General features: G+C 46.4%; 5 protein-coding genes, 5 long non-coding RNA genes and 1 pseudogene across 28 annotated transcripts; 5 read left to right on the top strand and 6 right to left on the bottom strand.

Annotated features, from left to right (window-relative positions):
• Positions 1-20,121: 20,121 nt before the first annotated feature.
• Positions 20,122-21,583, top strand: LOC139075098 (uncharacterized). The gene is made up of 2 exons (XR_011525146.1): positions 20,122-20,387; positions 20,804-21,583. It is a non-coding gene; the product is annotated as an uncharacterized lncRNA (long non-coding RNA).
• A 4,194-nt stretch (positions 21,584-25,777) lies between these two features.
• On the top strand, positions 25,778-33,388 carry IRF1 (interferon regulatory factor 1). Of its 3 annotated transcripts, none has more exons than XM_070571114.1 (10): positions 25,778-26,159; positions 27,206-27,297; positions 28,557-28,656; positions 29,472-29,648; positions 29,762-29,811; positions 29,919-30,051; positions 30,246-30,368; positions 30,784-30,833; positions 31,974-32,109; positions 32,395-33,388. In XM_070571114.1, exons 2-10 carry the CDS (start codon positions 27,211-27,213, stop codon positions 32,505-32,507), a joined length of 969 nt encoding a protein of 322 aa, XP_070427215.1. In that variant the 5' UTR covers positions 25,778-26,159; positions 27,206-27,210; the 3' UTR covers positions 32,508-33,388. The 3 variants fall into 3 exon arrangements, with proteins under 3 accessions (XP_070427215.1, XP_008536734.1, XP_008536723.1); XM_008538512.2 differs by having other exon boundaries at positions 25,936-26,435; XM_008538501.2 differs by lacking the exon at positions 25,778-26,159 and adding an exon at positions 26,677-27,107.
• Positions 33,389-39,370: 5,982 nt separating this feature from the next.
• On the bottom strand, positions 39,371-42,556 carry LOC139075327 (uncharacterized). The gene is made up of 2 exons (XR_011525612.1): positions 41,430-42,556; positions 39,371-40,411 (listed from the first exon to the last, which is right to left on the bottom strand). It is a non-coding gene; the product is annotated as an uncharacterized lncRNA (long non-coding RNA).
• Positions 42,557-44,211: 1,655 nt separating this feature from the next.
• On the bottom strand, positions 44,212-105,453 carry LOC103563240 (5E5 antigen-like). Of its 10 annotated transcripts, none has more exons than XR_011525609.1 (5): positions 104,127-105,453; positions 92,211-92,323; positions 85,863-85,993; positions 63,928-63,968; positions 44,212-44,838 (listed from the first exon to the last, which is right to left on the bottom strand). XR_011525609.1 is itself a non-coding variant. In XM_070571107.1 (5 exons), exons 1-5 carry the CDS (start codon positions 104,696-104,698, stop codon positions 44,741-44,743), a joined length of 936 nt encoding a protein of 311 aa, XP_070427208.1. In that variant the 5' UTR covers positions 104,699-105,453; the 3' UTR covers positions 44,212-44,740. The 10 variants fall into 10 exon arrangements, 7 of the variants coding, with proteins under 7 accessions (XP_070427208.1, XP_070427213.1, XP_070427209.1 ...); XM_070571107.1 differs by having other exon boundaries at positions 85,863-85,974; XR_011525610.1 differs by lacking the exon at positions 44,212-44,838 and adding an exon at positions 58,075-62,104.
• On the top strand, positions 63,952-70,527 carry LOC139075328 (uncharacterized). The gene is made up of 2 exons (XR_011525613.1): positions 63,952-64,095; positions 68,100-70,527. It is a non-coding gene; the product is annotated as an uncharacterized lncRNA (long non-coding RNA).
• Positions 103,367-121,361, top strand: LOC103563274 (uncharacterized). 2 transcript variants are annotated; one of them, XR_547851.2, is made up of 3 exons: positions 103,367-103,724; positions 110,542-110,646; positions 120,717-121,361. It is a non-coding gene; the product is annotated as an uncharacterized lncRNA (long non-coding RNA). The 2 variants fall into 2 exon arrangements; XR_547849.2 differs by having other exon boundaries at positions 103,433-103,734.
• SLC22A5 (solute carrier family 22 member 5) lies at positions 117,177-142,171 on the bottom strand. 2 transcript variants are annotated; one of them, XM_070571102.1, is made up of 10 exons: positions 141,497-142,171; positions 134,039-134,142; positions 128,259-128,413; positions 127,076-127,247; positions 125,732-125,858; positions 123,906-124,006; positions 121,804-122,018; positions 120,097-120,279; positions 118,935-119,070; positions 117,177-118,581 (listed from the first exon to the last, which is right to left on the bottom strand). In XM_070571102.1, exons 1-10 carry the CDS (start codon positions 141,887-141,889, stop codon positions 118,494-118,496), a joined length of 1,674 nt encoding a protein of 557 aa, XP_070427203.1. In that variant the 5' UTR covers positions 141,890-142,171; the 3' UTR covers positions 117,177-118,493. The 2 variants fall into 2 exon arrangements, with proteins under 2 accessions (XP_070427203.1, XP_070427205.1); XM_070571104.1 differs by lacking the exon at positions 128,259-128,413 and having other exon boundaries at positions 127,076-127,138; positions 141,497-142,148.
• Positions 142,172-143,026: 855 nt separating this feature from the next.
• On the bottom strand, positions 143,027-143,116 carry LOC139075428 (U2 spliceosomal RNA; annotated as a pseudogene).
• A 13,695-nt stretch (positions 143,117-156,811) lies between these two features.
• SLC22A4 (solute carrier family 22 member 4) lies at positions 156,812-216,733 on the bottom strand. 3 transcript variants are annotated; one of them, XM_008538555.2, is made up of 10 exons: positions 215,321-216,733; positions 200,059-200,162; positions 198,564-198,718; positions 190,674-190,845; positions 186,771-186,897; positions 183,106-183,206; positions 180,725-180,939; positions 179,549-179,731; positions 162,635-162,770; positions 156,812-159,800 (listed from the first exon to the last, which is right to left on the bottom strand). In XM_008538555.2, the coding sequence occupies exons 1-10, from the start codon at positions 215,711-215,713 to the stop codon at positions 159,725-159,727; spliced, it is 1,662 nt and encodes a 553-aa protein (XP_008536777.1). In that variant the 5' UTR covers positions 215,714-216,733; the 3' UTR covers positions 156,812-159,724. The 3 variants fall into 3 exon arrangements, with proteins under 3 accessions (XP_008536777.1, XP_008536771.1, XP_070427206.1); XM_008538549.2 differs by having other exon boundaries at positions 156,812-158,150; positions 215,321-216,431; XM_070571105.1 differs by lacking the exon at positions 156,812-159,800 and adding an exon at positions 164,957-165,144 and having other exon boundaries at positions 162,634-162,770; positions 215,321-216,431.
• Positions 180,761-211,664, top strand: LOC139075329 (uncharacterized). The gene is made up of 3 exons (XR_011525614.1): positions 180,761-180,872; positions 207,674-207,867; positions 208,496-211,664. It is a non-coding gene; the product is annotated as an uncharacterized lncRNA (long non-coding RNA).
• A 12,574-nt stretch (positions 216,734-229,307) lies between the features above and the next one.
• Positions 229,308-245,112, bottom strand: PDLIM4 (PDZ and LIM domain 4). Of its 4 annotated transcripts, none has more exons than XM_008538590.2 (7): positions 244,980-245,112; positions 239,104-239,255; positions 235,248-235,329; positions 230,585-230,766; positions 230,213-230,376; positions 229,748-229,865; positions 229,308-229,627 (listed from the first exon to the last, which is right to left on the bottom strand). In XM_008538590.2, exons 2-7 carry the CDS (start codon positions 239,169-239,171, stop codon positions 229,423-229,425), a joined length of 819 nt encoding a protein of 272 aa, XP_008536812.1. In that variant the 5' UTR covers positions 239,172-239,255; positions 244,980-245,112; the 3' UTR covers positions 229,308-229,422. The 4 variants fall into 4 exon arrangements, with proteins under 4 accessions (XP_008536812.1, XP_070425437.1, XP_070425438.1 ...); XM_070569336.1 differs by lacking the exon at positions 244,980-245,112 and adding an exon at positions 244,028-244,216; XM_070569337.1 differs by lacking the exon at positions 244,980-245,112 and adding an exon at positions 241,776-241,894.
• Positions 245,113-268,692: the final 23,580 nt, after the last annotated feature.

The following is a 268,692-nucleotide window of genomic DNA, read 5'->3' on the forward strand; positions in this document are numbered from 1 at the left end:
TCCAAAAGCTAATGTGAGAAGACAAAGAAAATCTGAAGTGTTCTATAACCATTAAAGAAATTGATTTAATGATTTAAAATCTTTCCACAAAGAATACACAAAAGCCAGACAGTTTTGTAGATGAGTCCTCCCCAATTTTCAAGTCACATCTATTTCCAAACACATGTAAGCTCTTACAGAAAATAAACAAAACTAAATATTTCCAAGCTTATTTTGTGAAGCTAACATATATTAGAGTAGAATCAGAGGGGGACAGTATAAGAAAAGAAAATTATGATCCTATACTCACTCATGAACATGGATACAAAAATTGTAAACAAAATGTTATCAATCCAAACCCAGCATATATAAGAAGATATTACATAATAACTACATTGAGTTTATTCCAGGAATTCAAGATTCAAGATTTAAAAATCTATTAACGTAATTTACTACATTAACCAATTAAAGAGATAACTCACATTATATCAATGCAAAAAACGCATTACTGAAATTTAATATCTACTTAACATAACTTCTTTTAGTGAAATTGAAATAGAGGGGAACTTCTTTAATCTGATAAGCTTACAGCAAATAAGATGTGCTCAATGGTGACATGTTAAAAGTATACCTTTAAAAACAGGAACAATGCAAGAACACCTGCAAGACCACTGCATGTGGACTGTGCAATCCCAGGGAGAACCACTGACATCACAGACATTGTAGATTTGAATACGTATTGTGACAATTTCCTACCAGATGGAAATAAAGTGTCTTGAGGAAGAGGCTTCTTTTTCCAATTTGCACAAAGTCTTTATATGGGCTAGTGGTGGCCCTGGGTAATGATAACTCCATTTCTATTAAAAAGTGTGACTGAAGGTCCTGACCTTTGCAATAAGATCAAAAATAGTACAAAGAAATATGAAAATGGTAATGGAAGAAACAAAATTCATGTGTATGTATATATACGCATATATATATATATATATGCAGATGATACAATATGACAAAAATAAACCCAAAAGAATGTAGAGTCAGTCAAATGATTATAATGAATAAGAGTTTAGCAAATCGCTGGATCAATATACAAAATCAATTACATTATTATACATGACCCACAAACAGAAATGTAATTTTAAAGAAGATATCATTTATAACACAAAACTGTAAGGTGCCAAAGAATAAATCTAACAAATATGGGAAAAATTTTAAAACTTTATTGAAAGGCATTTTAAAAGGACCTTAACAAATGCAGAGGCCCAGTACGTCCATGGATACAAAAACTCAATACCATAATTTGGAACCTGATCTATAAATTCAGTGCAACTCCTATCAAAAGCCTAGCAATTTTTTTCATGGTACTTACTAAGCTGATTCTAAAAGTACACGGAAGAACGAGGATCTAAGAACAGCCAGTACAATCTTAAAGAAGATCAGGATGGGAGAATTTGCCCCACTAGATATCAAGCTTTAATAATTAGATCAGTGTAGTATTGACACAGTGTAGAGTAGTGGCTCTCTACAGAGGGTAGCTTTTCCCCTAGGGAACATTTGGCAACTTTTGGGTTTCACAGCTGGAGAGGAGGGAAGGGATGCTGCCGTTATCTAGTAGGTAGAGGCCAGGGATGCTACTAAACATCCTACAGTATACACAGGACAGCCTCCACAACAAAGAATTATCCCACTTAAAATGTCAATAGTGCCAATGTTGAGAAATCCTGGGATAGAGAGATAGATCAACAAATAACTAATTTTTTAAAAAGTAAATATGACCTTGGGGTGGGCATATCCAGCAGGAAACAGCTGGAATATTCATATTGGGTAACTTGAGGAGAGCTTATTTAATAAAGGGATCATTACAAAAGTGAGAACAGAGTGTAGAGATATCATGAGGGAAAATGCAGTTCTCTGGGGCTAATAATAGGAGCAGTAACAGGAGAGGGAACTGTGATTGAAACTCAGAGATACAGATGGCTATGTGGAGAGTGCCACTGGTAGAAGATGGGACTTTCAGGCGAGGGACACAGCCAGACTGCAGCAACCTTGACAGGAGAGAAGTGAGGGGACAAATACCCTGACTTCACTTAGCTCCCATCTTTTGATCGCTGTCAACCATCCTCACGGCCAAACCCAAGAGGGAGCTGTAAGCAAAGTCATGAATATAGTCCAAATGGGTCTGCCTCCCAGGACACAGAGAAGGCTAAAGAAGAGTCGAGAGTACGTCTGAAGGAGCAAACAGGAGCTCTCCAGCATGAATGGAAGGTTTCATAAGGAAAACCCCCAAAGCACAGATCATTAAGGAAAAGATTGACACGTTCAACATTCATCAAATTTACTATAAGGAGAGTGAAAAAAGACAAGCCACGAGCTAGGACAAATATTTGTATCACGTATACATTACAAAAGATTAGTTTCCAGAATGTGTAACAAAGTCCTCTCAATCAATAAGAAAAAGATGAATAACCCACTAGGGAAAAAAAAGGTAAATGACATGAATAAGCATTTCTCAGAACAGGAAACACAGATGGCCAATAAACATATAAAGAGATGTTCAACCTTGTTAGTAGTCAGGGAAATGCAAAATTAAACCACAATGAGATAACATTTCACACCCACCAGACTGGCAAAAATTAAAAAGTCAGATATTACAAGTCTTGCCCAGGATGTGAAGTAAAAGGAATTCTTATACATTGTGCGTATGACAGCAAGTCGGTACTTTTGAAATGTAGTGCCTAGTAAAACTGAAGATGCACATACTCTATGACCCACAATTTCTATCTGGTATAGATTCCAAAGAAATCCTTGCACATGGGCATCAGGAGATATAAGCAAGTATATTCATAACAGCATTGGGTTTTTAAAATAAACTTTTTATTTTAGAATAATTTTCGATTTACAGAAAAATTGTGAAGAGAGTACAGAGAGTTCCTACATACTCCACACCTAAGTTCCCCTATTATTAACAGCTTACACTACATTTGTCACATTAATGAACCAATACTACATTATTAGTAATTGAAGTCTATACCTTAATCAGATTTCCTTAGTATTTACCTAACGTCCTTTTAGCATCATTATTTTTAAGAGCTAAAACTGGAAACAAAAATCCTAAATATCCATCAGTATAAAATAAATAAATAAATTACAGTTTATTCATTCACCAAATTACAGTAAACTACATACAGTAGAGTAAATGAATGTACAGCTATATGGGTCAACATAGATGAGTCTGAAAATATTTTGTTGAGCAGAAAAGGCAAGTCTTAAATACATCCAACATGATCCCATTTATAAAAGGCTCAAAAATAGGCAAAATACACTCATATATAATTTTAGGATATCTATATATGTGATAAAACTATAAAGAATGGCAAAGAAATGATTAACCACAAGAAGAATCAAGATAGTGGTCACCTCTGGTGGGGAGAGGCTGGGATGCTTCCTGGGGGTGGAGTGGTGGGCACATAGATTTTTATTTTATGTTTTAAACTGTACGTGTAATTATATTTTCTTTTGTGTGTATGATATGTTTCATAATAATAATTTTAAGGGCTCTTATCCCTTTGCTCTTTTTTTTCTCCCTAAAGCATATTTTCCACACAGCCCTCATCCTCTAGAATCCTGGCTTAAGGGAAAAGGCGATGTGTTAGAGCCAGAGCAAACAGGAACCCCGCCGTCCATGCCCATACCAAAGAAATGTGATTATGTCTCTTATCATCCTTTCAAACCCCATCACACATCATGGTGCTTCCTGTTTCTCAGAAGCTGAAAAAGGTGCTGACATCCTATAATGAGTGGAAGTGAGGCTGTTCATACAGATCCACCCAGAACCCTGGGTATCACCCCAGTGGACAGGGTGGACTCTCAGCCGTGGTCAAGAGCAAAGGCCAAACCCAGGCCCTAGTCTCGGAATGAGCCAAGTTTGATGATTCATGGAGCAGATGACTCTCGCTGTAAGAATGAGCAAGACCACTGTCATCTGCTTTAAAAGATGCCTTCCTCAATAGCAAGAGGCAACTGCTCAGCAGACCCCTTGCCCAGGCTCTGGGCACTGGACTCCAGCAGGGCCTGGGAAAGTCTGCGCCACTGGTGCGCTCAAATTCCTCTACACTCATCCCTCATTTGTCTGTTCACTTGGCTGTTTATCCATTCAGCCAACACCAAGCACCTACGACGTGCCAGGCACTGCTCTAAGCATTGGTGACACAGCAGGCAGCAGGACACAGCCCTACTCTAGCAGCATCATACCAGCAGAGGGGTCAGATAATAAACAAACAAAACAACTACGAATTGTGGTAAGTGCCATCCAGGAAAAGAGGTAAAATAACCCAATGTCAAGCATTAAGCATGAAAGTCAAGCTGCCTGAGTTCAAATTCTGTTTTTACCCCCATACGTTAGGTAAGTTAATTAAGTTCTAGGCCTCAGTTTCCCTTTCTATAATCAAACCTACTGAATAGAGTTGGCGGAATATTTGTTATCTCAAAAAATATTTATCGAGCGCCTCTATGTGCCAGGCACTCGGGATTAGTAGTGAAGACAACAGGCAAGGCCTTGCCCCAGAGGTGCTCACACCGCAGTGCAGGAAGAGTTACCGGAGAAGCAAAGGTCATTTCAGATAGTGACAAGGGCTGCGGACTGATGTGATGGAGGGAGGTTAGGCAGGTCCTGGGGAGCAAGGGCCACCTTATACGTCAGGAGAGGCCCCTCTGAGGAGTTGACATTTGAAAGCTTAGTGATGAAAAGGAGGTAGCTATGTCAAAGTCTGGGGGAAGAGATTATTAAACAGAAGGAATAGCAAGTAGGAAAGTCCCGAAGTGGGAATGAACTTGGCGCGGTTGAGGAACACCAGGGTGACAGATGGCTGGAGCGCATTAGTTGTGGGGTAGGAGATGAGGCTAGGGAGGGAAGAGAGGGCCCATGCAGGCCATAGAGAAGACTTCGCGTTTCTTCTAGCAATGGAATGTTACTGAAGGTTTAAAGCAGAGGAGGGATGTTATCAGACTTATGTTCTTAAAAGATCTCTTGCATCTGTGTAGAAACAGACAAGAGTGTTAATGTTTAATCAGGGAAATGAGATAGGAGGCTATTGCTCTAGGGTTGGTGGCTTGAACCTGTGTCTGCGTGTGATATGGGGTGAGTGGTGTAGGATGGGCTGGAGGAGGAGGCAGGATCCCACCACACAGCGCTTGTAGTGGCACCTGATCTCTGTCTTCTCCCACCCCTGCAGCTACTTCTCTCCCCTCAGGATGCAGATCTGAATTCCACTTTTTGCTGGGAAAGCCCTCTCCTCTTCTGAATTCTATTCTCTCTGCAGGTGGTGGGGGCCCTGGACCTGGGATCACTGGCTCCTTTCTCCTCACCTGCAGCCTCATGGCCCTGGAGCCTTCTTGTGTAACTCAGATATACGCTGGCCTCTCCCAGGCTCCTGAGACCTGGATTTGTGGGCACAAACTCCCATCTGCCCACATGGAAGTCCAAAGTTTTGCCCATGTGTCCATAAGACCTGAGGGGCTTGTGTTCTCACGACCACCGCTGGGTCCCTGCTCTTGCTCTCTGTGTGGTTCACCCAGACGTTCCAGGAGTGCTGCTCCCGTTCTGCACCCTGACAGAAGGCAGCCCTTTCCATTGAATCCCGTTCACACAGCAAAGCCGCCCAGCCACCCGGCTCTCTGTGGCAGAAGCAGTCTCAAACTGAGTGCGGGTGCTCTTGTTCTTTGAAGCCAGTGGCCATCCCACTGTGGTGGGTTTTCTTCTTCTCCACCCCCGTTTTCATTCCCCTTGTCTCCAACCTTGTGCTATTTTGCCAGCTCCTCTTCTCACCCGATTCCAGTTCATTTCTAATACAGAGCAATTTCTGTAGCCTTTGTGACCTCAGCTTGTTGGTCACTTGTGGACCCAAGATCTCAGCTCCCCACCCGCCTCTACTGACTGATCCAGGTATCTCCCCAAGAATTCCCGCCATTGTGGGATTCTGGGACGGGCAGCAAGGCTGCCATTGAAGCCCCTGCACACGCAGTGGTTCTAAGAGTTTAAAGTACTCAAGACGTTTGGGAAGGGGCCAGCCCCTCGGCGCAGCAGTTAAGTTCGCACGTTCCACTTCAGCGGCCCAGGTTTCACTGGTTTAGATCCCGGGTGCAGACATACGCACCGCTTATAAAGCCATGCCGTGGTAGGCATCCTATGTATAAAGTAGAGAAAGATGGGCACAGATGTCAGCTCAGGGTTAATCTTGCTTAAAAAAAAGAAAAGAAAAGAAAAGAAAAGACATATGGGAAAAGCAAATGAAGCCTGTCTGACACACAAGCCAGAGCTGAAGGAAGCCAAACTGTTTACTGTTCCCTGGCTGAGGCAGAGTTTTTTGGGGTGTTGACATGCCCCAACACTGCCCTCTGGTGGCTGACAGGTGTTAATTCTAGAAGCGACTGCCCTACCTCAGAGGCGAAGCACCAGCCTTCCCAACCTGGTCCCCCAACGACCCAACCATCAAGTGTGGACAGAGCCACACTTGGACTGAGTTCTGTCCTCTGCACAAGAGCCACTAAATTTCTAGGGGTCTACTCAGTTAACTCTCAGCAGGGGCCTGAGTCCAGTCAAGGAAAGAGGTCAGCTGGCACCCTGAGCTTCGACGGCCTAGAGCATCTAGAGATCACTCACCCTTGGTCTTAAGTCCTTCTCGTGACCACTCCATGCCTCACAGCTTCTTGCTCCCCAACCCCAAAGACTGGCCCAGTGGGCAGCAAGAACAAACTCAGGGGACAAGGGTGACTCTGGCTAATGAGTTGAGACCAAATGCACTGACAGAACTGTAACAAAACATCACTTTTTTAATCTCCTCATCCCATAGGCCCATATCAGCGTTAGCTCTTGTCGTACTCATCCCCTAGATGCACACAGTGCTGGCAATGAGCTGGCAGAATTCACTCCCTCCTACCTTCTCATCTTGCCCCTGGAGTGCAGCACGCTATGGGTCTTAAAATAATCTCCCACTCAACTATCCCCTACCCTACCGCCTCCTGCCCCCAAGTGGCCTTGGCCCCAAAACTCTGCGCTTGTTGTCAGAGCACTGGGCTATGAGCCAGGAGTCCCAGCTCTGCCACCAATGAGTCCTTTAAGTCTCTTGTGGCCCCATCTGTAAACTGGAATGGGACTCACTCTTGGCCCCAGGAAGGAAGTGGACGGGAAGGGACCCAACATTACTTAGGACTGTGGTGTCCTGACACAGAGTTGCAGTTCTCTCTCTCTTTGTCTTTCAGCATCAAAAGTGTTACATGCATAATATAAAAAAATACTATACTATATATATATATATATATATATATATATATATATACATTCTTAGAGGTATAAGACAAAATCCTCCCAGAAGTATCCTGTCAGTTGGGGACATGTTGTTACTTTATAGCCTTGATGTCATTCACTCCTCACACAAACCCTGCCAGGTGGGCACTTGGATTACCCATGTTTCATAGATGAGGAAAGTGGGGGTTAGAGAGGATTAGAGAGGCCAAGTAACTTGCTCAAGGTAACGCAGCTTGTGAATGGTAGGCTGGGATACAGGGTGAGGACAAAAGATTAAGTGCTGGGAGAGCATTCTGAAAAGAGCAAAAATTTCCTCATTTTATCATGAGCTGGACCTATGTTTTCTGTCACTCAGGCTGTGGATGCGAAAGTTAAACAATGCTAGCTGTAACCAGCCACAGGAGGATTTCTGAGTTGCAAAAGGGTAGGGGCGGGTGGGTGGGTGGTGTTCCAGCTTTGGGCTCCCACAGCTTCTGTTCCTGTAGCTCTGGGTTACAAAACTGTCTATTTGCTCGTCACTGGATCCTGTGCTTCTTGAGGGCGGCCAGTGTATTTTATTTTACAGCTTTACCGAGGTACAGTTAACGTAGGAAAAACTGGACTTAGATAAAGTGTATAATGCAATAGGTTTGGAATCTGTATGCAACCATACACGATGAAACATCACCACAATCAAGATAGTAGTGATCAATCACCTCCAAAAGTTTCCTCGCGCCACTTAACCATCCCTTCCTCCACTCCTCCTCACCTCCCCACTCCCAGGCAATCACTGGTCAGTTTTCTGTCACTACAGATTAGTTTTCATTTTCTAGAATTTTATAAAAATGGGACCATACTCAGCCTGGTTTCTTTGACTAAGCAAATTACTTTGAGATTGATCCATATTGTTGCATGTATCAATAGTTTATTCCTTGTTTGATTTATTTTATTTTTAAATTAACGTACAGTAAAAATAACTTTTCTGATGAACAGCAGTAGGAATTTTAACACAGGTATAGGTTTGTGCAACCAACACCACAATGAGCATACAGAACAAAAATTCCCTGGTGCTATCCCTTTGTACTTCCACCTCCCTCCACTCTGAATCCCTGGGAACTACTGATCTGTTCTCCATCAACGTAGTTTTGTCTTTTCGAGAAGGTCATATTAATGGAATCAGGCAGTATGTAGCCTTTTGAGACTGGCTTCTTTTACTCAGCAAAATGACTTAGAAATTCATCCAAATTGTGTGTTTGTTCCTTTTTTATTTTTATTTTTTTTTAGCTAAGTAGTATTTCATTGCACTGATGTATGAGTTTGTTTGTCCATTCACTTGCTGACTATTTGAGTTGCTTCCAGTATTTGTCAATTGTGAATAGAGCTGCTACAAGCATTCATGTACAGCTATTTGTGTGAACATCAGTCTTCATTTCTCTAGGATAAATACCTGGGAGTAGGACTGCTGGATCATGTAGTAAGTGTATGTTTAACTTTATAGGAAATTGCCAAATTGTTTTCCAAAGTGGCTGCATTGTTTTGTATTTCCATCTGCAATGTATGAGAACTCCAATTGCTCCATCTGCTCACCAACACTTGGTCTTGCCAATATTTTTTATTCAACCATTCTAAGACATGTAGTGGTGTCATAGAGTTAATTTGCATTTACCTAGTGGCTAGTGATGTGGAAACATTTGCATTTAATATAATTATTGATAAACTATTGCTTAAATCTGCCATTTTATTTTTTGTTCTCTTATTTCTCATTTTGTTGTTTCTTTTTTCTACTGTCTGAATTCTTTATATTTTAGATATAAGCCCTTTATCCAATATAGGATTTGCAAATATTCTCAAGTCAACAGCTTAGCTTTCCATTTTCTTGATAATGTCTTTTGAAAAGCAAAAGTTTTACATTTTGAAGTCCGCTTTGTCAATTTTTTCATTTATGGATCGCACTTTTGATGTCATAGCTAAGAAATCTTTGCTTAATCCAAGGTCACAAAGATATTTTCCTATGTTTGCTTCTAAACGTTTTATAGCTTTAGTTCTTACGTTTAGGTCTATGAGCCATTTTGAGTTAATTTTCACGCGCAATGTGAAGTAAGTGTATAAATTCTTCTTTATGCATGTGGATATTCAATTGCCCCAGCACTATTTGTTGAAAATACAATTGAATTGCCTTGACACCTTTATTGAAAATGAATTGACTATAAATGTAAGGTTTTATTTTGGTACTCTTAATTCTGTTCCATCTATATAGCTATCTCTATTAAACAGATAGATTCAGCTGTTTTTTCTTGATTAAGCACTTCCCTGGTTACTGTAAACTTTTGATTAGTTTCCAGAGTTCCAATAAAGTTGATTCTGACAGTTTTTGCCAGTTTATTTGCTGCTTTTGTGTAGGGATGGGTTTGGGAGTTCCCTACTCCACCATTTTCGCTGACACCACTCCTAGACCACTGACATTTAATGTAATCATTGATACGGTTGGATTTATGTCTACCATTTTATTATTTGTTTTCTCTGTTTTCTCTCTCTCTGTTTTCTTTTTCCTGCATATGTTTGGGTTATTCGAACTTTTTTTAGCATTTCATTTAAATGCATCTACTGTGTTTTTTAACTCTCTCACTCTTTTTTTACTGGTTACTCTAGGGATTACAATAGACAGACTTACCTTTTCAGTTCTGCTTAGAATAGATCTTTCACCATTTTAAATGGAATGTAAAACCTTACCACCACATAGGTTCCCTTACTCTCCCCTCTTTATGTTGTAGTTTTCCTATGTATTATATATTCACACATTGAAAACACCATCAGAAAATGTTATAATTTTTGTTTCAACCAGAAGACATATTTTAAAGAACTCAAGAGCTAAAGAATAGAATATTAAATTAACCCAGATTTTACCATTTCTTTTGGTCATCCTTCATTCCAGATATTCCAAGTCAACTGCTGGTATCATTTCCCTTCTGTCTGAAGAACTTCTTTTAGCAATTATTTTAGAGCAGGCCTGCTGTCAAGGAATTCTGCTAGTTTTCCTTGATCTGAGAATGCCTTTATTTCACCTTTACTCCTGAAGGATATTTTACTGGATATAGAATCGTGGGTTGATGGTTCTTTTCCTCCAGCACTTTAAAGATGTGATTCCACTTCCTTCTGATCTCCCTAATGAGACTTCCTTCTGTCCTGCTAATGAGAATCAGAAGTCATTTAAAAGTATGTTATCCAATAAATAATGGACTTTTTCTGGCAAATGTTGTATATATTAAATATCATATTTATATGTTAGTATTAATATATTATAGTTATATTATGGTTATATATTATATATTTAATGTATAATTAATATATAACATTAAATATGACATATTATATGTTATAATATAAATATATATAACATATTATGAAATATATAGTGAAATACGCTCCAATGACGTGACTGTTAGACCTTCTGGTATTGTATTTCAGGCTCTATTCATTTTTTAAAAAATCTTTTTCTCACTGTTATTCAGATAGGATAGTTTAATTGGCCCATCTACAAGTCTACTTACTTACTGACTTTTTCCTCTGTCATCTCTATTCTGCTCTTGAGCTTATCTAGTGAGTATCTAAATTTTGGTTCTTGTATTTTTAAATTTTCATTTCTTTATTTTTTATATCTTCTATTTCTTTGTTGAGACTTTCTGTCTTTCCATTCATTTCAAGAATGTTTGTTTTTATTTCTTGGAGCATTTTCATTATACTACTTTAAAATCTTTGTTTCTTAATTCCAACATCTCATTGTTGGCCTCTTTTGATCATCTTTTTCCTGGATCTTCATATGTCAAGTAATTTTGTTTTGAATCCTGGACATTTTGAATGTTATGAGATCCAGGGTCTTGTTTGAATACTATGGAGAATGTTGATATTTATATTTTAGCAGGCAATTGACTCTATTGGGTTCAGGCCGCAAGTTCTGACCAGCTCTCTGTGGATTGTGGTTTCAATGTTAGTTCCATTTGCAAAGCCTTTGAAGTACTGTTTAGATTTGTCCTGTATGTGCACCCTCCAGTGGTTAGTCTGAGAACAAGGTGGTGGTTTATCTTTTAGTTCAGTTCTCAAGTCTTTGGCATGCTGCTTAGGCTCAAATCCACACATACTCATCTTGGAGATGAGCGTAGGAGTTCATAAACAACGTTATAAGTCAGTTTCCTGAGTTCCTCTTTCTCCATGATCTCCCTGGTCCCTTTGAGTTCCCTGGGGCTCCTCTTTTTTGTCCTCTAGCCAGAAAGCTGGAGTTTTAGTTACTTTGCTTTGCTGTGTCCTTCCTACAGCTGTGCCCTCAACCAGAGCCAAGTGGTAAAAGGACAAAGAAAGAGAGAGAGAGCAATGGGATTTGTCCCAATCACTTGAGACTCCTCCAATCATCTCTAACTCCCTTAGAGTTTTAGGTGCCTGCAAGCCTCAGATGTCACTGCAGCAGGAATGTTAGGGGGCTGGGGCATGAGAGAATGGAGAAAATTTTAAAAGGGGCTATTTCCTCACTCTCTCTGAGCATTAGGAGTTCCTTTCCCATTCTTCGTCCCAGAACTAGAAGACTTCTCCTAGAGTTTGCACTGCCTGTGCCCCTTTGTCCACCTTCAGGTTTCAGGCTGCTTTGAGTCCAGCCTAGGGAGCACTAGAGGGAAAATGGGAAACTCACCCCCAGTTCAATGGCACTCCAAATTCTGATTTTCTTCCCCAATTCACCTGCTACTATTTGCTCTTCAGAGTCCTCCATGCATTCTGTCCAGATTTTATTGCTTCATTTAGTGGGAGAGACAGGGTGGAGTACGTTTACTCCATGTTACCTAGTGCATTCCTTTTTATTGCAAACTGGTATTCCATTCTATAAACACACTACAATCCATTTATCCATTCTCTTGTTGATGGTCATTTTTGTTGTTTCCAGTTTTTGCTTATTACAAATTAAACTGCTAAGAACATTCAAGTACAAGTCTTTATGTGGACCCATACTTTCATTTATTTTGGATAAATACCTAGGAATGGAAAGGCTACATTATATGGTAGGTGTATATATTTTCTAGAAACTGCCAAAATGTTTTCCAAAGTAGTTGTATCATTTTACATTCCTGCCAGCAGCTTAGGAGCATTCCAGTTGTTCTACATCATTGCCGACACTTAGCATAGTCAGTCTTTTTCATTTAGCCTTCCTAGTGGATGTGTAATAGTATTTCATTGTGGTTCTAATTTGCATGTCCTTAATGATGACTGACTTTGAGAATCTTTTCTTGTGCTTATTTGCCATCTGTCTATCTTATTTTGTGCAAAATCCATTCAAATCTTCAGGCCATTTTTAAAATTGTGCTATCTTCTTATTATTGAGTTATAGGTACTTTTATTTTATTTTTTTGCTGAGGAACATTCACCCTAAGTTAACATCTGTGCCAATCCTCCTCTATTTTGTATGTAGGTCGCTGCCACAGCATACCTGATAAGTGATGTAGGTCTGCGCCCGGAATCAAAACGTGTGAACCTGGGCCACCGAAGCAGTGTGCTGAACTTAACTACTATGCCATGGGGCTGGCCCCATAAGTATTCTTTATATATTCTATATACAAGTTCTTTATCAGATACATGAGTTGCAAATATTTTCTCCCATTGTGCAGCCATCACATTGTATTCATCTCTGTTTGGCTTCTCCTCCATCCTCTGCCTGGATGCATTCCCTGTTCTTTCCCTTGACGCCACTATCACCCTGGTTCATCTCTCCTGGATCATCCTCCTACTCCAGCCTCCCTCGTGGTCATCTTGCTTCCATACTTGCAGAAAGATTTGTACTAGCTACAGCCCAGTCTGCAAACAGCAGTCAGCGAGCATTTAAAAATACACACTGGGGGCTGGCCCCGTGGCCGAGTGGTTAAGTTCGCGCGCTCCGCTGCAGGCGGCCCAGTGTTTCGTTGGTTCGAATCCTGGGCGCGGACATGACACTGCTCATCAGGCCACGCTGAGGCAGCGTCCCACATGCCACAGCTAGAAGGACCCACAACGAAGAATATACAACTATGTACCGGGGGGCTTTGGGGAGAAAAAGGAAAAAATAAAATCTTTAAAAAAAAAAAATAAATAAAAAAAATAAAAAAAAAAAATAAAAAATAAAAAAATAAAAATACACACTGGATTATTTCACCTCCATGCATAACATGCTTCAAAGGTTCTTCATTCCCTTGGCATAAAGCCCAAGCCCCTGACAATGGGCCCCAAATGCCCCCCATTCTCTGACCCCTGCCTATCTTACTGGTCTCATCTTCTATCATTCTCTCCCTTGACCACCGTGCTGCAGCTACCATGATCTTTTTCCTCAAATGCACTGAGCCTGTTCTCTTCCTGAGGCCTTTGCACTGGTTATTGCCTCTGCCTGGAGTGCTCTCAGCCCTGCTCTGCACAGTTAAAATCTCACTGCTTCATACAGACATTCCTTGAACACCAAATCTAAAGTGGTTACTTCCATACTCTCTATGACATCATGCTATTCTATTTCTCTGCAGAATAGTTATCACAATACAACCATTGTTTATTGCCTGCCTCCACTAGAATATGAGTTTCGTGAGAGCAGGGACTTTGTCTTGTTCATTTCTATATCTCTAGTGTCTAGAGCCGTGCCTGGCTCATAGAACAGGTTCAATAAATTCTTCCTGAATGTCTGTGCCCAAAGCACCTACCTCTGTGCCTGGCACCTGGCCACACAGTAAACATTTGCTGTCTGAATTTGCCAAGTAATCCATCCCCATGACACAATGGTCAGAAAGCATTCCTGGGCTAGAAGAGGGAGAGAAAAGACACACAGGCAGAAAAATGACAAGAGAAAATTTGCAGAGGAGCCTGAAAGAGAAGATCAATTCCTCCAGAAGTGTTTTGGGAGCTTTGTGACAGAGTTGCCCTGTGTCCGGTTCTGGCATAGGCTCCCACCCAAGGCAGAGTCTTATCTTGGTTGCTGGGGCTGTCAGGCCCACACAGGATGCAGACAAGGCAATGGTGCAGTCGGCAGGCACAGCCCCAAAGCCTTCACAAGGCCTGCCTGTCAAAGGAAATCAGACTCTTTTAACCTCATCTGCTCTTTACTGTGCTCCTCTGCTTCCTGCTGTCTGCAAGTCGGTTTTCCCATCCCACAATCCTCAGCTCGGTGGGTCAGCCCTCCCACAAACTGGTGACAGCTCATGGCTCCCTTGGCTCCCACCCTCTCTCAGGCCATGTGGCACCAGGCCTACTGACTGAGCCTGGCTCCTAGGGTGCATGGGCATTTTTAACACATAGCACCAGTTTCTTCTCTTCACGGACTCTCTCGCAGGTCTCATCTCTCCCTGAGAGCCTGGGAGGTGAGCAGTCTGAGGAGTCTCTGTGAGGAGCTTACACGGTCCTGGTGAGTCAAGATGGCTGCTAAGGCATGGTGAGGAGCTGCTTCCTTGAGCAGCAGGCCCTCTCTGAGTTCTAAAGAGAACAGTGGCCACCCACACTGTCTTGGCCTGGGAGAGATGTTTCCCTGCAAACAAGGCCCCTGTCTGGGCTCCCAGGAGCCAGGTGAGGCCTCAGCCTTCACTGCAACCGAGAGTCATAATGTAAACAAACTCCCAGAAGCTTCTTATCTGAGCTGGGTACTCCAGATGGCAGGGCCACGGGCGGGCAGAGCTCATCGCAGAAAGCCACCCTCTTTTTGTGGCAGAAACTTCTGGGAAGTGGTTGCCCAGGGTGTGGCTCCGTTTCTAGACTTCCTGGCTCAGAGGTAAGGGGACTGAGGCAGCTCACATGGCGTCCTCTCACTCCTCTGTCCACTGGGCATCTCATCCAGCACTCCAAATCGGTCCCTGTGCCCCTAGGCACTGAGGCCTGACTCAGGAGGGGAGTGAGTCCAGATAAGGTTTGAATCTGAGGAGCCAGGCAGCTGCTCAGAGACTCTCTGATTTTGTTCTGCTGACGTGTCCTTGCCTCCATTCTCAGCTTCAGTTGGATAGTCGGGGCAGGAATTCTGTGTGGGAATGCCTCTCCCTCTTTTTGGAGTGCCTAGGGCACTGCCCTCTCACAGGCCTGTCCCTTGGACCCCAGTCCCAAGCCAAATCCTCTATGGGGCTCAGGGGATTTGCTCTGAGGGAATCTGAGGCGGCACCTGAACCCACCTGAGGAGACGTGTGCTCAGCCTAGGATGCAGGTCTTCCTAGGCCATGACACCTAGGAGGAGAAGACAGGGTTCTTGTTCTCTGGCCTCCCTCAGCAGTCACCTTAGAAAATCCTATCTCTGCCTTCGCTTGAGTCCCTGCTCTCTGGTGCCTGCTCAAAGGCTACTGACCAGGAAGCAGGTGCTCTGTTTACCAGGAGGCACCTGCCTATCTGCCTTAGCCAAAGTCCATCCTCAATTCCAGCCCCGGCCCTTTGAGCCAGCATTGTCCCTGTACTCTTCTCTCTCCCGTAGATCCATCCCTATATCCCTTCCCCTAAAGGAGGAGAAGGGGGAGAGTCTCTATGTTAGCCAGCAGGGGGCACTGCTGCCACAGGGTCAGAGCTTCCACTGGTCTCGGGCTGGGAGAGCAAAACTGCTAATTCTCTGGGTACAGAGGTGGACCCGGAGATGAACTCTGGTCCGGCTGACGAGCAGAGGAGCGATGGACTGATACACACACCCCACCCAGCAGTGGGGGCACCCTTATCCTGCCTTTCCCGACTGTTGTGCCCACACACCCAGTATCCAAAGGGCAGGGACAAGCAGCGTTGGTGTATCATTTCAGGTTCTAGCTATGGACGCCAGTGACCTGGGCATTCCTGGGGCAGGCTGTTACTTTTTTTTTATTTTTTAACCTCTTTCCCTATTCTCTTTAGCTCAGTGCCCTCGGCCCCCCTGACTCATAACCTAGGACAGAAGCCCAGGCCCAGAATCGTGCCTTGGCCCTGGCTGCAGGCATACATGCCCCTTCGGCAGAGTGGGGGTCTCCCTACATTTCTCCCAGGATGAAGAACCTAGGGAGGGCCTCCGAAGGGTCCTGCTCCAACACATTCCACATCCTGGTCATCTTCAAATTCTGTCCTCTGATCTTGCTCTCAAGTAGGTCCAATTCTCTCCATCCCCTAGGGCCACAATCTTAATCTACCTGGATCACTTGAGCTGCCCCTTGTCCATCACCCTGCTCCAGTATGCAGTAGGGTCCCAGACTAGGGTGAGGGAGGTAGGTGCCTCAGTTTAAAAATTTGAGCAGGCACTCCCTCTCGGGGTCATGCAAGTACAGAGTTGGCCCCTAAGAGTGGGTGCCTCCTTAAGTTTTGTGGCCTAGGAAGCTGTTTGCCTCCCTAGTCCTGCCCTGGTGTGCCACATGTTGGCATATGGCTTTTGGCATGTGGCCATGGCAGCCACAGAAAGTTTTCTAAAGCACAGGTCAGACTCCCGGTTACCCTCACAGGCCTGCCCTCGAATTTACTTCAACAAACATCTGATAATAGACCCTGGTTCTCCAGAAGAGGAGGAGCCATGGGTCCTGCCCCAAAGAGGCCCCTGAATGACAGGATAAAATCTAGACACCTAAGTACAGCATTCGAGCTTCTTCACAGGGTGGCCCCCCTTGACTGCTCCAGCCTCAGCTCCTGGGCCAGCCACATATGTCTATATCGCGAGCAGCAAGCAGGATCTGTCCTGCACTTTTGAGCTTCCAGGCTCTTCCTTGGGCTGTTCCTGCACGCTTTCCCACTGCTGGCCTATTAAACTTTGACTCATCCTTCAAGGCCCTGCTGAATGCCAGCTCCTCAGGGTAGCCATCTGTGAACACTGGCTAGGCTCCTATCCCCACACCCCAGCAACTCTGCCTCACCCTCCAGGCATGACATACATCTTTCATTCTGCAAACACAGCACACTTACTAAGTACCTATTGTTTGTGAGGAGTGTGCTGGGTGCCAGGGAGTTGCCTCTGACCAGAACATCCACATCCTCTGCTTTCGGAGAGCTCACATCCAGGTTAGCAGTCGGGACCTTGGCTGCTCACTTCTAAGTCCCCTACACGGCTGGCACAGGCACAGGGCTGAGCAACATTCCATGACCATCAGATGCCCCCCAAGTCTTCAGCCTTCTGGAGTCACCACTCCACTACAAGCAAAGTAATATATGTGTGCTCCAGCCCATGAGGTGGTGGGAAGTCCTCTCTAACATTCTTGAGGGTTCCTGAGGAAGGGAGAATGGCTTTTGTTTCCTAAGGGTGACCAGTCACCAGAGGCCTCCTGGCTCAGAGCTCCTTCTCCCAGCACACCCTGGCCCGTTTTGCCCCCCAATACGAACTCAGTCCTCTGAAATACTCCCAAAGCAGCATTTCACATTGGCTATCTCACACGGTGACACACTCACTGTGGTTTGTCACCTGCCAAGCTGGAGAGCAGACAGTCATGCTTTCTCCTGGACCATCCAGGCAGGTGGGTCTCTGCTGATCCTTCACCCTTCCTGCCAGTCAGTTGGTCAGTCAGTCAACAGATGTTTTCCTGAGGACTTACTCATGCAGACAATGGACCGGAACTTCTCACATCTGGCTGAGGTCCTATCTAAGTGGAGCCCCTCTGTGGACCTACCTTCCAGGAGAGGCAGAGAGCACCCACCTGATGGTAACAGCCCCTTCCCCTTGTTCTGTGCCTGGCTGGCCCTTGTCACTGAACTCCCAGTCTCTCTGCAGGACTTAGAGGGGCCACATATGTGAACAGCGTTATGGGAAAGGGAGCAGAGGTTCCCTTGGAGGGACAGAACCAGACAGAAATTACCATAGTGCTGCTCAGGGAAGCCAAGTCCCTCCCTCTCTGCCTTCCTTTGGGACATCCACGAGTTTCTGTGGAAACTCTCTTGTTGCCAACACCCTCAGGGAAGATGTGCACGCTGCTGAGACAATCTGAATCATCCATCCACCCATCCATCCCCATCCATGCCACACTGGTTCATAGGGCACCTGCTGTGTTCAGCTAAGGCTAGATCTAGGGCTATGGCAGTGAACAGAACAGAGCACCGACCAGGCCTCCCTGTTCTTCTCCTGCCTCTTGCCCTGCTTTCCTTCCACGAATGAACCATAACTCGGCACTTGCTGAGGCCAAGTTACAAAGACACATTCTTGTTGATATGTTCTAGCTTAAGCTACATCTACTGTTTCTAAAACATGACCTCAAATGGAGCCCAACACGGACATTCTTAAGGCCAGGTCCTCTCCCAAGACAAATTTATGGGCTAGGATCAGGGTTGGGCTCCCTGCCTCAAAGATATTATTTGGACTAGGCAAAGGACCAGCATCAGTGGGTCCAGCCTTGGGCCACAGGAGAAGGAGGGGACAATGAACTACTGGTCTGGGGCCTCACTAAACTGCTGCCATAGTCACTGGTCCCCTTAAGGGGACCCCCTCACTGTCCTGAGCCTTATTGCCAGGGCAGCCCCTGGAGTAGGGATTCCCAGGCTGAGTCACCAGAGTCAGCAGGGGCTGTGCTCACAGCACAAGCTCCACTCTTGCAGCATTTGGAGTTTCCCTGGCCCTCTCCCAGGCCAGCCAGCCTCATCCTGAGCCTGGGCCAGAGGGAGTCAATGCTGGCCTAGACAAGGGATGCTTGAGGGTCTATCTGCCTGTCCCTCCCCTGGCTAGCTGGCTGCCGCCAGAGTGGCCACCACTGCTACCTGCCTCACTCCCAGCTCTTCTGGAGTGAGGGAGTTCTACTCATTTGATTTGTTTTCCCAAGAGCCATTGTCTCAGGGATATAAGGAAGGAGACCCCTAATGCAGACTTGGGGGCTCGAAAGCAAGAATTTAGGAGATATGGGCTTCCAGGTGACACTACCCACCTTGACCTCAGGTATTGCTTTGGTCTGAAGAGGTCAAGGAGGGTTCTGGACTCTGCCTCACCATTCCAAACTCCCAGCCTCCTTGGCTCAGATCGTGGCCCAACCCACAATCATCCCTGGCCTGAGCTGCAAGCCCTGGGGAGGGAAGGAAGTGGCTGACCCCCACAGCCAGCATTCCTCTGTGATGACTATAGTCTGCTCACTGCCCCACCAACCCATCTGGAGGGCAGTTCTCATGGAGCCACGGGAGACTCCCCACAAAGGGGCTAAGGCCTCGCCTACAGAGTGGGGCCTCCAGCTGGGAGGATCAGCAGGACCTGACTGGGCTAGGGGGCTAGGAGAGCTCGGTTCAGAGGTCCCCTGGGAGCAGGTCAGAAGGCCAGAAGGTCCACCCTAGATGCCTCTAACTCACTCCATTTCTTCACTTCTTCAATAGGCACTCACTGAGACCCTCTTTGTGGTTAGCCGCCTTCTAGGCCCTGGGGACCCAGCAGGCTGGACTAGGCAGACAGGGCTGCACCCTCAAGGGGCTCCAAGTCATGTAGGAGGAATCCTCCAACAAATAAAGTCCACAAAAGGGTTAATTTCAACAAGGATAAGAGCTATGAAGACAGTAAAAAGGGATGTGACAGTGACTGGTACATCTGGGGACCTCAGCGTTTGAGGGGGCCCTCCCCATTCCTCAGACTCCACCTGCCTGCACACAGTCCGCTCCTCTCCTGCGTATACAAGCCCCCTCAACTCCCCCGCCCCGCACTCCCCTTTCTGTGGGAACACTACTCGGGAGGAGGCTGGGAGCAGGTGCATTCAGGTGGGGCTTTTCCGGGGCCGGTTTTCCCCTGCTCCCGCTGGAACTTCCAGAGGGCCACTGGCCCACGACACCGGACGCCTGCCTGTTCCCCGCCCCCCTGCCGCCGCGCGAACATCAGCGCTCCCGGCGCGGTTCCCGGAAACTCCTCGATTTCCCTGTCGCCGCTGCGTTTGCAAGAAACCGAAACCCAGTCCCCGCCCCTCCAGCGCGGCCCCGCGGATCCCCGCGCGGGGGCGGGGGCCAAGCAGACCCGTGCGGCCGGCACGACCCGTGTCCCCGCGCCTCCCCCGGCCGCAGTGCCCAGGCGCAGGGCTGGGGGGCCCTCTGAGTGCCTGCGCTCGGCACGGCGCTGACCCCCGGTGGGCATCGTCCGCCCTGTGGCTCAGCACAACCTTGCCTCCCATCGGAAAGCCTCGAGTCTAACCCGAGTCGTCCTGGCTGCAGCGGATGGCGGAGGGCCCCAGCGTGGGGACGCAACGCGGCTTTTCCCCGCGGCAACATAGAGGTGGGCGCCATCTCTGTGCGCCTACTGTGTGTCCGCCAAACCCGGGAGGCTGGGGGAAGGGGCAAAGGGTTGGCTAAGAAGGAAGGGCAGGGGCATTTACAAAGAGCTCTGCACCCTGAGTGTTGCTAGCTTCATGGGGGGAGCGGTGCGTAGGGGAGAGTATAGTGGGCACAGAGAAGTTTAACAACTCGCCCAAGGTTGCACACAGCCTGCAGCTGCGAAGCTAGCTGCAAAACCAGGACCCGCAGCGAGAGGCTGGGCGGGGAAGGAGGAGGAAGTGCCCTGGGCCGCGGGCAGGTGAGCTGCCTGGCACGGGCGCGGCAGCCAGCTGGGGAGGGGGAGGGGCGGTCCCAGCAACCACCAGGGCAGCACGGCTGGGAGGCTTTGCTTTTCTCCGTCTCTCCCTCCCTTTCCAGGAAGCCGGCCAGCGCGGAGCCGCCGCTCACCCCGACTCACCCCCAGCCCGGGGCCGGCAGGAATGTGGAAGTTGCCTCAAAAGACTTGTGCCCCCTCCCCTCCAAAAACACATCCAGCTTAGGCCCAGGTAGCGCAATCGTGGGTCACCTGGGGGCGAGGGGCTCCAAACCAGAACTCGGATCCCCCAAGCAGAAGTAGGGGTGCTGCTGCCCCCATAAAGGCCAGGAAGCTGCCATCGGCGCTCCGGGCTGACGACAGTGGGCGGAGGCCGCGCTGTGGGACCCATTCACGCGGAGGAGGAGGGTGCTGCTCCAGTCCCACTCCAGGTCGAGGCCGCCGGGCCTGGCCCCAGAGCCGCGCCCCCCCCCTCCCCGCCTCCTCGGGGCCCCAGGGGGCGGATGGGAAGCTGAGGCCTCTTTCCTCCCAAAGCAGTGTTTATAAGAAATGAAACTGCACAGGGCATCAGCGGCAGCCCACATTGACGCCCCGCTCCACCTCCGGGGTTCCGGAACAGCCCAGAGCGCTGGAGCAATTCCTCAGCCCACTCTAACATCGCAAGACCCCCTAGTGCTTTTCCAGCCATCAGCAGCCTCCCACTCTGCGTTTAGGGCTTTTATAACAGCACAACGTTTATTCTGCTGTGTCATACAGCATTTTGCCAGAGCTGTGAGAGGGGAGGGGCCAGTCTCGTGCCCCAGCATATCCCCAGGGCCAAACCTGGAGCTGACCCAGAGCAGGAGTGCGATTCCTATTTTTGAATGAATTAAGAAACGACTGTCTTTCTCTCCGACTGGGCTCCTTTCAGGCAGGGTGATTATGCCTGGATTCTATGTTCAAGTTTTCGGATGATTTTATGCCTGACTGGTGCTGCATACTTTATAGTTTAGGACTGCCTGCTTCCCAGGTTTGCTGTGAAAATAGAGATGATGGCTGGGAGGGACTTTGAGCATCTAAAAGAACCCCCCCTCTGAACCTGGAAGGCTGTCACACCTGCTGGGGGTTCATCTACTTTGGAGATTGTGGCCTCTTCTCTGGGAAGCAGGCCCCCTACTCTCAAAAACCTAGTTAAAGCCTCGCTGGGTCCTGCACTTCAGGACTAACTGGAGCCCACATAGGGGGTGCACAGTGTGTTCTGAGAGCCTAGGGAGGGGACTGGGGACAAGGTCTGGTCCATCAGGGAAGAGGCTTCCACAGGGGTGATCTTGCCTCCGGCATCCTGATGGCAGAAATCATCTCAAAGGAGGCTCTGCCGGCCAGTCCGCCCCTCCTGCCAGCCTAGAAACCCCAGGGCCTAATAGGGAGAAAGTGCACAATATATTTACCCTTATTGAGTGACAGTGTAGATGGGAGGCATCCTGTGAGTGAGATTGGCTCCAAAGCTGACTCCCAGCCAACTCCAGCTGCAGGTGTGAGGACCCTGGCTCAGGTCTCTTGCAGAAAAATGCAGACTTTGTTCCCCACAAGGTCACTACCCAGAAAGTGATAAGTGGAGAAAAGGCAACATGAAAGCTAAGGGCCAGGGTTTCTGAGGAGGGGAAGGACTTCTAGTTGGCTGCCTTGGGGGTACTAGAAGACCAGGCATTTGCTCTGGGCCTTAAAACAAAGACTGAAATTGAAGTGTGTGTTTGAGGGGGTGGGGGTGGGGGTAGGGGTGAGAGGGGGAGAACAGAGACAGAGAGAAGGAGAGAGAGGTGAGTGTTGATAAGTATCCCAGGAAGTCAGGGATGAGGAGCAGATGGAAGGAACAAAGACATGAGGAGAAACAAAAAGTCTGTTCAGAGAATGGAAATGCATTGAAAGGTTCATGCATTACTGTTAACACATGTCATTTGACTAATGATTTACAGTTTCGAAAGGAGTTTGATAGTCTATCTAATTTCATCTCCACAACAATTAGGAGAGATGTGCAGAGAGTATCTCTATTTTACAGATGAGAAAACTGACACCCAGAGGGGGACAGGAACTTGTCTAAGGTCACACAGCAAGTAGCAAAAGCACAAGAACCCAGGTTTTCAGACTCAAATCCTGTGTTCTTTTTCCACTGCCCTTTAGTTACTGCCAAGGGTAGAGGAGCTGTGGAAGAGAAGGTTGGAATGGGACCCCTGGGACTAGAGTGAGCAGTGATTTGAATATGGGGCTAAGGAGTCTGGGAGAACTCAGAACGCTCCTTGGTGGACCTCAATGTTAGGGAGATCATTAAAGTTAGGAAGATCATCCTAGTGCAGAGGTACCGGGAGGGGCAGGCCTGATGAGGAGGGAGGCCCAAGAGAAGACCGGCCACAACAGTCAGGTCCTGGAATGTGAAGACAGGAATTATGCAAGGAGGGAAGACCCCCCCCCACAAGGGTCAGGTGAGGCAAAGAGGGGAGGAGCTTGGGAAAGACTTCACCAGGGAGGGAGCTGGAATTTGCAAGAGAGAAAGCTGCTGGGAGCAGTGTGGAAAGGGGAGACCAAGAGTTCTGCTTGTGTGTGTGACTCTGTGGATAGGGTTGTAGGGAATGTACAGAAGGCAGCTAGAGCTTGGGTTTGGAGGTCACCTGCCCAGAGGGGATGGCTGGGATTACAGAAGATGAGTGTTTTGAGTCAGAGAGGGGGAAGGGCCCACCCTGAATTACTAAGAACAACCTAGGGAAGACCATTCTGCTTAGGATCACAGGGAATGTGTGCTACATCTTAGAATGGCACTCATCAAGACCAGTTCCAATAAAAATTTGAGGAGCTTACATAGGGGTTGGCTTTATTTTGCTGATTTGGACACCCCCAATCATGATAAGCAGATTCTTATAGACTTCAAAATAAAATAAGAATCCCTAAAGTTAAAAGTGAAAAAAAAAAAGTCAAAGAACATTTCAAAGATGTAAATGACAATTTCTTTGGTAAATCCTAACATTGGGGAATTTTTCCTAAGCAAAAAATTAATGATGTGTTCAAAGATTTAGCTACACAGTGTTGTATTATGAAAAAATGGAAATAACCTAAATGTCCTACAATAGGGGATTAATTGGGTAAATTTTTATTTATCCTTATGATGGAATAATATATACCCATTACAAATGATATTGCAGAAGTAGATTTCATGACATGGAAAGATGCTCATTATATATACAGATGCACATACAGATGATTATCTGTGAATTAAAATAAAGTTCTTGTTTTAAAGCACTTTTTACAGACTCCTGTTGCCTTCATAGGGTCATTTTGATCAATTTCTCAGGCCACACGGATGCAAACTTCCTCCCCCTAATCTCATTCTGAATTTTCCAGTGGCTGTGACAGGTTCTTAGAGACGACAAGCATCCATTTGCTGCACAGAGAACAGACTTAACAACTCAGAAACCACTTGTTTTCTGCTCTTCTTGCTCAGATGGTCTCAGTCTCTGTAGTGGGTTCCTGCTCCCATCTGTCACCTAAAGCACTCCAACCCTTCTCCGCCTTCCAGGGCCCCAGCACCTTCAATTTTGCTTACCACCCAGCTAGGCTCATTCCTCGCAGTTCCTCCTGCCTCTGCCTCTCCCAGCTCCTGCACCCACTGCTGTCTGGAGATGGCTCTGACCCATTCGTGTTGGTCTCCTGGGAACCAAGCTTGGCATTATTGACAGCATCAGATTCTGGTGCAGCAGAATTGGATTAACCCATCCATTTCCTCTGTGGGAGGGAGGCAGTAGAATGACTGACAGGTGGAATACTGCATCAATGTGTCTATTTATAGCCTGCATGGTTGCAACTGGGTGCTGCTGTGGAAGGAGAGCTGAGGTGCAGGGAGTGACACAATCAGCCCTGCTTGGAAGAGCAATTAACTTCTGAGTCAGCACCTTTGGGGGTCGGGGGTCGGTGAAGGAAGGAGCCTGCTGGGCCAGTTATAGATGGAAAATGAACACAGGCCAGCCTCTAGAAGTACAAAGGGGAGCAAGGTCTAGTTGTAAGCGTGAGTTAAGCAGCTGCCCTTCCCAAGTGGCCTGTGACCTGGGCTCCCAACCCTTTGGCTAGACCCGTGGCCTTGGCCAGCCCTAAGCAATAACCTCACACTGCCAAGAACCTCTCTGGGCCAACCTCTGAGGACCCAGAAGCAACACCAAGGCTGCCACTGAGAAGCTCCCTTGCAAACGCCATGTGAGGATGTGGAGGGTGGACTAAGGCAGGAGTGCTAGGAGGGACCAAGCTGCCCCACCCCAACTCAGCAGTCCTGGATTCTCTGAAACCCTTCTCCTCCCTTTCCCTAACGCCAGCCAGCCGTGGGGCAGTCCCAAGGATGTAGACGGCAAGGGGGAGAGGTGTCTCCCGGGTCTCTATTATACTCCCAGCAGGGACTTCGCAAACCATGCAGCATCTGCTGCCTAAGTGGGGCATGGTGCTTTACAGACACCATCTCTCTCTGTCACTGGACCAGCAAGGTAGGGCTATTACTATTTTGTAGTTGACGAAACTGAGGTCCCGAGTCCCTTGGCAGGCGCGCTGCACCAGCAGCAGCAAGCTTGGGATTTCCTCTTTTCCGGCAGCCCCAAGGCAGCATCCCAGGCAGCGTAGGCTTTCCTTTACTTCCCCAGGGCAGGTGAGTGATCTGGAGGTGTGTCATCCCTCAAGAGGGGGGCAACGTGAGGGTCATAATCCTCCCTTCTTGACACCCCATTAGCGGGCTTGAGGAACCAGGCTGCTTTTCAGGGGTTCCATCCCGGTGTTCACTCTGAAGAGGGCGGCAGGTGCCTGGTAAGCCCCTCACCTGCATTCGGGAGATTGATGTCCCCACCCCCCGGAGAGGAGGGTGAAGAGGTGGTCCCAGGAGCTAGCAGGCTGGGAGAATGCGGAGTGAGGGAAGTAACTGCGGGCCGAGGGCGTTCGGCTTTCCAGGACAGCTTTTCTCCCGGGCTAGCTCCTGTGCGGGCGGAGTGGGAGCGGGCGGGGCGGGCCCGCGGTTGTCCCGGGGCGGTGGCGCCGGGCCGGAGGGGGTGGGGAGGAGCAGCCGCCCTGTACTTCCCCTTCGCCGCTAGCTCTACAACAGCCTGATTTCTCCGAAATGATGTGGCGCCGCGGGCCAATAGGCGTCCTCGCGGCTCTTTAGAGGCGGGGCCCGGCCTGGGTTGGGGGAATCCCGCTAAGTGTTTAGATTTCTCGCCGACGCCGCTGCCCCGGCAGAGCGCGCCACTCCTTCGTCGAGGCAGGACGTGCGCCCCAGTCGCGCGGAGCAGAGGCCAGCAGGAGCCGTGCCAAGCCCAGACCAGCGTGCCCAGCAGCCCCGCGACCCAGGCATCCTCTGCCTTCTCCCCGCTCCCACCCGGAATAGCGCTCCCCGCGCCGGCACAGCAGCCCCCGCCGCGCCGGGACCCTCAGGCGCCGCTGCCGGATCGCGCCGCTGCAGAGGTGAGCCGCCTTCGCTGCGGTGGGGACCGGTGGCGTCGAACAAAGGGGCGCCGGGCACCAGGAAGTGGGGGCCGAAAACCCCAGCCGGGAGAGTCTCGGGCGCGCGGCGTTGCCTGGGTCCCCGAGCGGGCTCAGGAGGGCGCTGGAGGAGCGGCGAGCGGCAGCGCGGGGAGGGCGGGCCGCGGCTTGGCCCGCCCAGCCGGCCGAGGTTGCTGGCGTCTGGCCGTTGTCGCAGATCTGTGTGCGCGAAGCCGCCGGGGGTCTCTGGTTGGCTCGGTATGTTGGTTGCGCGCGTCTACAAGCCGTGCCGGGAACTCGAGTGTGCGTCCGTGCGTGGGCGCTCCAAGCTCCCGACGTCGGCTTTCGGCGGTCCCAGCTCCGCGCCAGGGCCCAGGTTTCAAGCTGTCTGTGCAAGGGGAGGGGGCTGAGGCTTGCTGCCCTGGGTGGCTGGAGGACCTGCTGGAGCTGCGGGAGGAGGCGCCACAGGTGTTCCTTGGGCCACTTCGCCCTAGGAGGGGAGCCAGGCAGGAAGGGTTAGCGTCCTGGCCTGTGCACCGCGGCTGTCAGGAAGGCGTAGAACAGATGGGGGTGGCGGTGGGGAGAGGACGTCCAGGGTGCAGGGTGATTGCTTGCCCTTCGAGGAAGGCACACAGTTAGTGGCAACAACTCTAGTAGGGAAATTTCTTGGCATCAAGCAAAAGAATCCCCTTCCTTCCCAAAGGATTCGAATTTGGGGAGAAAAGTTCTGGTATCTGTGTATTTTGTCTCTTTTTCCTGCACGTAAATCCTGAAACTATCACTGGCAAGCCTGTCTTCTCCCAAGACTGTCTAGGAGGGGGTGAAGGAAGGGGCAGAAGTGTTTTTGCCCAAGATGCTGAAAATATTTGGAGGGCAGTTTTATTCCAGTGAAAGTCCCTCCCTCGTGGAGTACCTGGGACCTGGCTGAAGGTAGGGGAGGGTATCTGAATGACCTGGGGTGGGGCAGGGTAGTGCCCAGTGGCTGCTCAATAGATTCCAAACAGGAGCCTTCTGTCTTCTCTTTACAGCCAACATGCCCATCACTCGGATGCGCATGAGACCCTGGCTAGAGATGCAGATTAATTCCAACCAAATCCCAGGGCTGATCTGGATTAATAAAGTGAGTGTAACTCTTTGGGTTTTTCTGCCACTATTTTAACCCATTTTCTTTGGGGGACCAAAGCTTCAGATGCAGCTAGAAAAGGGAAGTGATAGGGAGCAGGCAGATGTGTTTCCCAGTGGCTCCTGCATGCAAGGGGTGTAGGAGGCCCAACCCTGCGCCCCACTTGCCCGACTTCTGCTTTCCTCCCTTCTCAAGGTATGGACAGGGCACCCACCTGAGGGCACTGACAGTTCCCAGCAGCAGGACTCTCCCAGAATCTGCAGAGCTGGAGTTCTCGTCTCTCCTGAGGGAGACTCCTACAAATACACACAGCATCTACAGGGCTCCAGTCAGACAGATGGGAGACAGAGAAGTGGGCACTGCTGGCAGGAAGGTGGCTGACTCAGCAGGGAGCCCAAGAATTAACCTTGCACCAGTTGCCCAGGCCCAAGAAGCCTCTTGCTGGTGCACAAAGGGCAATATAGACCCTGCAAACTTAATAGTAATAATAGTATTCATAATAATAGCTAATGCTTACTGTACACTCACTAGAAGCATGGTACGATGCTAAATATGTTACTTACGTTGTGTCATTTAATCTTCAAAATAGCCCTTTGAGGTAGATCCGGTTAATATCTCCATTTTCAGATAAGGAAACTGAGGCTATGAGAGGTAGATAATGAGATCACATAAAAAGTGATAAAGCCAAGATTTGAACCTGAGCAGTCTGACTCAAAAATCCATACTGTTAACCACCAGTAATAACAGTGAGACCTCAGTCTTTATATTTGTCACTGTGTTTTGTCATTTCACAGCAGAGAAAACAATGAGGGACAAAGAGGAACAGTGACAGTGCCAGGGTCACACAGGTAGTCAGCATCCAAGTCTGGCCCAAGGCTCCCTCAAGTGTATGGCTGTAGAGCAGCCCCATCTAATTGATGGAGTTCTCACTTCCATGTTGGTGCTGACAAGCCAGAGAGAAGCATCCCAGGGTGCTCTGTATGGGTCCTAGCACATCTGTAACAGGCAGAGGGAGGTCTTTGCTGAGCTGAGGGTGGCACAGCTCATCAGAACCCAGGGCCACTTCTGAGAGATCCAGAGTGATGGAGCAGCTGATTTAAGCCAATCTCAGGATGGGTCAACCCAAGCCAGATGTCAGGGTGAAAAGGGGAAGTCAGCCTTTTCCCAGACCTGGGGGGCTGGGCAGGGCAGACTCAGGCCAAAAACCTGTGGTCTCAGCTGACACAGCCTTATGTGTATGCGTGTGTGCTGTTCAGGAGGAGATGATCTTCCAGATCCCATGGAAGCACGCTGCCAAGCATGGCTGGGACATCAACAAGGATGCCTGTCTGTTCCGGAGCTGGGCCATTCACACAGGTGTGTGCCTTGGACTTCAGCCCAGGAGTCCCAGGGGCCAGGGAAGGACAAGAGGAGGCACTTCTGTTAATAGAAAGGCTCTTCATTGGCGTCTCTGAGCTCCCTAAGAAGGTGTATAGAATTCAGGGGGTGGACAGGGCAGACCTATGTTTCTGGGGAGAGGGTCCATCATTTCAACAAAGGAATCTGTGAAGATCTGTGAAAATCTTAGAAAGTGTGGTTTCAGGTTGTGGCTGGATTAAGGTTCTCCCTGGCAAAAGCAGCTATGAGCCAGGACACTAAAAGAGACCCAGGCCTTCCTTTTTCTTGATGTTGACCAAAGTCCTTGGCCCAAGGTCCATCTGATTGGCAGCCTCCTTTTATTCTTGAGGGATGGGGCTCTTGGCCCATCTCAGACCAGTCAGTCCACCTATCAGTAACTGTTCTTTGATGCCTACTCTGTGTCTACTACCATGTTTGGAAATATCAGATAAGCCCCAGTCCCTATCCTCTAGCTGCTGATAGCCCAAGCAAGGAGACTGGGCATGGTCCGGGACAAAGATAGCACTTTTGGGTGTATGGGCCCTCTAGTGCTTCTGGCTGGCCCCTTCAGTGAGGCCTGCTTGATGTGTTTGAGCCAAGTCTGGGCATTTAAGAAGCCCCAGGGCCCAGGGCCTGCAGAGTGTCACCCAGGAATACCTGCTGGTTTGACCAGTGTGGATCTCTGGCAGCATGAGAATTTAGGGGTACTCTTGCCTTCCTCCTCCCCGGCCAGGGGGCAGCCGAGGATCCCCACCCATGGCCCTGACGATCCTCTTCACTCTCCTGCCCATTAGGCCGATACAAAGCAGGGGAAAAGGAGCCAGATCCCAAGACATGGAAGGCCAACTTTCGCTGCGCCATGAACTCCCTGCCAGACATTGAGGAGGTGAAGGACCAGAGCAGGAACAAGGGCAGCTCAGCTGTGCGGGTGTACCGGATGCTTCCACCCCTGACCAAGAACCAGAGGAAAGGTATCCAAGGGCTCTGGGTCCTCGGGAAGCCCTCAGGGAGGGAAGGAGGGAGGAGGAAGGGCAGCTGGGGCTGGCATGCCTGTACCAAGGCTGACAGCCTATCTGTCCCACAGAGAGAAAGTCCAAGTCTAGCCGAGATGCTAAGAGCAAGGCCAAGAGGAAGGTGAGTGTGTTCCTAAGCAGCTGGCCTTTGGTCACCTGTGAGTCAGGGTGGGCAGTGGAAGAAGTGCCACAGCAAGCCTGGGCCTAAGCTTCTTTGTCCTTCTGTAGTCATGTGGGGACTCCAGCCCTGATACCTTCTCTGATGGACTCAGCAGCTCCACCCTGCCTGATGACCACAGCAGCTACACAGCTCAGAGCTACATGGGGCAGGACTTGGAGATTGAACGGGCCCTTACTCCAGGTGAGGTGGGGCCCTTACTCCAAGTCTGGCAGGGGAACACCCAGGTCGGTGGGATGTCTCTTTTGCTTGGGTATAGGAGGCTTTATGTCTGTGGATGGTGGCCTGTTGGAGCAGGCTGCAGGGTAGGGGATGCTGGATGTCTTGCAAACTAAGAAAGCACACAGCTCTGACCTGTGGTTTCTGTTGTCCTTCAGTGCTGTCATCATGTGCTGTAAGTAGCACTCTCCCCGACTGGCACATGCCAGGGGAAATTGTGCCGGACAGCACCAGTGACCTGTACAGCTTCCAAGTGTCGCCTATGCCCTCCACCTCTGAAGGTTCGTGCTTCTGGGGCCTGGCCTGCCTGCCTGACTGGGTCCTGGGAGGGATTTCCTGAGGAAGAAAAGATGCTCAGAACTCCAGCTGGCACTGAGCTGACTGTGGTGGAGAGAAGGAGGAAGGGGGCCAGGGGCTGCATTTTGGTCTAAGGTTGCTGGTTCTCCTGCCCCCTCTGCAGCTCAGTCTCTGAGAGTAAGGAAGGAAGCAAGGGGTAGGAAGAGGTGTGGCTTCAAGGTTGGGGAGGCTGAGTCACCACGACAGTGTCCTGTTCTGGAATCTCTATGGCAGGCAGATGTCCGCTGGGAGGCCAGTGTGTGTGTGCATGTGAAGGGGCAGGGGGATCTAGTGGGGCTGGAACTGCAGGATGAGCCTAGGTGACTGCCAGCCAACCTCTCTGCCCTTCCCCATCCACAGCTGCAACAGACGAGGACGAGGAAGGGAAATTAACTGACGACATCATGAAGGTAAGCCCCTTTCTCCCTGGGCACTCTTTTGAAGTAGCTGCCTCTCAGTGAGGAGAGAGACCCAGTGAGAGCTTCCAGATTGGAGGGTAGGCAGCTGCTGCTGTGACCTGGCTGCTTGCATAGTCCTACAAGTGCCACCATATCCATGTGCCTGGGGACCACTGCCCTCCTTGGCTGAATGGGAAAAATAGTGTGGAAGTGAGGACAGGTAGGAGGCCTAATTTCCAACAGGCTGTTCTGGTGCAGGCCTCAGGGCCTCAGACACTCTGAGTCAGCCGCCATCAACGCTGGGTGGCTGGTGAGTGTCCTCCACCCCAGCGTGCCCCAGCCCTGCTAGTTTGGGAAATGCACATCAGGTTTCAATAATCAGCCTTGGGATCTGTAATATGATGGCTTTTGTTTTTGTTTGTTTTTTTGTTTTGTTTTTTTTACCAAATTATCCTCCAGGGTTTTTTTCTGCTTCTGTTTTAAAAGTGAATATATTGGGGCTGGCTGGGTGGCACAGTGGTTCGGTTCGCATGTTCCGCTTCAGTAGCCTGGGGTTCGCCAGTTCGGATCCCAGGTGCGGTCATGGCACCGCTTGGCAAGCCATGTTGTGGCAGGCGTCCCACATATAAAGTAGAGGAAGATGGGCATGGATGTTAGCTCAGGGCCAGTCTTCCTCAGCGAAAAAAAAAGAGGAGGATTGGCAGCAGATGTTAGCTCAGGGCTAATCTTCCTCAAAAAAAAAAAGTGAATATACAAAAGTTTTTGCAGTAGTTGTACCCAGACTCTGTTCCATCAGCACAGAAAATTGAGACATGAGTATGGTTCCTATCTCTAGCTTTTCTAGTCATCTTTTCTTGACTTACTATGCTAACCATTGCTTTAAGCCAGACTCCCAGTTGGTCTGTCCCTACCCAGTTGAAAGGGAAGTCTCGGATATTCTGTGCCAGAGGCTGGATGAGGAGTGTGTGTGTAGGGCAGACCCTCACCTCCCAGGCCCCTGTCCTAACTGCACTCCACGTCTGCTTCCATCTGAGAATGTGAAAATGGCCAGGGTATGATCCTGGCTGGGAAGCTTTGGCTCACTAAGGGTGGGGCCACAGGGCGAGTCTGTACTGGAAGTGAGCTGATGGCTTCTTGTTCCTCTGTCTCCAGTTCTTGGAGCAGTCGGGGTGGCAGCCGACAAACGTGGATGGCAAGGGATACCTGCTCAATGAACCTGGGGCCCAGCCCCCCTCTGTCTATGGAGACTTCAGCTGCAAGGAGGAGACAGAAGTCGACAGCCATGGGGGTAAGAAACCCCAGGATCCATGTGGGAGGTGGGGAAGGCTTGGGGGCAGAGCCAGGGAGCAGCAGAAGTAAAGCATCCTTCTTAAACTCATCTGGGTACAGACAGCTTGTGAATTCGCTGCTGCTCCCGTGCCCTCAGTTTACCTAAAGATGACGGCGGCTCGCTGTATGGGGTGGAGAGCAGAGGCTGCTGTGTCTGTGGCCTTCAGGGATAGGGTTGGGGGGTCGAGGAGGAACACACTTGCCCCCACCCTCATCCTCACACAATCTTCTTCACATCTTCTAGGGTATATTGGGCTGATATCTTCAGATCTGAAGAACATGGACACCAGCTGGCTGGACAGCCTGTTGACCCCAGTCAGGCTGCCCTCCATCCAGGCCATTCCTTGTGCTCCATAGCTGGGCCCCTGGCCCCCTTTTACTCCCCTAGGTGAGCAGGACCTGGCATCATGGTGACTGTGGTGCAGAGAAGCAGGACTCCTGTGGGCCCTTTTGACATGGCAAAGCGTGACCCCACTGCCGAGTGGGGATGGGGCCTCCCTCCTTGGGACGGTGGCCTCTTGGGGCCTGCCAGGCCAAGGTCTGGGCTCATCTTGTGGGGGTAATGCTGGCCCTGCCTCCTCGGAAGATGGGGTTCTGAGATTGGTGTGTCAGGTGGAAGTCTCAGAAAGGAGTCAGCCTCCAGCTTTCCCCTCTATGCCCAGCTGCCTGGAGAGGGTCTCACTGTCACTGAGCTGGCCCAAGGGAATGGACCAGTGACCTCAGAAAAGCACAGCACCGACCCCAGGGCTGGCTCTGCACTAAGAGACAATTGCACTAAGTGAATCCTGTTCCCAAAGAACCACCTCCCTTCCCAGCTGAGCCCTGGGGACTGTTCCAAAGCCAGTGAAATGTGAAGGAAAAGTGGGGTCCTGCGGGACAGTACTCCCTCAGCCTCGGAGGAGCTCTGCCCTGCTCCCTGCTCGGGCTGAGGGGCTCGGGAAAAAACATGGCACTTTTTCTTGTGGAACTTGCCACATTTCTGATCAGAGGTGTACACTAACGTCTCCGCTAAGCTCTTGGACTTTGCATTTATTTATACAGTGCCTTGCCCTGCGCCCACCTGCCCCCTCAGGCAGGCCCCAGCAGCCCTCAGGAGGCCCAGGGAGGGAAGTGTGAGCGCCTTGGAAAATTTTTAAAATTGGAAAACGCCATCTGACCACTAAGTCATGTGTGATCACATATGTACATGTCTGTAAATTTGTACATTTGTCTTTTTATAAAAAGTTAATTGTTTATAAGGGGTGTGACCTTTTCTTTAGAGATAAATTGCAGATGGTTTTACTTTTTGTAGAGACATTCTAATGGACTCATTCTTGGCATCCTGCCTGAGCTTGATTTTGGGGTGAGCAGTGACATGCACCTGTTGCAGAATCCTTTCAATTATGTTCATGGAGAAGATGACAGGACGAGGGGACAGTCAATCGCACAGGGACATGCCTATGTAAATAGAGACACTTGCCCTTGGTTTTATAGTCAGGGCTGTGAGTTGAATTTGGGCTTCTGGGGCCTGGGGTGTGTTAGGTTGTGAGTTCTTCTAAGGAATGTGCCATAGACCATATGTCCTCCTGAACTCATGTGCATGTGTACTCAGGTGCTGTGCCAAGAAGTTAACAGGTGGCACAGCACAGTCACAGACAGCACAGACATAGCCCAAAACAGGTCCCCAAGGCCTGCTGTGCTAGGCATTAGTTGCTGTCCAGTTTCTGTGGTGATGGAAATGTTCCCTCTCTGTTGCTGTCCAATACAGTAGGCAGCGGCACAGTCACATGTGCCAACTGAGCACTTGAAATGTGGCCAGTGCAATGGAGGAACTGAATTTTAAATTTTACTTAAGTAGTTAAAATTTAAATAGCCACCTGTGGCCAGTGGCTACCATATTGGACAGGACAGGTAGATACTGGATTGGGGGCAGAACTGAGGGAGAGGGGCGGGGGTGGCTGGAGGACTCTGGGGACAGGCTTGGGGCTCTTTACCTGCCAGTTCAAGAATACTATTTTGACACCCAACAATAACTGTATTGGTGCTGAATACCAGCCCTGCAGTGTACTGTGGAACAGGTCCATGCACAAATGTGTTAGGAAAACCTTGGATGACCTCATACCAAGCAGGTTTCATTCTTCCACGTCTTTTCAGGATTCCAGCTGGGCTAATGCACACAGAATCTCTGTGAAAGGGTATATTTGATCAGAACAGTGTTTCTGAAAACCACAGGTTGAGAACCACTGACATGGCAATGCCCCCTTCAGATAAGGCCCCAGTGAGGAATGTCTGAGGGTGAGAGGTCTGGATATGGGCTTTTCTCATCTCCCTCCCCTGAGATGTAAACAGCACCCAGCAGTAGGCAGTCTGGCCAAAGGAAGCCAGCTGGCATCACTAGCATCATCTAGGGACTGAGGCCATGGCAGCAAGGGGGTTGCTCAGGGAAACCAAGCCCAGTGGACACATCTTCCATATTCTTAGTTCCAGAGACCACTTGGACTGTGACCCTCTCATTGGGCCCAGCCCTCTTGAAGGAGTGTGGGGCCTTGGTGGAGGAGGGAAGGCTGAGTGAGAAAGTGATGAAAAACCTGGGAAAAAGGCAAAGGTCAGTCTGACATTTTCTGCCAAGCTCAGGAAATATCGTTCCCTGATCTCGGACATGCTGTGAGAGGGCATTCTGCATGTGGACGCCTGGATAGACCCCGATCTCAAACCCTGCCCATCGAAAGGTCCACCTGAATTTTTCAAGAGCAGTCTCATGTAGGGGCAGAGGGATGGATAAGATGGCCTTTCCCAGCTCCTCCAGGGCCCAGGCCTTACTGAGAAGAATTGGATTGAGGTGGCTAGCCTCCTGTAGCTTGTAAATAGGGGCTTGGCAAGGTCTTCTAGTGGGTGTTTTTTCCAGCTAAGGATGGCCGGGGGTGGTGTGAAGCCATGTAGAGTGGACTGAGGCGGGATGGGAGGGAATGGATGCAACTCAGGGCAAACAGCAGGAACTGCTCTGACTTACCTACTCTTCTTTTGTCTTTCAACCTAATCCCTGACAGAGTAGGCAGTGGGTATGTGGAAGTCCCAGGCAGTCGTGGAAATATTTCAAGTTGTGATACACAAAATTCATCATTTATGTTACCGAAATGGGAGAGGAATTCCATTTGTCACCTCCCAAACTCCAGGAGTCCTGACCTCCTCCAGCTCTTCTTACCCCAGGAATCCTAAACAATTAGGACCAACTCCTTGGAATGTCCAGGGAGGGACTCCCAGAACTCTACCCCCCCACCCCCCATCACAAGGTAGCTGGGTCCTAGGGACCAGGACTGGAAGAGGAGTGTGGGATAGTGCTAGACCTTCTAGGATGGTGAGCTGTCTCTTCATACCCCACCATAGACCTCAGCCCAGGCCTGACAGAAGAATAGTAAGGTCTGACCACTCACCTAAGGGCGATAGCAGCTGACACTAACTCATTAGCCAAAGAATGCCTGAAATGCAGCAACATCAGTATAATCTGAGCCAAATTTGGGCATAATAATTTAAGATCATTCTAAGGACTTGCCAATGCTTTGTGGGTCATTCCCAAGAATTTCAGTCTAAGCACTAATGGTGGAAGCTCTTGGCTGAGGGAGCTGGGAGGTCACTGAAAGATCTGTTTGTTGGGATTGCGATGACATTGTTATCAAGGGCCATTTTCAAAGGGGTAAACTGGTAAAGTGGGGCTCAGCCACACCAGCTAGAACTCCTGCCAAGTCTACAGATGTTTAAGGGCATTTCTGGTTAGTCATAGGGGTTTCCTTGCCTTTCTCCAAAGGTGTCACTTTAATTGGGCTAGTTTATTCATTCAGCTCACCTGGCAAGAGGAAGAAAGCTAGACGATAATAAGCTGGCTGCCCATACAGAGGTTGATGAAGCAGAAGATCTTTAGGGAAGACATGCAAATAATCTCTTTTGGTATATCAGTTTTCAACATCTCTCAGGGCACTGTGTGCAAGATAAGAGCTTTCTCAGACCTCTCTGGAAGTCTCAGGTGGGGACTGTCAAAGACAGAGCTGAAGTTCTGGGGAAAGTCCTGCGCCTGGCCAGAGGTGGAGTCCTTTCCTCTGAGAGTGATGCCCTCTGGCTAGTGGGGCTCTGTCACACCCAGGCTGTCATTCTCTGGGACCATTTGGTCTTCTTTCACACTGTTTGCACAGATCCAAAAATCTTTGTATTAGTGGGGTACAGGTTTCCTCAGCAGTCCTATTGGAGCACCCCAGAAGCCTTTGTTTCTGTTAGATGTAATGCCCTTTCTTCACTTGGGCACGACTAACCCTCCATTGTGAGGATGCGTGAAATTCATCAGAACTCTGCACTTACCTTTCCCTACTTTTGCCAGTGGTCACAGGGGCAGAAGGCCTGGGGAGGGAGAATGGGGAGCCGGTGCACTCCCTTTTCCAGGAGGGAAAGTACTGGACAGAATGAGACTTGTCTTTGTTGGCCAGAGCTCCCTTGTGAGGCCAAGTCTAAGGCAGCACAGGGGCACAGCTAGCTGGCCACGAGGTTTTCTTAGCTCTAGGCAGCTCCTAAGAGACTCATTTCTGCTGATTTTCTTGGGGTGGAGAGTTGTAGAAGAAGCCCCCACTTCTGCAGCCTCAGTGGTGAGGCAGGCCTAGGGAGTCTATGCTAGGAGCTTAATTTTACTTGGGGAGATACTGGAGACAATGAGACAAGGACATGGGGACTGGTGCGAGAGGAGAGGCAGACATCCAGCCCGCCATCTTTCATCCAGCTCTTCGAGCTCAGAAATGGGTAGAACTGGAAAGGACCTCAAAGTCTGGATTGGTGATGACAACCTAGGCCTCAAGTGCTCACTTTGCACCAGGTGTTGTGCCAAGAACCCCATGTGTACCATGGCACTGGCACCCCACCACAGCCCACTGTTCACAGACCAGGAAACCAAAGCTCAACCAGCAGAAGGTGCTTGCTCAGGGTGACTCAGCTAATCAGTATGGAGCCTGGATTCCAACTCACATCTGTCTATGCCCAGAACCCACAATACCAGGCTGCCTGCAGAGGAGGAAACTGAAGCCTGGGGAGGAAGTTTGGGAGAGCTGGCCCAGGGCAGGGCACTAGCACCTCATGCCAAGAAGGCATTTGGAGACACTGAGGGAAGGCAGGAAAAGCTGCAGCTGCTCTGGACACTGTGTGGGACCCCACACTGTCTTCTGTTCCCCTGCCCCCACCCCAGGCAACGTGGTTCTGCTGCTACAGGCCCCAGGGCCCCAGTGGGGTGGGGTTTGGCTTGGTCCTCAAGGGGAGCAATGCCCCACCTATGCCCTGGAGGCCACCTGCAGTTTCGAGGGGTGGGGCACGAGGGGGGTGGGACACAGGCCTGTAACTTGGCCTCAGCGGAGGGGGCAGCTCAACCACACAAGTCTGTATGTGAACCGGCTCCCAGCTCCAGGGGACTCTGTCCTGCTGGGCCTTATCTCAGCTCTAGGGGTCAAAGAGGACTTTCCAGCCACGTTTCTGTCTGAGCAAGGCAACCTGAACTCTCTTGTTCTCCTGCTCTCAATCAGACCCTTTCTTGGGTCCTGGGGTCCTAAGAGGTCTGGACTCTGGGTGATTGTACAAGTCAAGACCACTCGGGGGTGCATCCTAACTCCCAGTCACAAGACTGGAGTCACCCGATGGCTGTCAGGAGTCTAACCCCAGCTTCTTGGTCCCTGAGAAAACCTAGCACTCTTGGCAGCTGGCTGGTTGATGCCCCCCATCAGCAGGGCTCTCAGACTCACTCACAGACTTCCTTCATGGGAAGGCCCTTCCATGTCCTGCAGACCCAGCTGAGACACAGCCTGGGTCGGGCCCTTGCTTCCATTTCTGGCCAAATGCCTTGGATCGGCTTGGGTCTCTTTCTCTGTTTCCGCCCTCCCCTTTCCCTTAACAGCCAGGCGGATGTTGGGGTGTCCAGTTCTGCTACCTTCCACTGTCCATCCTGAATCAGCCCAGAATTAGGGCAGGCACAGTGGGTTCTTCCACAGCAGTTAAAAATACTCAACCACACCTTTGCTCAGAGAGGTGAAGAGATATGCCCAGGATCTGAGTTCAGGAGCAAAGTAAGTAGCCCAAGCCACATGAGCCCTGGGGTGGGGTGGGAGGACTGTGTGCCAGGCTTCTCTGAGAAAGCTGACTTCATGGAACAAGGGAGTTCTGTGGACATGGAGTTGGTGTTTGGGGATCTGGGGTGGATAAGGAGGGAGTCACGCCGGAACAGTTATTACTTTTCTAAAACTAAGAACAAGTCAAGAAGTCCTGTCATGTCGGCCACACCAGGGCAATGGTGGACTGGGGTGGGGGCTGCTGACCTTGCCTGTGGGAGGTAAAGGGTAGCTGACTCTGCTGGGGACCCAGGGTTCCCCTCTACATGCCCCTTTTGGGCTTTCCAGGATGGACAGAAGAGCAGAATGTCAGGATGCTGAGAGCCATGGGGAGGGCTCGGTCCTTAGGTATGGGAGTCTAGCATTCCCATATAGGTGTTGCGGGGGTTGTGGTCATGGGGCAGACAGGAGGGTCTGAAGGGGTGTCCAACTTTCCAAGATTCGAAACAGCCTGGTAACCATTCTCACCACCCTTCCAGCATGGACGGCAAGCAGCCAGAGTTCTTGGACCAGAAGACTATCTCCTCCACTTGGGGACCCTGCCTCCAGTCACACGGGAGGACACCATTTTTGGCCTCCGGCCATACTAAGACATGTGCAATGTGGTCCTTGGACCCTCCTTTATCTGATGGCCCATGCAGGCAAAGTTCACCATCCAGTGCCTGTCCCCCTCCAGTCTGCCACTGCCCATGCTGTCTGTGGGGTGCCCAATCTCTCCAACCAGATTGGAAGCTCCTCAGGGGCAAGCAAGCAGCTTATCTCTTCCATACTCTCACAGTGCTCAGGCAGGATCGGCACTAGAGAGCATCTCTTGCAAAACTCTGGGTCAGCAAAACCCTGTAGTCAGCATCTGCTCACCTGCTCTGCCTACTGCCCACATGGCTTCTCTGAGTCCTTCCCTGGGGGACAAGCCAAGGGTGCAGGGGAGCAGGATTAGAGGCAAGGAGGGCACAGAGTTGCAACTGGCTCTGCCCCTGCATTAAAGCCTTGGGCAGAATGGGCCACAACCAACCAGCAGCCAGGCCAAAGGCTTCAGAACAAGGGCCTCTGTGTCCCACAACGTGTAGCACAGCCCATCAGTGTTCCTCAGCAGGACTGCTGGAGATGGAAGGCTGAGTCATTAATTACTTTCTTTTATTAAAAATGTACACAAGTAAAAGGAACATGGTTTAATTGTACAGAGTAAGAAATACAGATGAGTAAATAAAATCATTAATTAAAGCCACCTGCAGTATACCACCCAGAAGTAATCAGGCTGTTAAATTTTTAGACACTTGAGTGCAAACACAATTTCTCACTCCCTGGTGCATATGTAGGAGCTCTGTCCCATGCAGACCCAGGCATGGTCTCAAGTGATGCTCTTGCTGGGAATGCTGCAAGCAGCAGTCTGTGCTTCCCCAGCACTGGCCTGGGGCCCTTCCTCAGCCCCCAGGTCTCTCTGCACACAGATAACGTGCAGAGATTGGCATCCAAGAGCCAAGAGTCCAAAGGGCCAGCTGTCCAGGCCGCAAAGGTAATCTAGAATACATTAGGAGGTGCAAAGGGCCTTGGCGGTTGGGTGACAGACTGTCCCAGTTTGCTCAGGACTGAAGAGTTTCCAGGGATGTGGGTAGTGCCAAAACTGAGAAAGGCCTGGTCAAACTGGGGTGAATTGGTCACCCTACTTAGAGGGACAAAGGCTTTGTCCAGCCCCTCCCTACACTGCCCACAGGCCCTCCTGCTGGGCCATAGATCCCCCAGGTCCTCATTAAGCAGCCCAGGACAAAGCCTCGGCAGGGGCCTCCTGTTCCCTCTGGCCCCACAAAGGTTTCAGCCTGAGGCCCAGGGAAGGAGAGGGGAAAGGGAATGAGTAAAGGCAGACAGGCAGTTGCCACCTGAGGAAAGGCACCAGGTGAACTCTGGCTGTCAAGGGCAGCCAGGGGTGCAGAGGTGGAGGGGCTCCAACTCTTGGCCTCCTGCCCCTCCAGCCCTGGAGCTACCTTTAGACCTCAGTGTCTGAGTCCTCCTGGCTCTGGCCCCAGTCCTTGGAAAGTGCAGGGTCTCTGTGCAGGCCCCAGGCGCCTCCCACAGCCCTGGTGCATCCAGCCTTGCATCTCCCTCTTCCTTGTGTCCATGCTTCCTGGCACTTGCTGCCCAGCTCTTCTCCACCTAAGACTGAGAGCAGAGGATGGGAGAAGAGAAGTCCAGGACTGGTTGAGCTGAATCAGGTAGGTGGGAGGGGACCTGGGCAAATAGGACCTCTCTGACAGTGGCAGCACATCCTGACTGTGCTCTGGCCAGGGCTGCTGTCTATGCCTGAGGAACCCAGAGGAGTAGGCAGAATAATGGTCCACAGTGGCCTAAAGATATCCACATCCTAATGCATGGAATCTGTGAATATGTTATGTTACATGGCAATGGGGAATTAAGGTTGCAGATGCCATTAAGGTTGCTAATCAGCTCACTCTAAAATAGATTATCCTGGATTATCTAGATGGGTCCAATGTAATCACAAAGGTCCTTAAACAGGGAAGAAGGAGGCAGAAGAGTCAGAACCAGAAGGATGGCATTATATGAAAGACTTGAGCAGCCATTGCTGGCTTTGAAGGTGGAGGAAGGGGCCACAACCCAAGGAATGCAGGTGGCCTCTAAAAGCTGGAAAGGGCAAGGAAACAGATTTTCTACTAGAGCCCCCAGGAAGGAATGCAGCTATGCTGACATCTTGAGTTTAGTCCAGTAAGGCTCATTTTGGACTTCTGACCTACAAAACTGTAAGATAATAAATTTATGTTATTTTAAGCCACTTAATTTATAGTAATTTGTTACAGTAGCAATACTGGGAAATCATCTGGGGGATGCAGCTGCCCAAAATCCCTTGGTTAGAGTCAGTCTCACAGAGTTCCACAGTCCCTCTGTGAAAGACCCTATTCTGTTCTGGGCCCATGCCCTGGGCAGGGAATGGGCCTCCATAGCTTGGATGGGTCAAGAAGGATGCCTGAGGAATAGTGCCCCTGCTGGTCATGTCTACAGGAAACAGCTGCCTCCTGAACCCACTCCTCAAAACTCTGAAGCTGCTGGCTCCGAGTTGTCCTGGAGGAGCTGCCCTAAGGTCAGGCCACCCAGCACATCCAGCCAGAGCCTGCAGTCGTGGTTTAAAAGTCCCACAGCGGGGTTCTGTGTCCTTTCCACATACCTATAATATTCACAGCACTCTCAGTCCTTCATCTCACTAAGTGGATGCAGTTTGGCTCAGGAAAAGCTAGGACTAGAGGGAAAAAAGTTTAGAGACAAAAATCTCTAAAGTGGATGTCAGCCAGATACGCATACAATCCCTGCTCTGCTACTTACTAGCTTTGTGGCCTCAAATTAGCCACTAGATTTCTTGTAGCCTTTGTTTCTGTATCTGAACAATGGGTGTAACAGCTCTTGTCTTATCTGCCTCACAGCGTGAGTCTCAGTTGAGATAACACATGAGAAAACACTGTGCTGCACAGACTGAGATGCCCTTGTTATTAATAAACAATAACGACCACAACCCCATCTGCCTTTGGATGGAGTGGATGATCACACATCCTGTGCTGAGGAAGGAAGGGTGAGTGCAGACTCAGCAACTCGGTCTTGCCCACAGGCAGGACGCTGCAGCCTGGCCAGGAGAGGCGAGAAAGGCTTGTCTTTCTCTGAGCCACAGCCTTGGAGCTCACACCGGACGGACGGACCGGCAGCCCTCAGGATGTCCTCCCAACCACCACAGACTGGGCTTTGTGCTTTTTTTTTTCCTAAGGAAAAAGTTTTCTAGAGTTTCTTTTGCATTAAAAACAGTCCCTCCTTCTCACAAAACACTTACAATTTCACACAAAAAAGGTGGAACATGGAACTATACACAATACAATTCCAATCTAATGAATATATAATATATGATTTTGTTTTTCCTTTTTCTCCCCAAAGCCCCCTAGTACATAGTTGTGTATTTTTAGTTGTGGATCCTTCTAGTTGTGGCATGCAGGATGCCGCCTCAGCGTGGCCTGATGAGCGGTGTCATGTCCACACCCAGGATCCGAACCAGTGAAACCCTGGGCCGCCGAAGCAGGGCACGCAAACTTAACCACTCGGCCATGGGGCCAGCCCTTAATGTATGGCTTTATGTGGAATACCTACTGGGAGAAATGCATCAGAATACTAATGGTGATTATCTTTGGGTGGTGGGATTATAGGTGATATTTTCTTGTTTATATTTCTATAACTTAAAACTGCTCTACAATGACTCATAATTTTACAGTCAGAAAACAATTATATACATGTATATATGAAAAGTGCTAGGGACTTCCTTTTGTGGGGCCACAACTGGGCTTGAGGAGTCATTTGAGCTGGGTTCTGCACAGGTGGGAGGCTTGGCCCTGGTCCTTGCTGTGGGACCTTGGAGACTCACTACTTTCCCTCCCTGGCCTCTGATGGCCTGGTCAGACAAGATGCTCTCTAGGATCCTTTGCATCTCAATAATTAAAATACTCACCTTCGTCTCACCCATCCTTGCTCCACATCCAGCTTCCAGTGGCTTCTCTGTTCCTAGAGAACTCCTTATTCAGGCTTTGAGGTTGAGACCCCCCTCCCTCACCAGGTTTTCTTCCCCTAGACCTGCCCTGGGAGTCCCAGCCTCCTGGGATTTGCCTACATCACAATCTGCACTTCTCAGAACCCTGCCCTTCCTTGAAGAACAAAGCCTGGCCAAATCCTGTGCAGCGTGCTGGCCTGAAGTAACCCCTGCTTCCCTCTAATTTGTGCATAACAACAGCTACCATTTAGTGACTGTTAACTTCAGGCCACAAAGCAAAAGTGCTCTCAGTTAATCCCAGGTCACCAGCAGCTGCATAGACTAACAGGTGGAGTTGTGCTGTGTGGTCACCCTATTTGATCCTCTCTTGCCCCTGTAGGATGTATTGTTATCCCCATTTCACTGATAAGATAACTGAGGCTCAGAGAGGTCAAGTGAACTCATCCACGGCCACACAGTGGGTTTGTGGCAGTGCTAGGACCTGATCTCGAGTCAGTTGGTTCCAAGTCCAGTGTTTTTTCACCCTCAGTGGTGTCGTCCTCAACAACTCCCACATCCCAGCACTGGAGGGCAGGGAGGGTGTGTTCCAAGTTGAACACAAAGAAAGCACCCAATAAATGTCTGGTGGTGGGGGAGCTGATCACAATAAGTTCAACCAGGGTTTATCATTCAATCAACAGGTCTTCCCAGAGTGTCTGTGGGCTCTGGGGGCCAGGGCCAGGCCGATTCTCTTCATTGCTAAATTCTGGCACCCAGCAGTGCCAGAAACACAGTACCTGCTAAATAAAGGACACTGAATTCATGATTGTTCATTCAAATAATAAAACAATTAAGCAAATAATATGAGCTAACATCTGTGGAGTGCCTACCACAAGCCAGCTCTCAGGAAGTCTCCAGGAGAGTTGAGGAGAAATATAACACTGATGACAAGGACTGCAGCGTGGGGTTTTACATCAAAAAAGTGTCTATGTAAAGGCTGTGAAAACACCAAAGAAAGATGATCAGCAGCAAACCCAAACCTTCCTGCGTGTCTGAGGCCATGTCAGCAGCTGTCACAATCACGGTTTGAATACACAGACTGCCGAAGCACACAAACCTGGATTTTCCATCTGCATCCATGGTTCTGCCTGTTCAGACTGCATCTGGATACTTCTGTTGCCTCTCCAGAGTGGATAACCAGAATGCTGAGGGCTATAAAACAAAGAGTTGTGGAAACTGGTGATATTTAGCTTGGAGAAGAAAAAGGAGGGTTGTCTTTAACAGGCGATGGGCTGCCAGTGGGCAAGAGCCCTGGCTACCCACTGAGGAAGCCCGCTCTAGCTGGCTGGGCTGTCTGGAGATGGACCAGAGAAGCAGGGAGCCTGGTGGGCTGCCTCTGGGACCTAAAGAGCCCTTATTCTCTCCAGCATAGACTCTACACACTTGCTCACACAAGAAACGTTTATTAACTGTCATCCACGGCCTATTCCAGGCTAGGGAAATCAGGATGAATAAAACAGGCTTGCAACCTTAGAAAACGCCAGCCCTCTAGGGGACAGAGTCAGGAAAGCCTCATCCTGTGGCCTTAGACTCCTTATTGTACATCCCACAGGGTCCTGTCTCAGCCACTGCTAAAGGCCATTTTATTCCTTGTATTCTGAAGCGGCCAGGCATACGGCAGATAATCAACAAACACAGGCATCCCTGAAGAGGGGATCCTGGGACGGAAACTCCAGCGCCCTATGGGGCTGAGTCCCATGCATGGTCATTTGCATTTGTCCTTCTGTCCCCTCAGATGTCCTCAGGTCCAGACAAGCCTTGACCGTGGTGTCTTCCAGCCCCTGTTGCCACGACCAGTGGTTGATCTACCCTGGCTGTAGTGCCATGTCAAAGGATGTCCTCCACTTCTAAACTGCATACCAGTCTTTATCTTCCATTCCCTCCCCGGCTCCTCAGTCTGCAGTCACAGCTGTGGTTCAGCAACCAGTGTGGCACTCTTGTGTGCTATTCCAAAGATGTCCACGTGGAGTGGAGCTCATTCTGTTGCCCTGTCCATTCACCACACCATTCAGTGCTGGAATTGACATACATACACTTTTATTTTTTATTGTGAAACAATAATTATGCAGAAAAATGCACAAAACATATGTTCAGTTTTAAGTATAAAATATAAAGCAAATATTTGTATAACCACCACCAGGTCAAGAGATAAAACAATGTCAATCACCCTCAAAGACCCCTGTGTGCCCGTCCTAATCACACTCCCAACCCTCCCCTGTGGTCATAATGAAATCGACTTTTGTGACAATAATTTCTGTGCTTTTTATAGTTTTACCTCCCCTGCATGTATGCTTAAACAATACCGTCCAGTTTTGCTAGTTGTTAAACTTTTCACAAAAGAAATTATACTGTACATAATCTTTTGTGTTTCATTTAACATTCTGTTGATGAGAGCCATCCACTATTAGAGTATTATCCAACATTACAGTATTACAAGTCACTATAGTTCATTCATTTCCACTGTAGGAATGTTGCACAATTTATTTGTATTCTTTGGTGTTGATGGGCACTTGGACTCTTCCTGGTGCTGTGTGGATATTCTGGTGCACATGGGTAAGAGTTTGGTTAGAGAAGATTCTGAGGAGTCGGGCTGCTGGGTTATAGGGCATATGTACTTTCCTCTTTACTAGATCACTTATGTACTTTTTAATTCTGAAAATGTTTCTCAGGGAAACAGTGCTTTAACACCCTAGCATTGTTTGGGGTAGAGGAAATGAGGTATGCCTGCCCTTGCAGTTTGACCGGCCCGCCTTCTGTCCTCAGAACCTCGTCCCCTCCAGCCCAGACACCTTGTTTCCTCTGGCACCCAGAGGCTGGAGCCCCTTGGCAGCAGGCTCCTCTCTGGCCTCCCCGCCTCAGTGATGCAGTTGGGCGGAGGTGGAAGCAGGCTGAGAATGAGGAAGTGGAAACCAAATATGAGGGCCACAGAGAAGTCCGGTGCACAAACCTCAATGTTTCAGCAGCACACTCGCTGGGAGAAGAACGTGCAAGCTGCCTGTGGAGCACGCCCAGCAGGCACAAAGCCCACTGGTGCCAAGGCGTGCTACTGGACAACCCACCACTTTGCAGTGGGTTCCTGTACATAAGTCACTCCGTGCCATCCTCACTCCATCCTGTGAGGTAGGTGTTATTATCCCCATGTCACAGATGAAGACACTGAGGCACAGAGACATTGAGTGACTGGCAATATAGTACAACAGTCAATAGTGTGAGCTCTGGACCTGTTTAAATTGGGTTTAGGGGCCAGCTCTGCGGCCTAGTGGTTAAGTTTGGTGTGTTCTGCTTTGGCGGCCCAGGTTCACGGGTTCAGATCCCACAGGCGGACCACTCGTCGGTGGCCATGCTGTGGTGGTGACCCACATACAAAGTAGAGGAGGATTGGCAACAGATGTTAGCTCAGGGTGAATCTTCCTCAGCAAATTAAATAAGTAAGTAAGTAAATAAATAAATAGGATTTAAATTGTGGCTTTCCCAACTTACTGTGTAACCTTGGGCCAGTTACCTGACTTCATTTAGCCTTAGTTTCTCATCTGTAAAATGGGGCTAAGTGACTCACAGCGTCGTTGAGAGAGTTAAAAGAGATAATGTGTAGAAGCAGCTTAGCAGAGTGCCTGGCACAAAGCGGGAATGAGCAGAACTATGAAATGGAGCTATGGAGTTCCGAGGTAGACAGTCAAGACATAGGGGGACAGGCAACTCATCTTGGCAAGCTGGGACCAGGCCACTAAGCTGAGGGAGCTGATTCAGCGCTGTGTGAGGACTCAGTCAGTGGAGTGCTGCCCCAGTAGACTATGAAACATGGGAATCCGGGCAGTCCTGCCCCCCGGCCCCTATGCCCAGAGCTCTCTACCGATCTGTGGCTGCTTCAAAGGGCAGTGGTTTCTGACAGGGAGCAGCTGGATCCCTGCACATGTGGAAGCTTCAGCCCAGCTTCAGCGCTCGCCTCCGGAGACCGCATTGGCAGGCGGCAGCAGTGGCAGCCAATGGGCAGCGAAGCCTGTTGCTAAGGTCACTGGTGAACCTTATTTGGCGACATCAGGCTGACCCTGCATTCACCTCTGAGAACCCTGGGAAACGCCAACCACAGATGTGAAATGAACGTCTCAAAACCACAACTGCATTTCCTTTGAGAAAAGATTTGGCGCTCCTCTCCAGCCTGCCTCTCTAGGGTTGGATGCCTTTTGTACAATAGCTTGCAACCTCAGGAGAGAAGAGCCTGGGTGGGGAGGCTGCTGCAAACCCATCCTGGGCAGGCCCGGGCAGGGAGAGGGCAGGGTCTACTGCACAGGTGGCCTCAGGACCCAGCAAGGACCTCAAGGCTTCTGTTCTCACCCTGGCAGCTGCTGACCCCTGCCCAGACCTCCCCACACACACCCTGAAGTATTCCTGGCCTCACTTCCTGCAGCCTTGGGAAGTGGCTGGTATGAGGAAGACCCGCGGCACGCAGGGAGGAAGTGGGCCAGCCGGGCCCTCACCATCTGCAGCGGCCACACTGCTTCGGTGCAGCCTACAGCTCAAACGGTCGGTGGTTTCAGTTTTTCACCTCCCTTTGGTGCATATTCTAGCTTAACATTAAATATGTAAAATTGTTGCCCCACCCCCAGACAAATGTGGGAAGGAAGCTGTGCCTTCGATATTTCCAAAATAATAATCACTCTTTGTGCAGCACCTTCGAGGCTGGGAACTGTGCTCACATTTGCCATCTTGTTGGATCCTCACAAGCGTGGTTAAAGTAATAACAGACGATGGTGACTGAGCCCTCACCAAGTGTCAGGAATGTGAACTAACTCACGGAATCCACTCTAATTGTTCCCATTTTACAGAAGACCAAAACGAGGCAAAGAGAAATTCAGTAATTGGCTCAAAGTCACATAGTCTGGGAATGACAGGGCTGAGATTTTTATCCCAGATAGCCCAATTCCAAAGTCTGCCCTATTGTCTCCTGTTACATTGTCTTTAAAGGCACATGCACAAGAACAAATCCCATTTACCAATGAGAAAGAGAGGCTGAGAAGACACCGTTTACTGGCATCCTTCATCTGCGCCCCCCTTTTTATCACTGTCACGTCCCTGCCCACCCCAGCTTGTCTCCTCCTGACCTACAGGCTAAAAGTGGCCTTTCTTTTCCAGGTAGCCCAAGGAGCCAAGTCTCCCTACCTGTCTGGACAAGGGTATGAGAGCCCATCTGTCAGATAAGGTGGGGGCAAAGCCAGGGCCATGGAGGATGTGCCACAGGAAACCCAACACACACACCCCACATCCCCTTGCTAAGCCCGCGGTCCTCAGAAACCACCTGCACACCGGGGCCAGTCAGAGCATTCCGCAGGCTGGGGCCCTGGGACTGCTGGTGGCAGAGCTGGGGGTCTGTCTGCAGCATCCTCAACAGAAGGTGCTCTGAGGGGCTGGGGCCGGGGCTGGGCACTGAGAAGGCCGGTGTAGATCCCTTGCTGGAGTGCTGGCCTTCTCTTGGGTTCTTCAGGCCGCCCTCACTCACTGAATACACACTTTTTTTGTGCACTATTCCAAGCACCAAGGGCACAACAGTGAACAACTCAGACCAGGTTCCAGGCCTTGCAGAATTTAGTTCCAGTGAGGGAGACAGACATGAAGCAAATAATCACACAGATAGCTGGAAAACACAGGGTACCATGAGAGGGTGCAACTGAGGGGTCCTACTCTAAGACAGAGTGTGCTAGTTAGGGTGGCCATTCCCTCGAGGAAGAGACATTTCAGGCATGTGGAGGGATGGAGGGATGGTGTGGAGTTAGCGGGGACAGTTCTTGGCCCCTGTCCCACAGCCCTCCTCTCCTCCACATTCCAGGCCCTTCAGGAAATCTGCTTCCATGAAAGCTGCTCTGCTGGTTTCGTCAGAGTTGCCCCCAAGCGGTGCCTTTGCTGGCAGCTGCTTTTAGTGTTTGTGCCTGGGCGAGTACAAACTCCTGTAGGGGGGAGACCAGAGAGGAGGGGTGACTAGGGTTTTTGATCTTTGATCCTCAGCTAAACTCGAGCAACTCCATTCCTCATCAAAGTTCCAAGTGGGCCTGTGGGAGAGCCCGGCAGGCCAAGGAGGTGAAGGCAGCTGGTGGGGCAAGAAGCTGCTAGTATGAAATGCTTACTTCTGAGAAACATTTTCAGAAGTAAATATTTTCAGATTAACCAAGAGCCACGGCCCTTCCTAAAGCACCTCTGAAAAGAGTTTTTCATCCAGCGTGAAATTAGCTTTTCCTAGAGAGGAAACCCACCCAGGGCTGACAGCAAGCCGGCCAGCCTTAGAGGAAGCCGGTGCAGGGCTGTGGCCCTCCTCACTGGCGCCTCCCCAGCCCACAGGCTACCGGTGCAGCCCTGCTCGGTGTGCCCAGGGCTAGGCTGCTTTTGGAACACCCTCGCTGCCTTTACTAAACATGCTTCTCCCTGCTCCTTGGCTTCTTCCTCCCTTGGGGACTCTCCCTGTGGAAAAGAAACACCAGCTTTTGGGTTTGCGAGGCTGTGATTTCCAGTTTCGTTTTCCAGTTTCCATTTAGAAGCATCTCTGCCAGCGCTCCACTCCCCGTGCCCCAGAGCAGGGAGCTGAGAAGTAAGAGAAGAGTGTTGCTGCCAGCACCCTGCTCCCTGCGGCTCTCAGGGGTGGGGACTGGCTGAACTCTCCGTGGGGGAGGTTGCTAAAATGCAGATTCCTGGCTCCCCAGTCCTTGAGGTGGTAGGTTTGGGCCCTTCAGTGCTTCTGATGCAGGCTGTGGACACCACTATCTCAGTCACAGCCTCAGAGGCCATCAAAACAGCCAGAGGCACAGCACAAGGCCTTGCCAAGGCTCTTCCCACAAGTGTCTGTGAAATTTTGTTCAGCATCCCCTGCCCCTTACCCAGCTGGTGTTGGACGCACTTCAGGGGTCAGTTCTTTGGGACCTGTAGGAAGCCCAGGCTGTGGCCTTCACACAAGCCCCTCTCTTCATCACATTCCAAATTTCCCTTTAAGATGCTAATTTGTAGTAGGCATTAATAGAAACAAAACAAGAAAGAAAAATTCTATTACGAGCCCTCAGGTCCTATTGCTCTGTCCTTTGCTCCATTTATTTGTAATTTATAGCCTAATTCCAAAAAGGATTTAAGGGCATTTATATCTGGTCCCGCCCCCCCCACCCCCCCCACCCCCGCAGTGCGTGCGAGCCTCGTGTGTGTGTGTGTGTGTGTGTGTGACTGTGTGTGAGGTGGGTCTTCCAATGTACCCTTGCCCTGGTTTGACCTTGGAGGGGGCAGGTGGGCAGGTCCCCAAGCCTGGCAGATGTAGACCTTTCCTAATCTCTAGGGCAAATTTGTTCTTCAGTGTTTCTAGTATCAGTTTTAGATCAATCATTAATGGAAAGTTGCAATAAAAACCTAATCCTCTCAGGACTGGGCTGTAAAGGTCCTGGCTGAAACCTTGAATAAACCCTTCTGTGGAGACCTCAAAACCGAGAGAGAGCGGTCTTGTGTCTGTAGCTGGATCTGGAGGCAAATGAAGGCACCATTCATCTCTAATCAGTGGGCACAGAAATGGACTTCAGTCACCTGAGTGGCTGTGGCTTCTTGCTTTACCTCCAGCTGCTGATGAAGCTGCCTATGCTCTGACTCCTGGACCATGTGGCAAAGCTGGGGAAAGAGGTTGTAGTCGGGCCGGAATGTGGGGGTCCGGGGGCACCTCCACAGGTGTGACAGCTGTGGTGTGGCTCTGGGGTCAGGCCTGATGGCAGTGGACACAGGGCAGCCCCCTGGGCCCCCAGGACCCATATACTGGAGGGAGTCCCTATCTCTGATAGCTTAGCTCATTCCTGCTGACTTACCGCTGTGCATGGCAGATTGGTGCCTGAGATGAAGGAGAGGCCCACTTCTCATGAAGGGAAGAGAGGAAGCAGCTGCTCCTCCCCAAGGCCCAGCAGGGATCAGAGGCCATGGAACCCTCACTCCTTTCCAAGCTCCCTCAAAGAGGACAGGGTGGATCTGCTCTTTGGGGCATGAGGTCACAGGCTCCTGACAGGCTGTAGAAGCCAGATCTAGGAGCTAGAATCAACAGGGATAATGCGAGGTCCAGCACCAGGTCCAAGAAGCAAGGGCCCCCAGGCAGGGCACGGGAACCTGGTCAAAGCACAGCCTGGACCCACAGACTTAGGGGTTTAGTTGTCAGTAACCTCCGCAGGAACCACAACAATGACTGTATTATCCAAGAGAGCCGACACGCTCACATGGACATTTCTAAGATGTTCAGCCTCTGAGAAGCTGGGAGAGGCACTCATTCTTTTCTCCAGCCCCTTCTGACTCATTACTGGGACTGCTGTGCTACCATGTTTTCAGACACACGGAAGAAATGGGCATTTTGAGAGAAGTGAAAGCCTGGAGGTGCAGGGGAGTTGAAATTAGGTGTGAGAAATTGTTCAAAGAAATGATGTCCAGAACAGTGACAGACTTATTCTGAGTGGCTCAAAGGGAGGAAGCAGCATCACTGAGAACAGGGGAGAGAGAGAGATGTGAGGAGGAGACTTCCAATGGGTCCAATGTGGTCTCTAAAGATAGATGTATACATATATATATATATATATATTTTTTTTTTTTTAAGAGAGAGAACAAGAAGGGAATGAAAGATACACACAAAGTTTAACAGCAGCTCTCTCTAGCTGGTAAGATTATGAATGATTTAAATTTTTTCCCCTTGTGCTTACCAATAGTTTCCAAAATGTCCATAATACACCCAAATTACTTTTTTTTATCATGGTAAAATATACATAATATAAAATTTACCATTTTTACCATTTTTAAGTGTGCAATTCAATGGCATTAAGTACAGTCACACTGTTGTGCAGCTATCACTATCACCCAGCTCCAGAATTTTTTCATCCTCTTCAACATAAACTCCAAACTCATTAAGCTAATGCCCCATTCCCCTCTACTGCCAGCCACTGGCAATCACCAGTCTGCTTTCTGTCTCTATGAATTTGACGACTTCAGGTACCTTATATAAGTGGAATCATACAATATTTGTCCTTTCGTGTGTGCCTTGTTTCACTTCTTAGCATAATGTTTTCAAAGTTCATCTGTGTTGCAACATGTGGCAGAATTTCATTCCATTTTAAGCTGAATAATATTCCATTGTGTGTATATATTACATTTTGTTTATTCATTCATCTGTCAATGAACATTTACTTGGATTGTTACCTTTTGGCTATTGTGAATAACGCTGATATGAACATGGGTGTACAAATATCTCTTTGAGTCCTTGTTTTCAGTTCTTTTGGGTGTATACCCAGAATTGGAATTGCTGCATCATATGGTAATTCTATGTTTAATTTTTTGAGGAAACACCGCACCATTTCACACAGCAACAACACCATTTTACATTCCCCCCAGCAAAGCACAAGAGTTCTAATTTCTCCACATCCTCATCAACACTTGCTATTTTCTATTTTTTTTATGATAGCCATCCTAAAGGGTGTGAAGTAGTATCTCATTGTGTTTTTTTTGTTTTGTTTTTGAGGAAGATTAGCCCTGAGCTAACATCTGCTGCCAATCCTCCTCTTTTTTGCTGAGGAAGACTGGCCCTGAGCTAACAACCGTGCCCATCTTCCTCTATTTTATATGTGGGATGCCTACCACAGTGTGGCTTGCCAAGCAGTGCCATTTCCATACCCGGGATCCGAACCGCAGAACCCTGGGCCACTGAAGCGGAATGTGTGCACTTAACCACTGCGCCACTGGGCCAGCTCCCTCATTGTGGTTTTGAGTTGCATTTCCCTAATACAACCATCTTATTATCATTATTTTTTAAAGATTTTATTTTTCCTTTTTCTCCCCAAAGCCCCCTGGTACATAGTCGTGTATCTTTAGTTGTGGGTCCTTCTAGTTGGGGCACGTGGGACGCCGCCTCAGCATGGCTTGATGAGCGGTACCATGTCCACGCCCAGGATTTGAACCAGCAAAACCCTGGGCCGCCGAAGCAGAGAGCTCGAACTTAACCACTCAGCCATGGGCGGCCCCCAAACATCTTATTTTTTAATCTAATTCTGCCTAAATCAAGTCCTCTGTCCTTTATTTCTAGATAATATGGACCTTTCTCCCTTTTTCTCCTTTTATGGACTTATTCTTTGCATTATTATTTTTTTAAATTATGGTAAAACACACATAACATATAATTTACCATCTTAACCATTTGTAAGGGTACAATTCAGTACTGATAAGTAATTCGCATTGTTGTTTCTAACCCAAGTTATTTTTATAATGATAAAAAGAAGCAAAAAGCTATTTAAAAAAAAAAGGAAAAAAGAAAGCAGCGGATTGGCAGGGCCTGGAGACGTGCATCCACTTTGGCTCAGACTTGGTAGGGACTGGCACTCGTTACTGAGCACCTCTGACACAATGGGCTCTGGAGGCTCTGAGATGAGTGTGATCTGGTCTCTACCCTCAGGTTGCAACCTCTGTGGGGAGCAGTTATACTCAAGGCTGTTGTGAGCCTAGAGGGCCACCCTGTCGTACCGGTGCAGTGTTGAGAAGGTGGTACAGATGAGGTGGCATGTGAGCTGAGCCTCGAAGGACGAATAAGTTTGCAGGTGCACCAGTGCAGAACAGAACTGGCCTGTGCTGTTGGGCTGTGGCAGCACTTATCGCAACTGCCATTACACAAGCATGTGTTAATAATTTATGTCTGTCTTCCCTACCCGATTATAAGCCTCATGAGAGCAGGGCCAGGGGGTCTTGTTCACCATGGAATCCCCAGCACAGGCTGGTGTAAAATAAATACTTGCTGAATAAATGAGTGGTTGAGGAGGAAGAGGAGAGCAGACATCTCCTTCCAGAATCTTGGCTGTGAGAGGCAGACAGCATGGCTGTTCTCCACGGGGAAGGGTGTGGAGGAAAGCATTACACAGACGATGGAGGCAGAAGCATGCCAAACGCTGCACGACAGAAAGAGAGAACTGAAGGGCATGATTGCTGTGTAGGGGCCCTGGAGAAAGGGGAGAGGCTGGGATGCAGACTCAGTAGAAGGAAAGGGGTCTTTCTTTTTATGAGACTCAGGTAGCCAACATGAAAAGGACGGAGACTATCAGTCATTGGCAAAAGCGTGAAGCAACTGGAACTCCCATATACTGCCGCAGAGAGTGTTCTTCCTGTCATTATCCCAGGCTTCAGATAGCACTCTGGTGGCTGGCTGCTGGTTCAGGCTACCCTTTGGGCCAATCAAGGGGACCCCAGCATCCACACTTGGACTATCAGACATGAAATGCTCTGTATCCAGGATGATTTCCAAGATGGGTCTGAATCCACAGGACATGGCACAACTGAGAGCCCAGAGTTGGCTCTGTGCTCACCAGCCTCCAAAATGTCAACATTGCCCGCATGCATCCTTGCCCTTCATCTCACGTCACACAGTTGGCAGGACTTCAGTCAACAGAAGGTGGACCCTGCTCTTTTCAAAGAGCACATGGGATGGGCACTGACGAGGTGCTCCCCCCCTTCACTGAGCTCTGGGCACTGCAGTGAACTCCATCAGGGTGTTCAGAGCCCCTGTGCCTCAGGGGCCTTTATGCACAGCCAGTCAGGCACCAACATCCTAGCCCCCTGCTGGTGGTCCAACTCTAGACTCCCTGAACAGAGCTCCATGCCACCAGACATGTGGCACATGTGCCAAAACAGTGCCCATATAGGGCAGCTCTGCTTGACACCTGCACAGTTCAAGTCTGAGGGAAGGAAAATGCTGACTCTGAGTGTGGTCTGTATTTTTATTGCATCTTCCTTCTCAAGTTGGAGGATGTTGTCACTGAGTTACCAAATGACACTTTACTCACTGTGAGGGAGCACAGAGAAGTGCCCAGTAGTCCCTAGGATGAGGTTGCAGTCCAGAGGCAGGGATGAGATGAGCACAGATGACACAATGGGGACTCAGTACAAGGCAGTGTATAATCAGGAGCCACACTGTATGCTCTCACTCTCAGTGCTGCAGGAGCTCAGAAGAGTGAGGGGATCAGGTAGAGGTCAGGTGGCCAGGGAAGGTCCTGAAGCAGGGCCCCCATAGTGGGGAGCAGAAGATAGAGGAGATCATTACAGGTAAGGGAAACAACAACTGGGACCTATATGCAAACCCACAGAACTCAAGAGCTGGCCAGACCTGGACCCATGTGGGAGAGCCCCACTGGCTGTCTTTCATGCAGGAGAAAGGCCACAGAAAGCATGCCTCCCTCAGCACCACACAGGTCCCCAGAACACATGCTCCACTGTCCCCAGCCTGACCACAACCCCTATATGAGCTGTGTCCCATTCATGCTGGCCCAGAAACTGGGAAGTACCTGGCATGAGGCCCCTCCACTTTCTCCACATGATTGCCTGGGGCTCCAGGAGAACCAGTAAGGGGTCATTTTTGTGGTCAGGAAATGTCTGTGGCAGCTGTGGACACCACAGGCCCTCCCCAGACCCTTCTTAAGTGGAGGCCACATTCCCAAAGATTCTCAACGGCCTAAGCTCCAGTTCCAATCTCTTTCTTCTTCCTAGCAGGCTCGTTTGGTGTAGAGGGTGAAGGTTATCTTTCCCCAGGTCCACGAAGTCCCCTCAGATCCCAAATACTCTTAAGTTCAAGGGCAGGACATCGAGAAACAGAGCAGCAGATGCTAACTTGTGGTTTAGTTCAATGGTTTTCAACCTTGGCTGCACATTAGAGCCACCTGAGGAGCTTCTTAAAAACACTCATGTCTAAATTCTTCAACAGGCACTTTGCAAAGAAGGGTCTAAATGGCTAATAAACATGAAAAAGTGCTCAACTGTGTTAGTCATCAGGGAAATGCAAATTAAAACCACATTGTGACACCATTACATACCCACCAGAATGGGTAACGTGAATAAGGTAGACAATACCAATTGTTGGCAGAGATGCGAAGCGATAAAAGCTCTCATACATTGATGGAGGGAGTGTAATTGGCACAGTCACTTTGGGAAACTATTTGGTATAAGGTACTAAAGCTGAACACACTCACATCTGTACTTGCCCAGCAATTCCACTTCTAAAAACATACCCAACAGAAATGCATACAAATGTGCTCCAAAAGACACCACTAGAATGCTCATAGCAGTAGTAGTCATAATAACCCCAGGCTGCAAACGACAATCCAAATACCCAAGTAGCCATCAGCAGTAGAATGGACAAATTGAGGAACATCCATATGGTAGAATGAGAGTGAATGAGCTACAACGACGACAAGCAACGGCTTGAATGAACCTCACAAACACAAGATTGAGTGGAAGAAGCCAGACACAAAAGAAATATATACTGTATGATTCCATTTATATAATATAAAGCTTGAAAACAGGTAAAACTAATGTACACCATTAGAAGTGAGAATGGTGGTTACCTTTTGGGGCACCCAGGGATGTTGGTAATGTCATTTCTTGACCTGGATGCTGGTTACTCGGGGTAAGTTCACTTTGCGAAAATTCACTGAGCTTTGTACTTATGGTTTCTGCTTTTTTTTGTTTGTTTTTGCATGTACGTTATCCTTCAATAAAAACCTAAATTTTTTTTTAACTCAGATCAATTTAGTCAGTATCTTTGGGGTGAGAGTAAGGTCCAGGCATCAGTATTTTTTAATATCCTAGGTGATTGTAATGTGCAGCCAGGATTGAGAGCCACTGGTTTAATTTCTTGGGAAAAGCAGATCCACTCAAAGGCCTCAAATGGTCTGAGGAAAAGGCACGTCCAGCTCAGTGGAGTGAGATACTGGAGTGGGAAGAGGTCTATCTTTGCTGATGTGAGTAAGCCTCCTGCAGAGGAAGTATTGCAGCATGCTGTTGTAATGTGTTTCTTCTCTGGCAGTGTCTGTTGAAAGTTGGTTGCATCAGTTTGTAATGGAAACAAGGTGGGCCCTAACCCCGCCCCAAGGAAGTGGCTCACTCAGCACAGCTGCTGCACGGCCATTTATAGAGAGATGGCAGCTGGACTTCCCAGGGACTGCTACCCAGGCCAGAGGCACTGTTGAGGCTCTGATGCCCTGTATATTGGGGGGTGTATGTCCCATTCAGGGTGTCTATGTTTGTGGGTAACAGCCAACTCCGGTTTCCAGATGATGCCCAAACTCCCTGTCCTCTGGGGCCAGATTAGGAACTTGCAACATCTTGCTGAGGACCGCAGCGGGCTTGGCTCAAGTGCTCGAGCTGAGAATTTTCCTTCCTCTCTATGTGGTTAGTGGCAGCCACCCTAGTTAGCAATGGCCTACCTCCAGCATACTCTGGTCAAACTACAGGCAGCTCAGACAGGACAAGAAAGGACTTGGGCCTAAATACTACACAGGTGTTCTGCCCACCTGGGCCCCATCTACACTCCCAGAAGTGCATGGACCGTGAACCTTCTGCTGTGGGAGGAGCTGTGCAGAGAGGCCTCAGAAGCTTCCCCCAGCCCTCCAGGGCCCTCCACTATCAAGCCATGGGCTGGCTTTTCTGGCAGTGTCCCTGCATGTCTGCCTCCCAGCGTTGCTTCTACAGAGCAAGAGGGAACAGGAAGGGACCTGGGGCCACTTGCACCTCCCCTTGGTGGGACGCTGAGGGGCTTCGCTGGGCTCACTGGGCCAAGGGACAAGAGTGGCGTGGGCTGGAAGAGGACAAGCTAAACTGATAAAGGCTACATTACTCAAGTCTAGCGACATTAAAGACAAACAGACCTGTCTCCAACTGCCCAGACCCCACTCCCTAAATTAAGAAAAAAAAATCCCTGGAGGTAAAAGAATCAGGAATGAAGAAGGAAGCCAGAGTGTAAGAGCGTCTCTCCACTGAAGTGGCGCCTCTCCACTTCCCTGGCTTCAGACCCCTCCCTGTGCAAGGGGGGTGATGTCCCCAGGCCTTTTCCTCCTGCCCAGGAGGGCTGAGGGCCCGTGGCTCTGCTGAAGGGGGCCAGGGGAGGCCTAGGCCCCTAGGGCCGTGCCTCTGCTGCCCTGGCTGGGACCTCAGCCCCCATGTGCCACCTCACCTCCCTGTCTGTGAAATACCACAGTGGTGACCCCTGCCAGCCAGAGTGGCACTACCCCTTCCTGTTGTCTGCTTTAAAAAGCATTTATGAAATGTTTCCTTTTCGTGCTTCAGGAAATGGGTGGTCAGGAAGAGCTCTTGATTCTACTTTTTCCCAGAGGTACATGTGTTTCAAAGCGGTGCACAAATCAAACAAAACTGAGGGCTGACCAGGGTGGCAGGGTGAGGAGGCAAGAGAATCCCGGGAGCGTTCCAGCAGGAGAGTCCTGCGGTGCAGGCTGACCTCAGAGGTGGCTGCAGGACAACTGGGCTCCCGGTGCTCCTTGGGGCGTGAAGTGTGAATGGCGGGCAAGGCTGTGGCCTCTCTGGGTTCCAGTATATCCTCATTGCAGTGGATAGACAAGTACAAGACGTGGTACTCCTCAGAGCAAAAGCCTCAAAGAAGCTGCTGACCTGGAAGGACACAGGCCTGGCAGGTCTACCCGAGGGACTCCCAATGTCACATTGGGGAATCTCACCCACACACAGCCTGGATGTCCCCCAAGCATCCACTTTACCTTAAGACCCAGCAAGGATCTGTTATCCAGGGAGGTACTTAATCCTTTTCTGAAACTGTTGATATTTTCCAGTCTGTTACATAATTTCTGAAAGTCATCATAATTTCCCTATCCTAGTTTCCTTTTATTTACATGCTTATTTTCCTTCTCAAAACACTCCAATAAGTAGTATTTCCCTGTATGGAGAAGTCACTAATCCAGCACCCTCTATTAATGTATATAATTAAAAACTAGGAAATGAATTTTAAAAAGCCACACAGTAGCCCAGAGATATCACAAAGCTCAGACACAGGACTTCTAGGAGGATCACTCAGGGCTCCCTCAGGGACTATTCTTGTTTTAGATACAAATCAGAAAAAGTTTCTGAATGGTCAGAGTCCCGTCGGAAACAAATGCACATTCCCCGGGTAACAGAGGAGAGCTTAGGAAGGACTGTTCACAAGAGGGGGGGAAGGACGAAGGGAAACAACAAAGGCAGGAGACACACCCTGGAGCCAGCAACAGTTGGAGCTGTTACCGTGGCCTGAAGGGAGGAGGAGGAGGGAGTGGTTACAGAGCAAGAGAGAGCTCTAGGAACTGTGGCTTTAAGATGAAGAACACTCACCCTACTGGCCTGAGGCCTGGCAAAGGAGGGAGGTGGGGGGAAAAAGCATCCTACAGCGCCTCAACATCACTCTCCAATCTCCTGCGGGGTCTTCAATTGGCCAAACCCAATTGGAACATGAGAACATGGAGGCTGGTTGACGCAAACCACAAAGGTCAAATGCTGGGAGGTGTGGGGAAGGGCGGCAAACGGGTGTGTGTGTGGGGGGGATGCCCTGCGAAGTCATCCAGTTTAGCCATTTAAAAGGAGTAAATCAGAAGTTAACGTGCTGTAATGTGGCACCCTCACCACAAATAAAAGGGACAAGAAGCAGCCAGAGACAGAGATGGCCAGGAAAAAACGTTTAAGGAGTTTTAGTACAGTGATCCGGGTGCCCATCATGGAGAGACAGCTCTACTTAGTAATTCCAACGTAAACATATATGTTCATAAAGATGACTCTGAATTATCAACAAAAGGTTAAATGTGGTCACTGTACTACATAACAGAGCCTTAACAGGGCAGGGAAGATTATAACACAATTTAGAGATATATCCATCCAAAAGAAGGACAACAGGGTTTCCAGTTAAACATGTTAGGTTATTCACATGTTCCAATCTCCTTTCTCTCCTGAAGAGCTACTAAAATGCCCTTCACGAAATAAAATGATATAAACTCTCAAGAGTAAAATGAATGGTAAAGGACACATCAATGGATGAGAGAGCTCAGCAAACTCTGGGAAGCTGGAAAGCAGATGGAAGAATGATGGCTGACATGGAGGAAGTTAGTCTCCTAAGGGCCTGCAGAGGGGAATATGGACAGGAGGTCAGCCACTTCCCCCACAGAACCCTGGAGCTCAGATCTTGGGGAGACCAGATATTATGGTGGTGGGGGCTGAGGTATAGGAGGGGGCAGGGTAAGGAACCAGGGAAATTGGTAGGAATTATCCCAGATCCCACCCTACACTGCCCCACACAGCAAGAGACTGAAGACACTGAATAGGAGAGACTCAGGGAGAAGAGGGGGCAGATGAACACAAGGATGAAAATAGGGGGATGAGAGCAAAATCTGAAGACTGAACAGTGGGACTCAATGTCCCCCCCTCTTCACACCCCATCCTGCCCCAGGCATATATCACCTCGTACTGGAATGCAGTAAGTGTACAAAATGGCTGCACATTTTTTTCACACTTCTTCCATTGAGAGATGGGTCTCTGTCTCCTTCCCTAAATTTGGATGGTTTTGCGATTACAGTGGAAGTGATGTCATGTGATTTCCAAGGCCAGGCCATAAAAGGCCATGCAGCTTCCATATTGCCCAGTGGAACATTCACATTGGAGCCCTGAGCTACCACACAAGAGGTCCAACTACCAGGCCACCGCGCTGGAGAGGCCATGTGTAGTCTCTCTGGTCACCAGTCCCAGCTGAGCCCAGTCTGCCAGCCATCCCTGCCAAATGAAGACCCATCTTGGAAGTAAATAGTTCGTCCCCAGCTGTTCCAACTCCTAGCCATGTGAGCCACCCTCAGTCATTCCAGCCATCCCAATCTAGGCCCCAGACATTGTGGAGCAGAGCAGAGCTGTGTCTTTTCTGAATTCCTGACTTGCAGCATAAAAAAATTGTTGTGTATGCTAAGTTTTGGGGTGGTTTGTCATGCAGTAATAGACAACAGGAACAAGGAGTTAGAATGCTTCTCTTGAGAAGCCGAATGGCTCTAGAGTAGTGGTTCTCAGAAGGGTGATTTTGCCCTCAGGGGACATTCGGCAACGTTTATAGACATTTTTGGTTATCACAATTCTAGGAGGGGGGTTACTCCTGACACCTGGTGTGTATAGTTCACTGATGCTGCTAACCATTCTACATTGCACAAGAGCCCCCGATAATAAGAAATTATTCGGCCCAAAGTGTCAATAGCACCAAAGTTGAGAACCCTAGCTCCAAAGAAAAGAATCTGACCTTTAGAGGCTTGTTAATGAAAAGACTGGCTTGCTTCCTATAGTGAAGCCTCAGTTGATAAGTTCTCCCCAAATACACAGTCTAATGCAGCTTTTTACTGCTTCATTCATAAGTAGCAACAGACAGCCAGGACATTTGACATTCAAGGAAAGCCTCCAACACCAAGGAGAGAGGAAACAAACAGAAAGAAGCCAGCTGGGAATGAAGACAATATGGAGAATAGAAGAATATTAAAACAAATAGACAAACGAAAAATAAGTAATACCTTCAGAGACAGAGTATATCCGTAAAACAAGAACGTGATATTATGAAAAAGGAACAATCAGAAAACAAGAACGATTACTTGTATATTAAAAATATTAAAGCCACAATTAAAAAAATCAACAGAAGGGTTAAAGGATAAAGTCACAGAAGGTTTCCCAAGAAAGTAGACCCGAAACACAAAAGGAGGGGAAACAAGAGAGAAAATATAAGAAAATCAGAAGATTAATCTAGTAGTTCCAACAGATAAAACAGAGGGGAGAAAATTATCGCAGAAATAGTATACAATTTTCCCCAGAACTCAAGGACACGTATCACTACTTAGCTCTGCAGAGGAGAATATGTCCACATTCACTACTGAGAGAACCACAAGTCGTGTTATACTTTCCTTGGGAGGATGGAGGGAGGAGAGCTGGTGGTGCTTTTGCAGGAAAGCTCAATTCTCATCTACCACAAGAAGTTAACAGATGTCTAAAATTGGTAAGTCAAGAAACAACAATATAAACAGAAATAGAAACTAATGAAAGAGTTGAAAGAGGCAACCTCTAGAGAAAGTGGGACTGAGAAAGGTGAGGAGGGGATTTTTACTACGAGCTTCTCTGTACTATTGATATTTAAACCACGCATTATTTTGATAAATTTGATAAAATAAAAATTAATTAAAAACGAGTACAACAAAAAAATTATGTGATGGGATTAAATCTAACTCTTTGAAAAATTCACTTATGCGGACAAGCCAAGCCCCAAGAATGCTCAATAAATTGGCAGGGGGGCACATAAACCTTCTTAACGTGGAAGGGTTTCTCCTGACATCACTGGCGGGAAAGGCAGTTGGTGGGGTGGGGTGGGGGTGGGGAGGGGGAGCAGGCACAGCAGCCCTTGGGTGGTCACCAGCTCCCTTTCCCAGAAGGTCGCATTTGCTTGGGAGACTCTGCTCTTGAGGACGAATCCTAAAAGGCTGGCAAAGAAGAGAGAAGCTAGTCATCCTTTAGGGTGACTTCTGGGAATTCACTAGGATTCCCTGCCTTTGCTATCTGGACACAGACAAGATGCTGGGTTTCTGAAGGTGGGGGAGGAGCTGCCCCAGGGCTGGAGCCACAGGGCCCCTCCCGAGATGTGCCAGAGTCAGGTTTTCTCAGCAGCTGAAGGTGGCTGCACACACTCATTGTCATCTGAAAGGACAGATAGACCTTGAGTCCCCATATCTCCTACCAGGGGCTCCCTAGAGAGGGGCCAAAGTGGGGAACATGCCTGCAGGGGCTTGAGCCTTACCTCTGAGGTACATCTCCTTGGACACCAGCCCTCACACCCAACGGTCCTTTTCTCTCTTTTCCTTCCCCTACCGCCCTTCCTCTTCCCCCTCCTCCCTGCCTCCACCTCAGCCCTCCAGAGCTCTGCCTGGGGGCCGCTCAGCAGGCCTGCCTGCCAAATGGACTGCAGTTTCTTTTTTTAAACCTTTTCAATTGTTATGTCCTTTTTTTTCTTTTTTAATTACATCAGCATTATATATGTAACACGTATTCCTTGTAGAAAAATAAGAAAATATTGAAAATCACCCATAATTCTACCAAAAGTAAAACCACTATTTGTCTATGAATGTCCAGAATGTTTCCAGGCTTATACACAGGTAAAAATACCATTAGCCCACATCTCACCTTGGTACCCATCTGCTAGGCACTCACCATATACCAGAGCCTGTGCTGGGGCCTTTAGATGTATAAATCCCCCGAAACCCTCACTGCTCTGTGAGGCAGGTGTTATCATGCCCATTTTACAGGCAGGAAGCAGAGGCTTAGGGAGATGATGACATCACTTGCCTGAGTTCCCACACCAGTTAAGAGGCTGATCTGGATTTCAACCCTCCAGGCTGAGCCTAAAGCTGCTTTCCTTGCAAGTTTTGTAAGCTTTTCCCATTTCTTTCTTTCTTTTTTTTACTTAGCAATATATGCAAACATCTTTCTTGTCAACATACACCTAGGTCATTGTGCTGCATGACATGCCCTTGAGGGATGCGCCAGGTTTTAAATGACCAATTCCTTTTTGTTGGGTTTTCCGATATTTCCTTTTTTTCTATTATAAACAATGCAGTTATAAACATCTTTGTACATACACCTTTGCACAAATGTGATTATTTTCCTAGGATAAATTCTGGAAAGTGGAATTGCTTGGTCAAAGGCTACACACATTTCTAAAAGCTGCCCCTCTTCCAGTCACATCAGGAGTACACCCGGCTGCACATTCCCTCACATCCATTACTTACTGAGTATTTTCAGTTTTTAAAATTTGGACTGCAATTTAACACAGAATCAGAGAACCCCTATGCTGGAAGATCTGGTATATTCTTCTAGATCTAGAACCAAACCATCCTTGCCTAAATATAAAAAAAGACCTAGAGACCCTGCTGAGGCCTGGCCCGACCACAGCAGGCTGGGCAGAACCTCCAGAGGGAGCGAGGAAGGGGAGAGGCCTGCAAGGAGGCAAGGAAGACAGGGCAGGAGGGCCAGGCTGTGGGCTGGGGGGAGTTTGCCATGTTTTCCCAAGGGAAGCACTGTCTCCCTCGCTCTGAGGACCTCACCCCACCTCTGATGATCCACTCCTTGATACTGAGCTGTCCTCACCGCCGCCAGTGCCCACACTCCATCCAGGAAGCCAACACGAGTCCCCCGGACCTTCATGTTATCCAGTTGCCAACGCTTTCAGTACTCTGGCTTCCCGGAATACCTCCCAAGGCTTTTTAAGTTGAGAAGTCCCAAACTAGACACAGTCTTATTGTTTTCTTACCTTGATGTTGTTTTCCTCCAACAGGTTGCAAACGCTGGCACCTGGAGAAAAGAAGGAAAGTAAATGACTGAGGCAGAGCATGGAGGGTGGGCCTTCGGGCAAAGCAAGCCTGGCTGGAGAGTGAGTGACAAGTGCTCATCGACTGCGAGTTCTTCAGAAGCCAGAGAGGTGAGAGTTGACTGCAGGCAGGTCCAGGGCAGACACAGGGACTGTGACCTCCGCACAGGGGCACTCTCTACTCGGGGCATTACTTTCTCACTTGGCCTGTTAATGCTCCTATGCTGGCAGAAACCCCAGTGCTCTTTCCACCTTGCCTCAAGGCCTTGTATAAACAGTAAGTGGTCTTTTCATATGTTTTTATTCAGACATCCATTCACTGGATATTTATGGAGCAGCTACTACATGCCAGGCACTGACCTTGGGTTCTTGGCGATACAGCAGTAGACAAAACAGACAAAACCCTTGCCTCATGGAGCAGCTTTGCAACAACCAAAGAAAGAAAGGAATAAAATATACAGTAGTCAGAAGATGTCAGTGCTCTGGAGGAAAAATACAGCAGGAATAGGGGAAGAGAGTGTTGGAGCAAGAGGTGGGAAGCAGTGCTGAAATGCTAAATAGCATGGCCAGGGAAGTCCACACATCTGAGAAGGTGAATTGTGAACAAAGATCTGAAAGAAATGAGGACATGAACCCTGAGAATTAATGGGGAAGAAGCTTTCTAGGTGGAGAGAACAGCATGTGCAAAGGTTCGGAGGTGAGAGTCTGCCTGACATGGTAAAGATCAGTGGGGAGATCAGTAGAATGAGTGAAGGGGAAGTAAGAGAGGGGATCAGAGAGGCAGTGAGAGGTTCCAGAGTGCGCAGAGCATTAAAGGAGGGCCCTTGTATGAACTTGAGCTTTGACTCAAATGGGAGCCACTGGAGAATTCTACAAAGAGAAGTGATATGATGTGTCACTTCTGGATGTGTATTGAGAATAAATTGGGGAGCATAGGTAGAACCAGGCAGGAGGCTACTGCAGAAATCCCAGAAAGAGACAATGGTCACTTGTCTAGAGAGATAGCATGGAGGTTTTGCGATATGGTTGGATTCTAGAAAGTAGAGCCAACAGGATTTGCTGATGGATTGGAAGTGGGAGCAAATTGGAGGACAGCATTGTCTTTATCTGATTGCAGAAGCCTGCTAATGGAGCATGTCTGGGGTAAGAGAAGGAACTCAGTTTTGGACATTTTAAGTTTGAGATGCCTTTTAGATACTCAAGTACAGAGGCCTGTAGGCAGGTGGATAGATGAGTCTGGAGTTCAGGGGAGACATCCAGGCTGGAAATAAAGACTTGCCAGTGCTCAGCATGTAGCTCTTTAAAGCCATGACATAGGATTAGATCACTAAGGGGGTGATTGTCAACTGAGAAGCTGTCCAAGGACTGAGCCCCATTCAATTGCTTAGCAAAAGAGACTGAAAAGGAGTAGCAAGTACAGTAAGAGGGAAACCAGGAGAAAGGGTTTCAAGGAGGATGGAGCAATCCGCTGTGACAGGTCAAGTCATATGAGGACAGAAAATTACTAATTGGATTTAGCATCTTGGAGTCACAGGTGATCTTGGTTAAGGGCAGATTCAGTGGGGTGGCTGGGATGAGAAGCTGATTGGAATGGGTTCCAAAGAGAAGAGCTGAAGTCGTGAGCTGGGGGACAGGGGGCTGCAGCAGCAGGAGCGTTGGGAGCGAAGGGGTAGGGGCTGAAGATAAACTGCTTCTACCTTCACTTCACTCGTTCACAAAATGTAAAGCACAAAGCTGGCACTTCCATAACACCTGTAAATGGCAGCCATTGTCACCAAGCTGGACCAGGTTCTCCAGGTTGCTGGGCTTCATCCAATTCTGGCCCCATGAGCTGGCTATCTGCCTGTTTCTAGACTCCCGTGAGATTGGTCTTGTGTTCTCACTGTCACGTGTAGCCTTAGGATCCATACCCAAAGCTTGGGACTGCTGAGCAAGTCCTCCATTCCTTACAAACCAAGATCCCACCTGGGCCCCTTCTCCCGAGGAGAAGGCAGAGGGAGCAAGGCAGGCAGGGGCCCTGTTCTCAGGGAGCTTGTCTTCTGGTGGAGGAGACAATCACCAAGGAAATAGATGAGCAGGCAGGTCACTTCAGATGCAGACAAGTGCAAGGAAGACGAAAAAATGGGGTGAAAGAGGGAGAAAATGTGGGAGGGGCCTTCTTCAGCTAGGGCGGGTGGTCAGCTGGCCTCTCTGGAGATGGCATTTAAGATGGGACCTGGACGATGACACCTGGCTAATTCTCCTCAAGCTAGCTCCTACCCCACTACTCTCAGGCTTTGGAGTCTCCCGAGGCTGGGTGGGGCCTGGGGCCATCTAAGTACAGGGCCAGAAGGAGACACTCTCTTTCTCTTCTCTCTCTAATGTATATTGCGGGCAATTTTTCTTCACGATTATAAAAGACATGCATTTTCACTGAAGGAATTAGAAAATACTGAAAACAGAAGAAAACAAGTCACTTACAATTCCACTGCCCAGAGATAACTACTGTTGATATTTGATATGCATCTTTCTAGACATTTTTCTATGCATATATGGACATATTTTTAAAAAATGAGATCATGTTGTAAATTCTGTTTTGTGTACGTTGTTTCAGTCAAGAATTTTGACTAAATCTATTAGGACTCTTCTCATTTAATTTTCTTCTGCATGATGATTTTTAATGGCTGCACAGTATTCCATTGAATGCAAACTTTCACTATATTTTATTTAATCCATAAACATTCGCCATTTTGATTGTTTCCAAGTGACTGCTACTATGAGTAAATGCTATAATGAGCAATCTTGTATATTTTTTTCTTAGTGAAGGAGGCTGATTGTTTCCTTGTGTTAAAACAAAGTGCCACTGCCCAACGGGAGTGCCACAGGTCTCACGGCATCAGGAGGCAGCCTGAGGCTGAGGGCAGTGGAAGGGCAGGGCTGAGCCGTGAACCCAAGAAGCCCCGAGTTCACTCAGATGCCAGAAGCTGATTCAATCCTCTGACATACCCTGGTCCTGGAGTTTTCCTCCCTTGAGGGCCTGAGCAGTAGGAAAAAAATAGGTCCCTCCCATAAACCCAGTGAAATCCAAAGGGAGTCCCCACCTCAGCTAGGAAGAGGGTGCCACTCTCTGACCCAACCACAGAGAGCACCCCCATCCGCCCTTGAAAACCCCTTAGGGAAGCTCCTCCCTCCATCCTTCCCTGGGGAAATAGCCCAGTGGTCAGGCATTTAGCCTCTTTGGGACAAGGCTGCTGGGGAGTCCTCAGGAAGCAGAGGGTTCTACAGAAACAGCAGCTCCTCTCTTATCTTTGACCCAGCCTTGCTCCTGAATCCTTGAATTCTCCAGAGGGGCTGGCAGGGACAGTCTACGCTCCCCGTGAGAGGAGTGTCCTGAGGGGCAGTTAGTTCTGGGGTGAGGTGAAAGAAGCACAAGCCCAGGAGGCCACCTGGCTCTGGCACCTTCCAGCCTCATCTTGAGCAAATGCCTTCGCCTGTGGAATGTAAGCTCCAGGAGGGAGGGACTTGGATCCGTTTTGTTTAGTGTTATATTTGTAACATTTAGCACATAGTAGGGGCTCAATAAATGCTATGCCAGGTCAATGCATGAGCCTTTCTGAGCCTCAGTTGGCTTGTCTGTAAAATGGGGATAATAACACCTATGTCACAGGCTTATTGTGAGGACTAAATAAAACATGGGTAAAATACTTAACACAGTGTCTGGTGTTCAACAAACCCTAGACTCCAAAGCCTTGGAGAGTTGCTTCCCCCATGCCCCACACCCCATGGCAGGGACAGGAAGCTCTGCAGTTTCCCCTTGTTAGACAGAAGTAGTTTGCCTCCACTCTGCTCACCATTGCACCCCAAACATGCCTTGGGTGTGGTACACATCACTCTGTGTGTGTGCTTGTCCAACTCCTCTGTTAGGCTTCAGAGCAGCTTAAGGACAAGACTTTTGCCTCTCTATCCTCTGTGCCTCTGAACAACACTATGAAGTAAGCAAGGTCATTATCTCCACTCTACAGATAAGGAAACTGAGGCTCAGAATGGTTAGGTGCCTTACCCTAGTCACACAGCTGAGGAGTGGGAGAGCAAGATCTAAACCTCTTTCTGTTTTCTGGGCCCCTGCTCTCTTCTAGGTGATTCTCTTGCAAATGGGATTCAGGAGTGAGGAGGAAGCAAGCCAGTTCCCACATCCCTGAGGGAAAAGGCAGGCAGAACTCCAAGAGGAAGGAAGTCGTCAGGGAGTCGGTGGGGCACTGGTAGTCACCTGACCCCCACATCATCTTCCCGTGGATCATCACGCATGCAGCAGCTGCAACCCCCAGAGGCTTGTGGTCTGGCTGGTCTGGGACAGGCGGATGCAAAGGTGGGGATCCCCAGACTGCCTCTATCAATGTGGAGCCCAGCCAGCAAGGGGAATCGGGTTTCCTCAGCCCAGAGTTAATGGCCATGGCCCCAGCAGCAGGAGTAGTGGCTGCAGGGCACCTGCTCAGGACTGGCCTATCTCCAGCTACAGGGCAGGAAGTGCTCCCCACCAGATCACAAGCATCTTGATTTACTCATCTCTATGATCCCAGTATCCTGCTGAATGAGTGAGAACTCCTGCCCCCAGCACTAGGGAGTGAGGGACAGAAGGCAACTAGACCTAAGCAAGGGACACAGAGGGAGGAAACAAGGCACCAGGTAGGAGGGTTTTCAATGACCAAGAGTGGCCTCTATCTCCTCTCCCTGCATTACATTTTATGTTTCTGGAGGGCAGGTCCATGGCTGATTCATCTGTGTCTCTACCACACCCAGTAGATTACTTTGCAGAAAATTAATACTCAGTAAGTGTAGTTTATTGGAGGTGTAACTGGAAGCCAGTACATAGGATGACAGATGGCCTCTGCTTTTCAAGCCTGGGTCATCTGGGAAAGGGGTAGTCCAGTCCTGCTGGTCTAGTGTCCTGACCAGGATGGCCTTGGGAAGGGGGAGGGACTCTTCACCTGGCGCATTCACAGAACGTGCCCTCCTCCCCAAACCCCACCCAGGCAACTAACTCTCCCTTCCTTAGCCAATGAGAGACCATTTAGGGGAAACCTCCTAGATTTAGGTGTCTCCCTGGTGATAGAAATAGACTGGGTGTGCGGTGTAACATCTTTTTCCTTGGGAATCTGGGAGGTCTGTGAGCCAAGAAAAAGAAAAATTCAGAGCAATTCCCTCTTTATTAAGAGTAAATCTGCCGCTTTTGCCTGAATGGTCAGATCAGCAGATTCTTCTTCCACCTGCCATCCTCACAGCAGACATGTACTGCATGGCTACAAATATTCCTGATGTCATATATTTAAAATAACTCCTTCTTGTTTGTCTATCAGTGTAAACTGTGCCTCCCTAGGCAGGTGTGCTATGAGCCAGCCTTGTCTCTGCAAAGCCAAACTTAGTATGTGTTTATCACCTGCACATCTGTATAGCTTTAAGCTTCTGGCTGAGGGTACCCAGACCCTGGAGTAGGATACCCTGGAGACCAGTTATCACACATGTCCATCCATGTAGCCCTAAATTAAGTCTATAGAATTACGTCTAAACTTCTCAGACAGCAGCCAAAGGCTTCCAGGCCCACTCCACCTGTCCACACCCCTCATCATCTTGCACTTGGCTTACCTAACACTGTGGCTCAAGAGAGATGCAATTGCCTGAACCAGCTGACTTTGGCCTAAGCCAGTGGTTCTCAAAGTATGGTTCCCAGACCAGCAGCATCAGTAGTACTTGGGTCTTGTCAGAAATGCAGATTCTCAGGCCCTGCCCCAGACCTACTGAATTAGGACCTCTGGGCTGGGCCCTAGCCATCGTGTTTTCACAAGTCCTCCAGGTGAGTCTGACATGCGCTATAGCTTGAGAACCACCTGGTTATGCCATTCCCTGAGCCTGGGCTGCCCTTGTCAGGCCTTTTCACGCTATTGTCTTCTCAAACCACCTTTCAAAGTTCAGCTCAATACCAGTCATTTCAGGAAGCTCTCCTAGTCCTCTGCGCACCTGCGAAGGCCTCTTCGTGGAACCCACAGCCCCTTTGCCATCCCCCTCCCCATTCGGGTGAAAGGGCTTCATTTCTGCTTCTCTTTACAGCACGTGTTTTCTGCTTCATTTTAGAGAACTGTGAGCATTTGTTAACTGCCTCCCAGACTGATTCCACTCTAACACACACACAAACGTTACTCTGGAAACACCTTGGGGATTAAAGGCCATGTCTTACTTCACTCACTCTGTCAACAAACATCTACTCAGGGCTGCTATATGTGGCAGGACCTGTGCTAGGCACTGGGGCTTCAGAGATGAAAGGTATTATCCTATCCTCCAGCAACACAGAATCATAAAATATGTACTTTTTTGGTGTCTGGTTTCTTTCACTCTACAAGTCTGTGAGATTCATCTATGTTGTTATGTGTCGCCATAGTTTGTTCCTTTTTAAAATTGCTGTGGTGTTTTCCATTGTATGGCTATGATACAATTTATTTGTCCATTCTATTGTGGATGGATATTTGGGTTGTTTCCAGTTTGGGATGTCTATGGATAAAGATACTACAAACACTGGTGGATACATGTACTCATTCCTCTTGAGTGTATACCCAGAAGTGGAACTGATGGTTTATGGGACAGGTCTAATCTTGGCTTTAGTAGATATTGCTAAACAGTTTCCAAAGTGATTATACCAATTTACACTCCTGCCAGCAATGAATGAGGGTTTGCCACTATTTGGTATTATCAATCTTTTAACTTTTGGTCCTTTGGATGAGTATATAAGGGTATCTTATTAGTTTTAATTTGCTTATTGGCTATTTAGATATCTACTTTTGAGATATTCCTGTTCAAGACTCTTGCCTATTTTGTCTGTCTTTTTCATACTGACTTGCAGGAGTCCTTTGTACATTCTGGATACAAGTCCTCTATCGGGTATGTTACCGAAGATCTCAGTCTGTGGCTTACTTTTTCACTCCTTTAATAGTAACTTTTGATGAACAAAAGTTCATGCAAGTTCAATTTATCTATCTTTTCATCTACGACTAGTGCTTTTTGTATCCTGTTTAAGAAATCTTTATTTTACTATCAAGAAATCTAGTGAACATAGAAATAATAACAAAAATTACAAATATTAAAAAACCCAAAAAGTGAAGGAGAAAGTTAGATGGTGCGTGTGAGAGGACAGCCTCTGATCATGAGGGTGTGCCCACTTGATGAGCCTGGGCTTGGCTTTATGACATGATGTGGGTGAGAGGTGAGCTTCTGACCAATTCAACAAGGGTGTGCTGTGCCCAGTTAGAATAAGGTGCTGTGCCAGGTGCTAGGGATGGCTCTGTGGGGGCAGGGGCATGGTGGCTGAAGAGAAGGACCACCCCTTTTCATGTGTGTTAAAGTGGGTCCAGTCCTGAAGACCCTGAAGACGCCCCCTAGTCCAGGCTCTGCTCCTCCTCCTCTGTGCCAGAGCCTACAAAGAGAGCAGTGTTGACACTTGTCCAGCTGGCTCAAGAAGGGGAAATTCTCCCCTCCTTGAGTCACCACAGACAGGAGGAGCTTCACATAACAAGCACGGGACTACAGATGATCACAACGCTTGTTTCACTATGCTGCCTCACTTCCAAAATCCCCTGCGATGCTTTCAGATGAAGCCTAGATCCAAAAACTTTCCCCATGTTTCCCCCAGTGTGAACAGAACAACACCCAGGGAATCACAAGGTGCCTTGTAAAATTGACTTCCCCAAAGAAAATAAAAGAGATCTCAGGCTCAAAGTTACGAGTATACAGTCCGGAGTGACTAAACCCCCACCTTTTATGCTGGGGGGTGGTGGTAGCAGGCTGATGGCCCCTGTCACCTTGTCAAGAGGACTCCAACCCACCAGATGGACACAAGTTGTCTTCTGCCTCCTCCAGCAGAAAGCCAGCTCCAGTGTCCACGGGACAGTTTTCTCCCCATACAGCTTCATGGAAATACACTGCACATGGTCTTGGGAGCTCAGCGATGTGGTGCACAAGTTCCCAACATGACTGCTGACAGAAGCACACCTTCTCTCTAGGGCAGGGCAGTAACCACAGCCAGGTGACAGACATTCATTTCTGATAAGTTCACATTACTGCTCTTGGGGAAAACCACAAAGTGATCTCTAGTAGCACCCAGGTTCTCGGTTTGAACTGTTGCCCACCCCTCACCGCTACCTCTTCCCATTTACCATCCTCTCATAAGAACTCACAACTCCAGGGCAGGGTCCACGGGGTCCTTGAAATCCACAAATGGTATGCAAAATTTTGGATGCTTGTACATTTTTCTGGGGAAAGGGCCCATCTATTTCCTTGGATTCTGGAAGGGGTATATGACCTCAAAAAGGCTAAGAACGACTAGACCAGGCCCTCTTTAAATAGAGTGCACCAGTTTGATAAAGTTAATTTACACTAATGAGTTATGCATCTTTAGCTAACTGCACTTCCAAAATATCATCTGGGGAAGGAGAATGCTTAACTAAAAATATATTCCTAATGGCAAAATTGAGATACAGTTAAAACCTGAGGGGAGAGGATGACGTTAAAGCAGAAAGGCCTTCTTGCTATCCTTTAAGCTATGCCCACTGGTGCATAAGACCAGTTTTTCTGTGTAGACGGCTTTTCGGAGGCTACTGGAGTGGGGACGGGAGTTGGCAACTAGGATGTCTCAAAAGAGACATGGGAACTTCTCAGATAAAGCCCAGCCCCACAGGTTTAAGAAACCCTCAAGGCCACTGAGGCTGCTAAGACTTTAAGAAAGAAGGGAAGATTTCCACCATGACTTAGGGGCCCCGGAACCTTGTTCCTACCATCATATCAGATCTCAAATGGGAAGACTGTAACTGATCATATTCTCCCTCCTTTAAGGGCCAAACCCCCAGAAGACCTATATCTGCTGTATCCTGGGTCCCTGCTCTTGCTGGTGATACACAATTGCCCTTATGGGGAGCAATCTGAGGCCTCCTTTTTCCTCCCACTGCACCAGGCTCTTCCTCCTCTGCTCTCTTTCCCAGATTCCTGACCAAGCCAGGGCCCTGCCTCCCCCACCCCCCAACCCCCCGTCAGGAGGAAGTGATTCTGCAAGGCCTCCTAGGGACTCCCAGGGCTGGCTCAGGCATCAGATGGTTAAATAAGTGGGATTTTTTTCAGTGTTTTCAGAAACTGTTGTTTAAAAAAATGTAACCATCCAAACTGTTTACGTAACCCTTGGGAAGTCTCAACAGATATGGTTCCCTATTTAAATTGTGGCCAGGACTTAAAAAACTAAAGTAGAGGGGTTGTCAAAATCGGAGAGGCTGTCACGTTAAGGTTCTGTGCTTTCGTAACCAAGTTCAATATTTTACTCTAATTTGAGAAGCTTCTTCTTATGCACTTTCTCCCTTTTCTAGTTTTCCTTTCCTTTGTTGTTCACTGTTATGCACCATATACTCTTGATGTTTTCTGGGAATATCAGAACTGTCGCCCTGAAATGGAGACCAGAATCTGCCCAGAACTCAGGTTGTTAGGGGTTTTTAGAATGACTATGCTGGGATTCACTTAAAAGCCTAGGAACCATGCTCATAGATATTCCATGCTTACAGGGTAACATGGCTCCCTTCTCCCCCTCCACATACCTGCGGGGTCTGTTCTTTCTCTTCTGTCGTCCTCCTTGGAGGTGGGTGTCAGACCACAAGGTCCAACTCTAAGGGGTTCAGCTCTCTGGATCTGTGCCAACTGAATCCATATGGTCCCTAACCCATAAATTCTGATTGCAGGGGAATGCAAAGGTCCTGGGAAGCAATCACAGTGTGAAGGTGATGATCTGGGTGTCTCTCTAGAATCACCCTGAGGTCTCCAATACTCAGTGCCAGCAATCCAACTAGAATCCAGCTCTTGTAGGAAAACATCCTCTTTTTTATTAGAAGGGCCATTCTTCTTTGGGTTAAAACAGTGGTTTTGATCACAGACTTTTCTGGTAACAAAGAATCTGATGAGAACTATGCCTCCACCAAATGCACAATTTGATGCCACTTGAAGGAGGAGGGTGAGTTCACAGCTCCTGAAGATGAGCCTGTGGACCCAGAGATAAGAACTCAGGCCTACGATGGGCTTCCTGACACTACAAAGCCTCTAAGAATTCCTAACGACTGCCAAACCAGCACCAACAGCCAAGGCCTCAGCTGAGAACCTCCTTGCTTCCCCTTGCACTGAACACCCTAACAGAGAAGATAGAGTCACATGGCCTTCACACATTGATGAGAAAACTCTAGGGTTTCCCCTGAGGGCTCAACAGCTTAGAGGGGTTGAGGGAATAGTGGAGGGTGTGGCCACCCCAGCCCTACCCTCTTTCGGCTGAGGGACAGCAGCCAAGGGACATCTAAAGGAGGGTGGAGAGTCTGGGCCAGCAGTTCTTCTGCTCTGTTCTCTTCACCCACCCTCATCCCCACCAAGCCCTAATGTTAGCTCTACTATGCCCACCCCGGAAACCCTCGGTGACGTCCCACAGGTCCCCTCCCAGGGAAGTTCTTTAACTGGGGGGTGTGAGAAAGAGGAAGAGGAAAAATATTTCCATCCCTCCCAACTCCCTCCACTCCATGAACACCCAATTAGAAAATGATTACTCAACCGACCTGGAGATGTCATCCCAGGTATCATAATGGCTCTTCTTACACCCATAAGGAGAACGAATGATGAAGAAAAGCAAAATCCCAACTCATAAAAATGTGGTTGAAAAAGGGAAGCTCCCCAAAAGTTCCCATCTGTTGACCAGAGGCAATAAAATAATGACTTAAAAAAACCTTTGGGGTCTTTCCACATCATGGAGGAAAATATAAACAGAGGAAGACATGCCCTAGTCTTAAAACTCCGAGTTGGTACCAAACTAGGTGATTCCCAACAACAGTAAACACCTTCTTCCCAGCACCCTCTGCCCACCTTGCCCCGCCCATATGAGGTCCCAGACAATTCAACAAACTTTTATTGACCACTGACTGTGTGCATCCAACCATTCTATGAACTGGAGCTCTGCAACGTCGAGGTGCTTTTAGAGGAGCAGGGAAACAGTTCAGTCAACGCTTACTGTGTACAGTAGACTCCCTTATCTGCTGTTCCACTTTCCCAAGTTCCAGTTATCCACGGTCACCTCGGTCCGAAAATATTAAGTGGAAAACTCCAGAAATAAACAATTCATAAGTTCTAAATTGCATGCCACTCTGAGTAGCGTGATCAAATCTTGCGTTGTCCTGCTCTGTCCCGAAGGGGGCATGAATCATCCTTTTGTTCAGTGTATCTACTCTATATGCCTGTACCCACTACCCGCAGGTTAGTCACTGAGTAGCCTTCTCTGTCATCAGATGACTGTGGGTACCGCAGTGCTTGTGTTCAAGTAACCCTTATTTTACTTAATAATGGTCCCAAAGTGCAAGAGTAGTGATGCTGGCAATTCAGATATACCAAAGAGAAGCCATAAAGTACTTCCTTTAAGTGAAAAGCTGAAGGATCGCAACTTAATAAGGAAAGAAAAAAAATCATAGGCTGAGGTTCCTAAGATCTATGGTAACTTTCATTATAGTATATTGTTATAATTATTCTATTTTATTATTAGGTATTGTTGCTAATCTCTTACTATGTCTAGTATATAAATCAAACTTTATCATACGTATGTATGTATAGGAAAAAACATAGCATATGTAGGGTTCGGTACTACCCACGATTCAGGCATCCACCAGGAGTCTTGGAATGTACCCCCCACAGATAAGGGGGGACTACTAAACTTACACGGTGCTAGGTTTTGAGGTTTGAGGGGACAAGAATCTGAGAAAAGAGCAGCTAAGAATACTCCAACCTGGGAAGTACTAATTCACAAATAACACCTCAGGTGCAAGGAGCGATTAATTCTGCACGGTAGGATCAGGGAAGGTGACCCAGAGAGGTGACATTTAAGTTGGGCTTTGAAAATGTATTAGGAGTTTGATGGGTAGAGCTGGGAAGGAGTGGCATTCCAGGCAGAAAAAACTGGGTCAGGGTTGGGGGTGGTATGGACAGTTGGTCATGTGGGGTGTGGCATGTAGTCAGGCCACTGGCACCAGAGCATGGTGTCTGGGAGCAGGAAAAGGGGAAATAAAAGGCAGCCCGCAGTTTACAACAGCCATGGACAAGTGCCATTCAGAGAACATGCTGCACAGAGTGACAGGATCTGCTGTACCATTCAAGTCAAGGCTACATCGCCTCCTGGGAAGCTCCCAGCCAATGGCAGACTATGGCCGGGTGCTAGGGCCTGTCCATTTCTGCCCACAGTGGGACTCTTCTAATGGGCAATCTCTGTGCTGGAGCTCCCCATTGGGCTGGTTGCGATGTTCTCAAATCTGCACCACAGTCAGAGGATCTTCCTACCCAATCCTCCTTCCTGCCCCTTCTCCTTTCCCAGGAGTTAGACCTCAGTTGCAGTCTGAAGGCTGCCTTCTCCCTGCCTACTCCTGCTCCCTTCCCTTTATCTTTCACAGGTATTACCCCCCAATAAATCTCCTGCACTTTGAATTCCGTCTTGGTATCTGCCTCCCAGAGGACCCAAACTGAGAAGGATCCTGGCTGAATGCTCAGTGTCTGGACTCTGTCCTGTTGGCAGTGAGGAACCACTGAGGTCTTTTAAACAGGGGAAGCCACGATCAGATCTGAATTTTGTGAAAGTAATCCAGCAGCAAAGGAAGGAATGAACCAGTGGGGAGAAAAGGAATGGTGAAAGGACCATTTAAAAGGACACTGCATTTATTGGTACAAGGTTTTGACAAGAGGCAACTGGCAGCATGTATAATTTACTATGTACGTACTCTTTAGCTCAATGATCCCAATTTTAGAAATCCTATAGACACACTGGCACAAATGCATAAAAGTATTACGATGAGGATGTTAACAGTAGCCTCATATATATTAGCATGGCACTGGCACATTCACCTGTAGGAAGAAAGACAAAAAAATGGTACAGCCGTGCAGTGGAATCACATCACACAGCCTCTAAAAAGAATCCAGTAGGTCTCTTTGTACTGTCTTAGAAAGAGGTACACAACATATCACTATTTGTAAAAAACCAGTTGTTGAAAAAGTATACAGCATGATCCAATTTTCAGCAACAAAATTGTGCATATGTATATCTTTTACATTTTTTGTATAAATAAGTCTGGAAGGAGATACATCAACTGTTGACAGAGGTTACTTCTTGGGGTGGTAGGGCTTTCATTTTTTACTTTATGTGTTTTTACAGTAGTAATGGAGAGATTCTGGCTTTTTTTTTTGGTATTTTTCTGTATTTTCCAATATTTTAGATGATGAACATGGTTCATTTCTCTTATCAGAAAACAAAATTTTAATTTAAAAAGCTCCATGTCTACTTGAGGAAAATTTAAAAATTCTTCATATCACCTTTCCAGAAAAAAAAAATAACAAAAAGCTCCTGGGATAGTCAAGAAGTCTGTCAATGGCCTAGTCTAGGTAAACAGGAATTAAAGATAAGCTGGAATAGAGCTGAACACAGGGTAGTGAAGACAAAAGTTCCAGAAGAAGCCCAGAGTGCTATCCTGGGTAGCCGGTAGATGACCTACAGAGGAGGAGAGGGTGGGGGAAGGAGCAGGAGGGGTATGTGCTGAGTGTGCTGGCCTTCAGGAGGCTCAGGCCAGGACAGGTGGTGTTAATGAGAGGTGATGCTGGCTCCTGTCCCACAGCTCAGGAGAGTAGCTGGGGCTAGAAACTCATGACCTACAGAAGATTCGAAACCCACCAACAGCACTCACCAATGGAAACAGTGAAATCATAAAAAAAAAAAAAAAACTCTAGAAAAATATTGGTGAATATTTATTCAATTTGAATGGGAAAAACTTTAAATATGAGAGCAAATAGTATTTAATAGTCTGAAAATTTTAACATTAAAAATAAACACCTATCGGGGCTGGCCCCGTGGCCGAGTGGTTAAGTTCGCGCGCTCCGCTGCAGGCGGCCCAGTGTTTCGTTGGTTCGAATCCTGGGCGCGGACATGACACTGCTCATCAAACCACGCTGAGGCGGCGTCCCACATACCACAACTAGAAGGACCCACAACAAAGAATATACAACTGTGTACCGGGGGGGCTTTGGGGAGAAAAAAGGAAAAAATAAAATCTTTAAAAAAAAAAAAAAAAAAAAAAAAAAAAATAAACACCTATCCTTTGGGGGCTGGCCTGGTGGCACAGCGGTTAAGTTCGCATGTTCCACTTCGGCGGCCCAGGGTTCACCAGTTCAGATCCCGGGTGCAGACATGGCACCGCTTGGCAAGCCATGCTGTGGTAGGCGTCCCACATATAAAGTGGAGGAAGATGGGCATGGATGTTAGCTCAGGGCCAGTCTTCCTCAGTAAAAAGAGGAGGATTGGCAACAGATGTTAGCTCAGGGCTACTCTTCATCAATAAATAAATAAATAAACACCTATCCTTTAAAAACAAACTTCATAAACAAAATCAAAAGGCAAGCAAAAATGGGGAGAATCTTCACAATATTTACAGAGAGGAAATATCCTTCATATGTAAAAATCAGATTGATGATGGAAAAAAATACTGCAGAAGAAAAACAGAGCATTTTGTATTAGTTAGAATTTGGTTCAGTTACATATAACAGAAAACAACAGTGGTTTAAACAAGATGGAAGTTTATTTCTCTCTCACATTAAAAAAAAAAAATGTCCAGAAGTTGTCAGTCCAGGGCTGGTATGGTAGCTCCAGGAGTCATTAGGGACCTAGGCGTTTTCTACCTCATTCTACCCCAGCCCTAGGGTACAGCTCTCATGGTCCATGTTTGTTGCTAGAGCTCTAGTCATCGTGCCCTCATTTAAGGAATAAGGATGGAGAAAGGGAGGGTGGGTAGAAGGGCACACCCCCCTCCCTTTAAGGAAACTTCTTGGCAGTCCCACATGATACTTTCACTTACATCTCATTGGTCAGAACTCAGTCACATGGCCATACTTAGCTGCAAGAGAACCTGGGAAACATAGACTTTTAGTTGGGTGGCAAAGGGCTCAGCTAAAAAATTGATTTTGTTACTAAGAAAGGGGTGGGGAACAGATATTGGAAAGCAATTAGCAGTTTCTAACATACATGTGAACAGAATCATCAAAACAATACAAATGTAAAAGATTTTAAATGGGTCAACCTTACTAATAATCAAATAACTGTAAAAGAGCCCTCTTATATAGTCTCCTCAGCTAAGATCTTTAAAGGCTAGCCAGACAAGCCGTCAAGAGGACAGTCAGGCACTAATTGTCTTAACACCCTCCACACAGCTGCCCACAGATAGAGTCCCAGGGTGAGGGCCCTTGACACCTGCTGAACAGCTCCTGGCCCTTCTCCCCAGAGTCTCCCTCCAATTCCAAGTGACGTCAGACCCTGTAAACACTGGGAAGTGGAGAAAATTCTGCACCCAGGGCTTCTCTAACTAAACTATGGCTACAATTAAATTTTAGGTGTTTTTTTGAAAGTTCCTTAAAAAGTAATATCCTCATACAAACTGAATCAGCAGTTTCAGAACTAGAAAGAACCTCTGCCCTGGGATGGGGTGTCACAAACTGAGCAGGAAAACTGGCCACTAAAATAAGGACCAGTGTCAGGAAGAATTAGGCAATATCGTTAACTCTTTTGGCAATTTCAGAACCTTACTTCAGGCTCCAGAGGACTGTCATGTCAATGCTGCCATCCCTCAGAAGGCACAGAAGACACGACAGGTGTGGACTCTGAAGTTTTCTGAAGTTCTTAGGCCTATTTTTAATAGTTACTATGCCTTTTCTCCATCTCAGACTGTCACCAGTCACTTCTCACAATTTACTTGAAAGCCTGCCTTTAGCATCCACTTCTAATTTTTGTTATTTTTAAACAGTTATGGATTGGGAAACAAAATACAAGAGCAAAAAGATATTTAGTGGAGTCTCGGGGAGGTGGTCTTTAGTGCATGGGAAGCAACATAATATAATGACTAAACATACACATGCTCTGTCGCATGTATCAGGAACACCTGGATTTGAGTCCTACTTCTACCATTTACCAGCTGTGTGTCCTTGGACAAGCGATTACACTTCTCTGAGCCTCACGTGCCTTGTGTTACAATGGGGATAGTATAGTGCTTATGTCATAAAGTTTATCCTACTGTCAGGGTCCTGTAGGAAACAGAAGCATCCTCAAACTGGAAGGGTTTAAGGAAATCAACAAGGGATAGTGGAGCACTTTAGGCCTAGCAACAGCGGGGAGCTGTTCCCACCTCTAGCCTGAAGGTGTGAAGGAAGGGAAGAGGTATGGAAACCCAGTGAAGGCAGCTGTTGGAATGGGTGTCTGGCAGGAGCTGTGGCCTCTAGTAGAGGGTGCAGTTGGCCTATAGTGACCCAATGGGGACCCAGCGGAATAAATTCTTGATCTAATTTTCCTGTGTCTCCTGCTCTGCTGCCAGTACTCCCCATCGGCCAAACCTAGCCAGAAGCCAGAGGCAAGGTAGATGGTGATGCAGTGCGTACGGTTCAGCCTCAGGGCACAGAGCAGATGAGAGGGTAGAGAGTAGATCTAGAGGGGCCAATGGAAGAGCTTTTGGGAAAACTGAACAAAAGAGAGAAAGTGATGAGCTTAGCACAGTGCCTTGGACATAGTAAGTCCACAAGTCCTCAATAAATGTTAATTAATTTTGGACTTTGCTCTTCTCTCTCCCTTTCTCTCACTCTTTCTTGCTGTCTTTTTTGCTTACTGCTTACTTCCTGGTTTTCAACCGGTCACGCGAATGGCTGAGGTGACTTCCAAGTAATTAAGGTTGTTAGCTATACTGGAGGGACTTGTGGGAGTAACGAGCATGTAAAAAAGATAACCAGGGGGCTGAGGAAAAGAGAGGGAAACAAAAGAAGGGAGAAAGTAAGAGGAAAGGATGGGAGAAAGATGTCTGTTCCCTATCAGGCTGGAATGGACACAGGATTATCTTACTTTATGATCAAATTATGCATTTACTGGGACGTGATAACAGTGTCTTTGTAATTTTACAGCCTAGCAAGACTTGTAAAGGTCTTCCTGCCTTAAACACAAAACCTTGTTCTCACTTCCAGAATAATAGGTTTTACCTCAGTGCTCCCTTCCCTCCAAAAAGCAAGTAGTCAAACGAGTTCACATGGATATTCAAATACTTGCATGCTCCCGTCCAGGTGCCAGTTCAGGTGAATCTTCTATTCTGATTTGGGAAATGGCTGCGTGGAGCGAGCTGGTCCTCCCATGGGATGACTCCCAGTGAGAAGTGAGGTCCAGAGAGTGGTCTGAACTCGTGAACCTCAGCATCCTTTCCTCAAGCCTTTGCCTGCTGCTAACTTGGCCCCTTAGGAATCTGTCTTAACTCCATAAGCTATTCTCGAGTGTCTGGTACAGGTTCCAGAGCACAGCATTCTCAGCTACCTGTTCAGCCTCCAGATTCCTTCTTGCATTCACTCACCCTCCCCTCCAGGCCTTTGCACAGGCCACTCTCTCTGCCTGGAACATATACTCTGTCTTTTTCACCTGGCTAACCTCACCTGATCCTTCAAGACTCCTCAGGTGTCATCTCCTCCAAGGGGCCTCATTCGACAGTGTCTCCTCCCCTCCATGTCCACGGGCATTGGGAAGCCCCTCTGCATCCTCCCAATAGCGCTCTTTGATTCTCTCACCCACAGCATTTGTCCTGTCTTGGTTACCTGTCCTAACTCTCCCAACAGACTGAACACCTCTTGAGAAGGTACCTTGACATATTCATCTTGGTTTCACCACTATCCAGGAGAGTGCCTGGCACACAGAGGTCAATAAAGGTTTACTGAATGAACCTTTAGGGCATGATTCAGAAAATAAGAAAAGAAGTGTCAGAAATCCCAAGGCATCAACCAAGCTATATGTTCTAGAACATTCTTCCTCTCCTCCTGTCACCCTGGCTCTCCTGCCCCAACAGCAGTCAGGACAGGTAACCTTATGACTGTTTACGTGCTCTTTCGTCAATCTTCTTTTTTTTCAGGTATGCTCTTACTGCCACTTCCTCAGACGCTTTCCCTGACCACCCAATCCAAAGTGACCTCAGTCACTTGATTATACATCAGTGTATTTTAATTTGCTACACAGCACTTATTGCTAGTGTTAACATTTTCTCTCTGTGTTTGTTTAATCATTTTTTGTCTCCACCACTAGACTGTAGGCTCCATGTGAGCAGGGACCTTGTCTGTTCACGGTTGTATGCCCTGCACCTAGCACAGAGTGTGCCACACAGCAAAGTGTTTATTAAATATTTGTTAAATGAATCCATGCTATTGTTACTGCATTCTAATTTGATGTATGTCTTCTGTCTTTGCCGTTGGATTAGGTACTCCAGAGAAACTCAGAAGGGTCTCCCTCATGGCATTGGAAAGTAGGAGGGCGACCTCAGTTCCCTTCCTAGGCCAAGGTGGGGTATGCTGCCTGCCTACAGCTCCCTTGAGGCCAGGCACTGAGGAATCTCAGCTCATGTGTCTGCAGTTCCCAGATGCTGGAAATGCTCCTCCAGCTTTCTGTGAGAGCAGCTGTAGCTGCCCATTGCCCAGAATGACAGAGGAAAAGTGCCAGGGCTCCTAGCTGGCGTGACACCCAGCAGGAAGCAGGCACAGTGGCCAGCACACTGAGGAGAGACGTCTTCCTTTCCCCATATCACCACCCCGAGACTGCACGTAGCTGCCCAGCCGGGTCCAGAAACTGGCCCTGCCCCACATAGCTGGGCAGCATGGCTCTCTGGCTCTGCTGTGGAACAGGGCTAGCCTTGAGAAGGTGTGGCCTCGCTCCTGCCCCTCCCAGGTCTGTAGAAATTGCTCTGCCAGCCCAGTGGAGGAGCAGGCCTGAAGTCTCTCACCTGCCCTGGCCCTTCCTTGAAGTCCTCTAGTTTACTGGAAATCATAAACCTGTGAGAGACAGCCTTTATCACACCCTGAACAGTGCACTCTTAATATTTAACAACAGATGCTGAAACAACCAGGGACGCTGGCCTCCTGGTTACTCCCAGTTACTGATATTTGCACCTGGTAACTGAGGTCAGATTTGCTTCTCTTAAGTCATATGATTTGCCTCAAGGCAGGAAGGTTCAGGGGCCACTTGTTGCAAAGGGACCCCGAGGTGATCACAGAAACGCTGCAAACCAGCTTCAGCAGCAAAGGCTGTGCTTTCCAGGGAACCAGCCCTGGGAGCACGAAGCTCAGCTGGCAGCTGGTAAATGACCCAAGTAGGGCCTAATCCCCAACAGTTCACTCAGAGCAAGTTTAGGACACCTTCTTCCCTCTAAGACACCTGCTGAATGAAGCCACTTTGAATCCTTTCTGGAATAGGGTGGGACATTAATTAATTAACAAACTAATTAAGCATATTGAATAGGCCACCCAGAAGATCCTGGTCACTTAAAGTTCTCCAAATCACCGTATAGGCCCCACCCTATCCAGGCACCTAATCTTGCTCCAAGCTTTGCTTGACCTCAGGTATTTATCTCCTGGTTGTCATGGAAGCTGTCCAGATAAACAGCAACTCAGCCAAGCTGGCTCCTCTGCCAGCCTTGAATCCTTCTGAGAGCAGTGGAGCTCCCTGGTGGCCACTGGTGGCCCTGCCTGCTGGGCTGGAGGCAGCTCTACATCAGCTCATGTCTGAGATCTCTTTCACCTGGCTTTTTGAGGCACACAGTAGGTGCTAAATAAAAGCTTGTTGAATGAAGGCAACCCCAGGGGGTATGTTAGTCAGGCTTCAAGGTCCCTAGATAACCACTCAGTGGCTGCTCATGGCTGGAGCAGATCTATCCCTCCCCATCACCCCAGTCACCCCTGGGACTGCAGGCCAGGCTGAACATGGCCACTCAGCTCCTCAAGTGATCCAGCTGGCCCACAGACCAATTCCCCTGCTCCTGGGCCAGGTGGGTGCAGACCTGTGAGGAAGGAGCCTGCTGTGGTCAGGCAGCTTGGGTGGAGAGCAGGCGGGGATGGTATCTGGCTGCACCTGCACTGGATGCCACACACCACAGTCAGAATGGCAGAAGGCCCCACCCGCATGCCAGTGCAACATCGCCCTCACTGTCCGCGTGTCTACTTGAGGACTGAGCATACTCTCAAACCGGGTTCCGAACCACTCTCGAAGGATGGACAGATGGCCTTAAGGGGACACTGCAAGGGGACTAAGGAAGAAGTCACTGTTCCTGCAGACCCTGAAATGGCTACCAAAGGAAGATCCGCAATGTTCTTAGGAAAGTTCCTAAAGTAGGACAGATTTTCCCCTCAGTGACACACAGCTCAGTCCAGAAAGGGGGTTACGGGATAAACTAGATTACCTGACCTCTCAGGGCCGCCAAGGTCACCCACTGCCCTGTTTAAGGAGGCAGCAGGGGGCTGAGTTTGGGCTCTGGACTGGACCTGTGAAGGCCGGGTCTGCGGCAGGAAAGCAGTGTAGCCTTAGGTATCATTTAGCTTCTGCGTTTCTTCATTTGGTTGTTATGTGAATTAAACTGGAGAATATGTGTACAACTTTTAGTATAGCAAACCCGCAATACATTTTATCTATTTAACTATTTTTTCTTTCAAGAACACCGAACTAAACAGAAAAGAAATGGAAATAAATGGAATGGCGTTACACATCAGCAGAAACTTAATTCTCTATCCTGGATAACACAAATGACTGCAAATAGCAATACAGCAAAGAGAGGTTTGAGCTCTCTGGCTCAATCCTTCTAGGCTCCTGAGTCACGGCAGATGCACAGCCTGCATGAGGCTGAGCCACACATGAAAGCTGTTTCCACCCACAGAGTGGTGGAGCCCACTGACATGCTTAATAACAATGACAAGGATGACAAAAATAGCTACCATGGGCCATGCACATGCTAAGCGGTTCACACAGGTTATTTTGTTTAATTCATACTGTAAATCTGTGAGGTAGGTATAGTTGTTCCCATTTTACAGATATAGAAACTGAGAGTTGAAGAGGCTCAATAATTTCATGAGCACCCCCTACCCACTCCACCCCACCCCAACACATACATACACACACACAAAGAAGCAGAGCCGGGATTCAAACCCAGGCTTAACTGACTGTGGACTTCTCTACCGTGCTATATCACTGAAGCAAAATTCTAAGTGCTGTCCATTTCCTGGGAAAGACTTCCCACATGGGAAGTCTTTAAATCTACTTTGCCAGAAGCAAGGGCCATCACTGTGTATCTAAGACCAGTGGCAACTGTCCTCAGGTGACAGGGTGACCAGGGCAGCTGGAAAGGGCATCAGCCACCCCTGCCCCAGAGGGCAAAAGTCAGGTTTCTTTTTCTAAATGGGCTTAGGGAGACTCCTCCCACACGCAGGTCCCAGGCCTGAGCCACAGAGTCCTGCCACAGGAGTGAGGGCCCAGCTTTGCTCAGGATGGAGAGTTCTAGAGTACCCACCTGCCACGTGCATGCTTGTCTCAGCCCCCTCCCCACTCCAGGCCAGGTTCCTGAGATACCCCAGGGGTGGACCGCAGGACCTGGCCAGCACCAGGCGTGGGTTGGGGAAAGGAGGACTGGAAGCACACCACCCTCAGGCCCCTCTACCTCTCAAAAACAAAGAGGGATGCCCCTCCCTGAGGGCCTCTTAATGCCTAGGATTGAGGGTCCTGTGTGTTGAGGAGCCCTATCCCCCAATCCCCTACAAAAGCCAGATCCAGCTGCCAAAGGGCTATGCTCTGACACAATCCTCCGTGTATATTAACATTTTCTCCCAGAGACCAAAAGGAATCCTGGGGAGAGAGCACTGGCCTGGGACTCCATGAGCCCTGGCTCCCATTCCAGGCTTTGCCTCTAACTCTCCACATGACCTTAAGCAAGTCACTTAACCTCCCTGGTCTAGGCTTTCCTTCCTGTTAAATGGGAATAATTACACATACTCACCACCGCAGCTGACGTTCACCGAGGTTCCACTCTGAGCCGGGCCCTACGCAGGATGCATCATCACATTGATTCTCAGAGTGCCCGTTGAGGTAGGTAGGTATCATTTTCAGTCCTATTTTCAGATGAGGAAACTGTGAACGAACAGGGAAATTAGGGGACCTGCCCACAGTCACACAGTTAATAAAGGTGGACCTGGCTCTCAGTACCCTGTCTGTTTTTCCAAGCTCTTAACCACTGTGACATACGGAGCTATTTTATAAAGATCAAGGACAGATGTAGAAGTGTTTTGAAAGCAAAAAAAAGCAGGGGGGGGAGGGTTGAATAATACAAATATAAACCTCGACCCCCTGGACATGACTTAAGGAACATTCCTAATCCCTTTAAGAATATTCTGTGGAAACTGTTCAAAGAATCAGAGACCTCCAAGATGGGAAAGACCCTCAGTATGTCATTTTTTCCCTTTCTCCCTCCTTTCCTTTGGGCAGGAATGCTATGACTAGCCAAATTCTACATGTAAGACCAGAGAGGTCAAGCAAGGGTGACTATCGTAGGCCCTCAGCTGGCAGGTGAGGAGGGAGACAGAACCGGCCTCCTGGCTCCTGGAGCGGGGAGGTAAGGGGGGCAGTGATGATAAAAGGCCCACTTGTGTCAGGGCAGAGCCCCTCCAACCAAAATTTGAACATTTTAACGTAATATCCAAGTACATCTTTCCTAACCTTAAAAACATTTTATTTCATGACAAAGTGGGACGATATTCAGTTCTAAATGTAGTTGGTCCTCCCTCTCTCCTCACAAAGCTCCGTATCAGACAGGGCTGAGAGTGGCAGACAACAGAACTAATGGTGCTTAACACTGCCGGAAAAGGGACTAGATAGATGGAAACTGAGTAGATCAAGACTTTCTGGGAGGGCCACAGATTTACAGGCCAACCAGCCAGGAACAATGCCTCAAGCACACCTTAGGGCCAGGCCAAGAACAAAGTCCTATCTTCCCATGGCAGCCATCAAGGCTGCGCCGCCAGCCCCTCCTCCCCTGCAGCCTCTGCTCCTCCCACTCTCCTCCTGGCTCCCTGAGGCGCTGGCCTCCTTGCCCTCCCCAAACAACCCCTTCTCGCTGTGAACTTGCTGTTCTCTCTGCCTGATCACATTCACACTGCTTGCTTCCTGGCTTCGACCAGGTTTCTGATCGAATACGCCCTCCTCAGAGAAGTCTTCCTGGACTGCCCTGCCACTCTATCCTCTCCCCCTGCTTCAGTCTTCCTCATAGCACCTACTGCTCCCTGACATCGTACTGAGCATTTTCTATCGCCCAGACGGGACCGTAAGCTCCATGAGGGCAGGAACTTGGGTTGTTTTGTTTGTTGCTGTAAGCGCATGGCCCAGAGCAGGGCCTGGTACATTTTAGGAGCTTCACTATTTGCTGAATACTCTGTGAAGGAATGAACGAAGGAACAAATGGAAAACTCCAGTACACACCGAGTCCTCACGTTCTCCAGCTGCACTGGAGGATTAGGGCAGGAACAAGAGTCAACTTGTGCCACGGCTGCGGCTGTGCTGTCAACCCTGCCCCGATTGCGATCAGCCCTGCGGCTCCCACTTTGGAGGGAAGACTTGTCCAGGGACCTACAGCTCTAAAACTCCCCTGACAGACCCTGGAGCTCTTAGACCTTGTCTGGACTGTTGCCGTGCAGACCATGGAGGCCTGGTCAGGTTCCTGCCCCTGCTTTCCCTAAGCCCCAGATAGGTTGAGAAGTGACTAAGCAAAGTCCCTGTTCCCCTCCTAACCGGTTCAGCCCAGGGAGTGACACTGACAAACAGTTGCTCAGTCATGTATAGACCCACAGGGTCACACGAGGTCAGAGCTGGGTGAAGCCTTGGTGATCCAAAGACCAACCTGTGCTCTGCAGATAACACAGGCCAGGGCAGGGGAGAGCGTGTGTGTGGACTCCGCGGTCTGGCAGAGCCAACCTCCACCAGACATGTGACCTTGGAGAATTACTGGAAAAGATAATATTTGAAAAGCACTGCTTTTCTCAGGTGTAAAATGGAAATAAAAGACTCTACTTTAAACAGGAAGCTTGACCTCTTGTTCAAAAGTCTTTATTTCCTAATCTTTATGGTGTTAAAGTCAAACTCCTTGACTTGATAGTTCAATCCCACTAGCACCCAAATCAAAAACCCCACCGACCCCTTGTGATCCCTCCGGACTCCTCCCCACACTCCTGCTCCTTCTCACACCCCTGTGCCCGGAACCATCACTGCCTTCTTTTCTTCCACCCCAGCTTACTACAGCCCTAAAGGCAGGCCTCACAGAGTCCTCCCTGACTCGGGCTTTTCTGGGCCCTCACACTGGACACTCAGTGGTGTAAATGGTGTGTGTTAATAGGCAGGAGCAAAGTTTTGACTCTCCAACCAGAACGTGGGATCCTTGAGGGCAACTGTTTCTTCTCTTATGATGTCTCCCCACACTAAGCATTAAATAATACATAAAAATTCCTGCTGACTGATTCACCTGAAGTTAGAATTCAGCTAAAAGGCCCCCAAATACTCCCTCTACTTCCCAAGGGAAGGAAAATGAAGATATAGAAATAAATTAAATTGAAGACAAACTCAAATCACTCCTATTTCTGTGTGCCTGGTCTGTGTGGAAAAAAAAATCATCTCTATCTCCAACCCAGACTTGATGAGTAGAGGAACTCCCTAAAAACAATACATAGAATAAATCACAAGGACTAGCCTCACTTAAAAATTTCAGGAAGGAAAACACAGTTAAACTGAAAACTGTTAACTGATATTTTAAAAAAAAACACAACAAACAGCCCGGAAATGTTTTTAGGACTATGTCTATCAAAGTCCCTTAGGCGCTGATTCATCCTTCAACACATTCTTCCTAACACCTGCTTTTACTAAAAACCAACAGCCCAACACCAGAACTTTATGAGTCAGACGCAGAGTGAAACTGGACACAGAGGTACTCAGCCATGACGAACATCACCCAGATAGCGAGCGACAGCCACACTAGGTATTACCAGCCAGTGCCCTGTGGCCATGAGCGTGGGCCATAGAGAAGCTGAACCAACAGCAGATGGGTGTCCACACCACCCAGATTCTCCTCCTGCCTTATTCCTTTCTCTGGTCCATGCCTCTGCTTCCCCCACCCGCCTGCTAAATACATCTGGAAGAAAGTCTTGTACAACCCTTCACCCAAACTAATTCCACATTATTTCAAGCGAGACCTCAGGACCAACACATATTTCTTTCTTATTTTTTTTTTTTAAAGATTTTATTTTTTCCTTTTCCTCCCAAAGCCCCCGGGTGCATAGTTGTATATTTTTAGTTGTGGGTCCTTCTGGTTGTGGCATGGGGGATACCACCTCAGCGTGGCTTGATAAGCGGTGCCATGTCCATGCCCCAGATCCGAACCGTGGAAACCCCAGGCCGCCAAAGTGGAGCACGCAAACTTAACCACTTGGCCATGGGGCCGGCCCCCTCTTTCTTATGTTTTTTAAACAAGAATATTAAAAGGCAGAATTTAGAAAACTCAAGTGATATGGAGAAGATTCGATCTACTATCTTTTGATTTTAACCTCACGTTAGACAATCTTTTTGAATACAATTCCACATCTACACAAACAAGTAAATTTTCCCTTTAAATTTCAAACAACATCAACTTAGTCCTCTTCCTCTCTTGGATTTTTAAAAACAAGACTTGCTCATTACAGCTTACAAGGTCACAAAACACAATCAGAGTCTACACAAAAACCTGTACACAAAAATGTTCATGGCAGCATTATTCACAATAGTCAAAACATGTAAACAACCCAAATGTCCATCAAATGATGAATGAATAAACAAAATGTGGTATGCCCATACAATGGAATATTATTCAGCAATGAAAAGGAATGGGGTACTGACACATGCTACAACATGGCCAAACCTTGAAAACACCATGCTAAGCGAAAGAAGCCAGATACAAAAGACCACATACTGTATGGTCTATTTATATGATATCCAGGATAGGCAAATCCAGAGACAGAAAGTAGATGAGTGGTGGCCAGGGGCTGGGGAAAATGGGGAGGTTGGGGAGGCGGTGATAATTTAGGGGTACAGAGTTTCTTTTGGGGGTAATGAAAATCTTCTAAAATTGACTGTGGTAATGGATACACAATTCTGTGAATACACTAGAAATCACTGAATCGTACATTTTAAATGGGTGAATTGTATGGTATGAGAATTATGTCTCAATAAGATTGTTAAAAAAAAAAGGATAAGAAAATAATACCCCACAATCACAAGTTAGTGACCTGTTTGTGAGAGTGACTATCGTGTGAGTCTATCAGTCTGTGACATCCACAGTTAATGTGTCCTTGAGGCAATTTGTCCTGAGTGGCCAGAGAGGAAGTGCCCCAAAACAGAGCTCAGGAAGGTGTCCCCAGGATAAAGGATAGCTTTTCTTTCACTGACCACAGTTTTAACGATAATATTTTAAAACGTTCAGATATCAGCAGGCACTCATGGGTGACCTGGTTTATAAAATAATGGACGTTGACAACAATTTAGACTTTGGTTGCATCAGCTATCAGAACTGGGGTGAGACAGCGTCACGCTCAGGGAGCTTAGGGTTCATCAGTGTGCGTGTCCTCGAACAGGTCACCGAATCTTCTGGGCTCAGAGGGAGACTTTTCAAATTTTTCAAATAAAACTTTTCTAATTTATGGAGGTTACAGGTCCTTCAAATGAACAACAAAACTGCCTTGCATTAACTGGTACACATAGTGATGCACATAAGGCAAACAGCTATAAAGGAATATTTTACTAGTGCGTACCCAGGAGTCAGGTTAAATGAAATAAGAAAAAAAATAGTACTGTGTAAAGTTAGGATAGTAAATTTAGAAATAGTAGTTGTTTGGGGATTATAATTTTGTTTCCACTAATTTCACTTTGTTCCCTTTCCAGGTCTACAAGAACAAATGTGATTCATCTTCTACCCAGAGGTGGCCAGCCTCACTTTCTGATAAGAGGCAAGAGCTACAGAGACCTTGGGCTGCCACCCTGGCTTCCTACATTTAGCTCTGTAAGTAACTGAATCTCTGCGCCTTGGTTTCCATATTTGTAACAAAGGAATAATATCACCTATTGGACAGGTTTTTGTGGGGATTGAATGAGATGTAAACTGTGGAGAAAGTGCCTGACACACAGAGGCTCGGGGCAAAGCTGGCACAGGTTGTGGTGAAGGACAGGGGGTCATCAAGCTCCCTGCAAAGAAAGACTCGTGACGCTGAGGGAAGATGTCACAGAATCCTAAAGGGGCTACAGCTAAGGGAAGGACATCGCCAAGCCCAGCAGGTGCTGAAAATCAGGGAGGATCTTTGCAAGATTCCTCGTTAGAACACCAAGAAGTTGTGTGGTTGCCCTTAGCATTAAGGACAGACAGTACCCTTATTCCCAAACATGAAACTTAGAATTATTGTCTGTTGAGGGCAAAGCTAACAAATTGGGTCAAAATAGAAGAGAAACAATCCCCACTCAACTGCTCAGATTGCAGCACAAATAGGGTCTCAGGATCAATAAGCTAGGCTGTGAAATGACCAGCTGTGGGAGGAGGGGAGGGTCAGAGGGAGAAGCCCACCAAGACGGCTGTGAGGTCTAGGTGAGCAGAAGGAAACCCTGAGTTCTGCCAGGACAGGGCTGGCTCTCTGGTGGTACGTGAACAGCCCACCTTGTGAGCAACTGGAAGAAAGACCACAAGGCCCATGCAGAGAACACCTTACACTTCCGGCTCCCCACACACTTGTTGAATTAAAGGGAACTGTTCTGGGTGGGTACCGCCTCCCTGGATGGCAAAGGGGATGGGCCCCAGGTGTAGACGGGAAGGACACCACACTCACAGCACAGAGGTTGCTCCCTTGCCCCTCATTCCCTCTGCAACATTCTAGTAATACTTCTGGCTTCACTGCTATTGTTCTGTGGGTTTTTTTAGATTTTTTTTTTTAATTTTTCCTTTTTCTCCCCAAAGCCCCCTGGTATATAGTTGTGTATTTTCAGTTGTGGGTCCTTCTAGTTGTGGCATGTGGGACGCTGCCTCAGCGTGGCTGGATGAGCAGTGCCATGTCCGCGCCCAGGATCTGAACCCGAGAAACCCTGGGCCGCCGAAGCAGAGCACGTGAACTTAACCACTCGGTCACGGGCCAGCCCCACTGCTGTTGTTTTTTATTTTTGTAAACAAAACTGTAAAAATCAACAAACCACCTCAAAATCAAATACATGTGATTTACACCGATTCCTATACTGAAAAAACAAATAATGTAGAACAAATAAGAGGAAAACTCTGGTCAAGCTCTAAACTCACCCATGGCTGGTGGCTGAGTTTCACGTCTCCAGAAGGGAGACCATTTTCTCCATTCTCTGCAGTCCAGCCTCAGGACTGCCTGGAGTTCAGAGAAGCCCAGGAGGTGCTGCCACCTGCAGGCAAAACAAGAAAAAGTACAAGCTATGGCCCAAATCACTCACCTGAAGCCGGGAGCCTGGGCCTGTCATCAGGCAGCTGGAAGACCTCAGTCCCGTTCTGGTGCGAGAGCCAGGAGAACTCACTCAGTTCTGTGCTTGGGATCCTACCACAGAGCTGCAGCAGACGTAGTCAGCAAAAATTCTAAACTATCAAGGGCTCAAGCATTTCTTAACAACAACAGCAAACTCTTACACAGGGCTCACCATGTGCCAGACACTGCTCTAAATGATTTACATTTACTAACTCATTAGTCCTCACAAAAACAGGTGACTATTTTAGAAGGTCTCTGCCAATTTGCCTGATTATTGAGTTAGGCTGAATAATTAAAATGAAGAACTTGACAATATTTGATTTCAAAGAGGGGTAAGATATGAAAACTCCATGAGAGATTCTGAGCATCCTGCAGACCATTCATTCCCCAGATATTTATAAGTGCCCGTTAGGCACCAGACGCTCTAAGACCTGGGAAGAGAGGCGTGAACCCAAAAGACAAAGCCCCTGTTCTCGTGGAGCTTCCGTTCTGTTGGAGGGAGGTGATAATGGAAGAGGTGATAAATGCTGTGCAGAAGAAAAAGCAGGGTGAAGGGGACAGGGAGTGACGACAATGCTATTAATATTCATTCTTTCTTTCTTTCCCAAGTACTTACTAAGCATCTACCACAAGCCAGGCCCTGTGCAAAACGGGCAAAAATAGACATGGTCCCTGCCCATATGGAATACTTACATAGGAGAAGCATATATTAATCAAATGGTCACCTGAATAAATGCAAAGATGTTAACCTGTGGTAAGTATGATAGCAGAATGGCACAGGTCTCTGACCTTGTCTGGAGCCTCAGGAAGGACTGGGATGAAGCATGGGGAGGAAGAGCATCCTTGGTAAAAAGCACACCACGTGCACAGGCTGGATTGTGGACAGCAAGCCAGAGGTGGAATGGGGAGAAAGGAGGCAGGGGGAGGTGGAGAACAGGAGTGAGCAGCCCTTTCATGTCACTCCCAGCCACAAGAGGTCTTTATCCTCTGAGAACTAGAGCATCACACAGGGTCTTAGGCAAAGGAGTAATGTGGTTGGATGTGTGTCAGTGTGTGTGTGTTTTTTTTAAGGCAACCTTTTTTTTTTTTGGTGAGCAAGATTGGCCCTGAGCTAACATCTGTTGCCAATCTTCTTTTTTTTTTTTCCTCCCCAAAGCCCCAGTACATAGTTGTATATCCTAGTTGTAAGCCATTCTAGTTCTTCTATGTGGGATGCTGCCACAGCATGGCTTGATGAACAGTGAGGAGGTCCACACCCAGGATCTGAACTAGAGCATGCGAACTTAACCACTTGGCCGCAGGGCTGGCCCCGGATGCGTGTGTTTTGAAAAGATTACACTATGTGGCAGGCTGAATAATGGCCCTGACAAAGATGTTGATGTCTGAGTTCCCAGAAGCTGTGAATATGTTCCCTTACATGGAAGGGATATTGTCGATGTGATTAAGTTAAGAACCTTGGGATGGGGAGAGTATCCTGGATTATCCAGGTGGGCCCAATGTAATCACAAGGGTCCTGATAAGAGGGAGGCAGAGGGAGATCTGACTACAGAAGAGGAGTGTCAGACGGATGCAGCATGAGAAACACTTGTTGGTTTTAAAGATGGAGGAAAGGGCCGTGTGCCAAGAAATGCAGGAAGCCTCTAGAAGCTGGAAAAAGCAATGAAATGATTTTCTTCCAGAGCCTCCAGAAGAACACAGACTTGCTGAAATCTTGATTTTAGGACTTCTGACCTTCAGAACTGTAAAATAATAAATTTGTGTTGTTTCAAGCCACTAATTTTGTGGTGATTGGTTACAGCAGTAATAGGCGACTAATACACACTGGCTTCTGTGGAAAAACAGACTAGAGGTAAGGGGAAGGGTCGGCAGGGACCAGCTGGAGGTCACCATGTTACCCAGGCAAGAGATGTGAGAGCTTGAACCACAATGGTGGCAGTGGGGGTGGAGAGGAGTTGAAGGACCCCACGAGGGGAGGAGTCGGCCAGTCAAATGTCTTGCTGCAACCTGGTGGATATTGCTGGAATGCCACAGCAGGACTCTCTCAGGCTCAGGACCTGGCTAGCTCACCCTGGGCAGAGCCCAGCATCCTTTGCAGGAGAAGTAAGCTCACACCAGGGCTGTAAGACCACTCCCAGAGAGAGACACCATTTACTCACTTACCAGGGACCTGCCAACCCCATTCACACAAAGGAGCCCAGGGTTTCCAGGAACAAGCTCTAAGAAGTAACATCCTGGGAATTTATATTAGGCAAAAGGTAGCAATTATTTTTTCCAAGCATTAGGCCTTGCAGTGAACATTTTTTTCTTCCTAAAAGAGAGATTTTGTAATGCTGGAAAGGAGGCATCCAAATTTAAATCTGCACATCTCCAGCCTAGGTGATGCAGAACCACGATTATATACAACATGAAATCTCATGGTCACTAGAATACTGCAGAAATTAAAGAAAGAGAACAAATGAGAAACTAGGAGACCCTCTCTTAGCATCTACTCTATTTCTATTTAATGATTCAGATCTACTGAAAAAGTGGGATCTTAATTTGGTCCTGCCTAATAGGGCTGTTGAGAAGAAAAGGCAACAAAAATTATTTCAAAGAATTTTAGATATATTGACCCTATTTTACTCCAAAAGTATAACTATACACCCACCAAGACCAAATACCTTGGAGTGTACTGAGGGGTGACAGGGAATTATAAAGGGCACCATCCCCCATGGCTTTGCAGCGGGCCACCGGGACCTAACTGGATTCTAGGAGCATGTAAGGAGCTGCAGATGCAAAATACCAGGCAGCCCTGTTACGGCTGGAACAGGTTAATTAAAAAATAGACATATGTATGTATTGTTTTTCTGGTGACAAAAGTGACATATGTTTATTATTAGAGAACACAAAAATCTCCTGTAGTCCCAACCATCCAGAGATAACTTATTTGGAAATACTTTCTTCTAATCTTTTTTCCAATAACTTCAGTATATAGAGTGTATAAATATGTAGCTATATAGATATATATACTTTCTTCTTAACTTTATTTCTTGTGTATATTTTCCTTTTGCAACCAGTTTTGTTTTATTTAATAGTATATAATTTTTCCATGTCATTAAATATACTTTTTAAATAGTTGGCAGTATTCCATCATAGGAAGGTATCAAAATCACTGAACCAATCCCTTATTGCTGGAAAACTGAGTGGTTTCTAACTTTCTGATAACAGAAGTCACACTGGGAGGAACAACCCCATAAAGAACACCCCCATTTAACATCTGTGTCTAAAGCTTGATTATTCCTTAGGGTCACGTTTCGCACATTTCAGTCATTCATACATCACCATTACTAATTCACCGTTATTAAATACATCCGTATTTACCATGTCTCTGTAAATCAACTCATTTTTGTCCTTAAATAAATGTATTTTAAAAACCAACCTTACTCACTATCGCAAATGGGAAACTAGCATCCTATGTGCTCAATGAAAGCAACAGTAAAAATAAACACAATGGAAAACAAAACAGCATAGCGAAAATATAGGTTAGATACTGCTGCCCCTTTGCTTATTGTTTTATATCAAAAAGGAGATTAGAAAAGCTTAGAGAAATGTTCAAGACATACTAGCACCACGCTAAGATTTTTCTTCTTCCCACGATCAAAAGATGGACAAGGAATTGAGCAGGGCAATAACTTTCTCACTGCGTGAGTCAGTGTCAGACGATGCTGCAAATGTGCTTCACCTAGAATTACCCTGTGCCACCTGTAATAACCTCACGTGGGAAACACATCTTAGGATATAGTCCTGAAAGTAGAATTATTGGGATAAAAGTTTTGGACACTTTAAGAAGATTTTGCTAAACACCATCCAAGTTAGTTTTACCATAGTTTTACTACGAGAGTGCCCACTGTACTTCACCCTCAATACTGAGAGTTATAAACTAAAATGTTAAGCTTTTTAGTGTAAACTATTCAGCAGCTGAATTTCCAAAGCTATTTTCATACTCCTGCCAGTCTCTGACCCTGGGGCAAGGCCATTACATGAACCTTCAGCTAGTGGTAAGTTTAAACAAAGTGATATTGCGCTTGGTTTAACCAAGCTAAAGTAAACTCAGCAAAACATGAGGAAGTGACTTTAGCATTTGCAAATATTTCAGAATGTTTCTTTGCCAGCAAAGGTCAAATGAGGATCAGAATAGCATGGATTCCAAAGTACGCTTTTGAGAAATAAGAGACCCAGAGAAGCACTACTCATGAGACACAACTCACTATAAATTTTCAGCAAATCAATGAAAACTAAAAGAAACACACGGTGAAGACTTCCTATCCTGGCGTGATAGGCAATTGCACAAATAGGCTACAGATCAATGCAACTGTTAAGAAAATATTTCTAAAATAGAAAAAGGAAAGTGTATTTTGAAGCAAGCATGGAAAGTTAATAATAGGAAGCTTCCAGATTATTTCAATAATTCCTGGGCAGACACTCATTAGCGTGTGGGCCTGTGGGGGAAAAGTGGGGAAGGAGAAGAGAATTAAAAACATGCTAAAAAGTTTCTTATGTTTGGAAGGAGCTTAGAGATTCTGATTAATTTTTGACATTTATAGGGAAATAGTTTATCTACACTTAAGAACTTAATGAAGGCTCCTAGTAAGATACAGAATTCCAAGTCACTAAATAAAAAGAAGGTAGGAATGGGGACAAAGACACTTTGATGAATCCAGAAGAAGTCACAAGAAAAAAAAAAGGAAGAACTCATGATAACTATATGACAAAACAAGATGTCAGAAATAAGGTCACAGGGCCAGCCCAGTGGCACAGCGGTTAAGTTCGCACAGTCTACTTTGGCGGCCCGGGGTTCACCAGTTTGGATCCCAGGTGTGGACAAGGCACCACCTGTCAAGCCATGCTGTGGCAGGCATCCCACATATAAAGAGGAGGAAGATGGGCATGAATGTTAGCTCAGGGACAGTGTTCCTCAGCAAAAAGAGGAGAATTGGTGGCACATGTTAGCTTAGGGCTAATCTTCCTCAAAAAAAAAAAAAGAAAAGAAATAAGGTCACGCTTATCAGTGATGAAAATAAATATGAATGAATTAAATTCCACTACTAAAAAACCAATACTTTCAACCTAAATACCCATTAATGGAAAATGGATAAATAAATTATGATATTCCATTTTAATGGATATGTGTGTGTGTGTGTATGTGTGTATACCACAGAAAGAGGCCCATAACTTATATAGTTTAGAAACTTGTAGAAAAATGTATAAGCAGAGAAAAGGGTCCAGAAAAATACACAAATTTGGTAACTGTGGCTGCCTATAAATAATGGGATGGCAGGAGACAGGAGTGGACTTTCCTATCTCACTTTATGAGTGTCTATATTAGTTGAATCTATTACAAATAGGATGTAACCATAGAAACAAGAAGAAATGAAATAATAAGTATAAGGACAGAATCAATGAAATAGAGGATATACAGGAAAAAAAATAAAGGAGGTTAATAAAATCCAAAGTATTTCTTTGAAAATAGACAAGCCTCTAGGAAAACTTACCAAGAATAACTGACAGAAGATAGAAAAAAAGAAAGACTACAGAAAAAGAGAGGAAATTACAAATACAGCAGACATTTAAAAACTTATAAAAGAATAATATAAGTAACTATATGACAAAACATTTTGAAAACGAATAAATTTCTAGAAAAATTGCCAAAATTAGCATAAAAATGATAGAAAATGTGAACAGCCATTTAAGAAATTGAAATGATTTTAAAAATCTCTTCCCCATAAAGGCTTGGGCCCAGAAGATTTACAAGTGTATTCTACAAACTTCCAAGGAACAAATGATCTCTATCTTAAATGCATTGCTTCAGAAAACAGAAAAAAGAAGAAACACTGCCAACTTAAGGTTACTATAATTTTGAAATCTGGAATATGGACTGTTGAAAAAAGAAAAATGCAGGCCAGGTCTACTTATAAATATGGATGCTAAACATCTAAATAAAATATTATCTAATCAAATCCAAAAGCATATTAAGAATATATCATGATAAAATAATAAACAGTTCAAAGTCAGAAAAGCTTTCAATGTTATTCACTACATTAATGGGTTGTGGATGAGGTTACTACTGCTCACCATCTCTCTGTCCTCCACTTCCTCCTAGGAACACCATTATACTTCCCAACCACCTTACAACCAGGTGGGACCATGTGACTAGTCCTTGCCAAAGGAATGTGAGTAGAAGTGATATATGTCATCTCTGGACAACATAAAGGACCCACTGATCCTTTATGCCTAGATGGGAAAGCAACTGCCTAGAAAGAGCCTGGCTTTCTGACAACTAAGTGAAGAAGAACCCACTACCTTGCCAGCACCCTTGGACTGTGTCAGGGGCGATAAATAGCTTTATTGCTTTAAGCCACTGAAGTGTTGGAGTAGTTACAATAGCTAACATTATATACCCTAATAACACATGGAAATAGGAGTGAGGAGGGAACCACATCATCATCTCACTAGATGGAGAAAGAGCTTTTGACAAAGTTCAGTACTAATTGGTGATTTTTAAAAAAACTCTTAGAAAAGGAGGATTATGAGAACAAGCCTCTGTCCTTCTCATCACCTGTTTTTCTTCATAGCTTGATTATTCATTGGTTTAGCCACCACATGTGATACATTTCATTATTAATTTTTTCATTAGAAAGTAATGCATGAGATTTTATTTATTTTCCTTGGTATCTCAGATCCCAAGGAGAGGGACCTCCTTTACTTGTTAAAGATGATCATCCACAAACCTATAGCTGACATCACATTTAATAGAGAAACTATATTTCCTTTAATGAATGGAAGAAGACAAAGATGCCTGCCATCACCACCACCATGTAATAGAATTGTAGAGGCAGTAGCCTCTATGAGGCGATAATAAAAAGGAAGAAAAGTATAAAATTGGAAGGAAAGAGATAAAAGTTGTCAGTGTCTGCAACTGGTATAGTTATTTACATAGAACTCACAAGAGAATCCACAGAAAAACCATTGGAATGAATAGGAGTTCAGAAAGATAGCTGGATACGAGGCCAACCTAAAAGCAATTGATTGCATTTCTCCACACCACTAGCAACCAACTCCCCCACCCAAAAAAAATGAGAGAGAGAAAATACGTAACAGTATTACAGGCAATAACGTAACAAAATAAAATACCACTTATAATAGCAATATTACTGAATCTAGGGGTTATCTTAATAAAGAATGCATAAGAGCCTTGCGGAGAAAATTTCAAAATTCTATTAAAGTACATAAAAGAAAGCATGAACAAATGGAGAGATAGACCATATTCACGGGTGAGATGACTTGACATTGAAAAGTATCAATTGTTCCCAGATCGATCTATGATTTCAACTAAATTCCAATAAAAATTTCAGGAGGACTTTTTGTGAACCTTCCAAACAGATTTTAAAATGTTTATGGAAGAACAAGTCCATGACAACCTAAGAAAAGTTTGAAAAAGAAAAGCAAAAAGGTAGGTACTAAGACATATTACAAAGCCATAGTAATAAAGACAAAATCCAATTGGATTAAAGATGTAAATGCAGAAGAGGAAACAATAAAGTTAGTAGGAGAAAACATAGAAAAAAATTTTTATGATCTTCAGGTAGGCAAGGATTTCTTAAGACACAAGTAACACAAACTAAAAGGAGAAAAATTATGGATACGACTACATAAAGTTAAAAAATTTATGTTAAAAAACAGTAGACTATAGACCTAAATGTAAGAGTTAAAACTTTCAGGCTCTTAGCTGAAAACACAGTAGTAACTCTTCATGACCTTGGGTTAAGCAATGATTTCTTAGATATGACACCAAAATCACAAGAAATAAAAGAGAAGATTGATCAGCGGGATCTCAACAAACCTGAAATTTTTTTGCTTCAAAGAACACCACCAAAAAAGTGAAAAGACAACTCACAGAATGGGAGAAACTATTGGCAACTCATATATCTCATAAAGGACATATATCCAGAATATATAAAGAACTCTTACAACTCAATAATGAAAGACAAATAATCCAATTTAAAAAGTAGATCTGAATAGACATTTCTCCAAAGAAGATATACAAATGGTTAATAGGTGCATGAAAAGATCCTCAACATTGTTAATCATCAGGGAAAACCACAATGAGCTACAACTTCACACCTGCTAGGATGGCTATAATCAAAAAGACAGACAGACAACAACTGTTGGTGAGGATGTGGAGAAACTGGAACCCTCATGCACTCCTCGTAGGATTATAAAATGTTTTGGAAAACAGTCTGGAAGTTCCTCAAAAGTTTAAACATAGAGATACTATCTGATCCAGCAATTCAATTCCACTTCTAGGTATATACCCAAGAGAAATGAAAATATATGTTCACACAAAAATGTAGACATGCATGTTCACAGAAACATTATTCATAATAGCCAAAAAGTAGAAACAACCTAAATGCCTATCAACTGATGAATGGATAAACAAAATGCAGTACATCCATATGACAGAATATTATTGGGCCATAAAAAGGAACAAACTACTGAACGTGCTATAACGTGGATAAACCTCCAGAATGTTATGCTAAGTGAAAGAAGCCAGTCACAACAAACCACAGATTGCATAATCTCATTCACATGCAATGTCCAGAAAAAGGCAAGTATAGAGAGACAGAAAGTAAAATTAGTGCTTGCCTATGGCTGGGGAGGGGCATATTAAGGATATTGGAGAGTGACTGCTAATGGAATAATAAAAATGTTCTAAAATTAGATTATGGTGACAGTTATACACTCTGTAAATACTCTACAAATCACTGAATTTTCTACTTTAAACAGGTGAATTTTATGGTATGTAAATTATGTCTCAATAAAGCTGTTAATAATAAAAAGGAGACCGTAAATGAGGTTAACAGATGGGTGACAAGACTAGGGAAAGAGTTACAATATCTACCTTTGACAAAGGATTAACATCGTAATATGGAAGGATATCAATAAATAAGGAACAAAATGCAAACCAGATAGAAAAATATCAGAAACTCAAAGAAAAGAAGGGCAAATGAAACAGACAGGCACTTCACAAATGGCAAAACAATAAGATGAGATGCTCAATTAAAACAGAACTGGAGTACTGCTTTAACCTACCAGTTTGACGAAAAACAGTAAATTAGATAATAGTAAGTGTTGACAGATGTTGAAAAAGGCACTTCATGCACTCCTGGTGGGAGGAAACTGATGCAGCCATTCTGCAGCACAAGGTAGCATTTTTAGCAAGAGACATCATGCAAGTTTCCTAGAACCAGCAATCTCATATCTATCTGTCATCTATCTCAGAGAAACTCTAGCACAAGACCACATGGAGACAGCACCGTTTGTAGAAAGAAGGAGTTGGAGGCCACCCACCCAATGTCTAGTCCCAGGAGATTGGTTAAATACTTGTAGGATACGCTTTTGAAAGAAAACTATGCAACAGCCAGGAGTAATGAACTAGACTCACCTACAGCAACATGGTCTGATTCAAAAACATAATGCTGAGGGGAGAAAAAGAAACAGCATGAGATTTACAGCACAATGGTATTTATTTAAGTAAGTGCAACAAAAGCAAAACATGACCTATCTTTTAAAGACACATATTTTCTAAGAAGATATAATGAAAGGTAGTTTGGAAAAACAAACAAATATACCAGCGCTGCTGCTTAAGTCTGGGCCGGGTGGGGCGGGAGGTGTTGAGAGAGAAATGGAGGATAAAAGGAGGAAATAATAAAATAAAACAGAACGAAAGAGAAACTTTAAATGGACCAAGGATTATAGTGTGCCACGAACTGTGGAGTATGAGCAATTCAATTCTGTAGGCCTGAGATCCTAAGAAAAATAAAGTCCCATGCATTACTTTCCTAGCAAAAAATGTAATAAAGTGCATCACATGCTGGTGGCTAAAACAACGAATGATAAAGCTAAGGAGAAAAGAAGGTAGTGGGGAAGACAGTGGCTCGCTTGGTCTTTAGCTGAGTCATTCAGTTTTCAGCAACATGGAAGCAAGAACCTGGGGTGGTGAAAATGCGGTGGATGGGGGCTACCACACCACCCCTCCCCGCCACCCGCAGACAGAAGATGAGAGGAAAGGGAGAGAACCACCTAGTACAGTTTAAATTCAGGTAACAGGAGGTAGAGAGAGAAGAGAGGGACATTAGGGAATGCAGAAGAAAAAGAATAGCTCATTGAAGGTAAGTGACAAAATCAAAGAATCTGATTTTCCGGCTCATGATAAAGGCAGTATTTTCTAAGAGCAGGGGCCGGCCCCATGGCCGATAGGTTAAGTTTGAGCACTCCACTTTGGCGGCCCAGGGTTTCCGGGTTCCTATCCTGGGAGTGGACATGGCACCGCTCATCAAGCCATGCCGAGGCAGTGTCCCACATGGCACAACCAGAAGGACCTACAACTGGAACATACAACTATGTATTGGGGGGTTTGGGGGAGAAAGAAAAAAAAAGACTGGCACCAGATGTTAGCTCAGGTGGCAATCTTAAAAATAAAATAAAATAAAAGCAATGAATACTCCACATGGGGGGGGAACCCCATGTTTTAAAAATTAGGACCTTGGGCCATCTTTTGTCAAATTCAGACCTCTATTTTCAAAGTTAAGATCATTCAACTTTTGTTTTAGTAATGGGCCTTATGAACAGATCCATGTGACTAGGCTGAATTTATTTTTATTGAGACAAAAATTGGGTAAAAGGCGGGTGCAGGCTATGAAAACTGCCATCACTCAAACGTCCTAAGTCAAGTGCCAGCAGATTCAGCCACTTTACTTTCCAACACTCAGTGTCTTCTCCCATGTATGCTTGTCTCACACAACTGGCCCTGTGGGCAACGTGCATATCCATTTTCTCTTGCCAGGGCATGGGAAACACCCCAAGGACAGAGGCTGTCTCCACAGCCTTTAGGTGGAGTCCAATTCTCGCTACAACGAATGAGCTGGGCATACTTGACCAAGGGCAAAGACCAGGGCACTCATCTTTCACTCTTCTGCTGTAGGACGCAGGGGACAGAAAGTTTCCTGGTCTGGGAAGGACTTGGTCCCTGAGTGCACCCATCCCTGACCATTTGTGCCAGCCTGGGGGCTGGGGCTCCTGCAGAGTGAGCTCCTGTCTTCACAAGAGCAGGGCGGTGGGGAGGGAGCGGCATCCTGGCCTAGCTGCTCTCCATGCCTACGACCACCGAGGAGAGCTGCCAGACGCTTGGGAGGCAGCCAGTTGCGCCCAGGCGCACCAGATCTGAAAACGTTAGAAAGTCACACTACACGAGCGACGGTGCTGAGTGGGGAAGGAGAGTCTGATCGGTAAGGAGGGGTAAGTCCCGAGCTGCTCCCTGCTGAGCTCAGGCGAGGCCCTCTGCTAGGCATTTTACATACATCCCCCCACTTTGATGTTTACCGAAACACGGGCTAGGGGGGAGTCGATGTTCTACCTAAAGGAGACGTGTGCTGGGAGCGGTGGCCTGACTTGCCACGGTCCCACCTCGACCTCAAGCTGCCAGATCCTTGGCACTTGTGTCTGACCTCCCCCAGGTCTTCAGCCGGGCCTGCAGCTTCAGAGCAACACAAGCCCCAGGGGCGCCGCGCCGAGGCCCTCCCAGCCCCGCGCTGGAACCCCGGCCGGGCGGCCAGCGTCCAATGGCCGCCTGGCGTCCCGCCCGCCCGTTCCGCAAGGAGGAGCCCGCGAGGCGGCCGGCGTTTACCTACCCCGCCGGGCGCGGGCTGCGGCCCTGCTCCCGGCTCCCGGCTCCCCGGCTGCTCGGCTCCGCGGCTCCGGGCCGGCCGCCGCCGCGCTCTGCGCCCCTCGCCCAGCCGGCGGCTTCCCGGTGCTGGCCACGGCCACTTTCATTTTCCTCATCGAGAGCGGCAGGAAAGCGAAAGCGAAAACGGCCGAGAGGCGGGCCCGGCCGCGAGCGCGCGGCGAACGCGGGGCGCGGGCCTGGGCCGGGGTCTGCGCGCGGCCGCCAGCGGACGGGCCCCCCGCGCCCCCTCGCCCGGCCCCGCGGGCCGCCTCCCCCGTCTGCCCTGCAGCCCGCGCCGGCCCGGGCCTCGTGGCTGTCGGCGGCCCCGGGCCTGTGCTGGCGGCGTGTCGGGATTTCTGGCCGGCGGAGGCGGGTGCTGGCTGGGGCGGCCTCGGAGGGGTCCCAGTCGCGGGCGCTGAGCGAACCGGTATAGGTTTTGCTGGCAGACCCCATGGGTCGGCCTGTCTCCCAAGCCCAGCTGGTGGCACCATCACTTCTAACAGCCTGGTCCTGACCGTGAGGTCCCAAACCCTTCATCCTGGGTCAGCAGAGAAATCGAAAGTCAGTGAAGTCGGTGAAATGGGGGACCCTTCATTTGATTAAAAAACTGGAACAGCAAGCTTAAGGATGGACTCCCTGGTCTAAAGGGTGCCCATCAATACCCAAGGACTTGGAGATTCCGGGGTTCAAGCTCTGGCTCTCTCACCTATTGGCTGTGTGATTTCGGGCAAAATATTTACTCCCTCAGGCTTAGTTTATTCCCCTGTAGGATGGAGCTAATAACCATGCCTACCTCAGAGTTGCTGTAATTAAGTGAAATAATAGAAGGGAGAAAATACTTAGTATTTTCTCTTAGGCTCTAGGTAGGTTCTTTGAGAGCAGTGACCAAGTCATTGTTTTTCTGGATGCTTGATAGACATTCTCTCATGGTCAGCTGAGAAAACTGGAGGGCTCTGTGACTAGGATAGTCTTCAAAGTTTGGACATAGAAGGACTGAGGGGACACTGCTGTCTTTTTGGAAGGCACCTCACACTTAAGCCTGACAATTACCCTCTATAATTATGCCACTGGACCGAGTTGTTGTTAGAGAAGAGCACTGCTACAATCAAAGTTTGATGGAAGGGCTTACAGCTCTGTCCAGCCTGGGCCCCGGAGATCTGAATTTGTAAGGGTTTCTACTTGGAAAACATTGGCAAGACTCCATACCCCAGACAGAATTTGCCCTGTGTTTGTTCATTTTCATCATAGAGCAGTCTGATAACTGGCACAGAAAAACAAAATAAACTGCATAATTTGCCAGAGTCACTTTGGTTTGCCTGTTTGTGATTTGGGGACACTCCTTGTATGATAAAGGCCTTGATCTATGACTAATGTTGTGGCTTTCTATGTGTCTTTGCAGTATTTCCCTTGAGAGCAGGTGGGGAAGTGGGGCAGGCCAAATGATGATAGAAGAAGAACAGCCCATGTTTCCCCTGCAGGAGATGATGCTTTTGGTCTGTAGTATGAAGGAAAAAGAGAAAAAGTCAAGGCAAGCCTTGGAACCTCTTCCTTGTCACAGGACAATAATTCTTGACTCCATGAGAGCAACGTAGAGCTATATTGGCTTCTACATAAAAAGTATGTCTGGGAGATGACATGATCTTATATATAGAAAACCCCGAAGAATCCATTGGAAAACTGTTAGAAGTAATCAACAACTACAGCAAAGTTGCAGGGTATAAAATCAATTTGCATAAATCAGTAGCATTTCTATACTCCAGTAATGAACCAACAGAAAAAGAACTCAAGAATACAATACCATTCACAATCGCAACAAAAAGAATAAAATACCTTGGGGTAAATTTAACCAAAGAAGTGAAGGACCTATATAATGAAAATTACAAGGCCTTTGTGAGAGAATTGGATGATGACATAAGGAGATGGAAAGACATTCCATGTGCATGGATTGGAAGAATAAACATAGTTAAAATGTCCGTTCTACCTAAAGCAATCTACAGATTCAACGCCATCCCAATCAGAATCCCAATGACATTCTTTACAGAATTAGAACAAAGAATCCTAAAATTCATATGGGGCAACAAAAGACCCCGAATTTCTAAAGCAATCCTGAGAAAAAAAGAACAAAACGGGAGGCATCACAATCCCTGACTTCAAAACATACTACAAAGCTACAGTAATCAAAACAGCATGGTACTGGTACAAAAGCAGGTGCACAGATCAATGGAACAGAATTGAAAGCCCAGAAATAAAAGCCACACATCTATGGACAGCTTATCTTTGACAAAGGAGCTGAGGGCATACAATGGAGAAAAGAAAGTCTTTTCAACAAATGGTGCTGGGAAAACTGGAAAGCCACATGTAAAAGAATGAAAATTGACCATTCTTTCTCACCATTCACCAAAATAAACTCAAAATGGATCAAAGACCTAAAGCTGAGACCTGAAACCATAATGCTTCTAGAAGAAAACGTAGGCAGTACACTCTTTGACATCAGTATTAAAAGGATCTTTTCGGACACCATGCCTTCTCAGAGAAGGTAAACAATAGAAAGAATAAACAAATGGGACTTCATCAGATTAAAGAGCTTCTTCAAGGCAAATGAAAACAGGATTAAAACAAAAAAACAACCCACTAACTGGGAAAAAATATTTGCAAATCATATATCTGACAAAGGCTTAATATCCATAATATATAAAGAACTCTCACAACTCAACAACAAAACATCAAACAACCCAATCAAAAAATGGGCTGGAGACATGAACAGACATTTCTCCAAAGAAGATATACGGATGGCCAATAGGCACATGAAAAGATGCTCATCATCGCTGATCATCAGGGAAATGCAAATCAAAACTACACTAAGATATCACCTTACACCCGTTAGAATGACAAAAATATCTAAAACTAATAGCAACAAATGTTGGAGAGGTTGCGGAGAAAAAGGAACCCTCATACACTGCTGGTGGGAATGCAAACTGGTGCAGCCACTATGGAAAACAGTATGGAGATTCCTCAAAAAATTAAAAATAGAACTACCATACGATCCAGCCATCCCACTACTGGGTATTTATCCAAAGAGCTTGAAGTCAGCAATCCCAAAAGTCCTATGCACCCCAATGTTTATTGCAGCACTGTTTACAATAGCCAAGACGTGGAAACAACCTAAGTGTCCAGCAACAGACGAATGGATAAAGAAGATGTGGTACATATATACAATGGAATACTACTCAGCTGCAAAACAGAACAAAATCATTCCATTTGCAACAACATGGATGGACCTTGAGAGAATTATGTTAAGTGAAATACGCCAGCGAGAGAAGGACAATCTGTGTATGACTCCACTCATATAAGGAATTTAAAATTATGGACTAAGAACAGTTTAGTGGATACCAGGGGAAAGATGGGGTGGGGGGTGGGCACAAAGGGTGAAATGGTGCACCTACAACATGACTGACAAACATTAATGTACAACTGAAATTTCACAAGATTGTAACCTATCAATAACTCAATAAAAAAAATCAAAAAAAAAAAAAAAAGTATGTCTGGGAGATGAGGGTCAGGAAAAGAGAGGTAGAGACCCAAGAAGATAAAGCCAAATCCTGGTTACCTTTTACAGATGTCACACATGTGAGCAGAGAGGTGCCAGGGGGTGAAGGCTAGCCTGGAGTCTATCATCTTGATGATTTCTCCAGGTCCACATTTGGTTCTTGACCTTGTGGGGTAAAAAATTTCATCTTTTCAGTGTTTTAGTGTTGATTAAAAATCAGTGTTGTGTAAAATCAGAATGCCAACTTATTTCATTAACTATTTGCTAGACTCTATGCTAAGCGCATTACATACATTGCTTCATTTAATTCTCCCTATGATGATGTAGTGTATTGTGATCTTCTTTTCACTTGGGGGAAAAAAGGTGAGGAATAATCCCCAAGGTCACACAGTTAGTATGTATGTGAGTGGTAGAGTCAGGGTTCAAATAAAGGCCATCTGGTTCCAAAACCTAGAGCTTAACCATTCCCGTTACAAGCCAAACTGTCAGGAAGACCAGAGGTTGCCTGGAGAGTGAACTCTCTTCTTGTAACTGTGCAGTTTGGAGCCTAATTGTCAGAAGGTGGCTTGGTGAGCTTGAAATCGGAATCAGAAGAGTGAATTGCCTGACTTAAATGTTTAGTGGTATCAGCTTTGGGCATCATGGGCATCATGGTGTGTCTTTCTCCACACCAAAGGTCACATAACCTGCTGGGAGGACTGATCACTCATTCCTGCTGGCCTATGGCTCTTCTCTTTGGGAGGGTGGCTGGTGGACCGTCCATCTGAGTTGCTGAGGTGCTATTTATTATGCTGCTCTGGCTGCGTCTCCTCGATGGACACATTTCTTTTTTAGATAGAGCAAGGCCTTACTGAGTAACAGTACTGTTAGGCTTTCCAGGTCCTGGAATCCTTATTTCTCTTAAGGGAGGCATTTTTTATATCTTTGCTCTGATGTGCTTGATTTATTTATTTATTTTTTTGGAGGACGTTTAGTGCTGAGCTAACTGCTGCCAATCTTCTTTTTTCCAAGGAAGACTGGCCCTGAGCTAACATCCATGCCCATCCTTCTCCACTTTATATGTGGGATGCCTACCACAGCGTGGTGTGCCAAGCGGTGCCATGTCCACACCCAGGATCCAAACCGGCAAACCCCAGGCCGCCGAGAAGTAGAACATGCGCACTTAACCGCTGCGCCACCTGGCCGGCCCCTTGATTTATAATTTAACTTTCAAAGACTAATTTTGTATCCCAACTCTTTGAGGAAACTCGCTTGCTCTTCCTTCCTACCCTCCTTGACCCTCTAACTCTAGGATAAAATCTTGTGCAATAGCAAGTTCTGCAACAAGCACTTTATCCAGGCCTGCAGTGCTCTTCAATGAAGACCCAAAATCCGAGTCCAAGGCCAGCCCTCAAAGACTTTACCACTGGCAGAGTGTGGGCGTGGGGTGGGGCAGAGCATGCAGCACAGCTGGAGAACAATATAAATACAGAGAAACATAGAATTCACTGGTTAGAAAACACTTGCTGTGTGATTCAAACAAAAAGGAAAAAAAAATCAAATAACCCTTTTAGATACTTCATTCATTCATTCAGCAAATGTTTTGTGGTGACTACAAAAATGCAGCCACTCTGCTAATGCTGGGGATTCAATAAATGAGAAAATTAGACTTGGTATCTGCCCTCAGGAATCACACTTTGGTGAGACAGTCAGACAACCAGATAATCAGTCAAATACAGAATACCATCCTAAATGCTACAAAGAAAATTTGATTCTATGAGAGGGAATAACAAAGGATTTGAACTTGTCTGGGGGTCAGAGAAGGCTTCCCTGAAGAAGTGATGTTTGAATTGGGAGCTAAGGAATGAGGATTAGTTAACTGGGTAAAGGGGCATGGAGTTGGAGAAGACCTAATTGGTGGAGGGAACAGCATGTGCAAAGGTCTTGAGGCAGGAAAGAACTTAGAGCATTTGGGGAACTGGAAGCAGGCTGGCTTTGAACCATTTGAACTATCTGATGCCCAAAGGGTCAATGGAGTAGAGAGAGTAGGACGAACCCAAGTTCACAAGAGACTGGAGAGTAAGGCAAAAGCTATAACAGGTAGGGCCTTGAAGGTCATGCTAAGGACTTAAGTCTCTATCCAATGAGCACTGACGTTGTTTATGTAGGGAATCATATCATCTGACTTGTGAAAAGTCAGATTTGAAAGACTGCTCTGTCTGCTATGTGGCAAATAGATTGAAAGATATCACCAGTTGGGAGCAAGATGATGGTGGTAGTGGTGGAGAAGATATAGAGAGATGGATGGAGGTGAGATATTTAGGAGGTAAAATGGTCAGGAACTTGGCAATGGGTTGGTTCTTAGAGATAAGGGAGAAGGAAATATCAAGCATGACTCCAAGGCTGCATAATTGAATAAATGATTGTGGCAGCCATGTAGGTACTCAGATTTCCCCTCAAGAGAACCTTCTACAAAGAACATAGCTGACAGCCTCCAGCTGCCACACCTTCAGATCTGCTGCAGTGTTCACACAAGGCCACATACTCTCTGGCGGCTCCCAGCCAAAGAATGAGCACAGTGTGGGTACCAGATCCAGGCCATTTCGCCCCAAGGTGGGACTCCTCCAACAGGGCTTCCCATCAGTGTGGCCAACACTTTCTCAGAGTGCTCTGAAGTCTGAGGCTCTTCCTCCCTAATCCTCCTTCCTTCCCTCTCCCCTTTCACAGGGGACAGACCTGCATCACGGTCTGAGTCTCTCTCTGCCTACTCCCACTCTCTCTCCTCTTTACCCTTCATGAGCGTTTTCCCCAATAAACTCTTGCATGTTTAATTCCATCTTGGCATCTTTTCTAGGAGGACCTGGACCAACATCATGATGCCTTTCCCTGAGCTGCAGAGTCTTGGAAAAGGACCAAGTTTTGGAGGGCTTCGATCTGCACGTGTCGAGTGAGGTGTCAGGTGAGCAGGGAAACTCCATATCCACTTTCCCACTCAGAAGATATGTTTGTACTTTGCTGCTAAACTATCAACTCTGTCCTCTGTGTGACCTTGTGTCTGGCCTTCTGTGTAAAAATGTGCTTGTTCCACAGATAATCTCCTAACCTCAGTTTAGAAATCAATACTAGAACAGCTTGCCTCTAGAAAAATATGACCTACCAATAGCAAAAATATCCTTTAACTTTCTTGAGGAGGAAGCGAAGTCAAAAATAGAAAGGGAGTGAGCAATTGTTCCTAAACAATCAAAGGTAAATAATTTTGCTGTAGGGAGCCCTGGTTTTCTGGCAAAAAGGAGTAGTCTTTTAAAGTGTTCCTGCAGGAAAAGACTTACATATTTGGCAACACAAATGGAAACCCCTGCCTTTCTGCGGGAAAAAGAAGCTAGCACTCCAAAAGGTACTCTCGCTCTGACGTCTGTCTCCCTGAGCAACGTGCCCTTGGAGAGCTGGGTGGCCTGGGATGACGCTGTCATGGAGACTGTAGTCACCAGCAGCCTGAGTGAGTCACCTGTGAGAGGGCAGAGCTGTTCGGGTCCAACACCGGTTCATCCTACTCAAGCAGGCTTAAACACAAATCATGACTCCTGCGTGAGTATTTGAACACTGAGCTCTCTCATAGTTCAAACGTTTCCTTCACTAATCGCAGACCCCGGACAGCCGGTACCCGTCTCACAGTGAAGTGTGGAGGCTGACAGCAGGGGAGTTCACAGCTTCATTACCATGTTTTCAGGAAGCCTAGGTACATTAGGCTACTTGGACTAAAAGAGAGAGAAGTAGGTGTGGGCATCATGAAATGTGTTTTCCTGAGGGCTGTGTCTCTCACTAGGAACGAATGCGTAAAGCTGTTTGTTAAATTTTTTAAAAACTATCAAATGTAAAGTGAATGTATTATTTAAGTACCTTAAGGAGGGAAGACCTGTCATTTTCCCCAAAAGTAGTCATAAGTTCCCTTGTGAAACCAACCAGAATACGATAAGGACTAATTATTTGTAGAGTCAATAATTAAATCAGGGATGTCAGGAGGAATGCCAATATTATTACTGTCAACACAAATTTAGTACTGCTAAGCACTTTACTTGCATGATCTCATTTAATCCTTACAAAAACCCACTGAGATAATTCATCTCTTTTACAGATGAGGAAACTGAGTCCTAGAAAGGTTAAGCGATTTGCTCAAAGTTATAGAGCCAGTAAGCGGAGAAGCCTACTTTTGGACCACATAATCTTTCTGTTCTGGGTCTGGGCACTTAGCCAATAAGCTGTAGTGTTTCTCAGGAGGAGGATGTACTTGAGGTGAACCTTGAACATGGGTAGAATTGGGATAATCAAAGGGGTAATTGTTGGGATCATCATGATGGGGGAGGACAATGTGTGGATGGAGGCAGGAGTGTCAAGGAGAAATATAAAACTGGAAGTACGTCATATCAGGAGTTGAAATGCATTAAAAATATGTGAAAGTTTGGGAGGAGGTTGAAGAAGTTTTAAAAAATACTGTGAAGTACATGGAAGAAAATAATTCATCCTTGTTCTCATCTTGCATATTTACGTTGTTTTATTTTTTAACTAAAAACCACTTCAAAATCATACATGCTCACTATGAGGAATACAAACACTATAAAAAGCACAACAACGAATGCTTTAAAAACTCCCCCAAATCTTACCATCCAAAAGTTATTACTATTAATATTAGGAAAATATTGTTAGATACATTTTTCTTTGCATTTATAAAGAAAGAAGAATAGGTGAAAAATGATACCTCAATATAATTTTCATTTGTATCTCTCTTATTAAGAATGAGGTACAGAATCTTGTCATATGTTTAAAAGTCATCTGTACTCAATTTCTGTGTATTGTTTATATCTCTTGCTCAATTTTCTATTGAGGTTGATTTTTTCATGTTTATTTGTAGGAGATCTTTTTATATTGAATTAGCTCTTCGTTATATGGGTTGCAAACTGCTTTATTAATTGGCTGGATTTTATTTTTAAATAGCATCTTTCAAAAATTATTGCTTGAATTTAATATTTAAGAATGTTTATTGCCATTATACTTGAACAATTCTTTTAAAAAATTAATTATTGTGTAATATACATAACACAAAACTTGCCATTTTAACCGTTTCTAGGTGTACAATCCAGCCATTAAGTACATTCAAATTGTTATGCAGTCAACACCAACATCCATCTCCAGAACTTTTTCATCCTCTCAAACTGAAACTCTGTACCCATTAAACAGTAACTCCCATTACCTCTTCCCCCAACCCCTGGTAACCATTATTCTACTTTCTGTCTCTTGCTAATTTTACTATTCTAGGTACCTAAGATAAATGAAACCACACAATATTTGTACTTTTGTGTCTGTCTCATTTTACTTAGCATAATGTTTTCAAGATTCATAATGTTTTTATCCATGTTGTAGCATGTATCAGAGTTTCATTCCTTTTTAAGGCTGAATAGTATTCCATTGTATGCATATTAGAGCTTGTTTATCCACTCATCTGTTGATGGACACTTGGGTTGTTTCCACCTTTTGACTATTGTAAATAATGTTGCTATGAACATAGGTGTACAAATATCTGTTCTAGTTCCTGCTTTCAATTTGTTTGAATATATATCTAGAAGTGGAATTGCTGAATCATATGGTAATTCTATGCTTAGAATTCTTTTTTCTTTTTCTTTTCTTTTTTTTTTTTTGAGGAAGATTAGCCCTGAGCTAACATCTGTTGCCAATCCTCCTCTTTTTGCTGAGGAAGACTGGCCCTGAGCTAACATCTCTACTTTACATGTGGGATGCCTGCCACAGCATGGCTTGACAAGTGGTGTGTAGGTCTGCACCTGGGATCCGAACTGGCGAAACCCAGGCTACCAAAGTGGAACTTGTGAACTTAACTGCTGCACCACCGGGCTGGCCCCTATGCTTAGAATTTTTCGAGGAACCACCATACTGTTTTCCACAGCAGCTACATCATTAGGTTCCCACCAGCAATGCACAAGAGTTCCGATTTCTCTGCAAGTTTCTTTACCAATACCTGTTATGTTCTGTTTTTGTTTTTAATAACAGCCATTCTAATTGCTGTGAAGTGGTATCGTATTGTGGTTTTGATTCACATTTCCCTAACGATTAGTGATGTTAAGCATCTTTTCATGTGCTTATTGGCCATTTGTATGTCTTCTTTGGAAAAATGTCTACTCAAGTCCTTTGCCCATTAAAAAAAATATTTTTTTATTGTTGAGTTGTAGGAGTTCTTTATATAGTTTGGATATTAACCCCTTATAGATATATGATTTGCAAACATTTTCTCCCATTCTGTGGGCTGCCTTTTCACAAAGGATAGTGTCCTTTGATGTGCAAAAGTTTTTAATATTTCCCCCAGTTTTATCGAGATATAACTGACATGTAACAAAAGTTTTAAATCTTGATGAAGTCCAATTTATCCATTTTTTTTCTTTTGTTGCCTGTGTTTTTGGTGTCATATCCAAGAAATCATTGCTAAATTCCATGTCATGAAGCTTTCCTCCTATGTTTTCTTCTAAAAAGTCTTAGGGTTTTAGCTCTTATGTTTAGGTCTTTGATACATTATGAATGAATTTTTGCATACGGTGTAAGGTAAGTGTCTAACTTTATTCTTCTGGATGTAGATATCCACTTTTCCAAGCACCACTGATGAAAAGACTAGTCTTTCCCCCTTGAATGGTCTTGGAACCTTTTTGAAGTCATTTGACCATATGTGTGAAGGTTTATTTCTGGGCTCTCTATTCTATTTTATTGGTCTATATGTCTGTCTTTCTGCCAGTACCACCTGTTTTTGTGTGTGTGTGTGAGGAAGATTGGTCCTGAGCTAACATCTGTTGCCAATCTTCCTCTTTTTGCTTGAGGAAGATTGTTGCTAAGCTAACATCTATGCCATTCTTCCTCTATTTTTTGTGGGATGCTGCCAAAGCATGGCTTGACGAGCAGTGCTAGGTCTGCACCCAGGCCAGGCACCAGAACCTGCAAATCCCAGGCCACCGAAGTGGAGCATGTGAACTTAACCACTACGTCACCAGGCTGACCCCAGTACCACCTGTTTTGATTACTGTAGCTTTACTTCTTATCAATTTGAATAGCTTTTATTTCTTTTTCTTGCCTAATTACTATGGCTAGAACTTCCAATACAATGTTAAATATAAGTGGTGAGATGAATATCTTTGTTGATCTTAGGGGGCGAGCTTTCAGTTTCACCATTGAGTATAATGTTAGCTGTGGGGTTTTCATAGATGCCATTTATCATGTTGAGGAAGTTCCCTTCTATGTCTAGCTTGTTGAGGGTTTTTTATCATGAAATGGTGTTGGGTATTGTCAAATGATTTTCTACATCAATTGATATGATCCTTTTTTAAAACATTCATTCTATTAATGAATATTACATTGATTAATGTTTGTACATTGAGCTACCCTTGTATTCTTGGGATAAATCTTACTTGGTCATGATATATAACCCTTTTAATATGCTGCTGGATTTGGTTTGTTACTATTTTGTTGAGTATTTTGCATCTATTTTCATAAGAGATATTGATCTATAGTTTCCTTTTCTTTTGATGTCTTTGTCTGGATTATGCTGACATAGGGTAATGCTGGCCTGATAGAATGAGTTAGGAAGTACTTTCTGCTGTTCTTTTTTGGGAAGAATTTGAGAAGGATTGTTAATTCTTCTTTACATTTTTGATAGAATTCACCTTTTGGGTTTCTCTTTGTTGGGAGGTTTTGTTTTGTTTTGTTTTTTCCCTGAGGAAGATTCTCCCTGAGCTAACCTCTATGCCAGTCTTCCTCTATTTTGTATATGGGTCACTGCCACAACACGGCTGATGATGAGTGGTGTAGGTCCACGCCCGGCAACTGAACCTGGGCCACCAAAGCAGAGCATGTCAGACTTAACCACTAGGCCACAGGGCCAGCCCCATGTTGGGAGGTTTTTGATTATTATTTAGTCTCTTTGCTAGTTCCAAGTCTGTTCAAATTTTCTATTTCTTCTTGAGTCAGTGGCAGAGAACTTTTTTTTTCTTAGTCTGAATTGTTCCTCTACCTCCTCTGCTTTGTCCTTCATATTTCTATCAGTATCCCTGTTTCTAATTCTTGTGGGTATTAACTAGGTACTTCATCACTCACAAAAATGTCCCTGTGACTACAGGTTATGTACGCCTCTCTCCCTAAGAGGAAATCCCTGGTCAGGATAACTTGGTCAGTCTTTCCAAAGTCATGGCTCTGATGGAAACAAGCCATATAAAAGTCTAGCAGGCCCAGACAGAGGGCTTGGGGTTTCAGATACTTGGCTCAGCCCCAGGAGCAGTGACTTAGGCTATTGCTCCACCAGAGGAAGAGCTCTGGACATTCAGGTAATTATGACTTTTGCTCCCAGAAGGCCACAAATGACTGAAATCAGTGGCACTGAGAATAAGAGAGAAAAACTCAGAAACTGTTCATTTATGCAACAAGAGAAAAAGGGCAGGTAGGACAGTAATTCATATTCTGGAGCCACCATGAAGTCAGTTAATCAGGAACCCAGCACAGAAACAGGTTTGAGGAGAGTGGAGAAGCCAACAGTGTTAAAAAAAAGATGAGCTTCCTTCCTTCCCACATGCTTGTGTTGTTATGCAACATGCCTTTTGAGTTATCTATCCAGCACTGAGCTTTTTACTCAGGTCTATCCACATGTCCTAGCTCAAACTGCCTTGTGACACATTATATATATATATGTATATACATCTTTCTCTCTCTCTCTCTCTCTATATCTATATGTCTGTGCACCATGTGCAATTCCCAATCCTCTCAACCCCACCACTTACTCCAGCCACTGTTGCTATGACCAGTTCACACAGGCTTTGCCCAGCTTTACTGAAGTGCAGCCTGACAGTGCCTCAGCCCGGGCCTACAATGTATTATCTCCTGCTTTCTACCCAAGGAACAGAACCTATTTGGGACTCATGCATGTGCAACCTAGAAATGTGGGGAGCTGCCAAATTGCAGGGCTGCCTTTGATGAATGGGGAATGGGGAATGGGGGCCAACAGATAAATGCCTCCTCCTTTTATCCATGGTGCAGATGGTTTTGAGATACATTTCATAAGCTTCCTCAGAGGTTCTGGCTGATGGAGCAGTGCCCTTGGCAGTGGCCAACCTGATAATGCATCCTTGTATTGGGTCTCCCCCCTTCCCTGTTTCCTCCCTCTATCCTTTACTCCTGCTCCCTGGAATGTTGTTCCCAAAGAAACTACCTAACTGCACAGAAGCGCTGGTCTCAGGCTCTGCTTCCAGGGCAACCCAGGCCCTGAGCCAGAAGGCTGGCTCAGTCCACAGTCAACTAATAGAGTGAAGGTTCTAGCACACAGGGATTAGAGCTTTGCCTTAGAGGCTAATCACAAACCACTGCTAGCATTAGCCCAAGTTGACAGTGAAAAGTCGGTGCTGGTGTGACATGGCTTACCAAATTGTAGAAATAAAGGTTGTGGGCAGTTGCTATTATTAAAAAAAATCATTTTATTTATTAAAACATCTTCATTTCCCAAGGCACTTCAGTAGCTTTCACAGAAATATGGTTTTTAACCAGGTGAAACATATGCTTTAGAAGTTCCATGGTAACATAATCAGAAAAGAGAAGACAATTACACTGAACAGAAATTATCTCCCAAGGTTACACAACTGAAGTGAGCAACTCTGAAAGACTCTGAACACAATTTTTCTTCTTTGTAATTTTTTCTCATGATTAGGTATCACAAAGGAACACACACAATGACATCATTTTTGGCACCCAGAGAAGTGCTAGTGGCTAAGGCCTTGCACAAGTGGCAACTACAGACCATTGCCAGAGTGATTCTGGGTTGGAAAAAAAAAAAAAGACACAAACCAGGAAGCTAAGGAACCAGCCTTTCCTAAGTCTATTCTGAAGGGCAAATAACTTAGGGAGAAAAAGACACAACAAACAGACAAACAAAATCCCTATTATAGTTTTGAGAGAAGAGACAAGTTTGCTTATCTCCTTCTCACGGACACATTTCCTGCAAACCATACATCAGAAACCATAGTAGCTAGGAGGTTTGATTTACACAGCAGTGGAAAACAAGAATAGTAGATTCCATTATGCATCTCTTATGGGTCTGGACAAACCCAAAGCTTTGAACAGATGTAAACAAGTCTACCCAGTAGTCATACTGAGCGTCCAAAAGCTCACAAATCAATGCACTTGCCAGTGTTCTGTATCTCCTCAGTCTCCTCCCTATCAATGACCTTTAGTGGTTTCCCCAGACCTGTGCTCTCCTGCCCTGGGGAAGCAACAATCCCAGCTAATATCCTTTGTAACTGAGAAAGTGTAAGAAATCAGACTCCCTGTGAAATTATTTCTTTTCCTCTAAAGTGCACCATTAGAGGGAAATGGGGAAAAAATTTGGGGTGGGGGGATTAGATCCAGTTTCATCAGGGGCCTTTTCAGGCAGTCTGAAATTAAAATGTAAATTTAGCAGATGCCTCTCATATTCTTCTAAATCCCACTGGTTCTAGTAAATAGTTAACTTCTAAGGACGCGCCAAGTCCATCACTGCAATAGTTAGGACTTATCTAAAGTTGTCTGTCGGTAGTCACGGTGTCCCTGGAGGGAGGGTGGCACTCTAGGATCATATGCTGCCTCTGAGTCGGGTGTCCATCCACGAGCAAGTCAGACATGGAGTCAAGAAGAATGAACAGCAAAGACCTTTGCCACTGAGGGACTCAATGTCTGTACAAGCCGTTTCCGACAAGATGCAGTCTTTCCTCTTCACTTTCTCACTTACTAGAGGTTCTATTAGAAGGCTGTGCTTTTAAGGATTGTGGGGCTTTCTTCACCATCTTTTAACATCCTCGTGTGGCTTGGAGTTTGCCTATATTTCATTCTATAAAAACAAGAAAAACAAATGTTAGTAATAAATCATAAAAAGATGTCTACCAGTCTCAAAACAAACAAACAAAACCCAGAACTGGGGATATCTCACGAAGGGGAAAAAAATCATAGAGCAGACTCTACAAGGTTTCTCTTAGTCTCTGCACTATTCCAGAACTGCCACTGCTATGGAGATCTGCATGGTGACATGGTCTGGGCCGGACCAGAGAGGATTGGCTGTAAGCACCTTGCCATTTCTAACCCTCTGATGGATAAACTAGTCCATGGTGTTTCACAGTTTCTGGGGAACTCTCTGCGAGGCCCAGACCCAGTGCATCAACACTGTGCAGAAGGAGGCCTCCTTACCCTTTGACCCTTAGCATCTGGTCGATGGTGTCTGGGAGGGGGGTGCCGAAGCTCTCTGGGAGGAACAAGGTGAGAATGGCTGTCAGGATGGTCAGACTTCCCATGAGAATGTAGGGTAGGAAGCGGTCATAGGCACCTAGAGTGAAGCAGACAGAGTCCCAAGCTGGGGATGCAGTTAGACTTGGTCTCCCTCCCTCCCTTTGTGCTCCAGGACTCTCAAGGGGATCACCTGCCTCCTTGGCCCCAGAATCTCCCAGTCTAATAAGCTGCCAGATTGGAATCTGGCACCTAGACAGGTCTCAGAACCCAGAGTTGGCACAGACATGCCAAGAGGTCCAGCAGTGCCACCCAGTGCAGGGGAGGTGTGCTGATGGGGAGGAGGGGCTGAGCCATGATTACTATTCCTATTTTCCAGTGCTGGGTTTCCAGGGAACTCAAGGTAGTCATCCAGGAACAGAAATAACTCCTCTGCCTCTCCAGATGTTTCAGAACCTGCTCGATTTGCCCACTTGAAGGCCAGATAAGAAGGTGTTTCTGCTTATCAGATGTGTATAGCATGTTTGCAAAGCACTCTGGGTACTCTCAAGGTGTGTGTCACCCCTCCCCCAAGATGTGCTGGCTAGAGATGTGCAGGGGAACAGCAGCTGCCATGAGGAAATATTTTGGGGAAGAGAAAATTCGTGCCCTGTTACATAAAAGGGCACAAGGCAGATCCACTGCGTAAAGTGCTCCCAGTTACAATCATTCTCAGTTCATCAGACCTCTTCAATGGACATCTTTCCCTTCATGTTCCTTTTAAACTCTAATTCCAAGAAGAAACTTCTCCAATTAAGTACATTGGCTCCCTAAACCACTCTGCAGTTTCTTAGGATAAGGGAATTGATTTCTCTGATGGAAGGCCTGGCATAGCTAAAACAGAAACAAATCTGTCTACTCTCCTCATCAATTTCTAGAGAGTGCACAGGTTGTTTTCCGTTTATAAGTGTGCCTCCCCCACAGTGCACCTGGACAAGATCGTTCTCCAGGCATAGATCCAGTACTGGATGGATCACCATTTGCTGTGTGTGCTTGTTTTCCTGTTAACAAGCCATCCCCAGCTCACATTAAAGCCAATCAGCGCTTCCACCCATCACTCCTGCATGCCCTCAGCCACGGGACTTACCAAGGTAAACGAAGTAGGGAGACAGGATGCTGCCCAGGCGGGACGCCATGGAGCTGACTCCCACACCCATGTTTCTGACCACTGTGGGGTACAGCTCAGCTGTGTACACGTAGACCATGGAAAAGGCAGCAGTGATTCCAAACTTGCCCACCATCACGAGGACCGTAGCCAAATAATACAACTCTGGAGAGGCAAAGGGAAGACAGTAGGAGAAGGCACCAACCCAAGGTACTCTGCTGATGAGAGTTCTGTTTCTTTTTTGCCTGAAACAATCCTACTCTCTTCTTTTTGGGGAGGGAGGAGGGCAGTTTCTATAAGTTCCTACTGTGAGATAAGGGGCCATGGCCAACATGTCCCTCCAAGTTGATTACTGAGAGGAGGTTGGGACCTGCAGCTGTGTGAGAACACGCTCTTCTCGTCAGCCTAAAGACCAGCAGAGTGAGCCCCTCAATAGCCCAAATAAACCTGCTTTCCAGTCTAGAAGTCATTATACATATGTCTGTCAAGGGGTCAGCGGGCACCCGAGAACCTCATGTTGTAGGCACTGTGGAATCAACTAATGACTTGTGGATGAGTGGGGAGTTCAGTTCTAACTCATTTCATGCTTTCATTCTATTCAGACCTCCACTATTCACAGACCGCAGATGCTCAGGACCGATCCTCTGATCTTTCCTGCTTGCTGTGCCCATGAAGAGATGCTATGAATGGCCTGTGGGTCATCCTGAGCACTAGTGTGAACCTCTGAATACATTCCTGGGCTCCCCTGCCATGCCGCAGTGGGGGCTATTCCTGTGCAGTGTTGCCAGTCTCAAGAGCCCACAAATGATCACCAGAAGCCCCCAAATCCAGGGGCACACAGACAACTCTGGGTACCATGATGGACACATGAAGGTCCATAAACTGTTCCATGAATTGTCCAAAAGGGCTGCCTTCCACCCATGTGTGGGATACCAAGAGATTTTAAAGATAAAATCCTGCTAATGGCCCATGAGACCCACTCTGTGACCTGGCCCCTCCCTTCTCCCTGTCTTCATCTCTTACCAGCTCCCTCTTTCCCCTCAAACGTGCCAGGCTCATTCCCTCCTCAAGGTCGTTGCCTTTGGTTTCTTCAGCCTGAAGTGTTCTGCTCCTAGACTTCTTCATGGCTTTCTCCATCATTTCAACTACATTTCTGCTCAACTGCCCCCTTCAGGTACACTGTCCGTGACCACTCTCTAAACTAGCTCTCCACTGTCTTTTATGGTCATTATAAAAGGTATAATGAATGTTTGGACTATATTGAATGTTTTATTTACTTGTTTGTTGTCTGTCTTTTCAACTAGAGTGTGAGCTCCAGGAGGGCTGGGGCCTGCCTGACTCCTTTACTTCTGCCTCATTAGCCCCAAGCACAGTGCTGAGCCCACAGCAGGCACAGCGTAGCTACTTGTTGAATAAGCAAATGACTAAGACAGGGCCAGGTTAAAAAGTAATAGGGCTGGCTCTCTTTCCTCCTCCTTATAATTGCTCTCCCCAGACCCTCAAAGCCCCAGGCCATGATGAGATCTGGTCCCAGAAAACACTTGCTCTTGATTTTTTGGCCAAAAATAGAGATGTGCAGGTGAACTGTGATGGTGTGATTTTATTCTCTCTCTTAACTGGGGGAGAGAGCCTGGAGGAGACTGAGTGACTCAACGAAGACCCCAGACTGCAGATGCACATGGTCCCTACCTGGGGGTACCAGCTGCACGAAGAGAAGAACGCCGCCGCCCAAGAAGAGGGCAGTGGCCATGGAATAGCGCCGGGGCAGATACCGCAGCAGCAGCCAGGCCAACACATACGCTGGGACTTCGACCACTGCCGAAAGGAAGCAGTTCACGTAGACGTCCCCATGCAAGTTAGGAGTGTCAAGGGAAAGCCCGAAATAGCCCACGGATATGGTCAGCCTGAAAGAGAATGCGGGGGAAAGCTGGAGAAGCAGCATCCACGTGCCTCCCAACCTGGACAACTTTTAAAATACAACTGTTGCAGGAAATTCAGAACTATCCTTCCCAGGAGGGCAGCAGATTTAACCCTGAGTCTTACTTCTTAGAACAAAAGAGAACCTCCCCCAGCCCACTGTAAACTCTGGGCTGGAGCACTTTCAAAGCATTTCAAACAGAAAGAGTCCCAGCAAAAAGGCTTATATAATTCAGATAGACTTTGTTGGAAAAAAACCACCACCACCACAACTCTAACCTGCCTTTCAGCTTTAAAAATCCTAACCTGAAACACTTACAAACGCCTACTTTCCTACTCTCTGAACCTCCCCAAATCCAGCAATTGCAGAAGGAGCTGGGGAATGAGTAAGGAGGCAGGTATCAAGTGGGCTGTGATAGGACTGGAGGGATAAGATAAAATAAGGAACAGTCATTATATCAAGCATTTGGAGAAAGCCCCCTAGCAGACCCTCTGTGGTGTCCAGCCAGGAAGAGGCTGGCCAGAGGCAGCTGACCCCAACCCCGCTGTGCTCAGGGAGAGGAAAGGGAGCTCCCAATGGCAGGGATACATCATCTCTCATCTGCACGCACCCCAGTATCCCTGGTCTGGACCCTGTCCCCAGCAGGCACACTCTCTGTTGATGAGCAATGCTCTTGGGCAAACAGGGCTTTTATGGATTAGACTGTTGTTGACTCATCCGCAGGCTGAAACCACAGCTGGTATAATCAGGGGAAAGGGCATGTGCAAGAGTCCCTGGGAAATCCAGAGCAGGAGGAGCACCTGGGTGAACCATGAATCGGGTGACTCATTGCAGGCTGGCAAGTCTGTGGCGCGGGCGGCACGCTGGTCCTGTGTGAGGCCAACTCAGGGGAGTGCACTGCCCTGAGGGATCCTGGGCCATTCCTTGGAAATGGGTGACTCATAGTACCCCCAGCAAGCAAAATGGTTGGCTGCCCCAAGGCTGGCTGACTGTAGCAGTAAGGACTCTGAGATGAAGTCTGCCTTTCTTACCCAGCAGCCTCAGGTAGTTGCCTTAATCCCAAGGGTCTGGCCACTGAGCAAACACTATCCAGGCACTCAGATGTGTTCCTTCTCTGGTAACTCACAAATCCCTTCCTGACACACCTGCTGACATGCCTCGTTAGAAGGAAACTGACGAGGACATCTAGGTCATGGCCCTGCTTCCAGGACAGTCTCCGAACATCCCAGAGGGAGAAGGTCCTGCTTCCAAATTTCCAGAAAGTACTTAGCAGCCTCTGTAACCAAAAGCACATGGCATCTTCACTTAGATTCTTCTTAAAGGCCACACCTGTCCTCCCCAGTCACTGTCTAAGGCGCAGGGGACAAGAACAACTAATCTAGGACCCAAAGTGAGCAAGGATTCACCTCAGGACCTGGAGGGATCCCCAAAGGTCCCATATGTCTCAAAAAAGCCCCCACAACAGTTTTCAATCTCCTTTTCTTTCTTTTTTTTTTTTGTGAGGAAGATTCACCCTGAGCTAACATCTGTGCCAATCTTCCTCTACTTTGTATGGGGGATGCCTCCACAGCATGGCTGACGAGTGGAGTAGGTGTGCACCTGGGATCAGACCCTGCGAACCCCAGGCCGCCGAGTGTAGTGCATGGAACTTTAACCACTCGGCCACAGGGCTGGACCCTCATTCTCCTTTCCTTAGATTCCATCAAGTTAAGAATTGTAATGTACCCATTTCTTTCATTGAAAGGCACATACTTTCCACTTTCTGATGACATAGGCTTTCAATTTTGGTCTGAGACATGTCTGCAAACAAGAGGCCTGACAGCGACTGCCATAGGCTTTGTCCAGGAGCCTCACATAGGTCTCACTTACGCACCACAGAATTATAGACATGATGGTGAGCATTCGGATATTCCGGGTTCGGATCAGATCAAGAATGCTGTGGGACTGCTGCTTCTTGGAACTTAGGTCTTGTAGCTGCAGGAATGATATGACAAGGGTATGGGAGGGAGAGAAGATCAGAGACTCAGACATCCAATAACATACCCGAAACCCTGGCATCTTAACTTTCTGCAGCTCCACGTTGGGGAGCTTTCTGTTTGTTTCTTGAAAAGAAAAGTAAATACAGTGACTGTATCTTGGGCTGCGGAGGCTTCCCCAGACCTTGTGGATAACAAATTACTGAACGAAAAGTAGGTGACCAGTCCCTCAGGGGATGCAGCCAAGGCGGAGGCTCAGGCTGACAACTCCCTCACGGCACCACTCTCAGCCTTGGTCAGTGGCCAAGTTCCAGGGAGGCCTCTGAGCATTTCTTCCTAAGGCTGGCTCCCTGCCCTCTGGGTCAGAGAGAGAAACTGGCTGTGTAATTTACTCATGTGATATTTTAAAAGAAGTAATGTTTTGAGTCCTCATACCATGCAGTTACTGGTCTACTTCCAAGGAAAAAAATTTCAGATAGAAAAACAGGAAAATTGACCTCAGGTTCACCCAGAGAAACTTCCTATGAAATTCGGCACAGCCAAAGACATTAATAAACCACACGTCTAAACACACTGATGTTGCTTTCTTAAGCAGACCCAGCTTTGGAGTTTGTTTTTCCTGAGTTAACAGTTCAACAAAAGGTCAACTTTTAACTTAATGGATCCCCTGAAATAGCCTCATTTCCTCAAAGATGCCAGTAGGGCTTATGGGTTCACTCCGACTGACCCCTCCCTGAAAAGCCATCAAAGCTACCTCACTTAAAAGCCCCCCCTGCTATCTACTCCCGCTCTGAGCCTTTCCAGTATGTGCTGAGTGGGAGTTATTGCTGGGCCACCGCTTAACTGTGAGGCCAGCAGGGCTGTCCATGCCCAGAGGCTTCTTTGCTGCTTATAATAAGCAGTGTCTCTTTTCCAAGCCCAAGTCTGCATCTCGAGTCCTGAGCACCTCTAACATGCCTTCCGCGCACACTTCAGCAGGACTGCTGGTGGCTGTTCTCACAGCCAGTTCCTTGTCTTCCCGTCAGATCAGAGACACAGTCCAGAACCCCATCAGCCAGCAATTACAACTTTTAACCTCTTCTTGTAGTCACGGGACTGAGGAAAACTGCCTGCTGCAGAGCGTGGAAGGAGAGGGAACAGGAAGGAGAAACAAGACCTAGGAATCAGGCAGAGCCAGGAAATTACTCATGGCTGTGAGAACAGGGTTTGCAGCGAGGGGTGGGGAAGGGGGAAGGGCGGATATCCAAAAGGACCTAGCTCTAAGATGACAGGCGACAACTAACCCTCATGGGGCAGAAGGAGAATGAACACTTCTCACTCCAAATCTATTTTTGCTTCATATTTTATTTAATGCATTATTTTTTTAAGATGAAACACTACCTAAGGTATAAGAAACAATGATGCCCCAAAATGCCAACTTTGTGAAAGGCCTATTACTCATAAAGAGTGTTTATTATTAAAAGTAATGGTTAAACTATATAATTGCCTAGAAAAGAAGTATGCAAAGTATGAAAACCTAAAATCCGTGGGAAAGCTGAAGAGATCTAGGCAGGTGGCACCTTCTCAACTTCTGAATTGTAACAGGGCCTGCCTTGGGGGAAGCTGCAGCTTGGGCAGCGAGAGGGCTGGGCCCCTGTGTGAAGGGAAGGCTTCAGGGCCATGTGGTGCTGCCCTAAAATCATGGTCACTGAGACTCTCCCACCAGCTCCCACATACTGTTTACCTCACTTGGGTCGAAGATGGTTGACGGTGCAACAATCCCATTGATTCTGGCAGCCCTGTGGATGATCACCTCTGCCTCTTTAAATCGTCCCTGAGAGATGAGCCATCGGGGGGACTCAGGGATGAACCTGGAAGTACAAGGAGGAATCTCACAGAGGCCTCCCTGTCCAACAGCTGCCCAGTAGACCACACGTAGCGCAGGTGGAAGTGGGATATGGGGTTTCATACCAGAGCTAGGTTTGGGGAATGTTTGGTGTTTCTAAGCCAGAAGCAAAGAGATGGTCCATACCACACCCAGTAATGATCTAAAATGTGAGCTTTTGAGTACAATGAAGTACACAAAATTTGGAGGGGCCTGTCCACCAGGATGGGATTGCTCCACTGACTGGCCGCCTCCAATTCTGAACAGCAAGAGTGGTGGTTCCACCTGCTGGGCACCAAGGAGAGCGGAGCAAGATGGGCTCCGAAGCCTGGCTTTGGTGGTGGGCTCAGCCCAGCCCAGACTCTGGCCCTGCTGTACTCCCCTACTCGTCCCCAGCATCCACAGAAGCTTCTGCACTGGCCTCTTGGCCTCTACTTTCTCCTCACTTCTCCACCCCTGATTCATCCAGTTGACTTGCCAGACTCTCTATCTATGTTATCAAGGCACCTAGGTACTTTCATACTTTGTGGATCTGCCTCATCGGCCAGCCCCTGCCCTTCGGTCATGATCAGGGCCCATGCTGTGCTCTGTATCCTCTCCATCTAAGCTCTGAAATGCTCTCAGTTCCACATGGGCCAGTGATCTCATTCTTCCAACCTGCAAGAGGCGATTCCTCCCTCAGCCCCTCTGCTGTGTTCCCGCTCTTGGTATGGAATGACCTCCTCTCTACCTGTCCAACTCTTCTATCTTGGAGTTTCAGATGGAGCCTGGCTTCCTCCATGCAGCCACCCTGAGGACTCTCACTTTCAGTGTTCTCCCTCTTCATCCAGTGCCCATGGCACAAGGCCTTGGCAACATACAGCCAGAACCACGTCCTGTCTTGTCCTGCAGTCTGATGACTTCCTGGAGGTCATGCTGGACCCTATCATCTCACAGCTGCTGCTTCTTCCTTTCCCTACACTCCAATCAACCTAGCACAGGGCCGAGAACAAGTCTGTTGATGTCTTGGGATTTTGTTATGTTTTGTTTTGTTTTTGGATTTTCTGAGTATAGAGAAAACATTCTGAAACAACGTATAAATAATCTATACTTCCTGTCTCTGGGAGCCCAGATAGGGATTTGTGGGTTGCTGCTGCCCCCTAGTGAATACCAGACAGAAGACATCCTGCCAGTGGGCTCCACGGGGCACAGGGCCACACTCACCACCAGAGCAAGGCACACAGCACCCCTGGCACAGTCAGCGCCAGCAGCAGCATCCGCCAGTCTCTGATGAAGTAAGCAAACAGTGGCAGCAGCATGTAGCCAAATGCATAAAATATGCACACTCCTAATGTAGAGAATATAATACGAACTGACTTGCCAAGAATTTCTGTTCCTGTTCAAAACAAGGGAGGAGTCATGTTAGCATTTTATTTCCTTATTAATCTTCTATTGTATGATTTTCAATACACAGATAGGAAGACTGCCAGAATTATGTCTAAGTTTCCAAGCCCTAGGGAGGGACAGGATTCTGAACTCAGTCCAGTCTGCCCATCTGCTGGGGGTGCCTCATGGTGGCCTCTCAGGCCCCTCGGCGACAGTTCTGTCATGAAAATTTCATCACTTCCTGAAATCGCAAGCTAAAGATGCCTTGTTAGGCCCCCACATTTAATCCTCACATGAGGAAGAATTCATTAAAGGGGAAGCCATTACTGAGGCCGCACATGCTGACTATTACCCGTTAAGGAAAAAATATTGTATTAAATGTGAAGAGAAAGAAATAATCCTTTCAACAATACAACCCAAGGAACCCAAAGACCAATAAGAGAGATTTAGATTTCTCCAAACTGTGAGACTGGCAACTTTTCAGTAAGAACAGGCCAAACCCCTGCAGTGTGTACTCTGAATTAAAACCCAGAAGGTCACGTGACTAAAGCCCACTCGTCTCAATTCATTCCTGCCAGTCAATTTCATTAGCCACGATGCTTTGCACAAGAGGCAGTTTTCTTCCTTGGTGAACATGCCAATCATGGCCCTTGCTTTTTGCATCATGCCTCCCTCTCTCCTTAGCTACCTCAGCCCTGGGCAGTGGCAGGCCCTTCTTTTAATGGGTGATTTTGGGTGAGTTCTAGTAAAATGGCCATCAAGTACTAATGAGACCAAGGTGCCACACCTCAGAGGCCAGAATAGAACTGGAATTCAGCAGTCAGCCTATTGTGCTGCTGGGGATCCAAGGCTGGGCGGGCTCCGTTTCCCTGCCTACAAGTTGGGTTCATCAAGAAGCCCTGGTGGGTGTTGCCAGAGACCACTTCCCTTTGAGGGACAGCACAGCTGTCTCCAGAAAGTGGGTGGTGGGATGACGGTGAAACATAGGATCAAGTACTCAACTCCAACTTGAAGGCCATACCCAGGACAAATGCTGCCACATAGTTGGAGATCTGGCCCATGCCTACAAGGACAAACAGCACAGTGAACATCTCGAAGTTCTTTGAGAAGACCTGCAGGAAGCTGAAGCCTGTCTGCATGCCCATGGTCACAAATAGCACGTTCTTCCGACCAAACCTGGGAAGGAAAGGAGAGTGACAGAGAACCAGCTGGGAGAAGGTGGCAGGAATGGGCTCCACTGAGAGGGGCTTTCCCCAGAACCACCCAGGGAGAGGTCATGGACAGTAATGCCAGGGCACGTGGGGCAGAGACAGTCCTGGTCTCCCACTCTCTGTGTTGTTACTCCCCCATCCCACTCCCCAGGATCAATGTGCAGCTTTGGCACCAGGACTGCCCAAAAGGCAGTGCCAGAAATACGATAATAATTGCAAGGGATTGAAAGACATTCATTATGCTTAAATCTGTACCTCCATAAAGTATTTTTAAAAAAGAAACTTTACTTTGGAGGATGATGGAGAAACAATTCATTATAAATGAAAACTGGTAAATAAAGGGAAAGAAACATTTATCCTGACTTTCCTATTAAACTATTTGAACAGTAACCAATAATAGATGAGGGGAAGTATCATTTTATAAAAGTATTCCAACTAATAAATGAAAAAGAAATGATAAAATTAGAACATCACCATTTTACAATCCCAAACGAATGAACAGATATGGACATTATGTTTCAATGACTGCTAACACCATAAAAAGAGACAACTGAACATTGCATGACTCCTACAGTCTTGACAAAGGGACTGAACTCAAATCTGATGAAGTCTCTAGATCCAGCTGCTAATTTGCAAGAAATGCAGAGAAAGGAGGAATATGCTGAACTGCACCACGAGTATGCAATCAGCAAAGTCGAGACTGGGAAATTCTACAGGTGGAACAGCCCAGGGTTCTCCAAAAGATAAACTATAAAGTAAAGAAAGGGATGGAGAGAGAATCCCTAGATTAAAGTAGACTAAAAGACACCTCAAATTTTTAAGTGTAGAAGACTAAATTTGTTTTTAAGGATGCACATTTGGATGATAAAACTACAAAAAACCCACAAAGAAGAGATTATTATGAAAGTCAGGCTAGTGTTACTTATGGGGGAGAGAGGCTGTTGTATTTGGGGTGGGACTCACGGATGGGGCTTTCTGGTGGCCAGCAAAGTTCTATTTCTTGACTTGGTGGTAGTTACAAGGTTATTTCCTCAGGATAATTCATTAAGTCACACATTTGTTCTGTGTGGTTTTCTGTATCTGTGTTCATTTTAAAATTTTAAAAAATGTTGGGTCTTTTTTTGGTTTGTTTGGTTTTAAACACAGTACCACAAACAGAGAGGAACAAGTCAACCTAGTTCATTCAACCTAACAGATTCAGCTTGAGTCAGGGCTGGCTAACTCCTATTTTCATTCAATGAATGTTTATTTGAACATCTATTATATACTAGGCACCAGGGATATATATGAATAAAAAAGACACTGTTTCTGCCCTCAAGGAGCTTATGATCTATAGTTGGTGAGACAGATGGTAATCTCAGTTAATCAAACAACCAGACTACTGCATGTACAATTACACACTGCAACAAGTGCCCTGCAAGATCAGCACCCAGGTCCACAAGGGACACAACAAAGGAACCTACTCTGGACTGCGGACGTGGGCATTCAGGGAAGGTCTCCCTGAGGATGGGACACTGAGATGAGGCCCAAAGGAAAAGGAGTTGCTGACAAGGGGTAGGATGGGATAAGAACGAAGCTTTCAATGATACTCACAGTACAGTGGAGGAGACCAACATTAATCATTAATCATATGATAACACCTCTTATTTAACAACTTCTGATAGGTGCTGTGAAGGAACCAGGTAATGTAAACCAGGGACCCTAAGTTAGCCTGCACGGTCAAGGAAGGCCATGGGGGTCGGGGGAGATGGGATGAGGAATGCTCCAGACTCTGAAAAGAGCACACACATCTGTGGCTGGAGGGGGCATGATGAACACAAGGGGCCAGGTGGCTGGCATCAGCTGTTCAATAAAAGATTACAGAGGTGGGCAGGAGCCAAACTCACAAGGCCTTGCAGTCATGTTAAACAGTCTGGTGTGTCTTCTCACTGCAACAGTCTTTTATTATTTTTTTTTTTTTGGTGCTACTGGCATCTAGTTGGTAGAGGCCACAGATGTTCTAAGCATCCTAAAATGCCCAGCATAGGCCCCTACGACAAAGAATTCTCTGGCTCAAAATGTCAAGAGCGCCAAGCTTGAGAAACCCCGGTCTGGAAGGAGACTCTGACACCCCCTGCATTGTTCTCTAACAAGAGCGCCCTACCTGCCAAACAAGAGCTGGCCCCTTACTACTACAGGCAGACAGGTGTAATCTCTACCCCTCCTCTCCCTTCCCAAGGGCTCCCTGGGTTGGCAGGGACAAGAAAGACCCAAGAACTCTTACATAGCACCAGTCCTCGGCAGTCCAGGGTCAGGGGCCAGAAACACTCACTTTTAAAGTCTGTCAACAAAATATCAAACACACACATCCTACAAAAACCAGAAAATTCAATCTACTTCTTCCCAGGGTTGTGCCTCTCTTGTAATTCATGCACATAAAAGTAACTCAATAATGTCAGATAAAATGCTTTGACAACCCAGGATTATATTAATTGCTCTTGAATTTCAGGCTTACTCATATGCCAGAAAGAAGGCTCATAAAGCTCTGTCCTATATAAAAAGTTACTGTCAATATCCAAGGCAATTTGAGAGCATGAATTTACTGTTCTTAGGTCATTTGTTTGGTTTAGGTTTTCGAACTGGCTTTCTTAGAAGTAGTAATGAGATCAGAAACTCCATCCCACAGAGCCCTGGGCCTCCCATGGGGGTGCAGGCAAGCCTGAGGGTGGTGTTGGGAGCTGAAGGCAGGGGCTGTAGCCAGAATAGCCACTCATTCAGCTATTTCATTTACTGAACTCACATGATCCTACTTAAAAGAAGAAGTCTGCTAACAACATTTTTTTCAAAGGTTTAAAAAAGACTGTACAAGCCCTTTGGAAGACTCAGTCCTCAACGTACTCATTAATTTTGTTTCTTTTGTTTCCTTAGAGCAGATCTTTTGGAACTTAAACACTTTCTTCAGGTAATCATAGCATTACATGGTAATCAGGTTCTTAGGCTAGCCCACAAACATCTACCTAACCCATGGCACAGCTGACCCAGAAAAACGCATTGAGTTTCAACTCTGAACTTTGGGTACCTCCTCCTTGTTCTTTATATCAAGGTAATTCCTCTGAGTCTCAGCTGCCACTCAACCCCATGAGAAGGGATTTCCCACCATCCCACAGGGGGCCTCTAAGCTAAGTCCTGGGCACTCCCTCTTCCCACTCTACACTCTCCCCAGGCAATCTCATCCACATTTGGGGGTTTGATGAGGGTTCTATGAACTGACAATTCCCAAATGTGTCTCTCCAACCCAAACCTCTCATGGAGCAGCATATTCATATATCCAACATACTCAATTTCTCCACTGAGGAGTCTCATAGTCTCCCCACATTTAGTATGTTCAAATTGAACTCAACATCTCCTACAACCACAGTCCTCCTCCAGAGTTCTTTGTCTTAGAGAAGGGTGTTGTCATCTACCCGGCTTTGCAGGCCAGAAATCTTCCCCTCCCCAGTTCACACACCCAACCATGGCCAAGTCCTGTTGCTTTTACTTCCTACTAATCCTCCCCATTTCTACCACCCTCAGCGTAGTCCAAGCCACCATCATTTGTGATAACTAAACTGATCTCTCCATAGCCCCTCTTGCTTCCTTTCAATCCTTTCTCCATTAAGTTATCAAATAATCTTTTTTAATGCAAATCCGATTGTGTCACACTCTTGCTCTAAAAAACTCACAACAGCTCCCCACTACTCTGTGACTAAAGTCCAAACTCCTGTCATCTGCTAAGCCCGGCCTGCTCTTCTGCTCGGGTCTCTGTCTGCCTCACTGCTTCATCTCTATACCACTCTCCACACCTCTACCACAGAGGACATTCTTCCAGTTCCTAAAGTGTGCTATGCCTCTTCTTGAGTCTAGGGTTAAGTACATACCGCTCTCTCTGCCCAGAATGCTCTTTCCTCCCTACCCCTTTAGCTGGCTAATTTCTACTCATCTTTCAACCTCTCAGGGTAGCCTCTCCTGGCCTCCTCTGTCAAACTCTGTTAGCATCCTGCATTTCTCCTCTGTATCACTTATCACCACAAAAGATAACAAGCACTTCCCTCAATTAGTTGTTTAATACATCTGCCTTGCTAGAAGAAAAGTTCTAGAAGAGCAGGGCCCTAGAACAGTAGTCCACACAAAACAGAGGAACAAGACTCTCTGGGCCCAAATCTGAGCTCTGCCACTTGCCAGCTGTGTGACTCTGGGCAAGTCATTTAACTCCTCTGGGTTTCATTTTCCCCATCTGTAAAATGAGAATAATAATACTTCCTAATCTTAGGGTTATGAAGATTAAATTATTATTATTATTATTTTTAAAAATTTGTACAGTGCTTATAAGAGTGTCTGGCACATATTAGGTTCTATGTGTTTGTTAAATACATAAGTAATCAACTGATGCTTGCTGCTAGATTAAGGATCTGGGGAAGCAAAGGCCTTTCCCGCAAAGGGGCAAGTCTCTCAGGCTCATCTAGAGCTGTCAATCAGTGGTCATGGCCTACTTAGCTCTTTAATGCTCACTGTGACTGCGTAGGAATTTGTCCCTTGTTTTAATCGCTAGATGACACTCAGGAAAAGACAAATCTACTGAGAAATGCACATATTTCTCATGAGGAAAGACTTGTCAGGTAAAGACAATAATCCCCACAGATGTAAACATTCCAAAATATCACCCCGAGTTCATGCCACAGGATGAAATGGCTTTGTTCTTAAGGTGGGATGACATACTTATCCTGAACTTCTCTATTAGAGACCCCAAGCAGCTGGGAGGATGCTGGGCCTTCTCTCCACTGGGTGACCCAGTGTGGCCAAGGCCACTCTTCTCTCCACCAGCCTCTCCACAGACCCTGAAGCTCCTCTGAGAACTTCACGGAAACTATGGACCTTTCGCTAGAAAAATGCTCATATACGATCTCTAAAACTTCGCATATAATTTGCATCAAGAGTTGACAAACTCCTTAGCCATGAATGGACTTGAGTTAAAAGCCTTGGAATTACACAAATAATCTGCTTATGGGTCAAAACAACAAACTTCCTGCTTGTTGTGAAGTAAGTGCCATAGCCATAGGCCTCTTAGCTAAGGGGCATCAGCCTTGTAGACACAAGAGTTCTGCCTATCACACCGCTACTGACCAGTGAGATCTCCTCATCTTGCTGAGAGGGCAATGGTTTTGGGAATACAGCAGCAGGCACCCATGGTACCGCCTAAAGATCTACAATACAGTTTATGTACATGTGTGTGGTGTCCACCTCTTCCATGCTCAGGGACATGAAAGAGTCATGCTCACCCAGGAAAGCCAGCCAGGCTGGTGCAGAAGTGACTCACGGCATATTTCCTGGTCAAGTGGATCATGGATACACTCAGCTCAGGGTATTGTGCTCAGGAAGAATTAGGGAGAGGAGGTTGTTGGTTCTCTTTACTTGGAATGGAGTCTATACTATAGATGTGGCTTCCCCTTCTTTTAAAACACAAGACTCTACGCTGGGAGAACACCGCCTTCTAAAGTCAAGTACCAGGCACATACATGCTGCTGGCATGGTGCTGGGGTCCCCTAAAGCTGCAGAAGATAGACACCCACCTTACCTGTCTGAAAGCTGTCCCGAAATGAAGGAGCCCACCAGCACACCCACGAAAAACAAGGAGATGGTGAGCGGGGCCTTCCAGTCGTCCTCACACACCAGGTTCCACTGCAAGAGAAACAAAGGGATGTATCACTCACTTCTTTGTTAAATGTTTTAAATTTAAGGCTTCTTGGAAGATGAAATCAGAACATCCTCCACCCCTGCAAGCTGTTGCCTTACTGCATGAGTGTGTGAGCTCATTTAGGCAGGCGACGGCTCATCTGGGCAGTGAGGCAGAGGGCAGCTTCCCCTCGCAAGGAGAGTGGGCTCCCTCCCCATCCTGTTTTTCATAGCTTTCAGCACTATTGCTTTGCTACCAATTTGAGGAGGGGAGACAGGCAGGCAGCAAGTACTCTGCCCAGGTGCCAACCCAGAAGGCAAGGCCTCTCACGGCTGCTTCTAAGAATCTGAGCAGAGCCCAGGGCGGTGGACACGGTAGGGCACCCTTTCAGTGCGTTTCAGCCATTGGCAGGGATGGCAGAGGAGTGGTTCTGAAGCAGAGCTCTGGGGCTCCCAGAGTTAAGGCTTCCAGCAAAGGACGGAGGCCAGAGGGCCTGGGATGCACCATCTGGATCTGTTCTTCAGCTCTGCTCAAGCCTCCACCCTGAGTCAAGGACTCCTGGGCCCCTCCGGTGACATTTAGAGCTGGGATCCCTGATGCTGTACCAACAACACTAGGTCCAGTTACAGCCAAGAGCTCTGAGCTGGGAGTCAAGAAACTGGGTTTTAGTTTCTTTTTCTTCTTTTTTTTAAGGTATGCTTTTTTGACGAAAAAGAATGGCTCTGAGCTAACATCTATTGCCAATCTTCCTCTTTTTTTCCCCCCGCCCCAAAGCCCCAGCACACAGTTGTATATCCTAGTGGTAGATGCCTCTAGTTCTTCTGTGTGGGATGCTGCCACAGCATGGCTTGATGAGCGGTGTGTAGGTCCGCACCCAGGATCCGAACCAGCAGACCCTGGGCCACCAAAGCAGAGCGCGCGAACTTAACCACTTGGCCATGGGGCCAGCCCCAGGGTTTTAGCTTCTAATTCTACTGTTAACTGGTTATCCAACCTCAGACAAGATTCCTCCCCTCCCATTGTGCCTTAATTTCCCCATTTGTAAAACAGGGATTGGGGTAGGGAACAGGCTGCACTGCTTGAGTGTCCCAGTACCCAATGGGTGGTTCCATCTACAGTTACCATGAAAAGAGGTCTGTGGGCATGGGGAAGCAGCTGAGCACTCAGACGTGAGATTGCCCCAGCCTAACAAGGAGCCAAAAGAAGGAAGAAAAGCCAAAACAGGAAGTTTGGTGGTTCCCAGAAAAATGTTTTCCCAGAACAGAGAGACGGTGCTCTGTGGTAACCAAGAAGGCCACCCTCCAGGGAATTTAGACCCTTGCTTGCCTGGCAACAGGCTACTGGCCTGCCCTCCATGGCTCCAGCCTGCTGGCCTGCCCTCCATGGCTCCAGCCTGCTGGCCTGCTCTCCATGGCACCAGGCTGCTGGCCTGCCCTCCATAGCTACAGGCTGCTGGCCTGCCCTGCTGGTTCCCCAGTAACAAACAGAGGCGGGGGAGAGTGTTGCTTCCAAGAACAAAGCATCTCTTCCAGGCCAGTGACAGAGGGAAAAACAAGTCTGCCTCTCTGCTCTGGTAGGCAGTGTGTGCACACAGCCTCCAGGCACCTCAGAGGGGTCAGAGGGCAGCCCTCAGGAGGGACTTAAAGAACAACCCCCCTGCAGCTGATAAGGATCACTCAGTCACACAGCTGGCTCTCCACTCTGGAATAAGCATGGCACCTTGGATGGGCTGAGAATGGGTTGATGATCCCCACTCCAAGGAAGAGTTGGGGGTCTCTAACTCCTAAATCTAGAGGAAGTCCAGACTAGCAGGAGGCAAGAATATCGGAGCACCAAGGTCTGAGCTCAGGCTACAGCACCCTTCCCACCTCCGCAGCTTCGGTGGTGCTAGCATCCAGATACCTTCTCTCTTCTAGGAGGCTGAGTGCTCCCAGGGCAGCCCCAATCCAGACATGGCTGCTGAAGTCAGTATGGGAGAGGCAGGGGAATTGCAGCTTAGGGACTCAGTGATGGGGTGCCAGCCTCTGCGTGTTAGGCAGAGCTCCAGAGGCTAGATTATGGCTATTGCTGCTCTTGAATATGATAGGATCTATTCCCAGCTAGCATGCACTACTTTTGTAACAAGAGAGATGAAAAAATGAGTAAGGGGTCAGTAGCTGTATGTCAACAGGTCTTTCTCAAGGGGTGGGCACTGATATAGCTGAGCTAGACCAGAAATCCATAGGGGTGTCTGCAGTGAGTTCTGGGATTGTAGCTCCCCCGCCCCCCATCAGTTCTCCTAATATAGGCTTCTAGAGAATTCTGGGCTGGTAAGGCCAGGTGCTACTTGAAACCAGGTCAGAGTATGCTCTGCAGGCGATAGGTAACTGTAACACTCATCTTGAAATAAGGCCTTGGAGCGTCTCTCTAGCTCCTACCACCTCACCCCCGCCACTTGATCCAGCCTGTCCTTACCCTGGGCAAGTGTATAGCTCCCTCTGGGCTTTCTATCCACCACTGCCAGTTCTTAGCAATTCTCAGGGCCTGGCTCTGGGTCCTCCAAAAGCAAACATAGGTTAACACTTCCTTCCTACTGGCCATAAGGGCCTGTGAGTAGGCTCAGGAAAGGTAATAGGTCTCAACAAATGAACACAAAGGTATGCACGGATTAGGTCCTCCCAAGCCAGCCCATCCACTTTCCTGTCAACCACCAGATGGATGGCAGTGGGCTCCAAGACTTGGTCTGAATCCTCCTTAGGAGGGGTGGGATGAGAAGCCCATAGAGTCCAGGCTATGTACCCCAGGCATGCTGTGTTTACAAAAGAATCCTATACTGAGCTCCTGGCTCCCCAGCCATGACTAACGCAGCCACAGACCAGCTCTCTGATGCCTCCACTTGGTACGTGGGATGGGCTATACTGCCTGATGATAACAGGTATCAATGTTGGAACTAAATGTGTGTGTTTAAGCTTCAGGTTATGCGACCAGCATTATTACCCCTCAGGTGGGTGAGCTATGAGAGCAGGTGCAACCTGGAAAAATCTGGGAGCAACTCTGGCAAGGGGCCTAGACTTGCCATCCTTCCTGGTCAGAGGTGTGCCTTTCTAGTGGTGATGGTTTCATGGATATACACACACACACACACACATGCATAAAAGCTTTTCAAATTGCACACTTTAGTTACGTGCAGTTTATTTTATGTCATTTACACCTCAGTAAAACTACTAAACATTTTTAAGGAGAGAGAGAATTGTGTCTCTTGTATGCACCATGTAATTGGTGCTGCTTCTCAGTCATGGGAAGGAGAGAGATGATGTGGTTCCCTGGCACTAAATGTTCTTACCTGCGAGTTGGCTGGAAAGGAAAAGAGACAGGGTCTGTGCCCTTAGGGCAGAAGCTCTTCCCAGAGATGTACCTAGCCTGACCACATCAACGGTCAAACACTCTGGTAAGCACAACCTGTTACCGAATGCCATGTATTCCTACACACAGTTCATCCTGTCCCCTGTTGCAATTACTGGCAGATCCTCGCCCCAAGGCTGTCAGGAAAAGGAGAAATATTTGCTACCAAATCCTCTAAGATGGCTGGCAGTGCCCTACAAAAGAGAGGCTCGGCAGCTGTTTGGTACACAGGTGAGTGAGTTGATGAATAAAAGGGCTGTTCACCTTTACCACCACAGTAACCCGTGGGCTTGGCCACCCAAAGCCCAGATGAACCCTGAACTTCAGTCTCTAGAAATGACTATTTCCTTCACTCTCACCCCCTTCCTTGTGTCACCTGTCAGAACTTTGACCCAAGGTGTCAGTTGTCAGCTGGCTAGAGAGGGGCTTACCCTGACCACTCATGGCCAGATGAGTCGCCTATGACTGTGCATGCACAGGCGCCCTCAGGGACCCCAGCAAGTGGCTTCTCTGGCTTGCCATGAGCTGCAAAGGCAGGGATAAAGGTCTGAGCTTCCCCTGAGTGTGAGAAGTCAGTAAAGGCATAGCAGTGAGGCACAAGTTCCAGGTCTGTCTGGTCTCTCCACTCCAGAGTCAGCCGGGGCCCCACCTCCTAGGCTGATGTGGCTTTTCCTTCAAGTGGGCTCTGCTCGTGGATAACAGTGGGGGCTCTCCTATTTTCCAAGACTATCTGTGCATGAGATAAGGCTGATAGAAAAGCTAGTCCACAGAAAGAAGCTTCCCAGGACAACAGGGAGTGAGTCAGAACTGCCAAGGGCTGGGGCAAGGGCCTTCTGGGAAGCAGAGACAGGCAGGGAACAAGGAGATGCAGAGGGCTGCCAGGTCTTAGCTGAAGAGATCCCAACTCACGGGTGTCAGAAGAGCTAGGAATTTCTAAAGGAGTCTTTCTGGCTGCAGGCTGGGCTATGGAGACACTAAAAAGCAGGTGGCCCAGGCAGCCTGAGAAATCACCCAGGTTTCCAGAGAAAGACCAGCCTAGAAGCATGTGGACCACCAACTATTACTGAAACACGAGAGAACAACCTCTTTCACCTCGTAGTGTCCCCTTCTTTCTGCCACTCCCAATGCCTTGTTGCACATCTACATAGAGGAAGCTCCAGTCCATGGGGTGAGGGATTACATTTTCTTTAAAATATTTCAGTCAGGGGCTGGCCCAGTGGCATAATGGTTAAGTTCATGCGCTCTGCTTCGGCAGCCTAGGGTTTGCAGGTTTGGATCCCGGGCGTGGACCTACACACTACTCATCAAACCATACTGTGGTGGCATCCCTCATACAAAATAGAGGAAGATGGGCATGAATGTTAGCTCAGGGCCAATCTTCCTCAGCAAAAAGAATAAGATTGGCAACAGATGTTAGCTCAGGGCCAGTCTTCCCCAAAAACAACAAAAACATATTTCAGTCAATGCTTTTTGACCACCCCCAAGTTTCCCTTCTATGAATTAAACTGTCCTTTTCTTCTTCAGTTCTCAAACTTTAGAGAAGATTTCTTAAATTATTCATTAATCCATTCAACAAAAATTTTCCTGAGCATCTCCCTCTATATCCAGCATCATGTCAGGACTTGAAGGAGAGGCAAAGATGTAAATCGACCACAAAGTTTAGTACCGCACGTACATCCTCTAACTTCAACGAAGAACAATCAAACAGGAGACCTGAGGTTTTCATCTTCTGCTGGAAAACATGAATAGGAATTCAATACCAGTATACTTACAAAGACCTCTATGTAAGATTTGGGGCAGAAGCCAGGCTTGGAGATATTTAGCAGGCACAGGACTAGCTGCAGTAGTCAGCAAGCCAAGTCTGGGTTGAAAGAAAATGGGCCTTAGAAAAATGGGGCCATCAGAATGTTAATGCAACAGCTCCCAACAGTGACTGTTCCTCTGAGAGGAATAAGCAGCCTTGAATTTAAAGTCAAGCATTCCAGCATCCCAAAACAAAGGGCTAAGTAATGTATTAATCTTGCCTCCTGGCAGACTAACAACCGGTAAGTAGGTGAAAGGACACACAACTCTTACAAAACTGCTGAAACAGCTCAGTAAATAGGCTAACTATAAGAAAGGAAGGCTGACATTGGCAGCAACATAGCTCAAGGACACTTCTGGCACAGCCGGCCTTTAGCAGCCCATCAGTGCTACCACCTCTCTCAGCCGAAGGCAGGGTCGGGGCAGTGAAGCAAGAGCAAAGGAGGAGAGTAAGCCGAGGGACCCCAGGGGTCAAGGTAAAAGCCAAAGAGATGCTACGAGCTTCTTCTGACTTCACTGCCTCTCCTTTCTGTCAGCAGCCAGAAGCAGAATTTGCAGGGACTCCTGTGTCATGGAATATGACTTCCCCTCTGTGGCCTCTGACTACAACCTGAGGGACAACCTCTGCTTTCACAGCTCTCACTGGCTTCCAGACTTGCTTGTGAAGCTAGGACCGAGGACTTGTGATGACTAAAAGTTTTGATTCTCCGTGGATTCTTGGGCCACAAAGCACAGTCAGCCACCTCCATTCAGTGCCTCTTTTGTCAAGTAACAATGCCTCAGGGCACTGGAATGATGTCACTAGCTGAGAGATCCCAGTGGGGCTCAGGTCACACTCCTAGTACATATATGTGGAGTGCAGATGCAGATGCTGGGGACATCAAATGTCCAAACACATAGAGAACACACACACACCTGAGTCTCTTGGGGCAGCTCTCAGACTCCCTTGACAGGTGACAACCACCAGAAGCAACAGACACGGGGCTTCCAGAACCCCCATAAGCCCCTTTGAGGATCCAGCAGGGTTTGATGCTGTACCTGGACCTGTGCATCCTCCCCCACAGCCTCCTCCCAGTGAACTCTGGACTCCTGCTACGTTGATTCTTGCTATTCCAACTTTGCCTCTGGAACTTCAGCGCACTATTCTGCTGAGATGAACATTCCAGACTTACTGAGAGGCCTCCAGGAAGCCTTCCCTAATCTTCGAATCCCTGATCCTGACACTCGGTGAACCTGGGTGACCCGGTGCCTATCAAGGAGGGCTCTTTTCATTGCCCTGCTTGCTCAGTTCTGCTGAGACTCCAGCGAGTTAAGAGTGCCAGGGACTGAGTAAGCTGCAAAGCACATTCACATCCATTCATTAACATCAAGTAACACATCCAGCCCTAATGACTGCGGGGTCACCAGGAGACAGACAAAGCTACCCAAAAGGAAAATCCAAGGGGTTGGGGAATGAGAAAGTTTTCCCGCCACTCCCTATGAACCAAGGTTGTATGCTTTAACTAAATCTGGCCAACAACGTTGCCTCAGATTACTCTAAAATATCCAGGTCAACAAGTTACCCTGAACAGATCTTCAGATGCACAGATCCTAAAAGGCTGACAACTGACCATGAGCAAAAGGTAAACAATTCCTTACAGGGCATGACCAGACTGTCATGGGTGGGTGGGGAAGGAGTAACTGGAGAAAGAAGCAAGAGACAGTTTCATACACATGATTCCTTTAACTTTAAAAATTCAAGAAAGAAGAGGAATGTTTCCTCTCTCTGAACAGATGTCAAGAGGCTGCAGGAAAAAAACGATGACAGCTCCTTGCCCCAAGCTCTTGCTCTGCTCAACACTCCCACCCCCATCTAGTGGAAGTCTTGGACCACTCAGAGCACTACCAGAGGCCGCTAGGGTCTTCTTGGCTCCCTCTCCAAGGTGGCCATAGGACAGGCGGCCAGCCTGACACTCATGCCATGAGGAGCATGATCTGGCTGGAAGTCACCTTGCAAACTGTTCCCAAGCCACCTGGCTGGAGGATGCCCATCACCAGTGTGTAGTGTGTTGGGCGAAAGGGAGTGACAACATCCAGCGCCCACCTTGGGGCGGGGTGGTTAGCGCGCGAGCTCAAAGACTGCAAAGGTCCTCTCCATGTCCCGGTCCCCGGTCCTGGCGCGGGGCTGGTACCCACCTCGGTCACGATGGTGGACAGGTAGATGTCCTGGCTGAACTCCCAGCCATCCAGGCAGCTCTCCTGCTCCAGCTGCTCCAGGTCCACATCGCGCCCCGGCTCCAGCCCGAGCGCCGAGAAGTTGGCGATCGCCTGGAGCCGGTAGCGGCGGCAGCTGTGCGGCACCTCGCGGCCGTCCTGCAGCCGCAGCGGGATACTGTGGTTGCGCCACGCGCTGCTCAGGTTCGCGGTGTCCGGCACCCGGCAGCGGTGCTCCGGGGCCGCCGTCAGGAACACGGCCGACAGGCCGTTGAAGCCGTTGGGGATGATGCTGGCGCTGAGCAGGAAAAAAATGAGGCGCTGGAAGGGCCCCCACTCGCCCAGGAAGGCGGTCACCTCGTCGTAGTCCCGCATGCCGCCCTCGGCTGTCTGCGGCGCGCGGCCAGGGGTCGGAGGACGCGGCGGCGCGCGGGGGTGGGGCGCGGCGGACGAGTGCGCGTGCGCGCGGGCCCCACCGAGGGGCCAGGCGAGGGGAGGCCCGGAGGACGGCCTGCCGACAGAGCAGGCTCGCGACCTCCTGCTGCCGCAGCGACCGGCCTTACATAGGGCGCGAGGCCGGGACGGGCTCTGGGCCTGAGCCGCAAGGCCCGCCCCGCCGGCTCGCAGTGCGGCGCGGACGGGGGCGGAGCTGGGCCGCACGTGACGGCGGGGGGCGGCCGGCCTGGGGCCGCCGCTCGCCCCGGTGCCGGGCTGGGCGGCCCCAGCGTGGAGGGTACGGCCGAGAGAGCCATGCAGCGGCTTAGAAAGGCAGCGAGGCCCGTGGCCTCGGCGTCTGAGGCCGAGCTCGTAGCCCCAGCGCGGAGCCGGGGGAGGGGAGGGGACGGGAGGGGAGGGCCAGCGGGCAGCGAGGCTCAGGTACTGAAAATACCGCCCCCCAGCTTTTTGCCGAGGCCTACAGGCGACAGTGACTAGCCCGGGTCTCACTGCTAGTTCGCGGCCCTTGACACGCCCACCCTTATAAGAGTGGAAGGCATTATTTTGAAACCGGAACCCGTTAACTACCCCAATGCAGAGGCAGAAAGCAATGATTTTTGATTCCAGTCCAAATGTCCTTTCTATATTTTGGCCTCTACCAAGCCCTTTTGTTGTCCTTTAACTTGTTCAAACAAATGTAAAAATTTAACTTCAAGATTATTGTTGATCCCAGCCTCGGATTAAATGTTCCCCTCAGATTAGTTATTTCTGTTTAGCCTTAACTCAAGAGTTGACTGGTAAAAAAAAAAAAAAAGCAGGTAGGTGATTCTAAACCTGCACTGTCGTATCGAATAAGTAGCTACATTCGTAATTTAAAATTTTCTATTTTAAAATAAAAATATAGCAAATAAAAATCTAGGACACCCAGTTAAATTAGTTAAAATTTGAATTTCAGATAAACAATGAATAATTTTATAGTATTAAAACATATGCAGGAATATAGGAAATTCAAATGTAACTGGGCATCCTGTATTTTATCTGGCAGGAAGATATTAAAAACATTGAAAAACAAAAAGAAATGAGTGAAATTAATTTTAATAATATGCTTATTTAAACTGATAAGAACAGATACTACACTTCATCTTAGCCAAAAGGCCGAGAAGCGATAATAATATGTTTATTTAATCCGATGTATCCAAATCATTATCATTTCATGATGTAATCAATATAGAAATTGAGATTTTACATTCTTATATGAAAAAGCATTGATCTTACACTTTTTAAATTTTCATACTAAATCTTAAGAATCCAGTGTGTCTTTTATAACACATTTCAATTCAGATTAGCCACACTTGAAGCGCACAGTACCCACATGTAGCTGGTGTTCGACAGCACTGTTCTAAGGCCTTTAAGTATTAGGGCTGCTAAATTTAACATTGCAGCATATTCCTTTTTACAATAATAGTGGCTTAGTGATAGAAAGAGAACTACATGTACATTTTTAAATGTTATCTGTTGGATAAACACTATTTAATAGCGATTATATTCTAAATTGAAAATAAAAATAGAGAAGGGACAGCTAACCTTGCCAGCATGTTTTACTCCAGGAAATATAAACGTTTCCATAAAGCACAGTAAATTTTTTAAAAATTAAGATAAAAATGTTAACACAGGTATTAGTCTTTTGTTGATACTTACTGTTCAATATTCCTGCCTCCTGGACATGGCTGGCTATGCCTTCAGAAGTGTACTTAATCCTCTCTAACATCTTTTCTAAAGTAACAGTCCTTTTCTGGAACTAACTGAAAAGGAAAACCAAGCTTCTTGAAAATAAATTTGTTTCTTGTATTGATTATCAAAATTGTTTTAATATTTCAAAATAAATGAAAGCTTCTATGAGAAGAATACTGACTTGTGTCTAGACCAAATAAGGGGAAAAAGTCTTAATTTAAGAAATATCAGTTGGGCATCAGATAACACTCCTGGAACGATTTGAATAGGCTACCACAGCAGTTGTAAATCTTAAGAAAACAAACCCTTAGTCATAGTTGGCTTGTCCATGTGCACAAAGCAAAGAACAACCTGGGCCAGTGTCTTCCAGTTTTAGGTGAGGCAATGATGACTATCTGAATGTTAGCTATTTTTTAAATTGCACCTTTTGAAAGAGCACTTGAACTCAGAAACTGGGAGAATCAGTTACCTGAAGCCCTTTAACCCTCAAGATTCTGAATTAGGATGTTTCTATTTTATAAATAGAGAAAATAAAACTGATTTATATGGCAGATAGCAGATTCAGGGATAGAATCCTAGATTAAATGGATTAATATGCTAGCAGATGTGGCGGCTGGTCTCTAAGAAAGCATCCACTGATCCCTGCCTCTGGTATTCGTATCCTGGCGGAGGCCACTCCTGCTATGTACCAAGATTGGTCTGTGTGACCAGTAGCATACAGCAGAAGTGATGTTTCATCACCTCAGTGATTACATTTAAAAGATTTCCATCTCGAATATCCTCCCTCTCTCTGTCTTTGGGAGAAGCAAGCAACCATGTTGTAAGCAGCCCTTTGAGAGGCCCAGGTGGCAAGGAATGAAAACTCCTGCCAAAAGCTAATGAGAAACTGAGGCCCTCTGACCGCCATGTGAGTGAACTTAGCGGCAACTTAGCATAAGTTGCATGTTTAGAGGACTGCAGCCCCAGCCAACAGCTTAACTGTAACCTCGTGAGAGACCCTGAGCCAGAACCACCCAGCTAACTGGCTCCCAGATTCCTGACCCTCAAACTGTGAGAGAGAATAAATGTTTGCTGTTTTAAGATGCTAAATTTTGGAGTAACTTGCTATGCAGCAATAAATAACTAATACATAGATTATTAAGCAATATGTTGAATTAAAGAAGAATAAACATCTATAACTCCTTGATTTATTTTACCCCTACTCAACAGGATAGAATTTTACGGATGAACTTTATAATTACTTCCATGCTAAGAGACAATTAGTATACAGGTTAAGAGCATAGCCTCCGGTCAGGGTGGAAAGACCGGTGTTCAATTGCTGACTCCTTCAAGTCCTAGCTTGTGAGCTTGGGCAAGTATTTAAAGCTTTCCAAACCTTCATCTCCCAGATGGCAGTGCTTAGCTCAGTGTCTAGCAGACATTAAGTGTAAAATAAATATTAGCTATAATTATTAGTTTTATTTTGATTATCGATACAGAGGGAGCACCACCTGTGTTCTCCATAGATTTGGACATGTCTGTGGGTTATGTGGGCTGGACCAGTCAGCACTGACTTGCCTGAGGAGGGGGAAGCCTCCAAAGAAAGAGCTCCTCCTTTGGGAAAAGAGTAGAGTCCAGGCTTAGTCCAACACAATAGCTTCAGTGTCAGAGTGGAGGATGATTCAGAGGGTCTGTCCGGCCTCTGCTGTTGATTCCCACAGATTGTGTACAGATTTTAGGGAAAAGCACCTCGAGTAAAATCTGAAATAGCTATTTTTGCCAAGATCTCTGTGAGACAATATTTGCCTTGGCCTCAGAACATCAGAGTATGACGCAAGAGAGGAGGAACAGGAGTCTATCCACCTCATCAGACAGCATCCCAAGTGGCATGTCATCACCCGTGCACATTAGCACTTTGGGCACAGTAGAGCAGCTGCAGCTGAGCTTGGCACAGCAGGACTTCAGTTGTCAGTGGGTATGCAGCACTTTTGTGCTGTTCTCCAGGTGTGCACTGCAGACACATCTCAAAAGAAATGACAGAGAAGTGTACATTCATGAGCCCAACTGTGGTTGGAGTTTTCACTTTGAAGGAGATAGGGGCTGCACAAATGGAAGGGCCAGAGAAATCATATTTGTACTGTTATACGATCCTGCATTTTAACCCCAGTCTATTTTGGGCTGGACTGATAGGTACCTAACTATGAAGAGAACAGGCCTTGAAGCATTCTGCAGACTAGAAAAATTATATAATCAGATCCTGTTAACAATTTTTTAAGGACTTGGATGTCCAGACTTTTTCTTTGAATGAGTGTAATTTCTAAAGTGAAAACTGACAATTTGGCTTTAAGAGATACAGGACAGTTTTAAAAGTCCAGATGTATAATTATGTACTGCCACAAACTTGAGTAGCAATAGGAATGTAAACTCATTCCCTTCAGGGTATACCTGCATAAAATGAGATGTGAAATATGCTACTTTCATTTTAAAGACTAGTGACTACCTTCTAGAATAGATGGAAAAGATATTGGTGATGGCTAACGTTAAAAATACAAGTTTCCCCAAAAGGCTTTTATGTATATACATGACATAGAAGGAAAATTGGATCATTAATGTTATTTCTTCATTCATTCAACAAATATTTGAAATGGCCGTTATGTGCCCAAAACTGTTCTGGATTTTGGAAGTTGGGGAAAGAAACAAGATACCTGTTCTCACTGAGCTTACATTTTAGTTGGGGGATGGTGAAGCTGACCATAACCTTGTGAAAAGAAATATGAATTTCAAATAGTGGTAAATGCCAAGAAGAGACAAAAGAGGATGGTGATATAAAGAGTGACAATCAGTGAGTGCCTACTTTAGATTTAAAGGTGAGTGAATACTTTTCTGAGAAGGTGATAGCTGAAATGCAAGGAATGAGAAGGAACCCGTCATGTGAAGATCTGAGAAGGGAGTGTACCAAGCAGAGGAGCAGCAAGTGCAAAGGCTTTGAGGTAAGGGCATGCGCTTGGTGTGTTTGAGCAAGAGGGAAGACCAGCGTGACTGGAACATAGTGACCAAGGAGGATAGTGGTGGGACATATGGTCAGAGATGTTGGTCGGAGGCCAGGTTATATACGGAAACCAGATCATCTAGAGCCTTGTAGACAGTGGCAAGGAGTTTGGATTTTACTCTAGGTGCAACGAGAAACTATCAGAGTATTTTTAAGCAGAGAAAGGATAAGGTGTGAGTTCTATCATAAAAAGAGCACTCTGGCTGCTCTGTGGGAAATTGACTGTGGAGAACAAGCATGAAAACAGGCCGACTGGTTAGGAAGCTTTTGCAGCATCACAGGCAAGTAGACTAATATCTGTGGAAGAGATAAATGGAATGGATGGATTCAGAATATATTTTGGAAGTGTCAGGCAGGGAAAACCCCTTTCTGCCCTTTTTGTGTTCTTATGGCTGGACTAATAGTAAAATTTACATAAGACCAGACTAACAGGAGAAAAACCCAGTTTAATACATACGTATTGGAGATCATAGAGAAATGATGCTTGGAAAGCTAACAAAGCAGGCAGTACATATATCTTTTACACAAAGAAACAATAAATTTGTGAGGAATGACAGGACAAAAAAACCTTAGATTTGAGGTCCCTAATTAAGGAGGAACTGAAGCAGAGTTTAGGCTTGAGGTGGTAAATTAGCAAGGTTTGTTTCTGCAGGCTTCTCGGCCCTGAATCCCTAGCTCTGCTGATAAGGACACAGGCAGAGTACCCTTCACATGGGAGATGTATTTCCTGCTTTCAGGGGGAACAGAGACAGGAGGGTCAGAATGCCTTTTTTGCTTCTCTAGTAACTTTAATTCAAAATAATCAATATGCTATTGTAGGATATTTTGGGGTGGCCTGCCTTGGGCCCCAACAAAAGCAAAAGGTAATATGACTTACTATTGGATATGGGCACCAGGGAAGGAAATTAAAGGTGACTCCTGGATTTTTGACCTGAGCAACTTGGTGCCAGTTTTTGGAATGAGGAAATTGGGTGGGATGGGAGTTTGGGAAATTAAGAGTTTTACTTTAAAAAAATTTTATTGTGGTAAAATACACATAATATAAAATTTATCATCTTAACCATTGTTTAAGCGTACAGTTTGGTGGCAATAAGTATATTCTCATTGTTGTACAACCAGCACCACCATCCATCTCTAGAACTCTTTTCATCTCGTAAAACTGAAACTCTGTACCCATTAAAAACTAACTCCCCATTCCCTCCTCCTCCCAGGCCCTAACAACCACCCTTCTACTTTCTTTCTCTATGAATTTGACCACTTTAGGTTCCTCGTGTGATTGGAATCATACAGTATTTGTCCTTTTGTGACTGACTATTTCGCTAAGCATAAAATCCTCAAAGTTCATCTCTGCCACAGGCTGAATAATATCCCATTTTAAGGCTGAATAATATTCCACTGTATATATTGATGAAAATAATAAGAATAATAAGTTTCACATATTGAGATATATGGAGAAGCCATTCTGGTTTAAACCTGATTTGGCCTAAAACTTGTTTTTCCCAGAGCAGTCTGACTTATGGCCCACCAAACGTGCATTGTACATCTGCTTCAAGCATTATCCCAAAGCAAAGAATGCACTCTTTAAAGATAGGGATGAATGTCTCCCTTTCTCTGATGCCAATATCAGTACTTTTTGAAGATAAGCTTTTTTCCCCAGAAAAACAAGGTCAAGTACCTGCTGTGAGCATGCTAACCTGCAGCAAAACATCTCCTTGTGACTGAGAAAAAAAAATGTATTCCTGTCATGCTTGATGTATGTTCTTTGTTCTGAAATGGTGTATAGCCATGCTGTAAACCACACTTCTCCAGGGTGCTTTCTTCCCTGGTGGAGATTACACTTCCAGGCTAGTCCTTAGCTTGGCTCAGATAAATCTCACCTCATCTTTCTAATGTACAGATTGCTTATTGTTTATTTGCATTGTCAATGTATACTACAGTTTGTTTTTTCCATTCATCTGTCAATGGACACTTGGGTTGCTTCCATCTTTTGGCTATTTTGAATAACGTTGCTATGAACATGGGTGCACAAATCTCTCTTCAAGTCCCTGCTTTCAGTTCTCTTGGGTATATACCCAGAAGTGGAATTGCTGGATCCAATGGTAATTCAATTTTTAATTTTTGAGGATCCGCCATACTGTTTTCCATAGGGACTGCACGAACTTGCATTCCCACTAACAGTGCACAAGGGTTCCAATTTCTCTGCATCTTCAACAACACTTATTCTTTTCTTTTCTTTTTTTTTTTTATAGCAGCCATCCTAATGGGTGTGAGGTGATATCTCATTGTGGCTTTGGTTTGTATTTCCCTGATGATTAGTGATGTTGAGCAGCATTTCATGTGATTATTGGCCATTTGTATATTTTCTTTGGAGAAATGTCTATTCAAGTCCTTTGTCCATTTTTAAATTAGGTTGTTTGTTTTTCGTTGTTATTGAGTTGTAGGAGTTCTTTATATATTCTGGATATTAACCTCTTATCAGATAAATGATTTTGAAATATTTTATCCCGAATGGTTGCCTTTTTACTCTGTCGATTGTGTCCTTTTATGCACAGAACTTTTAAGTTTTGATGTAGTCTAATTTATCTATTTTTTGCCTGTACAAGGGTTTTATTTTTAATATAAAAATAAATGTATCCTTAAATATATAAATATTTTAAACTTATATTTAAATATAAGTTTGGAGACCTTTGGATATATGAGTCTGAAGGTCATAGGTAAGGTCAGAATGAGGTATAAACTAGGGAGTTGTCCACATATGGATGGTATAAAGCTACGGGTCTGGATGAGATCACCCGAGAGAAGATATGTAGGAACACATAGGTCTCCTTATGGGATACAGTTATCCTGGAGCAAGATTCCACTGGAAACTATCAGGAGGTTTTGACTGAATTAAATTTGGATAATATAAATTATAGGCTATCTTAATTTTCTGAGCTAGATGCCAGGTTAGGGTGGAAATTAGAAAGTTCTGGGCAAGTTTCAATCCTCTCTGCTATTGTATTATTACAATAATAACACTAACAATAGCCCATGACATCATTTAATCCTCACAAGAGCTCTATGAGATAGGTATTTTTATTGTTCTATTCTCACTTTCAGAGAAACTGAAGAGAAGTTAAGTAATTTGCTTATAGTTGTTATAGTTAGTATGTAGCAGGTCCAAATGAGAACACAGTGGATCTGCCTCCAAGCCTACACTCTTAATTATTAATGCCACCTCTCATTATCCTGAAAAATGAAATCTAGCCCTCAGCCCTTACCAAAGAGAGCATTTGGTCTCCTTAGGTTTCACGTAACCACAGTCAGGTCTTTGTGGTGTTGAATGGTCCCAGAGAGATGGTGCTCCTAGGTTGACCTGCAGTCTCTTCTTTTGAACACTCTGGATCTTAACACTGTGCTAGGTTCTTATACACCCCAAATAAAGAAGAAGAAGGTAGATGGACATAGCATACTAGGACCAACAGAAGTTGTCTTTATTGTTTTCACTCCCTCTTTTCTTCAATCTAGATACTATGGTCCTTAGCTTCAGCCAATCTCAGTTCCTCTATTGTCTTGTCATTCTGCTCACCTGTACCGCAAAGCCTCACATCCAGCCATTTGTGCATTTCATTCCTACCCTCGGACATAGGAGAAAATCATACAACTATGTGAATTGGTATTTCTACAAATTTACATTTCCAGTCACAGCTGGACCCTCAACCCACTTGTCACTCTCCCAACCCACATGTTCCTCCAACCCATCAATGATCCCCCTTCTCTCCTGTATCTTAATTCAGCAGCTTGGATTGAGAGCAAAGAATAAATGGTTTGACTTATCTCAGGCTTAGATTTTACAAGATGAGTAAACCAAAGAACAGGGTAGTGGCATGAGTGAATTAGGGGATCATGAGGTATAAACTAAAACGGAAAGGAAATGATGTCAAGGTCAGAGCTGAAAGGTTGTGAGGAAAACAAAAGGCCCTGGAATGAGATGGAGTTATTGTGACTGACGATGGGATCCAAAGGTGTCCTTGGCAGGGAGGGACTGAAGTACAGGTTAAGGGTCAGTGTTATGAAGCTGAGATGTAAGGTTACTCATCCTCCTGAGCACAAAAGTCATCAGTACCTCAGGCTGGGTTCCAGAGAGCTCACGGAATGTGGATAAGCAACGGGGCAGGTTGTTGGTAACAGCAACCAGAAATACACAGCACAAACCTTGAAGGAGGCGTTTCATATATGTGAAGGTGAAGGAGTTACAGTTTGGAAATGGCAATGGGTATGAAGAAGATGCTGAGCTCTTACGTGGCTCTGGAGTTCATAGGAAGTAGAAAATGAGCAGCCTCCATTTGAGACACAAGACCACGAGGGAGGTGGAGTGCTCAGAGGGGAAGGCAGGTCTATGCCAAGGTGAGGATGTGGAGAGAGTGACCAGGGATATACTTGAAGGAGGAGAGTTGTTTGTCCCCAATGGAATGGGGGTTTCAGAGGATGCAGTAGCAGGGAAGGCAACATGGGAGGGTGAGATGGTGGGCTGTGCAGGGGCAGGGAGCACAGATGGGAGTTAGGATGAGAGTATTTGACAAGAAGAATTAAATTTGCAGTGTTGGAGAAAGAGGTCTCAAGGTTCTCACAATCAGGTTTCAGACTCTTCTGTGCCAACACAAGGGCAGTGGGTGAGAGTTCAAATCCTTATAATTTTTCACAACCCATTCAATGATCTGTTAAATATAGCTTTGGTGATAAGGTGATTTGCCTCAGCAGAACAAGTGTGGCTTGGTCTAAATCAGGGTAAAGGTGACTGCTGCTCAAGCAGAGTGGGAGGAGAGATAAGAAAATGCCCACGTCTGGAAGGGAGAAAGTGACTTTGACCTGGGTTTCTGCCCCATAGAACCCAGCCCCAGTTCAGGGCACTCGGCTGGTTGCTGAGGCCACAAAGGTAGGAGTTCATAATCTGGCTAGACTGAGCCCACTGAGAACAAGAATTTCGCTTTCTTAATGTTCTTCATGTTTGCTTCCCAAAACTTCGTACTTAGTTGACACTCAATAAAAGTTTTTATTTTTTAACTTCTTTATGAATATAAAAGTAATATATGTTATTTATAAAACATTTATAAAGTAAGGAAAACTACAGAAAACAAACTAAAACGGAAGTCATCTATAATCTCTCATGTAAACATACCTACTGTTAATAACGTAAGGTATTTCCTTCTAGTTTTTTTTCATGCCTTTTAAACATAATTTATTCATGCATGCATTCATTATTTGGTTAATACTGTTGTATACTGTTTTTTAAAATTTGCATTACATCACAAGCATTTTATCATGTTATTAAAAGTAATTCTTAATAATAGCCGAATAATATTCTTTTGTAAGGACACACCATTATTTATTTAACTATTTCCATACTTAGTTTTTTTTTATTGTGGCAAAGAAACCACATCACATTAAATTTTACCATCTTAACCATTTTTAAGTGTACAGTTCAGTAGTAGTAAGAGTATTTACATTGCTGTGCACAGATCTCTAGAACTTTTTCATCTTGCAAAACTGAGACCTACTGGACGTTAATTGCCCTTCCTCTCTCTCCTCCCTGCCCTGCCTTTGGTAATTGGCTGTCTACTTTCTGTTTTTATGATCTTGACTATTTTAGATACTTCATACGAGTGGAATCGTATGGTATTTCTCCTTGTGTGACTGGCTTATTTTGCTTAGCATGATGTCCTTGAGCTTCATCTGTGTTACAGTGTGCAGCAGGATATCCTTCTTTTTTTTAAGGCTGCGTAATATTCCATTGTATGTATACACCACATTTTCCTTATCCATTCATCAGCATCTGTTGACAGACATTTGAGTTGCTTCCAGCTTTGGCTATTGTGAATAATGCTGTGATTAACATAGGTGTGCAAATAGCTTTTTGAGATCCTGCTTTGAATTATTTTGAATATATACCTAGAAGTGGGATTGTTGGATCATATGACAATTCTATTCTTAATTTTTTGAGGAAATTCCATAGTGTTTTTTATAGTGGATGCACCATTTTACATTCCTACCAATAGTGCACAAGCATTCCAATTTCCCCACATCTTTGCCAACATTTGTTATCTGTTCTTTTGACAGCACCCATCCTAATGGTTGTGAGGTGGTACCTCATTGTGGTTTTGAGTTGCATTTCCCTAATGGTTAGTAATGTTGAGCATGTTTCATATGCTTGCCGGCTATTTGTATCTCTTCGGAGAAATGGCTATTCAAATCCTTTGCCCACTTTATTAAAACAGGTTATTTGTTTTTTCATTGTTGAGTTGTAGAAGTTCCTTTTACACTCTGGCTATTAACCCTGTCTCAGATATATGATTTGCAAATATTTCCTCTCATTCCATAGGTTACCTTTTCACTCTGTTGTTTCCTTTGACACTCACAAGTTTTTAAGTTTGATGTAGTCCCATTTGTCTATTTTTGCTTTTGTTGATGGTGCTTTTGGTATCATAGCCAAGAAATTATTGCCAAATCCAATGTCCCAAAGGTTTTTTCTTAGTTTTATAGTTTTAGATCTTACATTTAGGTCATTAATCTATTTTTAGTTAATTCTTGTATATGGTATAAGGTATGGGTCCAGCTTCATTCTTTTCCATGTGACTATTCAGTTTTATCAAAATCATTGGTTGAAGAGACTATCCTTTCCCCATTGTGTAGTCTTAGCACTCTTGTGGAAAATCATTTGACCATATATGTAAGAGTTTATTTCTGGGCTGTGTAGTCTGTTCCATTGGTCTGTATATCTGTCTTTATGTCAGTACCACACTGTCTTGATTATCGTTGCTTTGTAGTATGTTTTGAAACCAGGAAGTGTGAGGCCTTCAACTCTGTTCTTTTTCAAGATTATTTTGGCTATTAGAAGTCCCTTGAGATTCCATGTGAATTTTTGGGTGATTTTTACCTACTTCTGCAAAAATGCCATTGGGATTTTGATAGAGATTGCATTGAATCTGTAGCTCACTTTGGTTAGTATGGACATTTTAATGATATTTGAATTTTCCTATCCATAGGCATAGGATGTCCTTCCATTTATTTGTATCTTTGATTTCTTTTAGCAATGTTTTGTATTTTCAGGGTACAAGTCTTTCACCTCCTTTGTTAGCTCATATTTAGTTTTTTAAGATTGCAAATAATGCTGTGATAAATATCTATCTCCATAAATATTTCATATATCTCTGACTGTTTCCTAGTTGTGGAGTTAATACATAAACAAACAAACACACAAAAAAACCACCAAAATCCAAGCATTTCAAGGCTATGGAAACACTTTGCCAACTTATTTTCCAGAAAAAATAAACCAATTTATATTCCCACCAGAAGAATTTGAAGGTGCATCTTATCACATGCTCATCAATATTGACTACTGTCATTTTGTAATCTTTGTCAATGTTTTAGTTGGAAAATGGCATCACATTGTCATTTCAATTAGTATTCTTTTGATTACTTGTGAAGCAGAACACTTTTTTTTCTATATTTATTGGCCAATGTTTTCTTATTTGAAAACTAATAATTACTTTTGCCCATTTAACTATAATAATGATAATAATACATTCATTCATTTTTTCGGCAAGTATTTATTAAGCACTACGATGTGCCAAGCACTGTTCTAACTGCTGAGGATACAGAAGTGCTCTTCATGGAATATAGGCTTCATGAGTAAGGAGAAGGACAATAAACAAAATAAAGAAGTAAACTAGTTAGGATGCCAGAGCATGATAAGAACTATGGAGAAAAATGAAGCAAGGACAGGTAAGGTTAGGACAGAGAGAGAACAGGATGCAATTTAAAATAGGGTGTCCAGGTAAGTATTTATTAAGCAGGTGACATTTGAGCAAAGACAAAGGAAATAAGGGAGTAAGACATGCAGATACCTGGGAAGAGCATTCCCAGGAAGAGGGAACATGCAGAAGCGTGTCTAGCAGTTCAAAGTGTTCAAAGAAGAGCACAGCCTGGGGAGCCTGAATGAAGAAAGCAATGGAGAGAGAGTGAGGAGGCAAAGTCAGAAAGCTAAAGGGTGGAGGCACATAGAATAGCGCCCTGTAAGTTGGGTGACCATATATAATTTATCATCCATATTGGGACACCAGAATGAAAGGTGGAGGGGTTAGTAATAATTTCACTAGGCTAATATATAGAAACTGTGACTGTCCTGGGAAAACTGGGACATGTGATCATCCCATTTATACACTATTATTAAGACTGGCTTTTTAAAAATCTGATTGAGATGGAAAGCTATTGGAAGGTTTTGAGCAGACAAGTGACATGATCTCATTTAGACAATTCAGACTGCTATGCTGAGAATAGACTGAAGGAAGGCAGGAGAAGAATTAAGGAGGAGGGATTGGTTAAGAAGCTAACAGAATCCAGTCAAGAAACTAAATTCTAGGTATGCTGAAATTATGGCCAAAGATTTATTGACACATTGGATATGGGGTATGAGAGAAGGAGCATTTGGAAAAATGGAGTCGCCACTGACTGAGGTAGGGAAGACTTCAGCAAGAGCAGATTTGGGGAGGAATCAAGAGCACATAGTAACTTTGGACATGTTAGGTTTGAGATGCTATTAGATATCCAAGTGAGGATATTGAGTAAGCAGTTGGTGAGTGAGCCTGGAGTTAAGCTCTCTATGTATTTGGTAGTTGTTAATGTAGAGATGGTATTTAAAAATCGTGACATTGGATTTTCCAAAAAAGGAAGAGGACCAAAGACTAAGTTCTGGGCACTCCAGTGGTGAGCATTGGAAGAGATGAGGAAGAAGCAGCAAAAGAGATTGTGAAGAAGCAGCCAACAAAGTACGAGGAAAACCAAGCAAATGTGGTATCCTAGGAAGCATTTCAAGGAAAGAGAAATCAGTTTGTCTGATGCCTTGAGAGAGCTGGTAATACGAGGACTATGAATTGACCATTGGATTAAAAAACATGCAGATCATTGAGGACCTTGAGAAAAACTGTTCTGGTGGAGAGGTGGGGGCTAAAGCTTAACTGTGGTGGGTTCAAGAGATAACTGGAAGAAGAAAATTAGAAGTAGCAAGTATAGAGTCATCTTTTGATGAGTTTTGCTATAAAGAGACAAGGTGAAATGGGGCAGTAGTCAAAGGCAGAAGTGGGGTCAAGAGAGAGCTTTTTCATCATTGTAGAAATAACAGCATATTTGCATGGTGAATGAGAAAGATCCAGCAGGAAGGGAAAAGAGTGAATGATGGGGCAGAGAGTCGGGAGAAATGCTGGAGCAATGTTCTTGAGTAGTAAGGGGGCAGGGGCACCAAGTGCATAAGGAGAGAGAGAGAGAGAGAGAGAAAGAGAGAGAGAGAGAAAGCCTGCGCTAGGTGCAGAGACCGTTTATCTCAAGTAACAGGAGAAAAGTCAGACCGTGTGGGTACAGATGCAGTTAGGTTGATGGATTACAGTGGTAAGAGTTTATGGAAGTTCTCGCCCATTACTTCTATTTTCTAGCTAGATATAAAGCGAAGGCATAGCTGAGGGCAGGCATGGGGAGGAGACGCTGGAGTTCTGAAGAGAGAGGTCACTGAGGGCAGAGAATGCACCAAATGGAGCATGACTGTCAGTCAGCAATAAAGTTCCTCTTGAAATGGCTGATGATTAATTTAAAGTGAAGCCAGGCAGCATGTTTGCATATTTTTTCCAGCTACATTTAGCTGTGCAGGTGCCGGTGGGAAGTAGGAAGGGGGTTGGATTTAACCAGCATTGCAGTTTGCCCCAAAGGGTAAGGTGGATTAAGAAAGGGTCAAGGAAGTTGATTATAATGATTAACTATGGAATTTAGCGAGATGAGAGAGAGAGAAAACATCTAAGTCTGCCAGGCATGGGCTAAATATGTGCATTATCTCATGTAATCCCCATAGCCACCCCATGAAACTGCTATTAGCCTCTTTTTACAAATTAAGAAGCTGAGGTTTGGGATGACTATAACTTGCTCCAGGCCACACAGCTGATAAGTGACAGAGCCAGCATCAAGCCCAGGAGCACTAGTCTCCAGAGGCTGTGCACTTAACCTTCCTGCTGTCTGGAGCATTAGCAGTATTTTCAGTCTGTTTCTGGGCTACCTGTCCTATTTCACTGATTTATCTTTCCTTGTGTTTTTAAATCTGTGAGGGAATATTTAACCTTACCACTCTTTTTTTTTTTTTTCAAAAATTTTGTAGCCAATCTTGCATACTTATTCTTTCGGATGTCTTTTAGAATTCTCTTTTAAGTTCCTAAAATATGTCATTGAAATACTAATTTTAATTACGTTATGGTAGTAAATTAATTTGGTAAGAATGGCAGGTTCACAGCATTCATTCTACTCATTCAGGAACGTGGCATGTCTCCATTTAAGTCTTAATTAAATGGAATAATTTTTTCACTTAGGTTTTATACATTTCTTATTAAGATTATTTCTCTGTATTTTATGTTTTTATGACTATTATGAATGGATCCTGTTTTTTTCCAGTGTATTTTCCAGGTGGTTATTTCTAATACATAAAAATTTGCTGATTTATGGACACTTCTTATATACCTCCACTTAAACTGAACCTCTTAAATGTAAGAATTTTCAGTTAATTCTCTTGGATTTTCAAAGTAGAATATCATTATATGCTCCTCATAATATTGATAATTTTGTCTATTTTCTAATAGTTTTACTTCTTATCTATAATATATACTATGGTTATAGTTATTAACATATGCCCAAAAATGTTGAAAATAAAAGGTGCTAAATCATGTATCCATATAGTTTCTGTTAATGGGATGCCTCTAGTATTTCACTCTAACATGCAGAGTAATATTGGCTGTCAGTCTGAGATTGATATTCATAAGCAAGCTCAGGAAGTTGCCTTGTGGAACTAATTTTAAAAGCAGTTTTTAAAAATCAGGAATATATCTTGAATTTAATCAAATACCACTTTGGCATGTGTTCATCTACTTTGTCTTTGAACTACGAAAGAGAGAATCATTTGTGTACTTGTTGCCTTTATATAAACAGATTTTTTAAAAAGTCATCTCTTACTACTACAAAATATAAAACACCTGTACAAACAGTAATAAAAGTTAATTATCAATCCTTATTTTTTATATTTTGAAAAAGCTTTAAGAGCATTTAATATTTAGGTATTTAAAAATTCAAATGTCAAGGTACGAAACATAATATTTTCACCAAGCTAGAGTTACAAAGTACTTTAATTAAAATGAATATTTATCAAATGCCTGTTACATGCAAGAAAGCACGATGCTAAGCTGCACTACGGAGGATAGAAAGATAAACAAGAGGAAGTCCCTGGCAACAAGACAAGAGGCAGATTGAGTGAGGGTAACAAGTACCACAAGAGCACAGAGGAGTCACAGTTACTGTTGGTGGGAAGGAAGTTCAAGGAGAGCTTCTAGAGAAGGAACATGACTCTCTCGCTCTCGGTGGGAGAGGCGGCCCAGTGCCCTGCGGGGGAGACGGAAAGACATTCCAGAAAGGTTGCGTCAACGGGGGAGAGAAAAGCACTGGGTGGCTAAAGCTGTGCACCTGCGTCCCCAGTGACAAAGCATAAACTATTCGAAGACATTCTAGTGGATTTTAAAGTAACAATCAAAAGGTAGGATCAGTGTGTCAGTGCTTCAGGTATAAAACGTGTAAGAAATATGGCAATATAGAGAAAAAATTCTGAGTCAACCGGGAAAGTTCAAGATAAGGATCTTAATATAAGGACAGTTTATCAAGATGTTATATCAAAGGTTCCTTTGAAAAATTTTTCCATAGTGAAAATCTGCATTTGGGGATAGTTATTTTTAGGAGATGATGCCACAAAGCAGCATCAAAAACTAGTGGCTGCCTATTCCTACGAGTGCACCGTGGCACTGGATACGTTAAAGGGTCAGTAGCTTGTCACCGTGCTGCTCTCAGAGAAGCCACTTTCAATGAAAGCATGCTGCCCCGAGTCTCCAGGAGTAACTTCTTGCTATGTTAACATCTCAGCATGCCTCAACCATGGCGAGATACAGAGCTGACATTTATTTTCTGAGCTTACAGGAACACATTATCCCATTAGTCTTTTATCTTTTATGCTGCTCATTCGTGGAACTGAGGTTCCACTGTTGCTGACTGCTGAAGAGAATGCAGCTGCATAGTGTGCTTAGAAGGTAAGTATTGATGGAAAGAACTGTTTTAAAAGCCTCTCCAGATTGTTGGTGTGGACAGCCTTTGTCCTGGGTGCTGACCCTTCTAGGCTGTGGGGCACAGAAGCCATCTCTACCAATCCAACTGGTTTGTGCAGTTTTCCTGATTCTCTGTTCACCAGCAAAATAACCAGTCCTAGGAAACAGAAGGCTTAGTCACATGCTCCAAGAGAGCACAACAACTGTGCATGATTCAATAGGCTGTGAGCTGTAGCTGTTGGAATTACAGCTAGGAACTGTCTTGGTTCCCCTCTTAAAGGCCAACATGCCATATGAGCCAGGCTACTTGATCTCTTGCTGCATTTCACTAGTAACACTATTAATAACTGCCATCAGTTCCTCTCAGAGGAGTACATAAAAGTTTCTGGATAGGAATGCTGCATATAATCATTTGGTTACGGCAGTAAATGAGCTCAATTCAAAAGCTACTGTGATTTTGAATGTGCTGGTTCACTTACACATACACACATGCACAGTTGCCACCTGATAGTTGTGTTAACATAGTGACATTCTTTTTCTTTGGATAGTATTTGTATGTTTAGAAATGTGTTAATCTTTATATGGATTTACCAATCCTTGACCAACACATTTTCAAAAAAATCTTGCAAACCCATTTCATCAAATTCCTTACTAAGGAGAATGCTCTAGAAATGGTTCATTTTTAAAATAAGGAGGCTATCTGGAAGAGTGGTCCAGAGTTTGCTATATGACAAGCATTTCTCAACAGCAAGGTCTGTTTTAGCGTTAATCGTTATAGTCAGTCCATTTCATCAGGAAAGGCTTTGGTTTCTTCAGAGGCTTATGTATCTGTTTTTCAGTTCACCAAATGGGGTGGAAATTTTATCAGAATGAAGTTATTAGAATCTTGGGATTTTCTTCTTTGTCCATGGAATCTTTTGTTTTTCCCCCAGATCTGAACCTGAAAATAAGATAGTGCTAAACAAAATTAAATATTCGGGATTCTCTTCCTCAAAATGCCAGACTGACACTGGAAAACACTTCTCCAGTTAATGAACAAGTAATTATTTTAACTCCAATAAGAACCTCATGAGTCTAGAACTAATATTTTCTGATTTTGAATATTTGGAGCCATTTTCTTTTTTTCTTTTTTTTTTTTTAAAGGAGGTACCCTCCCCCCCCCCCGCCCCCCACCTTTGGTGAGGAAGATTGGCAACAGGTATTACCTCAGGGCCAATCTTCCTCACCAAGAAAAAAAAATTTGGCCAAGATTGGCCCTGAGCTAGCATCTGTTGCCAATCTTCATCTTTTTTTTTTCTTTTTCCCCCCAAAGCCCCAGCACATAGCGCAACTCTCCTGGTTGTAGGTCATTCTAGTTCTGCTCTGTGGGATGCCTCCACAGCATGGCTTGATGAGTGTTGTGTAGGTCTGTGCCCAGGATCCAAATTGGCGAACCCCTAGCTGCCGAAGTGGAATGCACGAACTTAACCATGCGGCCATGGGGCTGCCTCCCTGGAGCCATCTTAGTTAAACATAAACAAAACCCAGAATTTATATTTTTTCACAGTTTCCCTGAGGAAGAGATAAGAGGGGTAAGCGTGAAGTTCCTGGCAAGTTAAAGTCGATACTGAAGTCATTCTGTCATTAGAAGAAAACAGTTTATCAAAAGTGGGCACCTTTGCTGTTCCTGTTCTGTCAGAGATCAGACTCCAGACTCCATTCACACATAGGCTTATCTTTATCATGGCCAGGCACTAAAAACATGTTATCTCATATAACCTCACAATAGCCATATGAATTACTCCACTAAAATAGATGGGAATACTGAGGTTTAGTGAAAATTAAGTAATTTGCCCAAATTTATACAATAGTTTTGGGGTTTAAAGTCCGGCAGTTTCACTTTAGAATCTAAACTCCTCCCACCATACAACTAATGTTTTAAATGTTTGCCAATCTGTGATATCATAGAAAGATATTTGTTTTGTCCCCAATCCTGGCACAGAACTCCTAACTCCTGTGTACTTTCCTGAGTGACAGGGGTAATAGGAGTGTCTTGTCTTTTATTCTAGTGAAGAGACTCTCAGCAGGGCCCCTATATAACTTCAGGATGGGGACTGGTGGCCAGAAAAGCCAAGCCTTGATTAGAAGCCTGGAACTTTCAGCCCCACCCCTAACCTCTGAAGACGGGAGAGGAGCTGGAGATCAAATTACTAATTTCTCAGGCCAGCCCCGGTTGCCTAGTGGTTAAGTTCAGCACTCTCTGCTTCAGTGGCCCAGGTTTGGATCCCAAGCATGGACCTACACCACATGGCTGTTAGCAGCCATGCTGTGGTGGTGGCTCGCATAAAAAAAGAAAGAAGAGGAAGATTGGCAACAGATGTTAGCTCAGGGTGATTCTTCCTCAGCAAAAAACAGAAAAAAATATATATAATGCCTATGTGATGAAACCTCCATAAAACCTCCTAAACACTGGGGTTCAAAGAGCTTCTGAATTGGGGAACACATCCCTGTGCCAGGATGCTTGTGCTCCCCAACTCCAGAGGGACAGAAGTGCCTACGTTCTGGACTTCTCTGAATCTCACCCTGTGTACATCTTTATCTGGCTGTTCATTTGTATCCTTCATAATAAATTTGTGATAGTAAGGAGAGTGTATTCCTGAGTACTGTGAGTCATTCTAGAAAATTACTGAACTCGAGGAAGGGGGTTGTGGAAACACCCAATTTTGTAGCCAAGTTGGACAGAAGAGTGGATAACCCGGGGACCTCTTACTTGACACTGGCATCTGAAGTGAGGGCAGTCTTGTGGGACTGAGCCCTTAAACCTGTGGAGTCTGATGTAGATTCCAGATAGTTAGTGTTAGAATTGAATTAAATTATGGGACACTCAGTTGGTGTTAGAATTAGTTGGTGTCAGGAGAAGAATATCCTCACACAAACTCATAGGCCAAAAAAATGATATTGAATTGTTTTATTTTATATTTCTTTATTAATGTAGATCATATTTTTTTATGTATACATCTGCCACTGAAACTGCTTGTTCATGTCCTTTGTCAGTTTCCTTACTATTGTTTGTCATTTTCCGACTGATTGCTAAGAGCTTCCTATATATTAGGTGTATTAGCCCTAAGTCTGTATCGTGTGTTGCAAATATTTTTCCTCTAGCTTGTTGACCTTTGTCTTTATTTATGGTTTCTTTTTGCTGTGCCAACAATTTCTTCTTTTTGTTTTTAGTGAGGGAGATTGGCTTTGAGCTAACATCTGTTGCCAATCTTCCTCTATTTTGTATGTGGGATGCCACCATAGCATGGCTTCACAAGTGGTATGTATGTCTGTGCCTGGGATCTGAACCCGCGAACCCCGGGCCTCCAAAGTGAATCATGTCAACTTAACCACTATGCCACTGGGCTGGCCCCAGTGATTTTACATTTTTAATCTTTCTGGGATTTATCTTAATGTATTTTGAAATAGGATTCAAGTTTTTGTATTTGTCCAAAAAGGTTAGCTGAATGTTCTAACAACTTTTACTGAATAATCTAAATTCTCCCCACTTATTTTGAATTGCTTCTTTTTATAATACACTGAACTCTCATATTTTCTTGGGTTTAATTCTGAACTCTCTTTATTCTATTGATTTCTATTCCTATAGCATTATCACACTGTTTTAATTACCACTGCCTAATAATATGCTTTATTATCCGATAGAGCTACTCTCCACTTCTTCAGAAACTTCCTAGCTATTCTTGCAGGTTTATTCTTTTTGAGGAATTTTGGTATTTTTTTTTAAGTTCCACTTACCCTTTCACTTTCTGCATCTGCTCTAAGGTCTCTGGTAGGGCCATTCCAAAACTTTCAGGGAAAAAAAGTGTGATGATTCCGTTCAGGACAGTCAGGCTGCCCATGAGGATGTAGGGCAGAACTCTGTTGTAAGCACCTGTAAGGCATGGAAACATCAGTTAGATATAGGGATTCTCCAGATGCTCTTGAGAAGCATTTTGTAAAGATGGCAAACAGTATTTGAAAGAAGTTTTAAATCTGAATATTTTCAGAAGGAAAAATATTCAAAAGATCACAGTTTCTTTTTGGCAGATGCCATTGCCTTTGGCAGATCATGTGTCTACTTGATTTTGCATTTTCCTAAGGTCTTTCATGTCAACTGGTATCCTCTAAGCTACTACATAATCACGTGTGACAGATGTTCCTTTGATAGAAATCTTGGCCTACTAAAGTTCTCCTCTTATGTGGAGGTAATTGGAGATGGGGGATGGGAGGATATCAAGGGGAAAGAGGTTGACTAGGATGTTTCAGGGACAGGTATTGGCTCTTTTGACTGGTGTGATCTTTGCTTTTGCCCAAATCAGTAGGCCGTAGTGGAAAGCTAGGTCCACAGAGCCATGAGACTCTTAAAAAATTCTAAGTAATATGTTCAATCCAATTTAAATCCATAAATGTCGGGCACCATAAAAGCACTGTGCCTAGCTTTGGTTTCTTTTTGCAGCATTTATATGTCTTGGTTTTATATGTGATTGGAAGAACACTCCACCTCTTCTTTATTTGATGTTACTCAGACAGTGTTACTGCACAAAACTGGGGTTCTCTTGCCCAATGTGCATTAAAAAAGCCAATTAATTACGGAATTAGCTTTTGGGAAAAGAAATCAGCTTTATTGTGCAAGATCTATCTGCAGGGAGACAGGGGGCATGTGCTCTTAGATTTCTCTCGCCAATTCAGGATTTGGTGCAAAATTTAAGAGGTTAGGGAGAAGAGGCTGGCACACAGAAATGCTGGTGGGGCAGGTTTTGATTGGTGAGCTTCAAGCATTTATGGTAAGGTTCTAAACATTTATGGTAAGGTAGGGAAGAAACTTTAACACTGGATCTTCCTGAATGATGGTTCCCTCACTTCTGATAAAGTCCAGCTTTTAAGTTCTGATCATGTCCCAGTCCTTTGCTTCCAGGGTGAGGAGAATCTTTGGTTCTGTTGTCATTTCAGGTCAAAATTTCTTCTACACATGCTCTGGCTATGTGACTTTGCAAATTTTCTGAAAGACAATTTCCTAATCCCTCTGTTGATAAGATGGGGTTAGTTGAACCAATCCTGGAGGGCCCATGGTTATAAATCCCCCCTTTTTGTTGTTCATTCCTAAATCTTGAGGGCTATAGGTGACAACTGCTTCAGCTTCTTCCTGCTGATAAGGGGTGACAGTTGTTCCCTCTCATTGAACCAGTCTCTTGGTAAGACAGGAATGCAGGTGGGCTCCCAAAGTTAAGCCTATAGTGTGTAAAGTAACCAGGTATTTAATAAGAAGCATTTCTAGAGAAACAAAAATAAAAACAAGGTTAATGATTGGAGCAAATTATAAACCAGTTCCTGAGCCCAGGGGGAAGCCAGTCAAAACGTTTCTAGATGTCAGCATCAAAGCATCTTTTTCAGCTTGAAATGTCTCTGATGATGTCATCAGGTGTTCAAGTATCTTTCTGAGTGGCTTACACAGCAATAGGCATGAATCACTCTTAAGTTTATAGCAAGTTGTTCAGCTTCAGTTTGCAGGGCTTCAGTAAAAAGGATGGTTTCAGTTCTCAATGATTCCAAATGAAAATGATGAAAAAACCCTGAAAATGTTAGTTTGGAGATTTGTAGCCAGATATTTCAGGAGACTAGAATTCAGGATCCAGTTCAGTTTACAGATATTAAAAAAAAAAAAACCCTCAAAGACGATTATCAGAACTAGAATCTAATATCCATGAATGTGTACTATAGTTTCTATTGAAACACAGTTTTTCTCTCTAAAGTTGCCTGCATTTTTACCAAAGATAGCCAAGCTAGGGCTCATTGGTTGGCAAAATAAATCTAGTTTCAATAAACTTGGCCCAATTATTTACATAAGTACAGCAAGAATAGCAATTGATCATATAGGCTCTTTTATATCTGATTTTCATTTAAAAATCTCAGACTGAACTGTAAAGGCCTTTCAAGGCAGGAAAACCAAGCCAAGGACTTGTCATCAGGCTCTGCTTGCAATACCTACAGATTTGGGTGAATTCCTCTCTTCTTTTGAGGTTCCCCAAAATATCCTGAGATTCTTTGTACCCACCAGGGGAAATGACCTTCTTTACTCACCTGGTAAGGTTAATGGGAACCTGTAAGCAAGGTACTAGGCCAATATTTCCAAGTGGCTTTATTCCATGAAGTCAATCTTTGTTCCTCAAAAGCCATCTGGTCATATCTGAGTCCATGCATGGCTGTCTCAAATATGACATTCCAGCCAAGGCCTTGGTAATATAACCAATGTTTCCAATTGTGTCCTGCTATAAGGAGATCAGATTCTTATTGAACTTATGCAAATAACAATATTGCCATGAAAAATAAGAATGTTCACTCATCAAGAGTTTCCAAATTCTGGAGGTATCAGGTAGGGAGAAAAAGGTAAATGTTTCAATTATGCTTACAAAGTTAGAATTTACCAAATTTCTATAAGTCATAGTTAGCTTAAAAGAAAAGGGAAAAAGGTTTCCTTAAATCTGAAAAAAGAGAACATTAAAAATCAGTAATATCTCAAATGAAAAGTCATAAAAATTATAATCATCCTCATCAATTAATTCAGTCCTGTGTAATCAGTTCTTGATCTTAATCTTCTGTTAGCAGCTTTATGAGGCCATCAGTTTCTCTGTTAAAGTTGTGTAATTTCTTACCCAGGTCAGTTTTATAATCTGAAAGTTTATCAGAAATCTGTATTCTAGAGTATGTGTCAAAGTCCTTTCCACAAATCTCTCTGAAGATAAGACATTTGTAAAAGCAGAGTAAAACAAAACAGTCTGTAAATGACAAAAGACTTAAAAATGGCAATTGACAAAGAAACTTGGTTATTTCTGTGACATACAACACTTTAAGATAATAACTAGAATTATGGCTGACAACCAGGACAGATCAGAATTTTAGGAATGTTATATAATTTTTAAAACACTCATATCGATAACATTTACTCACATAATATCATAGGTTCCTATGAAACAATGCTTTGTTATCCATTTAACCATGGTAACAATGAAAGATTTTCAGGCAAATGCAGAAAATTAAATAGGTATAAGAAAAACTTTAGTGCCTGTGATTAAAGTCCTGATAAAAAACGATACAGGAAATTAATTTTGATAAAACATAAAATCCCTACCCTTCTGGTAAACTACTCAAAGACAAATATCTTTCATAATCTCTTTATCAAGAGGTGACTAAAAGTTTAAGAAAATTATCCTTTTAAGAGAGAAAACCAGGACCTGGCTCTGTAGCAGAGTGGTTAAGTTCAGCATGCTCTGCTTTGGTGACCTGGGGTTCACAGGCTCAGATCTTGGGTATGGACCTATGCCACTCATCAGCCATGTTGTGGTGAGGACCCACATATAAAGTGGAGGAAGATTGGCATGGATGTTATCTCAGGGCTAATCTTCCTCAGTGAAAAAAAAAAAAGAAAGAGAGAAAACTAAATTTTAATTTTTGCACCAGCTTACTTTTATATTAAAACTCATGTACTTAATTAAATTCATTTTGATCTTAGCCAACTTGACCATGCATAAAACTCTTTCCTCAGGGTTTCTCTTCAACAAACCTTCTATAACTTTCTTTTTACATTCAGAACTTGTCCCATGCCTTCTTTCTTTCTTTAGGACAAATTTATCTTTCTTAACAAAACAAACAAAAATATTTCCATTCTTTATACCTTCTTTACTGAGAACTCACATCTTACTTTCCTTGAATACAAAGATGTTTTCCTTATTAATTTTAGTAGCTTTAATCCCATATATTAATTAGAATTCTTAACCCTTACAGACCTTTATTTTTACTGAAAACTAAGAAGTAAGCAATTATGAACTTTTACATTAGCCTTCTGTGGCTTGACAAGTTTATAAACACTTTTCATAATTTCTAGAAACATGCTACTTCATAGTACAATTTTTAATAAAACAAGACACATTTACTAATACAGCCAAACATCTTTTAGTTTCTCTATAATAAGAAGCCAAAAGTAGATAAACTTAGACATGTTTAGCAATAGTTTCAGTATTTTTGTCTTGTTTGAAAGTGGCCTAGATATTGAATGAATTTTTCATCATTTAATTTCACTTAGCAAAACTTCAGAGTTTCAAGTTACCAAAGAGATTTTGGAAGTTATTTTAAACATACATGCCATAACACAGAATTATTGTTAAAAAGTTCACCCAACACTTTTATCTTTTTCACATCTATTTAGTTTACTTGTTCCCAATAATTATTGTTCCCAATAATTATTTAGATTGCTTCCAAAACTTCATGAGACATTAGGCAAAATTAGCTATCACTGTTATTATTTTTGCTAACCAGTTTTGTAACAGAGATACCATCAGCTTATTTGACCAATAAATGTAGAATAAAAGCTGCATCATATCCACTGCTGATAATTCTAAGGACATGTTCATTTTAATCAAACCAACAATCTTAAATAAGCTTTCATGTATCAAAGATTAATTTATATCAGGTTAACTTGAAAGACATTTGGGTTAGTTTCTATTACATTTAGAAATAATTTATGTAAGTGTTTACTTTAAGCCAATTGAATAGTACTCTTTAGAAATTACACCATCTGAAGGTAAGATATCACACATATATAACAAACAAATAGGCACACATACACAGAGATTCCACAGCTATTGTTTAAAAATTACTGCAAGGAATCAGGTACAGTAACATAAGGGTCACTAGTTATGAAAGAATAATTGAATCCAAATTTTGTTTCAAGCTTTTTTACTAGTATTTGTGGAGAAGACACCCAAGATGCTAGATTTTGGGTGAAGTGCTCTTCTAGCTGTTTTTCTTTCCTTTTTCCCTTTTTCCCTTTTTCCCCCTTCAGTCTTATGAATTGGTAAAGAGCTAGATAGCTCCTGGAGAGTTTGCAAGCTTTTTGAGATAAGGGAAATGGGTGGAATCTGAACTACCTTTAGAGCTACATTTCCAGTCTTGCAAGGATTTTTTTTTTTTTTTTGAGGAGGATTAGCCCTGAGCTAACTGCTGCCAATTCTCCTCTTTTTGCTGAGGAAGACTGGCCCTGAGCTAACATCCATGCCCATCTTCCTCTACTTTTTTTTATATGTGGGATGCCTACCACAGCATGGCTTGCCAAGTGGTGCCATGTCCGCACCTGGGATCTGAACCAGTGAACCCTGGGCCACCGAAGCGGAACGTGCAAAGTTAACCACTGTGCCACTGGGCTGGCCCTGCCAGGATGTTTTTAGGGACAGTTGCTCTTAATTCCTCAGAAATTGGGTTGTAACTAAATTATATTATAGGTTGATCTACCTGTCCAACTACATCATCCCCTAATTTGCTTCTTTCTGCCTGGGTGCTTAATTTTATCTTTAATTTAGGGAAGAAGGCCAGGAAAAAAATTCCTATCAGACTCCGAATATCAGCTTCCAGTTTGGCCAAATTTCTGTTTGTAAGTTGCTAACTCCTTTCAAATATCCTTTAGGTTTCAGCCAGGATGAGCAGTAATTATACCTGGCAGTATTGAACAACTCTAGTAATATTTAACATAGCAGTTTTCCAGGAAATCTCTGAGTCTCATTAACTCTGGGAGGGGCTCATTTTGGGCCCTCTTTAGAAAGTAGATTATGGGATTTCTGTAAAGCAATGACCTAAAATAGGCTTTTCTTTTGGGTACCTTTTATAACTTAATTTTCTTTTAGCTTTTTGCAAAAAAAAAAAAAAAAGGGTTATTTGGGAATTTTGAAGTCTGCTTTTTGTTTTTTCTTTTTTTTGCTTGAGGAAGATTGTCCCTGAGTTAACATGTGTGCCAATCTTCTTCTGTTTTATATGTTGGACACAGCACAGCATGGCTTGATGAGTGGTGTGTAGGTCCATGCCCGGGATCCAAACTCACCAACCCTGGGTTGCTGAAACGGAGTGCACAAACTTAATCACGATGCCACTGGGCTGATCCTATGAAGTCTTTAATTTTAAGTGCACTTTTAAATAATCTTATCTAATAGAAACATTCCTTCTAATGACCAATGTAATTCCCCTGAGGCCGATGGCAGTTTGGCAGGATACTTAGCTGAGAAAGGGAATATAACCTGCATTTCTGTTTGACCAGCTCTGACCAAAAAAATGGGGTGCAACTGCATTTTTACCTCACCATATTTATGGGACCTCCAACCTGACAATTATTAAACCAAGCCCTCAGGACATGAAACAAGCTTTCTTGGTAAGATTCTGCAATTCTTTGTAAACATTTACAACTTCTGAAAACTTTAGGTTTTCAATAACTGTGCCAGAAGGTGGAGCACTTGACTCTTTAAAGATTTCTTTGTTTCTCAGTTCAAAAGCTCAAAAGGAGCCCAAAGTGGCTGCTGTAATTTCAAATTATCTTGAGTTATCTTGCCAGCTGTTTACAGTTATTTCCATTTTAGAGGACTCTTTCCAAGGTTGCCACAACAAGGTAATTTATAAAGAGAGTTTATTATAGTCACCAAGAAACTCAGTCCCCAAAGAGCCAATTTTAACAAATAAAACAGTCAAACATAGACAAACATGAACAGACACAGAAATCCAACACTCTGGGACCCTACCCTAGAGTTCAGAATTTTAACTCGATCCTTTGAGTGCCCAGTGACTGTAACCCTTTTATATTATTCCCTTTGAACCCACAATTCTAGCCTTGAGACTTTAACCCAGCAAAAATATCACCAGTGGGGAGCCTTAACCCATGAGCCTCATGAGATATTAGACAATTTTAGGCACAGGTGTGCTTTAACAAGGTCACTCACTCAAAAGATGTCTGCTCCTGGAGCTGTGTCTTCTCTCAAAAGGAAAAAGAGTGTCAAGGTGGCCTGGGGTACCATGGCAGGAAATGGGAATCCAATCAGCCAAGCCTCCAGACAAAAACTGTCTAGGCAGCCACTTGGGGTCAGTGAAAAGACACTGCACTCCACTGGGGGCTCCAGAGCCTCAGGCTGGTGGTCACAGGACCTTGTCCCTTTGTGGTTGCCAAAAACTATTACTGCACAAAATTGGGGTTCTCTTGCTTGATGAGCATAAAAAAGCCAATTAATTACGGCAACAGCTTTTGGGAAAATAAATCAACTTTATTCTGCAAAATCGATCTGCAGGGAGACAGGGGGCATGTGCCCTCAGATCTGTCTCCCTGATTTAGGATTTGGGGTGAAATTTAAGAGGTTAGGGAGAACAGGCTGGCGTGTGGGGACAGGTCCCTGGTGGGTTTGCTTGGTGGGTTTCAAGCATTTACAGTAAGGTTTTACATTTATGATGGGATTCTAAATATTTATGGTAAGGTGAGGAAGAAATTTTAATACCAGGTCTTCCTGAATGATGGACCCCTCGCTTCTGATAAGATTCCAACTTTTTTTTTTTTGAGGAAGATTAGCCCTGAGCTAACATCCACTGTCAACCCTTCTCTTTTTGCTGAGGAAGATTGGCCCTGAACTAACATCCTTGCCTCTCTTCCTCTACTTTATATGTGGGACGCCTACCACAGCATGGCTTGATAAGTGGTGCATAGGTCCATGCCCAGGATCCAAACCAGCGAACCCTGGGCCACCGAGGTGGAACGTTCGAACTTAACAACTATGCCATCAGGCCAGCTCCAAGAGTTCAACTTTTAAGGTCCAGTCATGTCCTGGTCCTTTAGTTCCACGGGGAGGAGAATCTTTGGTTCTGTGGTTATTTCAGGTCAAGATTTCTTCTGCACATGCTCTGGCTATGTGACTTTGCAAATTTTCTGACAGACAATTTCTTAATTACTCTGTGGATAAGATGGAGTCAGTTGAACTGATCCTGGAGGGCCCACAGTTACAACAGGAGAATAATAGATCCTCATGTTGCTTCCCTTCTGCATTCAGAGATTATAGCAGAACAACAAGCCCAAGAATTTTATTTGACAAAGACATTAATCTTGAAGCTTGTCTGATGCATCTGTGTCACCAACAAGAGTATCTATTGTGGAATAGAAAGCTCTGTCTCAGATGCCTCCATTTCTTTTGTACCAATGGGCTACCGTTAGACCATATGAGCATAGTTTGAAAGTATGGGCAAGAACAAAGAGGAAATGACATCACTCTACACTAATAATGTGTTTTCTCAGGTGTTGTTCAAGACAGCTGTGCAGAGTATATTTAAGATAGGAAAATGTTTCCCTTTCTCTATAAGGATTTAGAGTGTACCTTTTCTGAGAATTCATATAGCCTTTGGGGATGTGTACGTGTGTGTGTGTTTGAACCAGTAGGTAACCAATGGATGACTAGGAAGAATAAGGAAGTGTGTCTACATCTCACCAGTAGAGCCCCTAATGAGGATTGGGCTTGGAGTACCAGACCCTATATCCACTGAACATCCCACTGAAGCCCCTCTGTGGTGTTATTCTACATTGATAAATTTGATTATATAAAAACTAAAATTTCATGCATTGCAAAAATATCATAAAGTCACAATGTAAATGATAAACTAGGAAATAATATTTACAACATATATACAAAGGGCTAATTTCTTTCAATTGCAAAGAGCTCTCAAAACTCAAAACTAAAAAGCTGAATAAGCCTTTAGAAAGATGGGCAAAAGGGTGATGTCAGCAAAATGGTGGGGTGAGCTGACCTGGGACTCTCTCCCCTTCAAACTACAACCAAAAAAACCAGAACAACTGAATTTCAACCAATAACTCTAATACAGAGATAGTCAGAGACCGACAGCAGCAAGACGACAGAGGATGGAGAGGCTGCAGCCAGCCTCAGAGGAGCTGGAACCGGGTAAGAGAGAACTTTGCTCCCTCCCCTAGAGACTGGGATCGCTGCCGCGGGTGAGGGAAGGAGTGGGGGAGGGGCCACGCATCCAGGGATCGCCCAGGACTCCCACCTCTGGTGCAGTGGAAACCCGCTGACGGGGGGAAAGCTTCCGCATGCAGGGACTTCATCAAGCCAGGGCCCGAGGAGACCAAAGAGCAAGAGCTGATTGGAATCCAGGTCGGCAGGAGAGAAAGTGGCCCACCTCCCCCAACCTGCAGTGCGCGCCTGCCATGGCGGCTGAAGGTGGAGGACTCAGAACGCATGGCTCTCGACCCCCATCTAGTGGCAACAGGCTGTAACTGCAACCGATTACTACCATCATGCGCAAAAACCGCTCCTCTACCATTCAGCAATTTATAAAAGCTCCAGACCAGAAGGAAAACAATAAAAACACAGAATTAAGTCCTGATGACTTGGAAATAGGTAAACTAAGTGAAAATGAGTTCAGAGTAGCTATCATCAAAAAACTCAATGAGGTAAAGGGAAATATAGAGAAACAAGTCAATGAATTCTGGAATTACTTCACAAAAGAGATTGAAGCTATAAAGAAGAATCAATCAGAAATACTAGAGATGAAAAATACAATGGATCAGATAAAACAGAATACAGATTCCCTGAATGCCCATGTACACACCATAGAGGAGCAAATTAGCATAATCAAAGATAGACAGGCTGAATGGCTCCAGACAGAGGAAGAAAGAGAACTAGGAATTTAAAAGAATGAGGAAAATCTCAGAGAAATAGTGGATTCAATGAGGAGAACCAATTTAAGAATCATTGGAATTCCTGAGGGTGTGGAAAATGAAAACAGAGCAGAAAGTGTGCTTACTGAAATTATAGAAGAGAACTTCCCAAATCTAGGGATTGAGGAAGAAATGTGTGTGGAGGAAGCTTTCAGATCTCCTAGATTGTGAATGTAAAAAGACCTACTGCAAGGCATATAGTAGTAAAAATGGCAAAAATGAAAGACAAAGAAAGAATACTCAGGGAAGCAAGACAGAAGAAAATAAGCTACAAAGGAACTCCCATCAGACTTTCAGCGGATTTCTCTACAGAAACCTTACAAGCTAGGAGAGAATGGAATGACATATTCAAACCCTTAAAAGATAAAAATCTTCAGCCAAGAATACTCTATCCAGCAAAAATATCCTTCAGATATGAGGGAGAAATTAAATATTTTCCAGACAAACAAAAGTTAAGGGAATTTGTAACCAAAAGTCCTCCACTACAAGAAATCCTCAAGAAGGCTCTCATACCTGAAAAAAGAAGAAAAGGGAGAAAGGGGTCACAAACCACACAGTAGAGAGACAAATAGATAGAACTAGAATAGGATAGCAAATATTCAACTATAGCATTAGGATAAAGGTAAGGAAACCACCAAAGCAAAGACAATCTTATCACTCTAACCACAAACTCATAACACGAGTTGGAATAAGAGATGAAAATAATAATTTAGGAGGGGAAGAGGAAAGGGACTAAATCAGTCTAGGCCAAGTAAGTAAGAGACCACCAGAGAATGGACTATATTATACACGAGATTCTAAATACAAACTTCAGGGTAGCCACTAAACTGAAAAACAGAACAGAGACACAAAACAATAATAAGGAAAAATCTAAGAAACCCAGCATAAGAAATTGCAGAAGTAAATGGGTAGGCTAAAACACACAGGACGAGAAACAAAGGTAACTCAGGAAAACCAGATAATGAGTGACAGAATGACAGCATTAAGCCCTCATACATCAATAATCACCCTCAATGTAAACGGATTGAACTCTCCAATAAAAAGACACAGGGTGGCAAAATGGATTAAAGAACAAGATCCAACAATTTGTTGCCTCCAGGAAACACACCTGAGCCCCAAGGACAAACACAGGCTCAGAGTGAAGGGGTGGAAGACAAGCTTGCTATTGCTTCAAGCTAATAGCAAGCAAAAGAAAGCAGGTGTCGCAATACTTATATCAGAAAAAACGGATTTCAAAATAAGGCAGGTAAAGAGAGACACAGAGGGACAATATATAATGATCAAAGGGACACTTCATCAAGAAGAAATAATGCTTATAAATATCTATGCACCCAACACAGGTGCACCAAAGTTCATAAAGCAACTATTAACAGACCTAAAGGAAGATGTTAAAAACAACATGATAATAGTAGGGTACCTCAACACCCCACTCATATCAATGGACAGATGATCCAGACGGAAAATCAACAAGGAATAGTGGAGCTAAACGAAAAGCTAAAACAATTGGACTTAATAGACATATATAGAACACTTCATCCAAAAACAGCAAAATATACATTCTTCTGAAGTGTGCATGGAACATTCTCAAGGATAGATGATATGTTGGGAAACAAGGCAAGCCTCTACAAATTTAAAAAAATTGAAATAATAACAAGCATCTTCTCCGATCATAATGCTATAAGGCTAGAAATTAATTACAAGAAAAAAGCTGAGAAAGGCACAAGGATATGGAGACTAAACAATATCCTATTGAACAAACAATGGACCATTGAAGAAATTAAAGAAGAAATAAAAAAATACCTGGAGACAAATGAAAATGATAACATGCCATACCAACTCATATGGGATACAGCAAAAGCTGTATTAAGAGGAAAATTCATCGCAACACAGGCACATCTTAACAAACAAGAAAAATCCCAAATAAGCTATCTTAAACTATACCTAAGCGAATTAGAGAAAGAAGAACAAACAAAGCCCAAAGTCAGCAGAAGGAGAGAAATAATAAAAATCAGAGCACAAATAAATGTTATTGAAATGAAAAAGGCAGTAGAAAGGATCAATGAAACAAAGAGCTGGTTCTTTGGGAAGATAAATAAAATTGACAAACCCCTAGCCAGACTTACAAAGAAAAAAAGGGAGAAAGCTCAAATAAACAAAATCAGAAATGAAAGAGGAGAAATAACAACAGACTCTGCAGAAATACAATGGATTATAAGAGAATACTATGAAAAACTATATGCCAACAAAATGGACAACCTAGAGGAAATGGATAAATTCTTGGACTCCTACAATCTCCCAAAGCTCACTCAAGAAGAGGCAGACAATTTGAACACACCAATCACAAGGAAAGAGATTGAAACAGCAATCAAAAACATCCCAAAGAATAAAACCCCAGGACCAGATGGCTATCCTGGGGAATTCTACCAAACTTTCAGAGAGGATTTAATACCTATCCTTTGCAAGCTATTCCAAAAAATTAGGGAGGATGGAACACTTCCTAACACATTCTACGAGGCCAACATCACGCTGATACCAAAGCCTGACAAGGACAGCACGAAAAAAGAGAACTACAGGCCAATATCACTGATGAACATAGATGCAAAAATTCTAAACAAAATTTTGGCAACCAGAATTCAGCAATTCATAAAAGGATCATACATCATGATCAAGTGGGATTCATACCAGGGACACGGGCATGGTTCAACATCCGCAAATCAATCAACATGATACACCACATCAACAAACTGAGGAATAAAGACCACATAATCATCTCAATAGATGCAGAGAAAGCATTTGACAAGATCCAACAGCCATTTATGATAAAAACTCTGAACAAAATGGGCATAGGAGGGAACTACCTCAACATAATAAAGGCCATATATGACAAACCCACAGCTAACATCATACTCAATGGGCAAAAACTGAGCACCATCCCCCTGAAAACAGGAACGAGACAAGGATGCCCTCTATCACCACTTTTATTTAACATAGTACTGGAGGTCCTGGCCAGAGCAATCAGGCAAGAAAAAGGAATAAAAGGAATCCAAATAGGGAGGGAAGAAGTGAAACTCTCGCTGTTTGCAGATGACATGATCTTATATATAGAAAACCCCAAAGAAGCCATTGGGAAAATACTAGAAATAATCAACAACTACAGCAAAGTTGCAGGGTACAAAATCAATTTGCATAAATCAGTAGCATTTCTATATTCTAATAACGAACTAACAGAAAAAGAACTCAAGAACACAATACCATTCACAATCACTACAAAAAGAATAAAATACCTCGGGGTGAACTTAACTAAGGAAGTGAAAGACCTATACAATGAAAATTACAAGGCCTTTCTGAAAGAATTGGATGACGACATAAAGAGATGGAAAGACATTCCATGCACATGGATTGGAAGAATAAACATAGTTAAAATGTCCATTCTACCTAAAGCAATCTACAGATTCAACGCTATCCCAATCAGAATCCAAATGACATTCTTTACAGAATTAGAACAAAGAATCCTAAAATTCATATGGGGCAACAAAAGCAATCCTGAGAAAAAAGAACAAAACGGGAGGCATCACAATCCCTGACTTCAAAACATACTACAAAGCTACAGTAATCAAAACAGCATGGTACTGGTACAAAAACAGGTGCACAGATCAATGGAACAAATTGAAAGCCCAGAAATAAAACCACACATCTATGGACAGCTTATCTTCGACAAAGGAGCTGAGGGCATACAATGGAGAAAAGAAAGTCTTTTCAACAAACGATGCTGGGAAAACTGGAAAGCCACATGTAAAAGAATGAAAATTGACCATTCTTTCTCACCATTCACCAAAATAAACTCAAAATGGATCAAAGACCTAAAGCTGAGACCTGAAACCATAAGGCTTCTAGAAGAAAATGTAGTCAGTACACTCTTTGACATCAGTATTAAAAGGATATTTTTGGACACCATGTCTTCTCAGAGAAGGTAAACAATAGAAAGAATAAACAAATGGGACTTCATCAGACTAAAGAGCTTCTTCAAGGCAAATGAAAACAGGATTGAAACAAAAAAACAACCCACTAACTGGGAAAAAATATTTGCAAGTCATGTATCTGACAAAGGCTTAATATTCGTAATATATAAAGAACTCTCACAACTCAACAACAAAACATCAAACAACCCAATCAAAAAATGGGCTGGAGACATGAACAGACATTTCTCCAAAGAAGATATACGGATGGCCAATAGGCACATGAAAAGATGCTCATCATCGCTGATCATCAGGGAAATGCAAATCAAAACTACACTAAGATATCACCTTACACCCGTTAGAATGTCAAAAATATCTAAAACTAATAGTAACAAATGTTGGAGAGGTTGTGGAGAAAAGGGAACCCTCATACACTGCTGATGGGAATGCAAACTGGTGCAGCCACTATGGAAAACAGTATGGAGATTCCTCAAAAAATTAAAAATAGAACTACCATATGACCCAGCTATCCCACTACTGGGTATCTATCCAAACAGCTTGAAGTCAGCAATTCCAGAAGTCCTATGCACCCCAATGTTTATTGCAGCATTATTTACAATAGCCAAGACATGAAAGCAACCTAAGTGCCCATCAACAGATGATTGGATAAAGAAGATGTGGTACATATATACAATGGAATACTACTCAGCTGTAAAACAGAACAAAATCGTCCCATTTGCAACAACATGGATGGACCTTGAGGGCATTATGTTAAGTGAAATAAGCCAGATAGAGCAGGACAATCTCTGTATGATTCCACTTATATGAGGAATTTAAACATGTGGACAAAGAGAACAGATTAGTGGCTACCAGGGGAAAGATGGGGTGGGGCGTGGGCACAAAGGGTGAAGTGGTGCACCTACAACACGACTGACAAACAACAATGTACAACTGAAATTTCACAAGCTTGTAACCTATCATTAACTCAATAAAAATTAAAAAAAAAAAACAAAACTAGATGCCTGTCTTACCTCACTCACAAAACATAACTCAAAATAGATTAAAGATTTAAGTGAAACTATAAGACTCCTAGAAGAAGAAAACACAGGGAAAAAGCTTCTTGACATTGGCCTTGGCAATATTTTTTTATATATGAGACCCAAAGCAATAAAGCATAAATACAAAGTGTCACTACCTTGAACTAAAAAGATTCTGCACAGCAAAAGAAACCATCAACAAAATGAAAAGGCAACCTATGGAATAGGAGAAAAATATTTGCAAACCACATATCTGATAATGGTTAAAATCCAAATATATAAGGAACTCAAACTCAATAGCAAGGAAAAAAAAAAACCCAAATGACACACAAATAATTTGATTAAAAAACAGGCAAAGACACACGAAACCAACAGTTATGTGAAAAGGTGCTCAACATCAGTAATCATCAAGAAAATGAAAATTGAAACCAGAATGAGACATTATCTCATACCTGTTAGAATGTCTATTATCAAAAAAAGCAAAAGATGGAAAATGCTGGTAAGGGTGTGGAGAAAACAGAACTCTGTACACTGTTGGTGTGAATGTAAATTGGTACAGCCACTAAGGAAAACAGTATGGAGGCTCCTTAAAAAATTAAGAATAGAGCTACCATGTGATCCAGCAATCCCACTTGTGGGTATAAGTCTGAAGGAAATGAAATCACTATCTCAAAGAGATACTTGGACTTCCATGTTTATTACAGCATTACTTATAATAGCCCACACATGGAAACAACCTAAGTGTACATCCACGAATGAATGAAGAAAGAAAGTATGGTGTATATATATGCGCAATGGAATATTGTTCAGCCATAAGCAAGAAGAAAATCCTCCCATTTGCGACAACATAGATGAACCTGGAGAGCATTACGCTGAGTGAAATGAGTCAGATGGAGAAAGACAAATATATGTGATCTCATTTATATGAGAATCTGAAAATAACAAACTCATAGAAACAGAGGGGAGATTAGTGGTTGCCAGGGACAGAGGGCGGGTGTGGGAAATGAGTGAAGGTGATGGAAGAGTACAAACTTCCAGTTATAACATGAATAAGGTCTGGGATGTGATGGACAGCGTGATGACTCTAGTTAACAATACTGTATTGTATGTTTGAAAGTTGCTAACAGATCTTAAAAGTTTTCACCACACACAAAAAATTGTAGCTATGTGAAGTGATGAATGTGTTAACTAACCTTATTGTAATAATCATTTTCCAGTACACATGTATATCAAATCATCACATGCACACCCTAAAATTACACAATGTTATATGTCAATTATATCTCCATAAAACTGAAAAATATTAAATTAAAAAAAGAATGAATTAAAAAAAAGAAAGATGGGCAAAAGACATGAATAGTCAGGTCACTGAAAAATAAATAGAATGTCAATAAATATATGAAAAAATGCTCAACCTCATTCATAATTAAAGAAATGGAAAGGAAAGCAACAATGATATCCATTTTTTCACATAAGAGATTATCAATGATTAAAAAAATTAGGTAATCTCCCTTGTTGGTGGGGATATAGAGAAACAGGCAGTCTTGTATTTTGACAGCTGGACTGTAAATTTGGCACAATATTTAGAGGTCAATTTGGCACTATCTATGAAATTTTTAAATTGCTCCAGCAATTTTACTTCTATAACTCTTTCCATGAATCCAAATATTGTAAATAAACTAACAAAGGGTGTAGGGAGTAGGAGACTGTTCATTACAGTGTTATCTGTAGTAACAAAAACCTGGAAATGGCCTAAATGTTCATCCATTGAGCCGAGTTAAATAAACTATGTAGATATGTACATTGGAAGATTATGTACTAACGAAAAAGAAGGTAAAAGAGCTATATATACCAATATGGAAAGATATTCTGATATTATGCTACATTTAAAGGAAGTTGTGAAACAATGTATATAATATGATTTTGTGTGTGAAAAAAAATCTATATGTTGTGCAAAACAAAATGTCTGAAGGGCTACTCACCAAACTGTTAATATTAGTTACTTCTAGAGCTATGATTTGGGGAACTGAGAGAGAAGAGGTAAACATGTACTTTTTCCAGTACTATCTATGCTGTTTGAATTTTTCACAATGAAAATCTATTAATTATATTTAAAAAAAGAACAAACTGATAAAATGCACTGATAAAATCTCACCAAGGTAAACAAAGTAGGGAGCAATGATGCTGCCCACTCTGGAGGCCATGGATGTGACCCCCACAGCCATGTTCCTGACCAGGGTTGGATAGAGCTCTGCAGTGAAGACATACAGCATGGAGAAAGCAGAGGTGATCCCGAATTTTCCTAACATCACCAGACCAATCGACAGGAAGTTGTAATCTGGAAAAGAGACCCAGTGTAAACAGAGGTGCTTCTAGAAGGGATACTTTCTTAACTCAGTTGCTTTTATTGTCCTTTTTGCTTGTATGGGAATGTATTTATAATATAAAGATATTCCCCAAATAGCATCTTCTCTTCAAATGCCTTAAAAATCAGACATGGACAAAGATGGAGAGTGAGGGGCTGCTTCGTGCTTTCTCTACTGTTATTCTAGATCATTGATGCACTCAGTGACCTTTGTCCACTTTTATTTGTTACAGCAATTTCCTGGTAAGTTGTTAGCATGTTAATATATTTAAGGTATCTTCAAAGAGAGGGACAATTCCTTTCTATCCTGTTTATTATTATTAAGAAATTATATTTCTATGTATAATACTACATCTCAACAATCTATTGAATTAACATCTTAATAATATGAGAAAGTTAGACATAAGGCAAAAAAGGAAGCATTTGTCCCTTTGTGAGCTTTTTAATGACTGAAAAGATTACAGACCATAAAAATCACTGACTTTATCCTGGAACTGGTACATACTACCAACTCTAGCACTTGAATACACACCTCAGAGAAAAGGTGTGAAAGTACCAAGAAATGGGAATCAGGGTTGTGACTCAGAAAAAGAGGTTTAAGGGTTTAGGTGAATATTTCTACGAAGGGGATGACTGGGAGCGTGACTCTCCCTCTCCAGGCAGTGATTTCCTATTCTCCAAGGCTGATCTTCTGGTTGAAGGGAGTTGTTCTGAACACGGGAAATTGCATAGTTAGCAATCACCAATCTAATTGACTTATGTATGGGTTATGATGTAAAAGTGACATAAACAGGGAGCAGTGATTAAGAATTAGCCTATCCCACAACTAGAAGGACATGCAACTAAGATAGACAACTGTGTACGGGGAGTTTGGGGAGATAAAACAGGAAAAAAAAAAAAAAAGAATTAGCCTAGTCAAGATGTGGATCTTTTCTGGTAAGCTGTTAATATTGGTTTACTTCTTACCTGCAGGTACCCCTTGAATTAAGAGAAGCACACCTCCCCCCAGGAACAGTACTCCAGCTATGATAAAACGCCTGGGCAGGGTTCGCAGGAGCAGCCAGGCTGTAATGTAAGCCGGAACCTCAATCAAGGCAGAGAGGAAACAGTTCAGGTAAGCATCTCCATGCAAATTAGGGGTGTTCAGAGACAGGGCAAAGTAACCCACCGAGGTGAGCATCCTGAAAAACAAAAGAAAAAAGAATGGCAAAAGGATGGCCTGAATCACTCTAAAATTCCAGATGGTCAAGAAATTGTCTAGATCTTGCTGTCCTACAAGTAGCCATCAGCCACATAGGGCTATTTAAGAGTAAATAAATTAAAATTAAATAAAATTAAAAATTCAGGGGGCTGGCCTGGTGGCCTAGTGGTTAAGTTCGCATGCTCTGCTTCAGTGGCCCAGGGTTTTGCCAGTTCGGATCCTGGGTGTGGACACGGCGCCGCTCATCAGGCCATGCTGAGGTGGCGTCCCACATAGCACAACCAGAGGCACTCACAACTAGGATATACAACTATGTGCTGGGGGCCTTTGGGGAGAAGAAGGAAAAAAAACACAAAAGAAGATTGGCAACAGATGTTAGCTCAGGTGCCAATCTTAAAAAAAAAAAAATTCAGTTGCTCAGTTGCACTAGTCACACTTCAATTGCTTAATAGCCACATGTGGCTAGTGGCTACTATAATGGACAACACAGATATAAAACATTTTCATCACTGCAGAAAGTTCTGTTGGAGAGCACTAGTGTCGATACACCAATGCACCAGTACCTCTCCTAGTCTAGTGAATTTCAAATTTCAATATTTCTGGCACAGTTTGTACATCCTCATTCCCTTAGATCTATTATTTGAAGAAAGAATGTCAGTCAGTGAACATAAAATCCAGATTTCATTCTCACCAAAAAAAAAAAAACAGAGAAAAGATATGTAACTAATACTGTGAGACCCACTTAGAGTAAATTCCAATTGATTTAGTAAAACTCACTTTAGGGAAAAGAATGAAAGTCCCATAATGCTTCAAAGTATCACCTAGGGCGCACACTGCACATTCCGTCATGACAGTTAACTTCCACGTACCAGCTTCTCTGTGGAAAGACAACTGCACTATGCAGACTGCCCTGTGCAGACATCTGCTCATTATTATCATGCCTGGAAAGCAGAGGCCATCTGAAACATGTTTTCAGGAACACTGTTGAATCTTTTTATACAGTGTCTAGGAGGTTAGGTAGCACAAAGGCTAATCCAAAACAAAACGAAAAATGAAACTTGATTGCCCTAGAAATCTTAATGATTTTTGTATTTGGTAATAAGAGCAGCTTAGAAAAAAACTGATGACTAGTTTATTATTGGCTCAGTAGCGCTACTGCTCAAGATACATGTGCATCAATGATTTATGCTGAGATGCAAGAACAAAGGAGGTCTGCAGCAAGGAAAGCCATGTGCCTAGGACACACTTGCTTCATTCAGAGGCATAAGCTCTGTCACTGATTTCTTCTAATTGCAAACAGGGTGACCCTAAAAATAGACAAGCTGCAGTCAGAACCTACTAGTTCTGATGATCATTTTTGTGTGTGTGCTGCCATCATGAGGTAGGCGTGTTCCTTTTTTCTTCTTCCTCATTTCCTGGCAGAAACATTATTAAATCTTGTCTACAAAGTCAATTATTTTAATGCTTTAAAATCACTTGGTAGTTTGCTATTAGCAAGTGTAAAAAGCTTGTCAAAACTCCAGTCCACACAGTGGGGACTCAGGTTATTCTAACCTCACTCTTCAAATTGCCAGTACAGCTTCAGGAAGCAGGAGCTGAATTAGCATCTCAGCTTCAGGTACCCGGGACATCATTAATCTTTTTTTTTTTTTTTTAAGATTTTATTTTTTTCCTTTTTCTCCCCAAAGCCCCCCGGTACATAGTTGTATATTCTTCTTTGTGGGTCCTTCTAGTTGTGGCATGTGGGACGCTGCCTCAGCGTGGTTTGATGAGCAGTGCTGTGTCCGTGCCCAGGATTCGAACCAACGAAACACTGGGCCACCTGCAGCGGAGCCCGCAAACTTAACCACTCGGCCACAGGGCCAGCCCTGGGACATCATTAATCTTAATCCCAATAACTTTAGGAGGGGAGGGACTCTTTCCCTGTGAGCCACCGTACTGCAGACTTAAATATTGTTCCTGTGACTTTCTTTTCAGGATCCAGTTCCATGAGTTGAATTGAGGCATTTCCAAATAACTTAGAATTCTATAATTTTAATTTTTTCTCAGGAAGACCCAGGCCTTGCCCTGATGTTTCCCTGAATTAAAGAAAATCAGTTGTTACTTATGTGCTGTATGTCGCATTTCCAGATCACTTATTACTCACCATAGCAGCAAAGACATAATGGTTATTGTGGCAATATTCTGAGTCCTGAACAGGTCCAGAATGATAGCTTTCTGCTGCTTCAGGGATGTTAGCTCCAGTAGCTAAAATAATGCAAATAACCAAGAGATTAAGAGGTGGTGAGGAAGTATCTTGGGCCTTGACAGCATGGGAAAAACTTTATGCATCTAACTCTCACTTCACCTTGAATATGCTTAGAAGTCTAGAATTTGTGGGGAATAAGGGCATCTACACACATGATGCTTATTCTAACACTTTAGAACTAACAGTCTAACAAATGTTTGTGGCCCATTTTAGACAGAGGCTTTTTTTTTTTTTTTCCAGTGAGGAAGATTTTCTCTGAGCTAACATCCATTGCCAATCTTCCTCTTTCTTTGCTTGAGGAAGATCAACCCTGAGCTAACATCTGTGACAATCTTTCTCTATTTTGTATGTGGGTTGCCACCACAACATGGCTTGATGAGTGGTGTAGGTCCGCACCCAGGATCTGCGTATGCGAACTTGGGCCGCTGAGGCAGAGCGCACCGGACTTAACCACTAAGCCATAAGGCTGGCCCTAGGCAGAGGCTCTTTAAATATATAACATTGGCTCCACCGTCTCTTTATATAAAGCCTGACTGCTAACATAGTCTTTTCTGACTCAGGGTCACCATGGGTGACCTTAATCACACTAAGCTGTAATCCTTAGGGCCAGTTGAGTGGGTCAGGCCATATAGCCCCAAACTGCCTTGAGGTCCATGTCTGCGTTTATACTTTTCTTGTTGTTGTCTCAGTGTCAGAACAGACTTGGGTTAACTGGGGGACCTAGAGCAAGTTACTGTTATCCTCTCTGAGGCTCAGTTTACTTCTCCGTAAAATGGGCATAATAATTGGGAGTTGCAAAGATTAAATGAGATTATATATATAAAGCTTAGCATCGTACTTGAACCACGGTAAGTGCCCAATACATTTTAACTATTATTATTATTACTGCACCATTGAGAAAAAGATGCCAGCTGTCAGTGGATAGTGGCAACTACATACAGCTGTCAAAGGGTTTCTCTACTTTTCCTTTACTGAAGTTAACTTGCCATGTGTTAGGAACCTAGATAACCTAGCTTATTAGAATTGAAACTAGAAAGTTCCAAGGCTCTGAGGTGAGGAATCTCTTTGGGATCAAGTACAAGGATTTTGTGGCCCTACGGTGTGTGTACAATGAGAGGCCAAGAAAGCAGATACTATTATGAAGTGAGAGTGCCAGCCCTGCCTTTGTAGCTGGTGGTCCCAGATATTAGCATCCTTCTTTCTAAGAATAATCAGACACCTCCTCACACAGCTCACAGCCATATTACCTTTTTTTCTTACACTATTTGGAGCGTACAGCTCTAAAACATGTCCCATCAATATAATCCTGTTATTACAACAAAGCAAAGCCCCTGCATAAACTAGTGGGAACTAGAAGTCCTCCTGGAGGGTCTGGGAGTGGTGCCATGCACAGATAGGACCTGTGGATCAGGCCCGTGCTAACACTTGGTGCTTCCACAGGGCCCTTGTGAAAATACAGATTGCCAGGTCCCACCCTGGGCTTGCTTACTCTGAATCTCTCCTGGGGCCCAGTGGCCTGGGAATCTGTATTTTTAAAGTTCCTTGGATGAATGTGATAAGCAGCCAGGTTTGGAAACCCAAGGACAACATACTTGAATCCAGTGCTTTGTCCCTGGCCTGTGTGGAGCCACTAAAATGCCTTTGGACCAGGCACCATGAGCAGGTTGAAGGTGCTTCAGAAGGGAAGCCAGAGAAGCCTAAGACCACTTTCCAAAATGATACTACTCTATATTTTTTCCTGTCCACATTAATGCTACCGCCCCTAGCATGAAGTAAGAAAGCGCAGTTGTTAAGAGCACGCACTTTGGCACCAAGAGAGACCTAGTGACACTTCTGGTTGTGTCATCTTGGGCAAATTACTTAACTTCTCTGTACCTCAGTATCCTCTCCTGAAAAATGGGCCTACAGTAGTACCTATTTGCTAAGGCTAGCATGAGCATCAAATGAGCTGAACATTGTGCCTGGCATCTGGTAGGCTCCCATTATCATTCTGAGTAGGTTGCATTTGCCGACACAGGACTCTGCAGATCCTCTTAAAGAGGACCCTACCTGAGAGATGAGCAGGGGAGATGACTGGGCTCGGGAAAGCACAAGTTCCCTTTCCCTTGGTGGGCTTGTCTGGGTCAGGCTGCATGTGCCTCATGGCAAGAAGAAACGAGGCACTGTCAGAAGCATGTGTTTTGACACTGAACTTTATTCTCATTTGTCTATAACCCTATATCTCTGATATGTTTTATGATTGCTTTCATCCATGAAGGTCTAATCTCTACTGTAAGGCTGTAAATTCCTTAAAGCAAGGAATCAGATCACGTATGCAATAAATATCAATAAACATCCAGCACGACTCCGAAATGCAGAAGTGTTAGACACTCTCAATATCGTTTTTGCATTCAGTTAAACTGACTATGGCTGTAAATGGAATTCTTGATCTGAAGAGCAAAGGATTAAGAGATGTTTGTCCTGGAAGCCATCTGAGAGTTTGGCTTCACAGCCACTGTAATTAATCCTCCCACCATCGCCAGGGTTTCTGCTTCTGTCAAAGGTCCCAAAGGTCAGGGATGGGGGAAGGCCTCGGAGTGGAGCACTCGCCTACCCACCACCCTCCACACAGTCCTGCTTTCTAGGGTAGCCAGTCGTGCAGACTTGAGCGTGGGGCATGCATACTGTCACTGTAGCCAAACTAGTCTTCCTGGGGTGTCCTGAGCAGTCCCCTACCCTTCTCCTAGCCAGGAATGCCCTACCCCAGCCTCTCCATTTATGTAATTGTCCTCCCTGGTTTGGACCTGCCTCTTCAGCCCTGAGTCACTCTGCTCTCTTTCTCTGCGGGCACACAGTGTCCACTCCTCGGGTACTTAGCATTTCCTCTCTCACGTCATCATTTATTTTTCATCTAATCTTCTTGACACTATTAGTCACATTCTATGCTCCTTAAGCATAGGAACTGTGTCTAATTTTTCTTGTTTACTCCAGGAGCCAGCAAAGGGCATGGCCAAGAACATTGCAAGTTCTCATGACTGTCAGGAGTGTGGCTGCTCACAGAGAACAGCAGCTTTTTCTTGTGGCTTCCTGCCTTCAGGGATGAATCATCCAGCCTGTGCTCTCAGGTGTTAAGGTTCTAGATACAACATAGCAAGACTAAAGACATGCACAGCTTCCTCAGAAGGCTTTGGAAAGATTCGGAATACAGTGGGGGAACTCATTTGAATACCCTCAAACACATTTTTCCACTTAATCTGGTCATTCAAAAATCACCGGTAGGTAGCTGCATCAATGATATGGAGCAATACTGATAAAAAGTTGTAGATGAACTTGCAAAAGGGAAGGGAAGTAATAGTTAATAAACACTTGCTCTATGCTAAGCAGTTTACATATATTATTTCACTTAATTCGTACACAGCCCTTTGAGGTGGGTTTGATCTCAGAACTTAATCATCAATGTGTCTCTAAGGACTTGTATAGAGCCTGGTACATAGTGGACACTCAAAACTTACTGAACTAAATTAAATTTCATGAAATCAAGACTGCATAGCTGATCTCAAGAGGAGACATCCACAGACGCTTACCTCCACAGGATCAAAAATCACCCCTGGGGTAGGTACGTTGTTCATTTTTGCAGCTTTTTGGATGATATCTTCAGCCTCTCTAAATCTTCTCTGGGATATCAGCCACCGAGGAGATTCAGGAATAAACCTAGAATTCATTTTTAATGGTTTATAATTTTTCACAATAGCGGTGTTTGATACTATTAGCTGTAAGTTACTCCCAAATAATTTTAATTCTGTAAAATTCTAGTTTGTCCTTTTAAAGACAATCAGGAGGGAGGTCTCATAAGATTTCCATTAATTACAGGAACAAATAAAAACACCTTCAGGTGTTTCAAAGTTCTGATCAAATCACAAGACCGATCATCAGTTATACTTAAAGCCAGGACCAGACTAGAAGGGGTAACATTAGCTGTGGGTGTGTTTAAGCCAGGGCAGCTGGAGAAGACCATGCAAAACTTAATAGCCAGTGTGGCTCATAAAAGAAACACAGGATAGTGTCTTTTCAGAGCATCCACCCCTAGGAGGATTCCTGGTGCCCCAGGTGGTGATGATCCCAAGTTTATCAGGTAAAGGATGGCCAGGGCATCTGTGCTCCTTGAGCTTTTCCTGTAGTCAGAGGAGAAGGTGAGTGCACAGACACCCTCCTGGGCTGTCCCTGTTGGTTTCAACAGACTCTCAGGTCAGTGAGTATTCAAATCAGTTTTTGGGTGACAGCCAACACTGTCTTTTTTTCTTTTTAATGTCTAGAAACTTAATTTTTTATTACGTAACCTATTCACATTTTTACCTGATGCTCAAACACAGTTGACTTCTATTCTTTCCTAATTTTCCTATTTTTCTACTTATTTACCATATTTATTTTTATCATATGAATATTTATTTATATCTTCTATTCTTTCCTAATTTTTATTTCTCAGAATTTCTTAGCCCTTCTTCTGCCAGCTCTTGTTTTCCTTACTTATTTGTCATACTTCATTATCCTTGAAAATAAATGACATGTACCAGATACAGAGCTCTCTTATAATTAATGGGCTCCTCCAAAGCCTCAGCAGGAATGATCTCAGAACAAAACACATTGTATCAAATGGCCAACCCCCAGCTCCCTTCCCCAGCCTACCAGCACAGGGTTTGAAAAATGAACCCCATTTGCATTTTTCGGAATATGCCCTTAGTTGGTCCCTGTAGCAACTGTGATGACATTAGGTCACTGAGCTTCAGTAATTAGAGCTGTGCTGTATACCAGAGCTCTCTGCAGTGTTCTGTAACTGTGCCGTTCAATACAGTAGCTACCAACCACATGTGCCTCCTATGCTTGGTGTGACTAATGTGACTGAGGAAATGAATTTTTAATTTTATTTACTATTAATTAATTTTAATTTAAACAGCTGCATGTGGCTAGTGGCTACTGTATTAGTGCAGATTAGAGGCCTTACCACACAGCTACTGTATACTTCATGGGCACTTCTACTTCTGAGCAGCATCTTTCCCCAACCCGGTTGTTCTTAGAAACAGGCTCTGAGGGCTACTATTGGGCTCAGGTTCCTCAGCTAGAAACCGCAAAGCTTTCCCCATGTTGCATCCACGGGCTCCTTCCCCACCCGCTACACATATCCTCCATTCGTACCTGTGGTCACTTCCTGCCAAGCCTTTTAAAGAGAACTTAGGACGTAAGAAATCCCCAAATCACCAGCAGCGGCTCTCTGTAGGTTCCCCTCCCATTTCCAGCCCACTGTCCTCAGGGTTGCTGCAGTCTCTACTTTTGTACTGCCATGGTATTCTTGTGCGTGAAGTAGCAAGCTTAGCTGATCATTTCAAAAGTTAGTGGAGTGCCAAATGAGAGTGTACACGAGAGCCTCTCTGTAGATTTCATTCAGACTGAACAGGGCATGTTGCTGGGAGCCTGCATCACACACCGAGCAGGCAGCAGGGAGCGCAGCCGCCTGAAGAATCGCCCACATCATCCCAGCCCACCTGGACTGACGAGCATTGCTTCAGGAAGTTCCGCCCTCAAGGATAAGATGTTCAGAAGAAAGCTATTTTGTTTTTATAGGAAAACGATAAGACTGTTGTTGTTAGCCTTTTAGGACAAGCAGGTGTGCCCATAGCCAGGAGCACTCTTGGATCAGCCCATGGGCAACAGAAGAAAGAACTCTCCTTAGGGCAAGAGTGAGGCACCTCCTCGTGGGACAGGCCTTCTCTGCTGGAGACTAAAGGGGCTGACCTACCGGAACTGCTCCTTGTTGTGATATTTGGTCCTGAGGAAAGATCTAAGCCCCACAAATTAAAATCCCTACTAATCTCTTATGGTCAATCAGGGCCCTTCTATTTTTATTCTCTCTCTCTCTCTCTCTGATAGAATTATATAGTAATAAGTTGATTATAACATATTTTAAAAGTGCTGGTCTCTTACGCCAAAATGTCTAGAGCCAGGGAACATAGATTATTAAAATAATTCATCTGAAGAGGCAGAGAATAACTTTTGAATAATCTTGTCTTGTGTCTTGAGAGGACCTCTGGTCACCAACATCTTTTATAATAAATTCAGTTATCAGGGGATTGTGGAGAGAGGGACAGAGGGTGTGATGGTGGTGATATGATGATGATGATGATGGTGATGATAATGACTCTCATTCCAGAAACTTACCCTGCTCTTGTAAATCTGCAGTGCTTTCCTTAGAGGCAGGGCTGTGTAGATAATGGCCTGCCCTAATTTACTATAAGCTTTCCTGACCCTCAGACTGGATTCCAGAGGAAACCTCCAAGACAGAATAGTATCTAACATTAAACAGACTGTCTCTCAAATTCCAAGGAAGTGAGAAAAAAAAGTCCTCTCTCTCCTCATACATAGCCATGCTCAGAATTTACACTGGTAAACCATAGCAGTCTCAGTGGTCACAAAAAGACAGTAGCTTGGAGTGTCCAATTTGAGTCATCTGGTCCAACAAGGCCAAGATGTGCTACTTGTCAGGCTTTCTGGCAAGATAAAGGACCATCTAGGCAACTTCCTAGGTAGTGTCCAAAGGACAGGGTAGCCATGAGGGCTAGTCTGAACTGTGAGTTCCAAAAAATCATCAAAGGAATTTCTGTTATCTATAAGTAGGTAGAGATCTGCAGTTTAGTAAAACCAGTCACTGCTAGGAGATTTGATTTTGATATCATGAAACCAAACCAAGAAGAATTAAGGAGAGAGAGAGTGCCAGACCCACCAACGGAAGAAATCTCCCTTCCGCTTGCTTAAATATGAAAAAACCAAAGACATGGGGAATACCAAATAGAGGGCATGGCTGGGACTTAATTCCATCATTCTTAATCTGTTCTCTCACTTGAAATCTCTCACATAATCATGTTGGGTGAAACTGGGGTGAGTATTTTTGTTCCCTTTCTGATGTATCAAAATTGGGTTGGAGGGTTGTGGGAGGAGAGCAGAGAACATATCTCTAACGACTCATTAAACAGAATTAATTCTCTCACCCTTCCAGACAAAGCAGACAAACAGGCACACCTTAGATGCTAATTATGTGATAGGGAAGCTGAGGAAATTATATTAGTTGAATCCATAAGGAGAAAGAGATTTCCCAGAGAGAGAAAAGTGTCAAAAGAGCAGGGGGATAGAGTTAAAAACAACAAATCCCAACAGCATCATCTCTGCAAACAATTATTACTACCAACAACAGACAAGAATGGGGAAAGCCTAGGTAGGGGCTGGATTTCCTGAGAACGGTGCTTTGTGGGACAGTGGAACGTCAGACCCCAGCACACAGACCCACCCACAATGAGGCAAACACTCTCTGGGCTTCTAGGCCCCAGCCTCAGCCAGCTCCAGTGAGATCATGCAAGCCCACACTCGGGTCAGCGCCAGGCTCTCGGCTCCAGGCATGCAGGCCCCCAGCAGGGGGCTGTCTGGGACCCAGCCACACTCACCACCACAGCGGGAAGCACAGCACCCCCGGCACCGTCAGCGCCAGCAGCAGCATCCGCCAGTCTCTGATGAAGTAAGCAAACAGTGGCAGCAGCATGTAGCCGACTGCAAAAAATGTGCACACTCCTAACGTAGAGAATATAATACGAACTGACTTGCCAAGAATTTCTGTTCCTGTTCAAAACAAGGGAGGAGTGTTAGCATTTTAACTCACTTTAATATTTACTGTTTACATCATTACCCGGCAGTGAGAGTTCAAACCATAACCACTCGGAAAAGGGAAAAGCTGTTTGTCTCCTGGCCCAGAGCAGGAGTGGTCAGGATGGAAGAAGGTGGGAAGTGACCCAGGACTTATCACCCAAAGCTTATGGAAGGATGAGTTTTCATGAGATTTTAAAGGAGTCGTAGATTTATATTTTGAAAGCTTATTTCACGTCATAGAACTATGCCCAGTCCCAAGAGAACGCCACCTTTCCAAAATAAGGGCCCCAGGGTGAGGAGCAGAGAGGGTGTTCCAGGAGGCAATGGGGGCTCTTCTCAGGGGCTGTGTGAGATCATGGTGCACTTGGCTTTTCCCACAATCCTCCACTGTAAATAAACAGACATTGGCCTCTTGGGAAACAGTGGAGAGTTCACAGTTACTGAGTGGTGTTAGGACACCCTTAGCCACCCTTGGGCCCTGAGAAATGATAAATTAGATCTAACTGGTCTGGAGGTACACAGACCAGACTCCCCAGCACCCAGGGCTGAATTCCCCTGCAGCCACATTGTGCCCAGAGATCAGTCCAAGGCAGACATAGTCCATTCAGACCAAGGAAAGAAAAGAAGGAGCTGGTCTGCTGGTCTGGTAGGTGGCAGCCCTGGAGCTGGCACACACCCAAGGAACTCCACGGAGCTTTCCCAGAACACCACAAAGGCCCAAGACTGCATAGTGTTGGGCCCTGTTTTGGGAAGGACACACAGGTGGCTATAGGCTCCTGCTCTGTTCAGCACCATAGTGGATCACTCAGCACCAGTACTTCCAAGGACGTTGCCTGCCCCTTGGAGCTCTTGGCTTGAGGTGAGGGAGTCCAAGAACAAGTTCATTCTGTTGTCACGGAGCTCCAGGCCCTTTCCAAAGTCCACTCTTGGTCCTCTGCCCCAGGGGCAGGGATCTGGCCAATGGCAATGGCTCTGCCTTTTGTTTGAGATCTGTCTACCACTACAGAGAAGTAGCCCAGAAAACATAAAACAGACCATGCAAAGGTTGTTCAGACTTGGCTTTCAAGGAGATTTTCTTAATCATGTTTTATGAGTCCTGAGCACAGGCTAAGGAATTAAGGGCTAATTCAAAAGAAACAGTAAAATTACTACTTTGGCTGGTTTCCCATTCTTAGCACCTACCTGTTCCTATCCCCACCCACTTCTTCCTCGCTCAGCATAACTGAGAGATGTGCCTCAGTGGTTCCCTCTTGAACAGTCATTTGTAAAAGCCAGACTGGTAGAAACGACCAGTACTGTGTGCCTCTCACATCCCAGCCTTCAGAAGACAGCCCAAACCACCAGGGCATTTCTCAGCCTCTAAACTCATTTCCTAGGATAGGGCCTGATTTCTTTGAGGATCATAAGTGTTATTTCCAGATCTTTTCTTACCTCATTAATGACCTTCCCACCACTCCATAGGAAGACTCACCATGCCATGGTTTCTAAACAATTTGGCTGTGACTATCATGAAATGGGAATGATATGAATAGGGGGTGCTTTATTCCTAAGCAGAGATTCAGAAGTGAAGCAGCAGAGGATTTGATTGTGGAAAAGAGAAAGTGAACAGGATCAAGTAAGACTCTTGTAGAATCGTGAGGCCAAGGGAGCTCCCTCATACTTCCATGACCCTGATAAGAGAAGAGAGAGAAGTTACACCACTGGATTCTTGGATAATCTCCCTCTCTAAGCTTGGGTCTCAGACCAGAACAGAGTTGTTCTAACTTTGCAGAGTACTCATAGGGGTGAGGGGCTTCAGGACAGGCCCCCCCAGGATGTGCCACTTTGACATGTGGAATATTTTGAGCTAAAGGCAATCAAGACCCTGTGGGCTCGAGAAACTTTTTTCTCTCCTTTAAAGAATTGAATTGGGGCTTTACCCATAATCAGAGTCATTACCAGAAATAAATTTTTATGAGCTATCTGTATGGCAGGGCGAACCTCTAATTATTGAACATCTGCTTTTCTTATTGTCCTGTGAATTACCCTTCTCCCCTCTGAAGCCTCAGGCCCCTATCCCATTCCTTGGCTCAAGATGGCATATATACCTCATTTTACCTTTTTGTCTCTGAACCTCTCATGTATGTGGGGTTTGCAATTAAATTTGATTTTGTTCTATTAATCTGTGTCAATTTAATTCTTAGACCAGCCAGAAGAACCTAAAAGGATAGAGAAAAATTTCTTCCTTCCCCACAGGGGAAGCAACATGGATGTCAAGAACTTGAATAGTTCCTTGTTAGCATGACTTCCTGCTCTCTGACTTTTAGACAATCATCCTTCCTTAAACATCATCATCATCATCTTCTTCATAGCTGGCATTTTTTTTGAGTAGGCACTTTGAGCCAGGTTCTAGACTAAGTGTTTACATATATTATCTCTTTGAATCCTCACAACAATTATATAAGAACCAGTATTACTTTATTTTACACATAATCAGCTGAAACTTAAAGAACTGAAGCAAATTCCCTAAATTCACACATATGTTATAAGTGGGCCAGCCAGGATTTAAGCCTAATCTCTTTGATCTGTGGATCTGTCCAGAAAAAAGTCACCTTGAGGCAAAGCCTTGGCGCTATCAAGTAGTCCTTCAACTGAGATCCTAGTGGAGACATGCATCGGAGATGGGTGAGGCCACATCTCCCTTTCAGATGTTAGGATTTATATTTTCCCTGCCTGGGCTGGTCTTTGAACCAGCCCCCTCTGAGGAACATTAGGACAGAAGTCCTGATTCCTGTAGACTTTTCATGGCCTGCAGCTGCCACAAACTTTCCATGTGCTCAGCTGGCAGTGAGACAGTGACAGTGGTGACTTCTGGCTGTGATGACTGGGGATCCCTGTTCCGGTCTCCTCTACCCACTAGGTTTTTGTTCCTAGGGCAAAGCTCAGTTGGTCTTGGTCTGGTTGGGCCTCTGAGCGTCTCTTGGGAGTGAAACTCTGACATTTAAGCCAAAGGGGCATGTCCTAGCCAGGCATGTGTTCCCACTACCTGTCACTACCACCTGAATCTGAGCATGCTCTCCAAGAGGGAGTGAGGCAGAGAGAGCTAGGCTCACTTCCACATTGATCAGGGCCCTTCTGTGGTAGTGAGCCCCAGGAACCACTGGATCTATTCCATAATGGAGGCAGGACACGCCCCTCCGTGAATGACCAACAGAGGACTGCAGCAGACCCCTGCTCAAGAAACAAAACTGTGGTCCAGTTGTCAGGATACAGGGTAGGACCCATGGGCCCCTGGGCTGGGAGTGTCCTCCATCAGGCACCTGCAGAGAGTCTGGGCTCTTTGATGCTAATTTGCTATTAGAGTGACTTTGATAAGTCCTACTTGATGGAGTTATTATGATGAGGACGGAGATATTGTACATAAAGTGCCTAGTAGAGTGTCTGGCATGTGGTAGGTGCTCAGGAATAATTAATTCCTTTATCCTGGTCACACAGTTGAAATGTGCTGGATGTTGGGGGAATGATGGAAAGTATGGCGCCTTTGACCAAGAAACCCAATGGAAGACAGCAGAACCTCTCTTTGCTCCCTGGAAAATACTTAGGATTCTCTTGAAATTAACAGATATTCCCTCCCTCAGGGCTTCCTCTCTCCCCTCAATAAACCTTCACAGATGGTTCTAGCCAAAAGTAATCTTTCCTATCTCTGCAGGTACCCAGAAAAGTTATCTGCCCCCTCCCCCCTCCCACCCCACCCATAACCCATGACCCCAGTAACAACTGCCTTGGCTGGCTCTGCCAACCAGATGTGAGCTCCCTGAGAACAGACAGGAGTGAGTCCTCCCTGGGTCCCCCCAGTTCTTCCCTCACAGTGCAGTGCAGACAAGTGGTGCCAGCAAATTTCTGCATCTTTTTAATGCATTTATACCCCATCTCATCCCTTGAAGGTTTTGAGGTAGCTAATAATTTGAATACAATAAAATAATAGTAGCATTAAAGTAAAATATAAAGAAAAGTAAAAAGTTAGGCCTTGGGGAAAAGAATGAAAATATGCAGCTGATCACTTTGGAAAACAGTCTGGCAGTTCCTCAGACAGTTAGAGGTAGAATTACCACATGACTCAGCAGTTCCACTCCTAGGTACATACCCAAGGGAACTGAAAACTATATCCATAAAAAACTTGTACTCAATGTTCATAGCAGCATTATTCCTTGTGGTCATAAAGTGGAAACAAGCCAGATGTCAGTCAAGTGATGAACGGATGAACAAGATGTGGTACATCCATACAAGGGAATACTGATTCATGCTACAACGTGGATCAACCTTGACAACAGTAAGTGAAGGAAGTCAGTCGTAAAGGCCACATGTTGTATGATTCCATTTATCTGAAATGTTCAGAATAAACTAATCCCCACAGACAAAGTAGGTTAGTGGTTGCCAGGGGCTGGGGAAAGGGGAATGGGGAGAGACTGCTCATGAGTACAGGGTTTCCTTGGGGAGTGATGAATATGCTCTGGAGTTAGATAGAGTTGATGGTTGTACAACTTTGTGACTATACTCATAACCACTAAATTATACATTTTCGAAGAGTGAATATTATGGTATGCAAATTATATCCCAATTTAAAAATACGTGGTTGATAAAGGCTACATAATTGATATACTTAATTTCAATTTTGCCTGTGCTTTCTGGCAGCCAGAGTTATAAAGGAAGATGCCATCTATTACTTACCAAAAGGAAGAACACATCTAGACATCAGAGAAAGTAGAGCTTTAAATAGTCCAACATGTTGAAACAAATATTGCATAGGAGGTTGATGTTAGGAGTACTGGGAAAATACTGAATTAATGGATCAGTCAAGACAGGAGGCAGTTAACTGTGCAAAATAAATTCAAGCAGCTCATTAAGAGAGATAAAGGAGGATGCTGCTGGCATTTTATCCAGAAGGCTGTAAACAGGCTGAAGCCGTTATTTCTGGGAAACAGTAGGGAGGAGCTGGCGTGTGGGGAGGGTCAGTGTCCTTCGTCTTGAGTGGTCCTTTCCTCCTAAACCAGCATCATCTGGCAGCACCCTCATTTCCAGGTGTATCCACTTGATGTTCCTTTGGGTAGCACTGTTCCTTCCTTCCCTTTTCTTGTCTCCTACGACTTTGACAGGCTTTATAATTTTTAAAAACCAGAATAAGAAGAGGATCCATTTCTGGACTGCTTTGAGAGTGGGAGTAATTCAACTTCCCAAATTAATGTGAAGACTCTTAAAACTGGAGATTATCATTGCAGAGTCTTGCCAACCCTTCTCTAGAGCCAGAGGGCAAAAGTGAAGCCCCAGATAGAATTTCTCAGCCCAAATCCCAAGCTTAGGTTTCCTCTTGTCAAATAAACCTGAAATTTGACTGTTTTAGCCCTGAAACAGCAGAGAGCGCTGCTGTGCTGTGGGGGAGGCCAGCTGCCACCACTCCCTTGCAACTGTATCCCTCCCACCCCCACCCTAGGCGCCAAGGAGGGAGTCTGGCTGCTCAAGGGGCAGGTTGGTTTTCAATGATACTCTTAAACATTCAGATCTGAGAACCCAACACAAACAGTCTTATATCTGGACACAAAAGTCAGCAATTTCCTGTGGAGCACAGTGGAGTAAACTACAGCCAGGGAGGCTCCCAGAGCAGCTTACAACAGCCCTGGACCTAGGCTGATGGGAGCCCGCTGCACCCAGCATACTGCCCACTGATGGCTGGCTTGATACATCTAGGCTTTGACTGATCCTACAGGATCTTACTTTCCCTGTAGCCCTCTCACTCTTCTCAGCATGGAAAGTAAGAAGGGGAGTAGGTTATAGTGTCAGGGCCAACTGGGAAGGCCTTTGCTACAGGAGGCCTGGGGTGGGCTCTCCAGGCCTCACACACTCACACAGAGGAGGCTCCATTGCCACTGAAAAGGCAGGCCTCAATGCCGGTCATTTAGTGGAAGCTGGGAATTCTGCGTCTGGCACAAACCCCACCTGGCTCCCAATCCCAGTGACAGGGCTTCTTTGGCTTCATCACAACTTCTTGCCCTTCCATTTCAGAGGGCCCTTTAGGTCTTCCTAAAGGGGTCTGCTAGCCTTGGGTAGTGTCCTCTGTTTTGGGGAGGCCTGTTTAGTCTCTAGTATGTGTCTGGCCCAAGCAAAGCCACACATTGGGCTTTTCAGGTATAGGGAGGGTCATCACAAGGAAGATGGATTCTGGGAGATTTAGAATATGAGAACAATAGGCTTTGCTACCCCCAAGAGCCTTGTGTCCTTGGGGCCATTGTGCATCAGGAGGTTGCAATTTCTGTCCTAAGTTCCTCCAGTCTCCAGTTTCCAGCACCACTAGCCTGAAGCTCTCTGCGTCCTCTATACAAATGACCTTCTTTAAGAAAATTTTGCTTCCCTCCTTCCCCCTACAGGGAGGAGAGAGGCCACCCTCCTGCTGGGAACTGCTGAAGAGGGTGCTGCCTCCCAGGACCATCAGGACCATGTGGCTTCAGCACGCTCTCCCCTCCTCCTCTCTGCAGACACTGAGGCTGGGCCTGGGGCAAGGGCTCTTCACAAATGATTAAAGGAGTGGAATTTGAACAATTCCATCTTGGCAACCTGACAGAGGGTGTACACATCCTCAACTAAGAGAACACAGCATCTCCAAAGCCAAGGAGTCACCCAGACTCTTAAAAGTGATCAGAATTATCTTACCAGATTCAGACTTTTGAGACGAGGAGAATCATTAGACTTAACATTAAAGGGGCACTATTAATAATTACACTGTGACAATAGGGATAACTGGGACAGTGCTGAGCCAACAGGGATATATTATCACACGAGAGATTATGGACATCCGTGTGTACTCTTCCAGAGGTTCCCCTCATCTCCACTTCTCTCACCTGCTCAGAAAGCAAGGGGGCTCAGAGAGCATGTTGGGGACTCTCACTTCTGCAGAAGACCCTGATCAACCTGCCTGCAGCTCACCTCACTTCTTCCCAGGAAAAGGTGGTGAGGGCCCTGAGGCCTCATGACCTTTAGCTTGTGAGTCCCCATCATGCAGTCTGATCTTCCAGAAGCAAGGCTGCTGCTAGGAGACAGGACTGCTATCAGTGCAGTGAGGCTCGTCCTGCACACAGCTGATACGCTCTGGGGTTGGACTCTGACTCAGGATGAGACCAGATCTGCCCAACGGACTGCCACTGAACTCCTGTCTGGCACGTGCCTCCTCCACCTGTGTACTGGCCACACCAACTATCCTAAGTCCCTCCATGGGTCATGCACAGCTGCCAGGAATACCCTTTTGCCCTGGCCCAGGCAGAAATCTCAAGCTTTCACAGTGCAAATCAAAGACATCTCTAGGCCATCCCTCCCCACAAGACCCCTTCTCTGTGCCTTTCCCAAGCCCTGTGTTCCTGAAACGTGTCTCAATAACCGTGTGGCTGGTGTCCACCAGCTCCAGCTCTTATTCACCACCACACTTCAGGGCCCAGCACAGAGTGAGTGCCTGCCTTGCCCACAACCAGATTAAAGAACCTATGGCTACAGCCCTCTCCCCAACACACATATATCCGAGGCTGATCATGTTTTGGAAACAGAGCCTGTAGGTTGTGGTGCTTCCTTCTGTGCTGAGAGCACTCCCTGTGCCCTCTTCAGTGGCCCCCCTTCCTGGGTCTCTCAGAGGGTTGGAAAGAGAAGCCCTGTGAGTCACAAGCCATTCCTACCTAGTATGAAGGCCACCACATAGTTGGAGATCTGGCCCATGCCGACGATGACAAATAACACGGTGAACATCTCCCAGTTGACGGAGAAAATCTGCAGGAAGCTGAAGCCAGTCTGCACGGCCATGGTTGCAAAAAGGGTGTTCTTCCTTCCAAACCTGTAGAGTGCAGCACAGCACAAAACATGGCCTGTGCAAGTCGCAGCAGTGCTGTCACCCAGGGCATGTGGCAAGTCCTGAGTCAGGTATCACTGCAGATTTTTGTTTTTTCAGGGCTATGACAGACTTTTCACCCTGTCACATCCTCCCAAGTTCCTCTTTGGTGAGGCCTCAGGTATGCATCTGTCCTGCAGGTACCTTTCAAGATTCTAAGCCTCCTTTGGAGATACTGTATCTCAAAAGAGCAGAGCAGTTCATGCACATGGAAATTCCACATGGAAATCTGCTCTTTCGAACAAGCCACAATTAGAAGCTGCCACAACATTTCTGGAAGGCAGGTACAGTACAGATTGAAGATACATCTAATATCAGCAACATGGGAATTCTGTAAATCTAGAAGCAAGAATCCCTCTATGGCAGTGGTCTTCAACCTTGGCTGCACTTGGAATCACCAGGAGAGCTTCAGAAAGTACTGGTGCCAGTACCCCACCTCTCGAGATTCTTAATGCATAGGATGCAGTTTGGGTATTGAGATTTAAAAAAATTTCCCAAGTGAGTCTAATATGCAACCAAAATTGTGAACCACTGCTCTATGGGAAGTGTAGCTTCTAGCAATGTCTGTTAGTGACACTGTAGTTGGCATAAGTGTTAATTTCACATTCTGATAGTGCCCAAAGGGTACAGTGGAGCACAGGTGTAAACAGAACAGTCTCCTGTCCGATTTTCCAAATTCAGGTCTCAGGCTGTTGGGTTTGGGGTCCCACTGGGCTTTGTAACTGGGGAAGGACAGCCATGCCTCTGGGAAGCCTTCCCCAACACTGCCATTTAGCACTCCTACCTTCCTGCTCTGGTCCCCACAGAACATTCAGAGGTCAGTGGGGGCACTTCTTCCAGAGCTGTGATGCTATCTCCTTCAGACTGTGACCTCTAGGAGGCCCAGAACCAGCCTGGGTCAGCTCTGTGGCCCCAGTGCCTGGCCAGGGGCCTGACCCAAAGCAGAGGTGGGTGTACCGTTAGCAACTCAGTGCTCACTGTCTGGCCCTGACTCTGGCTGATGGCTGTTTGTGGACCAAGATAGAGGTCAGTTAGGGAGGCAGTGATAAGGCAGTAGTGTCTTTTTTTGAGTTTTGGTGATACAGGGACTCTACTTTCCAGTGGTTCCTGGCAAGGGACTGAGGGCAGGAAGAAGAGGAAACTCCCTGGCTCTTCCTATTACTGACTTGGTGGCCTGAGGGCCTCCTTTTCTCTTGGTGGAAATACTCTGAGTTCAGTCAACCCAAGACAGACAATGAATTGACAAGGAGCCCTATCCCACCTTTCCTCCCTCCTAGCGTCCTTACCTGTCTGATAGCTGCCCACACACAAACGAGCCGAGGAGCACGCCTACGAAGAACAGGGAGGTGGTGAGGGGCGTCTTCCAGTCATCCTCACACACCAGACTCCACTGCCAGGGAAGACAACATGAGGTGTGAGCCCAACCCTCCAGCAGGCCCAGCTCCAGCCCAGCTTGAAGAGAATGTCAGCATGGCAGGCAGGCAGGTTTTCCTACTCTGTTCCAGGCTGTCACCTTTGTGCAAAGGGCATAGACCTTACAGCTATGGGGTTGACTCTTGACTCTATCATTTACTGGGGCAAGTTACTGGTCTCCCTGAGACTCACCTTCCTCTTCTGAAAGGGAGGTTGATGCCTTAGACTCTACTCATATCACACAGCAAGAAGCTGGCAAAGTGGCATGAAGCAAAGCTTGCATTTCTGCTTCAGAAGGCATCCCAGCATGGAGGGAAGGTGTTTGAAAGGTGTTTGCCCTGAGGGGAAGGGCAAGGGGCATGGTCACTTGGTCCAGGCATAAGTTTCCTCTACCTTGTTGAAAAGTGCAAGTGGTCCCATGGGGTCTGTGATTATATTTTCTGAGCAAACTCCTCCAAAGAACCCTGTGCTCCTTGGTCCACTCACACTACAGGCCAAGCTTGGGGCCTGATCCAGGGCCCCACTCTATGGGTAGGGGGGAGGGGGGTGGAGGTTAGCCACCCCTCTCTGGTGCTCCTTATCTCCCCTGTACACTCCTCCACCCTCCTTCCCACCCAGCCTTCCCAGAAGTGTGGTCCCTCCCATTACCCAGGGTCTGTGGGCTGTCCCTGCTGGTAGATCCAGAAAATGATTTCCGTTTCATTCCCCAGCTCTTGACCTAGTCAATTCAGCAAAATCTCAGGGGAGGTTGCCAAAATTTCACAGTGTGTTCAATGAGCTTTCATTTATTTAAGAAACAAGCAGGTGCCAATAAGTATTTCGGGGCTGTGGGTCAGGGGTTGCTGTGTGTGAGAAGATGATCCAGTCCAAAGGAAAGACCCCCTGCCTGCCATTCCGTCCCAGCTCCACTGGTGCGCTGCTGCTTCCGTGACACTCACAAAGCAATGCAGCTCTCAAACCTCACAACTACCCTGAAGTAGATCTAAAAATGAATTCACATATTTATATCACAACTCATTTTGCAGCAGAGAGAGGTGTTTATGAGGACACATACAAGAGAAAAGTGTAAAACAAAAAGCTAGAGAATCAGAGCAAATAGAAAGCACAGGGGAGGAGAGTTGTTACAAAACAACCAAGTCATGGGTAAGCCAAGGCCTGCTTGCCAGAGAGGGCTTCAGACATGGCTTTGAGCATCCCAGCAGCTCGGTTCTCAGGATCACAGTATGCAAAGTGATATCTCATTCTGCAGAAGTACAGCGTTTCTTTCTTTCTTTCTTTCTTTGTTTTTTTTGAGGCAGATTAGCCCTGAGCTAACATCTGCTGCCAATCCTCCTCTTTTTGCTGAGGAAGCCTGGCCCTGAGCTAACAACTGTGCCCATCTTCCTCTACTTTATATGTGGGACGCCTACCACAGCATGGCTTGCCAATTGGTGCCATGTCCGCACCGGGGATCCCAACCAGCGAACCCCAGGCCACCGAAGCAGAATGTGCGCACTTAACCACTGAGCCACTGGGCTGGCCCTAATACAGAGTTTCTGAGTACTGAGACCTGAGAGAAGTCTCTTCTGTATACTTCCCTCCACAAAGGGGTACTTTATGATGTTGAGGATAATGTCCCCAGTCCTAGAGACAATAGCAAGATTCATGAGGCTGCTTCTCACCATGTCCATAAGCCTGGCCACAGGCAAATGCCCAAGCACAGCTCTGCGAAAGAAAAATGTGAGCCAGGAACTTGGCTCTCTACCCCTCAGCACAATCCAAGGATACATCTGAGCCCATATCCAGAGGAGGGCTGCTTCACCTGGGGTCCCTGAATGGGCTTCAGGGGAAAGGGTAGAAACCCTTCAAACCTGTATGGCCAGATTCAAGTGCCCTGCCAGCCCATTGGTCATAGATATGACATGTACCCAAATTAATGGCTACCCACTTCCCAAAACCACTGGCTAAAGTGTCAGAAAAGAGCTCTGGATCTTCCCCAACACATAAAGAGATTAGCGATTGAGGCCCCAAAGCCTCCTGAAGTGGAGTGTGACCCATTTTGCAGAAGAGTAAACTGAGGCTCTGAGACGGGTGTGTCTGAAGTCATAGCAGGTAAATGGGCATGCTAGATACCATCTGAGGCCTCAGAACTCAACTTTGTACCCATATCCTTCTTTAGACATGAATTCCAAAGGCCAGACAAAAGGAGCTTAGTAAATATCGTCCCCTACACTTCTTAAGGAATGTGACACCAGGATTAGGGGTAGAAGGCCTCCACCACAGCCTTCAGTTTCAGACAGAGCCAAGAAAATCTTAAGCTTGGTAGGGGTATTAACATGTCCGTTATCAACCATCACCACTTCATATGCTGTGGAGCAGAAAAGCTCTTCCAAGGCTAATGTGCTCTCCTTTGTGGTTTCTAAAATATTTTTCTTTGCTTTAGGGGAGGATACATAGGCCTTAGAGATAGAAAGGAAAGAGGAAGCCTGTCAGACATGGAGCAGGCATTTCATGAGCAAAGGTAGTGGGCAGGATTGGCTGCCCAACTTGAAGGCCCAGTGTAAACTAAAAATGCAGGACTCCTTGTTCAAAAATGATTAAGAATTTCAAGGCATCAATATCAGAACATTAAAATCAAGTGTGGACGCTGTGTAAGTGCACAGGTCGTATGCCCCCATGAAGCTGGCCCTGGTAGTGGGTCAAGCCTGGTCTCTTTGGGGAATGAAGCAAGAAAAAGAGTCCTGAATTGGGGTGCTGGGAAGGGTGAGAGGAGGGCCAGCTCCTCATCACTCTCCTACTGAGGGTCATCTGGCCAAGGCTCTAGGTCCCCCTTCTCTTCCTGAAGAGGGGCCCGAGAAGCCCTGTCAGCATCATGCAACACAGGAAAAGGCCATGTGCACACAGTGTCCATGCAGGCTGCCATCTGGCTTTGGAGCTCCTGCTCATATTCAGCAGGGCAAGCAGCTGGGTCTCACAGCCACCTGTGGTTGGCTCCAGGGCTGGGCCTTCTCTTGGGAAGTTACTGTGCCCAAGGAGTCTTTTTGGAAAGCTGCAGGGGCCCGGTAATGGTACAATAGGATTGGCAGACAAAGTTCCAGCTGGGGCTCATGGGGTTAGAGTCTAGTAAATCAGTGGCCAGCCTGAAGAGAAGCCCTTTTCTTCACAGGGCTATTCTTGGGGAGGCTGGGCCCTGCCTTCCTCCAGCCCCTTTGGGTTTGAGGGGTAAGTCTTGGACCCCCACTAGCCAGGACCCAGTGATTAACAGTGACATGATAGGCCCAGCGGGAGAGTTTTTTTCTTGATGGGACAGAACAGTCCCTTAGGTCTCTGCACATGTGTGTACACCCATGCACACACAAACATACACACACACAGCCAGCTCAGAGGCTAATGGTGGATGGCCTGATGAGGAGCTGGTTGGCATTGCTCTAGAGCTGTGCTTTTAGGTCAAACACTAACACTTCTGAAACATAACTCCCCTGTCCCCTGCCCCCCCACACACACCTTGGACAGAAAATGGAGTGTGGGAACCCAATGGCCCAAGCTGTGCAGAGTAGGGGCACTGGGTGTATCCTCCCAGGGTTACTCTGTCCTTCTCATCCTCAGGGTCTTAGACCAATGTCCTCTAACAGAGCAGAGAGAGCTCCATGTGGCTGGGCCATCTAGATTTCAGCTCTGCTTTAAGAAACAAAAATCCAGGTCACAAGGTAAAAGAGGACGGGAGGTCACTCTCGGCATAGAAGGATGTGCCTCTCATCCTTCCCAACAGTAATAACAACAGGAGTGACAACTACAGTGTATTGGGTGCTCACTGTATGCCTTGTATTGTCTCATGAGATCTCAGAGTTGCCATGTGAAATGGGTACTCTCTTTATCCCTGTTTTACAAATCAGGAAACGAAGGCATAGAGCAATGAAGTAACCAGTCCAAGTTCTAGTGGATTGATAAAAGGAATTGCTTAGTCATTTATTCAACTGTCATTGAGCACCTGATTTGGGCCAGACTCTGTGTGGTGCACAAAACAGACATAGGCACTGCCTCCACAAAGCTCGAGGTCAAGCATACTTTCCAGGACAGGTCAGGTGTGCACATGTGCATACATCAGCCCAGCAGGCCTGGGCAGGGCGGGCTCTGTTCTGGGCCACTGTGCCCTTGCTCTCTGGCTAGAGAGGAAAAGAGGCACCCCCTCCTCATCCTCCTCCAGATGGACAGAGTGCTAAAACCTGAACTCATTTGTATAATCATTTTAGATAACTAATGCTTGCACAAGGCTAGGCACATGGTGGATGCTTGCGAATTGTTGATGAATGAATGTTGAACAATTAGGAGTAATGGAAAATGAGTTTGGAAAATGTGTGGTATCACACACTGTCCTTTGAGAATCACCCTCAACCTTGAACTCTCCAAGTAGCCAAAGTCCAACAGTTTTAGCCTTTACCAAAGCCATAAAGGATCATAAAGATAAGTGTAGCCCTCTGATCTGCACAGAACTGAGAACTCCAGAAGCAGCCTGATGTTGAGCAAAGAGTAGGGCTCTCTTGGGTTCTGCCATTTCTGTGCCACATCTCTCTGTTACTTTGGGCCACTCGTTCACCTCTGTCAGCCTGCTTTTCGTCTTCAAAGAGGTGACAATAACACTCCCTCCTGGGGTTGTGAGCATTGGACAGGAACCGTAAGGAGAGTATCTGACACAGTGTCTGACAGTTACAGGCCTCATTAAATGGTAGTTCCCTTTCTACTAACCTCACGCCTTTGTCCTAAGTAAAACCATGACTTAGAACAAACAGCATGAATGAAAAAGCAAAGCAGGTTACACTTAAGCCTGACTAGACAAAAGAGATTCTTAGAAAGAAAAACTTTCTATTCAATGACTAAAAACCAGAAAAGCTTCTCACAAGGTGTAAAATCCCTTTATAAATGGACTTCAATCTCAGAGATGACTGTGAATGAAAAATTAGTAATAATCCATTTAAGAATGAAAAATGGGTTTCTATTGTGTCCTTTTATAGTTATTTTTCATTCTGGGTGGGGTGGGGGGAGGATGTGGTAGATAGTTAATAATAGAATACACATCCACCCCGATTTCTTCTTTATAACTTAACTGTGACTTAAAGCTGGAAATTTCTGACCATTGGGGGAAAAAAAGCTGGAAATTTAATTCTTTTTGTTTAAAACAGTTTTATTGAGATATAATTTACATACCATAACATTCACTCTTTTAGTGTGTACAATTCAGTGATTTTCAGTATATTCACAGAATTGTGCAATCATCAGCACCACCTAATTTTAGAACATCTTCATCACCCCTGAAAAAAACCCCATACCCATTAGCAGTCACTTCCCATTCTCTTCCCGCAGCCCCTGTCAATGACTAATATACTTTCTGTCTCTATGTATTTGCCTATTCTGGATATTTAGTGTAAGTGGAATTGTACAACGTGTAGTCTCTGTGACTGGCTTTTTTTACTTAGCATAATGTTTTCAAGGTTCGTCCACGTTGTTGTAGCAAGTATCAACACTTCTTTCCTTTTTATGGTTGGATAATATACCATTATATGGGTATACCACATTTTACTTAGCCGTTTGTCAGTTGATAGACATTTGAGTTCTTTTCACTTTTTGGCTGTTATAAATAACGCTGCGATGAACTTTTGGGTACAAGATTTTGCCTGCACATATGTTTTCATTTCTCTTAGGTATATATGTAGGAGTGGAATTGCTGAGGCGTATGGTAAATCTATGCTTAACCTTTTGAGGAACTCCTAAACTGTTTTCTAAAGTGGCTGCACCATTTTACAATCCCAACAACAATCAACAAGAGTATCAATTTCTCCATATTCCTACCAAGACTTGTTATTGTATGTCTTTAATTTTAACCATCCTAGTGGGTAAGTATCTCATTGTGGTTTTCATTTGCATTTCCCTAATGACTAATGATATTGAACATCTTTTGTGTTGAATCTGTAAATCAATTTGGGAAGTTTTGCCGTCTTAACAAAATTAAGTCTTTTGCTTCATGAACAGTACATGAGATGTTGTTCCATTTATTTAGGCCTTCTTTAATTTCTTTCAATGATGTTTTGTAGTTTTCAGAGTATAATTTGTAGATTTGAAAATAATCCTTAAGAACTTCCTTTAGTATTTCTTGGAAGGCAGCATTGCTACCAAAAAAATTCTCTCAGTTTTTTTGTATCTGGGAATGTCTTTATTTCATTTTTGAAAGATAGTTTTCCTAGATATAAGATTCTTGGTTCTTTCAACACTTTGAATATCTTATCCCACTGCTTCCTGGCCTCCATTGTTTTTGATGAGAAATCAAATGTAAATCTTATTGGGGTTCTCATGTATGTGGCAAGTCATATGCTTCTTGCTATTTCCAAATTCTTCCCTTTGTCTCTGGCTTTCAGCAGTTTACCATGATGTGTCTGTGTGTAGAACTCTTTTTGTTTCTTCTACTTGGAGCTCATTGAGCTTCTGAGCTGTGTAGATTAACGTTTTTCACCAAATTTGGGAAGTTTTCAGGCATTATTTCTTTGATTATTTTTTTCTGCTCCTTTCTGTCCCCTCCTACTATTCCCATTATGCATATGTTGGTGTGCTTACTGGTGTTCCACATTTCTTTAAGGCCTGTTCATTTTTCTTCATTCCTTTTCTCTCTCTGTTTTTTGGATTGCATAATTTCCATTGCTCTATCTTCAAGTTTGCTGATTCTTTCTTCTGCCTGTTCAAATCTACTATTAAGTCTCTCCAGTGAATTTTTTATGTCAGTTACTGTACATTTCAACTCAAGAACTTCTATTTGATTCTTCTTTATAAAATTTTAATTTTTATCTCTTAATCGATATTCTGTATTTGATGAGACATTGTCATCATACCTTCTTTTACTTTTTAAAGCATGACTTCCTTTAGTTCTTTGAACATATTCAGAATGGCTGCCTTGAAGTCTTTGTTAAATCTGACACCTGGGTCCTTTCAGGCAGTTTCTGTTGCCTGCTGTTTTCCCTGCATATTAATCATATTATCCTGTTTCTCTGCTTGTCTTTTAATTTTTTGTTAAAAACTGGACATTTTAGGAAATATATTGCAGAAACTCTGAGCATTGCAACCGCCCACCCTGAAGTGACTTGTTTTTGTTTGTTTGTTTATTGTTTAGTGACTTGGCCAGACTCTTAGTGAAGTCTATTTCCCCTGCTGTGTGAAGCTTCTCATGCCACTCTTTAGAGGGCACAGCCTTGGGCACAGGAATGGTCACTCTGGGACAATGGTTTTAGCAGGACTCTCTTTGATTGTGTCTTTCCCTGATTCGTCTATTAACTTGTCTGCCTCAGCTGATATCACACCCAGCTGTTAGGCTCCACTAATTGCTGGCTGGTTGCTTTATTATTTCCCAACAAGGCCCTGGAGCATAAATCATCCTACAGTCTAGTTCAATTAAGGAAATTTTTTTTTTTTTGAGGAAGATTAGCCCTTAGCTAACTACTGCCAATTCTCCTCTTTTTGCTGAAGAAGACTGGCCCTGAGCTAACATCCATGCCCATCTTCCTCTACTTTGTATGTGGGATGCCTACCACAGCATGGCTTTTGCCAAGTGGTGCCATGTCTGCACCCAGGATCTGAACCGGTGAACCCCGGGCCGCCAAAGCGGAATGTGTGAACTTAACCGCTATGCCATGGGGCCGCCCTTTGCTGGAGTAGTTTTTCAGGTAAGTCTTTGAGGTTTGTTCTGACTCCAGGAGGGCTGCTCTGAATTGTCTCTTTTTCTGGTGAAGTAGTTGCCCTATGGGTTAGCTTGTTGCTCTAATGGAGCTACCAGTCTCCTCTTAATTGTTTACCACCACAGTCTCCACTGTTTTCAAGAGCACTCTTAGTCTTCAACTTCTCTATACTCTGTTTCAAATGAAAGTATTTCCTGTGGGTACATATTCAGAGCTCTCTGTTCTTCTGGACTATTTCTCCTGGGCAAAATCTCTGAGCCCCTGCTCCAGAGTTGGAGGCAGGGAAAGCAGCCCTCAGAGTGACATCCCCACTTTATGAGTTGAACGCTGGATGGGTGTGGTAGCCTCTGTCTTTTTTGCCTTGCCTCTCCTGGCATGGAATCTCTATCCTACAAACAAGCTGGGACTAGGGCAACCAGGGCCCCAATATTCTCGGCCTGTGGAACTTGGGGTGGAGCTGCCACTTATGACTACTGGCTGAGTGGAGGATGGGATCGCCCAATCTCCTGGCTCACTCCCCAGGAATTAAGCCTCTGGAATTTGGAGCTCAGGGGCTAGAGATGGGGCTAATGTCCTCTTAAAATGTTCTCAGTATCTTTATTTCTTCGTATTATAGGCAAAGAAAAAGCAACTACAGGTGGAGCGGCCTCAGTGAAGAGTTCTGATCATCAGAGGCTGAACCAAAGCAAAAGACTCAAGGAGTTTGAGTGGGATGGTAGGGATGGGAGTGGAGGGGCCTGAGAGAAGGAGAAGGGGTGCTCAGGGACCTGGCTTTCCCCCCTTACATCCTGGTAGTGGGTCTGCCACAGCACTGCCAGGCTCCACTCTGGGAATGTAAGCTAATGGGATGATGCCAGCCACCTAGCACCAAGGAGAATCTCTGGAAGGTGCCACTGTGACCCTGCCCTCCAGTGCTGTGAACACAGAGCAGGAGCCGCCAGCCTTGGGTTGTCTGTGTCAATTGCTAGTGCATGTGAGTCAACCCAGCCCTTCCCCAGAGCCTCCATCCTCTCTGCACCATCTCTGCTCCAAATGGAAATCGGTGCTTTTCTTTTGGGCTCCAGAGACATGCTTCAAATTATACCAAGGTTTCAGATAACAAGGCAGGCCTGCATTAGCTTTGAACACAAATTGAATTTAGCCTGTCACAAGGGAGAAATTACAGTCCTTTCAGAGGCCTGAGGCACCTAAAGCTCCTCTGACCAGCCCTGCCAAAGCCTTGTTTTTCTTAATACACCACCCTACCTTTTGGACTCTGTGTGAGGGTTCTGTTGCCTACCAGAGGGATGGACAAAGTCTGTTTATCCAGAAACTTGGCAGGAGGTGCGAGTGAAGCAGCCTCTAGACAAAAGCACATTCTGAGATCTGGATGCTCATTGTCAGAGGAAGATAGCTGAGAGGCAACAGGCAAACTGTTTTGGGGGTGAGGCAGCTGATAAACAAACAGGAAAGTAGATTCAGGCCAGAGCTAGGAAAGGCCCCCGAGTCTCCTTTATTTGTTCTGCGGCAAGATCTTCCTGAAGCATTAACTGGAAATAAAAGTCTCCCTGGTGTTGGCTAGAGGCAGAGGTCCCCACAACATAGCCCCTTTGGAATCTGCCAGAGGGCAGGTCTGAGTATGAATTTGGTTAATATTCAGGCTGTCCTGACAGCCAAGCTTCCAGTTCCCACACTTACAGGGCAGCCTGCAGGCCTGATAGAAAGAAAACAGCCTAAACCTACCTACTGCCCAAAGTCTTCACCTTTGCCAGAGCCTACCCAGGCCCCAAAGGAGGCACATCCCTATGAACTGCCATATGGAGTCCCATGTAGCTGCCAGCCAGATCCAGGCTCGTTCTGTCTCATAGTTCCCTCCCTTGCTGCTCCCAATGCCTCCCATAAGTGCCCTGTGAGCAGAGGATGAGGCTTCCATGTTCCTACTTCATACCTTTGGGCTGTGAGTAGAGAATCAGTGTGTCCTATTGTCTATGTTGTGACCCCAAGTCCCAAGAAAGACAGTACAAGGCTTGTGCCTCCAGAGGTCCAGGCTCTTTGCTAGAGGCTCTATCATGCTTAAGGGCACAGCCACCAGCAACTTCACCCACTGGTTCCTAGAGGATGCAGTCAGCTGTAGGAGAGGAAAGAAGTCCATATGGTGGAGAAGCAGCCCTACCTCAGGCCACTGGTGGCCTGCCACAGAAAGCTGGTCCTTACCAAACAAGGTTCGCTCAGGGCCTCTAGAGCATGGGGCCTAGGAGAAGCAGTGCTCACCTCAGAGATGACTGCCTAGTTTTCCCAGCCCGTGGACTAAACAGGGTCAAGTCTACCTAATGTTGTTCCACGGGAAAAGAGGACATATTTGAGGCCAAGGCCAGCCCATACTTAGACCCTGGCCAGGAGCCAGGCTCACCCCTACTGCTTGCCCTGTGGCCCTGCTGATAACTCTCGGCTCCATGGAGAGCAGGGCATTTGCTATCCTTCCTGCTCCTACAGCCTCAGGGCAGGAGGTCTCTGAGCTTCCTCATACATAAGGCCTTTGCTCTGTGGGAGGCCACGGCACTGATGGGCTAAATGGAGGACGATGCCGAGCCACCACAGTAGATCTCAGTGACAAGAACTCTATCATCAGACAGACTGTTTGGGATACTTGGCATCCCTTCCTTCCCAACAGAAGCTTCAGTCCCAACCCACTGGGCCAGAACACCACTCCCCGCTCCTGTTCTTGCACTGCCACCAATGGACAACTTAGCTAAGAGGTAACTGGCATTCCTGGCATCCCTAGGGGCGAACACAGGCTTCTCCAGCCCTGACTGTAGAGACAGATGAAGGCCCTTACATTCTTTAGCCCTAAAGTGAAAAATAACTTGGTTCAAACTGGAACAACTGGAGCAACAAAATAAATAAGGATAGTATTAGATTATAACTCATGGAATAAAATAAATATGCATGAATCTATACTTATATAAAGTAATAATTGCATACATAAATAAATGGGAGTGAAGGGGATGCTCTTCTTTACAGAAGAATTCCAATTAAGAAATTGAAAGGAACGTATAAGGAATGTGGGAGATGCAAAATCACCACTAGGCAAATACCACCGTAATGGTTGTTTCAGTTAAGGTCCTGTGATGGATGCTAAAATCATGGGTAAAAGTTGGAGGAGAAATAGGATATTTTATAGTCTTAAGGTATCTTCCCCAAGATACTAATTATGAAGGGGAAAGAATAGTAACTCTATGGTGGAGAAACCCAGCAGACACCAACCTAACCAGGAGATCAAGGTTAACATCACCATAATAAGCCACATCGACATTATGTACCCACTGGTATGATGCCCTGAGTACACATTGCTTCTATGGGATTCTTACCAAAAACTACACAAACTCAATCTTACCATGAGAGAAATTACACAAACCCAAATTGAAGGATTCATCAAAATAACTGATAGACTCATAAAAAGCGTAAGGTCATGAAAGATGAGGAAAGACTGAAGAACTGTCACAGATTGGAAGAGACTAAGGAGACATGACAACTAAATACAATGTGGAATTCTGGATTGGACCAGAAAACAGAAAAAGGACCTTAGTGGAAAAACTGGCAAAATTCAAACAAGATCTGTTGTTTAGTTAATAATATTGTAAGCAACATTAATTTCCAGTTTTGACAAATGAATTATGGTTATGTAAATTGTTAACATTAGGGGAAGCTGGGGGAAGGGTATAAGTGAAATCTCTGTACTATTTTCACAACTTTTCTCTAAATCAAAAATTATTTCAAAATAAAGTTTTAAAGAATGTGATTCTTAGTAACTGCCCAGGATGAATAAATTGGACTTCACAAAAAGCCCCCAAGGAAGGAAACCACCTTATGCATATATATATACAGACAGATGTACTCATGCAAGTCCCAACTTAGACACCAGATTCCTGCCTCCTAGGATTCTATGAACGGCATTTCCACAACAGAACATGCCGTCCTTGGGTTTCTGGCTGATCTTATCATCCCTGTGAGGGGTGAGGGGGTCGATTCAGGTGTCCCAAAGGGTAAGCCCATTGGGAGATCCTGCACAGAAGTGTAAGCGAGAGACAATCTGAGGACAGTCCCTCTACCTGTATTGTACCAGCTGGGATGCAGAGAACCTGCTCAGGGCTCCTGAGCTTGACCCTGTGGGAGAGCTGGGGCCATTCTCCTACTGGCACTGGCCAAGTCAGTGTGGGTTTGGACCTCTGTTGTATTCTTTGGGCCCTCGAACTTCCACCATGGGGAAAGGGACTCATCCTCCAGCAAGTCTCATCACCCACTATACTGGCTGCAACCTGGACCTTAGGATAGCTCCCACTATGCTCATGGTGCCTAGCCAGAGGTGATGAGGTCCTGCCCTTACCTCTCCTCAGTCCCCACCTATGATGTCCATTTGCTGGTGCTGGGGGATGTAGCACAGCTCACAATCGCACTGAGTCCTCTCAATAACTCATACAAGTGGGGCACTCTTATGAGCCTCATTTTAAAAAAATTGTAATAAAATACACATAAGATTTACCATCTTAACGATTTTTAAGTGTACAGTTCAGAAGAGTTAAATATATTCACATTGTTGTAAAATCAGTCTCCAGAACTAAACTAAAAAAACTAAAACTCTACACCCATTGAATATCTCCCCATTTCCCCCTCCACCTAGGCCCTGGAGACTACCATTCTGCTTTCTGTTTCCATGAGTTTGACTACTCTTCTTATCTCATATAAATGAAATCATACAGTTTTTGTCTTTTTGTGACTGGCTTATTTCACCTAGCATAACGTCCACAAGGTTCATCTGTGTTGTAGCATGTGTCAGAATTCCTTTCCTTTTTAAGGCTGAATAATATTCCATTGTATGTATAAACCACATTTCCTTTATCCATTCATCTGTTAATGGACATCTGGGTTGCTTTCACTTTTTGGCTATTGTGAATAATGCTGCTCTAAACATGGGCACACAAATATTTCTTTGAGACCCTGCTTTGAATTATTTTTGGTATATATTGAGAAGTGATACTGCTGGATCATATGATAATTTTATTTTTAATTTTTTGAGGAACTGCCATACTGTTTTTCATAGTGGCTGTACCAATTTACATTCCCACCAACAGTGCACAAGGATTGCAATTTCTTCAGATCTTTGCCAAGACTTGTTATTGTCTGTATTTTTGAAGCGGCCATCCTCGTGGGTGTGAGGTGGGATCTCATGGTGGTTTTGATTTACATTTCCTTGATGATTAGCGATGTTGAGCACCTTTTCATGTGCTTGTATCTCCTTTTAAAGATAAGGAAATTGAGGCCTTGAGCAGTGATGTAACCTGCTGAAGTCAGCCAAGAGGTTAGGGATGGGGACAGAACTGACCCTCCAGTCTGACTCCAGAACTCCTCCTTGTGCCACACATTTCTGCGGAGAGCCACCCCACCCTGCTCACCCTGGTGCTTCTCCCGTCCTTCCTCCCAACCATCAGGACCACTTGCCTTTGATTTTACTCCAACTGCCCAAAAAGGAAGCAAGGAAGGGAAGGGCTGCTGAAAAAGGCAAATCCTGGTGCATGTGTATGAGCGTGTGATGATGTGCGTCCCCAGATGTGCCCACAGGCCCCTGTGAATAGGGCCCAACAGGGGTAGCTATGGACTTGGAGGCCAGCAGCTACCCACCCCTCACACCCTGAAGTAAACAAAACCAGAGAGGAAGAAGAAAGAGGCAGGTCAACCCAGCTGTCAAGAAGGGCTGTAGCTAGTGGGGCCAGCTCCAGCTCAGGTGCTGATGACACTTCCAGGAATTGAGGTGGGGTGAGCTGACCCCCAGTCTTAGATGCCTCAGGACCAGGCTGTGGGCAAGAGGTGGGCAATCACATGGGCTGAGTCCACTTTCCACTGGTCCTATAGATTCTGCTGCCACCACTCCTAGCTGGCCACCAGTCTCTTGCCAAGGCAACTCCCACAGCTTCCTCATTGGTCTTCTTGTTTTTCATAGCAGCTAGACTGAGCTCTTTCTAAAAACACAAATCTGACCATGTTCCCCCCTGCTTAGAACCCTTGCTATTTCCTCGCTGTCCTCAGAATAAAATCAACTCCTCAACACACCTACAATGCCCACTGTGAACTGATCCCTGCAGGCATTTCTAGCCTCATCTGCCATCCCAAGCTCCAGCTGCCCTGATCTACAGGAATTCCATCTACAGAAGCTGCTGTGTTCTTTGCTGGGGTAAATCCTACTCATATTTCTAGACTCAGCTCAAATTTTATCAACTCTTCTTGGAGTATTTCCTCACCCTGTTATGCCCACAGAAAGGGTAATATATTTGCTCCAGGTCACACGGCAAGCCAGCCAGGATTTGAATTCAGGCTCCAGAACCCTATTACTAACTAGGGTTGATATTAGCCCTCTCTGGAACAGGGCCAGTGTGCCCCATGGGCATCTGAGCTTTGAGGGCAGGCCCTACACCTCAGATGTCTACAGCCTAGTGCCCAGCACAAGGCCAGACATGGTGTCTGATGATTGCCAAGTTGTGCTGAGGGAAGGGGATTAATGACTTTCAGAGGCCACCCTCAAGTTTTTCTTGGGAAGAACATAGAGCAGAGGAAGGGCTAGAAGCTGGGAAATCCTACCTGCCTGGTCAACAGTAGGAAACTAGTCTGTGAGGATACCTTCCTGAGAAGGAGATATGCCCTGACCCACCATCTGCTGTCTCTTACCAGATGCGAAGCAGGAAACGCAGTGGGTGAAGTAGTATGTGTGTGGCCTAACTCTTGGAACTTAGAAAACTTGCTACCAAACCACTTAGGATGCTAAGGGGCGAATGGCATAAGCTGGAGCCACTGTCTACTGCTGGGCCCTACGCTCAGAGGAGTCTCTGTGAGTTTGTCTCTCCCTGAGTACCTTCAGGCCAGAGATATGCCTCCTCTGGTTCCCTACACTCAGCCAGCATCAAGAGGCCCTCTGCTCCTTTTCAGAGAAATTGGAGCCTCAGGACAGGACCCCAAGCCTCACCATAGGTGTACGGCAGAGCAGCAGACCCCATGATGCTTCCAGAAGTCTGTGGCTAGGGAACAGGGCAGAACTTCCTATGCCTTGCCCAGCAGAAAGGCTGTTCTCTGTGTTTGCACTTGGGCTCAGCAGTAATCCCTGCACTCCTCCTCATGCCTGTGGCAGGAACTTGACTCAGGCTGTACATCTGGGCAGCCTCTAGGCTGTTAGGAAACATTTTCATCTGTTGTGAAACTCGGAAAGGAAAAGACGGTTGGTAACAACACTCCCTTCTCCACACCCTCCATACTGGACAGAAACGGCCAGGAGTGAGCCTCAGGTGAGTCCTGCTCTCCTGGGCTGCACACTTGTGTTAGAAGCATAACCTAGTTAGTTGCATGCCAGCCAGGTTTGACCGGGAGTGGAGGACGCAGACCCAGGACTGACGCAGATGGCGGTCGCTCACACACCCACCTCGGTCACGATGGTGGACAGGTAGATGTCCTGGCTGAACTCCCAGCCATCCAGGCAGCTCTCCTGCTCCAGCTGCTCCAGGTCCACATCGCGCCCCGGCTCCAGCCCGAGCGCCGAGAAGTTGGAGATCGCCTGGAGCCGGTAGCGGCGGCAGCTGTGCGGCACCTCGCGGCCGTCCTGCAGCCGCAGCGGGATACTGTGGTTGCGCCACGCGCTGCTCAGGTTCGCGGTGTCCGGCACCCGGCAGCGGTGCTCCGGGGTCCCCCCCAGGAACACGATTGACATACCATTGAAGCCGTTGGGGATGATGCTGGCGCTGAGCAGGAAAAAAATGAGGCGCTGGAAGGGCCCCCACTCGCCCAGGAAGGCGGTCACTTCGTCGTAGTCCCGCATGCTTCCCGCCACTGCTCTTAGCTTGCAACAAGGGATGAGAAGAACGTTCCCCGGACAGTGTCGCGCGGTTGAGGGCGTCCCCCAGAGGGTGTCAGAACGTTCTCGGAGACCAGCCAGGCCGCGGGCAGCTGGGTCGCACACTCGGGGACCGTTCCCAGGAGACAGGCCGCAGGGGTGGGAACGTTCCGGTGGACGCAAAGCTGGAAGTCACCGTAGAAACTCGAGACCACACCTCCATCCCGGCTGGGGCAGCGGAGGGGAAAGCGGCCGGGCGGCCAGGGTGGGGCTTCCGGGCTGCTCCGCCTCGTGCTCCGCCCCTGTTGCCCCCGGCGACCTGGCTGTAGACGCCGCAGGAGCTTGGAGCTCAGCGGTGCAGCCTGCCTGTGGGGAAGGAAGCTCGGCTCCGGCGCACCCCGCGTCCCCCGCGACCCCGACGTGCTCAGCTCCCACCCCGGGCCGCGGTATTGGGCCCCACAGTGGGGAGTGGGAGAGGGAGGAGCCGAGGCCGGAGAGCAAAGTCTTTGAGAGGTTGGCCCTGGCCCTCTGCAGCGGCGTCGCTCCAGGCCTTGCCTGAGGCAGGGGTCTCTCTGCTGTCCCTTCCAATCCGAGTTTGAGTTCTTGCGGCCTTGGGCGGGGCGCGGACCAGCGAGGTAGCGGAGTTGCTGCTCCGGGAAACCTCTGCGGGCGGGCGCAGGGTCACCGGGGCGCGCCCTTCTCTGGCACGCACGCCGCGCACGTGGCCGGCACCAGCTGACAGGGCGCTCACTCCCCGCCAGTCCTGGGAGGGCTGCATTCAGTCACCAGCCGGCGGCGCCCGGAGAAGCGTCTTCGGGACACCCAGGAGTCTCACCTTGAAAAAGGGGAAATAAGTCCAGAGCCCGGAAGGGATGAGCGAGGTCACACTGCGTCAGAGATAGCTCAGACGAAGGGAGGTGGGAGGCAGGAGTTACCAGGTCCTCCCAGCATCCTGCTGGGGCCTCTAGAGAAGGCTTCCACACGGAGCGCAGTAATGGAGGCGCTGCTGTCACCACTCCTGGCTTCTGATTTTGATCTCTTCATTCTCCCCACGCTCTTTACCTGGGCTGGCTGCCAGAGCCTTCTCGGACAGGAAGGCCTCGGGTTAGAAGAAGGGACTGACCCCAGTCCAAGAACAGAGGGAGGGAGGAAGAGAAGGCCCAGTCTGGCGCCCAGATTTGGCAGGTAACCAGAGCAGGGACCACATTCTGCTCAGTGCCGAGTCCTAAGGCACCTGCCCTGTTGTGTGAGCTACCGGGGTGGGGGTGGGTCGGGCGGGGTGCCTTCTGAGTCCTGGGTTCAGGAGGCAGGCCAACGAGACTGACAGGAGATTTAGTACAAGTATGTTTGCTCCTCCAGGACCTGATAAGAGGCTGAGGGACATTTCTGCCCCATTTTTTGTAGTCTCCAGTCTGACCCCTCCTCTTAGGCTGTTTCCACCCCCTTGGAACCTGTTTCCTTATCTATAATAAGACCATATATCCTGATGTGCCAGGACACCTCTAATTTATGCCAACTAGTCCAGTGAAATTATTAATAGTGCTTCCTTTTACTTTCAAAAGTATCCTCCTTTGAACAATATTTTATGTGGTCATTGTCTTACTTAACATGGATTTCATCCTTCCACCCTCCGTACAAAATGAATGCCCAAGTGCACTGCTCATAGTTGGACCCGTTGGGAGGATTTCCTTTCACCACTGTCCTTTAGGGGCACTCCTAAGTGGGGCTGTGTTGCAGTAATAATCCATTTTGGGGCTAGTATCAAGCTAACCCATCTGTGAGTCAGGGTGGAATATTTTTTCCCCCTCTATCAGTTGGTTGTAGAGAACCGCCCCCATAAGACCATAGCTTTGAGTTGAGGGAGAAGTGTTGGTTAGCTAAGGTAGGTGTCATAGGAGTCTGAACCACTTATTCATTAACTTACATACGTCATATGGACCTGCTCAGTCCTGATCCTGCCTCTACCATTTCTATTATATGATGGATTGCTGATGTGCTTGCTTAATCTTATGACTTGATAGACTCTGACAATACCCAGCTCATACTAGATATCTCTAGTTGCATAGATCCTTGATGTCCCATTGCCAGGCACTCAGTTTTTACTGTGGCCAAATAGCTGTTCTCTGCTGAAGAAGACATGACCTTGCTTTGGAACTCTAGAGATCTGTACTGAAACTCTTTTATTAGAGTTTATCAGAGACACCACCCAGTATCCTTATCACCATGAACACATCTAGCACCATTTATTCTGCTGGGTCGTATGGATCATAGGGCAGGGAACCTTGTACTATAATTGGACACACTGTAGAGCTCTCTTTTGCTCCGGGCTTCACTCAAAATTGTGAACCTTTCAAGTCACCCAATAAATGGGTCAGAGTAGTATTTCCACTAGGCACTATGCCTTTTTATTAGTGGTGGCAAGTACAGGGTACAACAACTTGCCTTTAACCTACAGGGGATGATCTGGTATGCTCCAGACTACTAGATCTCTACTAACTTCACTTCACCGATTTGTTTCAAAATAATATGGGATAGAAGAAGTGAATGAGGATACAGATGAAATAAGATTGGCCATGATAGCATTTCTAGAAGTTCATTTTACTAGTTTGTCTATCTTTATATACATTTAACTCATTCCACAACAAAAAGGTAAGAAAAAAACTTCACCAGTATGAAGGAATCCCATCTTCTGGCATGCATGTGTCTTCCTAGGACATCTAGAGTACTTGTTTATTTTTGCTCACTAGGTCAAATTAGCATTATGTCATCAATACTGTACAGTGGACCATCATGACATTCTTTGGAATATCAAAAACAATCAAAGTCACTAAATACTATATTGGGACAGAGAGCAGGAGAATTAACATAATCCAGGGGCAAGAGGTGAATACGTACTGCTATTCATCCCACATAAAAGCAAACAGCTTTTGATCCTCCTTACTGAAGGAAATTGAGAAGAAAATCTTTGATGTTGCTGCTAATCTCTGCAATTCCTCCCAGGATGTGGTTTCGCTTCTGATTTAATAAGTTGGTCAAAAATGTGGGGGTGTTAGAGGCTTCCATTTGCCTCTTCCTACGATCATGGCTCTTATTTAGTAGAACAGGGAATAACCGTTAGGGTCTTGTTAGCTGCTAGGTGTATCTATCCCAGTTATGCATTTAAGGACCAGGGAACTACAGTGTTGATCTTTAGACATGTTAGAACTGCTTGCATGAGAACTCCATTTACTACCTGGCTTTCGTGAGCCTCTCATCTAACTGGAAGACCACAATGGTGTTTCCCATCCTCTGGCATCAGTGCCAGCTCATACGCTGAATCCAACAGGCCTTGAAAGGTCTGGGTATTTCCCTTTCCCAAGCCAGAGTCACTCTGGTAAAAGGCCATTGCTATGGACTGAGTTGTGTCTCTTCCAAATTTGTATGTTGAAGCCCTAATCCTCAATGTGAAGTCTTTGGAGATGGGGCCTTTAGGAAATAATTAGTTTTAGATAAAATCATAAGGGAGGGCCCTCATGATGGGATTAGTGCCCTTATAAGAAGAGACATCAGAAAGCTCACAAGAAGGTGGTCATCTACAAGCCAGGAAGAAGATTGTCACCAAGAACTGAATCAGCCAGCACTTTGATCTTGAACTTTCCAGCTTCCAGAACTGTGAGAAATAAATTTCTGTTGTTTAAGCCACCCAGTCTGTGGTACTTTGTTATATTAACTTGAGCAGGCTAGCCACAGATCCCTTGTGGGAAAAGCTTGGGGAAATAATCATTACATATACTTTTGGCAGTATAGGAGGGTTTTTCCTAAAGGAGACTTGGCCTCCTTTTCAATCCATAGGCTCTAAGCCTGTGAACTGGCCTGGATTTGGGAAGTTTGTGAGGAAATACCATGTTCCATTGTGGCAACTGTCATCAGCCTTCTGCTCACTAGCTCCTGATTTGGGAGATGAGGTTATTATACAAGTCAGGTAAGACCTAGTCATCTGCTCATTTATTTAACTCCTAGGAACACCATAGTCTATTAGCCATCTCCATAGCCTCCATGGGTGGAAACCCTCTGGCTACCGTTTTGGTCTTGCAATTACATCTACCCTGCCTGTGTGTTGATTAAGTGCCACCAACTGGCATCTGCTATTCTAGAATCCTATCACCCCCACTGACACTAGGGATCCTCACCTGTGCATTTTGTATTGCCTTAGTGAAGGGAGTGTCTTCTGGACTTGTCTGGGGAATGTAATCTGGCAACAGGTTCTCTGGTCTTGCATGATAAATAAAATGTAACATTCCCACTCTCCTGAGCCTTCTGACTCCTTTGATACTCTGTCAAGAAAGTTATGGCATTTCCACCTCATTTCTATAGACCTTAATTGTATTGAAGTTTCAAAGAGCCATCCCAGAAGCATATGAAGATGGTTTTATGTATCCTTGCTTGGATGTTAAACCTAGAATAATGAGAGAGTGCTCCCAGGTTAATAAATTCCCACACGTTATCCCTGTTCCTACCAGAACATGGGTGTGTCATTTTTCTAATTTGTATGCTGTTCCCTTGTGGATCAGGGCCTGAATTTCCCCACTTAGGCTTTGCTGAGAACTAACCCTAGTTATTGGTCTGGAGGCAATGAGGGGAAGTAGGGAAAGATCTTGAGGAGGATAAGCATCGTCTTTGGAGCCACTTGCCTCAGGAGGATCCTAGGCAGGGATTCCAGGCAAGGAGAGGCTGCTCTCCTATAGCAAGGGGAGGAGAACTGTAGCAAGCAAGGAGAGCTGCTGCTGCTGGCCTTGATGTTTTAGGGGAATTTTCACATTAATCTACCTAAATGTCCCTATTCTGTGTTCCAGTGTCCTACACATTTCCTATCAGGGCTATCACTTTGTCATAGGAGACCCAACAAAGCTGGGCATGCAGCCTTTTTGTGTGTGTGACTCTCCTACCCTTTTGGTTAAATCAATTAAGTCCTGGGCTTGATTTCCAGCACAATCTGCCCTGTGGCTGCAGGAGAAGAGGGTCTCTCCAGAAGCTGCCATGGAGGCCTCCTGGCTTACACAGTGTGCTTTGAGTTTATAGTTGGCTGACCTGGGATTATCATTTTCTTTTTTCAAGGCTTCTAAAGCACTTAACAAAAGCCAGTCAACTCCACGGTCCTTATAATCACCACTGTCTTCATACGTTCTAAGTGCCAAAACGGGGAGTTTCTCGACCTTGGCACTCTTGAAGTTTTGTGCCAGATAATTCTTTGTTGTAGAGGGCTGTCCTATGCATTTTAGGATGTTTAGCAGTATCCCTGGCCTGACCTACTAGATGTCAGTAGCATTCTCCCTTAGTTGTGATAAAAAATGTCTCCAGACATTGCTAAATGTCCCCTGGAGGGTAAAATTGCCCCTGGCTAAAAAACACTACTGGAAGCCAATGTTTCACTTTCTCCTTGCATCCCATTCTAATCTACCATGGATAAGAACTCTGGTAAGTGATGCTACTGCATGCCAGGGGTTATTACCATCCTACTCACTAACAGCAATGGGGTCCTTATCTCTGTTTGAAAGGTGAATATTCCAGTTCTAGAATCCCTTCCTTGTAAATCTGCCTTCTAGACTGCCTTCTATTTGGCAGTGGATCTAAGGGAACAGGAGTAAGGGACTGTGGAGAGTGAAACAGAGAAGAAAAGCAAATGAAAGGGTAGAGCGTAGAGTTGTTTACAGTTATGGGAAATTGGGGGAATGTGTCTCAGAAATGTCTGTCTAAAGTTCAGAAGTAGAAGTAGGCAACATTTATCCATAGGTTTCTATTCCTTATTGGCTCAAGTGTGCTCCATTGGGGGTTAACTTCCCCACATTTCCAGATTACACATGTGTGAGTGTTGAGCACGTTTCTGTATGTGTTCCATGCCTCAGTGTCAGAGGATTCCTGGAGCAGAAAGTGAGAGTTAAGCAGTGCCACTGAGATTGGGCCACCTCAGAGAAGCTGGTTGCAACATCAGTGGCTGGAGTAAACAGTAGGCCCGGAGGATCTGAAGCCATGAGAACAAGGAGTCAAATTCAGTCATCCTGCTCATATGTGACTGGGGAGGATGTGGCCTGTGCTTTCCCTCACTGGATGCTGCCCAGGAGCACGAGGAAGGCAGGACCCTGGCAGCCTCATTCATAGGTTGAACTTCTACCTCTGCTCTTTCTGGCCATGAGGGCCTGAAGTCAGGTGCAGGTCACCTCCTGGCACCTGAACAATCTGATCCAGCCCAGATACTTGCCCATGTTAGCGCTAAACCAGTGGTGGGGGAAGGCAGAGGGATGAGGTTGGAAAGGTTGGCAGAGGCTAGACCATGATTGACCCTAAAACTTCTTAATTGTTACACGGATTTAGTTTGAATTCTGAGGCCAGTGGAAGTCACAGCAAAACCTGATGAGATAGAAAGGTCCCTCTGGTGGCCAAGTTGAGAATTTAAGGAAGGGAGCCAGAGTGGAAGCAGAGACACCAGGTAGGAGACTGTTGTAGGCATCCAAGAGAGTGATGCTGGGGGTGGCCAAGAAAGAAGTGAATTCTAGAGCTGTTAAGGAAGTGGCAAGGACAGGTCTTGATGGCCAACTGGATGTGGGTGTCATGGAGGGGAAAGAGGTAGGGAAGACACCTAATTTGAGGGACTGAATGGGTGGGTGGATAATGGTGTCTGTCTGAGATAGAAGCATAGGAATAAGAGTAGGTTGGAAAGAAGATGATGAGGTGGGTTTGGGATGTTTTGAGTTTGAGATGTCTTTGGGACATCCAGGTAGAGACATCCAGCCAATTAGAGATCTGGGCTAGAGATATATATTTGGGAGTCACGACTGCGGAGTTCCTGAGGCCTTGGGCATAGATGAGGTCATCAGGGAGCAGAACTAGTTCAGAGTTTCTAGTTGCAAGCAGGCTCAGAGAGTTGATGGGAAAGCTGGACAACCAGCAGGGATAAGCAGAAATCTGCTGGGGAGGCAGCTCTGGGTGCTGAGAAGTAGACAAATCACAGCAGAGTCCTAGCAGGACGGTCTCCTTAAGATCAAGCCTGTAGAGGCAGAACCACCCCTGGGCTAGGCTAGAAGGGCCTCTGATCTCTGTCCTCCAAGACCAAATCCAGTGGGACTGGGTGAGACTGCAAAAGGAGGGCTGGGGCAGTTTGGAAGGGATCTAACCATTAGATGGCCCAGACAACCCAAGCCACTCTAGCGAATGAGTGTTTGGAGAAGAAAGGCAAAGCTAGGCCAGAGCCTTGAGGAGGCCTCAGTGACAGGCAGAAGAGTAGACAGAAACACGGGCTGAGAAAGCACAGCATGAGAAAGCACAGGGCCGAGGGGTAAGAGACTGCCCCACCCAGGAATCTTTCTCTGAGAGATGAGGCAAACTCCTGCAATCAGAGAGAAAGCCATGGGGGCTGGGAAGGGGTCACCCCAGGCTCTCTCAGCAGCTCCGGGAACCACTGAGGAGCTGGTGAGCAGCCAGAACAGCCTTTTAGCAGGGATCATGACCTGACCTTAGAAACAAGTCAAGCAGACCCGAGGGTGGGTTCATGCATGCCAGAGTTTATGATCAGATGCTGTGGGCACCAGCCTTGTCTATACTCAGATCCAAAGCTTCAGGGGTCATCTTGGCTCAGCCCAGCTTCCACCATTGCATGCCCCATGGAGAACTGGGAGTCCAGCCCTGTGCAAGAAGTTGGTGAGTCTGTAGCCTGCACTCTGGGCTGTTCTGGGAACCTTGTCAAACAGAGACAGGTTAGCTCTCTTCAGAAGAGGACTAGTCAGAGTCACCAGACCATTGGTAGGGCAGGCAATGTTCCCCAAGGAAGATGAGTACTTGCAGTTGCCCTGGCTGCCCTTGTCACCAAGACTGGCTAGCTAGAAAGTGACATTGGCAAGTTTCTCAACCTTTCTGAGCTTGTTCACAAAATGGGGATAATAACTGTACTTCCTTTTGAGTTGATGTAAGGATTAAAGAAGACTAATATGAATTCACTGAGGACTTGGAGATGAAGGCTTGAAACACATTATCTCCTGCTCTAGTTATTACTAACTTGCATCCCTTCCTCTAAGTCTGTGGTTGTGCTCTGGCTTCCCATGTAGACGTGCCTTTAGGCCAAGAATGCCCTGAAGAGTGGCCGAGTGTCCTACTGCTGCCTTTGTCGGTGAAGAAGCTGGTGTGTGGTGTGGTGCTTCAGTCTCTGAGCCTAGCTAACCAGGTCTGACTGGGAGACAGACTCACTCACAGGGCTGGTCAATTGAGTTTCTGAGCCTGCATGGCTGGGGCCAACCTCAGACCCTGTAGGAACAAGTGAGGCCACTGGTAGCCTCTCCTGGGATGTCTAGCCTCTGCTTCCAACCACAAATGGTCCACGTTAGACAGGAGCAAAGACAAAATACGGCTTCTTTGGGGACCCAAATAGAGTTTGTCACTTGTGGTAGGGGGGGCACAGGAGGACAGTCCTTGCTTTTTAGAGAGACTACTTTATTACCTTCAATCCTTTTTGGACTTCCACCTCCATTCAGAGATGCTGAGGAATGTTGTGTGGGAAAATATTGAATATTGTGTGGGAAAATGATAGACCAGGAAATTACCCAGAGTTGTGAAGAGCAAGTCAGAGGCTGGCCTGAGGCCCAAGAACAAGAAGCTGTTACCCAGGGTAAGCACGAGCTGTCCAGGATGGAACCAGAGTGCAGACAAGCTGGGCAGGGAGACCTGGAGTGGAGGAGGGGGCAGGACACTCCCTAGGTGGGCAGAGGGACTCTCCAGGCCCATAGCCTGGTCATCAGTGCAGGTCATAACACCCCCGCAACTCAGCTGTTCATGGGCTGTGAGCCCAGAGCCAGGCTACGGTGCCCCACAGAGGGGCCAGGAAGGGAGTGCTGGCCTGAAGCAGCATCTGAGCTTCTCACGCCCTCACCCCTTTCCTTGGCTCTCAAGGAGGAAGGTGGGGGAAAAAAGCTTGTCACTCAGACAACTAGAAGGAAGGACTCAGTTTTCGTTTCAAGCTCCTTGGAGGATCAAGGAAGGCTGCAAGAGTCTGGAGGAGAGCTTGATGAAGCTGAACTTACAGAGCAGGGCTGTCAGCAGAGGCCAGCAGGGGCTGCGCCTCATGGGGCCTTGTGGACTGGGGTTGGGAGTTTAGACTTTGCCCTAAGAGCAACGGGGAGCCATGGAAGCTTTAACAGACAGGACTGACATAATCCGAATTGCAGTTTAAAAAGCTCCCTTGGCTGTTGTGTGGAGAAAGGATTGAGGGGTCAGGCAGAGACAGGAAGGACAGGCAGAAGAATGTGGGGGTCTCGACTGGGGCTGCAGCTATGGACGCAGGGGCCAGTGGGCTAGTTAGGGACTAATTAGGGATGAATGCAGTCATGCCTACTAACTGGTCTCCCTGCTTCCACCTTTGCCCCTTACCGTCTATTCTCCACGCAGCGGCCAGAGTGATCCTGGTTAAACCATTAAAGTTTGGGCCACACCACTCCTCTGGCTTCTCATCTCAGAGGAAAAGCCAAAGTCCTTCCTGTGTCTTACAAGGTCAGCATGGGCAGCCTTCCTGCCCCCACATCTCTCTGACCTCATCTACTGCTCTGAGCCACAAAACTTACACTATTCCAGCCATTTCTTCACTGTTCTAAGAACTCAGCAAGCACACGCCTCTTCCCCCAGCCCCGTCCAGGGTGTTTGTGATCCCTGCTCCCGCTGCCTGGAAGGCAATTTCCCTAGACACTCACATAGATGCTCCTTCACCCTCAAGTTTCTGCTCAAATGTCAGCTTATCTGTGAGGTCTTTAAAAATTCTTTATATGAAGGGATCATTTATTCTCTACTGTAATCTCCTACTTATTTCCTTTATGGCACTGCTTATAATCTGTACTATTTTATATGTTTGCTCAAAATGTTTTCCTAGTATGCAGCATCCTGTGTGGAACACAGTAGATTCTTAATCAATAATTAATTAAATGAATGAGTTGAGGCTGCGGATGCAGGATGGAGGCAGTTGTCCTCCAGGCTTTACCCTCCTTGAGGGCTTAGGCATTATGCCAACAGAAACCAGGAGAGCAATGTGAGGAGGAAGGTGGGGAGGCAGGGAGGCCCTGGGTGTGTGTGTGTGTGTGTGTGGAGAGAGAGAGAGAGAGAGAGAGAGAGAGTGGGTGCTGGCCCCAGGGCTCCTGCACCTCTCTGTGCCTGGCCTGGGGTCTGTGCAGGATGGAGGTAGGTCTGGGCCAGGCTGTGACCAAGGAGATAACAAGTTATGCTACAAGCACCAGGCAGGAATGGAAGGGGCAGGGTGGAGGGTATGTGGATGGGAACTACTGACTCTGCCTGGGGATGGGCAGGCAAAGACTTTGCTCTAGGGGAGGGGACAGTGGAGCTGGGCCTTGAAGAGTGAGTAGGAGTTTGCTGGATGGAGAAGAAAGAATAAAAGCATTTTGAGCTTGAAAGAAGGTCTGAGGGGTAAGAAAAGGCAAGATGGTTCAGAGAATGGGGAACTGTCTGGGGTAGCAGAGGAAGTGAGACCAAGTAGTCAGCAACCTGAGGTCAGAGAGGCTTTAAATGCTAGGCCTACAATGGATGGATCAGGGACTCCATCCTGAGGGTCCTGGGAGCCATGGAGGGGTAGTGGAAGCAAAGGAGTGAGAGAATCCTCCAGCCGCCTGAGCTGGGTCCCAGAAATGCTTAGCAGGCAGAACCCCAGACACAGTGCTGGGTAGAATGGGATGGCTGGGGTTAGCGTGTAGAAGATGATGTCCAAGTCTCTAGTGTGAAGTCCCCTGAGGTGAGGACCTGAGAGACAGGCAGGTTTGGGGACAATACTGAGAGCTTGGTCTGGGCCATGTTGGCTAGGGGACTCTGAGTGGGGATTCTGAATCTGGCACCTCCTCTTGGAGAGAGACTTAGCTGCCCCCTGTCTCAGGACTGGGATCCTGGGCCACAGAGACCTTGTCCACAGGGACCCTATCTTAGCCTTTTCATGATCCATCACATTTAGGCTCGCTCAGGGCCCCTGGGCAGAGAAGGTGGCTGGGGGACTGGGCAGAGCCTGGGCCTCGAAGCAGGGAGAGGACAAATCAGTCTGGCAGCTCTGGGCATCACTCTTCTTAGCTCCTGTCCCTCCCACGGTCCACTAGGGTGCCTACCTAGGCAGGGGCTGCTGTGGTCGCTGCAGCCCTGTGACGGCGGAGCTGTTGGTCTTGGGGGGCGCTGATGCTGCCAAGGCGGCTCAAGGACCCCTCAGTTTGGGTGGGTAGTCCTTGTGGGGAGAAGGGGTGATGGTGTGTCCTGGGATTAAAGCGAGCATCTGCAGTTGGTAGATCTGCAGCGAGGGGATGGGAGTGGGGGAGCCGAGTCTCTGGCGGTGTGGGTCTGGGAGAAGGGTGGGGCTGGTGCCCGTGGCTCTGGTATTTTTCCACCCACTCCTACGCCTCGTGGCTTCTCTGGCTGCCCGTCATCCTCTCTGCTCCAGCCTGTGACCCGGTGGGGCCAGGACCTCGTCTGCCGGCAAGCTGGGCGGGGAGGGAAGGGCAGACTTGTCCACCGCCGCACCCTGCTCGGGTACGGCCGCTGGGGGCGTGAATGAGCGAGCAAGTGAGTATTTGTGCAAGCGCGGCGCCGCGGCGGACGCACTCCGTCCGCTCTAGGCGGGGCCTTCCTGCTTAGCGTCTGACCCCTCGCGAAACAGAAGGGGACAAAGGGCGCAGGGTCACCCGCAGAACCAGGGCCCAGGGCTCTAGCCTCCTCTTCTCGCCTCACTTCTCACGGAGCACCTGTCCACTGCCCTGGCCTGGCTCCCCTCAGGGAGGGGAGGGAGCAGCGCAAGGAGCCTTTGGAAGGAATCCCTAGGAACTAATTAAAGCAGGAACACAAGATCTCGAGAAGAAAACGGAAATAAAAATGTACGAGAATACGTACAAAACACCTGAATAAACGCAGAGGAAGCACAGATCACAGTATTCTCCAGGAGGAAAGGACTCTACGTCATCTCTCGTCAAGTGAGTCTCTAGATTCAGGGCAACCCAAGTCACGGTTCACGAAGATTTGTCAGTTTTTCCAGAGCCTGACATACTTGGTCTAAACCTGTGATAATTGGAAATGTGTGAGAATAGCCTTGACATTTGTTAACGAAGAACAAGGAGGAGAGACTGGGATATTAAACTCAAACGGTACTAATTAAATAAATGTGATATTGTCACAGGAATAGGAAAATAAGTCAGTGGAACAGAGTCCAGTAACAAAGATTCCTACAAAAATATGAAAAGTTTCTGCCTGTTATTAAGAAGTCAAATAAATGGAAAAATGAGTTAAGGGTTTAGGGCAATTCACACAAGAACAACTCTTGGGGGAAGAAGACCATTCTATTCCCCATTAGTCACTCATCGCCCAACAGCAAACAATAAATACTTGTTGAATCAATGGTCATCACTGGTAATCAAAGAAATGCAAATTAAATCAACTCCATATCGCGTTTTACTTATCAGATTGGCAAAAGTGAAAAAAAAATGGACAATACCCTGTGTAGGCAAGAGCTTGAGGAAATGGGTACTGTCGTGTGCTGATGGTGCGAGTGTAAACTGATAGCAGTCTTTTGTGGTTTGTGATAGCACAAAATTGAAAACAGCACAAACGTACATTACTTGGGGCTCACTAAATAAACTGGCACTAAATAAAGGAAGCTGCTTCTTGTCCGCAGCAAGCTAACGAGAGGGTAGATCCACGTGACCCGGAGTCCAAAGACGCGTCGTCGGGTGTGAATAGCCACAATTCACCTACTCTGATACTATCCATATCTTTAAAAACTGCGAGTCTGTACCGGTGTGTGCAATCAAGCCGTGAAAGTCTCCGGGCCGCCCCGTCATGCTGTAACCGCCTGGCCTCCGAGGCGTGGAGTTTAATCCTCGGCTTTGGAGATAGGAGCATCGTGGAGGCTGCGGCCCTAGACAACTGTACCTTTCTTTCTAAAATCTTCCTTCGCTCTCTCTCCGCCCCTCCCCTTCTCACACACGCACACAGCACCCCCCTCGGTGGGGAGAGAGGGGAAAGGGAAAGAAAAAGGGGTCACAGAAAGGATAAGTGGCGACAGGAGGGGAGAGAGAGGGAGAAACTCGGAAGAGAGAATGCCAGAGAACGCCCAGAGGCGGATACCGCCCACAGCCATCCCGGTGATCACCCCAGCCCTATTTCCCCGCGGGGCAATCCCGCCTACGGCTGCTAGGGGCCGCCCAAGCTCGTGCTGGTGGCCAGACGGGGCCTTTTCTGTCTCTGCTCACCTTTGCCATACCTTTGCACACACAGCTCCTCACCTTGTAGAGCTCTTCCCTCCTCATCCCTTAAGTTCTCAGCTGACACCTTCCCTGACTCTACCTAGGTCAGATCCATTGGCCTGTCGTCACCTTATACCACCCCAGACCTCGCCTTCCCATTAGTAGAACTGCCCCTTGTGATTCGTCTGCCATTCACCCCAGCTGTGGCCTCCTTAAGGACAGCACAGCACCTGTCTTGCTCACCAGTGCACACAGTGCCTAAGACATGCTTGGCACCTGAACAGATGTAGCCCTCGGGAGCCATGGACTGCGCTGGAGACAGGCAAGCCAGGGCACTGACAAGGTCGAGGCAGAGCACAGGGAGTTTATTAGAGAGGCAGGAGGCAAACTCATATTTACACGGGCCACGCGGGGACATTAAAAGAAGCAGAGGAGAGGACTGGAGGTTCCAGGGACGGCTCAGACGAGTTCCACCTTGGCATTGGGGTACACTGCCACCACATCGTAGCCCTCGGGCGGCTTGACGCGCGCCTTGGCATGGCTCTCGCAGTAGAGCCGCTCGTCCAGAAAGAAGTAACCGCGCTGCTTCAGGTTGAGGCCGCAGTCGCTGCACATGAAGCACTCGGGGTGGTAGAGCTTGTCCCGCGCCTTGACGATGGTGCCCCTGATGGGGAGATCGGGAGAGGACAGCGTCGGGAGACTGACAGATTCGGAATGCGCCCCCATCCAGGGCCTCGGGGATAAGGGGAGAGGTCCGGGCGGGAAGGCAGGGGAGGGTACTCACACGATGCCGTGGCCGCAGCGCGTGCACTCGGGCAGCCCCTGGAGGCCACTCAGTGGAGCGCCCAGCTTGCTGGTCGTGGGCTTGAGGTTCCGGGGGCCGCCAGGCCCGGGCCGCTCCCCTGAAAGCCGCAGCGCGGGTGGCATGAGCCGGGTGAGGAGGTCAGAAGAGGGAAAAACTGCACTTCTGTGGGACGTGGGGCTGGGCCCTGCTTCCGGGGCCACTGGCACAGAGACTGGGGAGGGGAGTTGGAGGACCAGGGGCAAGGGACCGCGATGGAGCGGAGTGGGAATCAGAACCAGCAGGCGCAGCAAGGGGTCTGGACCGCGCGGAGGAGACAGGGGAGGAGCGGGCCGTGGGGTTGCAAGGACCAGACTGGGAGAAGGGGCGCGGGGGGTGGGGTATGGCGGGCTTCCCGGCACCTCAGGGAATGGGAAGGCAGGCGGGGTAAGGTGGCGGGAGGCTTACCGCCCTCGCCGGCCTCTAGCATGCCCTGCAAGTAGCGGAAGGAGCCTGACTGCTTGGGCTCCGCAGCCGTAGGCTCAGCCGGCTCCCGTAGCATCCTGTACACCTCTGAGCCCAGGTCGACTCCGCAGTCGCGGCTCCGCGACAGGCCTCTGGCTGGGTCAGTGCTGGGCGAAAGAGACGCAAGAAGGGACAGGGTTGCAGTACTAGCCTTCGCTCTGCCAGCTCAGGGGTCTAGTGAGGTTTCATGAGTTAGAATGCAACCAGCTGAGACCCAAGGATCAAGTGTCAGGGGTCAGGATGGGACCTGGTGAGATTTGAGGCATCAGGGATGAGGATGGAATCTGAGTGGCTTCAGAGGTGTCTCTGTACTACCTGAGGGGTGGAGACACTTGCAGGGTGCTCATCTGGGCCAGTATGGCAGCCTCACTGCTGCTGCCATTGTGAGGAACTGGGAGGCGAGGTGGCTGCCCATAAGGAGATCCCAGGCCTGGCTTGCCATCTTCTGGCCCAATCCCGGTGGCTGAGGGCCGCCTGCTAGTCACTGGACTGCCATCCTACAAGAGAGAGGCGCCTGAGGCACTGAGAGACCCCCTGAGGTAGGGCCTCTGGCCATTCCTTGTACACCCCACCCCTACCCTACTATGCCAGACCTTCTTGGATGTTGGCTGGTTTCCCCTGCTCTGGCATCTCTGGGCTATGGTGCCCAGCCAGGGAAGGGGTCTATGGGGGAAAGGCTGAGCCTCAGGCCTGATTCAGCCCCTGCAGAAATGAGAAATGCCTGTGGAAAAGTCAGACACAAAAACCTGAGTGCCTGGGACTCAACCTTGGCTCATGAGTGCTATGGTGGTTCTGACCACCAGTGCCCATGAGGGATGGTGTTGTGGCAGAACCATCCCAAGAAGCCTTTTAAGGCCAGAGTAGCTGGAGAAAAGTGTGTGGCCTCCTTGCAGAAGTGGTCCTGGTACCAAACCTTCCTATCTGCCAGAACTGTACTTTGGTACTGGATGGGCCCATGGCTAGAACACAAAAAGGAACTCTTGTCGTGCAGCCAGGAAGGGTCATCAATCACTGTGTGCCCAAGGCCCTTTGGTGAGGGCAGGTTGAGGTTCCAGGTGCCTTATGAGGTCACCCACCTCCAGGCCTGAATCTTCCCCCCATTTCCTGCTTCCCAGGCTAAAATGGGTAACCTTCTGTAGGCATAGCAGATGAGGGGCAGAGGCTGGGCCAGGGCTCAAGGCTTCCCACCTCTATTTACTCCATGGCCAGCCTGATGCCCATGGCTGTAACGTTTGGAGAAGTTCCCTGAACATATTTCACTGGCCTATGAGAAGGTAGTATCTCTGTGGGTGTGGGTCTGAATGGGAACTGGGGAGCTTTGTTGCTGCAGAGTCCACGGCTGTGCTGTCCCCAGCTTGCAGGCACATACAGGCATGCCCACAGCAATGTGAACATAGGCAGGCGCACTATCACAAATGTGTTTACAGACATACACATGCACGAAGACAACATACACACCAGCCAGTCCACCTACATATACCTAATTACACATACACAATCACATATACTCAGAGCCAGTGCTGGTCACGCTGGGGATGACCATGGTGGCCTCCATGCCTGGGATGAGGTTGGTGGCCAGAGCAGCCTGACATTATGGTGGGGCCCAAGAGTCCAGGCCATGAAGGTGTGTCTCAGCCTCAGCCTGGGAGGTGACATACAAATTTCCCCTCTGCTCTACAGTATGGACTGTTCTGCAGGTGGGGAGGAAAGGATGCATACCCTAGAAGGAAAGAGCCTGGCTTGGACTCAGGCAGCCTCCGGCACTGGGGCACAGTCGAGCCTGCAGGGCTTTGCCCCGACTGCCCTTGCTTTCTGCAGGCTCTGAGGTGGGTAGGAGCTTGGGGAATGGGTGGACCGCAGCTGAGTCAGGGAGGCACCCCACTATCCCTCCCCCAACAGACAAAGGAGAGGCTTTCTCACTGCCCAGCTGGGCCCCCATCAACGAGGCAACAGCAGCAGGAAAACCTCATCCCACTGGGTTCAACAAAAGCCCCTAAAAAACCTGAGCACTCTTGCACATGTGTCTGCAGGGCAGGCAGGCAAGGCTGGCCTGGCCTCTAATGGGGACCAGATGGGCCATGGGCTGTGGGGGCAGGGCTGGGCCTGGTACAGAGGAGGCTGCAACAGGAAGTGGGAGTTGGAGGCACCTGGAGGAAAGAAGCTCTCACTCACCCCCACCCAGCAGGGTGTGGGACTCTATTGCAGGGTCATCAGAGCCACTGCCCCTCCCACGGCCACCCATGCAGCCACCTCTCTAGCTTTGAACTCAGTGGTTAGGACACACATGGTGACCTCAGTCTTGGTTTGAGTCCCAGCTCTATCACTCACTAACTTAGCAAGTCACTTCACCCCTCTGAACCTCAGTTTCTTCATCTGTGAAATGGAGAATTTGATGGTGTCTATATCATAAGTTCCTTGTGGGGATAAAATGAGACAGTTGTATACAAAGCACTTAGCATAGTGCCTGGCACACAACAAATGCTTGTTGGATGAAGGGCTGTCATGGGCATTCCTGAGCCCTTGTTCCTGGATTCCCCCTCTCTGTAGGGTGGTCCACCTGGTACCATGTGCTCCCTCTCTCTCTGACTACCCACTGGCTGCTGATTTGGTTGTTGAAGCCTCAGTGGGTTAGTCAGCAGAATGGGGGTAACTGCCTGCTTGCTCATCAGCTTCCACAGGAGGTGGTCAGAATCTGGGACACTCAACTTGGATGGAGGTGGGCGCTGAGTCCAGATGAGCAGGTGGCACCTCCCAGAGGCCCAGCTCCAGCTCTCTGCTGGTCTGGAGAGGACAGGCTGGGTGTGCGAGGGCTGCCTGCTTCACCTGGCTTGCCTTAACCCATCAGCTGGTTCTCAGCCTAAATGCCACCCTCTCCAGGAAATCTTTCCTTACCACCATCCTTCCTCTATCCTGGGCTGGGCCAAGTGCCTTCTGTGTTCCCATACGAAGCCTGAGAAGGAGGGTCTCCTATGACCCTAAATGGAAGGTGGGCCTGAAGCCCTAGTTGGCCCTGTCCCATCCCACTTGGGGTGCATGCCAGAGTACCTTGTGTTAGTTTTAAGGCCAGCTGTGGTTTTCTCCTCCTCTGATGGCTCCAGCTGGGCCCACCCCCTACCCACTGTAGGCAGAGTGGGGGAACAGTATGGGGACAATGGGCCCAGTGTCTGTGTTACTGAGGACACAGCCCTGCAGGGGCTGGGTGGGGGTGTTTCTGTCACCACCCATGGAGCTCATGACCTTTTAAGTACAAAAGGAGGGCAGCAGCTGAGGGCTGCCCTGTTCTTGTGGAAAATCCCTCTGCCTCCAGCCTGAGCCACTGGCAGCCTGGTCCTTGAGGAGGTCAGTGAGGGAAAGTGTGGTGGCATGGGGAGTTGCTTTCCAGCCCGAGCCCCCCAGGCCTACTTGCCTTGAGCCTCTCCTGGAGGACTGAACAGAGCTGAGCTTTGAATTCCAAAGCTCAGGCCCCCTTGTCCTATCTATCCTGGCACTCACACATGAAAGCTGGCCCTCACATGTGAGCTGGGGGCCTGCACTATACTGCTCCCTTCTGCCTGGCCCATGTCAAGTCTGGCCGATTTGTCGATGCCACCTCCCCCCTACCATGGGCCTTGGGTCCATGGGACTACCAGAGCAAGCTTCTGAGACACAGGTGTGGCTATGAATCTCTGCAAGAACAGCTGAGGTCCTAGAGAAAGGAAATCAAGAGCCTCTTTGTGGCCCTGCCCCATGACCTCATCCCTCACCTCTGCCGTCCCACCCGCTGGGACTTTTCTCTGAACCTATGGTGTACAATCTCACCTCTGGGCCTTTGTATGTGCTTCCCAGCACACTTCCTCTCTCCACGCCCCTTTGCCTGCCTTATTCTTCATAGGCCTTCAGGTCTTGCCTTCGATACCCCCTCCTCCAGGAAGCCCTCTCTGACCTCTTGCTTGGGTCATATGGCTACTCTGGACTCCCTGGGCCCCTGGCTTCCACCATTCCAGAACTGCTAAGTCCCTTTCCCCTTCCAGAACAGGCACTCCCTAGCATATGGTAATCATCTGGCCTCAAGGATGCCAGCAAAGGCTAAGTAGGGAACAAATGTCAGAGCAAGATGCTGACTGGGAAGATGGTGAGGGAGAGGCCATAGCAGATCCTTTTCTCTGGTACAGCGAAGGCTCCATGGTGAGAGTGGACACAAGCAGGCCCAGGAGGCCATAGCCCCACATGTTGGGTCCCATGATTCTGGATCCATCACAGACTAGTCCAGTCTCCACCTTGCCCAGTCCCTGTGACTCAGAGATGCCAAGCTGCCCTCTGGATATCTCAGTCTGCCCACTTGACTACTGCTCAAGCCTATGGCAAAATGAACCCCTAAAGCAGCCTGGCCCCCATTGCTCTCCTTGAAGCTAGTACCATAACTGTGACTCCTGTCATATAGGGAAAGGTGACTAAGCAGACAAGTCTGCAGCCTGAGGTCTGCTAGGTGCAATCACAGGATGGCCAGGAGAAAACTTCAGCCTTGGATAGGGCAAGGAAGTGCCTTATATTCTAAGGTGAGCCCTGTGGCCTGAGGTTGGCTTCTGCCAGGTGGGTGCCCAAGGCTAGGATGAGAGTGCCCCATAGCCTGAGGTCACTCCACAGCCTCAGGTTGCCCCCTACTCTACCCCCAAGCCTGGTGACTTCCTCCTGGTCCGGTATCACTGGGCACCAGAGTGAACTCAGTTGGGCAGGTGGTAGCTCTGAGCCAAGGCCTGGCCCAGTCCTTACCCACTACAGGCACCTCTGTCCCAGAATATAGGATTGCCTGGAGTACAGAGCCCCCAGCAGGTGCCCATCACTTGAGAAGCATGGGATGGGGCACGGGCATGCTTCAGTCTCTGGCCTGGGCATCTGAGAGCCATGGTGAGGATATCTAGTGCAGTTAAACCTGTGGACGAGGCCTGGACCCTCTACCCTGGGCTCCCCCCTGCCCAGGCCAGGCAGTGTCTGTACATACCTGGGCCTCAGGGTCAATGTGGATCCTGTGTGCCTGAGCCCTGCTGTCCTCTGGGGTACTGGGCCAGTTCCTGCCTTCAGGCCTGTGGCAAGAATTAGGATGGTCAGATAGGTCTACTTATTATGCCCACCATGCCTGGGAACCAGGACCTAGAGGGGCTGGGCTCTGGGCCCAGAGTCACCCAGGACCAGGCCTGGCACCCTGCACCAAGAAGGATACCACCACAGTAGTTTCCCTTGCATCAGAATGGTGGCCACTGTGGCAAGGAAACACAACTCTAGATCTGCCACTAGCCTGGGGCGGGGCTATGTGTCCCTCCCCGACCAGCTCTTCCACCCCTCTCTGGTCTGGTTCCTAGAGAGGATGCAGCAGAAGCCCTGCAGCTTCCTCACTCTTCCACCCTCTCTGTGGCCTATGGTAGCTCAGCAAAAAGAGGGCCAGGTCACAGCAGGGTGAGCCAGGCCTCACACACTGATCAGCTGGGAGCCCATCCACTCAGCTCTCTTCTATCCACAGCCTCTGGCTGGGTCTGGGGGTCAGGCATCCATGGGCTCTTGGGGAAGTGGAATCGAGGCTCTAAAGGGTGCGCCTCCCCGCCTGCTGCTGCCGGCAGAGTCATCACCAGTGTCTGCCCAGCCCAGATGGGAAACAGGCCATTAGGAAATTCCTGCTTCGCCATAGAAACCAAAAGCCAAACACCACTCAGGAGGGAGAAAAACATCATAAACCTGCCATAAGCGGGGCAGGCGTGGCCGAGAGGCTACAGGCCTGGGGCCCAGTCCTGCCAGTCAGTAGCCCTGTGAGAAGGCAGGCCAAGAGGGTGCTGGACCCTAGGCTGGGAGGCGGGTGTGTAGTGAGGCTGGTTAGGCCAAAGGGGAATAACGTCCCCACTTCACCCCAAAAGCCCTCCTAGGGCTTCTTGAAGTCTCACTACTGGGCCAGCAGCTCAGCCCTGCCTCTCTCTCTTACTCAGTGGAGGGTTTTAACAATCTGTCTAAACCTGTAGTTTATACTCACTCTGTACTTCCTCACCTTTGCCCACTCCTTGGCCCCCTGTAGGCCACCTCCTCTCCTCCACAGCCTTCAGAGGCCTGTGACACCAAGGCTCTGCTGCCCCAGGACACCACCACCCCTACTGGCATCTGGATCCAGCCCCCTCAGCCAGGTCCCCAAGTGACTGCCTTAACTCACAGCTCTAACAGGCCTCCACTGACTCTGAAGTCTGCTGGGCTAAGCTAGGACATCTTGCGTGGCCATTTGGCCTTGTACTTCCCTGAAGTTCTGCCCAGAAGAGAAGTACAAGCCTGAGATGTGAAGGTCAGAAGGCACAAAGTACCCAGAGCCATGAGGGTGGCCCAAGACATCAGATCAGAATGAACGGCTTATTCATGGGTCAACCTCCATCCCCAGGCCTCCACTTCAAACTGGGCAGGTGGCTCCATCTGCTATCTTTACGCAAAATGACAATCGATGAGTGGGCTGTGCAAATGCATCTTGTACCACACATAATGGCAACAGAGGCCCCAGGGTTGGAGCTGATGCCAGGAAGGTCCTGGACCTACAGAAAATGCCCAGAAAATGTAGGTTAGCTGCGATTGCTGGATACCAGGCTTTGAGTTCCAGACAAAATAAGCATAGCAGGGAAGCTGGGCCTTTACTTCACTTTTCATCCTCTGGAGAAGTCTGTGGAGATTAGAGCCCTCTGGACACAATAAGGCAGGTAGGGAAGCTGGTCTGGATGGAGCTCTGGGGGTGTGGGGACAGAGTAGCTCCCTCCAGCCAGCTCATAAGGCTGATCCTCCACAGAGCCCATGTTGGAGGGTCTTTGGGGCCCAGGTATAGGTCCTGGTATAGCAGGCAGGATAAAGAGCAGGGTCAGAGGCCTTGCAGGTGAGAAGGTACCCAGGAGGAGAGATGCTGGCCTAGAGGGTCAAGGTGGTCCCCATGTCCTCATCCCCCAGAATCTGCATGTGTGAGAAGGGATGGGGGCTGGAAGACAGGACCCCCAGTTTTCACCCTGACTGAGCAGACCTGGTACGTCAGCATCACTCAATCCCCAGATCACAAGACAATCCCCATCTCAGAGCTGAGGAAGCTAAGGGCTCTGAGATTAAATCACTTGCCAGAGGACAACACAGTTCTCAAGTGCAGAGCTGGTACTGGAACCCAGATCAGTGATAGTACAGAATATGCTCCTTGGCCAGGCAGCATTTAGGGGCTGAAACACCCACAGTGGAACAGGTCAGTGGACCCCTGGCTCCATCCATGCCTGGCTTGGAACAAATGACTAGGGAAGGAAGGAAGGAAGGAAGGAAGGGGGCCCTCTGCCCTGCCCCCACCCCGCCACCCTCCCCTGACATCATTCCCTCTGGGAACCTCCTGATTCAGGCTCCTTGTGAGTTTCCCCTGCCCCCTGCCCCACTACTACCAGGGCTTCCCTTGTTAAGCCTTGCAGAGTCAATGCCAGATGTGAGTCAGGGTCTAGGAACCCAGCCAAGCAGGGTAGCCTCAGAGGCCACTCATGGGCAGAGCAGTGCTGACGTTTCCCCCAGCCAGACTGTACCTCAGTCTGGGAGAGGGTGATGAGTGTGATCCTGCTTCATGGAGAAGGAAACCCAGGCTCACAGAGGTCATCTGGTGTTTCTAAGCTCCCACAGAGTCTGGATGAGGACCAACTCTACTGAACTCCCAGGCCAGGGCCTCCTCATTGTGGGCCAGGTGGAGTGTATAAAGCCCTGGACTTGCAGCTGGGCTCACTCAGTGCCGAGAGCACAGTCAGGAGTTCTGACCCCAACCTGGACCCAGACCTGGAACAGACACAAACTGGGGCTACTCCAGAAGCCTTCCCACCTCATCTAATGGCTCTGAGCCATTGGATCACCCCCTGCCCTGCTAGCTTTAAGGCATGGTTAGCTGTATTGTGGTTTGAGGAAGCTTCGCCCACACACATCCACAGCGGGTCATGGAAAGTCCCTGTTAGCAGTGAATGTAGCAGAGCTGAACAGTTATGTCTGACTTCACTGGATCAAGACAACACAGAGCGCAGGGAGATCCCACTCAGCCAGGACCTGGCCAACTGCCATCAGAGCTGAACAATGACCCAGGGCCTGAGCAAGGCCGGGGATGCCCCAGGTAGACTTCTATCCTTGACCATGTATAGAGCACAGATGTGGCTTGGTGACCCCCAATCCTCCCTATCAGGATGGGCTGTATAGCATTACACAGTTCATAGCATCCAGATTTAACCAGGGCAGAGGCATGGGCCATGGTAGGGACAGCTGAGGCAGGGAAGCTGTGGGGCTGGCAGGAGTGGTCAGCAGCCAAGAAGAAGGAGTGGAGTCTTCGGGAGTGACCTGAGGTCAAATTTTGCTTCCCACTCCCTAACTGTGTGACTTTAAGCACCTTCTAACCTTTCTGAGCCTCAGTTTTCTCATCTGTAAAGTGGGGACTATATTAAGTTTTACCTTATCAAGTTGGTATGAGGGTTAAAAGAGGTGTTGGACAAGTAACTTCTTTGAAATGGTCATCAAGCTGGTCATCATGGGTGGGGAAAGGACTGAAGTCACTCCCCAGATGCTACCCAAGGTCTTATTTCAGCCCTGATTTGGGGCTGCCTACCCCCTGCCATAAATCACCCCACACACTTCCAGACCTGAGTTAGAAGAGGGCTTGTTCCCTTCTTAAGCCCATCTCCAAACAGTGCCTGCCAAGCCCCATGAAACCACTACTCCTTAGGACTGGGATGCCAGGCAGAGAGGTTGTGCGAGGCCCAGCTTACCCAAGATGCTGGCTACCCATAACTTATCCTCCCCTTCATTCCCCCTCATTGTTTTGGCCCAGCCTACTCTATGCGTACCTGCTCACGGAGAGCGTGAGGTGGTCGTGGCAGCCCTTGATGCGGTTCTGCGCCTCCAGGTGTGTCATGAGCTCTGTGCTCTCGCCATTGATGGCCTGGATCAGGTCTCCAGGGCATAGGGCAGCCAGTGCGGCCTTGCTGCCAGCATGGACCTGTGAGTGAACAAGCCAGATGGCTGGGCATTGGTCATTGTGTGGCCCTGCTGCAGGCTTTGCTCTAGACCCCCTCCAACCTCAGAACCTGGCCAGTGTGGCCCTGCTGTCAATGTGACCTGTTCGTAGGCAAGCCAAGAGACTGGCTGAGTCCCCATGTGTCCTTGTTGCAGCCTCAGCTCTACACACCACCGACTCTAGTACCTGGAGGCCTGGTGGGATGCGAGGGCATATGAGAGGGGGTTCATCTGGGCTGGGACAAGTGGGATGTCACTCTTGCAGCCTGCATATGTGCCCAAGGACATGGAAGGGACACACAGGGACATATATGTTCCAGATACATACAAAGCATGGACATGTCACAAATACCCTACATAGACATTGCTGATATTGCCCCATGCAGCCAGACTGCACAGCAGTCTTGACCTGACAAGGCCTTCAAACCCTTAGTGACCTGGTCTCTCTACCTGTTTCCCCTCAACCCCACCCCTCACATTCACCTCCACCCACCCACACTCTATCCAGACCATATGACTGTCCAGGGGGTACTCACAGACACCAGATAATCTCTCACCTCCATGCTTCTGCATATGCTGTTCCCCCTACCTGGAACATTCTTTCCTTTCACCCCAAACCCTAATTACCAGCTTATTCCTCCTCATGCTTCAGGCCTCAGCAGAGAGGCCATTTCCCCTAGGAGTCTCTCCTCTGGACTCTCACAGCACCCGGTGCATCCTCTTTACTGCTTTGCTCCCCTAACATTCTAGGTCTGCATCTCCCCAGGCAAGTCCAAGGCCACCTACTTCCGGCTGCCAGCCTGCACACTTGGGTCACAATTTCACTTGTATTTCCTCTGCAGGACAGGCACTCACTCAGGCCACCACACGGCCACTATTGTCCCCAGAGGGTCAACCAATGTCCAAATCTGGAGCCTCTTACAATGCTGGTCCCCCAATGAGGGTCCCATGCATGACGTTGGGGATAGGCTCACAGGGAGACCTGAGTAAGCAGCCCAGGGGAATTCAGGCAACAGTGCACCCTTCACCCCCTCCCCAGTCCCAGCACAGCCTTTGGAAATAGACTTTAGGCACCCTCATTCTTACTCATCCTCTCCAGCAGTACCCAGCTCAAGAACTGCCAGTGATCTTGTTCCTATTGGTGGGTGTGGGGGCTCCTGGAAGCCCGGCCAGGCTCAACTTAGCCAGTTCTCTGTAGTGAGTGGAGAAAGCTGAGGTGCTGGCAGCTCCTTGGCTTCAGTCCTGGTGTGGGTACTGCCCGAGCTGACCTGTCCTAAAATAGGCTGCCCCAAGGAATGTTCTTCTGGAGCATGACACCCTCAGCCAACCAGCCCACCACTAACATTCACTCATGGGGCCTGGGCACCTGCCTGCCCTCCTGGGAGAGGCACCCACTTAGCACCATCCCACCCTCCCCTCAAGGCCCTGCTGCAGGCACCCTCTCCTTCATGGAAACCTGCTCTGTGACACTGCCTTGGCTCAGCACTTTACCCATAACTAGCTCACGGCGACCTCTCAACCACCCCATGAGACAGAGGTTGTTCTCATCCCTATTTACAAATGAAGAAAAAAAGGCTTGGGGGAAGGGGTATCTTGCCCCAGTCCCCAAATTGGAGAAAAATCTTCCTCAGGAGAGTGGCTAGCTGCAGGATGACTCAGCCAGCACAAGGGGTGCATTCAGGCCCCGGTGGGTGGAGGAAGTTCTCGAAAGCAGGGGTGGCTGGGACTCTGCCAGCTCTGCTGGCTCCGGGAGTTCTGGTCAGAGAAGGCATGAGGCCAGGAAACCGTGACTCTCCCAACCGTTTTTACATGTATTATCTCATTAATCCTCAAGGCAAGCCCATTTCCTAGAGGGGGAAACCGAGGTCCAGAGAAGTGCAGAAGGACACTCGATTGACAAAGGGCAGAGTTAGGATTTCCATCTAAGATAACTGGTTCCAAGTACTATGCTCTTAACCACTGTGTGCTTTCCTGCCAAAAGGGAGCGAGGGGAGAGAGAGTGTCCCACGTAGAAGGATCAGCATGTACAATGGCTCATTTGGGAGAGAGAGTAAAAGCAGGCTCCTGGGGCTGAAGCATTATTAGCGAGGAGAGAGTGCAAAAGATGAAGTCAGAGAAGAAGCAGGGACCAGACCTGCAGCCCTGGTAGGCCCAGGTGAGAAGCTGGCATTTCTCCTGGGTGGTTGGGAACCATGAAGGATTCTAAGCAGAGAAGTCACAGGACAGAGTTGAATTCAGGCCAATCCCTCTGGCTGCTGAGTGCAGGATAAACAGACAGAAGGAAGGGAGAGGGAAATAGTGAGGTCAGCTAGGAGGCTGGGGCATAAACCAGCCCCCTTACCTGTAGCAACTACATTCCCAGCCCCTGCTCCACACCGCCCGGCCTAGACACTGTGGTGGACTAGGAGCCACAGAGTCGGGTGCCATATCATCCTGTACAGTCACAGCAAGCTCCAGACAGGCCTGGATTCCTGTCCCCATTCTGCTTCTCTGGATACATTACCTTAGCCTTTCTGATCCTCAGTGTCTTCACCTATAGAGTGAGGCCAGAGGGAGTTCTTACTTCTAAGGGCTGTTACTTACTTACTTACTTACTTCTTACTAAGGGCTGTTACTTACTTACTTCTGAGGACTACCTGAGACAATCAGGGAAAAAAGCCCCCACTGGAGGTGGTGCTTATTCCAGGCACCAGTTGCTGGGGAGCAGGTACCAACACCCATTAGGGTGGGGCCTGGAACGCTACACATGCTCAGCCAAGGCCAGCAATCACAATTGTTTGTGTGGAAGGAGCCCTAGACAATGTTTTTGGGGGGCTCCCTGAGCTTCAGGGGCCAAAGTTGCAAGGCCCCCCTCTGCCAGGCAGTCAGCCTCCTCCCTGTCTCAGTGGGGCTGTCCCCAGTGGGTAGGGGAGGCCCTAGAAGGGGAGGGGCTGGTCTTGAGCCCCCTTGATGAGGACACTCCCACATATTATCAGTAAGTGTAGACCTACCCTTGAGGCACCTGCTGGGCAAGCTGTGGCCTGTGTCTCCCTAGTCCCATAAATCTCCCCAGATCCCACCCAAACCCTGGCTCAGCCATCCTGGCTCCTCTGGCCTAAGCTGCTGCCGTGTGACTTTGGGAGACAAGGGGGCTTCTTCTTGGCAAACTCTCTCCCAGCCTGCCTGCCTGCCAGGGGCCTGCGTCGCGATCAGTTCCAAACAAGGGCGCTGCTGCCGCTGTGACGTGTAGAGGCCTTTCCTCCGCGTACAGGCAGCCGCGTGGGCAACAGATGTCTCTGCTCCCTGCCGCCTGCGGCCGTCAGCCCAGCCGCCGCCACTGAGCCTGTCAGCGGCCTCACACCCAGGGTGCCTGGCCCGCCGGCTGGCCTAGCACCCCCACCAGCCCGCCGGGGTGGACACACAGCATGACACACAGAGGCAGAAACAGATGCTCACACACACACACCCAGCAAGACTCCCTCAGGGAAGTGGGAGATGAAAGGCTGCCGGATGTGTTGAAGGCCCACCTCACTCAGCTCCAGGGACCTGGTGGCTGGGAGACGAGGGCAGATGTGGGAAGCTTCCCAAGACAGCTGGGCCTGCCTATCACCCTGGCCCCCAGAAACAGGATTCCATGATTCCACGCTCCACTGGGTGCCCACCCCCCTCCCCAAAACTGGAAAGAAGTCTCTGAAAGCCCAGCCAGCTTGGTCCAGCCCCTATGGTGAGAGGTGATGGTAGGGTGGGGGAAGGGGGTTCTCAGTTCCCCTGACACAAGACCAGAGCAGTCTGTGTGGGGGCAAGGGATGGCCCTTAGATGGCCCAAGGACCCCTCCTCTCTTCCCTCCAAACTGGGAGCCCCCAATGGCAGGGCCTGGATTCTCTCCTCTTCTGTCCCCTAGGCTGGGACACCCAGGGGCAGAGTCTGAGTCTCCTCTTCTGGATCCCAAGGCTTGGCCAGGATCCTGTCTCCCCCAGACTGGATACCCCCTCTGACAGGGCCTGAGTCCTCTCCTCTGCTCCCGTCCCGCTCACATTAGCCACGGCCCAGGGTTATGCCCCCTCCTCTTCCTCCTCTGTCCTAGCCTGGGGTAGCGTATGGTGCTGGAACCTTGAGAAACTGGGTCTAGGCTATCCTGGCCCCTGGCCTTGTGTTGTCTTGTGGGGATGGGTCTCCCACTTCACAGTCAAGTCTTCTCTCGCCCTAGAAGCCAAAAACTCCTCCTAGTCACTTCCCCTTAGGACGACTGAGGTCATGGATGAGAGACTGACCAAAACTACAGTGGGGAAGTGTATGGATCTCTTTTTCAGATTCAGAGAACACCCCAGACCTGATCCCTGGGAACACTCAGCCCTGCTGGCAGGGACCCTTGATAGGGGAAGGGGCTCTCAGTCATTTTGCCCCAAATCTTCAGACAGGTTCAGTCTAAGCGGTGTTTCTGGGCTTCTGTAGATCTGTCCAGACCCCTGGCCCATGACTGCAGTCTTTCTCTGGCCTGCAGTGACCTCCCCCAAAATAAGGCCAGCAGGGAGACTGGTGTGTGAATTCTTGGGGGATCCTCTAAGAGATAGGGGAGGCAGGCCCAGGGGGAGGGAGGAGAGGGAGCTGGGGCGGCGCTCCCCTGCCTGGAAGCCTCCTCTACAGCCTGTGGGTCACCTAAGCCAACCCTTGGCCTCTGAACCTCAGAGACGTCGGGGATCCCGGTCCCGGGTGGACCGGGAGGACTGGGTCTCAGATCCAGGACCTCCCCACCGCCCCGTGGCCGCCGGACTCACCCGCGAGATGGTGAGGGGTGCGCTGAAGTCCCGGCCACCCACCAGGCGGAAGCCCCAGGGCGAAGGGCCACGCAGGGTCACGGAGTGGGGCATCGCGGGCCGGAGCCGCAGCCGGAGCCTGAGCCGGACACTGAGGAGCCGCCGCCGTCGCCGCCGCCGCCGCCTGGACGCCGCGCCCCGCCCCCGGCCGCCCGCCCCCGTACCCCCCTCCGCCCGGCCCCCGCCCCCGCGCCCCGCGCTCCCGGATTGGCCCCGCGGCCGGCCCGACCCTCCCACTTCGGGGGGCTCTGAGGACCCGCCCCTCAGCCCCCCGCCGCCTGCAGCCTGGCACCCCCACCGGGTTCTCGGAGACCCCCGGCCTGGGATGGCCCCGACGGCCCGGATCCTGCCCGGCCTCTGCTCTGCGGAAACTCTGGCACAGGCGCTTTGAAGTCGCTTCTACGAGGCGGCGCCCCAGCCCGGGGGAGGCGGGGGGGGCGGTCCAGATGGGGGATGGGGCCGCGCCTTGCTCAGAAACCTCCTCAAGGTCCTGGCGGCAAACCTGCGGCCCCACCCCTTGGTTCGGGGAGTCGTGTGAACAGCGAGAACTGATGGGGTGCCCTGGGCCTGAGCAGGCCTGGGCCAGGGACACAGACCCAGAATGACAGCAGGCAGCACCAAGTATGGGAATAGGAACAGAAAGATACCCAGCCTTGTTCTGGGAGGCCAGGAAAGCTGTCTGGAAGAGGTGACCACTGACTTGAATCTAGAAGCAAGGTGCCTTGTCTTGTCCTTCCAGGTGTCACTGCTTCTTCAGGACACTCAGGCGCTCTCCGGCTGCCCTCTCCTCCCAGGCCTTCTCCCTGTCTGCACAGACTCCTCCCTTCCTCCTTTGCAAGGAGCTTTGTTTCCCCAGGTCCCCTGGAAAAGGAGCAGCTAGGGTGGCTGTGCCAGCTAGAGGGGAGTGACGTACCTGAGGGGGATGGAACTGCGGGCAGCCCTTCACTTGGGGCCCTTCCTGGTTTTCTCGCCACTCTCAAAATTGTCCTCCAGGATCATCCTTGAACTACCTTTGCAGGTACCGTGGCTTGGCCAGGGCCCCACCCACCACCCTCTGGCTCTCCTGGACACTTTGCGATTGGCTACATCAGGGCATCACTGTTTGCTTCTACCAGCCCTGAGGAGGCCCCAGATTTAGCCATTCTTGACAGCCCTGTGTGCCCTGTTGGCCAAGTTCTGGTAGGGGCCCTGCCCTCAGAGGGCTAAGGCTATGAGGTGAGATGTGTCCATGGGGTCTCTAACACCCCCAAGGAAGAGGGCCTCTTGAGAGGCACAAACCTAGGGTAGTCCGAGGAAGGGGAGTAGCCCTCAGGGTGGAACATGGGTGCCTCTCTGGGAGGCAGAGAGCCGCTGTCTGTTCAGCTGGCAGAGAAACATGAGTGGTGTGTATGTGGGGAGGGGGGTGTCCATATCCATGGAGTGCCAGTCACTGGGCTCTCAATACTATGAGATGGAGGAGTTTTCTGCTCAGCCCCGCACAGACAGGCCCTACATGGACAGAGTGGAAGGGCCAGCAGGAGAAGTGGACTCTGGATGGTCTCTCAGAGGCCCTTAGGTCAGAAGCTCCCCAGGACTTGGACCCCACTGAGGGGCGTAGAGAATGAGGGCAACCGTTGCCTATCGCTGAGTGTCTGAAAGTCAGGTGCACAGCATAGCTGGAGGCTCAGAGATGCTTCATCTGGACTCCAAGAGCCGTAGTGAATGTAAATGGTGCAGAGCTTTGCTGGGAGGAGGGGGGCCTCAAAAGTGCGGAGGTTCCCACCAAAGGTATCCCTTAGCGGATTCCTGAAGCTCTTCCTTCAACATTTCTTTCTTCTTCCAACTTACACACCCCCAGGGACTGCCAAAATCCCCTCTCCATCCCCAATACTGAAATCCCTTCATTGCCTTCCTGTTTACTTCCATTTGGGGGGAGCATATTACTCCCTTCCAGAAGTAGTCCTCCTGAGTATGACTTTCCTAACCCTTCAGCATCTGGGCAGTGTAATCCGTCTCTGAAGGCTTTCCTCACAGGGTTGAAGATGGAGGGTGGAGTGGAGTAGGGAGTGGCTCCTGTAGAATTTGGTACATAACTTTCCCATTTCATTGTGCAGTCTCTGGGGCAGTTCCAGGGTCCATGCCAGTCATGCCCACAGTGGGTCCTTGATGACACCGCTGACTTGAGAGGAAATCAGAGGTCCACTTTTGACAGTGCCCTTCCACAGGACACAGGCCTGGATGGGGCTGTGCTCCTGGAGACTAGGGGCAGCCCATCTTAGGGGCTACACTGTGAGCTCACTCCTGAAGTACCCTGCATCCTGAGCAACAGGTCAGACAAGCTGTTTCCAACCCGTCCCCAATATTTCCTCCAGAAAGCCCTCAGAATTTCCTTTTCACTCTTAATGGCCTTGTTCCTGGGGGATTGCTGTCTTGCTGAATTCCTGTCATGCTGGAGCACCAAGGTGTCCACGGGGTCTAGGAGTCCTCTCCAAGGTGGAGATGGGTGGCAGTTGGGTCATGCCTCACCTCTGCCTTAGTGGCCTTCACTTGCTCACTGCACACCCCACCAGGCATCTATGCTGCTGGGTATAACCAGATTGCTCATTTCATGCATTCTTTATTCATTCAAAAAATATGTATTGAGTGCTTTCCATATGCCACGGCCTACGCCTGCCCAGAGCTGGGGTCAAGGCATCCATGGGGGCAGGGACTATGTCTATCTTATTTATTTATGTTTCTCCAGCACCCAGCAGAGATCCTGGCACACAGAGGATGTTTGAAAACATTTGCTTTTAACAACATTATCACTGTTATGGGAATTGTTATTTCAGCTTGCCCTTCGGCCACGGCCCAGAGAGAAGCAGAAAGGGCATGAGGGGGCCTAGGAGGGGGAAGACTTCTGCTCCTGCTGCGTTGGAGGCCACACCCAGTGGCCCTGTCCTTCAGGGGAGCCCCAAGTTGATCAGGGCACTATGCCCAGGCCCTCTGTGTAAAGCCAAGTCTGTCCAAGGTCAGGAGAAACCACAGTACTTTTTCCTCAATGGGCTGGCAGGCTCCAGCAGGAGCAGATGCCCTTGGGAGATGCCCTTGGGGCTGAGCCTAGGGGGAGGGGGAGAGGAGGGCTGGGATAGGAACAACCTCAGGCTAAGGGCAAGGCCAACCCAGGGTACTGCCCAGAGGTGGACTCAGCCCTGAGTAGGGGGTGGAGTGAAGCTGAAGGAGCGGTCCTTGAGGATACCTTCCTGTGAGGTGCTAGGGGCTAGCCAGGGAGCTCAGACCCTGACCTGCCTCACCCTGGCTCAGTGGCCACAGGTTTCTGGGTAGAGTCTGCCCCATTCAGGCTCAGCTCCTGAGGGCCAATACATCCCTCCTTGAAGGCCCAGCTCCCTCGCCCCAGTCAATATCCTGGATTTCAACGGGATCTGAATCCTTGATGGGGTGTTCCCTCTTCATGGGATGCCTAGTCCACAGTACTGACCACTCCAGGGCTCCAGAGGGCAGCCAAAGAAGAACATGAGAAGACTTCATTTCAGTGTGGCCTGCCTGAACTAGCTCCAGGTCCCATGCCTTTGGCCACCCAGGGGTCTACTGTCCAAGAGGCCTGCTGGTCAAGGCTAGGAGCCTGTGAGTCTACAGGATGGAGAGAACAGCAATCTGCGGGAGGGCTGGAGGGGCAGGACTGTGCAGGCCTCTCCAGGGCTAGAACTTGGCCCTACAGTTAGAGGAAGCCAAGGCAGGGTTTGAGGGGCTCTGAAACGGGTGGAGACAGCCAGGGGCATGGGGATCAGGCAACAACCAAAAGAAGAGTCTAGAGTGGTGTAGCCTGTGAGGCGGGTTGAGAGTTGATGCCCCCGACATACCTGGGACAACAGGACTGGAGGCAACAAAGCTGGCCTTTGAGCTGTGCTTGGTGCAGCAGCACACAAGGGGAGGGCGTGCCTCTGGCAAAGGGAGTTTCCCAGCTCTAGTTTTGTGCCATTCGATCCCTCGACAAACACTTATTGAATGCTTGCTGTGTGTCTAGCCTAGACCTGATCAACTAGACTAGAGGTGTGGTGGGGACTCCCCACGCTGCCACGCCTCCTTTGGGGACTGAGAGGCTAGAGGCTCTAGAGGAGCCAGTCTCTGAGGGTCCAAACAGGGACAAAGCTGATTCTGACAATTGGAACCTAGTTCCTGGCCCTGAGCCAGATTCCAGGGCATCCAGAAAAGCAGAACCAATTCTTGTCAGGAAACTGAGCCTGGGGGAGGGTGAGTGACCACGCCAAGCTCACATAGCTTCTAAGCAGTTGATCTGGGGTTTAGACCCTGCCTTGGTGACTTTATGCCCTGCGCCTTGCACCAGAGACTAGACATGTCTCAGTCATACCTGCAATTCCCAGCAGCACTCCTGTCAGACCTGCTTTGTCTCTCTTTCCACAGAGAAAACCCATCTGCTCTGGGATCCAACAAAGGGGCTGCCAGGCAGCAGGGTGGGGGCAGGTTTACCCAGCTGGGCCCAGGGAGGCCTGGCCCTGAGGCCTGGGAGTGGAGGGTGTTGGGAGGAGAGGCATCTCACACAAGGAGGGAGGCAGCAGACACAGGTGGGAGACCCAGAGGCAGCTCAGCCCAGCCCAGGCAGGGAAGTGACAGAACAGGCTGTCTGAGGTAGCGGTGAGGCCCATGTGATTGAATGTTGTGCAACTGGGGCCTCAAAGAGGCAGCTTACAAAGGCACTGTGATTTTGCTCCTGCTTCAAGGATACCCCCATCCTTACCCTCCCTCCCACTTCTCATTCAGGCCAGAGGGTGTAGGCAGCCTGCCCTAGATCACCCAGCCTCCCCTAGTACCAAAAGCCTCAATTCAACCTGTAGCTCCAAAATAGAAGCCCAACCCAGGGGTTCTCAGGTTTCCAGCTTCCCCTAACAGTTGAAGACTTCTGTCAACCAGCCGTGCTGGGGTCCATGCACAGAAAAGGTGCCCTCTTTTACAAATCAGCTCCTCCAGGTGGAGCAGCAGAGGGATTGGGGAGCAACTGGACTGTGTGCTCATTCTGTGCCCTGGACACTCTTGGCCTTGGCCTGACAATATTACCATGCTCTGCCACTGGCAGAGGTGTAGGACCCTTTCCTTCTCAGCCAAGGGAGACAGACATGACTATCGGGTGCAGGTAAGGCTCTACCAAAAGTGCAGGGATGACAAAGAGGAAACGAGCATGGGATGCAGCTCAGAGATCCAGTTACTGGGGCTCCGCAGACACACACTGCCACTCATCTGTCACTTGGGACTTGCTGCCTGGACCTGGTCCCCTGGCACAGCTTAGCCCTGCCCCAGTCCACACATCCACAGACACTCACATTTGGCAGTGTCCTGGCCAGGGCACTCTGGTCTCCTGGCTGAGGAGCTTCCTCCTCTTCCTGACCACTAGAGCTGACATCCAGGGCCACTTGGAGTACTGGAGAGGTCCAGGCCAATTCCATATTTCTTGGCTTTCTGTAAAATAAAAATGGAAGAAATGTGAAAATAGTCTTTTAAGAATTATGGCATATGTTATTTATGCTTTGTTCATTTATTCAACAAATATTTTTGAGATGCTCCTATGTGTCAGGCACTGTTTTAGGCCTAAGTATTGAACACTTAAATGTTTGTAGCATACGTACAAAATGGATAGCCTCATCTGGAGATAACTTCAAAGATTTAAGTGCCAGGCTTCCTGGCCCTTCTCCTGAGGGTGGACCTCCACAGCCCCCACCCTCCATGATTTTCTCACTCGTATAGATTAAGCCTCTGTCCCCTGCTCCCAGGGACCCTGGAGACCACGATGAAATTGGGGGAGGCAGTGAAGGCTTCCTCAAGAGTCCAGCTAACATAGGCCGGTCTCCAGCCTGTCCTTCCTGTCTCTTATGGCCGTCCTCTCCCCTGCAGTGCCAGCTCCTTTGGTCACTGATTGGTCTTGGTGAAGTGCCCTGCCCAATGGTGCCCAGCACTGCCCAGTGATGCCTCTTGTGGCTGAGTCACAGGCTGGCGGGGACTGTTTAGGCTGACCTCACCTCCGGGCCTGGCCATAGAACACTCCAGCTGTGGCCACCTGGTGTGAGCCTGGCTGCCCGTGTTGCTGGGAGAGTGGGGCAGAGCCATGCCACCAGAGTGCAGCTGCTGCAGGCTGGCCCTGGAGTCTGGGAGTCCAGGTGCAGGGGGCCATGGGGATTAGAGCAAGAAGAGCCAGCAAGAAGAGCCTGCGAGTATGAAGCTGGGCTGAGCCTGCTTCAGGTCCATGTGGAGAATGGGCTGGAGCAGGACCTGTGAGTCAGCCACATGTCCTGGGTGGCTATTTTCCTGGCACCGAAGAACCTTCAAAAACCATTTCCCACTTGCTTTTCCTCCCAAGGTGAGGTCCATAGCTATGCATACCTAGGCTCAACACTGGGGAGTGGGAGACAGAGCCCTCAGTGGTGGGGGCTGAACTCCTCACACCCCCCATCTCTCATACCCACCCATAATGGCAAGAGCATACATGTGACTTGACCCTCACTGAGAGGACGCCTGATTAGATTGTTTGCTGCCTGTGAGATCACCATATTTATGGGAAGGTAGACTTGCTATGGAACAGGGGGGATGTGTCTCTCCCACATGAGAAACTAGGATTGTTCCAAGAGAATGTATAATGAGAACTTCCATGTGCTGAGAGTTAAACAAGAACTGTCTCGTCTCAGGGAAGAGGTAAGGAAAATGGTGGGTCTGGACTGGAGATGCACTGAGTGTTGGAATGGGCCCTGCTCAGAACTCTGGGACCAGCAGGCCCTGAGAAGTAGCTGTGTCTAGGATTAAGACAAGCTGACCACAAAGGGCTGTGACATTGGGTGTTCAAGCATGAAGCTTTGTTGGCCCAGAGAAGGAGCATAAGCATTCTCTCTCAGAGAACCATGGTGTTCCAGAGCCAGAGACAGATGGAGAGCTTCCACAATCCTTGTGAAGATCTATTTATTATCCTAACACAAGACAGCCCCTGCAAATAAAGTGGTAGATCTGTCTAATTTGTGAATACAGCAAGTTGGCTTCCATAGCAGGTTAAAACAGTTACCAATGCGGGGATTTTTCTAGGATTACAAGATTGACTTAACATTATAAAATCTATTGATTGAAAGATTAAAAGGAAAAAAGGAACCCTGTAGTCATCTCAAAAGGCATTTGATAAAATTCAACAGCCATTCACAGCAAAAAGTTGGAAAACATGAAGAGAAGGAAAAATTCTTAACATTTTAAACAACATGTATTCACCAAAAGCCAATATTGGACTTAATACTCTAAAATTCCCATTAGCGTCCCTTTCGCTGCCATTGTGCAGGGCTTCTCTGGCAGTCCTGACTAGGACAATAAGGTGAAAAAAAGAAATAAAAATAAGTAAAAGAAATAAATAATAAATAGAAAGAGTCAAAATGATCATTACTAGCAGATGATATTATGACCACGCCTCCATAAAATCCAGAAGAATCAATTGAAAAATTATTATGACTAGTAAGGAGATCCAGTTAGAAGGAGCAGAATAAGATAAATACGTATATGTATATAGATTTGAATGGCTTTTAAAAGTGCTGTCACAACTAATTAGAAAATGTAATGAAAACAATTTACCATTCACAATAACAGTGACACATGAGAAATATCTGGAAACTCACTCAGCACATGGAAGGCATATAAACTTTGCTCTAGGATACATATAAAATAATCCAAAATAAATATAGGCATATGTCGTGTTCCTGGAAAACTCAATATCTTAAATTTATTAATTGATAAATTCAATGCAATTCAGTCAAAATTCATTTGGGTAGGGGAATCAGCAAGATGATTCTAGGGATCAATGGAAAGAGTAAATAAGGACAAAAAAACCCCCAAAATCAGATCAAAAGACTAATAAGGTGAGATTTGCCCTATTGTCCTCAGAGTATGCAATAAAGCTAAAGTAATTAAGTGTGTAGTGGCAGCACAGGAAAAGACAAATATATCAATGGAACAAAAGAGAGTTTGTAGCATGTGATAAAAGAAATATCTTCATTCAGAGGATAAAGAGCAGATTATTCAATAAATCGTGCTGAGGCCATTTCTCATCTATACAAAAAAATATGGTTATAATCCTATATACCATATACTACTCCACACTATAAATGAATTCCAAATTGATTCTTGATCTGTTTCAGTTTTTCCAACTGAGTGTTTTCATAAACTCAGTTTATGAAACTGAGTGTTTTCATAAACTATTCATATACTTAAACTCAAAAAAGGGCTGGTAGAAAATATAGAGAGAGAGGGCTGGCCCGGTGGAGCAGTGGTGAAGTTCGCACGTTCTGCTTCAGCAGCCTGGTTTGGATCCAGGGTGTGGACATGGCACTTCTTGGTAAGCTGTGCTGTGGTAGGTGTCCCACGTATAAAGTAGAGAAAGATGGGCACAGATGTTAGCTCAGGGCCAGTTTTCCTCAGAAAAAAGAGGAGGATGGGCAGCAGATGTTAGCTCAGGGCTAATCTTCCTCCAAAAAAAATTTTTTTGTAATAAACGTCTTTTTCATCAAGATACTTTAAATATATTTTTCTGTTACATACAGAAAAAATGGAGAAATGTATTGTAAACTGTTTATAATTGTTATTGCTGGTGATAGTATTTTGGGAACTTTACATTTTCTAGGTTATGTATTTCTACACTATTTTAATTTTATATAAATAAATTTGTATTGTATTCAGAACTAGAAAAAAGAAGATAATAAAATGGAAAATAAAGACCAGAAGAAAAGGATAAATACTGCTTCTTATATAAGAACTTTGTAATAACGTACTTCCATTTACCCCTACCCCTCCCTTCCTTTGTACTAGTGTTGTTGTACATTTACTTCTTGAAATGTCGTAAACTCCAAAACAATAGTTATGATTTTTGCTTTAAACAGTCAGTTGTCTTTTAAATAATTTAAGAAGCAAGAAAACATATTTTCTATTTACTTATTAAATTTACTGATAGTCTCTCTTCCTTTGTTTAGCTGAATTTCCATCAAGTATCATTTCCCTTTAGCCTTAAGAACTTCCTTTAACATTTCCGGTAGCACAGGTCCACTGGTGATGAATTTGCTCAACTTTTTTTTTTAATCCAAAAATATCTTTATTTCTCATTCCCTTCTTAAAAGGCAATTTCTCTGAATATAGAATTCTAGTTTGATATTTTTTCTCATAGGATATTTAATATGTAATGTATCATTCCGTGTTTCTGTGTTTCCTGGCTTGCATTACGTCTGATGAGAGGTAAATGGTAATTCTTATCATTGTTCCTCTTAATGTAACATATTTGTGTTCTTTCATTGTTTTTAAGGTGTTCTCTTTGATTTTAAAATATTTGACTGTGATGTGCCTGGATGTGGTTTCCTTTGTATTTATCTTTCTTGGGGTTTTATAATCTTAAGTTTCTTGGGATGGTGAGTTAATAATTTTTAAAAATCAAATTTAGAATTTTAGTCTCTATTTTTTTAAAAAAAACTTGCCTTAATCTCTCTCTCCCCTTTCTTTCCTCCTTATGTGTATTAGGTTGCTTGATATTGTTTCAAGGTCACTTCACTGATGCTCTGTTCGTTTTGTTTGTTTTTTTCAGTTCTTTTTCTTTCTATGTTTCCATTTAGATAGCTTCTATTGACTTGACTTCAAGTTCCTGAACTTTTCTTCTGCAGTGTCTGCTCTTAGGTCCACCTCGTAAAATTTTCATTTTGTATATTATATTTTTCAGTTCTAGAATTTCCATTTAGTTCTTTTCTATAGTTATTTCTTGGCTGAGGTGGTTCATCTGTACATTTATTATGTCCATCTTACCATTAAAATTCTTGAACATACTTATAATAGCTGTTTTAAAGTCCTCATCTGCTAATTCCAATATCTGTGTTATCTCTGAATCTATTTCTATTCATTATTTTTTCTCCTGGTTATGAATATTATTTTCCTACTTCTTCATATTTGTGGTAATATTTGATTGTATGTTGGGAATTGTGGAGGGCACATTGTTGAGAGTTTGGATTATGCTGTCTCCTTTACAGAATGTTGAGTTTGTCTTGTTAGGCAATAAATTTACTAGAGGTTTGATTTTATCCTGTTGAGGCTTGATTTTAGGCTTTGTTAGGGCAGGTGTAAAGCAGAGCATACTGTAGAGCTAGAGCAGCCCTATTCATAAAGTATAGACTTTTTAGATTTTATTTTAATGCTCATGGTGTTCAGCAAGTTCTTTCCGCTCTGGCTGGCCAGAACAGGTCTCAGCAATGTGTGACCTCTGGAATCCCCATTTAGTTCACAGGCCTCATGGATTCTTGCCCTGCACGTGTGCAGTGTAGACAAAATCTCAGGGGACATCTATGCAGATTTCTAGAGCTCCTTCTCTATGCAGCTCCCTCCTCTTTGATACTCTGCCCCACAAATTCAGCCATCTCAACATCCTCTGTCTCTAACCTCTGCATCCTCCACCCGGTGAGACCATTGCTCTGTCTGGGCTCCACTTCTCTCTACCTTAGTTTGGGAAGTGCCCCAGGCAAAGAACTTTAGTGAATATGGAATTCACCTTGTGTGTTTCCCTTCTCTCAAGGATGAAGGCTATTTGATGTCCAATGCCTGTAATCAGTTGCTATAAATGTTTTATTGTTGTTTATAGTAGGGAAGTAAGTTTATTACCAATTACTTAGTCATGGTTGGAATCCAATCAAAGTTTAAAAGAAGAAAGGAAAGGAAAGGAAAATAGGGAGCCCTAATGCAGGATGTGGATCTGATGCCACATGTGCCTAAAAATCTAAGATTTAACATCTGGGCCAGTGGCTCCTACCCCTCTCCAGTTCTTTTTAATCTGGCATCAGATTGGACTGAATAAAACTTCCAGTTCTGGCCATGATGGTAGGTTGTATCACAATAAACTTTCAGCCAAAAACTATAAAAATTGGACAAATATATAAAACAACTATTTGAGGGTATTGAAGAACAACAACTATAGGTAAGAATGGAAGAATTATAATCCTTGAGAAAAGGGAATACTGTGTAGCGAGTTCCACATTTACTGTGGCTTTTTCCCTGGGGGCATTTCCCATGTCACTGCAAGGAGCAAAAAGGACCAAGCAGAAGGCAACAGTCGTGCCAGACAGAAGATACAGGGGTTGGAGTTCAGGGATGCCAAAGAGGCTGGAACTTGGAGGGAGGATGGATTATAGAAAGGAGGAAACTGAGAAGGAAACCAATAAGTTCATACAAATTCCTCTGAATTTATTGGCCTAGTTCTAAACAGCAGCTTGGAAGCTAAAGAATGGAGTGGAAATTTTAGCAGCTACAAAGTGCTAGGGACACAAATAGGAATTCAGGTCCTGTGGAGGTGGAGACACCTTGGTAGACACCCAGGTTTTCAGCTAGGTCCTAAAAGAGTCATGCCTTAGGAGAGAGGGCCACATCCTAGGAGTAAGAATTCTGCACTAGGACAAAAAAAGTGAACTACACTAGGCAATACACAGCACAAAACCAAGACTTGACAGGATTAAGGTGATCTATCAGCATCCTGCTTGCCGGATAACAACTTAATCCTCTTTTTCTGTATGAAGATAACATTACCCAGAGCCTTTCCAATTTTCATCAAAATGCATTTCATCCAATATAAAATTATGAGACATTCTAAAAAATAGGACCAAATGACTGAAAATCAAGAGAAAAAGCAAACAATGAAAATAGACCCGCAGGTGTTTCAGGAATGAGGGACTTCATATAATTATAATTAAAATATTCAAGAAGACAGAGGAAAAAGCTAAAGTAAACGAAAAGTTGGAGAACTTAAAAATAGAATTGCAATACATAAAAAAGAATCAAATGGACATATAGAACTGAAAAAAATATAAGATCTGAAATTAAGAGCACATAATATAGGTTTAATAGCAGACTGGACATAGCAGAAGATAGGATAAGTGAACTACAAAATATCCAAACTGAAGCACACAGAGGAAAACAAAAGAAAAGAAAAAACAGAGGAGAGAATGAGACATGTGTGGGACGTTGTCAAACATACTAATGTATGCTTAATTGGCATCCCAGAAAGAGATGATACAAAGAAACAAGGCAATATTAGAAGACATAATAGCGAAGAATTTTCCAAAACCAATAAAAGATATCAGCTCACAGATTCAAAAGGCCAAAAAAAAGAAAATCCCAAGTAGGGAAAATACAAAGAGAGCTACACATAGGCACATCATAGTCAAACTTTTGAAAAACAAAGAAAAAAGCTTAAAAGTAGTTAAAAGGGGATAAATAGGCATAGCACTTTCAATGAAATTGTTATAAGACTGTCAACTCTCTTATCAACAGAAATGGTGGAATTTGTGGACAGTGGAATGACATCTTTAAGTTGTAGAAAGAAAAAACCTACCAACACAGAATTCTTTACCCAGTAAAAATATCTTTCCAAATGAAGGGAAAATAAGGGCATTTTTGGCAAAACCAAGGCTGAATTTGTCACCAGTAGAACTTCACTATAAGAAATACTAAAGGAAAATAATCCCATATAGAAAGATGAAATTATAGGAAGAAATGAATAACATCAGAAAGGGCAACTATGTGGGTAAAATAAATGAATATTGACTTTATAAAATGACAATGTATCATTTTACAGTAATACATTAAGGAGTTTATGGCATATGTAGAATTAAAATATATGAAGACAATAGCACAAAGGGTGGAAGAGGGCTAAGTGGAGTTTCTCTGTGGAAAGTTTCTTGCGTTGTCCAGGCAATTATGAAAGTTCTAATTTAACATAGACTGTAATAAGTTAACTTTACATATTGAGATCTCTAGGGAAACTTCTAGATGGATAAAAAAGAATGCCTAAATAAAAAGTTAATAGAGGAGAAAATGACAGAACAAACTCATGTATATGCAGTCCCCTGATTTAAAACAAAGACACCACTACATTTCAGTGAGGTAAGGATGGTCTTCCCAATAAATAGCTCTGGGTCAATTGGGTATCCACCTGAACCTTGATTCCTCATTACACCACACACAAAAATTAATTCAAGATGGGTCATAGACCTAACTATGAAAGCTAAAACAATCTAACTTCTAAAAAAACCATTTGAGCATATTTTCATGACGTTTGCATAGGCAAAGATTTCTTAAATGGAACACAGAAAGCATTAACCAAAAAACAAAAGATTGGTAAATTGGATTTATAAAAGTTTAGAACTTTTGTTCATCAAAAGACACTACTGAGGGGATGAAAAATCTAGTCACAAACTGAGAGGGAATATTTGCAATATATATATCCAACAAAGGTCTTGTATCCAGAATATATGTAGATTCCTGCAAATCAGTAAGAAAATGCAGAAAACTCAAAAGAAAAATGGACAAAGAGGGGCCGGCTCGGTGATGCGGCAGTTAAGTTCGCATGTTCCACTTCTTGGCGGCCCAGGGTTTGCCGGTTCGGATACCGGGTTTGAACATGGCACCACTTGGCACGCCATGCTGTGATGGGCATCCCATATGTAAAATAGAGGAAGATAGGCATGGATGTTAGCTCAGGGCCAGTCTTCCTCAGCAACAAGAGGAAGATTGGCAGATGTTAGCTCAGGGCTAGTCTTCCTCCAAAAAGAAAAAAAGAAAGAAAGAAAGAAAAATGGACCAAGACTTGAACAGACATGTCATAAGAAATAACCAATATACATATGAAAAGGTGCTCAACATAATTAGTCATCAGGGAAATATTATTTAAAACTACAATGAGCTATCTCTACACACTCAACAGAATGACCCAAACTGAAAAGGCTAACAATACCAAATATTGGCAAAGTTATAGAGCAATTAGAACTCTCATCTACTGCTGCTGGAAGTGTGAGTTTGTGCAACCATCTAGAAAAATGGTTGGAAGTAACTAATATAGCTAAATATATGCATATCCTATGATCTAGCAATTCCACTCCTGGGATTATACTCTACATAAATGTTTATTTCCACTAAAAGACATGTGCAAACATATACAAAGCAGCTTTATTTAATTTAATTTAATTTTGTTTTATTTTATTCTATTTTGTTTTATTTTTCCTTCTTCTCCCCAAAGCCCCCCAGCACATAGTTGCATATTTTAGTTGTGGGTCGTTCTAGTTGTAGCATGTGGGATGCTGCCTCAACATGGCCTGATGAGTGGTGCCATGTCCATGCCCAGGATCCAAATTGGCGAAACCCTGGGCCACTGAAATGGAGCACACGAACTTTTAACCACTCGGCCATGGGGCAGCCCACAGCTTTATTTTTAAAATAACTCAAAACTGTGAACAACCTAAATGTCCACCAACAATAGTGTGGGTTAATTGTGGTATACTCAAATTATGGACTACTATACAGCCACAAAGTAGAATGATGTACTATCACAAACAGCAAGATGGATGGCTATCACAACCACAATGTTGAGTATAAGAAGAAGACACAGAAGAATGTTGTATAATTCCACTTTTATAAAGTTCAAAAATCTGACAAAAATAACCAAAGATGATAGAAGAAAGAATAGTGGTCAATTTGGGGAAGGTTTATTGACTATGATGGAGCACAAGGGAGCCTTCTGGTATTGTGGAAATAGTCTATATCTTGATCTAGGTAGTAGTTGCATGAATTTATATGTACGCAGAACACATTGAGCTATATATTAGGGTATGTGTAGTTTACTGAATGCTAATTATATCTTAATAACTAAGTTTTTAAACAAAAGTTTAAAATGGCACTAGCTATTCATGCCATTCCACCCCTGCTGGTGGGGGTCTGTGAAGTTCAAGTAGGAGATATTAGCTTTCCAGTGGATGGAATGAGGCCTTGCTTGGCTACCACAGGCCTCCATGTGAATTAGCTATCCCCTCATCCCAGCCTTTGCTCCTTCTGTCTCACAGACTCCCAACCCGCCCCCCGGCTGACTACTCATGGATACCCGCACCCCATCCTCTTCACCTGACTACTCAGCAAGTGAGATGCCCCTTCTGCAGAATCACAGTTCCTGGGATTCACTGTCAGTTTCCTCATTTGTGTCCCTGCCTTCCCTTTTCCCCCTCAAACCAAACCAAACCCATAAGCTCCGTGGGGGAGGAGCTTTTGTCAGACTCATCTCTGTGTCTGTGTCCCTGGGCACCCAGGACTAGGCACAGAGTGGGTGTCAGTGAATGTTTATTGACTGGTTGAACACGGGCAACTGAAGGTGTAGAGGGCTCCTGAGGCTCCGGCTGAATGATCTAGTGTGGAGGACCTTCTAGAGCAGATGGGCCTGGCTGCCCCTCAGCATGGCCAGAGCAGCTCAAAGACAGTCCTGAGGCTAGATAGGTCGGTGAGCCAGGCCCTCAAGTGTTGGCTGCAGGCAACCTCCCCAAAGTCCATTTCCTCCTTCTGGCTGATCTTTTCTTGGTACTTTCCATTGGTTGAACCCAATCAGAAGTCACAGGGCAGGAAAACCTGTTGATGTCATCTATACAGGTCAGCAGCCAGAGGCACAGAACAGGGGGAATGGGGAGAGAGAGGAGAGGCTCTGAAGGGGCAAGCAGATACCTTCTGACATTGATGATGTCTGTCAAGTGTTAGGTTACACTTGGTAGAGGGAGAGTGCTCCGTATATTAGCTGCCCAACCACAGAAGCAGTTCAGAGCATCAGAGGAACCCAGATGAGGATGGCCCATTCCTGCTCTTCTGGCCCCTCTCCTCAAGGGGCTCATCTCAACAGGAGCCAGGATATTTATTTATGTGAGTCCTGTCAATGGCCTCTCACCTCCTTACCTAATTTCACTGCACTTCTAGCCTTTGTTTTTTCTTTAGGCCTACTGGCTCCTATGGCCTCAGGCTCCCCAAGGCTGCAAGTCAACTTAGCTAGCTGTGAAGTGTCCTGGTCGCCCATGGCTGAGTAAGGGGTTTGGGACCCCACCCAACATCTTCCCTGACTTCCCCACCACCAGAGGTCCCAGCATTGGAGTCATTCCCTATGACCTGGAAAACATCTCTGTCTGCCCCAGTTGCTCATGCTGACACAGCTCCAGGCAAGGGTCCCAGCTAAACCTTGGAAGGTTGGAGGGGTAGGGCATGGTTTCAGGCTGAGAGGCTTTTTGAGCAAGACTGGGGCTGTGTCTTAAACTGGTGTTCCGTGGTAGACTCCATGCACCCTCTGCTGGCCATCCTCATTTTTGCAGATGCAGCTCTTTGGGCTGGACAGAAGCAGCAGAATGCTCCCAGAGGGTTCTGAGGCCCCATAGGTCTTTACCCAGTGACATGATAACTGCTGCTGTCCCAGCATAGTGTGTAGGAGAATCTCTGGTTTTAATGAGGGCAGGAGGTCAGCCTGACCTAGAGCTGTTGGGTGACTGTTGGGTGAGAGAGCATTGCTTGCTCCCAAAACTGCTGACACATGATAGTGTCTGTACTACTGTCCTACAGTGGCCCAGCCACTATAAGAATGCCACCTGTCCACCTTCACCACCTGAATTATTTACTCTTCAGCCAGAGAGACTCCCTGGCCAAGCTATCCCTGCTTCCCTGGGGGCTCTTATTCCTGCAGATGATGCGGGTGGACATCTTCCTGATTCCAAGCCTCAACCGGCTGGTACAGGGTCAGGGATAAGGTCGGATTCTGGTTCAAAGTCAACATCAGGTTCTGAGTCAGAGTCAAGGTTAAGGGCAGAGCTAGAATACAGAGCACATAACTGCCTCCTCCTCATGTAAGAGGTCAAGTCTCATAAGTTTGTGCATGCACTCACATCCCTGCGTACATGTGTGTGTGTGTTTGTGTGTCGAGTTGCTAAGGACCCTCCCACTAAAGGCTGTGGCAAAGCACTTCTGTCTTTCAGGCACTAGAGGCACAGGAATCATCAAGCTTCTCACGGGCTCATGCAAATGTAGAAAATGACAAAAAAGAAAATATAAATACTAAATGCTAGCAAATGTAACATTATTTCATGGAACCTAGTCAATTGTAGCTCAGGCATGTTCTTATTGGGCAAGTATAAAATGTGCTTATGTGGGATTTGGGTACATTGGCATATGTTTGATATGGGGTGAAGTAGTCAGGGCCTCTAGAAGAATGAGTGCCCTGGCCTCCCTGTGGTGGGTCAGAGTCCTGGGCAGTGTCTCACAAGGGCAGAGCACAGGGCTTACCAGCAAGTTTGGATGATGGTGTCTACTCAAGAGACTGGGGGAGAGTCAGAGCCAAAACCAGAGCTGATACAGGGCGGACAGTTCAGGCTGGGGGAGAGTCCCCAGGAGGGATTGGGGTCCTTGAGGTAGGCCTCAGCCACATGGGTGACTCAGGCTCCTGTGATCATGTGGAGGTAAATGTACAAAATCATAGATGATACCCCTTTTTTAACTCACTTTATTTCCACCCACTGGAAAGTCGTTGTAATGAATATGCAAATCTACATTGTCTGTGATGTAAATGGAACCCCAGGCTTGCACAGAAAAGAATTTGCATAACTTGATTGGATAGAGTCACTCACAGATAGATTGACTGACACCCCTCTTACTCCAAAAAGGACATAAGGTGCCTTACAATCTGGATCACTATAGTAAGATGAAGCGTATTCATTTAGGGGCCGGCCCGGTGGCGCAGCGGTTAAGTTTGCATGTTCAGCTTTTCGGCGGCCTGGGGTTTGCCGGTTCAGATCCTGGGTGCAGACATGGCACCACTTGGCACGCCATTCTGTGGTAGGAGTCCCACATACAAAGTAGAGGAAGATGGGCACGGATGTTAGCTCGGGGCCAGTCTTCCTCAGCAAAAAGAGGAGGACTGGCAGTAGTTAGCTCAGGGCTAATCTTCCTCAAGGAAAAAAAAAGTGCATTCATTTAAAAATAGGAGGGGGAAATGAGGCACAGGGAAAGGAAGGGTGGCGTTAGTGAGTTAGTGCTGAAACCATCATTAAATGGGTGGTTACCTTATAGTGGAAGGAGTCTTATGATTGAGGAAACCAGACGCTGTGATTAGAATTCCATGTCAGTCTGAAAGCTCAAAGGATGCTTGTGTGTTCTCTGTGGGTAACCAACTCGCTCCCTATTCTTGTGTTGTCTGGGGGCTGACACTGATTTCCTTTAGCAGGGCCTGCTCTGGGGCAACAGGCTGAGGGAGCCAAGGGTGAAAAGACCTTGTTCTGGATAAGAAAAGTAGGACTCATCCCGAAGAGGAGTTCAGAATGGAGAGCAGAGTATTCAATAAATACTTGTTGAATAAATGAATAGGTGAATGAAATTAGCCCTTCCTATTTTACCTCTTTATTAATTCCTAAATCTAGCCACTTCTCTCTATATGCATTGCCATTCCCCAGTTCAGGTCACCATCAGCTGTCATCTAGACTCTGCACCAGCCCCGTCCCCAGTCATCTCCAGGCTCTGCTCCTCCTTCCCTGCCTCCCATACAGTAGACAGACAGGGTGCTTTTCCTAAATCCCAAATCAGATCCTGCACATCCCTGGCCTTCACTCGGGGGTGGCTGCTACCTGTCTTCAGCATCACACCCAAACCCTTTTTGGTGGCCCCTGAGGTCTCTGGGACCTCTGCAGCCTCACCTCTCATTTCTTCCCTACCCTCTGCTCTACTAGCTTCCCAACATTTTGACAAGGCCTGAAAAAAATACTAAAACCACCGAACTTTCAGCCTTTTAAGCAGTAGCTAAGTCAGATGTGCAGTAGCTATCCCCAACCCTTACCTCATCCTCATCCATCCCTAATCCTCCCCCAGCCCCAATTTGGGCTCAAGCCTGGGGGAGGGGGAAGCTTCTGTGTTGTAATAATAATAATTTAAAGAAGTGTGCTTTGCACTGTATGCATCAAAACATCAAGATTTGTAAGTACCTTACCTAGCTAACTCCTGGCCCTCTGGGCATTTGCATCAGTCTGGAAGCTTCTTGCCCAAGATGGAAGTAGGGAGGGTGCAGTGAGGAGAGAAGCCAAAATCTAAGCCTGCTGTCTCTACCATGAGGGCCTGCCTTGCACCTGCTGGGTAATTACAGCTCCCAAAGACCCTGGGTTGCCTCTCTCCACCCTGTAATGACAGCCCAGCTTGTGCTGGCTCTGCTGTCTTGGGCTGCAGGGTTCCATGGGGGGAGGCCACTGGGAGACAACTTGTAACCATTCTATGGGGCTTGCCTCATCTTTTGCATGCACCAAATGGACTCAGGGATTTTGTGGGGGGCACTCCCTGGGGACCCACTTGGCCCTGTCCAGGTTTGGGCCTGCAGCCTCCTGGGGATTCTGCCAGATTCTCTTTCCCTTCCCCTGGGTTCTGCACCAGGCTGTAAAACCAGACTACCTGGGAGGCCCTATTTCTGAAGCAATTAGGCCACCACTAGGTGGCCCCACTCAAGCTGTACCTCCTGCCTTCTGTCACCAGCCTTGAATCAAAGTTCTGGTTCGTTGGGACACACTTTGTCTTTCCTCAGTCCCTAAAGGGAGGAACCTGGAGAGGAGGACTGGACTGCTCCAACTCCATAAAGAGCCCAGTGGACTGCTCTATACTGAATGTGCTGATGGGTACAGATGTGTGTCAACATATACAATTCCCCACTCTGGGGAATTCCATGGAGGGACCAGGTGCTCTGGGCAGGCCTCCAGCTTCTGTGGTGGTTGCTAAGGGTCTGCAAGAGTCATCAGCAGTCAGGAAGGCCTCAGGGCCAAGCAGTGGAGCCTGCCCCCTCCCCTTCCCCAGGACAGGGATCACGGGTGAGTGGGGGAAGACAGGGGGAGGGCAGGCTGGGGAGGCCTCTGTTTAGAGGGAAGGGCTGTACCCTACCCACCTTCCCATTCATCCAGTTACCTGTCTACCCAGCACAGATATTTTTGCCATTCCTTCTGGAGAGACATCAGATCTTTCCCTTGGGATGGGAGCGGTGAGCAGACAAGTCCAGCCTTCTTTGAAGAGCCATAGGCCAGGGATGTTGCTTGGGGACAGCATGGGGGTGGGGCCTCACTTGACAACACCCCTGGCCATGCTGGGGTCAAAGGTGGCAGTCCATATCTGATCCTGAGCTTGAGAAGGGTCCCTAAGACAGGGACTAGGCAGGCAGAACCTCTTATCAGAAGCCTTCACCAGCTGGAAAGGGCTAGGCCTTTGCTTTCCTGGACAAATTTGCTGTGTGGGCCTCTGTTTACTTGCTAGTTTTCCCTGCTAGACGGAGCCACTTGGACATCCATGGTCCCTGAATCCCCAGCCAGGGCCTCAACTGGTGCCCAGCAAATGTTTGTGGAGTGAATGCATGAATGAACTCAATAGAGCCATTACTAGAAGCAAGGCGTGGTTTTGTTTACAAAATGGATTTGGGGAAAAGGAATGTGACATGGCTGTTGAGATGGTTGTTGATTCATTAAGTAACACACAATGGGTGTGCTTAATGAGGTTTGCTGGAGGCTACAATAGTGGAGGCGTGTCCATTTATTCCTTGTTCCTTCATTCATTCATGCAGTTTTGTGCTCCACTCCCTGTCCAGGTCCTGGGTACAGGCCATATGCTAAAGCTGATGCACAGGACAGAGGCAGTTGCCATCCCCAGGAAGGCAAAGTGACGAAGGAGGTAGACATGAATGAATGATGTCAGGTAGCATGAATGACATTCATCCATGTGGAACCATGGGGTCTATGCAGTGACCTGTCTCAGCCTGGGCCCAGAGAAGGCTTTTGGAGGGAACAACCTTTTGGGAGAGGGGTGTTGTAGGGTAGAAGAATGACACAGTCAAAGGCCAGGGAGCTGAAAAATCCCTGGGGTGCTGGAGCACCAAGTTTGAGGCTACACAGGGTAAGAGAGGTTATCAGGGCTGGATAAAGGGGATTGGTAGCCTTGGTGAGATCTCTGTCTATCTTTGGGGCAGGGACACCTTTGAGGGGTTCTATATATGTAAATCACACAATCAGAATCTTTGTTAAAATATCACTCTGCCTGTGGAGGGATAGAGAGAGCTGAGTGGAAGCTGGGGCAAGGATGGATTGTCCAGGTGAGAGATGGTGGTGTCCTGAACTTGGGCTATGGCTGCAGGAATGGAGAGCAGTAAATGGATTGAGAGATCTACCAGGTAAGATCTGCAACGGGGGAATGTGGTGGGGAAGAAAATGGAAATAACTGAGAACTATTGATTTCATTTCCCAAGACACCGGAAATGCTGGACAGAAGCAGTTTGGGTGGTGTGGGGTAGGGTGTGGGGAGATAATGAGTTCACCTATCAAGTGGCCACAAAGCAAAGGCTATGTGGTCTGGAGTGGGCCTGGACTGGAGATTCAGAATTGATAGTCGTGGTTTTACATGGGCCCAGTAGCCCCCCCCCTAGTGTATGAAGGAATGTCAGGTGTAGTGAGTTGAATAGTGGCCCTTAAAAAGATATGTCCAAGTCCTAATACCTGGACCCTGTGAATGCGACCTTATTTGGAAAAAGGGACTTTGCAGATGTAATTGAGTTAAGGTTCATGAGATGAGGTCATCTTGATTACCTGGATGGGCTCTAAATCCAACGACAAGCATCTTTATAAGAGACAGAAGAGAAGATGCAGACACTGAGGAATGAGTGGGGTCCAGGACTCTGAGGCTCTGTGGAGGCCTTAATCAGGCCTTTGGCTACTGCTGTGTAGAGCAAGACATTAAGGAGACACTCATCCCTTCATGAAACCAGCAACTATTTACTGAGCCCAGTTCTATGGTAGGGGCTGCAGTTATGATAATGGACAAAAATGCACGTAGTTTATGTACTCCTGGAGCTCCCAGGCCAGTGGGGGGACAGACATTAATCAAACCATCATTCAACTACAGTCATTTGTCACTTAATGACAAGGATACATTCTGAGGCGATTTCATCATTGTGCAAACATCATAGAGTGTACTCACACAAACCTAGGTGGTATAGCCTAATATACATCTAGGCTATATGGCGCTAATCTTATGGCACCACTGTTGAATATGCAGTCCATTGTTGACTGAAACATCCTTACGCAGTGCATGACTATACGTCAACTGTGGCAAGTGTTACAAAGCACATAGGGCATGAGAGGCTGTTATGGGAGGTTTTGACCTGGTTAGGGAAGAGTGGAAAATCCATTTGAGGGAATCTGAAGGATTTAATTGGGGAGGAGAGAAAATTTTCTTTTTTTCAAGATTGGCACCTGAGCTAACAACTGTTGCCAATCTTCTTTTCTTTCTTTCTTTTTTTTCTTTCTGCTTTTTCTCCCCAAATCCCCCCAGTACGTAGCTGTATATTTTAGTTGTGGGTTCTTCTAGTTGTGGCACATGGGATGCTGCCTCAGAGTGGCCTGATGAGCGGTGCCAAGTCCGTGCCCAGGATCCAAACCAGCGAAACCCTGGGCTGCCGCAGCAGAGCGCACGAACTTAACCACTCGGCCACGGGGCCGGCCCTGAGAAAATTTTCTAGACAGAAGGAACAGCATGTGTAAAGGCTTAGGAGTGGGCTGGGAAGGGAGAATGGCCAATGAGAGAGACTGGATGAAGGTCAGTGTGGCTAGAGAAGAGAGCGAGGGCCACACCATGTGGGGCATTACAGACCATTTTTAGGATTTTTCCTAAGAACAATGCACTTTACTAAGCTGAGAGTGATGGGTTTCAGATTTGCATTTTTGAGATCACTGTGGCTGCAGGGTGGAGGAGAGACGGGGGGAGTAAAAATGGAGGTGGGGCCAGCCAGTCAGGAAACTGTTGCAATCATTCAAGTGAAAGAGGATGGAGAGAAATGGATGGATTTGAGAGGGATTTAGGTGGTAGAATTAAATGGACATGGGATATGGAAGGATAGGGTCCAAGGGTGAGGCAGAGGGAAGTATGAGTCCCAGGCTTCTGGTTAGTTAACTGATGAGGGACGGCTCCTTCAATGAAGCAGGGATAAGGGAGGTGCAGGGCAGCAGGGAGAGAGCACGAACTCAGTGTTGGACATGTTGTGATTGAGGTGCTTGCGGACACTCAAGTGGAGATGTAGACTCAGCGGTCAGTTATATGAGTCTGGAGCTCAGAGTCAAGGCAGGTAGAGAGAGAAACTTGTGAGTCATCTGTGTACAGGAAGAAATTATAGAAAGGGAAGAGGAAAGTGAGTGCCTAGGCCTGCTTTGAGGAACCCTCTACCTTTACTGAGTAACAAGGAGAGGGAGAGAGGAGGATGTGCTGCGGGGCCTGGGCAGAGGTGGCCAGAGAGAATGCTAGAAACCAAGGGAAATGAGTGTTCCAGGGAGGCAGTGATCAAACGATGCTAGGGTGTCAACCGCTGCTGGGGGCTTCGGCAGATGAGGACTGAAGAGTGGCTGTCAAATTGAGGCTTGGAGCTTATAGACAGTTTATTGAGATCCAGTTTGGTGGTGTGAGGGGGCCAGAAGGCCCATTGCAGGGGCCTGAGGGGCAGGAAGGAGATGAGTACAAGGAGATAGACACCTCTTTCAGGGAATTTTGCTGTGGTTGAGAAGGAGAGAGACACTGCAATTGCTGGTGGGTTTGAAGGAGGGTTTTGTTGCCATAGTATAGGCTTGCACATATTTATACAGTAGTACCCCCTTATCTGCAAGGGGATACCTCCCAAGACCTCCAGTGGATGTCTTAAATCTTGGAGAGTACCGAACCCTATACATACCACATATATATACACTTTTTCCTATACACACACACCTATGATAAAGTTTAATTTATAAATTAGGCATAGTAAGAGATTAATAACAATAATAATAGAATAATTATAACAATATATTGTAATGAAAGTTACCATAGATCTTAGCAATCTCAGCAATTTTTTTTCTTTCCTTATTAACTGAAAACTTTCACCTTTTCACTTAAAGGAAGCACTTTATGACTTTTCTCTGGCATATTCAAATTGCCAGCATCTCTACTCTTTCGCTTTGAGGCCATTGTTAAGTAAAATAAGGGTACTTGAACACAAGCACTACTACACCTCTACACTCCATCTGATAACTGAGATGGCTACTAAGTGACTAATGGGCAGGTAGGAGATACAGCGGACAAAGATAATGCTGGACAAAGGGATGATTTATTTCCCAGGTAGGATGGAGCAGGACAGCAAGATATTTCATTCACACTACTCAGAGTGGCACACAATTTAAAACTTATGAATTGCTTTTTTTAAAATTTTCCGTTTAATATTTTTGGACAGGGGTTGACCACGGGTAACAGAAACCTCAGAAAGCAAAACTGCCGATAAGGGGGACTACTGTAGATGGAGGGACGGATCCAGCTGAGAAAGGGAGGTTGAACATTCAGGAGAGAAAAGGGATGATCTACAGGGCAAGCTCTTGAGAAGGGGGAGAGGATGGGAGGATCTGGGCAGACAGAGGGAGGCTCCTGTGGCATGACAGGATGTAGCAGATGCAGGAAGGTTTCTGTTTGGTTTTAGTTGAGTTCTGGCTGGTGGCTGACACAGGCCGGAACAGTGGCTCCTTCCTATTTTATGTGTGTCGTATTTCTCTAGTTGCGCTCGTGCCTTCCCCAGGTCTGGGCTGCCAGCCTGGACAGTGTGCCATAGGGAATATCCCTACACGGCTTGGGCGGAGGCTGGGCACCTCCCACTCTGGGCTAGCTCCCTGATGAGATTCTCAGACGTGTTTCCCCTCATTCATGACCAGGAAGGTTCACAGAGCAGGCGTGGGAACCTGCTTGGCCGCCAGTGCCTCCTCCAGCTCAGGCTGAGGTTTGCT

The sequence above is a fragment of the Equus przewalskii genome, chromosome 13 (genome assembly GCF_037783145.1).
Source record: "Equus przewalskii isolate Varuska chromosome 13, EquPr2, whole genome shotgun sequence".
NCBI classification, from domain to species: domain Eukaryota; kingdom Metazoa; phylum Chordata; class Mammalia; order Perissodactyla; family Equidae; genus Equus; species Equus przewalskii.

What these genes read in the sequence shown, in the direction of transcription:
- IRF1 (XM_070571114.1), top strand. Translation starts at nt 27,211, where the DNA reads ATGCCCATCACTCGGATGCGCATGAGACCCTGGCTAGAGATGCAGATT. An exon ending in GGCTGATCTGGATTAATAAA is followed by an intron (nt 27,298 to 28,556) that starts GTGAGTGTAACT and finishes TGTGCTGTTCAG; the next exon opens with GAGGAGATGATCTTCCAGAT. An exon ending in GAGCTGGGCCATTCACACAG is followed by an intron (nt 28,657 to 29,471) that starts GTGTGTGCCTTG and finishes CCTGCCCATTAG; the next exon opens with GCCGATACAAAGCAGGGGAA.
- LOC103563240 (XM_070571106.1), bottom strand. Translation starts at nt 104,698, where the DNA reads ATGAAGGGTTTGGGACCTCACGGTCAGGACCAGGCTGTTAGAAGTGAT. An exon ending in CGCAGCCCGCGCCCGGCGGG is followed by an intron (nt 92,324 to 104,126) that starts GTAGGTAAACGC and finishes TTTTGCCTGCAG; the next exon opens with GTGGCAGCACCTCCTGGGCT. An exon ending in TGGAGGAAAACAACATCAAG is followed by an intron (nt 62,105 to 63,927) that starts GTAAGAAAACAA and finishes CTTCTTTGCCAG; the next exon opens with CCTTTTAGGATTCGTCCTCA.
- SLC22A5 (XM_070571102.1), bottom strand. Translation starts at nt 141,889, where the DNA reads ATGCGGGACTACGACGAGGTGACCGCCTTCCTGGGCGAGTGGGGGCCC. An exon ending in TGTCCACCATCGTGACCGAG is followed by an intron (nt 134,143 to 141,496) that starts GTGGGTACCAGC and finishes TTTCTCTTGCAG; the next exon opens with TGGAACCTGGTGTGTGAGGA. An exon ending in ATCATGTCTATAATTCTGTG is followed by an intron (nt 122,019 to 123,905) that starts GTGCGTAAGTGA and finishes ATTCTCTTTCAG; the next exon opens with GCTGACCATATCCGTGGGCT.
- SLC22A4 (XM_008538549.2), bottom strand. Translation starts at nt 215,713, where the DNA reads ATGCGGGACTACGACGAAGTGACCGCCTTCCTGGGCGAGTGGGGGCCC. An exon ending in AATTCAAGGGGTACCTGCAG is followed by an intron (nt 179,732 to 180,724) that starts GTAAGAAGTAAA and finishes TCTCTTTTCCAG; the next exon opens with ATTACAACTTCCTGTCGATT. An exon ending in CAGATGCAGAAAGTGAAAGG is followed by an intron (nt 158,151 to 162,634) that starts GTAAGTGGAACT and finishes TCTCCCCCGCAG; the next exon opens with GGCACTGGGCCGCCTCTCCC.
- PDLIM4 (XM_070569336.1), bottom strand. Translation starts at nt 244,120, where the DNA reads ATGCCCCACTCCGTGACCCTGCGTGGCCCTTCGCCCTGGGGCTTCCGC. An exon ending in CAAGTGTCTCCACCCCTCAG is followed by an intron (nt 230,377 to 230,584) that starts GTAGTACAGAGA and finishes TCTTTCGCCCAG; the next exon opens with CACTGACCCAGCCAGAGGCC. An exon ending in CGCTGCGGCCACGGCATCGT is followed by an intron (nt 229,628 to 229,747) that starts GTGAGTACCCTC and finishes TCTCCCCATCAG; the next exon opens with GGGCACCATCGTCAAGGCGC.